At 35.5% G+C, this 226,791-nt stretch overlaps 42 protein-coding genes and 3 long non-coding RNA genes across 69 annotated transcripts; 23 read left to right on the top strand and 22 right to left on the bottom strand.

Moving 5' to 3' along the window:
* The first annotated feature begins 574 nt into the window (after positions 1–574).
* LOC124448249 (FAD-dependent oxidoreductase domain-containing protein 2-like) lies at positions 575–7,358 on the top strand. The gene is made up of 21 exons (XM_046999245.1): positions 575–729; positions 1,142–1,213; positions 2,639–2,701; positions 2,893–3,008; positions 3,373–3,524; positions 3,683–3,737; positions 3,813–3,879; positions 4,241–4,307; positions 4,379–4,426; positions 4,502–4,560; positions 4,632–4,733; positions 4,817–4,875; positions 4,950–5,139; positions 5,399–5,514; positions 5,592–5,637; positions 5,725–5,787; positions 5,892–6,068; positions 6,159–6,231; positions 6,308–6,404; positions 6,530–6,584; positions 7,023–7,358. The coding sequence occupies exons 1-21, from the start codon at positions 618–620 to the stop codon at positions 7,070–7,072; spliced, it is 1,839 nt and encodes a 612-aa protein (XP_046855201.1). The 5' UTR covers positions 575–617; the 3' UTR covers positions 7,073–7,358.
* Positions 7,359–7,838: 480 nt separating this feature from the next.
* Positions 7,839–16,610, top strand: LOC124448007 ((E3-independent) E2 ubiquitin-conjugating enzyme UBE2O-like). The gene is given in 14 exon segments (XM_046999016.1): positions 7,839–8,077; positions 8,304–8,474; positions 9,520–9,617; positions 9,954–10,155; positions 10,247–10,347; positions 11,103–11,314; positions 11,730–12,071; positions 12,385–12,620; positions 12,679–13,042; positions 13,714–13,895; positions 15,108–15,135; positions 15,138–15,368; positions 15,797–15,998; positions 16,262–16,610. Coding segments are annotated over 14 exon segments (2,808 nt in total). The 5' UTR covers positions 7,839–7,849; the 3' UTR covers positions 16,473–16,610.
* On the bottom strand, positions 16,465–17,351 carry LOC124449590 (ADP-ribosylation factor 3-like). The gene has a single exon (XM_047000531.1). It carries the CDS (start codon positions 17,186–17,188, stop codon positions 16,634–16,636), a length of 555 nt encoding a protein of 184 aa, XP_046856487.1. The 5' UTR covers positions 17,189–17,351; the 3' UTR covers positions 16,465–16,633.
* A 16-nt stretch (positions 17,352–17,367) lies between these two features.
* LOC124449593 (inversin-like) lies at positions 17,368–21,843 on the bottom strand. Its single transcript, XM_047000533.1, has one exon. The coding sequence runs from the start codon at positions 21,468–21,470 to the stop codon at positions 17,382–17,384; it is 4,089 nt and encodes a 1,362-aa protein (XP_046856489.1). The 5' UTR covers positions 21,471–21,843; the 3' UTR covers positions 17,368–17,381.
* A 108-nt stretch (positions 21,844–21,951) lies between these two features.
* On the top strand, positions 21,952–24,138 carry LOC124449587 (SUMO-activating enzyme subunit 2-like). Its single transcript, XM_047000527.1, is given in 2 exon segments — positions 21,952–23,045; positions 23,048–24,138. Coding segments are annotated over 2 exon segments (2,037 nt in total). The 5' UTR covers positions 21,952–21,967; the 3' UTR covers positions 24,007–24,138.
* Positions 24,139–24,411: 273 nt separating this feature from the next.
* On the top strand, positions 24,412–29,307 carry LOC124449588 (sorting nexin-8-like). Of its 2 annotated transcripts, XM_047000529.1 has the most exons (14): positions 24,412–24,468; positions 24,573–24,700; positions 25,076–25,211; positions 25,439–25,632; positions 25,741–25,858; positions 25,942–26,063; positions 26,215–26,295; positions 26,362–26,482; positions 26,551–26,590; positions 26,874–26,894; positions 27,245–27,356; positions 27,877–27,945; positions 28,275–28,574; positions 28,654–29,307. In XM_047000529.1, the coding sequence occupies exons 1-14, from the start codon at positions 24,453–24,455 to the stop codon at positions 28,747–28,749; spliced, it is 1,554 nt and encodes a 517-aa protein (XP_046856485.1). In that variant the 5' UTR covers positions 24,412–24,452; the 3' UTR covers positions 28,750–29,307. The 2 variants fall into 2 exon arrangements, with proteins under 2 accessions (XP_046856485.1, XP_046856484.1); XM_047000528.1 differs by lacking the exon at positions 26,874–26,894 and having other exon boundaries at positions 27,224–27,356.
* Positions 29,308–29,943: 636 nt separating this feature from the next.
* Positions 29,944–31,137, bottom strand: LOC124449591 (UBA-like domain-containing protein 1). The gene is made up of 3 exons (XM_047000532.1): positions 30,903–31,137; positions 30,742–30,798; positions 29,944–30,625 (listed from the first exon to the last, which is right to left on the bottom strand). The coding sequence occupies exons 1-3, from the start codon at positions 31,008–31,010 to the stop codon at positions 30,506–30,508; spliced, it is 285 nt and encodes a 94-aa protein (XP_046856488.1). The 5' UTR covers positions 31,011–31,137; the 3' UTR covers positions 29,944–30,505.
* Positions 31,138–31,139: 2 nt separating this feature from the next.
* Positions 31,140–33,887, top strand: LOC124449589. The gene is made up of 5 exons (XM_047000530.1): positions 31,140–31,806; positions 31,975–32,187; positions 32,566–32,705; positions 33,585–33,643; positions 33,736–33,887. The coding sequence occupies exons 1-5, from the start codon at positions 31,620–31,622 to the stop codon at positions 33,815–33,817; spliced, it is 681 nt and encodes a 226-aa protein (XP_046856486.1). The 5' UTR covers positions 31,140–31,619; the 3' UTR covers positions 33,818–33,887.
* Positions 33,888–34,467: 580 nt separating this feature from the next.
* Positions 34,468–43,826, top strand: LOC124449586 (ubiquitin carboxyl-terminal hydrolase 36-like). Of its 5 annotated transcripts, none has more exons than XM_047000522.1 (19): positions 34,468–35,263; positions 35,471–35,584; positions 35,889–35,994; positions 36,122–36,189; positions 36,257–36,327; positions 36,598–36,680; positions 37,040–37,117; positions 37,652–37,871; positions 37,952–38,032; positions 38,618–38,744; positions 38,923–39,315; positions 39,745–40,039; positions 40,513–40,797; positions 40,845–41,585; positions 41,628–41,695; positions 42,366–42,452; positions 42,870–42,967; positions 43,121–43,216; positions 43,486–43,826. In XM_047000522.1, exons 1-19 carry the CDS (start codon positions 34,771–34,773, stop codon positions 43,564–43,566), a joined length of 3,585 nt encoding a protein of 1,194 aa, XP_046856478.1. In that variant the 5' UTR covers positions 34,468–34,770; the 3' UTR covers positions 43,567–43,826. The 5 variants fall into 5 exon arrangements, with proteins under 5 accessions (XP_046856478.1, XP_046856479.1, XP_046856482.1 ...); XM_047000526.1 differs by having other exon boundaries at positions 34,469–35,263; positions 40,845–41,501; XM_047000525.1 differs by having other exon boundaries at positions 34,469–35,263; positions 40,845–41,543.
* A 604-nt stretch (positions 43,827–44,430) lies between these two features.
* Positions 44,431–46,644, top strand: LOC124449843 (alpha-2-macroglobulin receptor-associated protein-like). Its single transcript, XM_047000758.1, has 4 exons — positions 44,431–44,926; positions 45,401–45,735; positions 46,025–46,177; positions 46,262–46,644. The coding sequence occupies exons 1-4, from the start codon at positions 44,494–44,496 to the stop codon at positions 46,316–46,318; spliced, it is 978 nt and encodes a 325-aa protein (XP_046856714.1). The 5' UTR covers positions 44,431–44,493; the 3' UTR covers positions 46,319–46,644.
* LOC124449842 (phosphoribosyl pyrophosphate synthase-associated protein 2-like) lies at positions 46,578–56,893 on the top strand. 2 transcript variants are annotated; one of them, XM_047000756.1, is made up of 10 exons: positions 46,578–46,832; positions 47,028–47,083; positions 47,536–47,602; positions 47,687–47,868; positions 47,945–48,057; positions 48,372–48,427; positions 48,946–49,171; positions 50,098–50,244; positions 51,845–52,018; positions 56,613–56,893. In XM_047000756.1, exons 1-9 carry the CDS (start codon positions 46,759–46,761, stop codon positions 52,001–52,003), a joined length of 1,080 nt encoding a protein of 359 aa, XP_046856712.1. In that variant the 5' UTR covers positions 46,578–46,758; the 3' UTR covers positions 52,004–52,018; positions 56,613–56,893. The 2 variants fall into 2 exon arrangements, with proteins under 2 accessions (XP_046856712.1, XP_046856713.1); XM_047000757.1 differs by lacking the exon at positions 56,613–56,893 and adding an exon at positions 52,454–52,746.
* LOC124448006 (transmembrane protease serine 9-like) lies at positions 53,113–67,307 on the bottom strand. The gene is made up of 13 exons (XM_046999015.1): positions 66,855–67,307; positions 64,980–65,359; positions 63,798–64,017; positions 63,096–63,349; positions 62,624–62,731; positions 61,017–61,264; positions 59,139–59,271; positions 57,702–57,793; positions 56,598–56,695; positions 55,960–56,204; positions 55,456–55,575; positions 55,198–55,385; positions 53,113–53,370 (listed from the first exon to the last, which is right to left on the bottom strand). Exons 2-13 carry the CDS (start codon positions 65,221–65,223, stop codon positions 53,191–53,193), a joined length of 2,130 nt encoding a protein of 709 aa, XP_046854971.1. The 5' UTR covers positions 65,224–65,359; positions 66,855–67,307; the 3' UTR covers positions 53,113–53,190.
* Positions 67,308–69,506: 2,199 nt separating this feature from the next.
* Positions 69,507–72,904, bottom strand: LOC124449841 (putative RNA-binding protein Luc7-like 2). Of its 4 annotated transcripts, none has more exons than XM_047000754.1 (12): positions 72,716–72,904; positions 72,299–72,535; positions 72,038–72,132; positions 71,842–71,940; positions 71,561–71,665; positions 71,325–71,388; positions 70,804–70,883; positions 70,616–70,719; positions 70,179–70,251; positions 69,993–70,096; positions 69,847–69,915; positions 69,507–69,770 (listed from the first exon to the last, which is right to left on the bottom strand). In XM_047000754.1, the coding sequence occupies exons 2-12, from the start codon at positions 72,300–72,302 to the stop codon at positions 69,635–69,637; spliced, it is 933 nt and encodes a 310-aa protein (XP_046856710.1). In that variant the 5' UTR covers positions 72,303–72,535; positions 72,716–72,904; the 3' UTR covers positions 69,507–69,634. The 4 variants fall into 4 exon arrangements, with proteins under 4 accessions (XP_046856710.1, XP_046856711.1, XP_046856708.1 ...); XM_047000755.1 differs by having other exon boundaries at positions 72,458–72,535; XM_047000752.1 differs by having other exon boundaries at positions 72,038–72,535.
* A 355-nt stretch (positions 72,905–73,259) lies between these two features.
* Positions 73,260–74,740, top strand: LOC124448838 (UPF0472 protein C16orf72 homolog). The gene is made up of 3 exons (XM_046999814.1): positions 73,260–73,517; positions 73,639–73,719; positions 74,061–74,740. The coding sequence occupies exons 1-3, from the start codon at positions 73,340–73,342 to the stop codon at positions 74,459–74,461; spliced, it is 660 nt and encodes a 219-aa protein (XP_046855770.1). The 5' UTR covers positions 73,260–73,339; the 3' UTR covers positions 74,462–74,740.
* Positions 74,728–76,384, bottom strand: LOC124448839 (39S ribosomal protein L12, mitochondrial-like). Its single transcript, XM_046999815.1, has 5 exons — positions 76,308–76,384; positions 76,045–76,231; positions 75,227–75,298; positions 75,019–75,147; positions 74,728–74,947 (listed from the first exon to the last, which is right to left on the bottom strand). Exons 1-5 carry the CDS (start codon positions 76,337–76,339, stop codon positions 74,831–74,833), a joined length of 537 nt encoding a protein of 178 aa, XP_046855771.1. The 5' UTR covers positions 76,340–76,384; the 3' UTR covers positions 74,728–74,830.
* A 64-nt stretch (positions 76,385–76,448) lies between these two features.
* On the top strand, positions 76,449–89,937 carry LOC124448355 (H(+)/Cl(-) exchange transporter 7-like). The gene is made up of 21 exons (XM_046999364.1): positions 76,449–76,651; positions 77,011–77,109; positions 77,220–77,285; positions 77,363–77,495; positions 77,802–77,914; positions 79,914–79,994; positions 80,591–80,831; positions 80,903–81,078; positions 81,378–81,432; positions 81,502–81,562; positions 81,897–82,035; positions 83,070–83,163; positions 83,694–83,912; positions 84,801–84,928; positions 85,433–85,518; positions 85,952–85,997; positions 86,065–86,136; positions 86,958–87,131; positions 88,173–88,256; positions 88,331–88,411; positions 89,570–89,937. The coding sequence occupies exons 1-21, from the start codon at positions 76,577–76,579 to the stop codon at positions 89,684–89,686; spliced, it is 2,340 nt and encodes a 779-aa protein (XP_046855320.1). The 5' UTR covers positions 76,449–76,576; the 3' UTR covers positions 89,687–89,937.
* A 222-nt stretch (positions 89,938–90,159) lies between these two features.
* LOC124448356 (cerebellar degeneration-related protein 2-like) lies at positions 90,160–93,838 on the bottom strand. Of its 2 annotated transcripts, XR_006949032.1 has the most exons (4): positions 93,480–93,838; positions 92,371–92,483; positions 91,055–92,150; positions 90,160–90,459 (listed from the first exon to the last, which is right to left on the bottom strand). XR_006949032.1 is itself a non-coding variant. In XM_046999365.1 (3 exons), exons 1-3 carry the CDS (start codon positions 93,553–93,555, stop codon positions 91,215–91,217), a joined length of 1,125 nt encoding a protein of 374 aa, XP_046855321.1. In that variant the 5' UTR covers positions 93,556–93,838; the 3' UTR covers positions 90,960–91,214. The 2 variants fall into 2 exon arrangements, 1 of the variants encoding a protein (XP_046855321.1); XM_046999365.1 differs by lacking the exon at positions 90,160–90,459 and having other exon boundaries at positions 90,960–92,150.
* Positions 93,839–94,156: 318 nt separating this feature from the next.
* Positions 94,157–104,734, top strand: LOC124448384 (trinucleotide repeat-containing gene 6C protein-like). 3 transcript variants are annotated; one of them, XM_046999392.1, is made up of 19 exons: positions 94,157–94,573; positions 94,746–94,816; positions 94,971–95,028; positions 95,271–95,305; positions 95,421–95,457; positions 95,544–95,613; positions 95,720–95,921; positions 95,997–96,041; positions 96,424–96,552; positions 96,766–96,842; positions 96,910–97,069; positions 97,513–97,531; positions 97,602–97,639; positions 98,205–98,451; positions 99,480–100,417; positions 100,888–100,959; positions 101,058–101,115; positions 101,461–103,439; positions 104,073–104,734. In XM_046999392.1, exons 1-19 carry the CDS (start codon positions 94,510–94,512, stop codon positions 104,571–104,573), a joined length of 4,800 nt encoding a protein of 1,599 aa, XP_046855348.1. In that variant the 5' UTR covers positions 94,157–94,509; the 3' UTR covers positions 104,574–104,734. The 3 variants fall into 3 exon arrangements, with proteins under 3 accessions (XP_046855348.1, XP_046855350.1, XP_046855349.1); XM_046999394.1 differs by having other exon boundaries at positions 94,161–94,573; positions 95,720–95,900; positions 96,000–96,041; XM_046999393.1 differs by having other exon boundaries at positions 94,168–94,573; positions 95,720–95,900.
* Positions 104,735–104,890: 156 nt separating this feature from the next.
* On the top strand, positions 104,891–112,199 carry LOC124448674 (retinoic acid-induced protein 1-like). Of its 3 annotated transcripts, XR_006949208.1 has the most exons (7): positions 104,892–104,985; positions 105,208–105,295; positions 105,708–107,664; positions 108,377–108,470; positions 108,551–108,603; positions 108,953–108,993; positions 111,889–112,199. XR_006949208.1 is itself a non-coding variant. In XM_046999619.1 (6 exons), the coding sequence occupies exons 3-6, from the start codon at positions 107,470–107,472 to the stop codon at positions 108,953–108,955; spliced, it is 345 nt and encodes a 114-aa protein (XP_046855575.1). In that variant the 5' UTR covers positions 104,892–104,985; positions 105,208–105,295; positions 105,708–107,469; the 3' UTR covers positions 108,956–108,993. The 3 variants fall into 3 exon arrangements, 2 of the variants coding, with proteins under 2 accessions (XP_046855574.1, XP_046855575.1); XM_046999619.1 differs by lacking the exon at positions 111,889–112,199; XM_046999618.1 differs by lacking the exons at positions 108,377–108,470; positions 108,551–108,603; positions 108,953–108,993; positions 111,889–112,199 and having other exon boundaries at positions 104,891–104,985; positions 105,708–107,335.
* On the bottom strand, positions 108,927–110,361 carry LOC124448689 (guanine nucleotide-binding protein subunit gamma-e-like). Its single transcript, XM_046999638.1, has 2 exons — positions 110,122–110,361; positions 108,927–109,332 (listed from the first exon to the last, which is right to left on the bottom strand). Exons 1-2 carry the CDS (start codon positions 110,208–110,210, stop codon positions 109,227–109,229), a joined length of 195 nt encoding a protein of 64 aa, XP_046855594.1. The 5' UTR covers positions 110,211–110,361; the 3' UTR covers positions 108,927–109,226.
* On the bottom strand, positions 111,694–113,882 carry LOC124448684 (cornifelin homolog A-like). The gene is made up of 4 exons (XM_046999630.1): positions 113,793–113,882; positions 113,045–113,194; positions 112,040–112,170; positions 111,694–111,960 (listed from the first exon to the last, which is right to left on the bottom strand). The coding sequence occupies exons 1-4, from the start codon at positions 113,836–113,838 to the stop codon at positions 111,874–111,876; spliced, it is 414 nt and encodes a 137-aa protein (XP_046855586.1). The 5' UTR covers positions 113,839–113,882; the 3' UTR covers positions 111,694–111,873.
* Positions 113,883–115,944: 2,062 nt separating this feature from the next.
* LOC124448686 (cornifelin homolog A-like) lies at positions 115,945–126,857 on the bottom strand. Its single transcript, XM_046999636.1, has 4 exons — positions 126,834–126,857; positions 116,936–117,096; positions 116,455–116,585; positions 115,945–116,308 (listed from the first exon to the last, which is right to left on the bottom strand). The coding sequence occupies exons 1-4, from the start codon at positions 126,845–126,847 to the stop codon at positions 116,216–116,218; spliced, it is 399 nt and encodes a 132-aa protein (XP_046855592.1). The 5' UTR covers positions 126,848–126,857; the 3' UTR covers positions 115,945–116,215.
* Positions 117,010–120,481, top strand: LOC124448692. The gene is made up of 2 exons (XR_006949212.1): positions 117,010–117,096; positions 119,504–120,481. It is a non-coding gene; the product is annotated as an uncharacterized LOC124448692 (long non-coding RNA).
* On the bottom strand, positions 119,882–125,533 carry LOC124448685 (cornifelin homolog). 5 transcript variants are annotated; one of them, XM_046999633.1, is made up of 4 exons: positions 125,410–125,533; positions 120,501–120,702; positions 120,281–120,411; positions 119,882–120,127 (listed from the first exon to the last, which is right to left on the bottom strand). In XM_046999633.1, exons 2-4 carry the CDS (start codon positions 120,682–120,684, stop codon positions 120,035–120,037), a joined length of 408 nt encoding a protein of 135 aa, XP_046855589.1. In that variant the 5' UTR covers positions 120,685–120,702; positions 125,410–125,533; the 3' UTR covers positions 119,882–120,034. The 5 variants fall into 5 exon arrangements, with proteins under 5 accessions (XP_046855589.1, XP_046855590.1, XP_046855591.1 ...); XM_046999634.1 differs by having other exon boundaries at positions 120,501–120,699; XM_046999635.1 differs by lacking the exon at positions 125,410–125,533 and adding an exon at positions 121,996–122,111 and having other exon boundaries at positions 120,501–120,699.
* On the bottom strand, positions 123,306–125,513 carry LOC124448681 (cornifelin homolog). The gene is made up of 4 exons (XM_046999626.1): positions 125,402–125,513; positions 123,867–124,126; positions 123,648–123,778; positions 123,306–123,532 (listed from the first exon to the last, which is right to left on the bottom strand). Exons 2-4 carry the CDS (start codon positions 124,105–124,107, stop codon positions 123,440–123,442), a joined length of 465 nt encoding a protein of 154 aa, XP_046855582.1. The 5' UTR covers positions 124,108–124,126; positions 125,402–125,513; the 3' UTR covers positions 123,306–123,439.
* Positions 126,031–126,807, bottom strand: LOC124448691. The gene is made up of 3 exons (XR_006949211.1): positions 126,706–126,807; positions 126,487–126,616; positions 126,031–126,371 (listed from the first exon to the last, which is right to left on the bottom strand). It is a non-coding gene; the product is annotated as an uncharacterized LOC124448691 (long non-coding RNA).
* A 633-nt stretch (positions 126,858–127,490) lies between the features above and the next one.
* LOC124448688 (placenta-specific gene 8 protein-like) lies at positions 127,491–130,532 on the bottom strand. The gene is made up of 4 exons (XM_046999637.1): positions 130,432–130,532; positions 128,083–128,266; positions 127,876–128,006; positions 127,491–127,726 (listed from the first exon to the last, which is right to left on the bottom strand). The coding sequence occupies exons 2-4, from the start codon at positions 128,237–128,239 to the stop codon at positions 127,634–127,636; spliced, it is 381 nt and encodes a 126-aa protein (XP_046855593.1). The 5' UTR covers positions 128,240–128,266; positions 130,432–130,532; the 3' UTR covers positions 127,491–127,633.
* Positions 130,533–136,698: 6,166 nt separating this feature from the next.
* LOC124448683 (cornifelin homolog A-like) lies at positions 136,699–139,877 on the bottom strand. The gene is made up of 4 exons (XM_046999629.1): positions 139,765–139,877; positions 137,442–137,674; positions 137,221–137,351; positions 136,699–136,925 (listed from the first exon to the last, which is right to left on the bottom strand). The coding sequence occupies exons 2-4, from the start codon at positions 137,662–137,664 to the stop codon at positions 136,833–136,835; spliced, it is 447 nt and encodes a 148-aa protein (XP_046855585.1). The 5' UTR covers positions 137,665–137,674; positions 139,765–139,877; the 3' UTR covers positions 136,699–136,832.
* A 4,904-nt stretch (positions 139,878–144,781) lies between these two features.
* On the bottom strand, positions 144,782–147,918 carry LOC124448682 (cornifelin homolog B-like). Its single transcript, XM_046999628.1, has 4 exons — positions 147,817–147,918; positions 145,522–145,754; positions 145,302–145,432; positions 144,782–145,008 (listed from the first exon to the last, which is right to left on the bottom strand). Exons 2-4 carry the CDS (start codon positions 145,742–145,744, stop codon positions 144,916–144,918), a joined length of 447 nt encoding a protein of 148 aa, XP_046855584.1. The 5' UTR covers positions 145,745–145,754; positions 147,817–147,918; the 3' UTR covers positions 144,782–144,915.
* A 1,885-nt stretch (positions 147,919–149,803) lies between these two features.
* On the bottom strand, positions 149,804–151,247 carry LOC124448677 (cornifelin homolog B-like). The gene is made up of 4 exons (XM_046999623.1): positions 151,140–151,247; positions 150,543–150,833; positions 150,322–150,452; positions 149,804–150,030 (listed from the first exon to the last, which is right to left on the bottom strand). Exons 2-4 carry the CDS (start codon positions 150,817–150,819, stop codon positions 149,938–149,940), a joined length of 501 nt encoding a protein of 166 aa, XP_046855579.1. The 5' UTR covers positions 150,820–150,833; positions 151,140–151,247; the 3' UTR covers positions 149,804–149,937.
* A 1,098-nt stretch (positions 151,248–152,345) lies between these two features.
* Positions 152,346–153,398, top strand: LOC124448690. The gene is made up of 2 exons (XR_006949210.1): positions 152,346–152,472; positions 152,898–153,398. It is a non-coding gene; the product is annotated as an uncharacterized LOC124448690 (long non-coding RNA).
* Positions 153,399–153,464: 66 nt separating this feature from the next.
* LOC124448679 (cornifelin homolog B-like) lies at positions 153,465–154,913 on the bottom strand. The gene is made up of 4 exons (XM_046999624.1): positions 154,799–154,913; positions 154,205–154,495; positions 153,985–154,115; positions 153,465–153,691 (listed from the first exon to the last, which is right to left on the bottom strand). Exons 2-4 carry the CDS (start codon positions 154,479–154,481, stop codon positions 153,599–153,601), a joined length of 501 nt encoding a protein of 166 aa, XP_046855580.1. The 5' UTR covers positions 154,482–154,495; positions 154,799–154,913; the 3' UTR covers positions 153,465–153,598.
* Positions 154,914–157,025: 2,112 nt separating this feature from the next.
* Positions 157,026–158,473, bottom strand: LOC124448680 (placenta-specific gene 8 protein-like). Its single transcript, XM_046999625.1, has 4 exons — positions 158,367–158,473; positions 157,773–158,065; positions 157,552–157,682; positions 157,026–157,258 (listed from the first exon to the last, which is right to left on the bottom strand). Exons 2-4 carry the CDS (start codon positions 158,044–158,046, stop codon positions 157,166–157,168), a joined length of 498 nt encoding a protein of 165 aa, XP_046855581.1. The 5' UTR covers positions 158,047–158,065; positions 158,367–158,473; the 3' UTR covers positions 157,026–157,165.
* A 1,075-nt stretch (positions 158,474–159,548) lies between these two features.
* On the top strand, positions 159,549–161,996 carry LOC124448676. The gene is made up of 3 exons (XM_046999622.1): positions 159,549–159,696; positions 160,123–160,356; positions 161,033–161,996. Exon 3 carries the CDS (start codon positions 161,064–161,066, stop codon positions 161,817–161,819), a length of 756 nt encoding a protein of 251 aa, XP_046855578.1. The 5' UTR covers positions 159,549–159,696; positions 160,123–160,356; positions 161,033–161,063; the 3' UTR covers positions 161,820–161,996.
* A 163-nt stretch (positions 161,997–162,159) lies between these two features.
* Positions 162,160–176,666, top strand: LOC124448672 (VPS35 endosomal protein-sorting factor-like). 2 transcript variants are annotated; one of them, XM_046999616.1, is made up of 36 exons: positions 162,160–162,218; positions 162,365–162,464; positions 163,256–163,401; positions 163,491–163,619; positions 163,697–163,721; positions 163,990–164,063; positions 164,318–164,386; positions 164,459–164,518; positions 165,838–165,922; positions 166,246–166,323; positions 166,399–166,495; positions 167,349–167,396; positions 168,018–168,111; positions 168,254–168,331; positions 168,427–168,472; positions 168,538–168,614; positions 169,040–169,086; positions 169,175–169,231; positions 169,483–169,537; positions 170,052–170,168; positions 170,291–170,344; positions 171,214–171,294; positions 171,382–171,444; positions 171,516–171,601; positions 171,907–171,987; positions 172,411–172,573; positions 173,705–173,782; positions 173,857–173,971; positions 174,056–174,112; positions 174,190–174,272; positions 174,737–174,874; positions 174,992–175,019; positions 175,216–175,334; positions 176,019–176,061; positions 176,271–176,373; positions 176,446–176,666. In XM_046999616.1, exons 3-35 carry the CDS (start codon positions 163,354–163,356, stop codon positions 176,273–176,275), a joined length of 2,478 nt encoding a protein of 825 aa, XP_046855572.1. In that variant the 5' UTR covers positions 162,160–162,218; positions 162,365–162,464; positions 163,256–163,353; the 3' UTR covers positions 176,276–176,373; positions 176,446–176,666. The 2 variants fall into 2 exon arrangements, with proteins under 2 accessions (XP_046855572.1, XP_046855573.1); XM_046999617.1 differs by lacking the exons at positions 162,160–162,218; positions 162,365–162,464; positions 163,256–163,401; ... (1 more) ...; positions 163,697–163,721; positions 163,990–164,063 and adding an exon at positions 164,125–164,150.
* On the bottom strand, positions 176,487–178,428 carry LOC124448675 (cytochrome c oxidase assembly protein COX11, mitochondrial-like). 2 transcript variants are annotated; one of them, XM_046999620.1, is made up of 5 exons: positions 177,931–178,428; positions 177,365–177,520; positions 177,178–177,303; positions 177,032–177,073; positions 176,487–176,918 (listed from the first exon to the last, which is right to left on the bottom strand). In XM_046999620.1, exons 1-5 carry the CDS (start codon positions 178,357–178,359, stop codon positions 176,787–176,789), a joined length of 885 nt encoding a protein of 294 aa, XP_046855576.1. In that variant the 5' UTR covers positions 178,360–178,428; the 3' UTR covers positions 176,487–176,786. The 2 variants fall into 2 exon arrangements, with proteins under 2 accessions (XP_046855576.1, XP_046855577.1); XM_046999621.1 differs by having other exon boundaries at positions 176,487–176,890.
* Positions 178,429–178,509: 81 nt separating this feature from the next.
* Positions 178,510–186,431, top strand: LOC124448926 (COP9 signalosome complex subunit 1-like). Of its 2 annotated transcripts, XM_046999878.1 has the most exons (19): positions 178,510–178,613; positions 178,683–178,769; positions 178,839–178,939; positions 179,010–179,087; positions 179,173–179,251; positions 179,688–179,749; positions 180,991–181,041; positions 181,339–181,423; positions 181,912–181,992; positions 182,158–182,212; positions 182,294–182,379; positions 182,960–183,054; positions 183,482–183,587; positions 184,499–184,516; positions 184,603–184,665; positions 184,765–184,902; positions 185,863–185,949; positions 186,025–186,072; positions 186,139–186,431. In XM_046999878.1, exons 1-19 carry the CDS (start codon positions 178,584–178,586, stop codon positions 186,190–186,192), a joined length of 1,404 nt encoding a protein of 467 aa, XP_046855834.1. In that variant the 5' UTR covers positions 178,510–178,583; the 3' UTR covers positions 186,193–186,431. The 2 variants fall into 2 exon arrangements, with proteins under 2 accessions (XP_046855834.1, XP_046855833.1); XM_046999877.1 differs by lacking the exon at positions 184,603–184,665 and having other exon boundaries at positions 184,499–184,579.
* A 528-nt stretch (positions 186,432–186,959) lies between these two features.
* LOC124448245 (decapping and exoribonuclease protein-like) lies at positions 186,960–189,520 on the top strand. Its single transcript, XM_046999241.1, is given in 3 exon segments — positions 186,960–187,937; positions 187,940–188,084; positions 188,395–189,520. Coding segments are annotated over 3 exon segments (1,083 nt in total). The 5' UTR covers positions 186,960–187,771; the 3' UTR covers positions 189,167–189,520.
* Positions 189,420–192,411, bottom strand: LOC124448247 (G patch domain and ankyrin repeat-containing protein 1-like). 2 transcript variants are annotated; one of them, XM_046999243.1, is made up of 2 exons: positions 190,423–191,557; positions 189,420–189,697 (listed from the first exon to the last, which is right to left on the bottom strand). In XM_046999243.1, the coding sequence occupies exons 1-2, from the start codon at positions 191,189–191,191 to the stop codon at positions 189,435–189,437; spliced, it is 1,032 nt and encodes a 343-aa protein (XP_046855199.1). In that variant the 5' UTR covers positions 191,192–191,557; the 3' UTR covers positions 189,420–189,434. The 2 variants fall into 2 exon arrangements, 1 of the variants encoding a protein (XP_046855199.1); XR_006948985.1 differs by lacking the exon at positions 190,423–191,557 and adding an exon at positions 192,097–192,411 and having other exon boundaries at positions 189,613–189,697.
* Positions 192,412–192,504: 93 nt separating this feature from the next.
* Positions 192,505–195,197, top strand: LOC124448246 (dual specificity mitogen-activated protein kinase kinase 6-like). The gene is made up of 12 exons (XM_046999242.1): positions 192,505–192,773; positions 192,961–193,030; positions 193,109–193,157; positions 193,265–193,378; positions 193,445–193,564; positions 193,634–193,753; positions 193,825–193,873; positions 193,947–194,074; positions 194,219–194,296; positions 194,393–194,535; positions 194,705–194,750; positions 194,844–195,197. The coding sequence occupies exons 1-12, from the start codon at positions 192,749–192,751 to the stop codon at positions 194,940–194,942; spliced, it is 1,041 nt and encodes a 346-aa protein (XP_046855198.1). The 5' UTR covers positions 192,505–192,748; the 3' UTR covers positions 194,943–195,197.
* A 754-nt stretch (positions 195,198–195,951) lies between these two features.
* Positions 195,952–197,987, top strand: LOC124447618 (profilin-like). The gene is made up of 3 exons (XM_046998581.1): positions 195,952–196,113; positions 197,141–197,298; positions 197,365–197,987. The coding sequence occupies exons 2-3, from the start codon at positions 197,158–197,160 to the stop codon at positions 197,644–197,646; spliced, it is 423 nt and encodes a 140-aa protein (XP_046854537.1). The 5' UTR covers positions 195,952–196,113; positions 197,141–197,157; the 3' UTR covers positions 197,647–197,987.
* A 76-nt stretch (positions 197,988–198,063) lies between these two features.
* LOC124447619 (tubulin alpha-1A chain-like) lies at positions 198,064–199,546 on the bottom strand. The gene is made up of 2 exons (XM_046998582.1): positions 199,338–199,546; positions 198,064–199,260 (listed from the first exon to the last, which is right to left on the bottom strand). The coding sequence occupies exons 1-2, from the start codon at positions 199,456–199,458 to the stop codon at positions 198,131–198,133; spliced, it is 1,251 nt and encodes a 416-aa protein (XP_046854538.1). The 5' UTR covers positions 199,459–199,546; the 3' UTR covers positions 198,064–198,130.
* A 940-nt stretch (positions 199,547–200,486) lies between these two features.
* On the top strand, positions 200,487–207,785 carry LOC124447617 (40-kDa huntingtin-associated protein-like). Its single transcript, XM_046998580.1, is given in 16 exon segments — positions 200,487–200,658; positions 200,729–200,775; positions 202,440–202,512; positions 202,578–202,606; positions 202,609–202,632; positions 202,783–202,886; positions 202,959–203,027; positions 203,704–203,766; positions 203,877–203,934; positions 204,025–204,084; positions 204,245–204,315; positions 204,698–204,779; positions 205,141–205,187; positions 205,903–205,958; positions 206,935–207,000; positions 207,551–207,785. Coding segments are annotated over 15 exon segments (906 nt in total). The 5' UTR covers positions 200,487–200,599; the 3' UTR covers positions 206,999–207,000; positions 207,551–207,785.
* Positions 207,786–207,850: 65 nt separating this feature from the next.
* Positions 207,851–223,640, top strand: LOC124447616 (solute carrier family 22 member 6-A-like). Of its 2 annotated transcripts, XM_046998579.1 has the most exons (10): positions 207,851–208,174; positions 208,605–208,835; positions 209,169–209,365; positions 209,745–209,978; positions 210,789–210,923; positions 211,041–211,129; positions 211,247–211,364; positions 212,297–212,369; positions 213,528–213,757; positions 223,394–223,640. In XM_046998579.1, the coding sequence occupies exons 1-9, from the start codon at positions 207,854–207,856 to the stop codon at positions 213,741–213,743; spliced, it is 1,614 nt and encodes a 537-aa protein (XP_046854535.1). In that variant the 5' UTR covers positions 207,851–207,853; the 3' UTR covers positions 213,744–213,757; positions 223,394–223,640. The 2 variants fall into 2 exon arrangements, with proteins under 2 accessions (XP_046854535.1, XP_046854534.1); XM_046998578.1 differs by lacking the exon at positions 223,394–223,640 and having other exon boundaries at positions 213,528–214,024.
* On the top strand, positions 214,536–223,640 carry LOC124447615 (solute carrier family 22 member 6-A-like). 2 transcript variants are annotated; one of them, XM_046998576.1, is made up of 11 exons: positions 214,536–214,599; positions 216,048–216,113; positions 216,665–217,288; positions 217,719–217,949; positions 218,282–218,478; positions 218,858–219,091; positions 219,971–220,105; positions 220,224–220,312; positions 220,430–220,547; positions 221,499–221,571; positions 223,164–223,640. In XM_046998576.1, exons 3-11 carry the CDS (start codon positions 216,968–216,970, stop codon positions 223,377–223,379), a joined length of 1,614 nt encoding a protein of 537 aa, XP_046854532.1. In that variant the 5' UTR covers positions 214,536–214,599; positions 216,048–216,113; positions 216,665–216,967; the 3' UTR covers positions 223,380–223,640. The 2 variants fall into 2 exon arrangements, with proteins under 2 accessions (XP_046854532.1, XP_046854533.1); XM_046998577.1 differs by lacking the exon at positions 221,499–221,571.
* Positions 223,641–226,791: the final 3,151 nt, after the last annotated feature.

Raw genomic sequence — 226,791 nt, 5'->3', positions numbered from 1 at the left:
CTCCAAAAATTCTCGACTGTAAAAAAAAATCTCGACTCCAAAAAAATTCTCGACTGTAAAAAAAATCTCGACTCCAAAAAAAATTCTCGAGTGCCAAAAAAATTCTCGACTCTGTATTCTCAAGAGTAAAAAGTAATCTCGATAGAAAAAAACCCATCTCAACCAAACAAAGAAATTCTCGAACAGAAAAAATTCTCGACTACTTTTCTCCATTATGGTTTTCCATATTGCTCAATCCACTTTTTATTAAAATACTTTCAGTGAAATAGAAAATTTGAATGTTAAATCATTACAAAACCCAGAGAATAAGTTTTTCTTCGTGTTATGTTTTCCTGTTGCTCAATAAACTTGTAGATGTAGAATACAGTATTTACAGCAGTGTAACTTTAAAGTAAGAATGTTGGCGCTCCTTCAAGAACTATACGCAAAACAGCTGGCCAACAATTACTCTTTAACCCTTGGATGTTTTGCGATTTCAATTGCATCAAAAAATAACCTTTGTTATGGTAATTATACATTTCCCTTACATAAAAAATCTTCACGCTGCAATTATTCATTGTCACTGTAAACATCTCACAAATCACAACAAGCTCAAGTGCGCAATCTTTGCAGAAATTATGAAAGTATTTTGGTGTAGAGTTTTGATATTTATCGTTTATCTTTTCTTGGTTTTTTCAAAAATCATCAAAGAACATCGACGGTATTGCGTGATAGGTGCTGGACCAGGAGGTTTGTGAGAATTCTTTTTTTTTCGTGTTTATGTGTTTGTCTTTTGAAAGTCATGTTTGAAAAAGATGTGTCTTTGATTGGGCTGAACTGTTTGTAATTAATTTAATCTGTTTGCTAGAAAGAGAAAACTCAAATTGATTGTGTTTACATTTGTCGTTGTTCAACTGGGCTTTTTTTCAATTTCACGTTTATGTCAACAATATAAATTTATGTTTGAATGGAAGAATCGTAAATTCAGTTTCCAAATCGAATGATAATTTGTATGTTTTATGTATTTGCAACACAGAATTAACAAATACAAAATATTTGCGTTGGTCTCGTAAGATTTTTTATCTGTCTAACCGAAATTGATATTGTCAATTGGGAAAAAAAGGTTGTTTACCCATCGTTAGTTTTGCGTGTTATTTTCTAGGTCTTCAAATTTCATATTTTCTACAAAAGTCAAATCGGGATTACGTTGTGTTCGAGAGAAATGCTAAAGCTGGTAGGTTTTAATTCACACGATCCTATTTGTCGGATCCGATTTTTTTGGTTCCGACTTTGGTTTCTTGTTCAGACGGTCCGATAATTTTGTTGATATTTAGTCGTTTACATATTTATAGTTGTGTGAAGAGCCATTTGTGTGATCCAGTACATTTATCGATATATTTTTCGTATTTTTGTTCTTCTTTCCAAGTCTTTTTCAAATCTACGTAATTTGACTAGTCGGCTTCCTCTGATCTTTTTTAATGAAAATAGAGCAAGTTCTATTTCCGTCAGATTTTTTAGATTGACGAATCCGACTGTCTGAAGCTAACTTTGTATATGTTCACGCAATCCATTTTTTTGGATCCAAAAAATCAGATCCGACAAATCGGATCGTGTGAACACGCCTTAAAGAAACCGTTGGCAAAAGAACCTGTGCCATTGTGTTTTTTTCCTGTTTTTCCGAACTAGATACCGTTTTGTCAAACATTACGTATAATTCAGTGATTCAATTTTTCTACATCAATAAACAATGATTCCGCTGTTTCTACAGAAAATATGAATAAGCAAGGTGTTAACTGGATATCTTTATCACAGCTCATTATTAATATTCATTTTCTGCTTTCTCAAACTCGTTCGCCGTTCTCACAGCAATAAACCTGAATTATTTTATGTTTTGAAATTATATTTTATTTTATTTTCAGTATCTTTGTCTGTTCTGCATAGATCTCTTGTAAATAGTTCTCTATCATCATCATCTAACCATTAGAATTGTTTCATTATTCCTAGTGACCATGAAATATAATTTTTATTGACTCATTGCCTCAAGGCCCACAACAAATAAGCAAATATATTTATATAAAGTAATAGCTACAGGTGTATAACTCTAAAATATACCATACCGTGCTAGCTGTATAATTCTAATTTTAAACAGAAATTTTATTTTTAGCATTTTAAAAGTGCAAAAAAAACAGCTACCTGTTGACAAAAATCTTTCGTCACGCTGATTCTAAATTTAGGAAATAATTTCTTTTTAAAACTGATTTAAAAAACCACTGTGTTTTCATACTTATTAAATGTAGTAGTGAGAGGCAGCATGACCTTTTCTTCTTGAACTGTATGTTTTTACCTTAAATAGATGTTCATAGTTTGAGAGCCTGCTGCTTTTTCGTTAAGTCTTTATGAACAAAAATTAACTTTCGTGTTACTTTTAAAATAGCATGCTTGATTTGTTTACAAAATAAGATATGGTGACAATATTTAAAGCGTTGCTTTTCGGTAATGTTGCAACTGTTCGTTGTTGTTGAATTGTTGCTCTTATCGATATTTCTGTAGTTGTAAATGTTGATGAATGTTGTTTGTTGTGGAAAGCTAGCGTACAGTAACAACAACATATGGTTACAACAATGTACAGAAACAACGGCTTTTGTTTTTTATTTTAAAGGTTCCTTTTATGATTACTTCCCCCGCCATCGAGGATTGATATCTATCAACAAACGACATACAGGTTCAATATTCTCTTCGTGTGTGAAAGATGTGTTTCTTGTCGTCTTGAAAATTAGCATCAGTTCATACGAATTTTCTCATTATTTTTGATACATTTTTAATGTTCATCTTTTAGAAGATTCTAACTGAGTTAATGCTTTATATTTATACCAAAGTCAAAGTTACAATGGAAATTCTTTAATATTATTATAGGTCGAACTAATAAAGAGTTCAACATGAGACATGATTGGAATTCGTTATTATCTGAAGATGAATCACTGCGCATGACCAAGTATAGCAAGCGTCTTTACCCTAAGGCAGATGTCTTAGTAAGGAAATCTGTGATATGACCTTGCTTTAATAGTATTTATTAGCGCATGCCCAGTGTTATTTGTTGACTTTCTGTAATTTGATTGGTTGCGGCAGTGGGCGTGTTCGAAAGTGCTATTTTTTTGTAACAAATTTGTTTTAACAAGTGCTGTTTGAATTTCAAAATCGATTTAAAAGCCATATAAATTGTTCAAGGAGAAAGAAAAATGTATTCAAATGGTAGTTGTCATAACGAGAGTGAATTTTATCATCCAGACGAAGTAAACTTTGTAGGAAACATTCTAATTTCAGTCTCAATAAGCCAAATCTACTTGTCCGTACTGAAAATAACCATGCAATATTCTTTCATTTTGCATCTCTTAGGTCCGTTATCTCAATGACTTCGCCAGAAAATCAAGACTCAACATTGTTTACAATACAGAAATTAAGGAAATTTCTAGAAACACTAAGGAAGAATTGTTCATATTGAAAGACCAAAATGAAAACTTTTACAGTTGTAAAGATCTTATTGTTAGGTAATTTTTAATGCTCTACGAAAGGGGGTTTTGCAAAATAGGTTTTTTGGCATCCTGCTCACGAAAAATTAATTCGTGTGTTTTGAGAAGTTAACAAAAAATTCACAAATCTTTGAACTCTGTTCACAAATTTGCAAAAATGGTTTAATTTGCTTCAGTACTGGTTTGCCTGTTGAAAATATCCCTGAATTCAAAGGAGCTGAACATACAGAGGTACAGGATTCATTAGAAATATTTTATTAAATCAAACAAGGCTGCGAATGTAATTCAAAGTATTTAATTATCTAGAGTTATGGCAAAATGTCAATTGATCGCGATGATTACGAAGGAAAATCTGTGCTGATCTTAGGAGGAGGTATACAGTTGACCCTAAGTGACTATAGTTGACCTTAGTTGACACTAGTTGATCCTGGTTCACATTAGTTCACCCTTACTGATACTCGTAGTTTACACTGAGTTGACATCTGAAGAGGAAGTATATAGCTGACTTCTACGTCATCATGAATATATGTCTTTCTTCATTGGCTAATCCAAAATCCTTTTTTTAATCTGCTTATTTGAAATCCGCCGTGGTTATCTGTCAATCCAAAATCCGCCGTTTTATTTCTTAATCCAAAATTTTCTTATAAATATAATTTATGCTTATTCCCCATTAAGTTCATTCCGACCATAATTTGTGAATATTTTTCATTCCTCACAATTTTCCTCGCTCACAGGAAATGCTGCATTTGAGACCGCTGACCGTATTATGGAGTCCACAAATCTTGTTCACGTGATGGGAAGGTGAGCCCATAATATCCATGGCGATACATTAAAATCCATTGTGATAGATTTATTTCTCATTTCGTTTGCAGATCTAGGGTACGTCTAGCGTGGTCAACGCATTATGTTGGTGACGTAAGGTATGAAAAAGAGAATTATTGTTATTTCTAATTACTTCATGTAATAATGATTGTATAAATCGGTCGTTTTAATAGAGCCATTAACAATCGCCTTCTTGATAATTATCAACTAAAATCTTTAGATGGATTCTTAGGTTTGTATTTATTCTTACTATTTAATCTTTCATTAAAACTTTAACTCATTCCTCTACTATCAACACCGTAGAGAAATCTTTCTCCCAGCTAAGTATCGTGAAGCATGCTGGGAAACTATACGTGGATTTTTATGACTCGAATGGAAAGATTTTGAACAAAACTGGAGTTGCTCGTAAGAAATCTTTCGCATTTCTCTTACGTTTTTAAATCAAACTTTATAGTTATATAAATTGTAATAAATTATAATATTTTCAGCGGATAACTACTCTTTACGTGACCCGTATGATAAGGTCCTTAGATGCATTGGTTTTCAAGTAAGTGTTTTCCTTATATATTAAATGAAGCCGTCTCACATCACTCACATCACAACTTCCTTATTCATCTATAGTTTGATTTCTCCATATTTAATTCAACCGTTATGCCCGAAAAAGGCCTGGGTAAGAAACACAAGTACCCACGCATCACTCCAGATTTTCAAAGTCAGAACATTCCAAGGTTATGGTTTGCTGGAGCGTCAGCACATTCTTTGGATTGGAAGAAGTCTGCTGGTGGGTTCATTCATGGATACAGATATACAGGTGAGGATTTACTCTACATTATCATAAATCTACCAGGAGTCATTCATGGCGGGAAAAAATACTCTCAAGGCATTTGGAATATGCTTTTCTCTGTTTATAAAGTATGATATATTGACATCACTTTTGTTCTTTACGTGATAGCAAAATAGGTAAATATCGTTCCGCAGTTTTAAGGGACCATGCCTTCCTGTTGATATAATTTTCATTATACGGTTCATATCTTTTGCTGTCCTTCCAACTCTCTTCTCTCTACCTTTAGCTAGAGCTCTTCATCGTATCTTGGAATGGAAGAATCATGCAATAAAATGGAAGCACCACGTGATTTCCCAAAGCCAAATAATGAACTATATAATAAAACGTGTAAACGAGGCATCGGTAAGTTCAACTCGAACCCAATCTCCTATTTCTACATCGCAACCACTAAACATGTACTGCGATGTTCTATATTCTAGGGTATATATCAAATGTTCGAGTTTCTGGTTGATGTAATCATTTATGGTTGGTTAGCTATCTAGACTTTGATAAGTTTATTCTATATGAGTATTTCAAAAGCTGTTTTTTTAAATATAATCATCGCTTTTCTAGTAAATGAGGAAGAAACTATTTACGTCGAGGAATTTCCATGCATGTTGCTTGATCGATTTACACGTACGTGACGTCGAATTTATATGAAAAAGCGATAATCGTGGCAGCGGTATAAAGTTCTTTGTTCTGAGCTCTTGTTGTTTGACTGGATTGATATCTGTTTTCAGAGTATACCGGTTTACCTAATGGACCAATGCTTGTAATTAACATGGAGTATGGGGAAACATTTTCCGGCCCTGGCCAAGACACTTTTCATGAAGATAGATCAACACTGGATCCATCGCGGGCTCATATCTCCAACTTCTTACATCCCGTTTTGTATTTCTATCCTCAACCATTGAGAGGTATCACGGGATACATAGGATCGTTTGCGGATAATATTCTACATGGCTTCTTTTCTCTTTTTAACATCAATTATATTTTTACGTTTTCAGCCTTGGGAAAAAATTATTCTTTACCTAAACCGCATAGAATACATCATATTGTAGAAGATTTTCTTACAAAATGGTGAATATGTTTTCAATGTGAAAAGAAATATCTGATTTTAATGCATCGTGTAATCCTTATTTATCCTGTGGTTTAGGACGGGATTATCCAGTCATCTGGTTCCTTTGAGAAGATTTTTGGAGCAAGTGCAGGGAGAGGATTTGAGAAATTTCTTTTCACAAAGTTGTTTTAAAGTATGATGAAATTAGTGTTTTTATTTTTTAAATTTTTACTTCAATTTACGCGTTTAGTTTTGTATCAAAATTTGCTTTTATTTACGTCTTCTTCTGACTTATCAAACATCGTTGTTCTTTTACAGCTGGCGATGACAAATGTTCGTTTGCCAAGAAGATGCCGCGATTACTTCATTAAAAGTAAGTCTAACACATCAATCCCTAACGTTACATAATAAAATAAAAGCAATCAAACGCATGCGCTGATCGGTCTATAGCTGAGTTTGAACGCATGCGCTGATTGGTCTATAGCTGAGTTTGCATTAACCAATGCAAACCGATCTGAGCTCAATCAATCAATCAATCAATCAATCAATCAATCAATCAATCAATCGATCAATCAATCAATCAATCAAACAATCAATTAATCAATCAAGGAGAATTTGCAAATCAATCCTGAATAGATGTTTTAAATTTGTCTGTTTCCCGTCATTGCTATGTTATAAAAGAAATAAAAAATGTTTTTCGTGTTTGCACTGATATGCTCTCCAGTTCTCTCATAGGTCTCCTCGGTTTGCATAAGCCTTTGGAAACATAGTAAACATCTTTTATTTCTTAAACCAATTTGAATTTATTTAGGTTCTTCTCTCCCTGCCGTATCTAATTTACACGTCGTTCTGAAAGAGTGAACCAACCTATTAATGATGTGTTTTGAAGGATTTGACCTCGACTCGATACGTTAACTAAAACTGCTTGTCTGACCATCAACGAGAGAAGGAATTTGTAGGGATAGTAGAGTAAAATAGATGTCGGCTACTGTACTGTAGTACAGTAGCCGACATATATAGTGTTATATATATTGTTCAGGAGATATTTTGGAAATTATTGATAAATAAAAGAGCAGATTCTAAATAAAAACGAAACAAGTGATAACGATATTTTGTGAAACATTATAACTCAATCCATACATCTTTAGATCTTCTTGTCTCTTATTTTTTCTCATCTGACAATGAAACGAATATCATCCATTTACAGTTTTCAGTTGGGTAAATTACATCGTATGAAGTTTTAGTCTCTTGCTTTGCAAACTACTAATATAATCATATAATATTTCCAAAGTCTGCCTGTGAAAACAAATTCATGCCAGCCTTTTAATGCAAAACATCTTATTCATTATTAATACTATTTTTGTTTAATAAAAAACATGCACATGTTGCTTTAACACGTATGAGTTTTGTCTGTATATTTTCTGGATTCTCGTTATATGGAGGTTATCTAAGTCTGTGTGCTTATTTCACCTATTGTATGTATTTGTATTTTGTTATTGTAACTGATGCATCTCCTGTGACAGTTTATAATGAAAAATTCATAAAATGAAATTAAAATAAAAAAATATATATTGGTTCTTCTATCAATTTCAATGATGATTCACAGCTAGTCCCAGTTCACGCGCAGTCAGAACTAAAATGGCATCAGAAAATGGAGCAAAATTGAATAATATCATTCATGTCGACGATGTTGTCACTCTATTAAACGATAAAGATGGTTCTAAAGAAATTGGAGTAGTTATAAGAAGTGGCAACGATAGTTCTGAATCGGAAGATGATTCCGATTGCTCGGACACTGTTAAACTGAACGAGATTGAAGTATGTTGGTATCCCAGTGGTCGTGAGGAGATTGTCGGTTTAGAAAAGGTAGGTTTGCTTTGTGTATAAAAATTAAATTTTGTCAAAAAAAAACAACGAAAAATAAAATAATCTCGATTTAAATGCTTCATTATTTTGTGTTATTTACAAGAATTCCTCTCATCTTTCGTTCGCGTTGTTTATTTCTGTTTTCGTGGTTAGTTTAATATTAAAACGTTTTGTATTGTAGGAGTTTTTTGACTAATTTTTTGAATTCCTTTTTCTTAAAAAACAGGTTAAGATAGTTGATCGTAGTTTTCAACCAAGTGACGTTGTGCAACATGCGACTCAGCCAAATCGAAAGGGATATATCAAAGATTTAAGTATTGATTGTGATATAAGGATTCTAGGAACAGACATAATTATTAAAAATGTCAACAGTAAGAAGTATCTTTCACCCATTGAGGTACATTTTAGCTTTATTGATTACATCTCTATAGACAACATCTCTATAGACAACATTTCTATAGACAACATCTCTATAGACAACATCTCTATAGACAACATCTCTATAGACAACATCTCTATAGACAACATCTCTATAGAGAACCTCTCTATTGACAACATCTCTATAGACAACATCTCTATAGACAACATCTCTATAGACAACATCTCTATAGACAACATCTCTATAGACAACATCTCTATAGACAACATCTCTATAGACAACATCTCTATAGACAATAGACAACATCTCTATAGACAACATCTCTATAGACAACATCTCTATAGACAACATCTCTATAGACAACATCTCTATAGACAACATCTCTATAGATAGACAACATCTCTATAGACATCTATAGATCTATAGACAACATCTCTATAGACAACATCTCTATAGACAACATCTCTATAGACAACATCTCTATAGACAACATCTTTATAGACAACATCTCTATAGACAACATCTCTATAGACAACATCTTTATAGACAACATCTCTATAGACAACATCTCTATAGACAACATCTTTATAGACAACATCTCTATAGACAACATCTCTATAGACAACATCTCTATAGACAACATCTCTATAGACAACATCTCTATGGACAACATCTCTATAGACAACATCTCTATAGACTACATCTCTATGGACAACATCTCTATATAGAACATCTCTATAGACAGCATTTCTATCTACAACAACAAATACATAAAAGATAAAAGTTTCTCTGGATTTTGAATGATTTTTATTGAGCTTTCGACTCGTTGCTTCGAGCCTTCATCAGAATGAGGATATTATTTATTTACACAAAGCAACGAGCCGAAAGCTCAATAAAAATCATTTAAAATCCGGAGAAACTTTTATCTTTTATGTATTAAATGCCTGGATTACCAATTTTCAAACTTAACAACAAATGCATATATATATTAACAGCATTTCTTAATGTAAGACTTATGTATCACATTTCTAGTGTTGTTTATGGTATTATATTTTTGTTTCAGCCATATTTTGACTCAGAATATGTTTCTCTTGGGCCCTGGGTTGGACACATACGTGAAACTTATACACGAATTATTTTTGTTTTGAAGAATGGTGCAAGGTTTGTTCATAATCAATAAGTAATTTTATTTCTTATTTCTTTATTTTACAATATTTAAATAGTAGCATCCAATCACATGCCACGAGACCTTGTAAAACCATTACAATATTCCGTTCATGACATTACATGATCAATGAAATCTGATGATAAAAATAAAAATTAATGTTGTGCTCAATTAGCACAAGTTATGGTTCTGCTATGTAAATTTTGCAACATTATCATTAATAATTTTTCTATTGTTTTTGCCGTAAGTAAACACAGAAAAATTCACACAGCAGAACTAAATTTGCAGCCTGGCCACGCCATTGATTGCAATTCAACAGTATTTTCTTGCAGATGTTCAGTTGAAGGAGAGGATCTGGAGATGTTTAAAGATGCGGTAGATAAACGAGACGAGGGCTGTTTGTATCGTGGAAACCGTTTCTATCCAAGTCAGTCTGTGATTGGTCCAGCCAACGCTTTACGAAATGCAAAATGGTTGACAAAAATAAAAGCTATAGTAGGGGAACGTAAGAAAGTCAAGGCGATTGTTGAAGAGGTTCCTATAATTGCATCAAATTATTTTGTGTTGTTGTTTGTTTGTAAAAATGATTTCAACACTCTAATTTAGGTGAAAACAGTTGGAATAGAAGTCAAATGGGATGTGTGGTTTCTACCTTCCTGGCTTCTTCAAGGAAGATGATTATAAGACTCCTCCAGATATGGTTGTCACTGAGGAAGATTTTCACAAGTATGACAATATATGACTAAGAAAATGGTTTGAACCTGGAGTATTGTTACATGTTTGTGGATGTAGATTGTTCAGGTTGGTATAGTACTGAGAAAGACTGTTGTTGTTGTTGTTGACTGACGTTTCGACAACCTTAGCGGTAGTCATCTTCAGAGTCAAAAAATTCTTAATTTTTTTTTTGACTCTGAAGATGAGTACCGCTAAGTTTGTAGAAACGTCAGTCAACATCAACAAAAACAGTCCTTCTCAGGACTTTACTAACCTAGACGATCTACATTTACAAACATGTTATGACAATATGTGACTAAGAAAATACAGTTTATTTCATTCAAAAATCACCTACAGTCCATCTCCATTACGTTATGGATATATTTGGATATATGGAGGTGTATATGAGTGTGAATATGGAGTATATGTGGGTGTATATATATATATTGGAGTAGGAAGTTTATAAGTGATGATTCTCCGTATAAAACAGTGCTCGATGCCCGAGAGCAGAGCGTAAAATTATGTAGTGATGTTGAAAAAATCACGAAAACTACAGATTTATCCCGACAAGCATGTTTCGTGATTTCTCACTCTTCAGGGATTTAAATCCGTGATTTTTTTCAACGTCACTACATATATATTGGAGTATGTATATACAAGTGTGGATAAGGTACATGTATGTATATAATGGATGCTGATGTACTTTTGGGAGTATAAGTATGTTTTATTTTTGAAAGATTCTAATGTGAAAAATATTTTTTTCACAGGTTAATTGTATATAATGAACATTCCCAGCAACTTCAACTTGGTGATAAATGTTTTTACTTTATAACACAAGAGGATATCGTGTCTGATGAAAGTATGAAAACACAGGTCAAAGACAATAATAATGACAGACCACCCTCTTCTCCTGTTGGTGACAAATCGCACGAAACAGTGGCCATAAATGAAGAATTGACATCAACATCAAAGCACTCTCGTAAATATATATAATATTCTATCACAAAGTGTATAACAATGTGCCCTCCCGGCTATCACCATAGTACAATGGTGACTCCTGCACTTGGGACACAGGATGTACGGTTACACATTGTATGGATTGTATTGTAGAGTCACCACAGTGCTCAAACCTATAAAGGCGAGCTTTGCTTAAAGCGAATGCGGTGAACGTCTCATTATGAGACTCTCTACACAATCCGAGAGCGCTCAAACTGCGCAAGCGCAGCGAGCGTAATATACAAAGTGTATAACAATGTGCCCTCCCGGCTATCACCCTATTAAAATGGTGACTCCTGCACTTGGGACACAGGATGTAGGGTTGAATGTACGGGTATAATATTCTATCATCTATAAACGATTGGGCACGCTGTTATTAATATTGTGTTGTTTTGTAGAACTATCCAATTCAACCGCTGATGATGATAACAATAAGGAGCTTGGTAACGACTCTTCTAATAGTGAGGATGAGTTAGAGACCGGTGGCCAGTCATGTAACGCCCGGAGGCGTCGTAAAAAAGCAAAAATACAACAGTTACGTAAGAACCACGTGACTGATATGAAAGCATTTCGACCAGGTGATCGAGTTTGCGTCGAAATAACGAGGACCAAAACTCGTGTTGACGTCATATGGCAAGATGGGAGTCTGGAAACGAATGTAGATACTCTCTCCTTGGCATCGATGCATCATTTTGATGATAATTTATTTCTACCCGGATATATTGTGAATGATAAACGAAGTGAGAATGACAAAATTCTGTACGGGGAGGAGTGCTCTAGTTTGGATAAGATTTTAATGGCTACTTCGTGTTTTGCTGTGTCATGTCCGATATTTTATGTTGAATTTTATCACACTTATGCCATCATTGAGAACGGGGAGATTGTATTTTATCAAACACATATCGCTGTATTCCTTATTATTGCATTTACACTTCCTGCATGTTTTAAGCCAAGATAACCCCCCACAGTTAATACATGCCTCCCCACACACAGTACATACATGTACGATATGAAAGTCTTTGATTATCAAACATTTGTGTTTTTTTATTGCAGATCGTTCCTCGGCTTCGGAAAAGTCCGCCAAATACGGTATTGTACGAACTTTTTCTGACGTCGACCGAACTTGTTGTGTAAGATGGTTTTCGATCAACGGGGAGGATCTGGGCCCTGAAGATGACGTCAGTGTCTACGATCTAGTGGCCCATGAGAACATGGATTTTAGCCCTGGAGAACTCGTCATTGCTATTAATTTAGAGATTCGTCCACCGAATTATAGTGCTGCTGGCAAGGTAGACCTAGGATCTGTCTTGATTTGAGATCTTCGTCTCTATTCTTTTATTATTTTAGGTAGCATTTGTAGATCCAGAGGGGTATGTGGGGGTAACATGGTGGCGCAATGGGACTTCCGACGAACAACGGCACCGTCCTAACGAATTATATAAGCTGCAAATAGAAGATAGCCAATCAGTGGACAGCACTGATAAAGATGCTTCGAGTGGGTCCGGGAGTGACAATTGGGAAACGGCTAGCGAGGATGAATTGTCTGGGACACATGAGGATAACAATGATTTGTCTGGGACACATGAGGATAGTAATGATGTTCGCGATCGTTCATTGATGACCTCTGTCGAAAACATTGATTTTGAAGAATTGAAAAATGCGGACAATCTCATTCATGATCAGCGGTTAAATAACGATGATATAAAGGAAGGTAATTTTCAACATACCTTACTTCATGTAGGCTGTGTGAGACCATACGAAAAACATTAGTCTCGATGAGTCAATGGTGTCACCAAGGTTGTGCGAATGGAAAGGGGCGGGAAGGGTTGGCACAAGCTGTGTAAATTTTTTGAATTGTCAATCATTACATGTATATAATATGCCTCATGTATCATAGTGAACATGTGACATAATGTCTAATGTATCAAAATTACTACCATGATATTTCACAATTATCATTGTGGGATTTATTTGCACTTGGCAAACTCACAATTATCCAACAAATTCACATTTCCTTCAAAAAATGGCATTGTAAAATCTCCCGTATCTCATGCACCGCCTCATAAGGCTCGAAATTCAAATAGATGGGGGTCCGTAATTTTTTTCCAGGGGCACGTACAGCCTAGGGCTGTTCTTGGCGATGCCACTGACTCATTAAAGTTGTTCTTTATGTTAAAATTATTCTTTTATTACTTTTATTCACTGTTTTTCCAGTGATTGGCATGTGAATATATTCATAGTAGGCGTAACAATTGGTCTGGTTTAGCCACTCGCTTCAGTACAGAACAAAAATCGCAATAGTTTTGCCCGAGTCTTGTATGTCTAAGATAGAAAAGGAATTTGGCGAGTTCGGACGAATTCATTTGTATATTTATATTGTAGAAGAATCATTTTTAATGCGTGCGGAAGTACACGAATGTCATCATTTCTATGAAGATCATTTTGTGAAAACTTTCACACCAGATAATCCACGAAAGTTCATGTCCACACTTCGCAAAGAAATGATGTTGTTGAAGACTTCGTTACCGCGTGGGATCTGGATCCGAGGATATGAAAACGCGTTGGTTAGTTGCTTGAAATTTTGAGAAATTGTAGCAATCTGTGCAACTTGATCTTTATGATTTGGTGGATGTGAGGGACATCTGTGAATTTATTGATGATCACGTGACCTTAATGTTCTGTTTTGATGACGTTTGCATCTCTCATCATCAACAGTTTCCGTGATTTTCATTTAAGTTTTTGAATTTCGTATGGTAATCAATCAATCATTAGAGATACCTTTCTTTCTTGGTGGCCACACCCTTGACGTCATATCTATAAACCAACCCCCCTAAACTACCTAACGACACCAGTTCTGACCAACCCCTCCTAGACCCCATGAAATGAAAGTATTAAATGGTAGTTTGATGTCTACCCACCCCTTTCCCCTTGGCAGCCACGTCTCCCCTAACGTCATATATATGGACCAACCCCCCTAGACCACCTGAAATGAGAATATGAAATGGTAGTTTGTTATGTACACACCCTTTTCCCCTTGGCAGCCATGCCCTCCTAACGTCATATTTACGGACCAACCCCCTAGACCACCTGAAATGAGAATATGAAATGGTAGTTTGTTATGTACACACCCTTTTCCCTTGGTGGCTATGCCCTCCTGACGTCATATTTACGGACCAACCCCCCTGGACCCTCTGAAATGAGAATATGAAATGGTAGTTTGTTATGTACACACCCTTTTCCCCTTGGTGGCTATGCCCTCCTGACGTCATATTTACGGACCAACCCCCCTAGACCCCTGAAATGAGAATATGAAATGGTAGTTTGTTATGTACCCACCCTTTTCCCCTTGGCAGCCATGCCCTCCTGATGTCATATTTACGGACCAACCCCCCTAGACCACCTGAAATGAGAATATGAAATGGTAGTTTGTTATGTACACACCCTTTTCCCCTTGGTGGCATATGGACCAACCCCTAGACCACCTGAAATGAGAATATGAAATGGTAGTTTGTTATGTACACAAGCCATGCCCTCCTGATGTCACCAACCCCTAGACTGAAATGAGAATATGAAATGGTAGTTTGTTATGTACCCACCCTTTTCCCCTTGGCAGCCATGCCCACCTGACATCATATTTATGGACCAACCCCCCTGGACCCTCTGAAACGTGATTATGAAATGCTACATTATGCAGATTCAATGAAAAAATTATCCTAATATAACAATTGGTGGTTAATTTTCTGTGTTATACAGTCAACAATATACATATTTTTTAGGGATTGTTCTCTGTGTTGATAACTGGACCAAAGATACTCCATATGAAGGCGGAGCCTTTCTCTTTGACGTGAAACTACCCTCTGATTATCCTGTTTCACCGCCGTTGGTTTTTTACATTTCCTTGATTAAGGATATTATAAATCCTAACCTATATGTTGATGGTACTGTTTGTACAAGTCTTCTTGGAACTTGGTCTGGAAAGGATTGTGAAAAATGGACAGAAAAATCTAACCTGTTACAAGTATTGTTGTCTATTCAAGGTAAATATATTTCAATGTAACCATTGCCTGTCTTGCTTATAGATTATGTTACATGATGACTTATGCATCATTTGTATGACTACATGTTTCTAAATGTAGATCGTCCATGTTGGTATAGTCCTGAGGACTGTTTTTGTTGTCGTTGACTGACGTTTCGACAACCTTACATTGTTGACTCTGAAGATGACTACCGCTAAGGTTGTCGAAACGTCAGTCAACAACAACAAAAACAGTCCTTCTCAGGACTATACCAACCTGGACGATCAACATTTACAAACATGTGACAATACTCCCGGGTTCAAACCATTTACTTTATTTGTATGACTATTAGATATTTTCTCTGGTACAGAATCACCTAGAATACCAAATAAACTAGTGTTGTGTACATACTAAAGCAATACTTCTGTTGCCTGTACTGCCTGTACTAGCTCTTATACTATGCAAGGAACCATACTACAATGAGGCTGGCTATGACAAGTTGAGAGGCACAACCAAGGGAGCTGCAAATGCTCGTGTTTATAACGAAATGGCTATACTTCATGTAATAACATCGATGACAGCTACAGTCAAATTGAGACATCCTGCGTTTAAAGAAAATATCATTAATTTCTTTAAAAATGAAGGTCCAAGGTGAGATATATTGCATTCGAACCAATTTAATACTTCATATTGCTTGAAACAAACTGAGTTTAAATGTTTCTACTTTTTTACAAACCCAAATATGGCAACGCTTTTCACCATTTTTGATGCATTCATGAATTTTTAGAATTAGATGTTTTTCCCTTAGGTGAGTTTAATTTCCCTTTTTATAGTTTGTCATGTCTAAAGATTGTATAAAAAATGAACTTAGTTTAATTTTAAAGTATTTTATATGGAATTTGTCTTATCTTTAGAACAGTACAGAGGTGTAAAAAGTGGATGGAATTATCACAAATAAATAACATAAAGAAAACATCTAAGATGCACAATGATGTCACAAATAAGGAACTGCCACAGTTTCCTTTATTCCCAGTGTCTAAGGGTTTTTGTAAATGTTTACAGCGAAATGTTGATGAATTTCATAAAGCTTTAATGGAAGAAAGCATAACTACCAATGTGGAATGACGTAGATTTATAAGATAATCATTGTAAATACAGCATCTTTGTGATTGGAATCATTCAGGTATTGTTGAGAATACCGTTATTTAATAATTTTAAGTTAAACTGTTGGTTGTAATCATGAATAAATAATGTGTACTGCAATTTGTGTTTATTTATTGTGAAACTTAGGGTAACCTTGGTTTATTTTCAATTTGATTTGCTAACCAATCTAAACCTTCGGTCAAACCTTCTCCCTTGGTAGCACAAGTTCCTTGCACAAACCATGATCGTCTTGCCAAAGCACTTAAATTTAGTTTCTCGCGTATTTCTGTCAAACTCATAGCATTCTCCACATCTTGCTTGTTTGCAAATATCAACAAATGAACATTTTCGAGTTGGTCTTCATTGAGTAAGCGTTGTAATTCAGTTTTAGCCTGGTCAAGTCTTTCTTTGTCGGAGCTATCTATCACAAATATTATTCCTAGTGAGCCCGGGAAATATACTCTCCACAAATTTCGTATTTTATCTTGTCCTCCTATATCCCAAACTGTGAACGAAATGTTCTTGTATTTGACTGTTTCTACGTTAAAACCGATAGTTGGAACACTTGAAATGACTTGGCCAAACTTTAGTTGATATAAAATTGTGGTTTTCCCAGCATTATCCAGGCCTACCATTAATATTCTCACGTCTCCACGTCCCAATAATCGAGTCCATACACTTGAAAGCAAATTTCCCATAATATAGAAATTATTTTTTATAAAAATCAATTTCACATGAAGAAAGCAACAGCTTGACACGAAGACAAAACAAACATGAATACGACATTGCCAATTTGCAAATTTCAATGTCAGTGTCCTTGTAGAGACTGGTACCTAGTGAATATAGAGAGAAAATCTATCTTGATCAGATACTATCCTGTTGCTGTCTATCCTATATATTTTCGAGGTTACGAACCCATCCTTCTTCTGACCGTTTCATACTGTTTGGTCGAACTCTGCTGCTGACGCCATATAAAAAGGGACTTTCCTTGCGCCCGCGTCGTGAGGCCAGTGGATGATACGTATCTAAAGCAAAGTTAAATGATGTTGCTGCGGGCGATCCGTATACGTTCTTTATTAACGAGTCTCTACGAACACGAGCCGACTGAACGGTCGCTCTTCTAGATGATTTTGAAGAATCCGTCTTCTTCGTATCAATCTCGGAATTTGTTCCACCGGGAATGTCTTCGTCGTTTGTGACGTCATCTGCGAGCTGTGAGTTGTCATAGCATTTTCTGTTTGAAAGCCACATCCTGACCATATCATCGTCATCTCTGTTTCTAGGCAACGCCAGGTGGTGACCCTGGCTGACCGTCCTATTTGATGACGTAACGCTTGACAAGTACAACTCATGTTGTACATTGCGACATGGCTGTCCTATACGACGGTTTGTATTCCTATTGCTTTGTGATTGGTTGCTTTGTGATTGGTTGCTAGGTGATTGTGATCTTGACGTGGAAAGTGATTTCGGTGATATGAGAGGAAAAGTGCTCTTGTATTGAGATTTTTCATCACAGTTGATCTTATGTCGTTCGCTGGCTGTCTTTTTCATCTCGTTCTTTGATCCGTTATCATTGTGTCGTTCTTTAGCTGGCGGTAGTTTGATGTTTTCATTTACTTTCATTGCCTTAGCTTGGGTTACCTCTGTATGTCTACTTATTTCTTCATTTGTCTTAAAGCTTTTCCTTTTACTCAAGTGTCCCTTTAAGTGTCTCTGTAAAACAAGTGCAGCCTTTTTCTTACGACGCAGTAATGCAATGCGCTCCCAGTTATGACGTAACTCAACTATCTTATCCTTCTCGTTGCTTGCCTCGAGGACGCTATCGGGAGCACGTGATAAGCTCTCGAGATTTGATTGGGCGATGTTTGAACTACGTTTGGTGCTGCTACTGGATGACAAAAAGCCGTGACTTTTAGAAGGTTTTCGTGAGTGAAATGTCTTGGTTTTTCTGCCATTTTTCCTTTGAAATTCCCTTCGTCTTGTTTTCAGCCATTTGCGAAATGTTCTTTGAATAATTCGCGCCGCCCGATCAAGCATTCCACTTGGTTGTAAACCATCTTCAATCATCCACTTGATGACGTCATGCTGACGTGAGAGAATAGCACAATCCAATGGAGTAGGAGGGGATTGCTGGAGTTTATTGTGGATAGAAGACTGAGCACTTACCAACATTTTAACGACTTCAAGATGTCCCATAGCTGCTGCAAAATGTAGAGGAATTTTCCCTTCCTTGTCTGTCTGCAATAAAACGTCTTTATTGTATTGTAACAATAACGCCACCATCTTTACATCGCCTTCAATTGCAGCGAGGTGTAATGGAGTTTTTCCTCGTTTATCGTGTAGTTCACATTTAGCTCCTTTCTCACAAAGATATTCGCATATTTCATAATGTGACCGGCTTGTAGCAAGGTGCAAACCGGTACAGTCATTTTTTACAGAAACATTGACGTTAACTCCATCATCTAGGAATGTTTTTACCTCGAATAAATTACCACAGTCACAAGCTTTAAGGAATAATGCAGTCTTTTCAATATTATCCATTTCTTCGTCATGTTTTGAAAAGGCGGAATCATTTCCCGCCTTTTTGTCTACTTTATACAAAATCTCTGCTTTGATTTTTCCCTTATCACTTGATTCAAATACGTCATTTTCTTTGACGATGTCGTCATACTTATCGATTTTCTTGCCCGTGATTACGTCATCATGATAAACAGCATGTCTACTGTTGCATTGGTTCTTACTAAAGATTTCGCTCCTATCACTGCAACCGATAACAGTTTCGATAATTTGGTTGAGTTGCTTCGTGTTTTCATCTTTTGTCGTTTTTGTGTTCTTAACACTTGATAGCTTTCGACAACATTCTTCTTGTTTTTGCAGCTCTTCGTGTTTTGCTATTAGTGGTAAAATGACTGCTTCTCGTCGCTTTACGGCAAGCTGTCGTACAAACTTCTTTATTTTATCCGCAGCGATGTCCTGGAGCCAAGCAATTGTGAGTCCTCCATTATCCATGAGGAATTGTGTAACATCTTGATGGTCAGCGGCAATTGCAAAATCGAGTGGTGTCCAATCTAGTTTCTTGACACGGTAGTTAAGTACGGCGTGATATGGTTTTTGGACTAGCAATTTCACTGCTTCCAGCTGACCAGTACTGGCAGCGTGATGTAGAACAGAATAACCATCCAGATCACGGTCATTGGCTAAACTTTCATTACACAATAAGATATGTTTCATGCATTCAGTATGACCGTTATAAGCCGCCCAGTGGAGTGCAGTGCGACCTTTTATATCCTTCTTGGCTGGGTTTACCCCCTGACTTAGTAACCACTCACATACTGACACGTGACCAGCATGAGCTGCAAAATGAAGAGGAGTACAGCCTTCTTCATCCACCAACTTATCAATCCCAGGAAGTATTTTCATTGAATTTTTCATTCTTTCAGAGTCCAACATTTTATTCACGATTTCTGATGTGTCTTGTGAATTTTCCGTGTCAATTATCATTTGGAAATGTCCTTCATCTATTGAAGTCTCCGTGACTTCAGTCGTCCATTCAGAATTGTCTAAAAAATCTTTGGACATTTGAGATTCTTCTTCAATGGAAAACAGAAGGTTTCGTTTCGTCTCTAATTTATTTTTTGTAGCCCTTTGTCTACTAATTACACCTTTTGAGTCATTGTCCACAAGACCATGGTCTGAGCAAGCACTATCACCTTTCGTTGATTGGTATTCTTCATTGTACATGAGGATATCGATGATCTCTCTCTCTCCGTGTTGACAAGCTTTAAACAAAGCAGTTCGTCCTAACTTATCCCGTTGTAAAGTGTCTGCTAAATTATCGACAAGCAGCTTAACACATTCTTTATGACCAGCAAGGCAAGCAAAATGTAACGCTGTCTGTCCATCGTTGTCACTGGCATGAATATTGAAGCATTCGACGTGTTGCAGCATAAATTGAAGAACATTTCTCGATCCCTGACTTGCAGCCCAAATGAGTGCGGTCCTTCCTTGAAAATCAGGCATATCTTCGAGATTTTTGTATTTTGTAAAAAGGCATTTCACTACTTTTAAATTGTCATTTTTTGAGGCATAGTGTAGAACCGTAGCTCCTGTATCGTCTTGGTGATGGGGTAGCACACCCAGAGATATTAACATATGTATTTGCTCAATGTCATCCTTCAACACTGCATAATGTAATACACTTCTTGAATGGCAGTCCAGGTCATTTATAGCGCTTCCTTCTGTTGCTTCTATACAGCATAACTCTCGAGCGAGATTATTACAACCGTTGGCAACAGCGAGATGAAGAGAAGTGCGTTTGTTGCAGTCAATGTGTCTTAAATAATGCCGATTTAGTTTCACCAAAATACGTACAATACGCATGGAGTCATGGTTGGGGTTGAGAACTGCTAAGTGAAGTAGACATCGTCCCTTTCCATCCCGCTTTGTTGTGTCTGCACCTTGTTTTAAAAGGACTTTGATATTTTCTAAACGATTGTAAAATACGCTCCATTGTAAAGCTGTCATTTGTTCTTTATCGGTTGAATTTATTATCTTTCGGTCGACATTACAACGTAAGAAACTGCGAAGACATCTCGAATCGGGCTGCATTGCAGCATAGTGTAAAGGCGTTCTGCCATCTTTGTCCAATGACTGACATTGGCTTCTAGCATTTGCAGGGTTGAGAAATAATTTAATGAATTTTGTTCTTCCCAAATAAGCCGCCCAATGAAGTAGCGTGCGGTTGTCGCTGTCTGTTAACGAAGTATCTGCTTCATGTCGCAGTAATATCTTTGCGCATTCAAAACAGTCACCATAAACAGTGTAGAACAAAGCGGTACGACCATATCGGTCCCCATTGTTTAACTTATCGAGATATCTTTGATCTTTTAAAAGTTTTTGAAGCGATATTTTATCTCCATTTACAGAGGCTGTGTGTAGTTTGGTACCTGTGTGAAATGATGCTAAACATAACTCCTCCATGTCAAAATGTGCTGATTAACTTCAATGTATCGGATTTTGGTCAAAATCCTGCAAAGAGCGCACACTTGAGGATTAATGAGTATAATTTCCGTCAAAACATAACAAAACAAGCCGTTGCTTGTTAGCAACACACTTTATGCAACGATGTTTTGACGCAGATAAATCTCGTTTTATGGATGTCTTAGTTGAAATAATAGAACGACTGTCGACAGTTTGCTGTTTTTGATAAGCTTCCATCTTTTTTATAATTTTACGGGAATATTTAGTTACCTGTTAGGTATCTGTTGACGTAATAGAATTTCGGATTAATCTAATTTTCTCATGTATGTTTTGAGTTATGAGAAAGCTCTTTTGCGAGCCGACGGGCTTTACAATTCTTGCGCTAAACGACTTGCGCAATTTTTGAATTAATTGCGCTGTTTACACGCGTGTTGTCCACGCTTGCTCCGACAGTTGCAAGGCATCGCGCGCGTAGGATAAATCGAACAGAAAAGAACATGGCGAATTTCAGTGACGTACAACGGGGAAATTTTGGCAAAGAATTGTTCACGAAAATAGAGAGCTCTAAGGTTTTAGTTGTAGGTGCCGGTGGTATCGGCTGTGAGCTGCTTAAAACATTGGTATTGACTGGTTTTAACGACATTGAAGTGATTGATTTGGACACCATAGATGTGAGTAATTTGAACAGACAGTTCTTGTTTCAAAAGCAACATGTAGGGAAGTCCAAAGCAAGCGTAGCTCGAGAAAGTGCTATCGAGTTTAATCCAGAAGTAAAGATTAAAGCTTACCATGACAGCATTATTAGTTCCGATTACAACCTTCGTTTTTTTAAGAGATTTACTATCGTATTGAACGCTTTGGATAACAGAACTGCTCGCAATCACGTGAACAGAATGTGTTTGGCTGCTGATATACCATTGGTTGAGAGTGGTACAGCTGGTTACCTCGGACAAGTAACATTGATTAAAAAGGGTGTAACTGAATGTTATGAATGTCAACCGAAACCACATCAAAAATCATTTCCTGGCTGTACCATTAGGAATACACCATCCGCACCAATACATTGCATTGTGTGGGCAAAACATTTGTTCAACCAGCTTTTTGGTGAGGCTGATGTTGATGAAGAGGTGTCACCAGATGCTGCTGACCCAGAAGCAATAGGTAATGCAGGAATGGCTGCCACAAATTCATCCAGTATGGAAATAAACAGGATTTCAACTCAAGATTGGGCAAAATCTATAAACTATGAACCTGCAAAACTTATTGAGAAGTTTTTTATTGAGGATATTAAATATTTGCTCTCCATGGATAAGCTATGGAAAGAACGAAAGCCGCCCGTTCCATTGAACTTAGCAAATCTTGATGAGAAATCATCGGCAATATGTCAAGATGGTTTGCTCGATCAGAAAATTTGGACAGTTAAAGAATGTGTTGAATATTTTTCAAGGAGTATCAGACTTTTGCAGAAAGAATTGACAAGTAAAGATGATTATTTGATTTGGGATAAAGATAGTGATGCATCGTTAGATTTTGTTGTCTCTGCAAGCAATATTCGAGCACACATCTTTGATATTACTAAAAAAGTCGGTTTGATGTTAAATCAATGGCAGGAAACATTATTCCTGCCATAGCTACCACTAACGCAGCTATAGCTGGACTTATTGTACTTGAAGCTTTAAAAGCTATTGAAAATAAAATTGAACAATGTTGTACTGTTTATTTAAACAAGAAACCATCCGTACGCAAGAAACTACTTCAACCGTCTCCTTTGGTGGCACCCAATCCAAAGTGTTATGTTTGTGCTAGCAAACCTGAAGCAAAAGTGATGTTGGATTGTGATAGGATGACAGTGAAAAGTTTTGAGGAGAAGGTTTTAAAGCAAACATTTGGTGTCATTGCGCCTGATGTTGAAATTGATAATGGTAAGGGGACTATTTTGATTTCCAGTGAAGAAGGGGAAACGGTTCAAAATAACAGCAAGGTTTTGTCAGACTTTGGTATCAGTGATTGTTCTCGACTGCGTATTGACGACTTTCTCCAAGATTATGAACTCGTTTTGAACATTGTGAATTCTTCTAGTATGTCCGATGATGATCACTTCAAAATACTTGAAGATGTTGAAAAAGATGAAGAGAAAAGTGTCACAAAAATTAATACTGAAGAAATAGATACTTCAACTGTTTTACCATCAATGGATGTGTCTAATAAAGAATCAAACTTTGACCAAGCCAGTAGAAAACGAAAGGCTGACGATTCTCCCCAAACGGAGAACAATGATGGTAGAAAACATGCTCGTATAGATTTAACGAATGATGATGAAATTGTGTCTTTGATTCATTCTAATGGAAGTTTTATGGACGAAGAAGAAAGAGTTGATACGCTAGAAGTGATTGATGTTGATGCACTTCAACAAAATGATGCACCTGTAGTGATGGTTCTTGATCATGAGGATAGTGTTCAACCTCGTGATTTGGTCACTCCTGTTGAGAAAAATGGTGAAAGATCAAAGCCTGATGTTGTTGTTCTTGATGATTGATGTATTGAAACGTTATATGATGGTTTAACTCCTTTTAACAGTATTTTTTTCACCTTTTTATAGTAGGTCTTGTTGTATTGATGTGAATGATGTTCAACATTAAAAAAAATTAACTTGAGTATGTCTTAAAAAGAGGATTTTTGTGTTTGACGTTGCTGGGTTATCAATACAATGGATGAAGAAATGAAAGTTTGTATAATTTACAAATAATTTTAACATTTCGACCTGTATGTATTCCAATTATCCTATGTGACAATTTTTGCACTATTCTCTATTCCACTGATATTAGACTTTGTATAATCAACTTTCGTTGTCTGGAAAAAAGTTAGAAATAATTTTATGAAAATTGTAACGCGTAGGGAAAAAAGCGAATTTTGTCTTTTTTAAACGATTTTTGAGAGATGGAAACGTGTGAAGTTATCGTCGGATCGGATGATGAATACAAAATGTCGATGATTTATGGTAAGTTTTTTTCATTTCAATAATTTCCAAGAAATATTGCTGAATTACTTCTCGTAGTGTTCAAAAGGCAACGCTTCTTCAGCAGATTTTATTTTATGTAACAGGTACAATTCCTTGTTACTATCGAGAGGTGTATCAGCTCTTGAGTTCAGATGGGTCAACGAAAATTGACAAGGATGTCTTAATGAAAGTTTTAACTAAATCTGGTTTGCCTGCGACCTCTCTTGCACTGGTTTGTAAAGAAACGATTACTGTACTAATGAGTGATGATTTTGAAAGGTTTTGTTGTAATTAGATCAACAAAATGAATTCAGTATGTAAATTTTTGCATACAAAGAGTATCTTACATGTGCGATCATTTAGCTGGGCAATTTAATAGTCGTATTTTAACAAGCGGCAGAAAATGGCTCGTAGTTAGTAAGATCTTAAATATTGCAGAAAGGATTGAAGAGTATCGTCAGGCTTTTTTGTATACTATACTTATCAAGCCTTTAATGATAAGTGATTGAATTTCTTTTTGAAAGTTGGAAATTCAACTTCTCCACTAAACTTTGTTCTAGCTCATCGCGTCGTCTCTGTGTTGGTTAACCCTCTATTTGTATTGTAGATTTACGAAAGTGCAGATGCAAGTCATGAAGGTTCAGTGGGTCGAGATGGTCTTTACAAAGTCCTTGCTTTGACAGCTCTGGTACAACAGGGAAAACCTGTGAATGAAAAACTCTTGGAGGGATATATTGGAATGGGTGAGGATTTGATGGATTTATTCATCAGTTACCTAAGAAATTTAATATGAGTGGTTAGGTTTTGAGATCTTGGGTAGTCACACAATCTACAAGTGACAAAAACTCACTGCAAACCATCATCATAGGACCTTATGCAAACATAACTTTGCAAAAAATGGACTAAATTTCAATGAAAGATTGTTTGATATAAAAAGACAAGCACACACTGATAATTACCAAATTTCCAGAGCTACCAAAACCAGATTTGGGGGAGATTGATGATATGAAAGCTAGCAAGATTGAAGTTACAAGAAAAAAGAATCCTGCCATTCTTGGACTTAAGTATGAGCAATTGTTGGCATTGGATGCGATTTCTGTGGAACTCGTTCCAGAGAAAAAAGGCATTCTTCTTAAGCATAATGAATATAGTATTCATAGTCAGGTTGGTTAATTTGATTGTCAAATATAAATATATTATTATAAATATAAATATAATATATAAATATATTATTTGATTTTATATTGATTGTTGACAATATCTTCTTTCCAGAGACATAATACAACAGTTCATAGACGTTACAAGGATTTTGAAGCGCTGTTTGATCTATTGCTTGCTCGTTTTCCCTACCGTATGGTACCCAAACTTCCGCCAAAAAAGGCTGTTGGAGGTAGTTTTTGTGAAAAGATTGGAAAGTTGAAGTTCTCTGTTTCAGTATATTAAAGGAAAATCTTTCGTTTTACAATATATCAGCCACTAAAGAGTTCATTGAGTCAAGAAGAAGAGCTTTAAAGCGATTTCTAAATATCATGGCTCGACATCCTGTCATTGGTGAAGACAGGATATTTGTTTCATTTTTGACTACCAAAGGATCAGTAAGGACCATCTTAAGCAGCATGGCACTATGAATTTTTATTCAATACTATTGCTCAAAATTATAGAAATTGATTGTTTTATAGTTTATGACAGCTAAATGTTGGCAAGTCAAGATTTAAAGTCATGCTGACTTGTTTTTTTCATGCGTAGGATATCGGAGTTAAGTTGAAAGAACAGTTCAAAGGAGTTCCCGACGAGTTCATGACAAGTTCAACTGTCGGTAACATCAAGGTAAGGATAGCCTTTAAATAATAATTTTATATCATAATTATTCATATTTTTTTCTTTCTTGTCAAGGATCTTGTGTCCAAGGATGCGCAACAGCATTTTAGCCATGCAAGACTACATTTGTTCAAAGTTCATGATTGTTGTTTTGTTATCAAGGAGATGATGGACCGTCAAGGGACACGCACACTAAGTATGATGCATTAAGGACATTTATTTCATTAGACAATGTGAAGTTTATTTTTGTTATGGTTTTCTTAGATTATGCATCTGATATGCTCGACATTGCTAAGCAACTAAAGTAAGTGTGGTTATGAACAAATCATGAGTCATCATCTTTGATTGTTTATTCAATACTATTGTATTTTCTTTAGTACTTTATGTAGTGACAAAACATCAACATCATCTTTGATTGTTTATTCAATACTATTGTATTTTCTTTAGTACTTTATGTAGTGACAAAACATCAACATCATCTTTGACTGTTTATTCAATACTGGTGTATTTTCTTTAGTACTTTATGTAGTGACAAAACATCAACATCATCTTTGATTGTTTATTCAAGACTAGTGTATTTTCTCTAGTACTTTATGTAGTGATAAAACATCAACATCATCTTTGATTGTTTATTCAATACTAGTGTATTTTCTTTAGTACTTTATGTAGTGACAAAACATCAACATCATCTTTAACTGTTTATTCAATACTGGTGTATTTTCTTTAGCACTTTATGTAGTGACAAAACATCAACATCATCTTTGACTGTTTATTCAATGCTAGTGTATTTTCTTTAGTACTTTATGTAGTGACAAAACATCAACATCATCTTTGACTGTTTATTCAATACTAGTGTATTTTCTTTAGTACTTTATGTAGTGACAAAACATCAACATCATCTTTGACTGTTTATTCAATACTAGTGTATTTTCTTTAGTACTTTATGTAGTGATAAAACAAAAACATCATCTTGGGCTTGTGGTATGAGCACGTACTGGTCAAAGATGAAAGATGGATTAAAAGACTTCTCTCTTCAATTTGAAAAAGCATCTGAGGTGGCAGCAAAACAGGTCCAAAAAAATCTTTTCATTTCTTAAATAGAACAGTTGAAACATAGAATATGTTGGTTTGGGGGAGAATTCTCTAACATCAAATAGAAGTGTGAAACTTAGTTAATATGAACAGTTCTACCCAACTGCACCATGCTTGGACAAATAAAGATTATTAATCTTCAGTGTGAAATTTGGAAGTTTTGTGTAATTATTTGTAATTTATAGGATTACATTTTTTAGATGACAGAAAATTTGTTTTTGCGGATAACCACATGTTTCGTTACACTTGGTAATTAAATTTTCATTCACAGCCTAGGTCTCTTAGAACACACGATCCCATGCACACATAATTGGCCATTTTAACCAGCATTTCATTTTACAATTTTGCTTTGTGGGCCCTAGCAGGTTTTTTTGGAGTACATAACTTCATTTGAACACCATCATAGACAACTTTCAATGAGTAACTTTGTGCGAATCTTGGTGAAGTGTTTTCCCCAAATATGTGTGTACTTATTTGTTTTTTCATCATTATTCATAGTATTTGCGTGATGGCGAAGGTGCAGCTGAACATTTGGCTTACTTTCTAGAAGTGACTTCTGCTTATAAGGTATGACTAAATAAAATAGCATTTTACTGTGACATGGAACAGTCCACAAATGAACTAAAGGATCCTCATGAAGCAACATGAGGCAGTCCACAAACATGAACTGCAGTATCCTCATGAAGCAACACAAGGCAGTCCACATATGAACTGCAGTATCCTCATGAAGCAACATGAGTCAATACACATATGAACTGCAGTATCCTCATGAAGCAACATGAGTCAATACACATATGAACTGCAGTATCCTCATGAAGCAACATGAGTCAATACACATATGAACTGCAGTATCCTCATGAAGCAACATGAGGCAGTAAATGTACATTTTGTTTTAGGAGCTGTGTAAAAGACTAGAGAGTGGAGTTTTAAAGGACCATCAACATGCTTTACAGAAAATGCAACAAATCAAAAAACGTCAAATACATGCTCAAGCCAGAGGTCAGGAGTATTCCGCTATTGATGAACTTGAATCAAAAATTATACAACAAGAGAATGAAATATTGAATATGGAGACTCGTAATTTATTTTCCCTACATTGTACTCAATTGGAAACTCAACTAGTTCATGCCAATCTAAATATTCTACACATTGCTTTGAAAAGTTGGGTAATAATGCAAGTAGCCGAACACGAACAGGTAAACTTTTTTATAAGCATTTAAAGAAAACAGGAAATCCGTTTTTTCTTATTTGTTTTTATTGTGTAATAATTTCTAGCTGGCGAGTGTTTGGCAAGCCATGTTGCCTTCCACAGAGAATTTATCCGATACTGATGAACCTGCGTCGCCTCCCGCTTCTCCTGTATACTTTTAAATTTTATTATTCATATTTTATGAATGCTAATATTTTGAGATCCAAATTAAATCATATCATAAAAATAGCCACAAAAGGCAACGCTGAATTTTAAAAAACGGAGTCCGCGTCGTGCTGGCGTGAAATTTTGTTTTTTTCTTCTCTACGTTTGCTGGTTTGCCCTGTTGGTTTTTTTCACAAAAAAAAATCCTTTTTCATTGATGAAAAAGATGTATGCTGGCTTTTCATTTCCAGTGATTTCTGCCAAATACGTCTTTCAAAGTGTAAATACAAAAATGGAAATATGAAAGTGAAATAATATGCTATTTCCGTTTTCAAACAAAACTTTCGCGGTTCATTTCTTGCTGTAACAGAAAGACAAAGCCAAGGAAGAACAATGCTTCGCTCGAGTTGTATAGTCTAAAATTATGTATTTTATAACATGAGTGTTTTGAAATTTGTATGTAGAGTATGGAATTACAAACGTCTTAACTATTTTTTCAAACTAAGTAATGCCAAAAAAAATTAATGTATTTATTATGACAGGAAAAACCCAGTAAAACAAATACGAACACCCTAGGGGTCGTCTGCATTTTATTCAATGAATTTTTTAGAAAAGTTAACTATTTACCGTGAAAACAAGGAATGAGAAAGAACCAAATTTTCGTTCTTGAAGAGAAAACTATGAAGTATGAAGAGTCTCTGAATTGTATGTTTTAGGGTTTCTTTTAATTAGGAAGGTATTCAACCAGATTATTTTAATTATAAATTTCAAATGAATGTCTCGACTCTCATCAAGTGTCCTGTCATTGCTCCTGTAACAAACAGATTAATTTTTAAGTCTAGTGGTTTGATTTTGATACTTAAGTCATGAACATGAACAACTTTGCAGAAAAAAGCCTTACTTGATAGTCAGTAGAGGCATCTGTAAAGAACGGATACTCTTTGCATTCAAAGACGAATATGATTCAATTACGCCTTTATGGCTGCTTGCCTTTAGAGTAGCCAAGAGCAAATATCAGTGCATTTTGCAACTTCCGAATGTCACAATGGGTTTCCTGTTTAAAGTTGACCATGCAGTAAGTTGAAAACACAAATGAGATTCCTAAATTCCTACGAGAAAGCAGGATGGATAAAGATTTTATATATCAATTAGGCGGTAAAGTATAGCCTTCTCCGCACAAGAATTGACGATGCACACAAGAAGATAGATAATTCAAATTGCGAACAGATGATTCAAATTTCGAGGCGGTCCATTCTATATCCCTCGCATAGCTTTAGTTACAAGTTTACACAATGTTTCAGAATAACATGGCTACAATGTTTATCATTAAAAGACTAAGAAACATTACAGTTTTAATCAGCTGAAACTATCTCAGAGTTTAACACGCTGTATATAGCCTAACACTGTTGTTGATATTTTCAAAACCTTTTACTTTCGCTCCGGTCGACCACCATCCCGATCTTGAAATGCAGTTCTTCAAAGCGATATCAAATTTTATAAGCACGTGCAAACGTCGCGATACAATGGTTCTATATGTTGCCTACAAGAGCACTGTTTACATACTGCGTCGATTTCAATTTTCATAACAATTCTTATCTTTACATAAGTTTCATGTTCAAAGACAGTAGTCGATCGATCATCTATATTAGAAATTACTTAAAAACGCTGGTAACGTTTTAATACATCAACGATGATATTCCGCCAAGATTTACCGGCCTGCGACAATCCTTGAGTAGAAGCTATTTTACAAAAGAAAGCGTGGTCATCGAATTATCATCTCACGACTTGTTCGCTGTTCTTGGAATTGTTTTCGGAGGCCGACAATCTTTGAAAAGACAAAAGCGCTTCGGGAAAGTTTGGTGGTGTAGCCGGAGTATTCGCAGGAGTTACAAGCTGTACAAAAAAAAAACAAAGACAATCCTTCGTCAGATAATGAAAGCACGAGAGCTTCCTCGCAACAAATGTTTGTGTAAAATCACAGGGATCTGAATCCGCTCAAGTTCACGTACCGAATGCTGTGAATGACAAGGAATCGATACTTCTTGAAAGAATATACTCAAGGCAGCCTATAAGAAGATATAGAAATAGTAAATAAATGAACGTAAATTATACGAGTAACGACGCAACGCAGGCAATGACTATCTCTTATCAAAACAAACATAAACCCTACTTCAAATTGCCAATTTCCAGCCTGTAAAAGCTTCTTTGCTTGATCGACAGCACAGCCAGCGACATTAACGAACTGGTTTATCATAGCTTGTTGTCGAAGAGCGTCCATTTTCGTTAAAACGTGTAAAAATAAAGCTATTTAGGCCACAAAGTTTACAACCGTCGATTCACCGCGACACAGAGCACGCTGCTTCAACAATTACAATGACGTAAATGTTTTTTATTACTTGGCAAACGCCTGACCAAAACAAACGCTCTGATTGGTCAGCTTGAATTTAAACGAGTCAAAGGTAAAAATTTTGACCAATTGGATGACGAGAAACTGTAAATAATGATAATTTATTCAAAGTGCGCGAAAATGGAGATTTCACAACAAAGAAAATGTACCCGTAACACGTAGTAATTATTGTGTAAGGATATACTACGGCTCATTGACGAAAATAGCGCACAGTTCTTACAAGAAAATGTTGAAATTTAAAGTCTCAGATGCTTGAGCAATAAATTTTTCAAATTGAACCATTAAAAAGCAGTAAAGACTCATTCAAAAACCAACGATTCACAGTTTATAGCCATGACGCAGTCGAAATTCCAAGTATTCGAAACATTAATATTCAAAAACCCGCGTGTTTCACGCGCGTTGAAGTATATTTGGCGGGAAATGTTCATTCTACACCTGTTTCATAAACACTTGCCAACGTTCCGGATTGTCTGATTTATAATGAAGTCTAAGGGACGAAAACATCCGAAATACAAAACTTATTATAATTATAAGCTGCGTTTTATGGAAGAACGCTTTCCCTTCTTGAATGTACAGCAACTTAGAGCAAAGATAATATCATCTTGGGAGAGTCTTTCCTTGTTGAAGAAGAACGAGTGGTCACCTCAAAAATGCAGCCAAAAAAATGGTATGAACATCATACTTCTAAGCTTATCATGTTTTATGTTTAGTGTTGTTAGCTTTGCATTTCAGGCAATGCATATAGTCACCGTCTTTTTCCCCACCGACAGTTAAAAATAAATATTTTTGTTGTGTGTTGTGCAAGTCTACATCATTATTGATTATTTTATGTAAGGCAATTGTAAAAACACGAGGATGCCGAGCTCTAGAAAAAGCAAAGAGCATATGATCAAAAAGAGATCTTTGATGATGAAGAAAACCACGGAAAATGTACCGAAGGGACGACAAAATAACAAATGTCTCATGAAAACTATCGCTGTTTCACCAGGAATTTCAAATCGCGAGACTGAAAACGACGAAGCTAAAAATGAAGATCAATTTTTCAAAGGTTTGATATCTTTGCAGCGTAAACAGTATTTTAAAAGCACAAGGCAATGGTCGTTGCTAAAGTTACGGATACAGCATTTGATACTGCTTTCCCTCCATCTCAAGTGGCCTGAAGGCGATTTGAAAAATATTCACAAAGCGGAAATGAGTATAATTAAGTCAAACAAACCAAGTTTTGGCTACCCGCTACTCATATTTTTTAGTGTGTTTTTGAAATCATACTTCAAAATTCAATTATAGTCAGGAAGGACATCTCTTTTTTTGGCATTCTTTCTATTCGTTCCATTTTAACAAAACAGCGATGTTTTTTTAAAATGGGGTCTTTCAATTAAATCTTATGATTATTTTGTAATCAAGACAACTCTGCGTTGCTATTTAGAGAAAGATTTGCTGATGAAGAAACAAGATGAGGGTCTGAGCGATTCTTGTAAAAACATTAACAGCTTCGGTCAATGGCAATCTCTGTTCGAAGATGGTGCTATGATAAAAAGCTGTGATCATTTCCAAAATAGCTCTAGGGTGAGAACAAGATAATAATATAATAGTATGGTATTAAAACTACATACTTCTCTTTCAAAAGTCAAATATTACATCCCATTCAAGTGTACTCTTATCAGGAATCTACATTTCGTATTAGATTTCTGTGTGTGAACGGTCTGTATAGCTGAGTATTCAACTTAAGCCTGGTTCTCATTAAGTCGCTTGAGTCATCCGAGTCGTTCCGAGTCGTTCCGAGTTGTTCCGCGTTGTTCCGTTGTTTTTCAAAACGTCAGGGACGATTCAAGCTATGTGATTCAGCTTAATTAGTTTTTTCGCGAAACATTTAAAAATGGCAGCTGCTGTTTATCAAAGACAAAATCTTTTGGCTGGTTATTTGCTTCTTAAAATCGTTTTGCGCCATAAAAAGGTCGCTTGCATTTCTCAACGGTCGTTTCGGTCGTCCGGATAGAGCAAAGTTCTATCCAAGCGACACTGGTCGTGTGAGTCATTTGAGGTCATCCCGGTCGCCTCTGAAATGTTCTCCTACAGTCACACGGGTCGTCTGTGAAATTTTGACACGACTGAAACGACTCTGACGACTATATGAGAACCAGGCTTAATGAAAGACTACTTTGCCTTCTTAACAACGTCGGAATTTCGGCAATTTTGGAATTTCGCTTTCTTATCAACGTAGGAATCCGTAGAATGATAGTGATAGGTAACTTAAGCCAAGCAAAACAAAATGCCAGAATGTATTGTTTTTAATAGGTCGACATGTTTAATCCCGCTTAAATCTAGAAAGAATACACACAATTATTAAATCAAAAATGGAAAATTTATTATTTAATAATTTCCTTCAATATCACACGCTATTTTACCAGAGAAAGTCATTGTTATCATTCTTTCATTTCTTTGAAGAGTCAGCCTCTGTGTGGCTTATTTGAGAATGCACAACGACAAAGTTTTTCTCATCAAAGGTATTTGAACGAACTTTTCCAAAAATTTCTTTTAAAAAGCCTTGCGTTTTTTTCATAGAAAACACTCACAAACCGCCATACCTCTTTTCTAGATTCCTAGGGGCGTTGAATACAACAGAAAATTGTGAGATACGAGATATATTTACAGCGAGCGAGGACGATATATTTATGTAGTTTCTGCTTTGTATATTGTAATGGTTTGAGTTTAAATTTATTTTCGCACTATATTGTGCTATTTGTTTGATACTGTTGACTTGCTTTTCGTTGGCTCGCATTCCACGTTTTTTTCACCGCGCATCATCCAATAAAATTGCAAAGTCTGTAGCAAAGTCCATTTTCATTGGTTAATAGTATACATATAAACTTGAACAGCATCTGAATGAAAGATCTCGATGGAATTGTGACCAAACAAAACTCATAGTTTCGTGGGCTCAGATTATTAAGGTCAGCGGCTATAAATACTAAAAAGCCAAAAGCGATATAAGAAAAGGTAATTTGCATTAAAACAGTCGATCTGTCATTTGCTCGATGTTATCGTTAAATACTATACACCATTGAATTATAATACATCTATTCTAATTTAATTTTAATGTTTCATACCACTGCGTCTTAGTAACAGGTGTCTTTGCATATTTTACGTATTATTTTGCATTATTTTGTGAATGAGCATGGCAGTGCATGGTAATATTTTGCTGTAAATCCTTCCATGATTGATGGTACAGAAAATCTTGTTCACGAACTTGTTGTGTTCTTGTGCGTACCTATTTTTCTACATTCATCCCCAGTTCTCTGTTATTTCGTCTTCTCAATGTCCACGTGGTCACTGCGGCTGACGAACGAAATCAATAATTGTCTGTTTGGATTTATTAGAGGGAAGTGAAATTTTGTGCGTTTTTTTATTTATATTCAGCTTTAGAACTGAATATTTTCATTGTGAGCTATAAATAGTTGTATCGTTTTGTACCTGTGGTAAAAGATTGTTAAAAAGCATCAGTAAATATGGGAAAATGTTTTAAAACTTCATCACCTTTCCTGGTTTCGACTTTGTTTTGTATTGCATAATTCAGTGACGAAGTGGTTGTGTTTGTGCGAAGCTTGAATTTTGGCTTTCTTGCTTTGATTTATCGATGATGTCGGCGCTTGGCATATCAGTTGACTCCAAAGAGTTGTGGAAAAGCTCGGATTTAATTGAAAAGAAACTAGGCTCTGTCCTAGATCGCAAAGTTGCTTCGTCAACGAAACAGGTTTTATTGGACAGGATCAAATTCAAAGAAGCGTCAAATCCAGATCCGTTTTATCAAGAGTTGAAGAAGAAGTATACACCTTTGAATAGATCATCAACGAAGCTTCAAAATAACGGTCCTTTATTAAAAAATCACTCCACTAGCAATGTGAAACCTGAATTGAACAACACAAAATTTGAGAAAGATGAGCTTCCACCGCCGAAGTTTATGTTATTTGAAAAGAATAAAGTCCAATTACAATGGAAGACTGTTCGCAATGTTGGTCCAGGATTGTACAATCTTGGAAATACCTGTTTTTTAAACTCCGTCATACAAGTTTTAACATACACACCGCCATTAGTAAATTATCTGGCGACGCAAGAACACACAAGTCAATGTAAGTGTTCTTTTTAAGTGTTGCGATTTGGGCTGTTTTGATACACTTTCATTTGTTTAGAAATTAGAATATTTTGTTTAATTTACTGATAGAAATTCTGGATATTTTTTTCAACTTTCAGTTATGACCAGAAAGTTGTACTAAACGACAAGACAACTGTAGGTGTATGTACAATATGTTCAAGATTTTTACATGACTTTGTTGCAGGTGTTAAAGTTGGATTTTGCATGTTGTGTGAACTGCAGCGACATGTTTTAAGAACGTTTTCACACCAACAAAGTGAAGCCATTAAACCTTTGGCAATCCTACACAAATTAAAATGTAAGTATAGTATTTTTATGATAGAAATTCGTGGGATTTTAAATGAGGTTTGCTTATGTGAAGTGTAAACCTGCCTTAGGCTCAGTGCCCAGGTCAGAACACATTACTGAAAATATATTTCCATTTGAAATTCTTTGGAGAGAATCCTATTTGGAGTATTTTACTCTTAAATATTCTTTGAAACTTTTTAACCAACAGCGTTTTCAAAAAAGTCCTTTGAATTTAAAATGAGCTTCTATAATTTATTTTGACCTCCCCTAGATCTGCTATTGCATAGGCTGATAAATTTAATTGTTTTATTAAGTCATAGCCAAGCATCTAAGATTTGGTCAACAAGAAGACTCTCATGAATTTCTTCGTTATGTTGTTGATGGCATGACGAAGAGTTGTTTGGTTGGAATATCTGACAAGTATGTTTAGAGTTTGGAAAATATCTAATGGCAACCGTCATGTTGTTTGTGTGATATAGCAGAGTGGTTCATCTAGCGAATGCCTGCTGTATAAACAAGAGGAATTAATTTATTGTTTTCTTTTAAGGTTAGATCTTTATACAAAATCCACAACAGTCGTGCATCAAATATTTGGTGGATACTATCGAAGTCAAGGTTCGACTTAAATATTCTGTACTTGTCATTTTCAAATGTAGCCGGAAATTGTAATATTTTTTTCTAGTGACATGTGAAAGATGTCAGCATACATCAAATAAGTTTGATCCTTTGATGGAAGTACTATTGGATATTAAGGCAAGTAGAAATATTGTTGGTTTGTTCACTTGTGAACTTAGTGATCATTTCATTCCTGTTCTTTATCGCGGCATCACAATGGTGTGTCATGCTCAGAATCTTTTTTCCCTGCTATGGTTTAAAAATAAATATTTTTTGCACATGTTTAAAGCCAAATATTTGTTAAAGTTCAAAAATTTTCACACCAATCATTTTGATATCATTTGAAATGTCTTGTCATGGTTCATCTTTGGTATAAAATGCTTAATGTATCAACCATCTACCGCCTAGAATGTTTATTCGGTGTACAACGCTCTTCAGAAATTGATCTCTGTTGAATTACTTAACGGTGATAATATGTATCTATGTCCAAGGTAAGATTATTGTAGCATGAAAACAATATATAGATTATTGTACAGTGTGCGAATTAATGGTGTGCAATGTGCAATTTGCACATCGTTTAGCTAAAATGAAAACAATTGCACATCACTTTTTCAAACGATATGCAAAAATCAGCGGTTTTAATGAAAAACACTGACGTAAATCATATGAATTTGTTCATGTTTAGAAATATTAATTTAGCAATTATCGCTATATAAAATTAACGTAATATCGATTTGCTTATGCCTCTAAAGAAACACTTTCGTCAAAAAAATTGCACATCGTTTTGTCTGAACTAATTTGCACACTGATTGTACATTCTTTAACAATATAGTTTACAATTTTGCTTTAGATGTAAGCTCAAAGTTCCAGCAAAAAAGCGCATTCAAATTCATGAACCACCAAATGTGCTGACAATGTGTTTGAAGAGGTATTATACACTTTATACATATATATGTGTGTTCAATGTTAGATCTTGATTCATTGATTTATAATATATATGTTATATTTAAAATTGAATATTTTTATCTTCAGTATTCTTTCTATACTCAATATAAAATTAGAGCCCAACAAATAATTTTAAACATAGTCATAAACAATTAGGTTTTATGAAATTTATTAAAAGAGTGACGTTTCGTCTTTACTCAAGACATCTTCAGACTAATTAGGAAGTTAACAAGAATATAGATATATATAGAGCTATTTACATAGTTTGAGTTATCAGATTACTGTGAATGTGTAGGTGTGATGTGATATATTGTGTGATGTTAGTGTGATGTAAATGTGATGTATTGTTAGGCTGAGGTGTTGAGATTAGAAAAGCTAAGAGGGATGGAGCTGCCTTGGGTGTTAAGTGAAGGTTTTAGTTTGGAGATGAGGAGGCTTTTGTGGATCACGAGGTCGAATGTGTCGGAGCAGTATGAGATGTTTTTTCTATACTCTGATCTTTCTATACTCTTCTTAGATTTGATTGTCATTCTCTGTTTGCGTCAAAGATCAACAAAGATATCAGTTATCCTGAAACATTAAATCTAAGACCATTTCTAAGTATAAAGCAAGGCTGTGCAATCAACTTCAAGTTGTTTGCTGTACTTGTTCATGCTGGATATTCTTGTAACTCTGGACATTATTATTGTTTTGTGAAAGCCGCCAATGGATCATGGTATCAAATGAACGATGCTTCTGTAAGTAATGAATTCAACAGTTTCTTTCTTCGAATGGAATGGTCATAAAACAACAAGAACTTTGTTCGTTTGCTTTTAAGGTTCGGCAAGTGAGTTTAAAGACTGTCTTGGGTCAGCAAGCATATCTTCTGTTTTATATAAAGGATGAAGTGACAAAACAGGTTTGTTTGTAATTGATTGTATTTTTACATATGTGGACATGCAGTACAGTTTTATGACTTTACATGGCAAGGTTTGCTGTGTAGCAATAATTTCTAATACATGGCAAGGTTTGGCATGGTTTGGCATCTTTACATGGCAAGGTTTACTGTGTAGCAATAATTTCTAATACATCAGCAATGTTTGTTAGTTTTAACAGTAAAAATTTTATGAAATGGAAGTTTTTGTCTTTGTTTTGAACAAAATTGTTGCTTTGAAAAATTATGTATGGAGCTTTTTGCACCTGGCTCTGAAGCTCTGTGCAACTTGCTTCAAGTATTTGTGTCCTGTAGCAGTATGGGAAGGTGGTTGGTGTTAACTGTCATAAAATATAAAACGCATGCACGGATTGTTCTATATCTGAGTGAGCTCAATCAATAAAAGAGAATTTGCAAATCAATCATGAATACATGTTAAAGGAGAGATTAAAACATTGTGTTATTTTATTCAAAAGAAGTAAAAGATGTTTTTTGTGCTCTTTGGTTTGCATAAGCCTGTGCAAACACAGAAAACATCTTTTATTTCTGAATTGAAGATTATGTTTTTAGAAAAATGGTTCTTCGATCCCGTCATCAATCAAAAGTCCACAAGTCAATGGTCACCATGGTAACAAATCCAAAACATTGAACTCGAAACAGTTTTTTCCAAAAATTATCAGTGAACCAACTGTGAAGAGTGAGTTGCATTTATGATTCCATTCAAAAATAAAGATATGTGGGAGGGGGGGTATTTGGGGTTATATGAGGATGTGTGAAGAGATATTCCAGGATGTGTGGGTATATTGATATTGTGAATACAATATTACGTGTTATGTGAACTGTTTCTCTCTGACATCGATTTTTTAATTTTTCAGCACATCCTTTGGCAAAACCATTTGCAAATGCTACGTCGAAAACTACAACGAGTGCATGTGTCTCATTTTTACCACGGCCAACAAGTATTCCGAAAGAACGAGACAAAATCGCGTTTACATTGAATCAGAATTCGTTGGTGAAAATTGATCACGTTTCACCTTCCCGGGAGGAAATTGAATCTGTTTCGAGGAATTTTTGTGATGACGTTTCAGAGCAGATGCAAACGGCATCACAACCACAACAGTTCAAGGAAAGTGACACGAACATTGGTATTGAAAATGTTGGAAATTCTACGGATTGTAAAGATGATCAAGTGAACGACATTAGCAGTTCCACTGATGGCAAAGTTGAGCCAATTTTGAAGAAGACGAACAAAGAAAAAGACACATTAGGTTTGTGTTGTAAATTTCTGAAAAAATGCGCGCAGTTTTTACTAGCTTTTATGCTGTCGGTTTGAGAAAAATCCACGAAGTATCCTGTTACTTTAGCTGTGCTTCAAGCCAAAATATTGTTTCAGAAATTATGGTGTCTTCGCTGTAATCTGCGACAATCTTTGAAATGTGAATTGAATAATTTCTACCATTTACTGATTTGTTGAATAAAAAATGAACGAAGAAGGATTTCGGCAGATTGCAAAAATATTTAAATACATAAACTTCATTCATTATATGAGAAGAATTTTCAAATAACTGTAAAGATGTATTAATTATAAACAGTCATAATGATGTGGGAAATAATTTTGATAGAAAATGTACGCACAACGTATTTGCTTGAAAGCCTTAAGTCATATCACATATTTTATTGCATGTATGATATTTCAGTTGAGACTAAAGAATCTGAGAAAAATCCAAGAGAGATTCACGCCACTACAAAATGGATTATTTCAAACCACGAAGACCTCGTTCTTGGATCGACAGCTGCTGAAGTAAGGGAAAGAACGCCATCTTTGTCTTCCGAAATCAGTAATGGCGGAAGTATTGCAAGTAAAACTGGAGAATGGTCCGTTAGTGATCGTGGAATTACCCAAGAATTCGGTCCCAGGCTTCCTGAGAGACAACATGCTGGATGGAAAGTGTCCTCGAGCGAAACTGTAGGAAAAGGAGATGATAACGAGGGGTATGTAAGGATATTTTATAATTCATGATTTCAAATTAGTAAGAAGTTGATTCAATAGTGGATTGAGGTTACGCCAAGATAAATTACTGCAGCTAAGTGCAGCTAATTTTTTGATATATTTAAATTTCGAATACCACAAAGGCAACTTGATTGGTACAATTTAATTCATTTGACTCTGAAGATGACTACCTTTGAGGTTGTCGAAACGTCAGTCAACAACAACAAAAACAGTCCTTCTCAGGACTATACTAACCTGGACGATCTACATCTACAAACAATTTTATTCATTAAAAATGCATAAACAGTTTTGTTCTGATGTTATTTTGTTTGTAAAATTGAGAAACTACAATTTATTTTGACAAACACTGGATCCACTACTGCATTGACTTGTGTTTTTGTGGATGACCGTAGATCCACCGTATGAAGAAATTATTGAAAGTACATTAAATGACAGTTTGTTTTCTTTCTTGTAGCTACAGGAAATTAGCCACGATACCTCTAGAAAAAACTTTACGTCAAAAACATCGAAAGAAACGAAATTTTTCGAAAAACGATGATGAGGAAACAAGACTGATTTCACCAATGGATCACGAGGGGTCAAGGGAGGATAGAAAGAAGGAAAGACTCACTTCAGATATGGATCGTGAAGGGTCAAGGGAGGATAGGAAAAAGGAAAGACTTACTTCAGATATGGATCGTGAGGGGTCAAGGGAGGATAGGAAAAAGGAAAGACTTACTTCAGATATGGATCGTGAGGGGTCAAGGGAGGATAGGAAAAAGGAAAGACTTATTTGGATCGTGAGGGGTCAAGGGAGGATAGAAAAAGGGAAAAGATAAAGAGATTGAAAAAACTGAAACGAGGCAGAGACAGACCGAGCGACGGGGAAGTCTTGAGCGATGACATTGAATTGCGGGAAAAAAGGAAAAAAGACAAGAAAAACAAAAGAAAAAAACGGAAACACAGAAAGGAGAAATTGTCCGATGAAGATACGAAAGAAACGGATGAAGTCATCAATACAAGCAAAGATAGGTTGTTGTCGCGTAATAAAGACGATTCCGGATATTCGAGCTCAAAGAAAGATTTTGATAAAACGAAAAGGGATTCAAAACGATCTCTTTGCGAGAATAAAGAGAAAAGAATTAAAGGCGTCGGAAATAGAGTTTTTACAAAGACGATGAAAGAAAGAAGGAACATTGAAACAGATAATTGTGGTAGAAATGATCTGAATCCTGAACATTTCACATCAAATACTGACACGAAGAAAGAGGATAAGTTTACGGCAAAAAAGTTCATTAACTTGAGTCAAAATGCTATAGACAATGCACGAAGTTTAGTCGTCAAAGGTAGAGATTTCCTAGGAAAGGTTTCTGAATGTAGAAATCGAAATGGAAGTGACAAGATAAGGTTGGTGCAGTATTCTGACGATTCTTCCAACGAATCTGAAAACGTTGTACTCAATGGATCTGCGAATGATCGTGTTACATCTGTGAATGATCGTGTTACATCTGTGAATGATCGTGTTACATCTGTGAATGATCGTGTTACATCTGTGAATGATCGTGTTACATCTGTGAATGATCGTGTTACATCTGCGAATGATCGTGTTACATCTGTGAATGGTAAATGTGAATCATCAGGGAATAATGGAAGAAAAGGTAGAAAATATTTATTCTCGTTTAATTTTAACGTTCTTGTATTGTGTGCTCGTTAGCATAGCATGGGCTCGGCTCGTTCCCGACTATTCCCGTAGCCTGCGATGAGGTATCAATGAGCATGCGCACTTGAAAATTGCTTCTTAGGGCCTCTTTACATGAAGGTGGGGTTATGCTAGCAAGCGAGTTAGTCTTAGTCACAATGTTTTATAAGTAGCGTTTACATGTGCGCTAGGGTAACCCCGGGGAAAGGGTTTCCTATCAAATTAAAGGGCTTACCCTAGCTAGCAGTGGGGTTATGTTTTTGTGTATTCTACATAAGCCATGTAAATGTGTTAGACAAGGATTATCCTGTCAATAGAGCTGTGTTTACATCTCATTTTCTGAGCATATTTATATATGCTTAGCAATATCGGCGAAAATTTAATTGCCTGCGAAGCCTTTAATTATTACCCTACTTGCAGGTAAACAGGCCCTTAGTATTTGCTTGCTTCTCTGTGATAACTTTCATATTCAAATGTTCGTCTCAACTGTTGACTAAAGTCAACTTTGTTTGGTTAACGGTGGAAGCACTAGTCAAGAAACATTGCTTTTATTTTGGGAAGTTTTTCACACTGATATTTATTGTTATTATTGACTAATTTGTTGTTATTTGTTTTGTTCTATGAACTAGACAACTTGAGAAGTTATGATGAACGAAAGAATATCGTGGACGTTTTGTTGGAGAATTCAAAAGTATCGTCGAACTACGGTGGCAAAGGTTTGATTATTGATCAAAATTCAACAATTTTCCCAGTTAGTTAGACTTAATGAGACTGAAATTGTATATTATTAATATTAGTAAATAACTTCATTTTCCGTATGGACAATTATTCATCCAGTGCTTTAGACAGATCACTTTCTCTATGTTGTGGCATATTCTCAATATTCTCATTTGTCCATATGTAATTTTAATTTTGCCTTGATTGCTCCTTGCGTTGTTGTCGTCTAGTTTGAGTAATGTTTGCGATAAATTTACTCCGCTGAATGAGTAAAAACCAGATCAGGCTTTTTGTAGTTTGTATATAACTGTGGATTTTGTGGATTTTGTTTTTTGCTCTTACCTTACAAAATGTTTGTGTTAAGTGAGGATTTTGTTTTTTGCTCTTACCTTACAAAATGTTTGTGTTTGTGTCAGTTGAAAGATGGGATGGACAGAAGGAGGATAACGCCGTTAAAGAAGATAGGACAAAGAGGAGACGAGATTTCTGGGATGAGGAATACGACAAAGGAAAGGTTCGTGATCTGTTTTTTGTCTTAAAACGTCGACAGTCTAAATTGGGGATCTATATATAAAGTATTTTATGCGTTTTGTAGTTGGTATTCAGCGTTTATAATGTTAAGGCAAACAATTTCTTTCTTAAACGTGGCTATTTTTCACTTATTTAGCAAATGAAGCGAAGAAAAAATTCAAACAAAACCAGCAGTTACTCTTCACGCGGAAGGAATTCGTTTCAAAAGGAATACGATCGCAGAAGAATGAAAGTAAATACAAAAGGCTCTTTTCCACTCATCGCAAAACGTACCCGCAAGCTTGCCGGCGAGTGCCTGCGAGTTACTCGCAGCTAGCTTACCATGACTTGCAGCATAGTTAAATTAATTGAACAAAATTTTTTGATCGCGCGAACAGACTCGCAAGCTTGCAGCGAGAGCATTTAGCGATGAGTGGAAAAGAGCCCAAACACGAATTGGTGTTTATAAGTTTAGCGCGAAAAATCCTCAACTTTTAATGTTTCTTTCTTCATTGTTATTAGAGTAACGGTTGCCATTCGTCTTCTTCAAATGGTTGGTATAAGAGAGGTTTTGAAAGACATTCATGGCGTGATCGTAGATGATTAATTACGCGTAAAAGATATTGATTTATTATCGATGGACTGAGGAAAGATTATGCAAGCAGCGACTTGAATGTTTAGCTGCAGTTTATCAACTATATTCTTGCTTGTAATACAACAGCATTTGGAACTTGATGGGTCGTACAAAGTTTCTTTGCAAAAAAAACCTTTGAGAAACGAATATGTCTGTTGTGAACTTGTCAAAGTCAATTTTGATGTAATGAAAAGTTTAATAAAATATTCGCAAAGTGTGTTTTATTTTATTTAGGGTTTAGTTCTATACGGGATTTTTTACTAAACGCTTATGACGAAATGAGTTAGTCACTCTCAGAGCAGCGCTAGGAGATCCAGTTGATTGGTATGAACTCTTAGTTTGTTGAGTAGACTGTGCAAGAATTCAGTCATATTGGCATGTTGTCTGTTTTCTGCTTGTTTTAACAAATGCGTTTTTAAACTCGTTACCTCAGACCTTTATCGGCTTGGCCTTCCTCCACCATGATTAAAATCAAACTAGCGAATACAGTCAATACACAGCTATAATCATTAGAACGTGTACAAAAAGAACGGTGCTTACTAAACTGTGAACAACAAGACTACAAGTGGTTATTTAGGCCATAGCATTTGATGAGTTTTATTAAAAATGTTTTCATATGCCAAGAAGTCAAAATGAATGTCCGCTTTATGATAGGCGAAATGAAATAGCATCTATCGTTGGTTCAAATTACGAGTCAAAAGGTAGTGTTTGTAACTTTTCTCTATTCTTGGAACCATTATTTTACCAGAGGCAAAAGTAAGGTGTGAGTTCTTTTACACTCTATTGTACACATGGCGTACCTATTCTAAAGTAATTAAAATTAATTTAAATTAAAGTGATTTTAAAGTGAAGAAGTAAATTATTTATACTGAGTTTTTTTTAGGATTTTCACTGAGATGAACGTTAAATTTCTGTTGTCCATTTATTACTTATGTATATCTTCATGGTCTTGTTTTGTTAAATCGTCTGCCGTGAACGAGGAACATCCATTTCGGATGCGAAAGGTGAGCGTACTTTGGGAAAAAGCAAAACGTATTGGACTGAGTCAAGAGAAAATGAACAACTTGTACGTAGAGTTGGAAAGACAGGATCGAGACGAGAGAAAATGGAAACATCAGAAACATAACGGAAAAGACAAGTATGGCGAAATGGAGGCGATCTTAAGAAGTAATCTTGTAAATATTATGACAAAATACGGTTTGGTTGTTGAGAAAAAAGATAAAGGTAGCGAGCCAACTGGAGATCATATTCACACAAACAGGGTGCAAGATGGAGCGTTTGTGAAAGATAATAGACTTGAGAAGTTGTGGGAGTATGCCAAAAGCAACGGTGAGTAAATTTAATCCTTGTCGGAAAAATATGAACGCGATATTGTGGGACAGCATCTATTCAAAATATAAATTACGCATTGTTCTAGTTTCTGGGACCTCTGAACGACTGATTTAGTGTCTTTGTTCGATAGAAAAAGCCCACAAATTTTCTATATCTGTTTATGGGCCAACTTTTAAAAAATATTTCACAAAGAATAGTTAGGCGCTCGTACACACTCGAATGTGCACGTCGGAGTATAGGGAACTTAGGAACAAACAGTTTTGCCCCTCTAGTAGGTAAAACAAATCAATTGCATTTTCTGACTGATGGAAACACCGAGCTGACTAACTGTAGCCAGTAATTTAATTTAAATATACAATATTGTTAAAGGGATATAAGGGACTCACTATCAATGTCCAAGTACAAGTAGTGGTAATGATATATATTACTGGATATATAGTGGCATGCATCTGATTTAAATGATGGCTGTAGGTGGCTTCACTAAGCAAGAGCTTGAAGATTTACGCATCGAGCTGGGTCATCATCACGATAAATGGAAGCAATTCAAGGATTTGGTTAATTTAGTGTCATCATATGAAGATAATGAGAATGTGGTCGACAATAGTCTGCCCGATTATAAAGATATTGCAAAATTAAGAGACGAGATGGATGTAAAACAGAGACAAGTTGAAAATAGTTATCGCCGTTTAAAAGTGAAGGTGTTACAAGGAGCTGTGGACGAGGAATATCATGATTATCGTGTTCGAGATTTGTGGAAAAGAGCTAAAGCTCAAGGACTGTCTGGTGATGAACTTGATATCATTAAGGTCTGTTAAAGTATCTTTAAATGTGGCTTTTTCACAAGGTGTACTTACTCAACTGCACTTATGAAAAGTTAAGCTTGTTCAGAGATTGATAGAGGACAAAAAAACATCAATCCATTCAAAATTATTTGCTTTTCTATGAAATACAAACTCTACAAAAGTCGGAGGCTGGATGTAGAATAACCATCAATGTTTTAGGGGATGTGTGTCCTTTAATTCACAGTTATTTTGTTATGCGTTTGTGTTTTTGAACTGTGTCATGAGTTAGTAGTTAGAGATTGTCATATTTTAGGAGGAACTCCGTCATTTTGACAACAAGATAGTCAAACATGATGATCTTCAAGAACAACTTGACTTTGCACAAGATTTATTGGACAAAGGACATGATCACCTGAAAGGAAAACATGAAAAACTAACGGCAAAGGTTCAAGAACATAGGAGATATGTAAGTTTATAAAAAGATATTGAATTATATTCATGGTTAGGGAGATACAACATGTGCATTTCATTGAATTTTGTCCACATTTAGATAAAGAAACTTTATGCCACATATGACAGCAAAATTGGACCACATAATGAACTGTGATGATGGAAGAACAGTTATGTGTTGGTCAGTTTTTGGACAATTCCAAAATGTTTGGTTACTTTGGTATCAAAATCCCAAACTTCGGATTTCATAGTGTGAAGTTATAGATCAGTTTGAAATAGTTTTTTGCACTCCCTCCTCGGTTAAAGGCTTTATAAAGATAAATACATATTACAATATTAGTTCATGTACGGGGGGCGTGCACTAAGTTTCTTGGCGGCTTCTTTTAAACACGAGCAACGCTTTGTTAATCAAAAGGATTGCTTTAGTTATTGAATTTGATTGTTTGTCAGTACAATTATAAATGTCCATGTTTGAAGCTTTCATTTTCTAAGTATCACTTTCACTTTGATGCATAGAAGTATTTTCTATAAATTAATGCGAAAATATTGAAATGAAAGTATAGAAAATAGATATAACGACACATTTCGTGTTGAAATATGGCGTCCACAAAGCCCGACTTCGTTATTTTTGCTTTAAATTCAAACAAGGATTTGGCAGAGAAAATTGCAAGGTACTAAAAGAGCATTTTTTTCGTGAAATTTCGTAACCTTTGGCATATAGCAACAGAGTAACTGTCGAAATAAGTTTCGTTTTTAGAAAAGTTTGTCTCTGCACATTAAATACAGCTGTATAAGCGTGGTTTATTGAATTTGTTGAACTTAAAAAAGATAACACAAGCAATTCATAAAACATTGAAAAATTTTAGTCGTTTAGAAATGCCATTATCAGACATAGAAATTGGAAAACAATCCGGCAACGAAGGTAATTATTTACTAAAATTTATACAAATTTTATGTACATAAAAGCTTTCTATCTAATGATCTTTATTCATAGACTTGTAGACTATCTTGCTATAACTGGTCATGTTCATTGAATGGACTGTCTCTAACCAGTAATAATCAGTCAATGAACTTTCCTCAGCCATGATTAGTCACATGTATTCAATAGACAACTGTAATGTTTGTGAATGTAGATCGTCCAGGTTGGTATAGTCCTGAGAAGGACTGTTTTTGTTGTTGTTGACTGATCCTGTTGTTGTTGTTGTGGACAAGCCTGGACGATCTACATTTACAAACATGTAACGATACTCCCGGGTTCAAACCATTTACTTTAAGACAACTCTAATCATGACTAGTTATAGTGATCTTATCATTCAAGGATGAGGTCTATCTAGTCATGTACATCAGATGAAAACCAGTCTCTATTTATTCCAGAAACAAAAGTCAACATGAGCATTTCTGTTCGAGGAAAAGATGTGTTTATTCTACAATCTGGATCTGCGTAAGTAATAATTGATAATTTATGTAATATAAGATGAAATGTTCAATTTTGAAGTGACTGGTTTTTGAACAAAATTTCCTCCAGTGAAAATATCAACGTGAACGATGCCTTGATGGAGTTATTGATAACTTGTTATGCATGCAAGACATCCTCAGCCAAGAAAATTATTGCTGTTGTTCCATATTTACCCTACTCTAAACAAAGCAAAATGAGAAATCGTGGCTCCATTCCTTCAAGACTTGTTGCAGATCTACTTTGTGTTGCTGGTGTGTTGTGCTTATTTGTGAAACATCAATTCCGTACTGATTATCCGTAAACATTTATTTGCTTTCTGTATTGAAGGTTTGTCTGGTTTGATTACCATGGATCTTCATTCCAAAGAAATACAGGGATTCTTTAAATGTCCCGTTGATAATCTTAGAGCTTCTCCATTCATTGTACAATACATTCAGGAGGTATGTCTTTATCTTGTGTGTAGACTGCTCATAACATTGTTTTTACTGTAAAAAATTGTTATCTTCCATACAGATGTGAGTCCATTGTAGCCTATGTCAAAATACTTCACTGAAAATAAATATCCATTTTAAAGTACTTAAGAACAAGTCCTTTTGGAAGTGTTTATCCTTGAAGATTCTTTAGAAGTTTCTGACCAATGGCATTTTAATAAAAGTATTCTGAATTGAAAATGAGCCTCTATAATTTACTTTGACCTAGCCTAAATTTGCCATTGACCATTCTTACCAACATAATTTTTTTGTTTTTTCCAAAGATTCCAGATTATCGGAATGCAGTGATTGTATCAAAAAATCCTCAAGCTGCTTCAAGGTAAGTTGTAAAATATTTAATATTTCTCAAGAAATGTTAGTTCGACATTTAGATCAACTTGAGTTGACAGATCATCATGTAACTTTTCCTATTCTCATTATCTCCTAAAAATATCATGTCATAGGTATTTTTGTTTTACTGTATAAGTTATATAAAACGTTTTTTCAAAGTCTTTTTAATAAATAAGCAATATTATCTTTTTTGCATTAAACTTTATCTATTCAAATTATTTCAGGGTGGGGTGGAAAGGTGGTGTCTATTTTATTTCATATTTTATCGTATAGAATTGTTTCCCCGAGGGGGGAGGGGTAATTTCATTTTTCTCTCTTGTCAAGGGTTAAATTCTGTGTATTTTCAATAGAAAGTGGCATCCACTATCTTTCATTGAAGAGGGGGGGGGGATAGTTTGACTTTTTTATCTGCATGTTATTCTCTTCTTGCCCAGTGTTGCTTTTCCTAATATTTTTAGCGAGTGGACGCGTGGTAATATTTATTGTTGTGTAATTTAATTCTTTCAGAGCGACCTCTTTTGCTGAACGTCTTCATCTTGGCTTAGCAGTTATTCATGGTGTTCGTCAAGAAGCTGAAAGCGAAGCCTGTGATGGTAGAACATCTCCGCCTCCTCAAAAGAAAACTTTCACATATCCTTTACCTGGGAATATGAGTCATTTAGGCTTATTGCCAAAGGAAAAACCACCTATGAATGTTGTTGGAGATGTGAGCGGAAAGATTGCCATTATTATAGTGAGTTGTATTTTGAATTGTTTTAATAATAATGTTTGTAGTGTTTTATTTTGGTGAATACAGTAGTGGCTTACCCAGAAGGCTAAGTAAGCTTAAGGCTACTGGTTTGAGAACGCTGTGCTTTCTAGACATAATGAGTTTTTAGTTTTCGCTTTTCCGGACTGTTAAATGTAATGCTAAAACGCAAAGAAATTTATTTTTACGTGCTGCTCAATGGAGGTCGTCCAGTTTAGTGGAGTTCTGAGAAGGACTGTTGGACTTAATAGACATTTGAAATCTTTATTCCTTGTGCGAGAGATCTACATCTACAAAAATGTCACAATATTTGCGCGTTAAAACCATTCACTTTCATGTTTATGTCGATTTTGACACAAGTTATTTAGAATGTATTATTTTCCACTACTGGGGAACGAAAAAGGCGGGAAATATTTTCACACACCCTTGGGAGCCCGATTGTGAATCTGTGTGGCGGGTGATGTAGGGTTACATGTTTGTAGATGTAGATCGTCCAGGTTGGTATAGTCCTGAGAAGGACTGTTTTTGTTGTTGTTGACTGACGTTTCGACAACCTTAGCGGTAGTCATCTTCAGAGACTCCCGGGTTCAAACCATTTACTTTATTACGATCATTTGGACGACGGTGTAGGTTATATTAAGCACATTTTGTTGTTGCATCGGCAGAGCTTGACGAGAGTAACACCCGCCCACCCAGATGGAACACTAAAGACATATGTATATTGGTAACTAAGACTGTTGAGTTTAGGGTCGCTTAGCCGATGTAATGGTAGCTGTATTAACTGTTTTTATGAATGTAACAAATGTCAAGCTTGCGGCGGATTTGCTTCAGCAACTCTCAGTTGTGTGTAAGAAGACATGTTTTATATCAATGTAACACGTCATTAACATCATCTTTCTTGTGTTATTCAGGATGACATGATTGATACAGTTGAACCATTCTCTGATGCCGCTAGTTTACTCAAAGAACGTGGTGCGTACAAAGTTTATGTCATGGTAACACACGGTATTTTATCTGGGGACTGTGTCCGACTTATCGAGGAATCAAATATTGACGAGGTTAGTCTGTAGTTACTGATTGGTCGACTACTATAATGGAGAATCCGCCTTTCCGACAGTATACACACGTGTCAAAAATACGAGATCAAATTACAAAATTCGGACAAACAAATGGTCGGACATTGTATTGTTTATGTAGAATATTGGCAATAAAATGGTTAGGAGATGCTTTTGAATTTTGGGGGTTTTGTAAATCTGAAATTTTGAAAACAAAAAATATCGTTTTCGGTCCATTCCCTCGATCCCCGAGATAGTTGAGCACTAGAGCGTCGCATGTTAATTAAGGGAACCAGATAATCCTTGTTTGCCATGAAGCCCATGGACGGTTTGCTCGTGGTATATGAGCAACAGCAAATAAGAGAGTTAAATCAGACAGATATAAACCAATAAAAATTGTATAAAACATGTTTAAGGTTATCTTAAATTATAAGTGTCACAAAAAGGCACAGTGTGAGAAGAAGTTTATTGTATAGGTTCATTTTATGAGAACTCTTGTAAAAAAAAAGAGATAAAATTCGAAAGCAAAAAACCCCGTTTTCGGTCCATGCTTCCCGATACCTTCTTAAGCGCAAGGCACTAGAACGCCGCATGTTAACGTTTCGGTAGGAGATTCCGGCCCCTCCACGCTATCCTACTTGGGAGATGCAATAGCAAGCTTCCGCCCATCAGACCCGAGATCACCTGCGATAGGCTTTGCTCGGGGTACGCAGGGAGAGTGCGGTCGCCACCGAAGTGTGGGCCCCTAAGCGACTGCATACTACATCGCACCCAGCTTCCACTGCTAGTTGACATCTACTATACCTAGTATTGGCTTTATATATATATACAAAAATTCAGAGGCTTACGAAAGTTGTGGTATTAATAATGTCACTACTGCGCATGCCCAGATGATTTCTTTAATAATTTGCGACTAAGTGAGGTAATTGCCACGAAAGTAGTGCAAGTGTATCTAGTTAGGTGTTGCCATGACTATGAACAATTCTTCGAGTGGACTGCGCATGCGCTTGAGCATGCGCAGATGCTTTCTCTATTAAATTGTTACTAAGCATGCTATTTACTTCAAAATCAGTGCTAGTAGATGCAGTTGGTCGTTGCCATGACCATGAACTTGAGCATCAGATCAAGTTGACTGCGCATGCGCAGGATGATTTATCTGAAAATTTGTGACAGAGCAAGCTAATTACTCCATAATTGGTACTAATACATACAGTTGGTCGTTGCCATGACCATGAACTTGGAGAGTTGGTGGAGTTGACTACGCATGCTCAGATTAATTCTCAATTAATTTGTGAGAGTTAAACTTCATATAAACATATCTTCAGAGTGAAGGATGACTACCGCTAAGGTTGTCAAAACGTCAGTCAACAACAACAAAAACAGTCCTTCTCAGGACTATACCAACCTGGACGATCTACATTTACAAACATGTAACGATACTCCCGGGTTCAAACCATTTACTTTAGCGCTTTCATAACAAATGCTTAGCATCACGACAATTCTCACTGTGCTTTCTTAAGCTTGTCACAAGATCGATGTTTTTATCGTAGAAACAAAAAATGTTTTTAGTTATTATCTTAGAGGGCTTTTTTTACATGTTTAGGTTGTCGTTACGAACACCGTTGAACATCAATCAAAAAAACTTCAATGCACTAAGATCAAAACTATCGATGTTAGTGTACTTCTCGCAGAAGCTGTGAGGCGTATACACAATGGCGAGTCGATGTCTTACTTATTTCGAAATGTTCCTTTACAGGATTGATGCTTTGTTTATAAGGTAGGAATTAAGGCTGTTCAATTGAGAGCAATGGTGCATTACTAATTACGACGTCCGTGTACGCTGAGACAAAGTAACTGATATCTTTTTCCTCCACTAAGTTCAGTCTCTTGACGATGTTTGTGTTCTTCACGCTCATTTGCTTTTGTATTTCCTGTCTTGTGTTTACAACGTATAGCGTAAACAATCGAGAAAAATGTAAAGTTCGAAAGGTCTTTTAAAACTCTGTTCTCAAGGAAACAGGGAAAACGCACTACTTTACGTGCAACGCGCATTCAAACTGCACATAGTACGAAAGCCCTTTTTTTTCTCAATATTTATTCGCACCTCGTACGGTTTTTAAAAGCATAAATGGTGTAAAATAGGCACATTTATTTTAGCTGGTCTGGAATAGTTTAAAGTAATTATGTCTCGATATCACGTGTTTTTTGAAAGCCCCGTCCTATTGGCTGAAAGGATGGCTTAAAGGTTGGCTTAAAGGTTGGCTTAAAGGTTGGCTTAAAGATTGGCTTAAAGGTTGGCTTAAAGGAGGCTTCAGGGTCATGCTTTGCGCGCTTGGTTGGCCATTTTAAGGAGCCCGAAAATGGCGGCTGTAATATGTTTGATTTAAGTACATAAGTACAGCATATAAATACTGCATGAATACCGTAGCCGCAGTCAAACTATCAACCGTAAATGCTTCCTGTAAATAAATATCATCACATAAGTCAATAAACGAAACAAAACCTCCACTGAATACGCTTCGGATTGCTTATCACACTAAAGTGCACGAAAGTTCCCGTGTATGAAAACATAGACATTAAGCGCGCAAAGCACGACACTGATACTAATTCTTTAAGCTTACTCAACCCACAGAATAATCCGCTACTGACTGATAGTGATTTAGGATCAAGATTAAATCAACACTATTGATGCTGGATCAACACCAAACTAAATGTATTTATCCCAGGATGGTGATCAATCGAAAACTATTGATCTCTAAAATTAAGAGCGTATTATCACTATTCAAGATCGAGATCAAAGTAGGACTATTGTTGAAAAATAACTTTTTATGTTTCGTGTTTTTGTGTTCAAACTGTGTGAATGAAAATATCTTTAAACATGTTGATACAGTTTTTATTTAAAACATTCTTACGTTATTTGTAATCATATAATCCTGTCTTAAGTTTCAATTATCTGGAGTCACTAGAAAGTCTACTGTTCAGTAAAAGCCTTAGCCATTTTTTTAGAAGTCTTAACATGGCCAAAGAAGATTTGTCTTCACTTGTTACGGTGATTTTTTTAACTTCTTCGGAAACTTTCTTCTTCGGAGTGTTCATCATGCTTTTGATCCATTCTGTGAAGACTTGTACCTGTGTTTAAATGAGGATATGCGAGTGGGTAGTTAGGGTATTTAGAAACATAATGTTTAAACATGTACCTGTGTTTAAATGAGGATATGTGAGTGGGTAGTTAGAGGTATTTAGGAACATAATGTTTAAACATGTACATTGTGTTCAAATGAGGATATGTGAGTGGGTAGTTAGAGGTATTTAGGAACATAATGTTTAAACATGTACATTGTGTCCATATGAGGATATGTGAGTGGGTAGTTAGGGTATTTAGGAACATAATGTTTAAACATGTACATTGTGTCCAAATGAGGATATGTGAGTGGGTAGTTAGGGTATTTAGGAACATAATGTTTAAACATGTACATTGTGTTCAAATGAGGGTGCGTGAATAGGTACTTTTTTGGGTTTTTTTGTAACTTTGTTTACCCAGGGTAACCTCATCAATTTTATAGCTGTTCTCCCGAGGATCCTGCTTTCTATATTTATCCAGACCTTGTCAACTTTTCCCGTAAGTCCCAACTTTTCCCGTAAGTCCCAATTTTGCCCGTAAGTTCCGAACTTTTCTCGTAAGTCCCGAACTTTTCCCGTAAGTCCCAACTTCCCGTAAGTCCCAATTTTGCCCGTAAGTTCCGAACTTTTCTCGTAAGTCCCGAACTTTTCCCGTAAGTCCCAACTTTTCACGTAAGTCCCAACTTTTCACGTAAGTCCCAACTTTTCCCGTAAGTCCCAACTTTTCACGTAAGTCCCAACTTTTCCCGTAAGTCCCAACTTTTCCCGTAAGTCCCAACTTTTCACGTAAGTCCCAACTTTTCCCGTAAGTCCCAACTTTTCCCGTAAGTCCCAACTTTTCACGTAAGTCCCAACTTTTCCCGTAAGTCCCAACTTTTCACGTAAGTCCCAACTTTTCCCGTAAGTCCCAACTTTTCCCGTAAGTCCCAACTTTTCACGTAAGTCCCAACTTTTCCCGTAAGTCCCAACTTTTCCCGTAAGTCCCAACTTGTCACGTAAGTCCCAACTTTTCACGTAAGTCCCAACTTTTCACGTAAGTCCCAACTTTTCCGTAAGTCCCAACTTTTCGTAAGTCCCAACTTTTCCGTAAGTCCCAACTTTTCCCGTAAGTCCCAACTTTTCACGTAAGTCCCAACTTTTCCGTAAGTCCCAACTTTTCCGTAAGTCCCAACTTTTCACGTAAGTCCCAACTTTTCCCGTAAGTCCCAACTTTTCCCGTAAGTCCCAACTTGTCACGTAAGTCCCAACTTTTCACGTAAGTCCCAACTTTTCACGTAAGTCCCAACTTTTCCCGTAAGTCACAACTTTTCACGTAAGTCACAACTTTTCACGTAAGTCACAACTTTTCCCGCAAGTCCCAACTTTTCCCGTAAGTCACAACTTTTCCCGTAAGTCACAACTTTTCCCGTAAGTCCCAACTTTCACGTAAGTCCCAACTTTTCCCGTAAGTCCCAACTTTTCCCGTAAGTCCCAACTTTTCACGTAAGTCCCAACTTTTCATGTAAGTCACAACTTTTCCGTAAGTCGCAACTTTTCCCGTAGCACCCGTAGAAAACCCGCCAGTTTCAATTATAACTTTTTACTGTATAAGTATTGAGAAATTCATCCCACACAAGCTGCACCTGGTCGCAGGCCAATTTACCTTGACCAGGGAACAAGAACTTACAACTCAGCGATGGAGGGCGTAGAGTTTGAACTCTGCGCCCATGAGACATAATGCTTTAACCTGTACCTTGTGTTCACAGAAGGATACATGAGTAGATCATGAGTGATATTTAGGGATAGATACTGTATCCTATACAGAACCTACTATTTATTTCTAAACATATACAATACCTTTGTAAAAACGCTGTATCTGTCACTGACTCTACATCTTCTGGATCCCCAACTTGTAATCCCTTGTAACACCCAGTATCCCTGGGGATTCCTGCAGACATATGGACCACCGCTATCACCCATACATGTGCTAGCCCCGTTATTGTCATCACCTCCACATAACATTTCATGAGTTATATATTGAGCATCTATAAAATATGGTTATAATGTTAGCGTAGGTTTATAACGTGTGTGAAAATTATCCATATATATCCTTACACCATCCATATCTGTACCAAGGGTTTGCTCTTCTTCTGCATGTATGTTTTGTCACTAATGGAACGTGTGCTTGTTGGAGCAAGCGTGAATATGTGTTACTTCTTTCTGTCTTTCCCCAACCTAGGTGATGTTGTTTACGATTAACGCAAGTTATTTTGTTTTAGTCTTGTTTCACCAACAAGTTGCATAACACACACCATCCAGTAACACAACTCATACCAACCAGTTATATAACACACACCATCCAGTAACACAACTCATACCAACCAGTTATATAACACACACCATCCAGTAACACAACTCATACCAACCAGTTATATAACACACACCATCCAGTAACACAACTCATACCATCCAGTTGTATAACACATATCAACCAGTTACATAACACACGCCATCCAGATATATAACATATACCAACCAGTTATATAACACACGCCATCGAGATACGTAACATATATCAACCAGTTACATAACACACACCATCCAGTTAAATATACCAACCAGTAGCATAACATCGTAAATCTTTATGCAGATAGTCGTCTGCTGTTGGTAAACAAACAGTTCCAACCCACTGGTTTAGGATTGCTGGTTTTGAGAGCTTTATAAGTGCAAGATCATTGTTTCTAATCACTGGTATGTCGTGTTGTGGGTGTGTAATCACTTTCTCAACACCTATCGTCTGCTCTCGACCTTCGTATCGCGATCTGTCAAAATCTCCCAAACGTATTTTATACATGGTTGGCGATCTATAAGATTTAACAATTTAAGTCAGATTTCCTCCTTTTGTGAAACATTATAAAGTTATCTTCATTGCATATTTAGTAAGAACAATTATTCGAGGTTATGTGTAAATGGTTCATTAGCATGCAATAATAGTATAATAATGTAATAATAAACCGATTATACACAATTAGAACACTTTTACTACCATATATAGTAATACTTTTTTGGAAGTGTAGTCTGTCCGCAAGTCTTAGTCCTACTGCGTACAGAACATCGTCATTATTCATTTCTTTTGAAATCTATGGTATTTATAGTGAGTGAACAGACAAAAATGAACACACTAGGATTAAAGAACTTGACGGGCTACGTCATGGGGAGTTTTAAAGATTTTAAATGTTTTTTTTTCTTTTTCGTACGTGCTTCGAACGCAGTGTGCTGCCGTTAGTACCCAGGACGGATGAATGAGTGCTCCGGAACAGATAAACCGTTTTCTATAGCCATATAACAAGATTGCCTAAGAAGACAAACAATCATCTATTACTGATCTTCAATAATGGTGAGTTTTAGACGTTGGGTAGTATAAACTTTAAGTATTGTTTTTATTTCGATAAGTTTTTCTTGTGTTATTATCTATGACTTTAATTCGAGTTAATATCTTATAAATACATCGGACTGTATAATTTATTCTTTACTATACAATCGCAACCTTAAATTTAATGTTCGATTGTAAGTTATAATTCATGACGGTAATGCGTCCAGCGTTCCATCTGCGTACTTGAAGTAAGACAAATCTTTATCCTGACATTAACACTGCAGCTAATAAGATTGATTGCTGTAGTTTACACATTGTAATCATGTTGAAAAGTTCTTTATTAAAGATGCTTACTGTGTTTGCACAGGATTGTACAAACCGGGGAGACCTTTGGGAGAACTCGAGAGTAGATCAGTGCAAACTCGAGATTCGAGGGTTTCACCTGCGTGAGAGCTCTCACAAACGTCTATTAAAGATCGCATAAGCCTGTGCAAACACGAAAATCTTTATTTCTTTTATAACAATAATACGAAGCAGATAAATTTAGAACAAATGTTTTAATTTTTCCTCAAACATGTATTCATGATTGATTTGCAAATTCTCTGATTGATTTCAATGATTGAGCTAAGATCGGAGTTGGCACCATTGAACTATAATACATGGAACGCTACCTGTAATACAAAACCTAATAATTTTTTGAAGACGTGATTTTACCCCAGACACGCGAGATTTTACCCCAGACACGCGTGTGTAGTCAATTATTACTACCCGCGAGAGAATCTCGAAACACTAGACACGCGTGTCTGTGTGTAATATCGCGTAATATCCAGACGGATGTAAGATTTGGCTTCAGATAGCGTTCCAGATGTAGTTTAGTTCAATGGTTTGCACTGGATGATGCAAACTCGGCTATGAACCAATCAGCGCTCGCGTTTTTTAGCTCGCATTTTATAATCTACTGTATTTTTACGATTTCTATACAATGCACCTGCCAAGGCCAAGCACCAGGCAATGCTGTATGTCCAGCTACAACTCTTCGTCTAACGCCGCTTGGATTTGATTTTCCACATTGATATGGTGCTGTAGACAGTAAATAAGATCAATGGGAGGTTATTGTTGGCAATGGGGGGTTATTATTGGCAATGGGGGTTATTATTGGCAATGGGGGTTATTATTGGCAATGGGGGTTATTATTGGCAATGGGGCTATTGTTGGCAATGGGGGGTTATTATTGGCAATGGGAGATCATTTTCGTCTATGGAAGGTTGTTAGTGTCCGTTGGAGGATTAGTAACGTTAACAGGAAATTATAAAATGTCTGTAGATGAGTCTGGAAGTTTATTTGCGTCTTTTGGGGGGGACTATTGATGTCAGTAGGGGTTTAATAACGTCAATGAGGAATGATTAATGACAAAGAGGGATTGTTTGTTCGATTTTTTTTTCTACTCAGTGCGTTGAAAATTGCTCATCGAAGTACAGCGTATGTCGTAATCCAATAAAATCAATAAAATTTAGCTAACTACTGGAGCTGCTGTTATTTAGTCAAGGCTATAATTGGACTTATACAAAGCGTTCTTAGGGCTGTTCACATGAGCCCGCGGTAACTGGGATTCAGCGAGGCGTGAAATGATTTTGAGTCATTGAAAGGAGCAAAAACTTGAAGCGCAAAAGTTACGAACCTTTCTTAAGCGTCATTAGTCATTTTACTTGTAATTTTCAAATCAGGCAAAATAATTTGTTTTCTTTTTTAAAGATTTTGTGAATTTGCAAAGTCAGAGCATAGAAAAATTGCTCAAATAAGTTTTTGTTGTGAAGTATTCAATCTTTTCCATTTGCACAAATGTTTTAACGCCTCGCTGAATCCCGGCTACCCGGGCTCATGTGAACAGTCCCTTAATCCAAATGCCAACAGAAGTTGTCAGCATCAGTAGAGTTCGTAATCCGTTTATTTTTTCCTGCTATGCTAATCTTGTATTCAATCACCGTATGAACAATAAATTTTTAAAGATGTGAATGTGATAATGTCGCGTGATATAATGACGTTTGTTCAAATGAAAAATGAACCCGGAGGATTTTTGAGATCTATTTATAACTTGATTAATTATAAATCTAAATGAATTCATTCAACACAAACGCCTTTCTCAACTGCGCTAGCATTCGCGTCGACTAACATGACGTAACAACGACAACATAATCATGATGCAAGCTTATAACGACTATAATAAATATGAAAACTTTACAAATGGTTTTAATACTGTTACACGTTGCTATGCATTGTATTTTTGCATTAACCTTGCGAACGCACGGTCTCAACATTAAAGTACTTTGTATGAATGAGTTAAACGTGTCTTTGTGTGTAGATATTAAAACGCTGTGGGTATAATTTCATACTGTGATCTTTATTAGCAATGACACGAACATCTAACCTGAACCACTCGATGTTTTATTGGAATCCACATCAACTGCAGTTATAGTTTGTTGTATCAAAAAGAAGACGATACTTAGCACTATGATGCTGTACATTTTTGGAAACCTTTCAACCATTTTCGAGTATCGAAACTACGTCGTCTTTCCTTTTTTTTGTTCCTTTCTTTTGTTGAAAAACAGCGTAGCGGGACACCTTTATAAAGAAAGGAAAAAGCTGTGGATAACTCGGTTAAATTTATTAGAACGTCTTTGTTTTCCTTGTTCCTTTTGAAGCATATGTATGGTACCGATTCTCTTAAGAACACTTTGAGAATTCCTGTCATATCTTGTTCAAATTACACCAACGACATTTTTGAAAGTATTACCTTTTTAAAACCTTTGCCTTCTCTTTTGTGTACGATTAAAAAATAATGCGTAGAACGCTCTCTGCCTTTGTACCAAGTATCCTTGTGAGGCGCGCGCTTGTTGCAAATATACCGGTTGAACCCTTTGCGCACTTTATGCTAATGACCTTCGTATGTAACCTTGAGACAGTGTATTTGCAATGTAAACCACATTATGTCAACATAGGGGAGATTCTAGACAGTACATCAGAATTTTTGAAAAACAAGATGGAATGATTTGCTTCGTCAATTACGATGATTGATGTCGACAATAAAAACCTTATATCTATTTTGTTAATAAATTTTTATTAACTGTTGAAATGTTTTATCATAAAACGAAGGCAGTCAATGCTGGAAATCAATGAATAACTTGGCTTGATTGTTTATTTGACGTATTTGCGACTAAATACCTTTTTTCTTTGATTTACCGTCGCATTAATCTAATTGATATTTGAGATTTCTGACATTTTCGAATGATTTCCGATGGTTTACCGATTGTTTTCGGATGGGCACCGATTGTTGTCCGATGGTGTATCGATTGTTTTCGATGGGTTACCGATCGTTGTCCGATGGTGTACCGATTGTTTTCCGATGGTGTACCGATTGTTTTCCGATAGTTTACCGGTTGTTTTCCGATGGGTTATCTTTCATATCAACGACAATAACACCAGTTTGAAGTTTTTCCTTTTTATTTTTCATTTATTGGATGATTGAATGATTTAAATTATTTTACAAATGACGTTTTAAAGTACGATATTTTTAATTTTGACACTAGAAATAAATAAGTGAAAAGAATTTGGAAAAGCTAACTACGAAATACAATGCTTTCATTAAATACACAACTTTCTTCATTCTTTAACCCAGTTGCTCTATAAACTATCATTCTTCAACTGTTGAACACGTCTTTTTTATACCATATTTTGATAAATAAAACTCCCTAAGCTATAAACAAGTTCCCGAGCACCGTAGCCTTTGATGAAATTCATAAATTCTTTCCAGAAATTGTTATTATTCGAAAGCGAGCCTAAATTATTAAATAACTGGTCATTTGACACTCAATTAAACCTAGGTTAAGTAAAAAGCTAATTATTCAATAACAGAGCACAGTTAAAAACTTATAAAAAAGGATCTTCGCAGATGGTTTCGCTGTTTCTTGTTTGTTTTTCTCGCTTGAAAAACACATCGTGTTCTACAGCATTTACTTGGCAAACATGTAAAACTTGAATAATTTCATTTTAGTATAGTTTGATGGTGGGGTTTTTTGAACATGACTTTTTTATCCCTTTTCATCTGTTTGACTACACATATATATGTGCTGAACTTTGACAATGATGTCCGTGAACTTTCCTTCGTATTAACTGTCGATTTTATGACCAATACAAGGGTTCAATGCCAGCACTAAATATGTCCATATTTGTTTGTCAACTTTAAATTAACTTTATTGCGTATTGCGAAAAAGCCTTCCCACAAGGCTCTCTAACGTTGTGCAGTTCAGGAGTCTGGACTCGAATTTAAGTATTTGTCGATCCATTTACGGAATTTGCTAACTTGGGCAAAGACGGTAAAACGCTGTTTCGACGAGCAGATAGGCGATCCCCAGCTGATCACACCTTGTACCTCCCAGTATCCCTGAGTATTTCTACATACGTAAGGACCACCACTATCCCCCTGACAGGCGCTTGCTCCTGTCTGATCATCACCACCACATATCATATGTTTCGTAATTTTACGATTGGATCCTCCTGCAATTAAAAGAAACTTTTGCTTGAGTTCAGGTGAATGGACTGAAGTTAAGGTTAAGAAGGATAGACTAACGTTAAAGTTAAGGTGGATGGACTGGAGTTAAGCTTAAGAAGGATAGACTAACGTTAAAGTTAAGGTGGATAGACTGAAGTTAAGGTTAAGAAGGATAGACTAACGTTAAAGTTAAGGTGGATGGACTGAAGTTAAGGTTAAGAAGGATAGACTAACGTTAAAGTTAAGGTGGATGGACTGAAGTTAAGCTTAAGAAGGATAGACTAGCGTTAAAGTTAAGGTGGATGGACTGAAGTTAAGGTTAAGAAGGATAGACTAACATTAAGGTTAAGGTGGATGGACTGAAGTTAAGGTTAAGAAGGATAGACTAACGTTAAAGTTAAGGCGGATGGACTGAAGTTAAGCTTAAGAAGGATAGACTAACGTTAAGGTTAAGGTGGATGGACTGAAGTTAAGCTTAAGAAGGATAGACTAACGTTAAAGTTAAGGTGGATGGACTGAAGTTAAGGTTAAGAAGGATAGACTAACGTTAAAGTTAAGGTGGATGGACTGAAGTTAAGCTTAGAAGGATAGACTAACGTTAAAGTTAAGGTGGATGGACTGAAGTTAAGGTTAAGAAGGATAGACTAACGTTAAGGTTAAGGTGGATGGACTGAAGTTAAGGTTAAGAAGGATAGACTAACGTTAAAGTTAAGGCGGATGGACTGAAGTTAAGCTTAAGAAGGATAGACTAACGTTAAGGTTAAGGTGGATGGACTGAAGTTAAGCTTAAGAAGGATAGACTAACGTTAAAGTTAAGGTGGATGGACTGAAGTTAAGGTTAAGAAGGATAGACTAACGTTAAAGTTAAGGTGGATGGACTGAAGTTAAGGTTAAGAAGGATAGACTAACGTTAAGGTTAAGGTGGATGGACTGAAGTTAAGGTTAAGAAGGATAGACTAACGTTAAGGTTAAGAAGGATAGACTAACGTTAAAGTTAAGGTGGATGGACTGAAGTTAAGGTTAAGAAGGATAGACTAACGTTAAGGTTAAGGTGGATGGACTAAAGTTAAGGTTAAGAGGGATAGACTAACGTTAAAGTTAAGGTGGATGGACTGAAGTTAAGCTTAAGAAGGATAGACTAACGTTAAAGTTAAGGCGGATGGACTGAAGTTAAAGTTAACAACGATAAAGTAAGGTTAAGGTGGATGGACTGAAGTTAAGGTTAAGAAGGATAGACTAACGTTAAAGTTAAGGTGGATGGACTGAAGTTAAAGTGAATTTCTTGCCAAGAAAGTTGGATAAAAATTTATTTATTTTGAATTATTGAATGAAAAGGGAGTAAAATTCCTAAATAATGTCTGTACCTGGTGACTTTGCCAATCTCACGGCACATTTTCTTCTATCGGCTGGTGGTATTTCAACTTGTCTCAACATCTGCGACATATATCCTCTGTGTTTTATTTTACCCCAACCTGAAGACAGAGATATAATCTGTGAGGAACAATACAGTTTAAACGAGACATTTCATTTAGAGAAAATATTTTGAGTCATGTATTGTTTTGTATTTTCCACGGATCATTTAATGTTTTTACCCTGTTACAATCACCACAATCAACATAAACAATTGTTTGAATAACAGAAATAAACTAACCACAGCATGAAGAAGATCATTGTTCACTTATTTCTTATATCAAGGGTGTTAATATTTGGTAGAAAAGATGCTGTTTATACAATTTATTTGGTCTATATCAACCTTCATATTCTTTCTACACGTCGTCTTATATTTGTCGGGTGTTGAACATTTCTTACACCAAACTCAACACAAGTATATCTTACCTGTTATATAACATCTGGTATTGGGATCACCAATTGGAACCTCATAATTAACTTCCGGTAGACACGCCACGCCCACTCTTTTGTTCAACTTTGCTGGTTTCTCTAACTCCAATAATGCGATATCGTTGTTCAGCGGATACGGCGAAAAGTACAGCGGATGACGTATGACCCTTTTTACCAGTATATCTTGTTCGTGTGTTTCGTTTATCATGCGGTCAAAGTCTCCCAGACGAATGGTATAATAATGCTTTTTCCTGTTGCAGTAAATAGCTATGGTTAATGACTCTGGAATAGGTGCTCTTAATGCTACGTTTTTGCATTGTGCGAATACAATGGGCAGCGGTTAACACCCATTTCGGAATAACAATGACGTGCTCTTAATGTTACGTATTTACCTGCTGCGAATACAATGGGCAGCGGTTAACACCCATTTCGGAATAAAATTGAGGTGCTCTTAATGTTACGTATTTACCTGCTGCGAATACAATGGGCAGCGGTTAACACCCATTTCGGAATAAAATTGAGGTGCTCTTAATGTTACGTATTTACCTGCTGCGAATACAATGGGCAGCGGTTAACACCATTTCGGAATAAAATTGAGGTACTCTTAATGTTACGTATTTACCTGCTGCGAATACAATGGGCAGCGGTTAACACCCATTTCGGAATAAAATTGACGTGCTCTTAATGTTACGTATTTACCTGCTGCGAATACAATGGGCAGCGGTTAACACCCATTTCGGGTGAATAAGTGTACCACCACATATAAATCGTTTGTTGGTGTAGCCCTTTAACATCAAAGCTTGCCAAGGCCATTTTCCGGGGACGCTTATTCTTCCTTCAACAACTCTTGCTCTTACTTGTATTGATTTTGATATTCCGCATTTCGGCTTGGAGGTGACTTCTTCTTCAGCCATTAACACTGAAAATGGAGAATTGAGGATCTTTAGTTCTAGAAATGAGTGCAGCGAGTTTTTTTGGATTTCAGTATGTAAGAGTTACATATAGAGCTGTAAGTTCCCATACAAGACTCACATCTTACCACCTTAAATCACAGAAACCTGTCAAATGGTTACTATGCTACTGTCGTACTTCGTAATCACTTTATAAAATAAACACAACGAAACGCGTGCGCTGATTGGTCTAGAGCCGTGTTTGCATTAGCCAGTGCAAAACAGTCTGAGCTCGACCAATCAAAACAATTAATTAGTCAACGACAATTTGCAAATCGATCACGAATACATTTTAGCGAGAAAATTTAAACGTTTGTTTTAAAAAGAAAGAAAAGATGTTTTTCGTGTTTGCACTGGCTTTGCAAACCTTGGAGACGTTTGTGAGAACTCTCGAGCATGTGCAACACTCGACCTTCGGTCTGGGGTTTGCACTGATCTGCTCTCGAGTTCTTCCAAAGGTCTCCTCGTTTTGCATAAGCTTGTGCAAACACAGTAAACATCTTTTATTTCTTAAGTAGTTAGTCCCCTGTTACCAAACCGGCCGCCCTGGCTGAAAACTAGAAATTTAATAAAATTTTAGTTGTTATGTCGTCTTTTTTCACAATTAATGTCGATTTTGCCCCCCGTATCCTTTGGCGAGCTACGGCCAGCATTTTGCAATTTTGACTTTGAGATCGTTTCAAAAATGTCAACGTAGCGGTTTCAAAATTTCTGTGTTGAAAATATCGTCCTTAAATCAAAAGCAAAACACAAAATTTAATAAAAAACATCGCACAATGATACAATTAAAATAAAAATAGGTTGTCGACAGCGCTTAAAACATTCGTAAAAATTGGCAATCATGGATGAAAGTTTGCAAAAGGTAGAAACACAGTTTGTCTAGGATTATTAGCGTTAGATTTTAAGCAACTTTATTGACAAATTCACTAACCGTTGTTTGAGCGTTCTACGCCATGAATGCACGTGTAAACCACGTGAAGATATTTGATTACACCGGGACAAGCATCTTCAAATCTTCCTTCCTTCGCATCAATATGGCAAACTCTTTTTCCATCACAGATTTCTTTCACTTTCGCCGTTGTCGAAGACTTTGTTGTACAATTTTTTACATTACCATGACCACACAAAATTGATGTTTTCTTCCGTAGTCTGCTTGAGTTATGTTCAAAATCCATCCATGTGGACAATGTAAGTTCTTATTCTGATTTGGACATAAAACTTGTCCGTGGAGTCTTTGTGAGTCTGTTTCTGTTGTGACTTGCGATGTCTTAACAAGTGATGAAATTTTCTCCACGACCTCATAGGGAGCTCCTGTTTATAACATTTTCACAGAAATTATTTTTAGTTTCTAAGATATTCGTGTTCTCTGTTTCCTAAGATGTTCATAATTCATTTCAAGTTCTCTGTTGTTTATAACGCAAATTTTGTCTACTTCATGGAAGGAAGATAGAAAACATTATTCTGTTGATGGAAATACTTCATGTAAGGAAGATAAAAACATCAATCTGTTGATGGAAATCGTCATGTTTAATGATGTTTGTAGACAGATATGATCTAACACAAGGTCATGTGGAAGCAGCAAAGCTGATAAGTGTTTACTTCCGCTTTCAATATCTTTTGCCGCATCTTAGGCGCAATTTTCTTACCGGAATAAGAAACTAATAAAATACCAAATCATACGAACTGCGAAAGTTCACAGGATTGAAATAAAATTTATTTATTTTATTTCATAATTACTATTTCTGCTTTGGGGTCTTATGAAACAAAACATTGTCATGTTTTCACGAACACTTGACGATACTGAGCATGCGTGCGCGACAACTATTACTTTTCTGTAATTCTAAATTCTACCACATCCGTTAGAGTGAGTCGTTTTTATCATCACTATGTTTTTGCCTAACGTCATTTTTTGTAAAAGCAATTTTTCCCAAATTAGCCATGTCCTTTTCTCTCTGAAGTCACAATTTAAATAACAGTTTTAATATTTCGCAGTCAAAGTTCATGAATCATGATAAGGTAGTTTTTGTGATTGTTTAACATTTCTCAATGATGATATTTTGTCAGAATAATAAACTACGCTTTAGGGTATCTTCCGTTCTTCAATCCGTTTTACAAACATCTTGGATTGTTTAAAATATGTTTTGTAAAAAAAAGTTGAACGTTTACAGCTGTTTTTACTCTTCAATTGGTAATATTTATGCTTCAAACAAAACTGGTGGGATAGGTCGTTAGAAACAGCGTTTTTATAATTGGTTTTCACCTAATTATCTTAAAAAAGATACATATTTTAACGGGTACCAGATGCTAACTTTTCGTAATTGTCAAACGCAGTTTAAGCACACAATATTAAGACGATAAACGCGTCATAAATATTAGTTTTTATAGCTTTAAAGAAGATGTAGCTATTGATATATTTGTAAAATATTGATGTAGAGAATCGAGGTACTTTTCAACACACATTCGTTTGACAGATACGGGAACGTGTTGGCATTTTACGCATCGTATGCTAATTTTGCGCATTTAGAAATTGCTCGTCCATTGTCATGTGATCTTCGCATTTGTTCTCGAAGACGAATTTAATCTGTTAAGTGTCTTTGCGTATTGTGGGAATATTTGGCTCTTGGCTTCAAAAAGGTCGCATAAAGAGAATCGAAGGTCAACAACAGCTTATTTTTTTTCAATGTCCGAGTAAAATAAAAAATAATCTACATCGGACAAAATGCGCATAAAATTACTACTGCTGGTTCAAACACCCTCCGTAATGCAAGTCGAATTTATATAATTACTGGGGTGAATAATTTTTTACCTTTTACTGAGCAAAAATGCATAGCGACGCATGTGATGATTAATTTGATTGGCGAAACAGCAATCTTCAAGCACATCCTTGTGGTATGTTGTACAAGATCAATACTTTATATGTTTGTACAATGGCTTTGGAAACCGTTATCGAACACTTCTTCCAATGAATTTCCAACTTCTTGCTGTTCCTGTAACCGCTCCGTTCGCCTTTGTGATGCTGTGTGCTTTGCATCAACTAATGATCCTTTTATTCTATCGTTCAAGTTTGACGATTTCCTCCGCAAAAAAAAACAAAATCAGTTTGGTTTGTTTATTTTAGCATACCCGCTGTTAAAACTCTGTTGCCGGCTTCCACTATAAATTTAGTGACTCACTCAAAAATATAGCTGCAACTTCTATTTTTGATAACCAAATGTTTTTTACGATCGTACGCTGTGCATTATACGGAATGAATACAGCGATCTCTCAATTGATCTTTTAAAGTCGCTCATACTGTATTGACGGAAAGAAACATTATAGCATGTATAAAGTGTTGACAACTTTAGCGAGGGATGTTGAAGGTCAGACGTGGCGGGAAGTACTTGTGAAACGGTGTTAAACAATCTTGCAGCAAAACAATGCCTGACAATGAAAAATAATACGACGTCAATTCCTTTTTGACGTAAATCAACTGGAAATACACCCAATGTACCTTTAACGTAGGAAATGTAATTTAATCAAATTCAAAGGACGCATGCATGCAGTTTCATTTTTCTGTATTCTTTTCGTGGTGTATTAAAAATTTCAACGCTGTAAAATGAGAAATCAATAAGAAATCGCCAATTAAATATTTGGCAACTTTTCCCTGAAACGTGATCGCATGTGCCATTTATAGTTTTTTTACTCAGGCGATAAAATTTCTAATTAAATTTATAAATCATTTTGATGAATAACCCTTTGATACTGACACATAAAATCACCCTTTGTCCTTTGTTTCGAAACCAATTGTTAAACTTGAAAAAAAAAACCTTGGCGCCATCTGGGAATCATTGTAATGTTTTTTTTCTGTTGAAGTTTTCATTACGATATCATTGCATAAAGCAAACATGCTTTCTTATATTTGACAATATAGAACCCGTAAAAGAAATTAGCATAAAACGCGCTTTCCCGCGCAAAATCAAAATGTTTATGATTGTTAGGATCATTAGAGGATAGCATTTCAATGCATTTCAATGCGAATGAAAACATATCGCATCTTATAACACCTTAAAACTTTCAGTCAACGTGAAAACGATGTTTAATTTTAAGTCTTGTGAGTGATTGATGCGTTGAATGTAAAAAAAATGAATGTTAACCGGAATACATTTACACCGCTGTTAAATTTATATCAGTTCGTTTTGCTTGTCTCAAAGCAGAGCTGTAGTACTATCGACATTGCGGAGCGGAGGCTGTTTCATATTCATATATGCATGTTATAAACCGATATCTTTGAAAGAACTAAACATGGCATTGCTGAACACAAAACAGTTATTTTTAACTCGTAATATTCAAATGATAAGATTTGTTTCCATTCAATAGTAATACTGAATTGTTTTAATTTAACTGACGTCATTGTGCTGACAATGTAGTGAATATTTATAGTTTGTAAGGGCAAGTCTTTTTTAATACGTAAGATGTGCCGAGTACCGTTCCTTTGTACGGAAATGACTCTAAATTACGTTAAAGAAATGATAATTTAACCATCAAGTTATAACGTCATCAATGGGAACGATAGTTATCTTGTTTTTCATGTCCGCGTTTTTCAAATATTTTTAAGTGTTTTCAAGTTAACCAAACTGATTCCCTACTGTCACTGTTCTTGCGTTGACGTTTGTATTTCAGAGTATTTTAAGACTATCCAAACAAACATATTGTTGACCATGTATGTGCTAGAAAAATCTCTTTGTTGAATGCCAGTGTTTTCTATTTAACCAAACTGATTCCCTGCCGTTGTTAATATCAATGTTTAAGTGATCGTGTGTTTGTGTCAGTATTTTCTAGTTAACCTAACCGATTCCCTCTTGTTGTTCATATTAGTGTTTATGCTGATATTTTACAGTCAACTAAACAAACGTGTCACATACAATATTTCGACATACTATACTCTGGGGCAGCAAAAAGATCTTTAGAAATTGGTCAATTTCAATGCGTGATCTCTTTGCTAATTCCGTGAGTACAATATTGTGCAGGTTTTGCCGTTAGCAGTTATTGATGTTTAATTCTCGGGAACAGAAAAGCTTGCGTTCTAGTAACAAAGATATGTAATACACACAAGCACGGAGCTGAAAAGATTTGAAGCAACGACGGTATGATCGTAATGAAGACATTGATAATGCAGCAATAGGTCTATTTCAAAAGGTCTTTTTGTTCACGCAGTCATTATAGTTTTGTACTTATCTCAGTTTGTCAGAAATTTTTTAGACAAATCTCCACTGTTAGTTAGGAAGCACGTTTCACTCGCAAGTTTCCCCCTGATAATGTTAATTAAGTTAATTATTCGTGCATCACTCACGGGAAACGAGTCAAGGAAATAAGATATTAACAGGAAAGACTTGCCTTTGTGAAAGATTCACGCTGTTAGAAAACGCGTCAGTGTAAAAACGTCATACTTTTGTGATGAAAATTGATGAAACGAAACATGTACAATTGTATTTTTTGTAAATATCTCGTGTGCAAAAGCAATTTAAACATACATACAACATTCGTGTTTCTATTAAAGTTTTACTGTAAATCAACAATATGACAGTCTTCATTTACACAAGTAAATTGCTAGCGACGGCGTTCTCTACTACGGCTGCGCCCGCGATCACGACTAGAACTACGCCTGCGATCACGACTATGACTGCGCCTGCGGTCACGACTACGACTACGCCTGCGGTCACGACTACGACTGCGCCTGCGATCCCTACAAAAGCAATAAGAAGCACAACAAATAGAGTTGTCATGTAAAACTTGATGAAATGAGTATGTCAGGTACCAACCTCCTTGAGCGATCACGGTCTTTACGATCGTCACTATCTCGGTATCTTTCGCGATCGCGTCGGTAATCTCTGACAATAAAACAGCAAATCATTAAAACAGAAAGGAATTTGTCCTTTTTCTTTTATTTTCAAAGATATTCACTCACCTTTCGCCATTTCGTTCTTTTTGTCGTTTGTCTTCTTTATTTCGTTCATCTCTTCTTTTTGCTCGTTCCAGCTCTCTCTCTTCACGTTTCCTAGCAACAGCATCCTGTATAAAAGCACACAGAAAAGAGGTTTCAAACAACTTTAAGAGTTCACAGTAAGACATAATCCTTATTTCTATAAAAAACCTCGAGTTCTTTAATTCTTTCGCGAATCTTTATGAAACCCATATGAAGTTTCCCGCCAAAATGATCTGCTAATCTACAATCAAATTATTTTAAACTAATATCTTCAACTTTACAGCATACTGCTTACACTCTCAAAGGTATGTTTGATACTGGTTGCTAAATCTGTAACAATATAAACGGAATGCAAAACTAAATGTAATCCTATGAAGCCTGACACGGAGTTTTCTCTTGAATAGACATACTATAAACTCAGTTGGTGATTGGCCTCAAAAATTAGTGGAAAAAGCTTTGTACAAATCGTTTAAACGCTTTCACAACTCAAACTCCGTCGGTTTGAATTGCTAATAAAATGTTCTACGACTGCATATATCACGTGATTTTACCTACGATCGTTGTCATAGAGACTAAGATGTGCTGCATATATCACGTGATCTTACCTACGATCGTTGTCATAGAGACTAAGATATGCCGCACAAACTTCACAGACTCTGAGTTTTTGTTGTTGAAGAGAGGAGGATGGCAGTGTGTTTCGATACACATCCTTTCATGATGGAAAAAATAATTCTTTGGTTTCCAAAACAATACATAAATCTCATGAGTTATCTAAATATATAACTGATGTCACCTCGGCGATCCTTTTTTGTTCCTTAAGTTCATCAACTTCGTTCATAGCTTTCAAAGATTCGTCAACATTTCCTTCAGCACCTGTATAAGCAGGGTAATATTTACTATAATAATCCACCACTTAAGAAATAAAAGATGTTTGTGGTGTTTGCACGGACAAACTGAGGAGATCTTTGGGAGAACTTGAGAGCAGATCAGTGCAAGTCTGAGATCGAAGGATAAGGGTTGCACCTGCCTGAGAGCTCTCAAACATCTCCGAGGTTTGCATACGCCTTTGCAAACTTGAAGAACAAATTTGATTTCTTCCAAAAGATGATAACAATGCGAAAAGGTAAATATAAAATAAACGTTTAATTTTTCCTTTAACATGTATTCATGATTCAAGTCTCTTTAATTTATTGATTTAATTGATTGAGCTCAGATTGGTTTGCACAGGCTAATGGAAACAAAGCTATTGACCAATTAGCACAGAAATTTTATTGTTTTTATTTTATATTTTGTAATGCAAGACATCACACAGACCTAAAGCTTCTGCTTCAGCCAATTTTTTCCCAATTTTTTCTCCTAAAGCATGTACAGCCTGCGCCTAAAGAATAATATTTGAATTCAGTTCTTTTTTTCACAAGTAATTGTCTATTACAGGTCAATTTCTATGAATGGCAGTCAGTGCTCATACTTCATGTATGCATGAATAATCAACACCAAGCAAACTTTATTCATATTACACCAAGTAACATATAGCACAGCTTGGGTCTAACCTCAGGTGTGTTGCCAAAATCATCTTGTGTCTCAGACAGACGTTTCTTGGCATGAACAATCTTTCTGTCGCATTCTTTTATAAATGCCTGAAGATGCTCCATTTGCTATGTTTGTAGACATAATACTACTAAGTTACAAAGTATATTACAATGTGCCCTCCCCGCTATCACCATAGCGCAATGGTGATTGTGCACTTATAATACAGGACCAACGGTAAGATTACTAAGTTATTTATGAATCACAGACATGGCTAAATTATAGTTTAACTTAAATCACCTACATCAAGTTCATAACCGTAATTTCTTGTTTTTGATGCTGCTTCATAATCAGCTTTCAGGGCAGCTGAATGGACCTTCTTACAATCACCAATATCCATTTTCTAATTACGGTAATTTAAAGATTATTGTCATCATTCCTGCACGGGACTCAAATTTTCTTCAACACATTTTATTAATACGTGGATTGTTCATTCTTACTGTATTGTTAAACAAAGCATGAGGACAAAGACCCATGATGAAACTCTTACAAACTTTTTCATCTGAAAATTTGATGTCATCTGCGGGAGGCTCACCTAATTGGAAAACCAACAAACGTAAGAAGACAATGAACCACTTTAAAGGTAAATACGTGACTGCACATAAGAGCATGTTCAGATCATGAAAGTGATAGCTCAAGAATAAGTAGTTGTTGCAATCTCTGAGCATCATTAACATCATTTCTGCAAATAAGAAACTCACCCATAGAACTTTTATAGAACTACACGTCTTCTTCAACATATGTTAAACACCTTAACCAGTTGTTGTACTACAGTGTATTTTTTCAAAGCCGTATGTAGAAAATGCAATATGATAACAAACAAACGTCGGTGATAACATATAATGATAAATGCTACTTACATACACCTACTTACGCGTCCTGTAGCGTCAATGAGAAATACAACATAGTTTTACAATCAAGTGGACATTTCTGTATTTCTTCATAAAAGCATCAAACATTACACATTAAAAAATGCCTCGTGATAAATGAGAACATGCTTCATCATTCTTAGCTCTTAGAAAGATCTACGATCACCGTATTTGAAGACTTCCAAAGAAGAGGCGATGATTGAGAAAAAAAATTTCCATATTATTCATAAGGCGTTTTCTGTAACTTACCATCGCGGCTAGTTCCCATCAGCTCATCCAAGATTTTCCTCATCTGTTCTTGGGCTGTCATTTTGCTAATGGGAGCGATAAAATTTGACAAAAATTCAGTTAAAAACACAAAATTATTTGTTCTTTGGCAGTTCTTCGATACGAACAATCGAAAAGGTAAAAAACAGCCGCTCAATTAAACTCCGTGTCATGTTCGGAATGGTCCGTGACCACCCGTAGAAATATACATACAATAAAATATGAAATAAATAGACTTTTTCCACCAAAATTGGCCATATCTACTGCTATGTTGATCTTTTTTAGCGTGATTTCTCCATAAATTTTTTGAAATTATTAGTTTTTAATCATTCATAGTTACAGTAACGAGAAAAAAAGAAATTTTTTCACTGTGTCCTAAATTATTCCGATTATTTTCCGGACAATTGCGTATTCATGGTGTTTGTTTTTCATCAATCCTTAATACAAAGAATTTAGAAAATAATTATATATATAACTTGTCAGTGACTACGGAATTTTGATGCGTAAAAAAGGAATTGACAAATTTCGTCAGATTTCCTAAACATGGCGACTTAAGGTAGGTAAACTTCCTAAGGTTGGCGAAGTTTTTTGTTCCTTTCCCTCGAAATGGACGGACAGGAAAGGTTATCCAACACTGAAAGCTGGGAGGAAGAATGTGAAGATGCTGCCGAGCGCGAATTAAACGCTTTGGAAGAAAAACTAGCAGCGGAAAGGGAAGAGAACTCGCAAAGAATTTGGCTGTCGTTTCAAAACGCGGCGAACGCAGTGGCTCAGTTGTTCAGAGGTGAATCTGTCCGTGGAACTGAACTTTTACGCTCTTACTTCTTTTATGCGGATTTTAAAAAAGATTTATTTAGTTTTTTGATTCGTTTATGTGAGTTTTGATTAGATATTGATCATTTTAGAGCGGGGAGAAAATTTGAACGGATCGACACTTTGGACACCATTTCAAGAAACAGCAAATTTGGTCACGATACTTTACAAAGGTAAATGATTTCTTTAAACGATGAACTCTTTCCTGTAGTGGAAGCAAAATGAAAGAAACAGACAAATGTTGATAGTTTTTTTGTCCAACGTTGGCCATACAATATTTGGTGAAATAGACATGTACATTTGACGATTTTGCATTAAATTATAAATCGTGATCAGGACTGGACAGATTTTGTATGATTTCTCAGATTTGTATCAATCTTCCTTCATTTTCATTTATTTTCTGTGTGTTTAATGGATTATTTTCTCATTCAGATGACTTTCATAAACACTGTTATGGATGTTTAAAATCAACAACATGTTGACTGGTAAGCAAATTTCTTTTTGTATTCAACAGAGGGAATCGATACCAGCAAAAGACATTTTGATGCTGGTTACCAACTAGGACATAAAAAGAGAAATCGCGAAGTTATTGCTTGGGCGAAGAAGAAAAAAAGGTCGATTAGACGAGATGAACTTTTGTCATATCTTAGTGGAAAATCGCCTCCCCGTTACCAGAGGGCCGACTCAATTGATGGGAAATCATCTGAGGATATGCAATGTCCTAATTCCTTATTGCAACCTGTTATATCTAATGTAGGATTTACTGGTTGGAGTAAAAGACGAGGGTCTCGAATGGATGGTTTTGACGACGAGTTGGATGATAGAGAAATATTACGTGAATCACGTAAAAGGTCCCTTAGCAACCAGGATGTTGTTATGGAAGCAACAATGCACAAAAAATGTAAATTTTTCTAGCAATTTAATGTGATGTTTTATGGATGTATTATTGTTATCATAAAGGCATAACTGAGAAAGAATTAGTGAAATGTATTATAAAATATAATCTAGTACTTTTCAACAACTTAGGCAGATAGTAGTCATGTAAATTTGCAGTACGAACGGCTCGTTTATTTTGTGTGCAAAGTGAAATTGAAGTCTGTCATGCTCTTTCATAGTTCTGTTGTGTTTTTCGAAAGTAAGGTTTGTATCAATGAGATAATAAATGATTTTATATAATAAAATTTTGATGATTTCAAGCAACATGTTTTGGTTTTCTCGCGAGAAAGGTAGCCACTGTTTTGGGAGTTTCAACATGTGTTATGTTTATGTAACAAATGTGAGTATTTACTCTACAACAACAGTCCCTCCAATTGCTTCCAATTGTTTCTTAAGTTTATCAGCATCTTCTTTGCTAATGTTTTCTTTCACAACTTGAGGTACGCCTTCAACAAATTTCTTTGCCTAAAATTTGATAAACACGATAATCAAAATCTGCAAGAGTTATTTTTTAGCAAATTTTATGTAAAGTGTACCTCAACAAGATTAAGACCCTCAACAATATTTTTTATTTCTTTTATTAGTTTAACTTTTCCATCAGCACTAAATGCAGTAAGTTTAACAGTGAACTCAGTTTGTTCTTCTTGCTCTTCGGCAGCCTCAATCTACATAAAGAGACAATCCATCAAAGCACTATGCAAATTGAAATTTATTTTTATCACTATTTTCTTCAACAAAGAATACCTTATCAGCTGATGGAGCCATCGACGTAGCACCCATTGCCATCATTGGTGCATCTGGGATCTTCAATTTGACCTGAAAAGTTTTTATTTTTCATCACTTTACATGTAGGAGAATGAAGACACAGAATAAAACAAACGACATTTGGAAGTAGAGCAGCTTCATGTTTTTTCCCTCCATTCCCTGGCATTTAAACTGTGTGTGCCACGATAAGAAGAAATTGACAAGCAAACACACACTTAATAACTTTCCAAAAATTTTCATGCATAATCATCCACCAGGGAGAAGTGTTGTATCTTACTCGGTAGACTTACTAAGAACATGCTGACTGATAATTTCCATTATGCAATAGCTGTTCCTTTGTTTTACACTGTGATGAAGAGCTAAGGGGGGGTGTCTGAGGAAAGGCAAGGGGCAAAACATTGCTAAAATATCATTGGCTGGCAACAGGTCACTTAGCTTAAGTGACCATTTATAATTTGTGGTTTAACCATCAAGTGGTAAACCTGGCTTACAAATTTGAGTGCCAACATTCACAAATGCATGTCTACTAAATTCTGTAGAAATCAAAAGTTTTCAACAAATTACAACATGCCTATATTGGTGGTTTCATTATAAGTCAAAACCACCATTTTGGTTGTATTTAACAATGAATTTTTTGTTTACAATTCAAATTTCAATCAACATGGCGAATATCTCTTTGTTCTTTGGCTTCTTGGGAATGGTAGCTATCCACCTTTATACGAGTAACGCCACCCACCCACCCCTCCCTCCCGGGCAATTATGAACGGCTTTAAATCTAGCTACGTCACAGCAGCTACCTTTAAAAGTTCGTTAAGTTCAGCTGTTTCAACAAGGGTCAATTGTGAAATCTGTTCAACAATGTTGACGATGTGTGGTGGGTAGTGCTTTTCGTTCTCGCCTTCATTATATTCAACCTCCTTTTGTATTTGAATGGCGCTGAGATTTCGCGAAGGAAGATAAGCGGCAAACAGATTTTTGGAGATTCTTAAGAGTGTATAGAAGTAATTAGCGTTTTACAGTAAAAAAATTCTTTAAAAAAGAGAAAAATTGCAGCTGTTACCTGGAAATATTCACTCTACGTATGGCTGCCATCTTGAAATCGTAATCTCGTCAGCATTACTTTTTCTCTCCCCCCCTTATACGATTCATAATAAATATTATAATCAGGGGGGGAATACTATAAATGTTCGTTTGTAATTAATGGTCATTAACAAGGAAACATGACTATCATCACCTCGTGATTTTTATAGCTCTTGTGTGGTTCTGTTCCTTGTATTGTCTTACTTCCCTGAAGGAGTGTAAGCAACTGTATGATTACTATGGTTTCTCATGTCTGTTAATAATGACAGAATGCTAAACGACATGACTAGCGAAAAGACATCGTTATTACGTTCTGCAAGAGAGGTAAGTGGTGATTTTTGACTTTACAGTACCGTTGAAGATCACATTGTGTTCGGTCAGTTTACAATTATATGAATGAATATCTTACTTGTATTTTGTTTTTATTTAGCGTAAATGTAATAGACGTCTGTAGATGTTGATAGTGCAGGTTTTGAAGTCCGGAAAAGAAACTGTGGTGTTTGTTTTAAATGCAGTTTTGACAACCTTAACTGTCCTCATCTTCAGAGTTAAAATTAAAATAGTGCTTGGCTGATCATTGACACAAATTGTTTTATTCATCCTTCATTTACTGATAAACGTACACATTGACCAAGACCAAGCAATTATTGTTTTTTTAAAAGAAAATTCGACCATTTATTTAGGTTTCCTCATACTCAGGTTCATTGGGGTCATCAAATTTGAGCAATGCACGGCAAAGGATCAAGCCTGGCAGATTACAAACAGTATTTTCAAAATATGAGGTTTGAGACACGATGTGATGAATGACAACATGTATAGATTGAGCTATACCACTGATCTACATATACAATATACCTGTATTAACTTTCTTACTTGAACTTTGATTTTTCAGAGTCTTGATTATGAAGTGCCAGAAAATGAGCTGTACATCGAAGAGTATAGGGCTAGCACATCAAGTGTAATATAGCGATGATTATGTGCAAGATTTATAACACACAATGACATCTGGCTTAATTTTAATGTTATATTATTTAGCAACACATCTATATTGGTATGTCAAGATGGGTCGTTATGTTTCTTGTTGGAATCATGACAGCTCTTGTTGCTGTTTTTATTGATGTCTGTATCGAGGAGCTGTCTACTTTGAAGTATAACTATATATACCAATGTATCCTTGAGAAGATTTTTGTTTAAAAGGTGGAATTTTTTACTTCCATAAACCTTGTCAATTTCTATGCAAATGCCATCTATTAAGCTTGTATGTTGAACACTCAGTAAATGCAATTTATGCTGGTAAAGTGGATATGTACTTGTTAGATCTTGATTATACATGCAATATGCAATAGACTTTTTGTTGTATAGCTTTTAACTTTTATTTGTAGAAGAATTTCCAGTGAATTGGAAACTTTTGCCTGCAAGATATGATGGCATAAGCTCTTTTTTCATGTTGAAATCTTTAACTATGAACATTAAGATTTTACAAAATATATTGACCAAAGACAAAAGACCATAATCCCTTTTTTTCTTTGGATTGCTATTGATGTGCTTATGGTTGGTTTTGCATCAGTTCTAGTATCTTATTTTGAGGTGAGTTATATACAGTACCTCTCTCTTCCTTCATAGTTCTGTTATTCTTGTCCTCTACCGTGAAGTAGTGAGTTATATATAGTATCTCTCTCTTCCTTCACAGTTTTGCTATTCTTGCCCTCTACTGTGAAGTAGTGAGTTATATATAGTATTTCTCTCTTCCTTCATAGTTCTGCTATTCTTGTCCTCTACTGTGAAGTAGTGAGCTATATATAGTATTTCTCTCTTCCTTCATAGTTCTGCTATTCTTGTCCTCTACTGTGAAGTAGTGAGCTATATATAGTATTTCTCTCCTTCATAGTTCTGCTATTCTTGTCCTCTGTGAGTAGTGAGCTATATATAGCATCTCTCTCTTCCTTCATAGTTCTGCTATTCTTGTCCTCTACTGTGAGTAGTGAGCTATATATAGTATTTCTCTCTTCCTTCATAGTTCTGCTATTCTTGTCCTCTACTGTGAAGTAGTGAGCTATATATAGTATTTCTCTCTTCCTTCATAGTTCTGCTATTCTTGTCCTCTACTGTGAGTAGTGAGCTATATATAGTATTTCTCTCTTCCTTCATAGTTCTGCTATTCTTGTCCTCTACTGTGAAGTAGTGAGCTATATATAGTATTTCTCTCTTCCTTCATAGTTCTGCTATTCTTGTCCTCTACTGTGAGTAGTGAGTTATATATAGTATTTCTCTCTTCCTTCATAGTTCTGCTATTCTTGTCCTCTACTGTGAGTAGTGAGCTATATATAGTATTTCTCTCTTCCTTCATAGTTCTGCTATTCTTGTCCTCTACTGTGAAGTAGTGAGCTATATATAGTATCTCTCTCTTCCTTCATAGTTCTGCTATTCTTGTCCTCTACTGTGAAGTAGTGAGCTATATATAGTATTTCTCTCTTCCTTCATAGTTCTGCTATTCTTGTCCTCTACTGTGAAGTAGTGAGCTATATATAGTATTTCTCTCTTCTTTCATAGTTCTGCTATTCTTGTCCTCTACTGTGAAGTAGTGAGCTATATATAGTATTTCTCTCTTCCTTCATAGTTCTGCTATTCTTGTCCTCTACTGTGAAGTAGTGAGCTATATATAGTATTTCTCTCTTCCTTCATAGTTCTGCTATTCTTGTCCTCTACTGTGAGTAGTGAGCTATATATAGTATTTCTCTCTTCCTTCATAGTTTGCTATTCTTGTCCTCTACTGTGAAGTAGTGAGCTATATATAGTATTTCTCTCTTCCTTCATAGTTCTGCTATTCTTGTCCTCTACTGTGAAGTAGTGAGCTATATATAGTATTTCTCTCTTCCTTCATAGTTCTGCTATTCTTGTCCTCTACTGTGAAGTAGTGAGCTATATAGTATTTCTCTCTTCCTTCATAGTTCTGCTATTCTTGTCCTCTACTGTGAGTAGTGAGCTATATATAGTATCTCTCTCTTCCTTCATAGTTCTGCTATTCTTGTCCTCTACTGTGAAGTAGTGAGCTATATATAGTATCTCTCTCTTCCTTCATAGTTCTGCTATTCTTGTCCTCTACTGTGAAGTAGTGAGCTATATATAGTATCTCTCTCTTCCTTCATAGTTCTGCTATTCTTGTCCTCTACTGTGAAGTAGTGAGCTATATATAGTATCTCTCTTCCTTCATAGTTCTGCTATTCTTGTCCTCTACTGTGAAGTAGTGAGCTATATATAGTATCTCTCTCCTTCATAGTTCTGCTATTCTTGTCCTCTACTGTGAAGTAGTGAGCTATATATAGTATCTCTCTCTTCCTTCATAGTTTTGCTATTCTTGTCCTCTACTGTGAAGTAGTGAGCTATAAATAGTATTTCTCTCTTCTCTATAGTAATTTAAGATTATCACATGTTTTATATCAATACAAAACTTCCACAGAGTCTCATTCTCACTGATTATCTTCTTTTCTCTCTTCATAAAGACCTTAATAGTTCAAGACATTCATTAAAATCTTTTAAAATGACTGTGTTAATGACTTTTTCATTATTTTTGTGTAAATTATTTTAGCCTGTTGCAGCTGGTAGTGGTATACCTGTTATCAAATGCTTCCTAAATGGTGTAAAGATTCCTCATGTTGTTCGACTTAAGGTGAGCATCTACTTATGGACTTCTCTTTGGCGGCAAGGTGGGGGTTGCTGCCATGTCAAAAGTCATTCATCATTCTTCAACTTACTCATACTCCAAAGTCACCAGTTAATATCTTTCTTGCAGGGGGGTATTGGAGTTTACTTCTGGCCAGGGGGGTGGCTACAGAAGTCATTATCTTTCAACTTATACTCCAATACTCACAGCTCATTACTATAATGGACAAATTTAGCAAACACAAATTATCATCTAAGATGCTGTGAAAATGACGTGAAAATGGTGTGATATGCCCATGTAAGGATAAGGCCTCTTCATTTTTGCACCTTTTGCACAATGTCTTAAACCCTATGTGTTGTGTTTGCTAAATTTCTCTAATGTCTATGGGAGGGTGTGGGTGTGGCATTACCTTTGTGATAGGGGGTCAGCTGTGTGGAACTCATTATCTTTAGACACACTTGCACTCTTAAGTTTCTAGTCTTCATCTTTCTGTCAGGGGGGTGGAGAAATAAGTTATTGTCACTCCTGCAGGGGGGGGATAGTTGTGCTAATAATTATCTTTCAAAGAACCTGCTTATCAACATATTTATAACGATTTTTAGACTTTGGTGGTAAAAGTTGTTGGTGTAATATTCTCTGTGGCTGGAGGTTTGGCTGTGGGAAAGGAAGGTCCAATGATTCATTCTGGGGCTGTTCTTGCTGCTGGTATTTCTCAAGGACGGTCGGTTTTGTTTCGAAAGGACTTCAAGTTATTTGAGACTTTCAGAACAGACCACGAGAAGCGAGATTTTGTCTCGGGTGGTGCAGCTGCTGGTGTTTCTGCTGCCTTTGGTGCTCCAGTTGGTTAGTAAGCAAAATATATTTAATCAAGACTAGTCTTGACTTTAGACATTTCAATATTTTTATATGTTCAGGTGGCGTTCTTTTCAGTTTGGAAGAAGGCGCTAGTTTCTGGAATCAATCGTTAACATGGCGGATTTTCTTTTCTTCTGTAATATCGACATTTAGCCTTAATTTGCTTCTTTCCATTTATCACGATCACAGTGGCGAGCTATCATATCCTGGCCTCATCAATTTTGGATCATTTTCTGTAAGATTAACTTGTTGCACGATAATTTCATATAATGATTATAAGGCAGTTGATTGAACTGTTTTGTTTTGTGGTCATTTTAAGGTAGTTGATTGAACAGTTTTGTTTTGTGATCATTTTAAGCAATCCCATACAATTTGATTGTAAGATGACAGGTTGAAATTGTGTTGCAAACGAACGATCATTTTATTGAAGGCCACCAGTATTCCACGTTTTGTTTTTGCTTTAAAAATGCAGTTCAATATTTTTTTCCTGACGTTAAAATCGCTTTAGAGTTTCATGTTACGTTCACCTTTTAGGACATTAAGTATTCAGTTCGCGAAATTCCTTTTCTGCTTATTATGGGTATTATTGGTAAGTTTTAGCAATGTCAGTTTCTTCCGCTAACATTCAAGTAATTTTTTATATCGGCGTTTTTCATAGGTGGTTTTTTGGGCGCCTTATTCAACTTCATCAATCAAAAATTAACTGTTTTCAGAATGAGGTAAACTCTCGTCAATGCGTTCTGTTGTTATATACGTGTTATGTACATGTTATGTCCTGTTATGTACCTGCTATGTCCTGTTATGTACCTGTTATGTACCTGCTATGTCCTGTTATGTACCTGTTATGTACATGCTATGTCCTGTTATGTACCTGTTATGTACATGCTATGTACCTGTTATGTACATGCTATGTCCTGTTATGTACCTGTTATGTACCTGCTATGTCCTGTTATGTACCTGCTATGTCCTGTTATGTACCTGTTATGTACATGCTGTTTTCAAAGTTGTGATATTTTATTCACGTTGTTTATCTTCTTTGATTTCTACATCCAGATATATAAGATCAGCGTGGAAGCGAGTCCTTGAAGCAATGTTGATCTCTGCTTTAACTACATGTGCACTATTTCATTTGATGTATAATTTTGATGTTTGTCAGTCAAAAGGAGTTAGCAACATCACCATGCCTTTTCAGGTAACAACGAGTAGTTATGTCTCGAAAAAATGTTGGGAAGGGAAGGATGGCGTTTTCATGGGATGAGAGGAAAGGGAAGGATGGCGTTTTCATGGGATGAGAGGAAAGGGAAGGATGGTGTTTTCATGGGAGGAAGGGAAGGATGGTGTTTTGGGATGAGAGGAAGGGAAGGATGGTGTTTTCAAGAGATGAGAGAAAGGGAAGGATGGTGTTTTCAAGGGATGAGAAGAAAGGAAGGATGGTGTTTCATGGGATGAGAGGAAAGGGAAGGATGGTGTTTTCAAGGATGAGAAGAAAGGAAGGATGGTTTTCAAGGATGAGAAGAAAGGGAAGGATGGTTTTCAAGGATGAGAAGAAAGGAAGGATGGTCAAGGATTAGAAGAAAGGGAAGGATGGTGTCAAGGATGAGAAGAAAGGGAAGGATGGTGAAGGATGAGAAGAAAGGAAGGATGGTGTTTTCAAGGGATGAGAGGAAAGGGAAGGATGGTGTTTTCAAGGGATGAGAGAAAGGAAGGATGGTGTTTTCATGGGATGAGAAGAAAGGAAAGGATGGTGTTTTCATGGGATGAGAGGAAAGGAAGGATGGTGTTTTCATGGGATGAGAAGAAAGGGAAGGATGGTGTTTTCATGGGATGAGAGGAAAGGGAAGGATGGTGCTTTCATGGGATGAGAGGAAAGGGAAGGATGGTGTTTTCAAGGGATGAGAGGAAAGGGAAGATGGTATTTTCATTGTACGACGATTTTCTTTGTTGTGTGGGGAAGGATGGTGTTCTTTTCTGTAGAATTGGAAGGTTATTGTTTTCTGAAATGGAGAGAAAAGGAATTGTGTGATCATGCTGGGCAAAGACTTTGTTTTTGGGCAGGGCATTTACACTGTATTTGCGACAGACGCACATTTCCATCAACATTCATCACAAGCTTCGTATTTAAAACATTCACACATTGTAGAGAATCCTGAAATCACCTCACATTTACGTTTACTGCAACGTCTTCATTATAAGAATATTGACGTTAATTTTTTTCATCTCGTAAAGTTTTTCTGTAAAGATGGTGAATTCAGTGTGATGGGAACTTTGGTGTTTCGACTACCAGAGCAATCGATCAAGAATCTTTTTCATACCTCAGAAGGTGAACAAGTAAATAACTCGAGCATTATGTTATAGAAGTGAAAAAATTATTTGTGATCTTGAGCGATGGAGAAAATTTTGACGGATTTTAATCAACGACTTACGAGTGCTTTCTATAGTCTTCGTTGCTTTTACTGTTTCGTGAGTAAAGTCTTGCGATTTTTCTGTACATTTGTGTACTACGTGATTATTCATGAGAATAGATTAGTTTACCTCTCAGAACTTTTTAATCCATACTTTTCTTTTTGTTTTGCTGGTTGATATTGTATAGATTATTAAAGCTACGTAAATGACAAACTGCCGTAGTTATATTTTTTTCAAGGTGATGAAAGCAGAAATAGATTCGTAGCGTAATAGTTTACAAATTGCCATTTTTGCTTCGACAATTCAGTGTAAAATGGGAATTTTATTTGAAGTGTGTGTCGTCTTAAACTTCGTTGACTATAGCATTGAATTTTTGTCATTAGCTTCAAACGATGTTTATTGAACCCAGTTCTTTTCCATAACCTTATGTTATCTTCATTTCTTTAGTGTATGATCTTCAAGTATTGGCTGCGTTTTTTCCTGTCTACTTCTTACTCGCCACATGGACTTATGGATCATTTGTACCAAGTGGTTTATTCGTACCTTGCATTTTAACTGGTGCGGCTTGGGGGCGATTATTTGCCCTTGGTTTATCAAAATTTCTTCCCGAGCCGTTTGTGGCCAACACGTGCTTGTATGCTGTAGTCGGTTCTGCTGCCTTTCTTGGTAATGTTGTTTACTTTTTTTCAACAATTTGTTCATTGAAAAACACAACGTTTTGAATGTGTGAAACGCTTGATTCTCATAAGATTACTCGTCAATAGTATTGTCTGTTGGTTTGTGTTTTATAGGCCGGTTTGTGTTTAGTGAGGCTGGTTTGTGTTTAGTGAGGTTAATTTGTGTTTAGTGAGACTGGTTTGTGTTTAGTGAGATTAATTTGTGTTTAGTGAGGCTGGTTTGTGTTTAGTGAGGTTAATTTGTGTTTAGTGAGACTGGTTTGTGTTTAGTAAGGTTGGTTTGTATTTAGTGAGGTTAATTTGCGTTTAGTGAGGTTAATTTGCGTTTAGTGAGGTTAGTGTTTAGTGAGGTTAATTTGTTTAGTGAGGTTAATTTGCGTTTAGTGAGGTTGGTTTGTGTTTAGTGAGGTTAATTTGCGTTTAGTGAGGTTAATTTGTGTTTAGTGAGGTTGGTTTGTGTTTAGTGAGTGTGATTTGTGTTTACTGAAGCTATAAATTGCGTCAAATAAACATCTGACTTTTGTTTTATCGCAAAAGCTAGTAGGAACTTCGAATATTTCATCTTCTGTCTTTGCAAAAGTATTGAGAAGGTCTTACACTTTCTTGTTCAAAACAACGTATTGTCGGGTTTGCAATAAACCATTAACATATCTCTAGCTTTTTCTACGAAAATTTTGCATATCAAGTTCTTCTGCTCAAAATATTTCCTAAACCAGAGTAGTCAATACGCCAATGATTGTATCGATTTATCAAACGAAGCTCTTTCTCAGCGTCGTGTTAAAAATATACTCAAATGTTTGTAGGAAAATATTTATTAGCAGCAAAATATTTGCCACTATTCTCGAAGAACTAAGACTCCCATACGAATTATTTTTAGGTGGTGTTGTGCGCATGACCATTAGTCTCACAGTAATTTTAATGGAAGCGACAAGGAATATTACATATGGTCTGCCGATGATGTTGGTTATAATGGTTGCAAAGTGGATTGGAGATTTATTTAACGAGGTACATATCTCTTTAAGGAAATTTGATCTTTTTTGCTTGTTTTTTTGTATGTATCATAGGATTTTTTTCCTTGTCGTAAAAGAGCCATGTTGTAGTTTTAATATGTTGGTGTGATATTTAACATGATTTAGATTTTCTGTATCTAAGCATTTTTATAAACTCTGTTGTTTTGTCGTGTTTTTGAACAAATACTACACGTCATAAATACGGGGGGATGTCAAACAGTACGTAGTTATGAGCAAATGCTACACGTCATAAATACGGGGTGTGTCAAACAGTACGTAGTTATGAGCAAATGCTACACGTCATAAATACGGGGGTGAGATGACTTCACATCGCTCGTGAATATCCAAAGTTGTTCTCAACCCATGTTTCACGTCAGTAAGTCGTGCCCAGTCTTTTTTCATTGTGCTCGGTTTCATTTGAGAACGTCTCTAAACTATAGGAGATGACGACAGTCTAGTGAGAGACTTTACTCTTAAAGTTTGTGTATTTTTTGTCTAGGGATTGTACGATATTCACATTCGTTTGAGTCGTGTTCCTATCTTGGGATGGGACCCTCCACAAATGGTGGAAGGTTTAAATGCAAGGTAATCTTTACTTTATATCGAGCTAAAGATCAAAATAAAAGAAGAAAATTTAGTAATTATTTGGTTTCAATAAGTTCTCATTCGGGAAGATTTTCGTATCTCCAGGAAAACAACTTGGAACTGATATTTATCTGATGTTTTAGTTTAAATTTTTTCTCGCTGTTTTTTTACTAACAATGAGAAATAAGAGATGAAAGATTTACTGGATCTCGTTTTAAGAATTGACGGATCTATCAAGTGGTCAAATTTTGGTTTAAATTCCTTCAGTAACAGTTAGATTATTAAGAGTATACTTTTGGGGTATATTTTGTTCTGAACTCATGCAAAACCTATTTCAAATAAGCTCATTTGAGGCAGCGTTTCTTCCCATCGTGAAAAAAGATGATTTACACGAATTCTCAAAAAATACATTGCTTGTTTTCTCGTTCAATAGAAATATTATGAACAAACCAGTTTGCTGCATGAACTTAATCGAAAATGTAAGTCGTTTTTCCTGGGAATCTGTCTTTGTAAACAACGTATATATAATTTTTGATACTTTTACAGGTTGGTAACGTAATTGAGTTGCTCAAGACGACTACATATAACGGCTTTCCTGTCATTGATCCTATATCTGAGGTTTGAAGTTTGAAGATTTAGATTTTCTAGTTTTCAGTAATCAAACATTCACTTTTTGACGAAATAAAGTTCGGATGATTTTTTACTCTGAGATCTTGTTTCGTACAACGATATGTTGAAGAGAAGTTTATTTTCTTCATATCTATGTATCTTTGTAGATGAAGATCGTCCAGGTTAGTAAAGTCCTGAGAAGAACTGTTTTTGTTGTTGTTGACTGACGTTTCGACAACCTTATTGGTAGTCATCTTCAGAGTCAAAAGAACGTAAGAACCAGATAACAAATACGGCTAACCTAACGTTTACTCCTCATTTGTCTCTGAAGATGACTACCGCTAAGGTTGTCGAAACGTCAGTCAACAACAACAAAAACAGTCCTTCTCAGGACTATACCAACCTGGATGATCATCATGTACAAACATGTAACGATACTCCCGGGTTCAAACCATTTACTTTATCTATATATCTCTTACCTCTTTTTGGGCTGATTCAATATTTTTACACAACTGTGCGCACGGCGAATGCTATTTTGCAAAAATGAACTTGCGTTTTTTGCCAGTGAGCAGAAATTCATTCTACAAGTTCATTTCGAACGAGAAAAGTAAAATTCAATAAAATCACACATGTTTGATATAACTTTCTTTGTATTGTTAAGATATTTGCCCAGTGTAAAATATCGCTCGTAGAATCAGTTATTTAGCATTCTACCTCAACTTCTACACCGTCTCTACCAACGTCCTTGAGTTGGAGGAGGGGGGGGGGGAGTATGAACAATTTATGTGTAGTAGTACTAGGGAGTCATTAAGTCGTTTGTATATGTTTAGGATGAGGAAAGAAGTGATAAAAAATTTGGTACATATCGTGGTTTGATTCTTCGGTCTCAACTCATCGTGCTGCTTAAACATAAAGTTTTCTTTGAACGAGGGAAAAGACCGACCAAACATCAGTTGAAGATGAAAGATTTTCGAGATGCATATCCCAGATTTCAACCTGTCAGGGTAAGGGATGTCTGGGACTTCTTGCTTTGTGTAGGGATACGGGACATGTTACATGTCGTTTTGAACCATCGTAGGGGATACATGGAGCTTTTAGTTGTTCTATGGGATACGTTCTTGGGGTTACATGTTGTTTTAAAGTATTGTGGGGGATACATGGGGCTTTGAGTTGTTCTATGGGATACGTTCTTGGTGTTACATGTTGTTTTAAAGTATTGTGGGGGATACATGGGGCTTTGAGTTGTTCTATGGGATACGTTCTTGGGGTTACATGATGTTTTGAAGTATTGTGGGGGATACATGGGGCTTTGAGTTGTTCTATGGGATACGTTCTTGGGGTTACATGTTGTTTTAAAGTATTGTGGGGGATACATGGGGCTTTGAGTTGTTCTATGGGATACGTTCTTGGTGTTACATGTTGTTTTAAAGTAGTGTGGGGGATACATGGGGTTTTGAGTCGTTCTATGGCAGGGGTCTCCAAACATTACAGCCAGAGGGCCACATGAACTTTCATCCAGCATGTTGAGGGCCGAAGAATATAAAAAATTTCCACGTTATCCTTCAGCTTTTTAAATTTCACAATGTGCTGGAAACGGAAGTAGGAAGTTGGGAGAAAAAATGACGTAAGCCACTCTTGCTAGTTGGCTTGCGACATAACGTGAACTTTCTGCACAAAGTTTATTTTGTTTAATAATAATATTTTTTTTTAAGTGCCTCTGCGGGTGATGAGAGGCCCAACGGGGCATCTGGTGGGTTAGTTTGGAGACCCCTGTTCTATGGGATAAGTTCTTGGGGTTAGATGATGTTTTGAAGTATTGTGGGGGATACATGGGGTTTTGAGTCGTTGTAAGGAATGCATGATATTTTAAGCGTTTGCATAAGAGTACATAAACGATTTTCGTGCTTTCGACTTTTAAGTTTTTGTATAAAAATATTTTTTAATAAGAACTATGCTATGTCTGATTAAAACAAACGACGCATCTAGAGTTAATAATCATATTTCATGTGTTTTCTGTAGTCAACTGTCTTTATATGTCTCTTTAGACTATACGTATATCTCCTCTTGAACGAGAATGCTCACTAGACCTTCAACCTTTCATGAATGTAATGCCTTACACTGTACACGAGGTTTGCAGGCTCTTGCTACTTTACTAACTAGTCTTTTACTTGAATTTAACACGGAAATGAATACTTCATTTTAGGAATCGTCGATATCACGTGTCTTTCATTTATTTCGTGCCATTGGATTACGTCATCTTGTGGTTGTTGATCATCATAATCAAGTACGTCATTACATTATTTTTTGCAGGGGGTGTTGTTTTTCATACGAATGAGTTATTGAATGAATCACTCCCCCTGGCCCATCATTTTTTCAAGGGGGATGGGTGGTAACCCGATCTTTCTAAGTGAAGTGAGGACAACAGCGGTGGAGTTGGTAGGACAATTAAAGAAATAAAAGATGTTTACTCTGTTTGCACAGGTTTATGCAAAACGAGGAGACCTATGGGAGAACTCGAGAGCAGATCAGTGCAAGCGGGACCGAAGGTCGAGAGTTGCACCTGCTGGAGAGTTCTCACAAACGTCTCCGAGGTTTGCATAAGCCAGTTTAAACACGAAAAAACATCTTTTATTTCTTTCCTAATATAACAATAATGCCGAAATAGACAAATTCAAAACTTTTTTAATTTTTACATGTATTCATGATTGATTTAATTGATTGAGCTCAGATCGGCGAGCACTGACTAATGCCAACTCAGATATAGACCAATCAACGCACGTGTTTCGTTGCTCTTATTTTTTAATATCTTTATAGTGACTGACTGCCATTATTTTGTCATTTGTGACTAGTAATTGTAGGTTCAGCATGTCTGCAACATTGAACATCGTCTGTTGCGTTACGTCACGTTGAGATAATTGCATTACGTCACGTTGAGATAATTGCATTACGTCGCGTTGAGATAATTGCATTACGTCGCGTTACTAAATTTTATGCCAAAAGACCTGTTCATATGAGACGGTCCAACCCGCTTAAGCCGGGCTAGGTAGCTTTGCCGAGATCTCGCCTCGTGTATTATTTTAAATTGTTTATGAAGTTACGTCCATATGAAGAACCTGCCAGCCCGGCTTGAAGAAAGGAGGATTTCGCCGTCTGATTGCGAATACAAATTGGCCCGGCAAACTAGCTAGCACAGCATAAGCGGGCTGGCCCCATGAACAGGCCCTTAGTCATTTTCGGGCGTTTTGTGATAAAGGGAAAAGAATTAAGATAATTTTTAAAAACAGTCAAACATTTTATTGAACATCGTAGTTTCAACAATAGCAGTTATAAGCAAAAAGCCAAAAATTGAAAAAATATGACTTAGGCCAAAAAAAATGATAGTAAAGCGACGATGATTTCTTCTTACTGGAGAAAACTCTTTATTTTTTAACAAATTTTCAAGGTTGTGGGTATCGTTACGCGTAAAGATTTAGCTCGTTATCGACAATGGAGTCACATGGGAAAAACTCGTCTGGAGAAAATCCACGTCTTGGATGATAGCGCTTCTGAAGATGAATAAGACGACGTTGAATATCGTGGGATATTTACCAGCAGGGAATAACTGACCGTATTAACCGGTGAATTAAACAATAGCGTCGTTCGAACGTAAGAAAGACGGTGGATCAAGTATGTTTTTATGATTTTATTCTGCACTTTATGATTTCATCAATTATTTGACCAATTTTATGATTAGCTTTTGCAAGAACTTTTAGGAAAATGATATTTTATTAGCACGTCAAATTTAATAAATGGGGAATATTTTTTCAATAACATTTCCTTGTTTTGTTGTCGATTTCTTTAATATCCTCCTCAAATAGCCCCTAGTGAAAATTTTACCCTCAAATACCCCTTATCATAACGATTCATCCTTATAGTTTTTACCGCTGTTTGACCCATAAAATAAATGTTATCCTTTGTTGTCCTTGTAAAATATCGTGTGTGTTAGTAATAGTTTAATGTCGAAAATTGTTTTATATTTTGAAAACACCTTCATTTCTCAATAGTAAAATTTTTTTCTTCATATATATTACAATTTAAATATCTTTATTGTTCTTATGATAGAAATTCTTCTTTCTTTTGATGAAGTTGTTTATTTTTCAGTTATAATATCATTTTCTCTCTTTCATACACATTTTTACGCACTTTTTTCAACTTCTTGCTGCTTTCCGTTCGCGCTCAAAAATCTGTATCCCTGTTTATCAATATCTATCCCACGTTATGGTTGTAATTTGTATCTCCTCCTCCCCCGCAAGTTTTGGTTGTCAACATTCTTCCCACATCACTGTAGCTAACCTTTCCCCACATCACTGTAGCTAACCTTTCCCCACATCACTGTAGCTAACCTTTCCCCACATCACTGTAGCTAACCTTTCCCCACGTCACTGTTGCTAACCTTTTCCCACGTCACCGTAGCTAACCTTCCCCACGTCACTGTAGCTAACCTTTCCCCACTTCACTGTAGCTAACCTTTCCCCACGTCACTGTAGCTAACCTTCCCCCACGTCACTGTAGCTAACCTTTCCCCATCACTGTAGCTAACCTTCCCCACGTCACTGTAGCTAACCTTCCCCACGTCACTGTAGCTAACCTTTCCCACATCACCGTAGCTAACCTTCCCCACGTCACTGTAGCTAACCTTCCCCACATCACTGTAGCTAACCTTCCCCACATCACTGTAGCTAACCTTCCCCACGTCACTGTAGCTACCTTCCCCTAACCTTTCCCACGTCACTGTCTAACCTTCCCCACGTCACTGTAGCTAACCTTTCCCCACGTCACTGTAGCTAACCTTCCCCACGTCACTGTAGCTAACCTTACCCCACGTCACTGTAGCTAACCTTCCCCCACGTCACTGTAGCTAACCTTCCCCCACATCACTGTAGCTAACCTTAAAAAACCCCAAGCGTTACATTTTTCAGCCTCTATCACCAAAAATCAAAGACAATACAACACAAGCCTCTTTCACATTCTCCTCAATTTGAAAATCCCTCCTCCCAGACATCCCCAAATTTTTCATTATTTTTGGTAGTTTCCCATAAATAAAACCTTCATTCACACTCCTTTCCTTCGCGGATCTTCGCATAAATTTCAGCGAAGATTTTTTTATATTTTGGTAGACTCTCTCCATCACTGCAAGCTTCATTTACGTTCACACAGGTTTCTTGTACATTTGTTCCTACCGACTCGTCTTCGCAAGTTTGTACTGCTCTCTGTACAGTACACATTTCTTTTGACTCATAGGGAATACCCTCGTTTTTGCATTTTTCAACCAAAGCATTGTACTTCGTCACAAGATCTCTGTACTGTTGATCTAACTCGTCAAGAAACGAAATTTCCGTGGATTTGCTATCCATTTCAATAATACCTTCTTCCTCAACCATTACAAAACTTTCATCTAAACATTCTGCATCGTCTTCTTCGAAGTCTGGCTTAGTTGTATTAAGGCTTTCTACTGTAGAACTTGCAATATGTTTTGATTGCTCAGCAGAAGAAAGTCGATTTCCATGAGCAAACGATTGCAGTTTATGCTCCAAACTTTGATTTTCAATTATCAATTGTAATAATTCATCTTCTAAATCTTTGCGCAACGTCTTCTCGATATCTTGCTCAAATTTCATCGTTTTTATGACAACAGACAAATCTTGAACGCTGTTTTCAATTGAACTGCATTGTACAGGAACATCCTTCGTCGCTGCTTGTCGAGAGATAGTTTCAGATTGAGTTCTCGACATGGACAACTGTTTTTGCAGTTTCGCATTTTCGTGCCTCAATTGTTCCATTTCAGCTTTGTATTCGTTACATTTTTCCATTAAAGAATTCAAACTTTCAGTCAACAATTGTTTGTCGTCGTGTATGAGTTGTGTCTCGCGCTGAAGTTTCGCATGACTTCGCGACAGATTTTCGTTATTTTTCTCAATTTGTTCCATCACCTTGAGGCGCGTTTCATTCAATTCTCTAGCATCCTCCAACTGAAGTTTTAAATACTAAACAATAAATAAAAGAATTAGCAATGTTCTCCCACATGAAAAGTATAATGTGGATACAACATAAAATATAATGGAGGCCAAGTGAAAATGCACCTAATGTATGTTTTAGAAAGTGGCCAAGTGTTTGTAACATATTCATTAAAATCATTTGAGAAAGTTGGAGCCCAATCCCCCAGATGGCCCACATAATATTTTTTTAGTCTTTTCATATACTAACTTGACTCCTCTGGACCTGCTCTTCGGCATAATCTTGAGTGGATCCAAGCAATAATTCCAGTTCTTTATTCCTCTCCAATAAGTTCTTGCCGATAGCAGCAGCAAGCTCGAGATCTAAGAATATGAGAGTTGTTGTCATTAGCAACAAACTGGTGAGAGTATCTTGAATAAGCCAAATTGTAACTGGGAGAAGGAAAAGGCATGGCCAAGAGTGGACATGGTTGGGTGGGGGCCTAGGTTGATGCTTTTGCTTTCACTCTGGGCCTAACCCATCATGAATTTTAATATCTGCCCACAACTACTGCTGTGATGTGTGTTATACTATTAAAACACTGGCATTGATTTGCCAAAATACTATTGTCTATTCTATTCAGTCTGCTTGAGAATCAACTGCTTTGAATTACCAGTCAAAAATAAGAAATTATGCTATGTTATATTTCTCTATCGCAGTACCCTTTTCCGTTGATATAAATTTTCATAAACAAATTAAGAAAGTGGCGCTTGAAATGCAGTCTCAAATACAATACCCTCTTCACTGTGCCCTCTTTTGGAATTTTAAAAAGAATTTAAAACGTCAACATAATTTGCCCCGAGGCAAAGTTTTTAATGACAGAAATATTATGAAGCTTTTTCAAGTGTTTTAGATCAATATTTAAATAACACGATATTGACTAAATACCAAAGTTCAACATCACATGTTTCATTCCGAGATTCACATCAAGTAATTTAAATACTAACAATTTTTCGACAATATTTACCTCATATTTCTAGAACAATCGTAGACAACGATTAAACGAGAGCACAAATTTAGAATGCAACGAGAAATAGAAAAAAACATTATCTCATTATGATATCATCGTCAACAACCCGCTATGGAGGATGTATCATCGTTCATTTATTTTGCAATGTAACTTCTCCTTATTCTTTATCCAAAGTATAATGACAAAACCTTCCTTGACTATGTTTCAAAAACACTGACATTCATGAACAAATATGAAACAAAAAAATGTTGTTTCTTATACTAATATAATAAAAAACAGGCACGGATTCCTCACTTCTAAAAATACTCTTAAAAATCAAGCATAAACACAACATAAATATTTTCTAAACCTGAGTTGTAATTTTCAATCTCGATTTCATCCATGACATCAAATAAAGTCGACTTAACATTCACCGTTGTCGCCATAAATTTGAAGTATTTCACTAGCACAGGCGGTATAAACACCAATATTTCAATCGATATGAAGCATAGTATATTACGGAAATTTGAGACGACAACTGGTACAGCTCGCTATCGACACAATGTACAATATAACTTCGTCGCTGTTAAGCCACGTAATCTTAATAAATACTCATAATATTTTATTCATTTTATATCTCCGACGAAATCTCGATCTTTTCCCATATTAAGAAAACGTTGATAAGATAATACACTTCATTTATGGCAATGAATATGAGTGGGATGCACGGTTTAATACAAACGACGGTTTTAAACTATCGTTTATGTAGCGATGTTTGACCTTATGACAGACAAACTTGCGTACTTTTACTTAATTGAAGTGTAACTTGTTACTGGCTAGTTTAATAGTATGTAATGGTGCTTTATAGCAATTATTTAAGGATATCGGTATTGACTTAAACTGCAGTCGTCAACTAATGTTTTAGTTGCCAGAAAATGAGCTATTCTTAAGCTTTAAACACAACCCCATCATAAATTCGCTGCCAAGGCTACAGAGACGCCATTGTTATGACACGTCACGTGACCTTGTGTTGTTGAAAATACAAATGTAAAACATTGTGTTTCATGAAGCATTAAAACATTTTTTGCCAAAATAAATGTTGTCAAATGTTTCATACTTCATTTTGCCATAAAGATAAACAAATTGCTGGACACAGTTTTAGTGGTATTCAGATAATAGTGGATAATAGAAGATATCAGTATTAGTAAACGAAACGCATAGTCACGTGACTTTCACATAATCATCAATGTTGCTAGTCCCGCGCGGACTCCACGCAAGGTTCGAGAGCCGCCATATTGAAAGAATTATAATAGAGGAAGAAGGCAAAAATATAGTGAACAAAAACAAAAAAATTTACAGCGATCTTGCCTCGATTTGCTGGAGGACCTGGCCCGAATATTATGCCTAAAGACGAAAGACAGCGTAGCTTGGATGTACTTGGATTAGCTAGAAACTGTACAAAAAGTAAGATTTGATAAGAATTACATATATCTCTGTTGATGGTTACGTCGGATTAAAAAAATCTATGACAATATATTCAAGCCTGTTGTTGGCGAGTGATTTTAAGAGTATTCTGCCTAGCTTTTCGACTGTGCATTTGATTTTGCTTATATTTTTCTCCGAATTTCTTTTACAGATGAAATACGTTTAGCTTATTTCAAAAGATTACTTCATTGTTTTCCGGACGCGGACGACGATTCAGTTAAAGTATTCCTCATGAATTATTTGCTATTTCTGTTTGTTTACGTTGACGTACATGGATTTCAAGCGATTTGTCCGTACACTGACGAAAATCCGGGACAATTTTACTGTTGTCAATGCAAGAGAGTCTCCTAAATGTGGTTTTTTATTCTTCTTATAGAGTTCTTCAGATAATTTACGGCTAGTTGCAGTTTCTCAAGCTTACTGCAACTTGTCCGGTGAGTAAAGAGTAATATTGATGAAGTTTATAATGAAGCTAAATAGATCTTTTATCATCTTGGGATTAAAGCATTGATCCTGCCTTTTGGGTTCATAATTCATTTCAAATAATCCAGGCTTAAGTGGTTGAAAGACTTGAAGCACTTGTGATTTTCAAATACTCAAATCTCCTTGTAAATCGTGCAAATTGTTGTCAAAACACTTTCATTTTTAATTTATTTAAATTTGTGATATTCTGTAGATGTATTTGATCCGGAAGATGTAGACACTGAAGAGGTTAATGAATATTTTTTGCCATCATTATTAATCCCTAACATTTGAGGAAACTTTACAATTGATGTGTTCAACCCACTTTTTTTTTCATAAAACTGACCAGAGTTCCTTATTTTAGGTTTTTTTCAAATTTCTTCAAGAAATTTTCAAGGATGGTTCGTACGCCAGTTCACCCTAAACTTTTCATAAAAATAATACTTCCCTTGGATTTCATTTATAAAATTATCACTTTCGATTTTAGAAAGTGGACAGTTATTCCATGTCTTGTTGCAAGAACATGAAGCCACGATGTGCGCAGATGATGAGTATAGGTAACAAATTTATGCATTAAATATCACATTAAACATTTTTTTTGGTTGATAATTTACTGCCAATATCATCAACACGGGTTTGATGTAAATTTATGTCATTTGTTAGGTGTGATGAAGATGATTATGATGTAGATATTAAAAGGGATTTTGATAAATTGGTTGCTGTGCTAAAGAATTACAAAAGAAATGGATCAGAGATTCCCGATGAGCTGACCGAGGAAAAGGTTTTCAAATATCGAGATAACTTGTTGAGACTTAGGGAAGATTCCAAGAAGGATTCCAAAAAGGTTTGCAGTTATTTTAATCTTGTGAGTCGTTTTATACATTTGATTACACAGCAGTAGTGAAATGAAATTTAAATGCAGAAAAAATTTTCTCCCCAGCAGTCGTCAAAGAAAGGAAAAACCGTACAAAATCCTGTTGCCAAGGTGACATATTTATTATTACAATACGTAGTGCTAGAATGCATTGAATTCAGGGTTTAGAATAATAGCAAGTAATATGTCTGATCAAAATTGGGCATAGACCAAACAAAAGCTTTGATTCATTACCGTGCAATTTGTTAGATCAAATTAAGAACATTTTTAATTTCATTGATAAAATGTTTAAAATATACTGTATAAATATTTTGTCCCACGAAAGATTGTCCATGAGAAACCCCATTTGACAGCACAATGTGTTTGTTGTTCCTTTGTCTTTTGTTATTTCGAGCCCTATTATCAGGAATTGAATTTTTTGATATGTAAAATTGACTAGGCTGTGGAATTTAACTCCAAATGCCTTAATATTGACTGCCTCGTATTTTGAAAGCCCAAACCAAAGAGCAAAAAGCAACTTCTAGCGGAGCAAAGGCGACGTGAAAAAGAAATGGCGAACATTGCTGTGGAACTTGAAAAGAAAAAGAAAGAAGACGAAGAAAAGGAAAAAGTTCGAAAACAGGTCAACTGAACATGCGTATTACAAAATATTTTATCTTTCCTGCCTTGGCTATCGTGTGTTTAGTCGTCCTCAATATTTTGTTCTCAATTTATATGTTTTATTGTCTTTTTATCATTAGATTTTTCTTAAAATAATGAGAAATATTATTGGCAGCTGTGAATTAATTTTTGCTTCTTTATTGTTTAATTGTTTGTAAAATAAAATATTTCATAGTTGGAGGTAGAAAAACAAAAACGCTTAGAGGAAGAACGTAAGAAAAGTGAAGCAGAAGCGAGGAGACAAAGGGAAAGGTTTGTTAAGATATACAGAGTAATTTATCATTCAAATGCTCTTAATTATTTGTGTTTGTATGTTTAGAGAACAGAAAGAACGTGAAAGGTTACAAAAGTTAGAACAAGAACGAGAGAAAAAGCAAAAAGAGGAAGAAGAACGTCGTAAGAAGGAAGAATTGAAGAGGAAAAAACTTGAACAAGAAAGGATCGAGAAAGAAAAATTGGAGAAAGCAGCCAAAATCAAGGTATACCTAAATCTTGCTTACACCTATGGTGCAAAAGTTCTCTCAATATCTTTGCGTGTATGTACCTTGCTTATTCTAACAAACAACCTACTTTGTATCCTTTTATCACCCCTTTTAGTTCTCTATTATCCTCCTCTTTTCTATTTTAAACTATTTCATTGCCATAAACGACTTAAGTTGATAGTGTAGTGACTGCCATACAAAACTTTACTTGATTGCCAACTTTTGCCAAAAAATTTCACAGTTTTTTTGCAAATCAAAAGTTAGGTATATGTGACAAAATATTTCTGCTACGTGCTAAAAATAATTGACACTGGGCCAAAGCAACTTAGGAGTGAAAGAGTTAAAGTACTAGACTGTTTTAACAACAGTTTTACATCCCTCTATATGTATTCTATTATGTATTCCATTATCCCTTATCAACTTCTTTATTATCTTCATAGGCTGCTCAAACTGCTAAAGGTAAGCGATAAATGATATTTGATGAACACCATTAGAACTGTGTAGTTAGGAGATACATTTTATTTTATAGAAAAAGAAGAACAAGCAAAGAATATCAACAAAAACCAGGTAAATTGAATATTTTTAAAGTATTTATAAAGTATGTGAATAAAATATCTAAATATTATCATATGTTCTGTGATAACCCTTTTATCGTATCCCGTGTTTTCCCTTATTTCCACACATTCCTTTGTATGCTGTCCCTTACTATCCCATACTTTCATACATCCTTTTTATCTTGTCCCTCATTGTTCATTATGTGCATATATCACTTTTTATGTTATCCCTTACAGTCCCTTTTTTCCATACATCCTTTTTTTGTTATCCCTAATTATCCCTTATTTCCATATAGCCCTTTTTATGTTATCCCTTATGATCCCTTATTTCCACACATTCCTTTTTATGCTGTCCTTACTATCCCATACTTTCATACATCCTTTTTATCTTGTCCCTCATTGTTCATTATGTGCATATATCACTTTTTATGTTATCCCTAATTATCCCGTATTTCCATATAGCCCTTTTTATGGTATCCTTTATTATCCCTTATTTCCATAATCTTTTTTTATGTTATCCTTAATCATCCCAAATTTCCATTTAGCCCTTCTTATTGCAATCCCTTATTTTCTTGTAGAACATCAAAAGGAATCTGACTCAACGTAGTGATCAAACATACCCTCGTGAAATTCCACCAAGATTTCAACGAATGTCCAGAATGAAACAACAACAACAGACAACTTTTCCACAACAACAAATGTCTTCTGTTTCTCCAGTTTTGCAACAGCAGTCAGTCTCATCAACAGCAACAACAGCCACCACTGTTTATCCATCGCAAGGAATGTCGTTAACAAAACCTGTAGCAAAACCTGCGCCGCCGATTGGTAATGCAAATTATAGAAATATAGTACTTCGTGTCTTACAAATATACTTAAGACTGTATTCTAAAGCTCGCGCTCACACTCACTGAGTTTGTCTTTAAAATCACCTCAAAGTTATTCGAAGATGGTATTTTCGCTCCATTGATTCCTTATGTTGAAATATTTTACTAAATACTTTGCTATCGTTGAAGAAATGACTTCGTCTTTGATTAGTTGAAGCAAGATTTTTTTTGTCGCACTCCGTTTTTGAGAATTCGAGTTATCTTTTAGAATACTCGCATTGATCTTAAAAACGGAGGATTCATAAGAAATAATGCGTTTACCTATTGCTTATTGTATTCCCTCTTTTTTTAAACTGGAGGAAGGGGGTGTTCATGTGTTCAGTATTGCCTGACTGATATATTTTGTAAAGAAATTCAATTCCAAATGAATTGAGTCAAGCACAACAAAATAGCAGGAAGAAATACGGATAAATAACCAGATCTCATTGAGTGGTATAAATACTGCCAGTTCTGGCGCACCTCACACCCTGAGACCTTGTATACGCAAATCTAAGCGCCCTAGCGCTAGTTCGCGTACGTGCTTTTACTATGTATGTCTGAAAGACATATATACGTATAGTAAGTATATAGTAAGTATATGAACGTTCTAGGAACCACGCTGGTGTTGTATTGAGTCCATTTTTTTTATGTCGGTTAAGGTTTGTTATGGCAAGTTAAAAAACAGTTTAGTTAAACTGTTTTGAAAGTCTTTCGTGAGAACATCTCAAAAAAAAGATTTTACGATATGAAAAACCAAAATCTGCCAACTTCTTAATACAAAATAAAACAAATTCCGAAAACTAACGTTTCGTTTCTTTTTATATTTCTGATTAAATTAATTGCTTAAAGACAGAGTCTGTTTCTACATCAATGAATGTAAACAAAACAAAATTGCCCATTTTTGGAATTTTTTATGTTGTAAATGCAAAATTTGTTTGTCCTGTTTATTATTGTTGATAAGATGTTCACGACAATTTGTTTATATTATAGTTGGTAAGAAGAAAGACCAAGAAAGATGGACTAAAGGGGACTATACGGGAATTATTGAGGACGTTCAGGATGATGCAGGGTGGTCCAATGCACCACCAGCTGTTAGCACAGAAGATTGGGATGATACTAGTGAAGATTGGGGATATGAAGTTACATCATTGGAGGATAAACCTGCAGATGACGAAAGGGTAATTGTGGATAAGACAGATCAAGATTCATGGCCTTCAGTGCAAGGCAAAGACGAGAAAGAAGGATTTGTTAGCGATGAGAAGGAGAACAAGAGTACATTTGGGGATACCTTAGATGCTGTTATTGATGGATTGGAAGCGGCTGAGATGAATTTTAATGGTAAATGGAACAAAGATGGCGCAACAGATAATATTAAAAGTTCAAATGACTTCATGAATGAGGTTGTAGACGTTGATAGTATGTCAAAGGTTCATGGAAAAGATTTAAGACAAATTGTTGAAAGAAGTTCGGAGAATCCATTGCAAAATCCCTCATCTGGATGGAAAGACTCTAATCTTAAAAAAACTTCAGATACAACTAGCTCAGATTTACAACAAAACCCATCGGTTTGGAAAACTAAAACTTACGTTGATTGGCCAGATAAACCGGAAGTTGGCGACAATTGGAAGGGATATTCAGGAGGTAAATCCGAGCTCCCAGAGGAGACTGGCTGGGGCGAGAGTAATGTAAACAAATCCGTCAATAATAAGAACTGGAATGCTTCGTTGTCCGCGCAGGGACTAAGTATTACTGGAACCGAGATCTGGGATCAGGCAAGTGCTGATACCAAAGGATCTGGTGATACTGGTAATGACTGGACTGCCCAGGATAAAAGTGGTAATGAGGATTCAAGATGGGATTCTGTTAGACAATATGAAAATAGTAACTGGGGCACTTCCTTGTCAAGTGCTGGCTCGATGCGAAACAAGGTACTTATATATCCATTGGTATCAAAGTAGTACATAACTATCCATTAATGTCCAGCAGTAAGGCACGTAAATATCTTTCTAGATGTAGATCGTCCAAGTTAGCAGAGCGTTGAGAAAAACTGTTTTTGTTGGTGTTTGCTGACGTTTTAACATCTGAAGATGACAGCGTTTTCTTGCATAAGCCAGTGCAAACGCGAAAAACATCTTTTATTTCTTTTATAAAATAACAATAATACCAAAAAGACAGACGTTTTAATTTTTCCTCTAAAATGTATTCATGATCGATTTGGAAATCGTCTTTGTCTGATTGATTGTTTTGATTGATTTCATTGGTTGAGCTCAAATGTGTTTTGCACTGGCTAATGCGAACACGGCTCTAGACCAATCACCGTACGCGTTTTATTGTGTTTACTTTATAGAATAACATACACCATATAACAGATAATCGTTGTCTTCATTTGTCGTTGTAGCAAAATTTAGGTTATGATGAAAATGCGTGGCTAAGGCGTTCGCTAAAACAGTTGGTAGACATGGGATTTAAGGTGCGCTGTCATCTACGAGTAACTTTCTTCATTTTGACTTGTGAAAGAATGTATTTTCGGCTGTGCTTTTGTGATTTTTATTGATTTTCACTTTGTAGGAGGCGGATGGTGAAAAAGCTTTAAAATCCAATAACATGAGCCTCGAAGGAGCCATAGGTAAGACATAAGTAACCAATGATCTAGAACCCGATCTACTTAGATTCCTTATTCCTCCTACATTTTATAGCTGCGAGTAAGGCAAGCCGTCGTCCCGGAGGGGCGGCAAAACTGCCCGACTAAAATGTGTTTCTCTTACGTTGTTGCTTCGTTGCTAGGCTGTAGGTTTGGTTTTCAAAATGTTTGATGTGATTGTTTTTAAACGTTTTTAACCTTTTGTTTTGACTGAGAGGCTCGCTTTTTGCTTCCATTCATTCATTCAGGTGTTCACCGTTACGAGAACATACTTTTTTGTATAACAAGAAAATTTCTGTAATTCTTATTTTTGCGTTTATATGGCCGTAGGTCAATTACTCGCCACTCAAGGCACTCCATCTATGAAACAATCGTCGATAGCTACGTTATTGCCATCCGAGTTCAATGTTAATGCCGAAAGTACTTCATCTCAAACGGATAACAACGAGGATGTAACAAAATTGAAGCTGTCTCAACAACAGAACTTAATGTCACAGAATTTAGCACCCGAGGCATTAAAGAACAACGACGAACCTTCTACGGACCCTTCAAAAACTTCTGCTTATGTTGTTCCGTCTGTTACCTCTACGTCTGTGTCGGAGAGTGCTCGTTCACCGGCATTAACCGATCAACGCTCTTTGGAGTATCTAAAGGAATCGGATGATCTACGGTCTGATAAAATTGCTACTTCCGGAAATATGTGCATCCCTGGAAACCAAGATAACTCCAGGCCACTTTCTTCAACTGGTTCTTCGGGTGTGGGCAACTTGCCTACAGTACAAACATCCTTACCAGTTGTATATCAACAACAGTTATTGCAACAACAACAACAACAACAACAACAACAGGTACAAATGCAACAGTTGCGATTTGCACATGCCTCTAGATTAATGAGGAATTCTCTCGCATCACAACCAGTTATACTGCTTCAACAACTCGCGCAACTTAGGATTGTTCAACAACAACTCGCTACGCAACAGCAGTTGTTGCAGAAACAACCGCAAACTAACTCAATGCAAGTACAACAGGTTGCTGTGCAACAGCAACAGATTGCAGCCATGATGCAACAGATACAACAGCAACTTTTACAACAACAACTCCAGCAACAAACTCAACAACAATTGACTTCCGGTCAATTTTCAACTCCCCAACAGGAAACATTACTTAATGCGCAACCTCAGTTGCAACAGCTATTGTTACAACGTAAACAACAACAGCAGCAACAGTTGTCACAGCAACAGTTGTCACAGCAACATCGTAAACAAACTCCATTAAATCATCAAGCCGAGTTAAGTGATGAGAGTAAAGACGTTTCATCAAGGTCAAATTTTTCAAAGGAAGCTGTGTCTTCATTAGTTCAAGCAGTTAATTCTGCTCCAGCGTCACCCAGTACTGGGAAATCTAGATTAGGACAATGGACTCAGAATTCTATTCAACCTGAAAGAACCTCTCCCAGTCTTCCTGATGGAGGCAGTGCGCGTAATAACCTGCGTTCGTCTCCACAGCCCGACTCTTCACCCCTTATATCCAGGTCGACAAACTCTCCTAGTTCAAGTCAAACATCTTCTAGTTCGGCCCCAGGCCACCGGGTGATCGACCCAGTCTCCAGTAGATGGGGTATCGATGCTGCTCCTAAACTCTCTGCAGAACCACCAGAGTTTAAACCTGGTGTTCCATGGAAGTCGCTTCAAGGCAAAGATGATATGGTTGGTGATATTTCTCTGACGTCATCAAAAATCGTTGATTGGTCCAGTAGTTCAAATCAAACGGTCTCTTCAGCTTTTGTTCCCATTACAACACGAAACAACATACCGTCCTTGAATCCAAGCTCAAATTCACAAAATTTTTCTCAGGCGAATCAAGCAGCCATTTGGCCAAGTTCTGTTTCTAGAAATACAACTTCTCAAAAACAGAATTCGTTGTCATCAAACATTAGACCACCCCCCGGTCTGGGTAATGACAACAGTTTCCATAACATTTCCAACGTTCATAGTCGTTCTAATAATGACTCTAGTTGGGGAAGCCGCAATGAGAGTCAGATAAACAATACTTCACAGTTTGGTATAAGAACACCAGGACTACAAACGTGGTCAAATGAGAGACGAGAAGTAGGATGGCCTGGGACTAGCGGACAGCCGCTTGAATCTCAGCCATCTGTTGCCCGAGTAAGCAGCGACTTGCGGGATTTGAGTATTTTAGGAGAGACAATTATTGATGGAAACGGAGTGAGTATGGGATCTAAACCCGGTTTACCGTCCTCTTACAGCAATATATCAACATGGCTCGTCATGAGAAATGTTAATCCACTGGTAGGTTTTACTTTATGATTATGATTTTGCTTTTTCGTAGACAACAATAGCATTAGTTTTATGCATTATTGTCAAAAACTGCCAGTGAAATGTGTATCGTGATAAAGTGAATGGTTTGAACTGGAGGGGGGGGGGATATCTTTACATGTTGGTAGATGTAGATCGTCCAGGTTAGTGGAGTCCTGATAAGGAGTATTAGTGTTGTTGTTGACTGACGTTTCGACAACCTTAGCGGTAGTCATCTTCATTTGACTCTGAAGATGACTACCGCTAAGGTTGTCAAAACGTCAGTCAACAACAACACCAACAGTCCTTCTCAGGACTATACCAACCTGGACGATCTACATCCATTACAATGTAACTATACTCGCGGGTTCAAACCATTCACTTTAAACGTGTCTCTTTGTTGATCAGAGATGTTGAAAAGACAAATGCGTATCTAGTTGGGGTTTTGTGAAGAAAAGATCGTCTTTTCGTCTGTAGAAAATTCTTTTCAAGAAATCATTTTTTATACTCAGTCTGCTTCAATACAGCGAGTAGTATAAGTACGTCTTCGCTGGACGGAAGTATTTTTCACATATGAGGCTATTTTCAAACATATGATTTATAATATTTATGTCATTTTTTCTACAGTTAGATTCAAATGCTCTTCGTACACTGTGTCAACAACATGGTCGATTGTTGACATTCAGATTAAACTCGCGCAACGGAAATTGTCTTTTACGTTATGATAACAAAGATGAGGCGGCAAAGGCCCATGGGAATTTAAATGGACTTCCGATAGCCGGCTTGAGATTGTCGGTTGATTTTGCATCTGACTCTGATATCGGAAGTTTTTTTGAGCAGAACTCTGACTGGACTTGGCCCAATGCGCATGCGTCATTGCCTAAAACTCAGACTATTACCGAATGGCCTGCATCCAAGCCTTTGCTTCCAGCGGGAAATTTTTCATCAGAGCTTTGGTCCTACAGTCAGGCGGGTGGGTTGGCCAGCGGCAGCGGTGTATGGTCGGCGGCGCCAAGTAGTCGACTAGATGGCGAACAGTCAACGGGAATGCCCGAGAACGGTCTTACTAGTCCTTCCATGGTGACGTTTTTGCCGCCGGGTTTGTTAAACAGCAGCGAGTCGAATTGAACTGAAATTTAAAAATCTTTTATCTCTTCATTGTTGTTTAACTTGTTTGTTGGTCTTTTTCGTGTTTGAAATGTGTAATTTTGTCAATATGTATGAAATAGTGCATTCTGTATAGAAAAAAAACATTCATGAAAATAAGAGATGATCGATTTATTAGCATACTTGAGTTTTCAATGCTTTCTTCTCGCTCTACTCCTAATGTCTCCTCTTTCGAGAGCATGCAGTTTAGAGAAACACGTCCTATGTTTCACAATACCTCTTATAACACGAAGTAAACCAGAAATGGTTTCGTCGCTGTGTATTGCGGGCTCTTGATGACCATCATTAACTGCAGAACAAATTTCTCGATAGTAAATCAGAATGTGACAGTGAAAATGTAAAGTTGACAAGAAGACTGCTCGAGTTTTCTCAGGTTTGTATAAGCAAGGATATTTATAATGGTCCTGGTGATGTGTGTATGAAGCTCTCGATAATATTTGCTGTAACTTATAGTACACGTGTCAAGAAATTTTAGTCTAACCTTCCCCCCATAGTCCTTCAGCTTCTCCTGAGGTGAAGCACTTGAGTTTCTTCGGAAAGTTTGTGAGAAAGTCATGATTGCTTAAACGGTTGAAATTTTTACTTTGACGAGCAGAGCTATCTTCTTGAAAATGACAAATAGAAACAAGAGCTTGGACTCGCTGTTGGAGATGAGTGAGGACTTTCGTGTGCCCGATCAACTGGTAAGAAATGCTTTTATGCTTACTTTTATGAGAAATGACGATGCAGAATCTTGTGAAATGGCATTGTGTTTTAAATGTTTCATTTTATGGTTTCCACAATGCTTGTTTCAGTTGTTTGTTAACTTTCATGGTCAACTTTTCTAACAAACTGCTTTGTCAAAAGGGAATTAATGGTTAATGGAAACTAGCAAGAATATCTTCAGAAATTAGTGATAATATAGTGTATCGCTTTCTGAATTTATGACCTTCAAGCATTGCCTCAGTAAAATCCATCCTTTTGGTGTCAAAATCTCATCAACATGTTTCATATATTTGATAAGAATTATGTTATTGTTGATCCATTGAATTTTTTGTTTAATTATGTTGTGCTCCAAGGTAGACATGTTTTATTGTGATATCTTTGTGTTGCTAGTTTGAGGACAGTGATGTGAACTGTGAAGAAGAGCAGATCAAAGTGCATGATGGGAAAATGGGGAGTGATATTCAAGAAATTGAATTACCCATGATCCCAAATCATTTAGTAGATGCTAATTCAATTTCGACAGATGGCCTTGTAGAAGTCGAGGCGAAGAAGGATGATGGGAAAATGGGAAACGATATTGAAGAAGTTGATGTACAGACTCCTCAAAATAAATTAAAAGTTAAAAGTAAAATTTCACCAAATAGTCAGGATGATTCCACTCAAGTAAAAGATTTTTCACAAAACATGAATGCTTCATCAAAACTTTCCAATAAGTCGTGTGACAGTGTTGTTGTCATTGACTCTGTCGTGAACAAAGAAACCCATACCTCCACTTCATCCTCTGTTAAAATGTCGATCCCATCAAAAAACCCATCTGTCCAAACTCCCCTAAAAATGGTCTCAATACCGGTGGACTCAAATATAATCACGCAAAACAATAGTCAAGTGGTGTTGATTCCCGTGGGTGGAATGGATTCAGAAACTTTACAGACTTCGTTAAAAGTGCCACCTGGACAAAAAATTGTGATAATCAAACCGCAGGAAATATTGAAAACAATCGAACAGAAAAAGTCACAAAAGTCCGAGAAACAAAACTTAATTGTTGACAATCACAAGGTGATACTGCAAACGATCAAACCAAATGTATCAGCAAATCAAAATATTGTACGTGCACAATTGCCTCGTGTTTTATCGAAGACGGCTGTTGTTCCTTCTTCAATGGTTAGTCAATCAAAGCGGGTAGGTCAAATTTCTGGCCAAACTGTACAGCTTCTACCTCTACAGCCCCGCGTACCTTCCTGTAAAAAAGGAAGCTTAGCTCGTCCCTCTTTAAAACCGACTGTTCAACGTTTTCGCTTCCGCAATCTTCAAACACCAGGGCAGCGATTGCTGTTACGCGAACTTCTGATAAACCTGTTCAAACAGGCTTTGTCGTCTCGCAATCCGGATCAGCAGCGTCTCAAACCGGTTTGTTTATACCTAAGGTCAATTTAACTACCGTTAACGCAAATGTTCAGCCTGAAAATAACATAAATCTACCCATTGTTTTAACTAAAGAAAAGGATAGTTGTACTTCGAATGATCGACAAAATGAACTCTCAAAATTTCCCGCTAAAGCAGAACAAACGTCAGATTCCAATGTGGCAATTGATAACCCTACAGGGGCGCACATTCAGAAGCCAGCGGTAAATCCTGCTACAAAAGTTCTCAATGTTTCGAGTACATCGAAGCGTCAAAGTAATAGAGCTCCATTAACTGCGCAAAGCTCTTATAGTGAGCCGAATGCTGTACCGAATTTAGTTTCAAATGTGTCATCGTCTTTTAAGAAAGTTGAGAATTTACTGAAGCCATGTTTATCTAATGAGGTTACGTGGCCTTCGATTAAAAAACCTGAAAAAACTTTAGAAAAAGTTGTTGTTCAACCTCATGGCAAACCGAGATTGTTGCAAAATAACGATGGTAATGAACCAAAAAGTAATCTATTTCAAAATGAAACAAACACATCTCAGACATCATCGACAAACGAACTTATCAATGCTTCCGAACGAGGCAAATCGTCAGCTAAAACTGGACAAGTAGTGAAAAAAGTAAAAAATAAAGAGGTTTCAAGTACCAACCCGTGGACTTGTGCTTTGTGTGGAAAACCGTCCTTTGTCAACAACCTCGGTTGTCTTTATGGACCATATGAGATTAATGATCCATCGGGGATCACATGGGATATCAGGAGGAAAACGTTTGCGAGGACAGTGAGCCCATATCAAAAAAACGACGATCGTCTACGAGTGAGAAAGATTCTCCTTGTGAAGTATGGTTTCATGGTTACTGTGTTGTTTGGTCGCCGGGGTTCTATACCGTAGATAATACTTTAGTGGGATGTGAACAAGTTGTTATTGATGCCAGAACAAGGGTGAGTTGAGTGTCAGTGTCGTGTTTATATTATTATTTTATGTATGCTACTATATAATAGACTCTTATTTGATGCAAGGAGTCGGCTCTCTTTTTCCTAACACGTATGAAGTATCCAGGCTCTACCGCTTTCCAATATATTGCAGGCTTGCAATATCATATCAATATTTAAATAGAGTACGTCTGAGTACATCGAAGTACGTTCCACTACTGAGTTATTCGTCTTGCTGGCAGCAGTTGTCTTTATTTGTGTTATATAAAGTATCGGATTTACGAGTGGAAAATTGTCTAAAGATTTTTCACCATTCACCAATAAAATTAAGTTACTAAGGTGGCAATTTCGTGCTCTATAATACGCGAAATTGATTTCTATGATTTGTAGGATTAATTAATCATTTTAAAAAGCATATGACAAACAAATAATGGCCGACAAAGAAGTTTTATATCGTTTTTACTGTTTACACTGTATCATTTGTGGTTTATCTTGTTGGAAAGGTGTCTGTTGTCAGAAAAAAGTTTTTCTTCTATTATTTCGCGATTTGAAGTAATCTTTCTCGGCGATTATTTGCCTATTAACAGGCTCATCCTTATGTTTAAGTTTGAAGAAAATCTATTTCATACATGAACGTGTTTTTTTCGTTTTTTTATAGCGTAATTAGGTAGTTATACGGCAACGAGCATGTCAATAATGTGAAATACATAATTCTCTTTAGTTTTGTAGCGTCTGCGGTGAAAATGGCGCTACGTTGATATGTTTACAACGTACGTGCCGGAAACTGTTTCATTTTTACTGCGCCAAGGAATATGGTGAGTGGGGGGACGTTGTACACGAGCAGGGAGTTTTGCGTTTTGAGTTTTATTTTATGTATTTTTCCATTGTTCAACAGGATGTGTGTTTGATGAATCAAATTATACAATTCAATGTGGAAAACACGTCAAGGTAAATGACAGTTCTAGGCACTCCCCCTGGATAGCTTGCTGTTTGAATCTTTAGTCACTAATTTTCAATGTATCCCGGGGGGGTGATAGCGTCTGTTTCCTTTTCTGGCTGTGTGACGAATCAACGATGTATAAATAGTTCTTGGAAAGAATCACAGTTATCATGCTTAGCTCCTTGGTGTGTTAGTATTTTACAGGAAGTCAGCATCCCTCTAGCACCCTCTAGTCATGGCTAGGAGGAGTGCGCACCACCCCCATGCATCCCTCATTATCCTACAAGAAATCCATCCCCTATTCAATAGATCAATCGATGAAAAATATAAGTCACATTTTGATCCATTTTTTATTAGTAAAACGATGAAAGAGTAATGTCAATAGATGGCTTATTCAGGTAAGAGAAAATCTACCTTCTTCCACATTTTTTGTTTCGCATATAATACGTCTTTTCTAAATGTTTACTTTTTCTACAACAAACTGAAACGAAATGTTTTAGTTGCAAGCTTTTTCATATACATGTATTATAATAGCCATTACACTGGAATGGATGACACAACTTCGAAAAAAAATTGAAGAAAATACAATTTCCTGATCTATGTTGAATTTATGATCTGATGAATGCGATATCTAAATTATTGCACAAGTCTTTTTTTCCGCCCATGGATTGTCTTTCTTGTCAACTGGGGTAATCAATGGATCAGCGTTGATGTGTCTTTGACAATAATCTTTCAAACTAAAGCAGTAATGAAAATGATCGTCTATTAGTTGTGTTATGTTTTTATTGTTCGATATTTTTTTTCATAATGCGTCGCATATATCACAAAACATAAATCGTTCGTAGCTGTTTGAAGTCCATCTTGTTTGATAGCGTTTGCGTCCCATTTTAAAGCGGCTTTTAAATTTCAAATCATGTAACAATGGGCGCGCTTGCTATGATCTATGAAGGGCTTTGTAAGTATTTTATATTTTGTCTGTTTGCTTGTTATGATTATCATAGGCGTCACGCTAATGTGTTCAGACGCTGTACGTATATATTCATGTTTCTGTGAAAAACCGTTGACTTTCATTGTTTTTAGATTTTCTATTTTTGTATCGAATATCTGATATTTTGACCACAAAATCACCTCACAAAATTCCAAAAATAGGTGCATTCTTAAGGCAGAGTCAACGCTGCATGTAAAATATACCTTTAAACGCGTTTATTGAAAGCTTGCAGATACACAATGCTATTTCAAATCACTGTTGAATGAAAACGATTGAGGAAATCTATTTATCATTTATTTGCGTGCTTACACGTAAACAATCACATTTCATGATAAGATGTATTTTCAAACCGCTTCTAAACCAACCATAGAACCTAACGTGAAAACGTTCCTCCGACGTCGGTAATTGTGCAACAAAATGATTTTGTCAAATTGCTTTGTGCAAAACAAATATTTGACTAACGTAAAAGCATACTTAGCAATAATATATGATCCAATACACGTTACAGAACTCATTGTTTTTCTTCTAAAGCACTTACTCGTAGCACGCTTCAGACAGTGGAATTCTTGCGATATTGAGTTGATGTTTTAAACTTTCGACCGTCTGCTGTAGCTGGGACTTCTCCATTGTTTATTCGAATGATTTGGACGCTTCTTGCAGTCGTGTAATTTTCGCATCAACTCTTGGTTCCAGGCAGCAGGTCTTGTGTTTTTATCGTGGCCAACGACGATTCATTCTGTTACGAGACTTTAATTACATCTTCTTTGTTGCTAAACTTTTTTGAATGTAAATGAGGTCGTGCTCCAGATGGCTTTTGACGCGCCTGACCAATCATGTTGTTCGAATTTGAATATACATATGTTATTTTGAAGCCGACATGAAATGAGTTATCGCTTAATAAACACTGTTTGGTGCATAATTATACTATGCATAATTCATCAGACTTTTTAAGATTATTTGAAAAGTCATAGAATTTACTTTGGTCTGCCAGTGTTTCGTCATTTCTAGTCTGTCTTTTATTTAAATCACGAATATCGTGAGAAAACCACATCTATCTTGAAAAATCGCTTACGATATGACCTCAGGCATGCACGCATGACAGTCACGTGTTCTTCAATATCATCATCTCCATCGCTATTTAACAAAACTGCCGTGAACATTGTCTTTCAATTCTGTTACCGTCGCCAAACGAAAAGGAACCAACTCAAGTCATGCTTTAAATTTGTCCTCTAACTTACAATTTTCCAATGTGTTCGATAATCCTTCCACTTTAATGTTTCATCTTTCAAACACGAACAAAATCTCTCCAGGCACAAATCTCATTTGTACATTTTCGACCATTTGACCTTCACATAGAATGCGACATGTATTTATGATCATTCGCATATTTGATCATCACCCTGAATATCAACAAATTATTATTTTGGATTGTGGTGTGAATAATACAAAACTCGGTTAATTTCCGCAAGCTAAAACTGAACAATATAAATATTTGGTTTGTTTATATCAATAATATCACGTAGTTGTTAGCTTTCACGACATTAAGATTCAGTTTTCACCTGTCGATTGCTCAGAATAATCAACATGCAATACCTTGGATTCTTCAATGTAAATGGACAAGAACTGAAAACGGGTGCTCGTGATAAAAAAGCGATGCGTACAATTCATTGTTATTTCAACAGATCGAAGCGGATTGTTTTGATGGATTTTTTGCGCTTTAAAAACCCTTTTTCTGGGATTTGGAGATTGATGAATTTCACACTAGTTTCTAGTTTTCTTTTATCAACACGCATATCCCTCTTACGTCAGCAATTTAGCTAGACCCAGTCTTTCAATGCACGGCCCGAAGAAAGTTCATTGACGAGGCAGAAAGCGAAAATGCGCTACCTTACCTTCATTTTAGCCTCATGCAAGTACAGACATGTTTACCTTAAAGTAGCCGCCATTTTCATATTTACTTCAATGGACTAGTTGTCTTTGCTATTTACTTCTGTTGTTTCCTTTAAACTAATCTTTCAAAACATTGAAACCTCGATATTCCGTACGGAACTTGTCGCTTATCAAATTGCTCGCTAAAGTGTTAGGCTTAAAAAAAGTGAACCCAGCGTTGTAAACATACACATGTGCACTATGAATAGCTACATATTGTTTGAAAATACGTACAAACGATTTATTAGTCATGCTTTCGTTCATATATCAATAATTGTTAGTGTGGGTTTTTTATATACTAGTTTGCAAACTTCATAGTTCCATCATCTTCTTTTCCACTTTATAATGTAACTTTTCCACTTTATCTTGTATTTAGATCACGTGATAACTGACATAATGCGCATGGCGTACAGAAGCAGCTTATCAAGGCGTCGCTGCAAACTGAACCCTGGAACATAATGGATTGTCGGGAATTTCAATGGATTCAAGTAGGATACTGCATGTATTTATGTAGTCGGACAAATTACCTGTATGTCATGTTGTATGCGATATTTGGTCCTAAGGGATGATCCCCCGAAGCATCCAGCACAGCAACATTCGTTCATTTTACGACTGAGTTTGCATGCCAATATTGGCGAGCAGAACATACCCAAGAGACCTGACCAATAAAGATAAAAATTTGTTGAATCGCGTGCGAGATAATGTCACGTTTTTTTAAGGTATCGTTAAAGCAAATTCGTAAAAAGTGTCCAAATTTGTCTGAAGTCGGCGAAGTAAAAAGTAAAAGATGTTTTCTGGCTTTGCACAGCTTTATACAAGCCTGGGAGACCTTTGTGAGAACTCGAGAGCAGATCAGTGGAAGCCCGAAATCGAACATCGAGAGTTCTCACAAACGTCTTCGAGGTTTGCATAAGCCAGTTCAAACACGAAAAAAATCTTTTATTTCTTTTATAAAATGACAATAATGCGAAACAGATAAATTTGAAACAAATGTTTTAATTTTTCCTCTAAAATATTTTCATGATTGATTTGAAAACTATCTTTGATTTATTTAATTGATTGAAGCTCAAATCGGTTTGCACAGGCTAATTCAAACTCAGCTATAGACCAATCATCGCTCATGTTTTATCATTTTATGTCATGAATAACAATGTCTTTTTTTCGACTTTTTTTTGAGAATATGTAGGTTTTGTTTGTGCAGCTGGCTTCTGAGCATTTATTCGTGACGTATGTTACAATTAAACAAGAACAAAACATGTTTTTACGCTTTTTTGAGGAAAGAAAATACGTTTAACCGGAAGTTAACGTCCCTCGGCTCAATTATGTTCAACAAAATGAAACATGTGGCTGTAAGTCGTTTCACAAAGAAATTTTTCTGTTATAATAAAACAGAGGCTTTGTCGTGGTGACAAGTTTAAAGATTGCCTTAAAAAGAGCAATTGCCATTTTGCGTTTTACATAAGGCGATTTTTCTGTTATTCCTTGCCGGACGGCTTATTAGGATCGTTATGTACCATGATGGATAAACTTACATGATTTAATGTCCCCAAAACATCCTAATAACCCCGAACTCCACTTTCCTGTGGGGATGTCGGCCTTGTCATTTTGCGTAGTTGTTTCTTCTGGTTGGTCTGTCATCACTGGTTCAACTGCGGCCATTTTTGGCTTATCGGATGAGATTGCTTAATAAAATAAAATGAGATATTCCAGACATTAATCCTCTTTTGTGCAGCCGAGCAGAAAATACTATTATTGTCATTCTCTGGATTTTCATATTTGTTAGATTTTATTGGGGAGAAAAATCCACTCTTAAGAGTTGGCCGTTTATAGTTTATAGTTCATCGACCGTTTTCAATTGTTTGTGAATGCTTTTGAGTAGGTGGATGTTATATTTTTTGTATGAAAAAAAGTATCACTAAAATCAAGTGATGTTTCATCTTCAATGTCAACAACTTAATCTGTGCCTATGTATGTTGTTTACGTGTTCTATGGCAACGTAAAACATTATTTATCGTTGCTTGGTTACTAAGTTTCAAAACTTGGTGAAAACGTTTTAGAAAAACGAGACTCTGGCATTCTTTTGTCGTTGGTTCGCGAGCATTTCGTAAAACACTTCGTCAAGTTGAGAACAATTAACGATGTATATAACTTTTTTCTTTAAAGTTTCGGAGAATGATGCATTTCATTTAAAATCAAATCCAATTCTAAATATGAGCTTATTCTGTTATTATTGTTGACTTGAAAAGCCTTTTTAATTTTATCAAAAGCTTCTTTCCTTACCTAAAGTTTTCTTTTGGCTTTTCTCTTTCTTGTTCTGTGATAACATCGATCTAAATCCACAGACGCTTGTCAGATAACTAAAAGTATCGGTATTTGCTTTAGGCTTTTAATATCTTACATCGTTAGACTACGTCATTTCCTGTGTGTGATTGATTGTGCCGGTAAAATCAGCGAGAGCTAACGAGCGTCAAATAAAAAACGTTTCAATTGACTTTCAAAACTACTTTCTTCAATAACCTTTTGCATAAACAAGAAGTTTGTCTTACAACAAGTATTTGTAGGAAGATTTGACTTATGAGAGTTACATAACAGTTAACACAAACTTTCTATGTCAGCTCAACCCGTTGTTGCATATGACAAGAAATGATTAAGAAAATGACAGCAACATGAGTTTAAATATCTTTTTATACATTGGCTTATATGAAGTATTGTACAAGAAACAGTCAAGTAAAAACGAAAATCCTTCAGAGAAACACAAAATTTTGATGACTTGCGCATGTGTAGTTTGGCTTAACCACTGGTCTATGTGCGTCTCGGCTGCTTTTTTTTTGTTCCTTTACAATGCGCACAGTGCTTATTTAAAGTTTACATCATGTCTTGTTCTATGTAACTAACAATATAAACCAAGGCTGCTAGTTCAAACAATTTTTGTTTCTTCTTTAATGAACATAAAAGCTTGTGTATAAATATGAATTTTTTAATGTTACAAACAATGCCTTAGTACATTTCTTTGTATGGTGATGTTTTGTAAATACTTGATGTAGCAACTGATTAACTGCAACCTCGTACCCAGATCCTTTTTCTTTCACGAACTTGAACGTGAAGGCTAACGACCTGGGTGCAAGGCATGGTCAGTGGGCATGCTACATGATTACAACAGTGAACTATAATATTAACTGGAACGCTAACTCCAATACACTGAACTAAAATACATCTGGAACGATAACTTCTATAATTTTCACAATGATTGGCTGAAGCCAAAATACACCTGAAATTTGTAAGCCCCCCTGAAATAATGCGTGTTTTTTTTCGGCGAGCGATGTTTGTTTAGGCTTCTTGGCAGTAGAAAAACGTGAAAAAGTGATTATTTGTCGTTTTCTTACACATTTTGTGCTTTGAAATTGCATCTAACGGAATGAGTTCATGCAAAAGCAAGATATTTTCGAGGAGAAACATATTCAGCAAGAATCGAGGAAGAACGATCGGCAAACCAATACAAGTCTACAAGACGGAACTGAATGTTAAAAAATATGAATGCTATATAAAACATATTTGAATATTCATAGCATTTTATACACCTTTTTCTAGTATGATTCCTTTCCTTTTAAGTTTTATCAATGTTCCAGTGATGTTAGTTACTTTGTAAAAAATTATCATGGCCTTCTAAAAACGCAGAAAAAGTAGCGTCAGTATTGGCTTCAAAGATGGCGGCGCAGTTAGCGTTCCAGTTGATATTATAGTTCACTGGGTTGCAACTGTTGCAACAAGACTAATGTGCAAACAAGCTTTAAACAACAAATGACGTTTTTAGTCGATCTTCCTTGAAAAAGATTTTTACTCTTTGAAGTTATAGGGAACCATTTATGGGTGCTATCAATCATTTGTAATGTAAGGAGTTTGTTTAGTGTGTAAAACTAAACAAAATCATTGCTAGCAAGCCTACACTAAACCATTATTCAAACAATAGCATTTTCATACTAGTGCATGCGAAAGATCTCACAATGTCTGTATTTTTGACTTTTGTGAACTCACATTTTGTTAAAATACATACATTTGTTTTGGTTAATGGCGTTATTGCTGGGGTTACCGAAGTCTGAATGTAAGTTTGGATTTTTTTGTATTGTCGCGAGATTACATGAAATCATGCTCACGAAGTTCTTGAACCAATCAAAATCTTTCTTGGATCATGTACACGAAGTTCTTGAACCAATCAAAATCTTTCTTGGATCATGCACACGAATTTCTTGAATCAATCAAATCTTTCTTGGATCATGCTCACGAAGTTCTTGAACCAATCAAAATCTTTCTGGGATCATGCACACGAAGTTCTTGAACCAATCAAAATCTTTCTGGGATCATGCACACGAAGTTCTTGAACCAATCAAAATCTTTCTTGGATCGTTTCGCGCGAGTGTGTCACTAACAACTATTATGAAACATGATTTACTTGAATTATATTAAAACATTATATATGTTATTTACCCGAGGCCCTGAGCTGGCCACTTTACAAGTTTAGTTTTAATAATTGGATATGTCAATGTAGTGTATGGTTTTAAGTAACAAGAGTTGTTGATATATATTTTATAATATGTTATCATATTCCAACGCTTAAAAACGCAGACAAAGTCTTAGGCTACAAATGCTGTGTATGGATAAGTTTTTAGAATGTATTGAATCACTTTAAAAGTTGAAAGTTCCTCAATCTAAATGCCATGAATATTTAATTCACGGTGCATTTGACACATGGCACAAGAACCACACCATGCGAGAACACAGAAATCTTCACAAATACTTCCCTAAAATACAAATTAAATTGTTTTGTTATTACAATTTTAATTTCAGTTGTCTTAAGACTTTCAAGTTATTCCACAAGATGAAAAACAGCATGTTTTTAAGACCCAGAAGATGCTGTCGCTAAAAGAGGTTTTTTAACTTACTATACCTTAATATTATGCCTCAATCTGATCTTGGTTCTCAAAGCAAACGGACAATACATCCCCACACAACAGCATTCTTTAGCCAAGCTAGCTACGACGCAGCTGTGAATAGCTGGGCAACAGTAAGCGAAGCAACCTTCAACAAGGCAAAAAATCAAGCCTAAGCACTCATACTTCACAGTAGCAACAAAACACATGATACAGTGTGCATAAAACATGAAATTAAACTTTTATTAGGCCATTGTCCATTTGGTATTGGGTTTTTCGTCCTTAGCTTTCCAATGATGTGTTATTTATTTTATAATATTTATAAATGATCGAGTGCTTCGAATTGCAAGGCAAAAATGCATTTTCATCATTGGGAATAGAGTGTTGTTGATGAAGTTTCACAACCATTTTAAGTGCAAAAACAAATGCACGATTACCAGTAACAGTTTGATTCAATTTTTTACACACATTCTCTACAATCGTGTAATCGTCACTTACATATTCCACAATCGTCACAACAACTACATAAGCCAGTGCTCCAATCACGTTCACCTTGGATCATAATTTGCTGAGGTTGTTGCTGTAGCACAACAGTTGTGTTGTTAGTGCTCTGCTGCTGCATGAAGCCAGGATGTGTCATTGGCTGTTGTTGCATGCCGGTTGTCCTGGATATGGTAGGGTGTATTGTGGAGGGGGCTCCATTTTATCATTATACCCTGGTTCTATTGTTGGATTGTACATTTTGGTATTGGACACTGAACTAAAGAAACATAAGTTGAATTACAAACGGTTTCAGATGACATTGAATTGATAATGATAATGATAAGAAATACAGGACGATGATAAGCAATGGTAGTGATGTAGAGAGGGGGATGTTGTGATTCTTGTGAAGGGGTGGTGTATAGAGTGGTATTCGTGTATGGAGTGGGACAGTGAGTGGCAATGGTATATGGAGTGGGACAGTGAGTGGCAATGGTGTATGGAGTGGGATAGTGAGTAGTAGTGGTGCATAGAGTGGGATAGTGAGTGGTTATGATGTATGGAATGGGATAGTGAGTGGTAGGTGTTGTCAAATAACCTTGCTAAAAGTAACTATAGTTACATTTAACTTTTTTGACGAATGGTAACGGTTTGCATTTTCATCAACAAAACTATGTAATAAAGTACTGACTGTCTCTTGTTTTTATCTTCAAATAGAAATACTTACTAAACACATTGTTGTCTGTTCATTTCTGAACTTCTTTGCATGCTAAATTTTTAAATAACTATATACGTTTTAGATTTTATATGAATTATTTTTCAACAAAGTTTGTCTGTTTAGATAATCGGAAATGTTTAATTTAAATAAAATTTCATTTTGCGATGGTTTGTCAAAATTTCTGACAAAATGTTATTGTAAAAAAGATTCTACTGTAATAAATACTGTAATATATAAAGATATTACATCCTTTCTTGTTGGTCAAATTAAGTCCTCATTCTCACATATGTTGAGACAGAAGCAGTCATAAGTTATGCCTTAGTTTGTCATTCATTGCATGCACTAGTTCACTGGTATGTACAATATACCGCCTCCAACAGTGTTTGTGATTATATTTAAAGAGCTTGTATTTGCATTTAATATTTGTACGTTTTCTGTTTAGCGAGAATTTTGTATGTTAATACAACCAAATCATGAATAGAGGAAATTTTATAGCGCCTTTAAGCTTCATTCCTTATTTTTCGATCATTTATTATAAATGACATGCTCATCGATTTCTCAAACAATTTTCATTTAATAATCTAGAAATGTTCATAGCTACACAACTAGGTTTTACATTGGCGTACAATGAAAAAACTTAAGTTGCTTAATACCACTCTCTAACGAAGCAAATTGTGTTTCGTTAAAAAGATATCATCAAATATTCGCAATTTAGAAGAAAACTACGAGGAAATTACAGTAATAGCTATTTTACAAAAAATGTGGCTTTGTTTCGTTTTCACAACATCAATTACCTATTTACCGTTGAATTTCTTCACTTTCTCAATTTCTTAGGCAAGCTTTTAGGATGTACTTTCTTCGCAAGTTAACGATAACTTCACCTTTGCTGTTTACACGTAAGCAACATTATTCATGCTGTGATTCTATACAAATTGTTAAATCCATATTATAAAGAATAGATAAAGAAAATTGCATAGCTTGAAGTAAGCCGGCATGATTCCGGGACCAAATCCCCGAAACGATTTTATATCAGTTTGAAGCAACGACAAAACCATAAATATTTTACTCATTCATCTTTTGTACAAATGAAGACCACGAAACGCGAGAAACGTTTCTCATAACACTTGTTCTCAATACAGGAGACCCCAAGGTGCATAGAATACGTGAAATTGTTTCAATACCTTTTTGCTAAATGATCATGCTGCGAAATATTGATTTAGTATCCATATTGCATGTTGGTTTCGCTTTCCAACGCCGGCTCACATATTTTTGTATTGAAGTAAAATCTTTTCTATGAACTTTACACAACCTAGCAACTTTACAATTTTAATATTTAATTCACGGTCCATTTGACACATAGCAAGGAACCGCAGTATGCCATAACAAACCAATCATTAACGATACTTCCCTAAAGTAGAAACAAAATTCTCATGCAAATACAAATTCAAAACTTTTTAAGATGTTCTACGACATTAATTATAGCACCATTAAATAGTTCACTAAAAGGTATCTTTTACTTACTGCAATATTATGCCTTGTTCTGATCTTGGTTCGAAGAGCAACAGGACAACAGCATGCAACACAACTACATTCACCAGCTTTGCCACTCACAACACAAGAGTGAATGAGCGGGCAGCAAAACGCAAATAAACCTTCAACGATAAAAGTAATTATCTTAGATGCTTATACCTAACAACAGCAGTAAAACATGTTATGTATAACTATGTAATTGTCACCTACATACTCCAATATCTTCAAAACAACCACATAAGCCAGTGCTCCAATCCTGTGGACCTTGGATGACAACTTGCTGAGGTTGCTGCTGTATCACAACAGTTGTGTTGTTAGTGCTCTGTTGTTGCATGAAGCCAGGCTGTGGCATTGGCTGTTGTTGCATAGGTTGTCCTGGATATGGTTGGGTGTAATGTGGAGGGGTATCCATTTTATCATTATACCCTGGTTCTAATGTTGGATTGTACATTTTGGTATTGGACACTGAACTAAATAAACATAAGTTGAACTAAAAGAGTGGGTTAGTGAGTTGTAGTCATGTATGGAGGGGATAATGAAATGTGGTGATGTATTGAGTAGAATGGTTAGTGGTAATAGTGTATGGAATGGGATAGTAAGTGGTCGGTAGTGTCAAGTACTTCATTACAAGTAACTATAGCTATTCTTAAGTTGTTATTCGTGAAATGTTTTTTAACGTAATAAAAAAATAATAAAAGAAAACAAAAAACTCGTCGTTTAAATTAAATGCGCATTAGCGATAGTGCTTTTGCGAAATTATGATTACAAACGATAAAAGACGTAAAACTAAAAAGTGTCAAGCTACAAATGCTGTATAGACAGGTTGTTACATCACATTGAATCATTTTAAAAGTTGGAAGTTCGTCAATCTAAATGCCATGAGCATCTAATTCACGTTCCATTTGGCACATAGCACAAGCTCCCCAGTTAGACAAAACACAGTTATCTTCCCAGATACTTCCCTAAAGAAAAAGACAAAATTTCATATAGTTTCAATGCCAAAAATGTCCAACTTGTTGACATAAAAAAAACAGTATTTTAAAGAAAAGAGAAGAAGTCAAATGATGTTTAACCAACCTTAATTCAAAAAAAAACAACAATTTGTTTTAACTTACTTTAATATTATGTTTTGTTCTGATCTTGGTTCTCAGAGCAACTGGACACATCAAAGCAACACAACAGCATTCACCAGCTTTGCCACTTACAATTATCCTGTGAATAACTGGGCAAAAACATCCAAGTAAACCTTCAACAATACAAAAAATTTATCTTAAATAGTCATACCTAACAACAGCGATAAAACATGTTATATATAACTACGTAATTGTCTCTTACATCCGCTACAATCATCACAGCAATCGCATAAGTCAGTGCTCCAATCACGTGGGCCTTGAAGGACAACTTGCTGAGGTTGTTGCACTACAACAACAGTTGTGTTGTTAGTGCTCTGTTGTTGCATTAAGCCAGGCTGTGGCATTGGCGGTCGTGGCATTGTCTCTACTTGCGCGGGATTATCCATATTGAAGCCTTTATACTTCTATATAATTGTTTAATGAATTTTTATGAACAAATGAAACAAATAAGAGAGCGTTATCCCAGGTTATGATGATAAATATAGGGATTACAGGACCACAAAAAGTAACGGTAGTTGTGTATGGAGTGGAAGTAGTGGGTGGCAATGGTGCATGAAATGAGAGTAATTAGTGGTAGTGGTGTATGGAGTGGGAGTAGTAGGTGGTAATGGTGTATTGAGTGGGAGTAGTTAGTGGTAATAGTGTATGGAGTGGGAGTAGTTAGTGGTTGTAATGTATGGTATGGGATAATGAGTGTTTGTGATGTATGGAATGGGATAGTGGGTGGTAGTGATGTATGGAGTGAGATAGTGAGTGGTAGGTGTTGTCAAATAACCTTGCTAAAAGTAACTATAGTTACATTTAACTTTTTTGACGAATGGTAACGGTTTGCATTTTCATCAACAAAACTATGTAATAAAGTAGTGACTGTCTCTTGTTTTTATCGTCAAATAGAAATACCGACTGAACACATTGTTGTGTGTTCATTACTGAACTTCTTTGCATGCTAAATTTTTAAATAACTATATACGTTTTAGATCTTATATGAATTATTTTTCAACAAAGTTTGTGTGTTTAGATAATCGGAAATGTTTAATTTAAATAAAATTTCATTTTGCGATGGTTTGTCAAAATTTCTGACAAAATGTTATTGTAAAAAAGATTCTACTGTAATAAATACTGTAATATAAAAAGATATTACATCCTTTCTTGTTGGTCAAATTAAGTCCTCATTCTCACATATGTTGAGACAGAAGCAGTGATAAGTTATGCCTTAGTTTGTCATTCATTGCATGCACTAGTTCACTGGAATGTACAATATACCGCTTCCAACAGTGTTTCTGATAATATTTACAGAGCTTGTATTTGCATTTAATATTTGTACGTTTTCTGTTTAGCGAGAATTTTGTATTTAATACAACTAAATCATGAATATAGGAAATTCTATAGCACCTTTAGGCTTCATTCCTTATTTTTTGATCATTTATTATAAAAGACATGCTCATCGATTTCTCAAACAATTTTCATTTAATAATCTAGAAATGTTCATAACTACATAACTAGGTTTTACATTGTCTTTGCGTACAATGAAAAAACTTAAGTTGCTTAATACCACTCATCAACGAAGCAAATTGTGTTTCATTAGAAAATATCAAATATTCGCAATTTACGAGAAAACTACGAGGAAGTTAAAGTATTAGCCACTTTACAAAGAATGTGGCTTTGTTTCGTTTTTACAACATCAATTACCTATTTACCGTTGAATTTCTTCACTTTCTCAATTTCTTAGGCAAGCTTTTCCAGGATGTACTTTCTTCGCAAGTTAACGATAGCTTCACCTTTGCTGTTTACACGTAAGCAACATTATTCATGCTGTGATTCTATACAAATTGTTAAATCCATATTTTAAAGAATAGATAAGGAAAAATGCATAGCTTGAAGTAAGCCGGCATGATTCCGGGACCAAATCCCCGAAACGATTTTATATCAGTTTGAAGCAACGACAAAACCATAAATGTTTTACTCGTAAATTCATTCATCTTTTCAAATCAAAATCAAATCAAAAATTGTTTAATATGAATGCATCTTGCAGTTTTTACAACTGAATTACGTGTATAATACACCATTATTATACATAATTACAAAAATACAGTTATTTACAAGCATTAAGATTAATAATAGTAAAACTCGAATAAAGATTAAATAAAAGATATATTACATAAGCAGATCGAATGTACAACATATGGGCAACCTACAATTTAAGAGATATGTTCGTCTGAGAAATTTGGAATAAAAGAGTTTTTAAAACGATTTGTGCAATATTTAGTTGCATAAAATATTTTATTTGTCCTTAGCTGATTATAAATGCCATCAGTTCTTTGAGGTAGTAAATTGTAAAGTTTGTGATTCTTATTCTAACTATATCATTGAAGGATCTCCTACTGAGAGATTCATGTCTGTCAAATAGGGTCGGAATATCAGCTGTGGTTAATGCATCTTTATAATGTGCTCCAGGAAATATGATGCCCATGGCTCTCTTTTGTATACGCTCTAAATCATCAGATAGATATTTTTATTTTTGTAGAGCAGAGTGAAATACTTGGCAACAGTACTCTTCTTTTTGTACAAATGAAGACCACGAAACGCGAGAAACGTTTCTCATAACACTTGTTCTCCATACAGGAGACCACAAGGTGCACAGAATACGTGAAATTGTTTCAATACCTTTTTGCTAAGTGATCATGCTGCGAAATATTGATTCAGTATCCATATTGCATGTTGGTTTCGCTTTCCACCGCCGGCTCACATATTTTTGTATTGAAGTAAAATCTTTTCTATAAACTTTACACAAGCTGGCAACTTTACAATTTTAATTCTAGTGTTTGATGTTTAAAAATGTGTAGGTGCAGTGTTTGTTAGAGAAACAAGATTACTTTTACAATTCGACAATAAGTTTACGTTGAAAAGTATTGATTTATTTACACGTAAATACATCGTGTATTTTTGTATCGTTTCTTTATCTTAGCTCAGGATGCAATGTTGGTCATTGTAACATGAATAGTTTTTATAAGCTTCAAAACATTTTATTGATTATAAAATATTACAAACGATAAAAGCCATACAAAGTGTCAAGCTACAAATGCTATATAGAGAGGTTGTTACATCACATTGAATCATTTTAAAAGTTGAAAGTTCCTCAATCTAAATGCCACGAATATTTAATTCTCGGTCCATTTGACACATAGCAAGAGAACCGCAGTATGCCATAACAAACCAATCATTAACGATACTTCCCTAAAGTAGAAACAAAATTCTCATGCAAATACAAATTCAAAACTTTTTAAGATGTTCTACGACATTAAATATTGCACCATTAAATAGTTTACTAAAAAAGGTATGTTTTACTTACTGCAATATTATGCCTTATTCTGATCTTGGTTCGAAGAGCAACAGGACAACAGCATGCAACACAACAACATTCACCAGCTTTGCCACTCACAACACAAGAGTGAATGAGCGGGCAGCAAAACGCAAATAAACCTTAAACGATAAAAAAAATTATCTTAGATGCTCATACCTAACAACAGCAATAAAACATGTTATATATAACTATGTAATTGTCACTTACATACTCCAAAATCTTCAAAGCAACCACATAAGCCAGTGCTCCAATCCTGTGGACCTTGGATGACAACTTGCTGAGGTTGCTGCTGTATCACAACAGTTGTGTTGTTAGTGCTTTGTTGTTGCATGAAGCCAGGCTGTGGCATTGGCTGTTGTTGCATAGGTTGTCCTGGATATGGTTGGGTGTACTGTGGAGGGGCCTCCATTTTATCATTATACCCTGGTTCTATTGTTGGGTTGTACATTTTGGTATTGGACACTGAACTAAAGAAACATAAATTGAACTACAAACGGCTTCAGACGCCATTGAATTGATCTTTGAAACATATTCTTCGTCACTGTTATTGGTAATTCGTGATAATGATAATGATAAGAATACAGGATGACCTATAGCAATGGTAGTGATGTAGAGAGGGGGGATGTTGTGATTCTTGTGAAGGGTGGTGTATAGAGTGGTATTCGTGTATGGAATGGGACAGTGAGTGGCAATGGTATATGGAGTGGGAGTAGTTAGTGGTAGTGGTGTATGAAGTGGGATAGTGAGTAGTAGTGGTGCATAGAGTGGGATAGTGAGTGGTTGTGATGTATGGAATGGGATAGTGAGTGGTAGGTGTTGTCAAATAACCTTGCTAAAAGTAACTATAGTTACATTTAACTTTTTTGACGAATGGTAACGGTTTGCATTTTCATCAACAAAACTATGTAATAAAGTAGTGACTGTCTCTTGTTTTTATCTTCAAATAGAAATACTGACTGAACACATTGTTGTTTGTTCATTACTGAACTTCTTTGCATGCTAAATTTTTAAATAAATATATACGTTTTAGATTTTATACGAATTATTTTTCAACAAAGTTTGTGTGTTTAGATAATCGGAAATGTTTAATTTAAATAAAATTTCATTTTGCGATGGTTTGTCAAAATTTCTGACAAAATGTTATTGTAAAAAAGATTCTACTGTAATAAATACTGTAATATATAAAGATATTACATCCTTTCTTGTTGGTCAAATTAAGTCCTCATTCTCACATATGTTGAGACAGAAGCAGTGATAAGTTATGCCTTAGTTTGTCATTCATTGCATGCACTAGTTCACTGGAATGTACAATGTACCGCTTCCAACAGTGTTTCTGATAATATTTACAGAGCTTGTATTTGCATTTGATATTTGTACGTTTTCTGTTTAGCGAGGATTTTGTATTTTAATACAACTAAATCATGAAAATAGGAAATTTTATAGCACCTTTAAGCTTCATTCCTTATTTTTCGATCATTTATTATAAATGACATGCTCATCGATTTCTCAAACAATTTTCATTTAATAATCTAGAAATGTTCATAGCTACATAACTAGGTTTTACATTGGCGTACAATGAAAAAACTTAAGTTGCTTAATACCACTCTCTAACGAAGCAAATTGTGTTTCGTTAAAAAAATATCATCAAATATTCGCAATTTAGGAGAAAACTACGAGGAAATTACAGTAATAGCTATTTTACAAAAAATGTGGCTTTGTTTCGTTTTCACAACATCAATTACCTATTTACCGTTGAATTTCTTCACTTTCTCAATTTCTTAGGCAAGCTTTTAGGATGTACTTTCTTCGCAAGTTAACGATAACTTCACCTTTGCTGTTTACACGTAAGCAACATTATTCATGCTGTGATTCTATACAAATTGTTAAATCCATATTTTAAAGAATAGATGAAGAAAATTGCATAGCTTGAAGTAAGCCGGCATGATTCCGGGACCAAATCCCCGAAACGATTTTATATCAGTTTGAAGCAACGACAAAACCATAAATGTTTTACTCGTAAATTCATTCATCTTTTGTACAAATGAAGACCACGAAACGCGAGAAACGTTTCTCATAACACTTGTTCTCCATACAGGAGACCACAAGGTGCATAAAATACGTGAAATTGTTTCAATACCGTACCTTTTTGCTAAGTGATCCTGCTGCGAAATATTGATTCAGTATCCATATTGCATGTTGGTTTCGCTTTCCAAAGCCGGCTCACATATTTTTGTATTGAAGTAAAATCTTTTCTATAAACTTTACACAAGCTGGCAACTTTACAATTTTATTTCTCGCGTTTGATGATGAAAAATGTGTAGGTGCAGTGCTTGTTAGAGAAACAAGATTACTTCTACAATTCGACAATAAGTTTACGTTGAAAAGTATTGATTTATTTACACGTAAATACATCGTGTATTTTTGTATCGTTTCTTTATCTTAGCTCAGGATGCAACGTTGGTTAGAGTAACAGGAATAGTTTTTATAAGCTTCAAAATATTTTATTGATTATAAAATATTACAAACGATAAAAGCCATACAAAGTCTCAAGATACAAATGATATATAGAGAAGTTGTTACATCACATTGAATCATTTTAAAAGTTGAAAGTTCCTCAATCTAAATGCCATGAATATTTAATTCTTGGTCCATTTAACACATAGCAAGAGAACCGCAGTATGCCATAACAAACCAATCATTAACGATACTTCCCTAAAGTGGAAACAAAATTGTTATGCAAATACAAATTCAAAGCTTTTTAAGATGTTCTACGACATTAATTATAGCACCATTAAATAGTTCACTAAAACAGCTATCCTTTACTTACTGCAATTTATGTCTTGTTCTGATCTTGGCTCGAAGAGCAACAGGATAACAGCATGCAACACAACAACATTCACCAGCTTTGCCACTCACAACACAAGAGTGAATGAGCGGGCAGCAAAGGGCAAATAAGCCTTCAACAATAGAAAAAATGTATCTTAAATATTCATACCTAACAACAGCAATAAAACATTTTATATATAACTACGTAATTGTCACTTACATCCTCCACAATCTTCAGAGCAACCACATAAGCCAGTGCTCCAATTACGTGGACCTTGGATGACAACTTGCTGAGGTTGTTGCTGTACCACAACAGTTGTGTTGTTAGTGGTCTGCAGTTGCATGAATCCAGGATGTAGCATTGGCTGTTGTGGCATTGACTCTAGTTGCACTGTTTTTTTTTTCATATCGAAGCCTTTAAAATTTTATGTAATTGCACAACTTAAAGTAACTGCACATTATTTGAGGACCAAACATCATAAATCCTGAGACAATTTATATCAGTTTAAAGCAACGACAAAACCATAAATCTATTGTTTCTAAATTAATTCATTTTTTGTAAAATGGACGACCTTAGAGCGCCATCATTTTGAGACTTTAGAAAAAATCCGAGAAATCATCAATGGACAAAAGTTCAGATCTTCGTATAACCCTTTAGGTTAGCAAAACGTTTCTCATAACGCAGCTGGTCTTTATGCTTTGATTTAGAATCACTAGGGGAGCAAAGTCTGAGTAAAATGTTTGAAAACGTCTGAATAATTGTTTTGTGGCGTGAAATGATGACAAATTCGCGACATATGACAAGTTTGAATAAATTTACGTTGACAAATTATGATTTAATTATACATAAAGTCATTGTATTTTCGCGTTTTTTCTTTGTCTTAGTCGAGGCTAAAAAACAAGCATCTTTACAGGCTTAGTAAAGTGGAAAAGAGACAAAAACTTATAGATTCTTGAGTGTGATCGTGCAATGTTGGTTAGAGAAGCAAAATTATTTACTACATATTGTGGAACGAATTATTGATTATACGATTATCATTATAAACAAAATAAAGACGTACGAGTACAAAGTCTCAGGCTGCAAATGCTATCTAGAAAAGTTGTTACAACACATTGAATCACTTTAAAAGTTAAAAGTTCTTCAAAATCTAAATGCCGTTGTTGTTTATTTCACGTTCCATTTGACACATTGCAAGAGGCCAACAGCAACATATGACACAGCAGTCTTCAAGAAGACTTCCCTAAAGAAAGAAAAAAACAAAATCGTCATGAACAACGATCTTATAATTTTTTCAAGTTTACTAGAACTTAGCAAACAACACAATTGAAATCGCATGTATTTTTTTAACCTTGGAAGATGTTGTCGTTAAATAAGATATGTTCCACTTACTGCAATATTATGCCTTGTTCTGATCTTGGCTCTCAAACCAACTGGACAGCAACATCCAGCACAACAACATTCACCAGCCTTGCTACTAACGATGCACCAGTGAATATATGGGCAAAGAAACCCAATTAAACCTTCAAGAAAACAAAAAATCCATCTTAAATACTCAGACAACTGTAATCGAAGATGTCACATAATTAAATTACATACATCCTGCAAGATCATCAAAACAACTACATAATCCAGTGCTCCAATCACGTGGACCTTGAATGACAACTTGCTGAGGTTGCTGCTGTATCACAACAGTTGTGTTGTTGGTGCTTTGCTGTTGCATGAAGCCAGGTTGTAGTTGCACGGCATTGTCCATGTTGAAGATTAAAATTCTTTATAAATGCTTAATGGATTTTAGTAAAGAAATGAAAGAAATAAGATCATGTGATCATAGGCTATAATGATAAAGATAAGGAGTACAGGACGACAAAAAGTAACAGTAATGGTGTATGGAGTGGGAGTAGTGGGTGGTAATGGTGTATGGAGTGAGAGTAGTGAGTGGTAATGGTGTATGGAGTGAGTGTAGTGAGTGGTAATGGTGTATGGAATGGGTGTAGTTAGTAGCGTGTGGAGTGGGTGTAGTTAGGTGAATGTAGTGTATGGTGAGAGTGTAGTAATGGGTGTGGCGTGTGGATAGAATGGTGTATGGAGTGAGAGTAGTTAGTAATGTGGAAGTGGTGTGTAGTGTGGATGTGGTGTAAATTAGTGGTAATGGTGTGAGTGTAGTAGCGTATGGAGTTAGTGGAGTGTAATGGTGTATGGAGTGGGTGTAGGATGAGTGTGGAGTGTAGGTATGCGTAGTGTGCGTAGTTAGTGGTGTGGAGTGCATGGGCGTGTAGTGTGGATGTGTGTAGTGGGATGGTGGTGTGGTGGATGGGTGAGTGTAATGGAGTGTGGTGCGTGTGGAGCAGTGTAGTGGTAATGGTGTGTTGGTGTATGGTGTAGGCGTATGTGAGTTAGGTAGTGCGTGTGGAGTTGTGTGTGGTGTGTGAGTAGTAGTTAGTAGCGTGTGGAGTGGGTGTAGTTAGTAGTAATGGTGTATGGAGTGAGTGTAGTTAGTAGCGTGTGGAGTGGGTGTAGTTAGTGGTAATGGTGTATGGAGTGAGTGTAGTTAGTGGTGGTGATTTATATAACTTGGGAGTATCGTCTAACAATTAGAACAAAACAGTATTTAGAACTATGTAATAAAGTACTGACTGTCTCCTTTTATAGCATGATTTGAGGTTCTCAATTAGCAGACGTTGACACCTGAGGAGTAGTCTGCCAAAATGCATAGTGTCTCTTTCTAACTGTAAATAACGGTTCCTTTGAATTGTTGGGTTAGTGTTTTGGTTAAAACAGTTCTTTTAAGAACTATTACATTGTTATTATCACCATTCACCATGGTATTTGCTATTTTGAAATCCATCTTTTTTTTTTATCTCCAAATAGATATACTGACTGAATACATTGTGTGAATATCTGTGTATTACTAAACTACTGTTCATGGTGAATTTTTAAAAAATAAACGTTCTACTGAGACTTTTTATGAAATACTTTTGAACAAAGTTTGCCTGTTTAAATTAATCAAAAGTTTCATTTTGCGTGTATCTCAAAATTTCTGTTAAAATCTTCTCGTAAAAAGGATTCCTCTACAGTAAATAATATTATAAAACTAAAATAGAGACTTTGTCGTGGTGATAAATCTGAAAATTGTTCTGAATATCGCAAATACCATGGTGAATGGTAAAAGTAATAAGGTTCTTAAAAGAACTGTTTTAAAGAAAGAGCATTAACCCAATATTTCTATTAATAGCCCGTTATAACCCAATAGCACAAACCTACTAGTTTCATAACATTTCTTTTAGAACTATTGGGTTTGTGCTCTTTACGTAAAACAGTTCTTTTAAGAACTGTTAACTTATTACTTTTACCATTCACCATGGTATTTGCGATCTTTCGAACGATTTTCGTATATAAAACTATCGCACACCTTCCCTAATGTCGAGATCAAAGTAGAGGCAAGTTATGCACAAATGTGATGCATCACTTCACTGGTATGTACAATGTACCGCCCTCTACTAGTGTTTCTGATTACGTTTGAGATCTTGTATTTGCATTTGATATTCGTATACATTTTCTCTTGAGCGAGGATTTTGTATTTTAATACATTAACTATATCATGATGATAGGAAATGTTATAGCACTTTTTTCATCATTTTTGGTGTTTATTATTGAAATTATGCTCGTCGATTTCGTAACAATCTTCCGTTTGAAATGTTCATTTCACATATCTAGGTTTTCCTTGTCTCCTGCATTTACCAATAAAGCAAACCCGAGTTAATAAAATAAAAACTTTTTGCGGAGGAAGTCGCGAAACAACTGCTTCATTAAAAAACGAAACTAAATTATAAATTCTGAGGTGTGACGACAATAAGCAATTTACCAAGAAAACTACGAAGAAAATAAAATTCATACGTTACAAAGAATGTCTTTGTAACGTATTGACAAAATGAATAACCTACTTACCGTCGAATTTATTTAATTTCCCAGTTTCCTAGGCAAACTTTTGGAATGTACGTTCTTCTGCAAGCTAAACGATTTCACTTATGCGTACACGTCTGCAAAAGCCCACATACTGTGATGTTGAACACATAAGTGCATATTTTAAAGCACAAACAACGGAGAATAATATTACTCATCTTAATAACCAAAGCATATTACCGAAGTATTACCTCCCTAAATTTCATATTTCTAAAGGCGCGACAATACCATAAATGTATTATTTCTAAATTCATTAATCTTATGTGAAAGAGAAGAGCGCAACGCGGTGATGACTTTGATTATAAATTTGTGCTAATTTCGGTGAATACTTGGTCACTGATCTGTTCTCGGTTTTCCACGTTTTACATCTAACTTTATGAATTACAATGGTATTCCTTCAGTTTCATATCGTTTGAAATAAACTTTCAGACGATTTTTCTTGTTAACTTTTGACCATTAAACTGGCAAATAAAATAAAGTCGAAATACAGCTGTAAAGTTTCAGTTGTTGAATAGCTATCTCGCAGAAATTTGTTACAAGGTTGAACAGGGATTGTTAGTTTTTTATAGTTAGAGTATGTCACATTTCATTGTGCTGCTCATGTGACCTTTGAAGTGTTCTTGTTGAGGGGACTGGGGGAGACCAAGCCATGAGGTTAGCAAAATGTTTCTTAATACAGACTTAATTGGTCTTTATAACTTTGATTTAAAATCATTAATAAACCAAAGGCTGCGTAAAATGTACGAATACTTGTTTTATGTGCGTGAAATGACGACAAATTCGTTGTACAAAAATAGATCATTGTATAATGTTAAGCTTTTTCTTTGTCTTAGTTTAGCCAACAAACAAGCAACTTTATAAAGTAAATGGTTTGAGCCCGGGAGTATCGTTGCATGCTTGTAAATGTAGATCGTCCAGGTTGGTATAGTCCTGAGAAGGACTGTTTTTGTTGTTGTTGACTGACGTTTCGACAACCTTAGCGGTAGTCATTTTCAGAGTCAAATGAGGAGTAAACGTCAGGTTAGCCGTATTTGTTATCTGGTTTCTACGTCATTGTATTGTGTGTACAGGAAATGTGTAGCCTCTTGTGTGTTCAACGGGGACTTAATTCTAAGTCCTGCTGGAACGAGACCAAAATCCTTGCAGCGGTGGTTGAACCAGAGTTGTTGGCGTATGCGTCTGACGTTGCTTGCAAAACGTATGTAGTCGTTAGCAAGTTGTTTGCTCTGTCGTCCAAATGATCGTAATAAACAACAACTTGCTAACGAGAAAACATCAGGTACGGCTAACAAATACGGTTAACCTGACGTTTACTCCTCATTTGACTCTGAGGATGACTACTGCTAAGGTTGTCGAAACGTCAGTCAACAACAACACTAACAGTCCTTCTCAGGACTATACCAACATGAACGATCTACATTTACAAACATGCAAGCAACTTTATCTTGGCAATAATGAAAAAAACCACCTTGCATGATATGGAGTCTTGATTGCGTAGGTGAAATGTTCGTTAGAAAAGCAAGATTAGTTAGGTTTTGCAACAATTTATTGACTATAAGACATTACACAAAAGGTAAATTAAAGACTAACAAAGTATCAGGCTACAAATGCCGTCTACATATGTATCCAGTTGTTACATCACGCTGAATCACTTTAAAAGTTAAAAGTTCTTCAGTCTAAATGCCGTTGTTGTTTATTTCACGGTCCATTTGACACATGGCACAAGGATAACAACATGCCAGAACAAAGCAGTCACAAACGATACTTCCCTAAATATAAAAACAAAATCGTCATGCAGTTGAAATTTCAAAACTTTTTATTACTCTGAGGTATTCCAGAGCATAGCAAACAGCATCATTAAAACAGCATGTTTTTCGAGGCCCAGAAGATGTTGTCGTTAAGAAAACATTTGTTTTACTTACGTTGATATTATTCCTTGTTCTGATCTTCGTTCTTAAAGCAACTGGACAACACATTCCAACACAACAACATTCACCAGCTTTGCCACTCACAACACAAGTGTGAATGAGCGGGCAGCAATACGCAAATATACCTTGAACAATACAAAAAAATGCATCTTAAATACTCGTATTTAACAACAGCAGTAAAACATTATATATAACTATGTAATTATCACTTACATCCTCCACAGTCTTCAAAGCATCCGCATAAGCCAGTGCTCCAACCACGCGAACTTTGGATGACAATTTGCTGAGGTTGTTGCTGTATCACAACAGTTGTGTTGTTAGTGCTCTGCTGCTGCATGTAGCCAGGCTGTGGCATTGGCTGTTGCTGCATGTAGCCAGGCTGTGGCATTGGCTGTTGTTGTATGTAGCCAGGTTGTATTTGCACGGGATTATCCATTTTTAATTCTCTATAATTGGTGTGTGGAGTAAGAATAGTGAGTGGTAGTGGTGGATGGTGTGGGGGTAAAGAAAGGTAGTGGTGGATGGTGTGGTGGTAGTGAGAGGTAGTGGATGGTGTGGTGGTAGTAAGAGGTAGTGGTGGATGGTGTGGGGTGAATGAGAGGTGGAAATGGATGGATGTGGTGGAATGGAGGGGTGGATGGTGGATGGATAGGAGGATGGAAGATAATATGAAAGATATATGTGGAGAAAGAAATGGAGGTAGTAAATAAAGGAAGGAGTGTAAAACAAAGAGGAAAGGAATGATGGAATGGATAAAATAGAAAAGGATGGTGGCGGTGAAAGAAAGAAGGGAAAACGATGTATAAATGGCGGCGATAAAAAGGAAGACGCATGGCGTAAATGAAAAGAAATAATAAAGCAAGATGGCGTATAATTATAAGGATAATTTGGAAAATCAAAATGATAAGGAAATGATGTGCGGAAGCGATAAGGAAGGGTGTAAAATGATAAAAAAGTAATGCATAGGTGTTGATGCAGCGGATGTACGCGTAGAAGTAAATAAGTGCGGTAATGGCGAGTGATGCGAAAGTGATGTAATGTATAGGCGGTGAAAGATGATGTGCGGTAGTGATAAGGTGATGCAATGGCGTGCAAAGGAGTAAGTGGTGACTGTATGGTGAGTGATGATGGTAGTGATATGGTGTGCTGGTGTGAATGGATGTATGGTGTGGTGGTAGTGAGAGGAGTGATGTATGGTGTGGTGGTAGTGAGAGGTAGTGATGTATGGTGTGGTGGTAGTGAGAGGTAGTGATGTATGATGTGGTGGTAGTGAGAGGTAGTGATGTATGGTGTGGTGGTAGTGAGAGGTAGTGGTGGATGGTGTGGTGGTAGTGAGAGGTAGTGGTGGATGGGTGTAGTGAGAGGGGTTTGCTCACCCGTCCATAATAAAGGTCCAGCTATTTTAAGCGAAATCTTTTATTTGTTTCAAAAAAAAATTTCCGGAACTATTCTGAGCTATCAATTTACAAATTATAAATAAAGCGATTTATATAACTTAGAAGTATCGTCTAACAATTAGAACAAAACAACATTTAGAACTATGTAATAAAATACTAACTGTCTCGTGTTTTTATCTTGAAATAGAAAGACTGACTGAATACATTGTTGTGTGTTCATTAGCGAAGCCAGTTTGATCTTTTACTTCACGCACAATGCAAATTTTTCATCGAAAATATTTTTCATTTCTTTTGAAAATTAATTCCATTCATTGTGATTAAAAATAAAAATATTTGCCTTTGTGTCGTAAGAAACGGAGTAGCTTTGTTACTGTGTCTGTTGAACACTGGATGGCGAGTTTTAAAAAAGGAACGTTGTAGACATTATATGAACTATTTTTGAACTAATTTTGTCTGTTTAGGTAATCGGAAATGCTTGAATTATTTAAACTTTCATTTTTCAGAAATATCTCAAAATTTCTAATAAAATCGTATTTTGCTATAATAAGCAACAATTTGTAAAGCCATTGCACACTTTTTCATCAGAAAAATCAATCATCGACCTCCTAAATGTTGAAAGCAAGTTTTTATATAATAACATGCTTCATTTCACTGTCATGTAAAATTACTGCTTCTTTATTTATTTTCGATAATTTTCAAGCATTTGCATTCGATATTTTTTCGTTTCCTGCTTAGCGAGGATTCGTTTTTAATGCACAAACTATCCGGATGCCTGATAAGAAATGTCATTGCGTTGTTTATCCATTGTTCATTTATTATTTACGACATATTTATCGAATTTCAAAACAATTTTCAGTTATCTTGAAATGTTCTTAACTACATAACTACATTTTCTGGGTGCAAAGAATGCCTTTGCATCGTTTTCACAATACGAAGATGAAATACCTTTATATCTTACTGTCGATTTTCTTCACTTCTTTTAAATCTTTCAGGCAACTGTCACGAAGTATTTCTTCTCGCAAGTTAACGATAATTTCACCTTCGTCGTACATAAGCAGTACTTACAGTAATTATCTTCGCATATAAGTGCATATTAAAAACCCGAAACAAGGAAGGATAAATCACAAATTAAAATAACCGGAATTTTCCAAGACAAATCACCGTAAACTACGTTTTTAAAGCAACGGCAAAATCATGAATGTATTCTTTCTAAATTCATGCATCTTTTTTCAAAAAAGAAGAACACAAACTTCTTAATGTTGATCATATATTCAAAATGACTTCTTTGAAAACTTGCAAAATTTTCAGTCGACACAAATTTGTGTAAAATGGCCATTGGGTTCTTAGGTCGGATCTCGGTATTTCATTGTTAGAAATAATGTGTTATCTCAGTAGAGTTTTTGTGTTGTTGCAAATTAATATTAAAAAAAAAAAGATTTTACTTTATTGTTTGACTGGAACTTCCTAAATGAAATGAAGGCGAAATATTTCTGTAAAATTTCAGTTGTTGTAAAGTGTGCCATGATGCCAAACGAGCGACACTTTACAGCTCTCTAAGTTATCCAGCCGAAGTCAGTTGGTTTTTCTTGTACAGTCAATTTATATACAATTGCGGATTATCCAGTAGGCTAAGTAATCTCCAGCCTACAGGACCAGACTTTCATGCCGTAGTATCTAGACATTATTAGTGTAAATATAGGCTTTTATTTCTTTTGATTCGTGGTAGTTGACAATGTGACAATGACTATCATTGATCTTGCTTGACCTCCTTCATCATTCGGCTCTATATCTATAGTTTGTATGATGAGATTACATTGTAACCAAGGTCAATATCATAGGAAGCCTGGGACCGAGTAAGATAAAGTATATAAATGACTAAGTTTGAGGAAGCTGGTCATTGTCCAAAAAGCTGGTCATAAATTAGTTTTTTTCGGTATTTTCATCGAAACGATCAGATGCAAGTATGTGGTTGTTGGTCTATCACCACAAAATGACCGGCCATATTATAAAATTGTAGAATGAATTGTATTACAAGGATTGCGGAACCTGTTCAAAAGTGCGTGTGTGGGGAGGGGGGAGGGGGGAGAATAGCGTAAGAAATACTCTAATAATAGAACCGAACCACGAACGCTGAACTTTTCTCATTTCTCAATAAACAACTTATCGATAAAATATTTGTCCACAGCAATGACAAACATTGTTCACAGCAATCAATCAAGAAATATGAAGGAATGTATTTACATAAATTGATTCTATAGGAAAAGCAACTTGATTTCAAGGGCCGCCTGTGGTTTGAATAAATATACGTTGTCATACATGGCGTGATTGAGCAAGCATGAATATTGCTTCAAAATCTTGAGATTTCAAAATTGATTCTGTTTGAAGTATGTTTTATTTTGTGTTGCTTCAAATTTTCAGTTGGTAAAGATTTTGTGGTTAGACTGCAGTTTAACGGACAAACCAACGGCGCATATCTTCTTCTAAAAAGTAATTGTTCAAGGCACAAAAGTCTCGCTCGTCAACAACCGCATAACTAAATCCTTTAGGTTAAAAATCGTTTCTCTCAACGGAGGCTTGGTCTCCCACGGGCCGCATAAAATACGTAAAATTATTTCAATACATTTTTCGCCCACGTTAATAATACACAACGAGAACGACGCCAAATTGACAAGTTGAAACAAGTTCCTGTTAAATCTTAAATATTGATTTAGTATCCATAGAAACACTGCATTTTTTGAGTATTTTCTTTTTTATCCGAGGCCATGTTGCTTTCGCTTTCCAACGCCGGGCTCACAGATTTTTGTATTAAAGTAAAATCTTTTCGATAAACTTTGCACAAGCTGGCAACTTTACAAGTTTAACTCTCGCGTTTGATGATTGAAAATGTGTAGATGCAGTGTTGGTTAGAGTAACAGGAATAGTTTACATATGCTTCAAAACATTTTATTGATTATATGATATTACAAACGATAAAAGCCATACAAAGTCTCAAGATACAAATGCTATATAGAGAAGTTGTTACATCACATTGAATCATTTTAAAAGTTGAAAGTTCCTCAATCTAAATGCCATGAATATTTAATTCTCGATCCATTTGACACGCGGCAAGAGGACCACAACACGCCAGAATACAGCAATCATCAACTATACTTCCCTATTTAAAGGAAAAATGAATTTGTTATGCAATTTCAATATAAGAAATGTATAAGCTCCTGATGTTTTTATGTAAGCTATTTTGGAATACAAAGAATATTTTATCAATGTTATTTGTGGCATTCAACAGGTGTGGGCAAATGTTATAGTTTGGTAAATTTATCCCAAGATAGATATCCATTGCAAGTCAAGAATCCCAGGGTATCAAAAACAGCAACCTTAAAGTGGCACATTTTCAATAAAATAACTTTTGAAACGAACAACAGGTAGACACAAAATGGATAAGTCTAACTTACTGCAATATTATGCCTTATTCTGATCTTGGTTCTCAGAGCAATAGGACAACAGCAAGCAACACAACAACATTCACCAGCTTTGCCACTCACAACACAAGAGTGAATGAGCGGGCAAAAAAGGGCAAATAAACCTTCAACAATACAAAAAAATTTATCTTAAATACTCATACCTAAGAACAGCAATAAAACATGTTATATATAACTATGTAATTGTAACTTACATCCTCCAACATCTTCAAAGCATCCGCATAATCCAGTGCTCCAATTACGTTGACCTTGGATAACAACTTGCTGAGGTTGCTGCTGTACCACAACAGTTGTGTTGTTAGTGCTTTGCTGTTGCATGAATCCAGGCTGTGGCATTGGCTGTTGTTGCATGAAGCCAGGCTGTGGCATTGGCTGTTGTTGTATGTAGCCAGGTTGCATTTGCATGGGATTATTCATTTTTTATTCTCTATAATTGGTGTATGGAGTGAGAGTAGTGAGAGGTAGTGATGTATGGTGTGGGGGTAGTGAAAGGTAGTGGTGGATGGTGTGGGAGTGATGTATGGTTTTGGAGTGATGTGGGAGTGATGTATGGTTTTCGAGTAGTGAGAGGTACTGGTGGATGGTGTTGGAGTAGAGAGAGGTAGTGTTGGATGGGGTGGGAGTAAGGAGGGGAAGTGGTGTGAGAAATTAGTGTAGTGGTGCTATATGAAGTGGGAGGGGTGAGTAAAGTTAATGGTGTCTTGATCTGAAGCGACCTAAATCCAGAAGGAGGAGTAGGGAGAGGGGTTTGCTCACCCGTCCATAATAAAGGTCCAGCTATTTTAAGCAAAATCTTTATTTGTTTAAAAAAAAATTTGCGGAACTATTTTGAGCTATCAATTTACAAATTATAAATAAAGCGATTTATATAACTTAGAAGTGTGTGTAGATAAAAAGCGGACGGCGGACGCAAAACGCGCAAAATAAAATGCTTTTAGTCCGATCGTAAAATATTCTTATTAAAATAAACGAACAATGCATTCTCACAACGCTAGTGGCAGATTTTTGCGTTTAAAACAAAGAACATGAGTGTTCCCCCTGTTGTCTCCAAATACATATTCAGGTTTGCATAATTATATACACATGAAGACTCTCGCAGTGAACTTAGCATCAACTTCATTATAATAACAAATGATATAATAAAGTGTTTAATGGAAGTGCGAAGTTTTCAATGGTGAGAAGAGAGATCCAACTTGTGGATAAGTGTGTTTTTTTTTACATGAAAAATTGGCAAAAACTTATCGTTTAAAACAGCTCGATGATGTGAATGAAATGTCGTCCATTTAAATAAATGAACACACTTACGTAACTTGCACTGGCTAAAATAATATACAATACTTGCTTTACTATTTTTGATCCAACCGGTTGTGATGTTTGTTGTTACTTTTTCCTAGTAACTTCTTCAAAAGAATATACATTCCAAGTATTCCGTGTCTTGCAAGCAATGTTCAATGTTTTAAAGGAAAACACTTAAAGGGGAACTCCACCCTCACATAATGTTGGTCTTAAAAGTTCCATTTTCATGCAAAGGTTACTATATTTTGAAATTTTGACATCAGTTATTTTATTTTTGACAAAATCGCGTCTTTAAGGGGGGTTGTAGATATAAAGCGTCCGCCATCCGCGTCTGCCGTCCGCGTCCGCTTTATATCTACACCCCTTAGAAGTATCGTCTAACAATTAGAACAAAACAACATTTAGAACTATGTAATAAAATACTAACTGTCTCGTGTTTTTATCTTGAAATAGAAAGACTGACTGAATACATTGTTGTGTGTTCATTAGCGAAGCCAGTTTGATCTTTTACTTCCCGCACAATGCAAATTTTTTATCAAAAAATATTTTTCATTTCTTTTGAATAATAATTCCATTCATTGTGATTGAAAATAAAAATATTTGCCTTTGTGTCGTAAGAAACGGAGTAGCTTTGTTACTGTGTCTGTTGAACACTGGATGGCGAGTTTTACAAAAAGTTACGTTGTACACATTATATGAACTATTTTTGAACTAATTTTGTCCGTTTAGGTAATCGGAAATGCTTAAATTAATTATCAAATGTCATAAATATCTCAAAATTTTTAATAAAATCGTATTTTGCTATAATAAGCAACAACTTGTGAAGCTATTGCACACTTTTTCATCAGAAAAATCAATCATCGCCCTCCTAAATGTTGAAAGCAAATTTTGATATAATAACATGCAACATTTCACTGGTATGTAAAATGACTGCTGCTTTATTTATTTTCGATAATTTTCAAGCATTTGCATTCGATAATTTTTCGTTTCCTGCTTAGCGAGGATTTCGTTTTTAATGCACAAACTATCCTGATGCCTGATAAGAAATGTCATTGCGCCTTTATCCATTGTTCATTTATTATTTACGACATATTTATCGAATTTCAAAACAATTTTCGGTTATCTTGAAATGTTCATAACTACATAACTACATTTTCTGGGTGCAAAGAATGCCTTTGCATCGTTTTCACAATACGAAGATGAAATACCTTTATATCTTACCGTCGATTTTCTTCACTTCTTTTAAATCTTTCAGGCAACTGTCACGAAGTATTTCTTCTCGCAAGTTAACGATAATTTCACCTTCGTCGTACATAAGCAGTACTTACAGTAATTATCTTGGCATATAAGTGCATATTAAAAACCCGAAACAAGGAAGAATAAAGCACAAATTAAAATAACCGGAATTTTGCATGACCAATCACCGTAAACAACATTTTTAAAGCGGCGGCAAAACCATGAATGTATTGTTTCTGAATTCATGAATCTTTTTTAAAAAAAGATGAACACAAACTTCTTAATGTTGATCATATGTTCAAAGTGACGTCTTTGAAAACTTGCATAAAATTTTCAGTCGACAAAAGTTTGTGTAAAATGGCCATTGGGTTCTTAGGTCGGATCTCGGTATTTCATTGTTAGAAATAATGTGTTATCTCAGTAGAGTTTTTGTGTTGTTGCAAATTAATATTAAAAAAAAAGATTTTACTTTATTGTTTGACAGGAACTTCCTAAACGAGATGAAGGCGAAATATTTCTGTAAAATTTCAGTTGTTGTAAAGTGTGCCATGTTGCCAAACGAGCGACACTTTACAGCTCTCTAAGTTATCCAGCCGAAGTCAGTTGGTTTTTCTTGTACAGTCAATTTATATACAATTGCGGATTATCCAGTAGGCTAAGTAATCTCCAGCCTACAGGACCAGACTTTCATGCCGTAGTATCTAGACATTAGGGAGTTTTAGCAGAGCCTACGAGTACGACTACAAGTACGATTTACGTCATTTTTTGGCGCGAAAACATTGTTGCGACAACAAAAACACGTAGCCGTCATCAATCTGAGTGCGATGTTTTGTAAAAAATTCGTAGTCGCGACTACGATGTCTTTTTAAGCAAAGAAAGTAGGTATATTTCTTCATTCTGTAAGAAATTAGTTTACAGTACTATTTTCGAGCATCCAGGCTTTAATTTAGAACCATTGAGTTCTATAATAACTGGAGCGGCTAACTTTACTGGGGCGAAGTCGCCAAAAAAATGGCGGCCAACGGACGTATTTCCGCTGAAATGATCGCTTTGAAGAAAAATAATATTCTCGACCTCCCCCTGGTGTCTATATTAAATTATAAAGAATTTTTCAAAAACAAACACGATATCACGGAATATGGATATCGTTAGTTCCATATTCTGTGATCTTTTTTAGCATTTCTTTTATATTGCCAACACTTCAATCGTTCAATTGTTGGATGTCATAGTTTCCACAAAAAGGAACATATCGCTTCTCACAGGTGAGGTAGTTGTTTGTTTTGTTAGTCCGTCAACGATTGAAAAGCAATTATACATGCACTTGAAAAGCCATAAAATACATATTAAAGATCGTATTTTTTAAGACTGACTTGAACGCCAAATATACTGATGTTTTCCTGTTTTTGTCTATAAAATTCTGCATACTTTTCTGTCATTTGTTAATGCATGAAATCGTAAATTTACCTATCTATTTGCAAAATAGTTTCCCTAAAGCAAAAAAAGACCCTGCACACATTTTGCTCTGTGAAAAGTATCAAAAAGAAATGATCAGCCCCAACAGTACCCACGACTTGGAGCAGAGCTTGTTATGTTCTATTTGCTGACAACATGCAGGGAAGATCAAGGAGTAAAGATGACTGGAAGATGTTATTGACCAGGCAGAGTCTTAAAAAAATGGTAATGCTGTAAAAATAATTGATTTATTGTCTGCCTTATCCAGAGTTATTTAATTTGATCATGGTCAAATTCTATGGATGGAGACAATGGATTCACTAATGATGCCTTGAATGCTTTGAAGTTAAAGTTCATGATCCAAAGAAAGATGGCAAGAAGGTTGTGTGTGTTTTGATGCTTAATTAAATTTCAATTCACAACATATAAAATGGAAAGGCCATAAAGTTTGTGTCTATGTAAGCATTTGTACTGAGATTGATGATTGATCTAATGCACTATCCTGAAGCATTAAAGATTCAGTGATGAAACCTTTAAAATTACTGTACTGTATATTTCTTATATATTTCTTATATTTCTTTAAGAAACAGTTTGAGCTTATTTACCTATTAGAGTACAGAATGGAGATTTATCATATGCATCATTGTTGCTTTTTTAAATAAATGTTTTTCACTTTTCAAAGCCTTTTTACAAATATTTTGCTTCTTATTTCTTTTCATGAGATTGATGATATAGAGGTAATATAATCCAATAACTTTATAATTTCTAAAAAGCTTTTAAGCTTCTAGCATAAAAGTACACTATAGGTATTTAATTCATTTGGTTTTATTGCCTTGCTATGACATATCCATATGCATTTCATCATTCATGAATGAAGAAAACACCAAATGTGGATACTCAGAGAACAAAATGCACTACCAACTGCTTATGAAATTTATTATTGAGGTGAAAACTGTGTTAATCATTCAAATTGTGCACTTATATTGCAAATATAAGAAAAACAAAGTGAAAAAGAAGGGTAGAAGTATTAAAACTAAAAATGAATTATAAACACCATTGGAAGCATATGTGTTTTGATAATTATTTGCATTTTGCCCAATTTATATATCAATACAACAAAATCAAAATGTGCTACAACTTTACAAGTATTTGATGCAGTTGCACTTCAGAACATCACAAAAAGGTTACTTAAAGTAATTTCTATACAATATTGTTTGTTTTCATTTACCAAACCTATGCAGACTTGAGTCTTTTTGAAATTTAATATGAAACTCGACTACAGAAAATCCGTAAATATCCAGAGATTTAATATTTACTTTTTTAAAGAAACAAGTAAAAATCCTACAATTGTGGCGAAAAAAGCCATTGCCTTTCCACGAAAAGAAGCAAAATAGCAATGATAACAAATAAGCTAAATTCTCTCCCGTGAACCACTGTGGAGATGAACTATGATATACTTTTTTATATAGACTAAAGAGTTTAATCGATCAAACAAGTTTGACGCTGGTAAGAAAACGACGCATATCTGCATTCATAGATGTGTAGCCGACATATAGCTCTTTCGTCGATAGTTATAAATACATCCTCGTAGGAGCCAATAACTGGAAAGCTAGGTTGACTCGCTGTTACGAATTGTAGGTTTTTATCGTGATTTTCATCAAAAAATTGCTTGCCGAATCCCAAATACACACATACATTTTCTTCACTCTTTCCTCCGGAGGGAGTGGGAAATTGTGAAATTTTTGGAAAAGCGGTCAATTTCGGTAAATCTCAGCGGCAGCGGACGAAATCCGCCATTTTTTTGGCGTCATCAGATATCTAAGGCCGCGCTTGAGATAGCCGCTCCAGTTATTATAGAACTCAATGTTTAGAACCCTTTTTGAGCGAAGATGTACATTACAAAGGAAAATATGACCTGCAAAACTTTCATGTATTTCGTACGCAAAGTGAAAGGTAAACAAACGATAAAATAGTACAAATATATCGTACATAAAACTTAAAATAGTGAAGATTTTTCAGTCTAAAGAGTCCTATATTCTTGCAACACCAGTATTATCGATTCTTTGATATCATTGTTGACAAATAGAGCCGTAGCTGCTTCGAAAACGTCGGTGTTTTACACAATAAAAAGGCTCGTTCTGTTGTTTACAACTAAAGCAAAATTTTGACGAAGCGACAACGACAACAAACTTCCTCGTGCCATTCCCTTACACGGTCAAACTTCGTACTCGTTGTCGTAGTCGTACTCTTGCTAAAACTCCCTAATATTAGTGTAAATATGGGCTTTTATTTCTTTTGATTCGTGGTAGTTGACAATGTGACAATGACTATCATTGATCTTGCTTGACCTCCTTCATCATTCGGCTCTATATCTATAGTTTGTATGATGAGATTACATTGTAACCAAGGTCAACATCAGAGGAAGCATTTGCGGCCTGGGACCGAGTAAGATGAAGTATATAAATGACTAAGTTTGAGGAAGCTGGTCATTGTCCAAAAAGCTGGTCATAAATTAGTTTTTTTCGGTATTTTCATCGAAATGATCTGATACAAGTGTGTGGTTGTTGGTCTATCACCACAAAATGACCGGCCATATTATAAAATTGTAGAATGAATTGTATTACAAGGATTGCGGAACCTGTTCAAAAGTGCGTGTGTGGGGAGGGGGGGAGGGGGAGAATAGCGTAGGAAAATAATCGAATAGTAGAACCGAACCACGAACGCTGAACTTTTCTCATTTCTCAAAAACAACTTGTCGATAAACAATTTGTCCACAGCAATGACAAACATTTTTCGCAGTAACGGCAGAAGTTATTCACAGTATTTCGCAGCAATCAATCAAGAAATATGAAGGAATGTATTTACATAAATTGATTCTATAGGAAAAGCAACTTGATTTCAAGGGCCGCCTGTGGTTTGAATAAATATACGTTGTCATACAAGGCGTGATTGAGCAAGCATGAATATTGCTTCAAAATCTTGAGATTTCAAAATTGATTCTGTTTGAAGTATGTTTTATTTTGTGTTGCTTCAAATTTTCAGTTGGTAAAGATTTTGCGGTTAGACTGCAGTTTAACGGACAAACCAACGGCGCATATCTTCTTCTAAAAAGTAATTGTTCAAGGCACAAAAGTCTCGCTCGTCAACAACCGCATAACTAAATCCTTTAGGTTAAAAATCGTTTCTCTCAACGGAGGCTTGGTCTCCCACGGGCCGCATAAAATACGTAAAATTATTTCAATACATTTTTCGCCCACGTCAATAATACACAACGAGAACGACGCCAAATTGACAAGTTGAAACAAGTTCCTGTTAAATCTTAAATATTGATTTAGTATCCATAGAAACACTGCATTTTTTGAGTATTTTCTTTTTTATCCGAGGCCATGTTGCTTTCGCTTTCCAACGCCGGGCTCACAGATTTTGTATTAAAGTAAAATCTTTTCGATAAACTTTGCACAAGCTGGCAACTTTACAAGTTTAACTCTCGCGTTTGATGATTGAAAATGTGTAGATGCAGTGTTGGTTAGAGTAACAGGAATAGTTTACATATGCTTCAAAACATTTTATTGATTATATGATATTACAAACGATAAAAGCCATACAAAGTCTCAAGATACAAATGCTATATAGAGAAGTTGTTACATCACATTGAATCATTTTAAAAGTTGAAAGTTCCTCAATCTAAATGCCATGAATATTTAATTCACGATCCATTTGACACACGGCAAGAGGATGACAACACGCCAGAATACAGCAATCATCAACTATACTTCCCTATTTAAAGGAAAAATAAATTTGTTATTGCAATTTCAGTTTAAGAAATTTAAAAAGCTACTGATGTTTTTATGTAAGCTATTTTGGAATACAAAGAATATTTTATCAATGTTATTTGTGGCATTCAACAGGTGTGGGCAAATGTTATAGTTTGGTAAATTTATCCCAAGATATCCGTTGCAAGTCAAGAATACCAGGGTATCAAAAACAGCAACCTTAAAGTAGCACATTTTTAATAAAATAACTTTTGAAACGAACAACAGGTAGCCACAAAATGGATAAGTCTAACTTACTGCAATATTATGCCTTATTCTGATCTTGGTTCTCAGAGCAATAGGACAACAGCAAGCAACACAACAACATTCACCAGCTTTGCCACTCACAACACAAGAGTGAATGAGCGGGCAAAAAAGGGCAAATAAACCTTCAACAATACAAAAAATTTATCTTAAATACTCATACCTAAGAACAGCAATAAAACATGTTATATATAACTATGTAATTGTAACTTACATCCTCCAACATCTTCAAAGCATCCGCATAATCCAGTGCTCCAATTACGTTGACCTTGGATAACAACTTGCTGAGGTTGCTGCTGTACCACAACAGTTGTGTTGTTAGTGCTTTGCTGTTGCATGAATCCAGGCTGTGGCATTGGCTGTTGTTGCATGAAGCCAGGCTGTGGCATTGGCTGTTGTTGTATGTAGCCAGGTTGCATTTGCACGGGATTATACATTTTTTATTCTCTATAATTGGTGTATGGAGTGAGAGTAGTGAGAGGTAGTGATGTATGGTGTGGGGGTAGTGAAAGGTAGTGGTGGATGGTGTGGGAGTGATGTATGGTTTTGGAGTGATGTGGGAGTGATGTATGGTTTTCGAGTAGTGAGAGGTACTGGTGGATGGTGTTGGAGTAGAGAGAGGTAGTGTTGGATGGGGTGGGAGGAGGGAAGTGGTGTGAGAAATTAGTGTAGTGGTGCTATATGAAGTGGGAGGGTGAGTAAAGTTAATGGTGTCTTGATCTGAAGCGACCTAAATCCAGAAGGAGGAGTAGGAGAGGGTTTGCTCACCCGTCCATAATAAAGGTCCAGCTATTTTAAGCAAAATCTTTATTTGTTTAAAAAAAAACTTGCGGAACTATTTTGAGCTATCAATTTACAAATTATAAATAAAGCGATTTATATAACTTAGAAGTGTGTGCAGATAAAAAGCGGACGGCGGACGCAAAACGCGCAAAATAAAATGCTTTTAGTCCGATCGTAAAATATTCTTATTAAAATAAACGAACAATGCATTCTCACAACGCTAGTGGCAGATTTTTGCGTTTAAAACAAAGAACATGAGTGTTCCCCCTGTTGTCTCCAAATACATATTCAGGTTTGCATAATTATATACACATGAAGACTCTCGCAGTGAACTTAGCATCAACTTCATTATAATAACAAATGATATAATAAAGTGTTTAATGGAAGTGCGAAGTTTTCAATGGTGAGAGAGAGATCCAACTGGTGGATAAGTGTGTTTTATTGGCAAAAACTTATCGTTTAAACAGTTCGATGATCTGAATGAAATGTCGTCCATTTAAATAAATGAACACACTTACGTAACTTGCACTGGCTAAAATAATATACAATACTTGCTTTACTATTTTTGATCCAACCGGTTGTGATGTTTGTTGTTACTTTTTCCTAGTAACTTCTTCAAAAGAATATACATTCCAAGTATTCCGTGTCTTGCAAGCAATGTTCAATGTTTTAAAGGAAAACACTTAAAGGGGAACTCCACCCTCACATAATGTTGGTCTTAAAAGTTCCATTTTCATGCAAAGGTTACTATATTTTGAAATTTTGACATCAGTTATTTTATTTTGACAAAATCGCGTCTTTAAGGGGTGTAGATATAAAGCGTCCGCCATCCGCGTCTGCCGTCCGCGTCCGCTTTATATCTACACCCCTTAGAAGTATCGTCTAACAATTAGAACAAAACAACATTTAGAACTATGTAATAAAATACTAACTGTCTCGTGTTTTTATCTTGAAATAGAAAGACTGACTGAATACATTGTTGTGTGTTCATTAGCGAAGCCAGTTTGATCTTTTACTTCCCGCACAATGCAAATTTTTTATCGAAAAATATTTTTCATTTCTTTTGAATAATAATTCCATTCATTGTGATTGAAAATAAAAATATTTGCCTTTGTGTCGTAAGAAACGGAGTAGCTTTGTTACTGTGTCTGTTGAACACTGGATGGCGAGTTTTAAAAAAAAGTTACGTTGTAGACATTATATGAACTATTTTTGAACAAATTTTGTCTGTTTAGGCAATCGGAAATGCTTAAATTAATTATCAAATGTCATAAATATCTCAAAATTTTTAATACAATCGTATTTTGCTATAATAAGCAACAACTTGTGAAGCTATTGCACACTTTTTCATCAGAAAAATCAATCATCGCCCTCCTAAATGTTGAAAGCAAATTTTTATATAATAACATGCATCATTTCACTGTCATGTAAAATGACTGCTGCTTTATTTATTTTCGATAATTTTCAAGCATTTGCATTCGATAATTTTCGTTTCCTGCTTAGCGAGGATTTCGTTTTTAATGCACAAACTATCCGGATGCCTGATAAGAAATGTCATTGCGTCTTTATCCATTGTTCATTTATTATTTACGACATATTTATCGAATTTCAGAACAATTTTCAGTTATCTTGAAATGTTCATAACTACATAACTACATTTTCTGGGTGCAAAGAATGCCTTTGCATCGTTTTCACAATACGAAGATGAAATACCTTTATATCTTACCGTCGATTTTCTTCACTTCTTTTAAATCTTTCAGGCAACTGTCACGAAGTATTTCTTCTCGCAAGTTAACGATAATTTCACCTTCGTCGTACATATGCAGTACTTACAGTAATTATCTTCGCATATAAGTGCATATTAAAAAACAGAAACAAGGAAGAATAAAGCACAAATTAAAATAACCGGAATTTTGCATGACCAATCACCGTAAACAACATTTTTAAAGCGGCAGCAAAACCATGAATGTATTGTTTCTGAATTCATGTATCTTTTTTAAAAAAAGATGAACACAAACTTCTTAATGTTGATCATATGTTCAAAGTGACGTCTTTGAAAACTTGCAAAATTTTCAGTCGACAAAAGTTTGTGTAAAATGGCCATTGGGTTTTTAGGTCGGATCTCGGTATTTCATTGTTAGAAATAATGTGTTATCTCAGTAGAGTTTTTGTGTTGTTGCAAATTAATATTAAAAAAAAAAGATTTTACTTTATTGGTTGACTGGAACTTCCTAAATGAAATGAAGGCGAAATATTTCTGTAAAATTTCAGTTGTTGTAAAGTGTGCCATGATGCCAAACGAGCGACACTTTACAGCTCTCTAAGTTATCCAGCCGAAGTCAGTTGGTTTTTCTTGTACAGTCAATTTATATACAATAGCGGATTATCCAGTAGGCTAAGTAATCTCCAGCCTACAGGACCAGACTTTCATGCCGTAGTATCTAGACATTAGTGTAAATATAGACTTTCATTTCTTTTGATTCGTGGTAGTTGACAATGTGACAATGACTATCATTGATCTTGCTTGACCTCCTTCATCATTCGGCTCTATATCTATAGTTTGTATGATGAGATTACATTGTAACCAAGGTCAACATCAGAGGAAGCATTTGCGGCCTGGGACCGTGTAAGATGAAGTATGTGAGTGACTAAGTTTGAGGAAGCTGGTCATTGTCCAAAAAGCTGGTCATAAATTAGTTTTTTTCGGTATTTTCATCGAAACGATCAGATGCAAGTATGTGGTTGTTGGTCTATCACCACAAAATGACCGGCCATATTATAAAATTGTAGAATGAATGGTATTACAAGGATTGCGGAACCTGTTCAAAAGTGCGTGTGTGGGGAGGGGGGGAGGGTGGAGAATAGCGTAGGAAAATACTCTAATAGTAGAACCGAACCACGAACGCTGAACTTTTCTCATTTCTCAATAAACAACTTGTCGATAAACAATTTGCCACAGCAATGACAAACATTGTTTACAGCAATCAATCAAGGAATACGAAGGAATGTATTTACATAAATTGATTCTATAGGAAAAGCAACTTGATTTCAAAGGCCGCCTGTGGTTTGAATAAATATACGTTGTCATACAAGGCGTGATTGAGCAAGCATGAATATTGCTTCAAAATCTTGAGATTTCAAAATTGATTCTGTTTGAAGTATGTTTTATTTTGTGTTGCTTCAAATTTTCAGTTGGTAAAGATTTTGTGGTTAAACTGCAGTTTAACGGACAAACCAACGGCGCATATCTTCTTCTAAAAAGTAATTGTTCAAGGCACAAAAGTCTCGCTCGTCAACAACCGCATAACTAAATCCTTTAGGTTAAAAATCGTTTCTCTCAACAGAGGCTTGGTCTCCCACGGGCCGCATAAAATACGTAAAATTATTTCAATACATTTTTCGCCCACGTTTATAATACACAACGAGAACGACGCCAAATTGACAAGTTGAAACAAGTTCCTGTTAAATCTTAAATATTGATTTAGTATCCATAGAAACACTGCATTTTTTGAGTATTTGTCATTTTTTGAGCTTTCCAACGCCGGGCTCACAGATTTTTGTATTAAAGTAAAATCTTTTCGATAAACTTTGCACAAGCTGGCAACTTTACAAGTTTAACTCTCGAGCTGGCAACTTTACAAGTTTAACTCTCGCGTTTGATGATTGAAAATGTGTAGGTGCAATGTTGGTTAGAGTAACAGGAATAGTTTGCATATGCTTCAAAACATTTTATTGATTATATGATGTTACAAACGATAAAAGCCATCAAAAGTCTCAATCTACAAATGCTATATAGAGAAGTTGTTACATCACATTGAATCATTTTAAAAGTTGAAAGTTCCTCAATCTAAATGCCATGATTATTTAATTCTCGATCCATTTGACACATGGCAAGAGGACGACAACACATCACAATACAGCAATCATCAACTATACTTCCCTATTTAAAGGAAAAATGAATTTGTTATGCAATTTCAATATAAGAAATTTAAAAAGCTACTGATGTTTTTATGTAAGCTATTTTGGAATACAAAGAATATTTTATCAATGTTATTTGTGGAATTCAACAGGTGTGGGCAAATGTTATAGTTTGGTAAATTTATCCCAAGATATCCATTGCACGTCAAGAATACCTGGGTATCAAAAACAGCAACCTTAAAGTGGCACGTTTTTAATAAAATAACTTTGAAACGAACAACAGGTAGCCACAAAATGGATAAGTCTAACTTACTGCAATATTATGTCTTGTTCTGATCTTGGTTCTCAGAGCAATAGGACAAAGGCAACCAACACAACAACATTCACCAGCTTTGCCACTCACAACACAAGAGTGAATGAGCGGGCAAAAAAGCTCAAGTAAACCTTCAACAATACAAAAAATTTTATCTTAAATACTCATACCTAACAACAGCAATAAAACATGTTATATATAACTATGTAATTATCCCTTACATCCTCCACAATCTTCAAAGCATCCGCATAAATCAGTGCTCCAATTACGTGGACCTTGGATGACAACTTGCTGAGGTTGTTGCTGCTGTACCACAACAGTTGTGTTGTTGGTGCTCTGCTGTTGCATGAAGCCAGGATGTGGCATTGGCTGTTGTTGCATAGGTTGCCCTGGCATTCCATAGTTTGGATATTGTGAAGAAGGTGGAGGGGGTTGGTTATATTGTGGAGGGGCCTCCGTTTTATTATTATATCCTGGTTCCGACATTGGATTGTACATTTTGGTATTGTACACTAAAGTAAATACACGTAAGTTGAACTACAAACATGAAACTACAAACGGTTTCTGATATGCAATCGAATTTATCTTTCAAGACAAAGATTTCTCACGAATTACCAAAAATATATGTACACAACACGCTTCAAAATGTTTCCATGACACAAATGTTTAACGTAAAATTGAGCATGGCGCTACAGGCGCGTAACAAATTACTTTCATTTTCGAACAAAGCCACCGTTGAAATTCTTTGTTTTACTCGCTTATTATACAATTTTTGATTGTTTCTTTAACATCATGAAGTAAAAATATAAAACAATTACCTTTCTGGATGAGAGTAAACGATTGTCGAGCAGAAATGAATCCACGCAAATTCTAAGTAAATGACAATATCCGAAGGGGTTTTGTATACGAAGACAGCACGAGGAAATAACAAATTATGCTAAAATATATTGAATAATTATATACGTTGTCCAGATTATGTAAACATAAAATATTTATTTTGTTGGGTGTCTGTCTTCATGGTAGAAGCCGAAAGCTTTTGTTCTGCTTGTTCTCACTGATGAACTACATGAAATAAGTCAATTTAAGGGTTTTTGTAAAATTGCAACTTTGAACGTGGTTTTAACTTAAGCACTAAAGCGTTTGGTACTAACTAGACTTGAAGATCTTTATTTTCTCGAGAAAATGTGAGTGCTAGTGGTGTAGTGGGCAAACCATAGTGTCTAAGTCAACTTCTACGAATAAAATTTTTCATGAAAATTATTCTTCGCTTCTTTAGAAAATTAATTTCATTCATCATTTTTCCCATTATTGAAAAAGAAAATAGTTGCATTGTGGAGTAAGAAGCGGGCTGGCTTCGCCACTGAAACAAAAACTCCTAAAGCTTTGTCAGAAATAGTGCTGGTTTTTTGAAAATAGTTAAACTAATATAAAACTTGGCTTTGAGCTTTTATTTTTTTAGGTATCATTAATTATCCGTCGTTGCCAAACAACAATAATTAGCATTATAAATTATTTAAAACTATTTACTGATGTCTTGTTTCATGAAAGATCATCGAAAGCCATTAAGCCAAGTTCACACGAGTGAAATAAGAATAAGCACAAGCGTAGACAAAATATAAAACAAAGATAATCAACGAAGCATCAATGTGACATAAGCATCGACATAAGCGCAAGCATAAGGAAAAAATTCAAGCATAAGTTTAAGAGAAGAACAAAAGAAGAACAAAAAGAAGATTTAAAGAAAATGCCATGATGTCTTCGTCTTTATAAACCTCTAAAGCAATAAAAGCAAAAGTCCCGACGTTCGTGCTTATTTTACTAGTGATTTTACCAGGCTTTAATCTTATTAATACAAAAATACAAACCACCATACAAAAGAAAAGTACGTGTTTTACAAACCATACAGCCTTAACAATGTTGCAAAACTAGTTTTCTCTTTGTTTTGATTGGCTATTTCTGATTATCGTACCCTCTGATTGGTTAAAATCAATATCCTGTTCAAATGCTGTTGCATCAGCCAAAATTCACGCAGCGTAACGAGCACACGCTTTCGTTGTTGTATAGTTTTGCCGTGTAAAAAGTGCATTTTTGGACGCTATGGCTAAATAAATCTTCGTGCCTTTGCACGACTTAAATCTTCACAAAGATGGCGTAAGTATAACCTTAATTTAAAAAGAATTTCGTATTTGGAACTAGTTTCCAATCTATAGAAGCGTAGTATAATTATATATGATCAAGAACTTCAGTGTAATGGCGTCCTTTAAAACAACAACACAATTTCATACGATTATTTAAAACTTTTAGCTGGTATAATGTCTGTATTACATAGGGAAGACATTATTATGACATTATTAGGATTTATACGTAGACTGTCTTCGGTTTTGATGTGTGAAAGGAAGAAATTTTTCTTTTAAAATCATGTCGTTTCACATTCATAATTTGACTGCCAACTTCTCTTTTTAAAATACCAGCTCATAGTCCTTGAAATAGTATGTTATGAAGTGAAGTCCTTGTCAATGATTCCGGCTCGTTTCTTGTGTGGTCGTTGCGTTTAATTTTTTCCATGTATTTTTCAGAATTTTTTCAACTTATGAAGACCAGTTGCAGTATCAATTATTGATTGTAAAACATGAATATCGAATCAGACAGTTTAAGCATGTTCACCACATTCTTTGGCCAAGATGAATTTCCTTTTTCATTTGATGAAGCAGTGAAAAGTCATATTGGTGATGAAGAAAATGTACTTGTTGAAAAGCTCCTTGAGTGTGATGAGATCAACATTGACTCAGACATCTACCATCGTAAACCATGTAACTGTAAATATGATTGTATTGGGGGAGAAACTGTTTTCTTTTGAGAACCTCTTTCCAAGAAAACATGTTTGCTTGGCAGGTAGTCAGAAACAAATTTGTTAGAGGCCTTTAGCTCTTATTTTGCTCTAAGGTTTAGCAAGTTTTAAAGAAATATCTTGAAAACTATTTATTATTTGTGAGTTTAATTATTTAAATAAAGATTTTTGTATTAAAGTAAAATCTTTTCGATAAACTTTGCACAAGCTGGCAACTTTACAAGTTTAACTCTCACGTTTGATGATTGAAAATGTGTAGGTGCAATGTTGGTTAGAGTAACAGGAATAGTTTACATATGCTTCAAAACATTTTATTGATTATATGATACTACAAACGATAAAAGCCATCAAAAGTCTCAATCTACAAATGCTATATAGAGAAGTTGTTACATCACATTGAATCATTTTAAAAGTTGAAAGTTCCTCATTCTAAATGCCATGAATATTTAATTCACGATCCATTTGACACATGGCAAGAGGATGACAACACGCCAGAATACAGCAATCATCAACTATACTTCCCTATATAAAGGAAAAATGAATTTGTTATTGCAATTTCAGTTTAAGAAATGTATAAGTTACTGATGTTTTTTATGTAAGCTATTTTGGAATACAAAGAATATTTTATCAATGTTATTTGTGGAATTCAACAGGTGTGGGCAAATGTTATAGTTTGGTAAATTTATCCCAAGATATCCGTTGCAAGTCAAGAATACCAGAGTATCAAAAACAGCAACCTTAAAGTGGCACATTTTTAATAAAATAACTTTTGAAACGAACAACAGGTAGCCACAAAATGGATAAGTCTAACTTACTGCAATATTATGTCTTGTTCTGATCTTGGTTCTCAGAGCAATAGGACAACAGCAACCAACACAACAACATTCACCAGCTTTGCCACTCACAACACAAGAGTGAATGAGTGGGCAAAAAAGCCCAAGTAAACCTTGAACAATACAAAAAATTTATCTTAAATACTCATACCTAACAACAGCAATAAAACATGTTATATATAACTATGTAATTATCCCTTACATCCTCCGCAATCTTCAAAGCATCCGCATAAATCAGTGCTCCAATTACGTGGACCTTGGATGACAACTTGCTGAGGTTGTTGCTGCTGTACCACAACAGTTGTGTTGTTGGTGCTCTGCTGTTGCATGAAGCCAGGCTGTGGCATTGGCTGGTGTTGCATAGGTTGCCCTGGCATTCCATAGTTTGGATATTGTGACGGAGGTGGAGGGGGTTGGTTATATTGTGGAGGGGCCTCCGTTTTATCATTATTTCCTGGTTCAGACATTGGATTGTACATTTTGGTATTGGACACTAAAGTAAATACGCGGAAGTTGAACTACAAACATGAAACTACAAACGGTTTCTGATATGCAATCGAATTTATCTTTGAAGCATGTTGTATACATATATTTTTGGTAATTCGTGAGCAATCTTCGTCGTGAAAATGTTTCCATGACACAAATGTTTAACGCTAAATTGAGCATGGCGCTATAGGACGTAACAAATTACTTTCATTTTCCAACAAAGCCATCGTTGAAATTCTTCGTTTTACTCGCTTATAAAATTTTTTGATTGTTTCTTTAACATCATGAAGTAAAAATATAAAACAATTACCTTTCTGGATGAGAGTAAACGATTGTCGAGCAGAAATGAATCCACGCAAATTCTAAGTAAATAACAATATCCGAAGGAATTTTATATACGGAGACAGCACGACGAAAAAATAAAAGAAAATTTATTTGCTAAAATTTATTGAATAATTATATACGTTGTCCAGATTATGTAAACATAAAATATTTATTTTGTTGGGTGTCTGTCTTCATGGTAGAAGCCGAAAGCTTTTGTTTTGCTTGTTCTCATTGATGAACTACATGAAATAAGTCAATTTAAGGGTTTTTGTAAAAATGCAACTTTGAACGTGGTTTTAACTTAAGCACTAAAGCGTTTTGTACTAACTAGACTTGAAGATCTTTATTTTCTCGAAAAAATATGAGTGCTAGTGGTGTAGTGGGCAAACCATAGTGTCTAAGTCAACTCCTACGAATATAATTTTTCAGCAAAATTATTCTTCGCTTCTTTAGAAAATTAATTTCATTCATCATTTTTCCCATTATTGAAAACGAAAATAGTTGCATTGTGGAGTAAGAAGCGGGCTGGCTTCAACACTGAAACAAAAACTCCTAAAGCTTTGTCAGAAATAGTGCTGGTTTTCTTGAAAATAGTTAAACTAATATAAAACTTGGCTTTGAGCTTTTATTTTTTTAGGTACATTATTATCCGTCGTTGCCAAACAACAGTAATAATTAGCATTATAAATTATTTAAAACTATTTACTGATGTCTTGTTTCATGAAAGATCATCGACAGCCATTAAGCCTAGTTCACACGAGTGAAATAAGGATAAGCACAAGCGTAGACAAAAGATAAAACAAAGATAATCAACGAAGCATCAATGTGACATAAGCATCGACATAAGCGTAAGCATAAGAAAAACATTCAAGCATAAGTTAAGAGAAGAACAAAAGAAGAACAAAAAGAAGATGTAAAGAAAATCCCAATGTCTTCGTCTTTATAAACCTCTAGAGCAATAGAAGCAAAAGTCTCGACGTGCTTTACAAACCATACAGTTTTCCCTTTGTTTTGATTGGCTATTTCTGATGTATCGTACCCTCTGATTGGTTAAAATCAATATCCTGTTCAAATGCTGTTGCATCAGTCAAAAATTTACGCAGCGTAACGAAACACGTTTCGATGATTGTAGAGTTTTTGCCGTGTAAAAAGTGCATTTTTGGACGCCTTTGCACGACTTAAATCTTCACAAAGATGGCGTAAGTATAACCTTAGTTTAAAAAGAATTTTGTATTTGAAACTAGTTTCTAATCTATAGAAGCGAAGTATAATTATATATGATCAAGAACTTCAGTGTAATGGCGTCATTTAAAACAACAACACAATTTCATACGATTATTCAAAGCTTTTAGCTGGTATAATGTCTGTATTACATAGGGAAGACATTATTATGACATTGTTAGGATTTATACGTAGACTGTCTTCGATTTTGATGTGTGAAAGGAAGAAATTTTTAGTTTGAAATCATGTCGTTTCACATTCATGATTTGACTGCCAACTTCTCTTTTTAAAATACCAGCTCATAGTCCTTGAAATAGTATGTTATGAAGTGAAGTCCTTGCCAATGATTCCGGCTCTTTTCTTTTGTGGTCATTGCGTTTAATTTTTTCCATGTATTTTTCAGAATTTTTTCAACTTATGAAGACCAGTTGCAGTATCAATTATTGATTGCAAAACATGAATATCGAATCAGACAATTTAAGCATGTTCACCACATTCTTTGGCCAAGATGAATTTCCTTTTTCATTTGATGAAGCAGTGAAAAGTCATATTGGTGATGATGAAAATGTACTTGTTGAAAAGCTCCTCGAGTGTGATGAGATCAACATTGACTCAGACATCTATCCTAATATTGAAGGTTACCATCTTAATACCATGTTACTGTAAATATGATTGTATTGGGAGAGAACCTGTTTTTTTTTGAGAACCTCTTTCACAGAAAACATGTTTGCTTGCGACGGGTAGTCAGAAACAAATTTGTTAGAGGCCTTTTGCTCTTATTTTGCTCTAAGGTTTAAGGTTTAGCAAGTTTTAAAGAAATATCTTGCAAACTATTTATTATTTGTGAGTTTAATTATCTAAATAAAGATTTTTGTATTAAAGTAAAATCTTTTCGATAAACTTTGCACAAGCTGGCAACTTTACAAGTTTAACTCTCGCGTTTGATGATTGAAAATGTGTAGGTGCAATGTTGGTTAGAGTAACAGGAATAGTTTGCATATGCATCAAAACATTTTATTGATTATACGATACTACAAACGATAAAAGCCATAAAAAGTCTCAAGCTACAAATGCTATATAGAGAGGTTGTTAAATCACGTTAAATCATTTTAAAAGTTGAAAGTTCCTCATTCTAAATGCCATGATTATGTACTTCACGTTCCATTTGACACATGGCAAGAGGATGACAACACCACACAATACAGTAATCACCAACTATACTTCCCTATTTAATGGAAAAATGAATTTGTTATGCAATTTCAACATAAGAAATTTAAAAAGCTACTGATGTTTTTTATGTAAGCTATTTTGGAATACAAAGAATATTTTATCAATGTTATTTGTGGAATTCAACAGGTGTGGGCAAATGTTATAGTTTGGTAAATTTATCAAAAGATATCTGTTGCAAGTCAGGAATACAAGAGTATCAAAAACAGCAACCTTAAAGTGGCACATTTTTAATAAAATAACTTTTGAAACCAACAACAGGTAGACACAAAATGGATAAGTCTAACTTACTGCAATATTATGCCTTGTTCTGATCTTGGTTCTCAGAGCAACAGGACAAACGTGTGCAACACAACAGCATTCACCAGCTTTGCTACTCAGTATACAACCAGAAATGAGAGGGCAAAAAATCTCAAATAAACCTTCAACAATACAAAAAATTTTATCTTAAATACTCATACCTAACAACAGCAATAAAACATTTTATATATAACTATGTAATTATCCCTTACATCCTCCAATATTTTCAAAGCATCCGCATAAATTAGTGCTCCAATCACGTGGACCTTGGATGACAACTTGCTGAGGTTGTTGCTGTACCACAACAGTTGTGTTGTTAGTGCTCTGCTGTTGCATGAAGCCAGGATGTGGCATTGGCTGGTGTTGCATAGGTTGCCCTGGCATTCCATAGTTTGGATATTGTGACGGAGGTGGAGGGGGTTGGTTATATTGTGGAGGGGCCTCCATTTTATCATTATATCCTGGTTCCGACATTGGATTGTACATTTTGGTATTGGACAGTAAACTAAATACGTGGAAGTTGAACTACAAACATGAAACTACAAACAGTTTCTGATATGCAATCGAATTTATCTTTGAAGCATGTTGTATACATGTATTTTTGGTAATTCGTGAGCAATCTTCGTCGTGAAAATGTTTCCATGACACAAATGTTTAACGCTAAATTGAGCATGGCGCTATAGGACGTAACAAATTACTTTCATTTTCCAACAAAGCCATCGTTGAAATTTGTGATTTTACTCGCTTATTATACAATTTTTTGATTGTTTCTTTAACATCATGAAGTAAAAATATAAAACAATTACCTTTCTGGATGAGAGTAAACGATTGTCGAGCAGAAATGAATCCACGCAAATTCTAAGAAAGTGACAATATCCGAAGGGGTTTTGTATACGAAGACAGCACGGGAAATAAGAAATTATGCTAAAATATATTGAATAATTATATACGTTGTCCAGATTATGTAAACATAAAATATTTATTTTGTTGGGTGTCTGTTTTCATGGTAGAAGCCGAAAGCTTTTGTTTTGCTTGTTTTCATTGATTAACTACATAAAATAAGTCAATTTAAGGGTTTTTGTAAAATTGCAACTTTGAACGTGGTTTTAACTTTAGCACTAAAGCGTTTGGTACTAACTGACTTGAAGATCTTTAGTTTCTCGAAAAAATGTGAGTGCTAGTAGTGGGCAAACCATAGTGCCTAAGTCAACTCCTACGAATAAAATTTTTCATGAAAATTATTCTTTGCTTCTTTAGAAAATTAATTTCATTCATCATTTTTCCCATTATTGAAAACGAAAATAGTTGCATTGTGGAGTAAGAAGCGGGCTGGCTTCGCCACTGAAACAAAAACTCATAAAGCTTTGTCAGAAATAGTGCTATTTTTTTTGAAAATAGTTAAACTAATATAAAACTTGGCTTTGAGCTTTTATTTTTTTAGGTACATTATTATCCGTCGTTGCCAAACAACAGTAATAATTAGCATTATAAATTATTTAAAACTATTTACTGATGTCTTGTTTCATGAAAGGTCATCGACAGCCATTAAGCCAAGTTCACACGAGTGAAATAAGGATAAGCACAAGCGTAGACAAAATATAAAACAAAGATAATCAACGAAGCATCAATGTGACATAAGCATCGACATAAGCGCAAGCATAAGAAAAACATTCAAGCATAAGTTTAAGAGAAGAACAAAAGAAGAACAAAAAGAAGATGTAAAGAAAATCCCAATGTCTTTGTCTTTATAAACCTCTAGAGCAAAAGAAGCAAAAGTCTCGACGTTCGTGCTTATTTTACTAGTGATTTTACCAGGCTTTAATCTTATTAATACAAAAATAGAAACCAACATACAAAAGAAAAGTACGTGCTTTACAAACCATACAGGTTTAACAATGTTGCAAAACTAGTTTTCTCTTTGTTTTGATTGGCTATTTCTGATGTATCGTACCCTCTGATTGGTTAAAATCAATATCCTGTTCAAATGCTCTTGCATCAGCCAAAAATTCACGCAGCGTAACGAACACACGCTTTCGTTGATTGTATAGTTTATGCCGCGTAAGAAGTGCTTTTTTGGACGCTATGGCTAAATAAATCTTCGTGCCTTTGCACGACTTAAATCTTCACAAAGATGGCGTAAGTATAACCTTAATTTAACAAGAATTTCGTATTTGGAACTAGTTTCCAATCTATAGAAGCGAAGTATGATTATATATGATCAAGAACTTCAGTGCAATGGCATCATTTAAAACAATAACACAATTTCATACGATTATTCAAAGCTTTTAGCTGGTATAATGTCGGTATTACATAGGGAAGACATTATTATGACATTATTAGGATTTATACGTAGACTGTCTTCGATTTTGATGTGTGAAAGGAAGAAATTTTTAGTTTGAAATCATGTCGTTTCACATTCATGATTTGACTGCCAACTTCTCTTTTTAAAATACCAGCTCATAGTTCTTGAAATAGTATGTTATGAAGTGAAGTCCTTGTCAATGATTCCGGCTCTTTTCTTGTGTGGTCATTGCGTTTAATTTTTTCCATGTATTTTTTCAGAATTTTTTCAACTTATGATAACCAGTTGCAGTATCAATTATTGATTGCAAAACATGAATATCGAATCCGACAATTTAAGCATGTTCACCACATTCTTTGGCCAAGATGAATTTCCTTTTTCATTTGATGAAGCAGTGAAAAGTCATATTGGTGATGAAGAAAATGTACTTGTTGAAAAGCTCCTTGAGTGTGATGAGATCAACATTGACTCAGACATCTATCCTGATATTGAAGGTTACCATCTTAATACTATGTTACTGTAAATATGATTGTATTGGGAGAGAACCTGTTTTTGTGAGAACCTCTTTCACAGAAAACATGTTTGCGCTTGCGGCAGGTAGTCAGAAACAAATTAGTTTCAGGCCTTTTGCTTCTACAGATTGCAAGGCTTAGCAAGTTTTAAAGAAATATCTTGCAAACTATTTATTATTTGTGAGTTTAATTATCTAAATAAAGACTTGTGCCATTAATTGTACATTAATTTGTATTCGGAGTAATCTGTTGCAGGAAAAGCACCTCATTGTCAGTAAATATAGTTCTTGCAAATTATATACAAGTTGCACTGTTTGTCAATTTTATAAGCAACATACAAGAGGCTATTCAGATTGAACACACAAGAGGCTATTCAGATTGTCAAATCCATCAGCAGATGACTGATACAAGCACAGATTAACGGCTGTCACAGACAACACAAATACTATGACGTAAGAACCAGATTACAAATACGGCTAACCTGATGTTTACTCCTCATTTGACTCTGAAGATGTCTACCTCTAAGGATGTCGAAACGCCAGTCAACAACAACAAAAACAGTCCTTCTCAGGACTATACAAACTTGGACGATCTACATTTACAAACATGTAATAGTTGTGTTTATTGACATTGTGACTTTTTATTTTCTTTCATTCAGAGATGATGGCGAGGTGTTATGTGAAGAATGGATGAACTCAAAAATAGATTTATCATGTGTGCCAGATTCATTGAATGAGAACTTAAGTCATGTGACTTTAAACAACAATAGCTTGTCAAGTGTCGAGTCTCCTGCCATTGTGTCCGCTCTATTGGGGCATTCTTCTAAAGATTCCAAAGAGTCTAGTTTGGATCTGCCAGAGAAATCCACCAGTTCATTTTATGAAACTGCATCACCTTTTTTCTCGGCTTTACTGAATAAAGAGTCAGTTCACAGGGAGATTTTTTATTCTGATGACATCGCTGAGGACAGTCCTACTCCTTCATCACCAGAACAACATGTCCCTAATGTGGAATGGAAATTGAAATCACAGCTTGATGCATATCTAAACTTGGTCCAAATAATCTCAAAGGAAGATCATGTATACGTTGATCATGCTGACGATGAAGTGTTCAATGATGATTCAGTGAACATTGCAAATGGCATTGAAACAAATAAATCATGTGATCCTGTAAAACACGGACTAAAATCAAAAGTCAAGACTCCCGAACAAAAACAGAGAAAACGGCTGCAAAATAGAACTGCGGCCACGAGGTATCGATCAAAGAAACGAAGTGAGCAAGAAACGCTAAATGCCAAGGTATCTGAACTTGAGGAGGAAAATATCAAACTCCAACAAGTTATTGAAAGCAGGAAGCAAGAAATTAGTTTCTTGAAGAATTTGGTTGTTGATGTTTTGATGAGGAAAGCTGACTATATAAAGTTCACCAATTCAACTATCAAATAATGTAGAAATTTAGTGACTTCGATTTTATTCTAGCATTTTGTTCTGTGGTATTTATTATTAAGTATATTAATCTATGTATTATAACCACCATCACTGACTTTATATAACCAATCTGTATTAAGTATGGCCAAGTGGGTTGCATTTGTAGTCATTAAAGGCAACATTAGCTTGTCAAAAGTGGTTGTTTTATTAAGGTGCTACAATTTAGAGTAAAATGAGATCATAATATTTACTTTTATATTTAACATTCACCATTATATTACTGGTACAAGTTCTACCACCAAAGAGGGAGTATGTAGAGTATTTTGCCGTATTCAAGGGGAGAGTAGAGGAGGTTTCGACTATCACGTGCTTGTCTCGTGAGAACTTAGTTGTAAAGAAAATGGCGTCTCCACAATGGTAAGTTTCTAAATTTATAAGATTGACCATTTATTCTTTACTCTGGCATATATTTTATGCTGTAAAACTGTGACTTACAACATAGCAATTTTGTCGTTATTATTGTAAGCTGTACAATCACATTGAGTGCGATGTTTACTCTGCAGGAAGTCAAGACGGCGCGATTATGTTAAAGAAATTGGTGCTATCTCGATGCCAAGGGATATTGTAACCAATCATCCTTTGAAGTTGTCTCTCGTTGTATCGGTTTGTGATTTAACATTCTGTATGTAGTCGTCAACTCGCTGTTTTCGCGTAGAGCACAGGCTGTATGTGCAAATGTGTGGAAAGTATGTAGACTATCGACCTTTCGACCAAAACCAAGAATTGTTTGCACGACAATAAAATTTTCTCATTCGTAAAGCAACTCTAATATCAGTTGTCATAATGTATGAAGATATGTACATTGTTTTCTTGAGCAAATTTTCTGGGTAAACTGATGCAGAAACATCCTCATAACTCAATAGGTATATGTCTTAATATAGACCCACGGATTTGCTCATGTTATACAAGTAAGGGGCGACGTCCATATTCATATTGCCACAGAAACGTCAATTCGACATTATCTTGGGGGGGGGTGGGGTGTGGGGGGCTTGAAAAGAGAACGTTGAATTGATGCTATCTGTGGCAATATCAATATGGACGTGGCCCCTAAGACCATTTCAGAAGTATTAGAAGTATATGAATTTATTTGCAGAATCATAATGCATGTTGTCTTTGCAAACAATGCAATGAAAACAAAACACTGTTAAGCTGTAACAAGCACTGTTAAGCCTGAATACCAAGTAATCAATCTTTATGATTACATCTGCAACTGCACATTGTCAGCCACTTCATATTTTTGACACACCTAAAGCTTCCTGGTGTGCAGTGATGCAATGAAATGAACATTTCTAAAGTGTACATGACATACTTTCCAGACCGGTGTTGAGCTCAAATATTTGAATGCATGATAAAATTATGATATGAAAAACCTTAATTTATGACTGTTTTTATAGTCCTCCATTGAAACAAAAACTGGTAAGAAAAAGGAATCCAAAGATGTTGATCCATTGTCAACGACTTTACCCCAGTCAGAAGCTTGGATCCGCTATCAATGTTTGCTGAAGAAAGTGCAAATACAGGAAGTTCTGGCAAAACAAACGTATTGAAACCATTTCCAAATGTGTTGTGGAATTTTAATGATATAGTGATATTGTGCACTGAACTATCGTGTTTGTTTTATTTTTTCAGGTGTCTCCATTAAATAAAAATGATTCAGTGGAAGTTGCTTTGGATGATTTTGCTCTTGAACCATGGTCAAGCAAAAGATTGGGAATCTTAAGCAAGTATACGACATCAGAAAAGTTGACGATAACCACTGTAAGATTTGCCTTCTACAAGGACTTTAATTTCTTGTAAAAAAATCCATAAATTTTTGAAAATTTCAACTTTTATAGAGTTTCCTCTCGGATAACGACAAAGGTAAGTATTCGTTGAATTTTCGAAAAGATAAATAGGAAATGTTGTAATACCACAATATTGTCATTAAGAAACTATTGAAATATCCTAGCTCAGGGGAGTGTGTTCCCTTTGCACCTCTTTCTGTATCTGTCCCAGGGATAAATTTGAATGTTTGCTTTTGTGTTAAAGAATTTACAAATAGATAATACAGTCCAAAAGTAGGAATAATGTTATACATTATGTAATTCAAATGAAGCCCATCAGCTAAACTCAAAGGTTTCCTTTGTAGTGATCATGAAACAACAGACAACAATGAGTGATAAAGTAAAACATAGAATTGGAGAATTACAAGATCTGGAAGAGGTACCCATGGGATAATGTGGAGTAATTGTAGGGATGCCTATAGATCTATATGTACATAGAATTGGGGAATTACAAGATCTGGAAGAGGTACCCATGTGGTAATGTGGAGTAATTGTGGGGATGCCTATAGATATATATGTATTTAGATGGATGCACATTATTATATGTAAATTTTGGTCTTTATTGTGTTGAATATAATTTACTATACTCAGCAATACTATTGAACGGCTTATAAATGTTTTGTTGTGTTTTAGGGTTCCATTAAAGAACTGTTAAACTTGAGTCAGCAGGAGTTTGTGAGAAGAATTGAACAATTCAATCAGGTCTACCAGTACTTCATGTTATAGAAGTTTATATTTCATTAAAAATAAGACAATTGTTTTGTTGGTATGTAGGAGTTGATTGCAGCATGGGAAAGCGAACAGAAAGTAAAAGCTTTGAAAATTGCTATTCAGGTAAATGTTAATTAATGAGAAAATTGTCTTCTTGAATTCAAAGATGTTTGAACCATATCAGGGGGGTGGTTCCCTAATGTACTGCATTTGCTAACTACAGATGGTAGCTCACTACATTTGCTACCTACAGATGGTAGCTCACTACATTTGCATACTTGAAGGGTACTGTCACTAATGTTTAATCTGCATGTGACTATACATCTTTATGGGTAATTCATTGGATAGTTGGGGATACTTATGGATAGTTCATTGGATAGTTGGGGATACTTATGGATAGCTCATTTGGATAGTTGGGGATACTTATGGATAGTTCATTGGATAGTTGTGAATACTTATGGGTAGTTCATTTGATAGTTGTGGATACTTATGGATAGTTCATTGGATAGTTGTAGATACTTATGGATAGTTCATTGGATTGTTGTGGATTCTTATGGATAGTTCATTTGATAGTTGTGGATACTTATGGATAGTTCATTAGATAGTTGTGGATACTTATGGATAGTTCATTAGATAGTTGTGAATACTTATGGATAGTTCATTAGATAGTTGTGGATACTTATGGATAGTTCATTAGATAGTTGTGATACTTATGGATAGTTCATTAGATAGTTGTGGATACTTATGGATAGTTCATTAGATAGTTGTGGATACTTATGGATAGTTCATTGGAGATAAAAATAACAGCCAGTCAAAGTACAGTTTCTGCCTAAGATGAGCATTTGTCTGGCCAAACTTTCTTGTCACCAAGCATTTTAAACCTAACAAAACTAGTTCTACAACCAGAAATGTGGGATGGAGAGGTGTATTGCCAAAATTAGAAGGGGGGGTGGCTCTCTGTCATAAACTATCAAGGCAAAAACATATTGAAGTGAAGTTTTCTTGCAAAACTTTAACATTTAAAAAATAATTTTATGATATGTAAATTTAGAAATGACTGACAGTTAAAGGTTTTTTTTGTTATCATACGTACACTTTATTGTCTGAGTAAAGTCACAACATCCTAAGTCTATTGGAGTTGAATTATTTAAATAAATGCTTCAAAATTTGAAATCATGCAATGTTGAAAAATTATAGAGTGGGGGCTGAGCCTTCCATCTTGATAAAGAATTTTAACAAGGTGGGCTTACCCTCAATACACCCAGATGGGATGTGTGACAAAAAATGGTTTGTTCGCCTATTGACTGCTAACTTTCCAGAAGTTATTTTGTTGCGTCTCTATTGTGTTCATATTCGATTCAATGCTTTTACTAACAGTGGTTATAAGGGCCTATACTTCATGTTAGTTATTCAATGTTTAATTGTGTTGTGTTTTATTTCAGTGTGCCAAGATGCTGGCCAGCGTGAATGTTATTGGATTTTATCCCAGTAAATTTGTTCTTATCACGGATGTTTTGGATACGTTTGGTAAAAAATTAAAGTCGTATTTTGTTTTGCCAAAAGATTTGTTTATTGTGGAAATTTTTATCACAATGGTTTAGGTTCTTTAATTATGTTATTCAAGTTTCCAACTTTCGATCTTTATAAAATACGTATGTTTGATTTGAAGGGATGACATCCCGCGTTGCAATGCATTTAATCCAATTCTCTAAATAAGAAGATTTTTGGAACAAAATCTGCACAATTAAGGTCATGTATGTTGCAGTACAACATAGTACTTCAGCAGACTATAGAGGATCAATGAGAACATAGATGGATAGCATGCTTCCACCATGTAATGTCTTCATTAGGTCGCCTTGTTTATGAAAGATTGTTGCGCAAGTCGGCAACGATCGTTCCTGGAACGAAGATAATAAAGTTGCTGCCAGGTAATTTGTTGCTTTATTTAATGTCCTTAGTCATGTGATCTGTGTATGTTCTTACGTTTCTTTTCGTTGTTTTAGAAAACTTCATATCTGAAGACGTAACCGATGTTGCTAAAGAAACCTGTCGTAACTGGTTTTACAAGATTGCTTCAATTAGAGAACTGATTCCACGATTGTATCTTTACTGTAAAGGTTATGTTGAGCACTGGTACAAGTTCTACCAACATTTACCACTATATACTGATACAGTTTCTACCAACATTCACCACTATATACTGATACAGTTTCTACCAACATTCACCACTATATACTTGTACAGTTTCTACCAACATTCACCACTATATACTGGTACAGTTTCTACCAACATTCACCACTATATACTGGTACAGTTTCTACCAACATTTACCACTGTATACTGGTACAAGTTCTACCAACATTCACCACTGTATACTGGTACAGTTTCTACCAACATTCACCACTATATACTGGTACAAGTTCTACCAACATTCACCACTATATACTGGTACAGTTTCTACCGACATTCACCACTATATACTGGTACAAGTTCTACCAACATTCACCACTATAAACTGGTACAGTTTATACCAACATTCACCACTATATACTGGTACAGTTTCTACCTACATTCACCACTATATACTGGTACAAGTTCTACCAACATTCACCACTATATACTGGTACAGTTTCTACCAACATTCACCACTATATACTGGTACAGTTTCTACCAACATTCACCACTATAAACTGGTACAAGTTCTACCAACATTCACCACTATATACTGGTACAGTTTCTACCTACATTCACCACTATATACTGGTACAGTTTCTACCAACATTCACCACTATAAACTGGTACAAGTTTTACCAACATAAATGTTCAACCAGTCATAAATCTCTCTGTATGAAACTCTGAAGGTGTAAAATTTTAATGGCCTAAGTTCATCATGGTTTTGTCATCTTGTTGTTTGTATTTTGTTTCATTTTGCGTTTCCTTGACTTTTCTCAAGTTATGTTGAAACATCAATTTTAAAATGTCTACGTTTCCTCACTACTGGGTAGGTAACCAATAAAACAATTGATACTTTTTAGAAATATTCCACTTGTTAGATCACCACTATTTCAATTTACTCTTCAAAAATGCTTTAGCATGTCCTGGAGGGAAGGAGACGGGAGGGAGAGGAGATGTGGGAGGAGAGAGATGAGGAGGAGGGAGGAGAGATGATGAGGGAGGAGAGGATGATGAGATGAGAAGGATGAGATGAGGGATGGATGGAGGATGGAGGGAGAGGAGAGGAGATGAGGGAGGAGGGAGATGATGGGAGGGAGGGAGGAGGAGGAGGAGAGGAGATGCAGGAGGAGGACAGGGGATGGAAGGATGGCAGGAGGGAGGAGATGGAGGATGGAGGGAGATGCAGGAGGGAGGGAACAAGGACAGATGGAGGGAATGTGGAAACAAAGTTATCAGGAAAGTTAAAGGTGATGTTTGGTCGACAATGTTGGACTTATGCCGGCATTTTACACATAACGATATTTACAACACATATAAATAATTACTGGTACCCAGGTTCCCTCGCTTGCTTCGCGGTCACAACAAGTGGCCACGGAATCAAAATTGGCAAATGAATGATTTAAACCAAGTTGTTTTTCTACCATTCGCTTGTAAATGTATTTTACAGAGAATACGAAGATGCAGTGGTGCGATTGACAAAAATGATTCGTGGTATAGGAGATCCTTTGGTGGCTACATACGCTCGCTGTTACATCTGTAGAGTAAGAGGACATTCTTTCATCGTTCGTTTTAACAAGCAACGTTTGAAATTTGAAAACGACTCAGCATTTGAGTAGAGAATGTTGCGATGTTTAATTTTCTCTCGGAGTTATGAAACTGTTTGCGAACATTCATTATCTTTAGGTCGGAATTCTTGTCGCTCCAGAAGCGAAAAGTCATCTACGTGGAAGTCTTTTGGATTTCTTCTACACTTATAAACAGGTTTGGCTTGAAAATAACATCAATTTACGAGAAGTTGACATTCTGCACAGATTCGTGTTGGTTGAAACATTCTTTTCTTATTAAACGTGTTTTAGCTGCAAACAGACGTGGTTCAAAATACTTTAGCAAAACAGAACATAAGTACGCATGCTCACTTAATTAAAACTTTTTTTTGGTTGTCGTCCTAAAAACATTTTGCGTTTCAGGTCCGTCCGAATATCTTCAACTTTATACACCAGCCTTAGACTGGATTGTTCAGTGTATTGCTTTCAAGTCACCAGAGGTATACAGTTTGATCTGTTGTCATCACTCTATACAACACTACAGTTGCAAGTAAACAGTTTGAACCTGGGAGTATCGTTATATGTTTGTAGATGTAGCTTGTTCAGGTTAGTAGAGTCCTGAGAAGGACTGCTGGTGTTCGACATCTTTTTTGGTCTTATGTTGAGAGTCAAAATAACTTACACAACACTAGACTTTAAATGTTTGTAAATGTAGATTGTCCAGGTTGGTATAGTCCTGAGAAGGACTGTTTTTGTTGTTGTTGACTGACGTTTCGACAACCTTAGCGTTAGTCATCTTCAGAGTCAAATGCCATTTACTAGACTTTAACTTACACAACACTAGAGACACAGCACTAGAGTTTAACACAGCACTAGAGTTTACCACAGCACTAGAGTTTAACTTTATTTTTAATTTTTGTTTCAGGAAGTCCTGACTGAGATTTTAAATCATTGTCGTAAAGATTGTAACAGGTTAGGCGGTGTTTTTTCCTTCCATGTCTGTCATTTGTGGACCATTTATGGATTTTTTGGAAACAAAATCTTTGTTGATCTTTTTTAGTGCGCTTATTTTGAACTCGATTGTATCGGCATTTCGTCCTTCTTATACCAGTGCAAGGTAAAAATAGACCATTTCCTTTTGTTGTTTATGTGTTTGGCTCGCGGTTTAAAGAAATTGTAATATTTAGTTGCCTTGTAACAGTGAATGATAAAGCACTCTCATTGGTAGGCATATATGTTGGGATAAATGACATAGTTCTCTCATGCGACCTCCAAGTCTGTTGTATCATTTGATTTCGAAGTATTTTAAACATTTCAAAACCATTAGATATTATAAAGATTATGTATTCCAATGTGCGTATTTTACAGAGCGTTGGAGTTTGTTAAAATTATATCAGAATGCGAAGATGCCGGTTTCCCAAAGGTTAGATTTTTTTACATTTTTAGTTTAGTTGATTGAATGGTTTACAAGATGATTTGTAAAAGATTTCTATTTATTATGGATTGTATCACCTTTTACATCGAGACTGTTTGATTGCATGAGAACATTTAAGAAATAAAAGATGTTTACTGTGTTTGCACAGGCTTATGCAAACCGAGGAGACCTTTGTGAGAACTCGAGAGCAGATCAGTGCAATCCTGAGAACGAAGGTGAGCGTTCTCACAAACGTCTCCAAGGCTTGCATAAGCCTGTGTAAACAATTATTTCTTTTATGAAATAATAATAATGCAAAACACATAAATTTGAAACAAATGTTTTAATTTTTCGTTTAAACATATATTTATGATTGATTCGCAAATTCTTTTTAATAATTGACTTAATTGATTGAGCTCAGCTAGGTGTGCACAGGCTAGTACAAACACAGCTATAGACGAATAGCACACGCGTTTTATTGTTTTTCTTTTATTAATCCTACGTACATGTTAATATGTTTCAGTATCAACTCTATCGTTCCTTGGGATTAAATGTCATACTTGAGAAACCACCAGAAGCACACAGACTTCAATTGTTGAACGAAGTCTGGAAAGTCGTTACAAAATTAAACTCTCCAGAGGTTTTGATTTCATGTCTTTTCTGGTTTATTTTATACCAGCTATTGCTTTTTGTAATTGCAATGGCTTGTGTACTCTTTTTGTTTATTCTCTGTTAGTTTTATACATGTATTTTCCCTTGCAGGAATACATTTCATGTGCGGAGATTTGGGTTGAGTATCCCATTAAATATTTTGGAGTAAGTTCTCAACTTCTTTTTCTTGTATGTGCACGTAAAACGGGGCATTATAAGCGTCTGAGACTTAGGATAATGAAGGATCTTAACAGTATTGTAAACAAAGGATAATGAAGGATCTTAGCAGTATTGTAAACAAAGGATAATGAAGGATCTTAACAGTATTGTAAACAAAGGATAATGAAGGAGCTTACAGTATTGTAAACAAAGGATAATGAAGGATCTTAACAGTTTTGTAAACAAAGGATAATGAAGGATCTTACAGTATTGTAAACAAAGGATTATGAAGGATCTTAACAGCATTGTAAACAAAGGATAATGAAGGATCTTAACAGTATTGTAAACATAGGATAATGAAAGATCTTACAGTATTGTAAACAAAGGATAATGAAGGATCTTAACAGTATTGTAAACAAAGGATAATGAAGGATCTTAGCAGTATTGTAAACAAAGGATAATGAAGGATCTTAACAGTATTGTAAACAAAGGATAAAATGAAGGATCTTAACAGTATTGTAAACAAAGGATAATGAAGGATCTTAGCAGTATTGTAAACAAAGGATAATGAAGGATCTTAACAGTATTGTAAACATAGGATAATGAAAGATCTTACAGTATTGTAAACAAAGGATTATGAAGGATCTTACAGTATTGTAAGCAAAGGATAATGAAAGATCTTACAGTATTGTAAAAAAGGATTATGAAGGATCTTACAGTATTGTAAACAAAGGATAATGAAGGATCTTACTGTATTGTAAACAAAGGATTATGAAGAATCTTAACATTATATTGTGAACAAAGGATAATATATGATTTAACAGTATCTGAAACTAAGGATAATGAAGAATAATAATATACATTTTTTTCCATAGAAAAGGGAAATTGATACCTTATTGGGTGATATATTGAAACATCTTAATGTCGACAGATTATTTGAGAAGTATTACCAACAGGTGACATTTAGTTAGCTATATATTTTTTTTCATATTGTTCTTAGTTGTCAGATGACAAAACAAGTTATTTAAAATTTAATATTTTAGTTGTTGTCTATACTATCAAAAGTTCTCGCTGGTCTTCACGATTTCTCCGTTTTGTTTTCAATGGTAAGAAAAATGCTTGAAAACTGCCGGAAATTTGGATTGAAATCAGAGAAATGCTTTTCGTTTGTTTCTAGAACAATTTTCACAGTTTTTTGGACATGTTTCAAAAGGAATCTGTAAAGGCAGATGCTTGTCGTTTGATCATGGAGTCATTTTGCAGGTAATCACTTGTTTCGTGTGTGCATTTTTGAATCTTTCAAACGCTTTTTTATAATGCATAATGAAATATAATTCATTCATTTCTGATGAAGAATGGAGTTTATGCACGCTGTTTTGAATGGATATCTTTGGATATTTTTTATGTGTTTTAAGTGGATTTATTTTTCATGTGCTTTGAGTGGATATCTTTGAATTTTGTTTATGTGTTTTGAGTAGATTTCTTTGGATATTTGTTTATGTGTTTTGAGTGGATTTTTGTGGATATTTGTTTATGTGTTTTGAGTGGATATCTTTGGATATTTTTAGATATCAAAAGGAAACAACAGATGATCCCGTTATTGTAAATGGTCTTATGTTTGTTTCCAAGATTCTTCACGATTCCGTGAGGTGAATTGAAAATAAAATAACTTTCAATAACGAGATATAGAGAAACAACTTGAAACCAAACGCCATTTTTTCTGTTATTTACATCTCTTTTTAAAATGCAACTTGTAATGGCCTGTATTTACCGTTATGATTATTTATTTAAACTACAATAAAGTACAAAACGCCATCTACAAATTATCAAAAAAACGAATTCTGCAAGGGCATGAAATCTTATTTTTTGCGGTATTTGTTTAGCACTCTACTTTTTCAAAATTGTCGGCTTAACATGATATATGATTTCCAGAAATTTTAATTATAGATTTAGTGTTTATTGCTTTGATGTTTTTGATCCAATCGGTATAACAATTCATGTTATGTCCATAAATACTTAATGTGATGTATAAAAAAGAATTCTGCCTCTACAATACATTTTCTTTTTGATAGTTCATTGAGTACGACAGATGAGAAGCGAGCCATTGGTCAGTTAGTCACTGGTTTCGTGAGGAAAATTGACTATGGTCGTGATTTTGAAAAACAGCTCAATTTCTACGTCGAAGCGCGAGCCATGTTTTGTAACTTGGATGCGGTCCTTGTTTGCCTTGTACAGGCAAGACTAATTATTTTTTTTCCTATTAAACTTTTCGGTCTTCTGCCTCCATCTATTCTGTCTTTCCAGCATATAACCTACTCCATCTATTTCTGTGTATTGTATCCTCGTCTCAAACTTACTACCTTCATGTCGTCTTTTAATCTATTCACATTCTTCCTCTAGGCCTATTATTTTGCAGTTCTAAACTGTGTATCTTTCTACCTACATATTTGTTCTTCTTCCACCGTAATTGATCAAACCATCGAAGCCTAGCCTCCATGGTCTTGTCTCTAAGATATTTAACATGTGCCTCTATCTTTGATGTAGTGATTTCTGATTCTTTCATAACTATGTCTCCCCTAAAAAGAACCTCGACATCATCATCTCTGCAACCTCCAGCTCTTTCTCTTGGTTTTCGTTATTGAATTGTCTCTAAACCCTGTAACATTGCTATAGCCTCCCCTATGCTGCTCATTGCCTTTTATCACGCAACATATTTCATTGTATTTATGGTTTAGCATACCTAAATCATCTGTTAAAGTGAATTGTTTCAACCCAGGTGTATTGTACAATTTTGTGGCCAAATGTAGATGGTCCAGATTAGTGGTGTCCGTAGAAGGATTGTTAATGTTAGAATTGACTTTGAAGATGGCTATTGCTGTTTTGTTTAAACGTTTATTAACACAACAACATCTACAGTCCTTCTCAGGACTTCACTAAACGGGACGAGTTCTGTCCTTCCGCATTTTTTTCTGGTTTTTTTTTCATTTTTTAACTATTTCATGTATCTTTCCCATGCAGATTGTAGTACTGAAATTTCTTCACAACAACTATTTGAAAACCATACTTTATCCATTCATAAAGCATGACCAGCCGACAATTTAAAGAAATATAGTATAAAACAAATTCCGAAGAAGAAAGACATCTTGAGATTGCAAAATATGCATCAAAACAAGACGAGAAGTGAACTGTAAATTTTCGACTTTATTTCAAAGTCATCCTCAGACAGAATGAAATAAAGTCGAAAATTTACAGTTCACTTCTCGTCTTGTTTTGATGCATATTTTGCAATCTCAAGATGTCTTCCTTTTTCAGAATTTGCTTTATACTATATTATCCATTCATGTTTTCGTTCTTTGACATTTCCAGTGCGTCAACTTGTTGTCAATGAAAACGAGGAAAATTATGAAAGGGAAACATTCGAGAAAAACGGCTGCTTTTATACGAGTAAAGTTTTATCTGAAAAATTTTACTGGTGCTGTTCTTGGTTACTGAAGTCGTTAAATTTTTTTGTAACTCAGGCTTGTGTCGCTTATTCATTTATAACAATACCGTCGATTGAAGAAATTTTCAACCGTTTGACATTATACTTGGAATCTGGGAAAGTCGCTTTTGCCAATCAAGCCCTCAGTCAAGGCGAGTCTTCAACACGCGCCAGAATACCATCTGTTGGAATTATTGTATGATAACGAATGAACTTTTATTTACTTTCCATTGCAGGCGATGCTTTCTTGAAAGCTGCTATTAGTCTTATTGTTGAAGTGCCAAAAACGATTGGTTTGTTGTGTCATTATTAATATTGTTTTGGTCACTTTGATCTTAATTGTTTTAACAATCTATCTTGTTTTGTACAGAAATCGACAACAAGACGAAAATGAGCGAACCTTATCTTGTTTCATACGTTAATAATTTTCTTTCTTTTCTGCTGGTTGTGCCGGTGAGTTCGTGGTGTTGACCTTTTAAAAATCGAGCTAGGATATCAGCTTTACAACGTATATATATGTGGTTATAAGATGTGGTCAGTTAAATTCATAGGTTTTCTCCTGTAGAAACATTGGGTCGTAAGACATATTTACTGCATCTCTAGGAAGAAGCGCTTAGAACTTAAAGAACAATTTAGTTTAGATGAAGTTAGTTTAGTTGAGATTTTTTGTATAGTTGCACGAGATGAACAAGACGTCTTTACCGGATCTCTAAGAAGAAGACGAGTTTAGAACTTATAGAACTATCCAGTTTGGATTGAGATTTCTTTTTTATTTGTAATACTGGAGGAACAGGAAATTACCTTTATTTGTTATCTCAGTAAAAACATCAATTTAGACCAGTCCAGTTTACAGAAAAGTGTCTTTTTTAGGTTTCTTTATAGTCTTTCTTTTAATATGTACATTTTCGTTTATATAGGACCATCCTGATCAAGGCGTGTTGTATTTAGTACGTGGTTTGCTTAATGTCGTTGAAGATTTCGTGTGGGACAGTCAAAATGACTCCAAAATCAAAATCTATCTTAACGTGATTTGTTTATTGAGTGCCATGACTCAGGTATTACAAATCTACAATCTTGAAAAACTTTCTGATTTCATACGTCCTTTTCAATTACATGACAAACTAGAACATTGCTTATGAACATTTATTCCATTCAAGCATCTTGTTTTTTAGGATTTGTATCTTTATCATATGGAAAACGGTATGTTGGATATTCTAACACTTTGTAATGTAATTCACCCTGACAAGAACGCCACGTTCAGTTTGATATACTCAGGAAATAAAAGTGTCAAATTGCCTTTGCGTTTATCAGGGAAAAAACCATATTCGTCGGCCATGTTTTAATATTTCTTCTTTGTATTCCGTGCTTTTTGCAACTTGACACTTTCTCCTTTTAGTTGTATCCAATGATGACTTGTATGGCAGTGACAAAAAGTTCATTGCTGAAGTACATAAAATAATATCTACTGTTATTGATGACATACTTCAACATTTAAAGACATTGGTTAACCCAGAGGTAGGCTAGCAAAGTAACTGCACATTATTTAAAAAGGGACAAATGTTTATTACGTTGAGGCACTCAGAGAGTCTAAGACCGGTTTGTTTTGTTACGTATTTCGTATTTCCATCAATCTATAAAACTAAAACAAGCTTCAACACTTTATTTTCCATAAAAAGATTCAACTTCTAAAACTAAAACAAGCTTCAACACTTTATTTTCCATAAAAAGATTCAACTTCTAAAACTAAAACAAGCTTCAACACTTTATTTTCCATAAAAAGATTCAACTTCTAAAACTAAAACAAGCTTCAACACTTTATTTTCCATAAAAAGATTCAACTTCTAAAACTAAAACAAGCTTCAATACTTTATTTTCCATAAAAAGATTCAACTTCTAAAACTAAAACAAGCTTCAACACTTTATTTTCCATAAAAAAAGATTCAACTTCTAAAACTAAAACAAGCTTCAACACTTTATTTTCCATAAAAAGATTCAACTTCTAAAACTAAAACAAGCTTCAACACTTTATTTTCCATAAAAAGATTCAACTTCTAAAACTAAAACAAGCTTCAACACTTTATTTTCCATAAAAAGATTCAACTTCTAAAACTAAAACAAGCTTCAACACTTTATTTTCCATAAAAAGATTCAACTTCTAAAACTAAAACAAGCTTCAACACTTTATTTTCATAAAAAAAGATGAAGAAGCGTCAAGGACAACTTGCAATGGAATTTTTAATAGGTAAGATGAAAAATACTCGTGATTTTAAAAATGTGAAGTTCTTGTTCAATATGTACATACCAAAGAATGTTATTTATCCTAGTTATTGTAAATTACAACTGAGATGCTGTATCAAATGAAATCAAAGATTCTCCACTTGTCTGTCTACTTATGTAGAAAATTTTTCCTTTACTTAAACAATAAATGTAAGGAAAGTTATGTAATTACAGGGTGATTAATTGTGGAGATTTATCAGATGCAGAAATGAGTAAATTTGCAGTGAATCTATGGAACTTGGTGCAAAATAACGGAGAAAATGACTCTAGATTAATGGTAAATGTATCATGACAATATTCATGACAAAAACCAATGTTTTACTGCATTCTTTTGCTTTAAACTTTGCAGGGTAGAACATATGAATATGTAAAAAGAAAAGGAAAATCAAACACGGATATAGCAACTTTACTTGGTAAATTGTCCCTTGATTCGCGAGGGTGAAAGGTTTGGAGACGAACATAGACATGACATATTTTTGCTACTAAATATTACATCCCCCTAAAAAATATGTATGTAAATTATAAAAAGTTGTTAGACAGAAATTAAAAAAGTATTACTCCTTAAACTAATTACAAAAGTGAAATCCTTTAGGAATTGGATGGAATTTTTGATGCATTATTTCACAGAAGTTTTCATTTGGTAAAAAAGTTTTCTTTTGTACAGAAATTTTATTTTGTTTCTGCTACTCTTCATTGTATTCCCAAATCATGTGCTTCCTTCGCTTGGAAGAAAGTGTACGACAAAGTTATTGTGTCTACTTTGTACAACGCTGGATCATCTAAAAATTCTGGATCTATGTAGAAAAACACAGGCATGTCAACCTAAAAGAATGAGAAGACATTGAGACAGTGAATTAGTTTCCATTTTTTTTAACACACACTGTTGACTTTCTCATTAAGAGAAACACGACAATTTTATCTTGCTTACACATCACCTGCTCATGTGGATTAAGTCTTTGTTCTTCGAAGCAAAAGCACTAAGTAAAACAAAGATGAGGGATCATTTCTATGCTCTTGTTAATTTACTATGTTTGAATTTTATTTTACTTCATGTAAACAAGAGCAAATCTTGATGACTAACCTGAATTTTATTGAAATATTGTCCGGCTTCAAAAGGTATGACATTGTAAGTCGAAATTCCTGTGATTGGTAGATCAGTTGGATTTCTAGCAGTATAAAATGCCAAGGCGGTTTCACCAGCATACACCTAAAATACAGCACATTTACAACCTAATGATTGCAAAACTAAATCAAAACTATTGTCTCACTTTCACTTCTGTTTGTTGTGGTTTGAATGACCATTGCATTGTGGCACTTTTGTCTGCATTAAACCTTATAGTCAACAAGCGTTCTTTCCTCGTCTCCATATTTTTTATTTTCTCTCCTGCATCTGTAAGTTGTACTGTACCTCCGAGACCTGATGCCTGAATAATGACCGTAAATACATAAATATGTTATCACAAAACTACAGTAAACCTAGATACTTGTAATGATGCTAGTTTGGATAGTATGTCACTTTCAGTAAGATCTTTGATGCGCACAGTGAAATTATTGGTTTGCTAGGCATTTTATGCAAGCCCAATCTATAACATCACCCATGTTTACACAAAGTGAATTACAACATAAATTCACCAGCCAGACTGGAAAGTTTGTACAGCGGGCCCGACATCTTTGTAGCACAGGTGCACAGTTTACAAACTTTCCAGTTTGTTCCACAATGGAATAACTAAAGTTTACGACATGCCAATTTTACTGCAAGCATGCAATGAAATACGTCAAATATCCATGTAACATGTTGTTTAATATGTACAAATTAAAAGACAGGTTGTCTTACCTGGCAGAACATTCTATAAAGAGGTACTGCTGCATATGAAATACCAAGAACTACTATAACAAGAGCAACAGTATAGATGGCGGTTGTTTGGTTTTTTCGTTGAGTAAAATTTGAACGATATCTTCTGACATCGTACTTAAGCATCCAATTTCTGTTAATATATTTGAGCTTATTTAAGCTCCAGTGGTTGACAGAGCTGTGGTAGCTATTGAAACCCGGATTTCCTGCGTAAAAAAATCTACAATAGCACGATATTTTCGAAGTTGAAGTTGAACTGTTGATTAAAACTTTTCTCTGTGTGTGAAAGTGAAGTCCTGAAGCGTAAACGACTCTTGAAATCTCTTTGAATTCGAGTCTCTGCTTTATTGTACGAAGCAGATGGATAGGAAAGCGACTCGTGGATGACCATGACAATAAATTGTTTAACATTCGATTTTTGTTGAATTTTTGTTCTTCGAATCAAGAATTTAAAACTTTAAGTTAAAAGTTACATACATCAATTTGAATAACATTATTGAACAACATTATATCAATAACATGACGTTTTAAATTTTATCTGAAATATCGCTGGCGCATAATTACAACATGGAGGTTTTCTAAAATATATTGTGTAACTGTGTTTAAAAATCATCATATAAATTACCGTTTTTAAGATGCCTTTGGTGGTACGAGCTGTTGACCAGGTACTTTTTGTATTGATTTTTATCCCCCAACAAGGCTTGCATTAATAGTCCGTTTTTTTATTTAAAAAGGGATTTCTTGAGCCGATGCATGTGGATTTCGTATCTGGTAGTGATGGCTCAGCTGATAGCGATTTTACAGTGGAATCAACCACTCTTGTAAGATATATTGTAATTGAATTAATTCATTATGATCGGATATCCTGAAGATTGCCGCAAATCTTCTAGGAACTCGAGACTTTCATGACGAATTACACTGGATTGTCAAGGCTTCATCGTCTGCTCTTCATCGCTAAACATTGTCCTGCTCTAGAGCTTGAAGCCCTGAAGTAAGTACTGTTTGTATTTTATAAGTAGGCTCTTTGTCAGCTGTTTATAATCTCAATCTTTCATCCACAGACTTGCCCACAGTATTGTGAAACAGACATACAACACTCAACTTTATTCCCAGATCATAACTCAGCTCAGCGAAGCAAGGTAATATATAATAAAATTTCCACTCCCTTTTCATAGCTTTTGATCACTTTGTGTAGGGCTTATCAACTTTGATCGTATTTCCTAGTGCAAGGTTGGGAAGCCATGAGAATGTTCAAGTGGATACAAAATGGGTTGAAACAAGCAATAAAAAGGCGGCTGTAAAGGTTGAATTACCTTTATTATACATAGTTTTAGTTAAAAAACGTTTTAACTGTGTAGTAATTATATAATCCTGGTTTTTCTCTTCTTCATTACTCAGATTTTAAAATTTTGATTTTCTTGTATTTTTTGCAAGATTCCAAAATCATGTTTGATTGAAATTATTAGAACCAAACAAAATCTTCTTTGGATTGTTTCCTGAAAATAAAACATTTTTTTTTCAAAGTTTTTTGAAACATGATGTACTTGCATAATATATAATATTGTGATATTGCATTTTCATGAATTTTGTTGCTATTTGGCAACTATTATAAGATGTAAGTATAGCAAAACATTGTTTTCTAGTAAATGCACGACAGGCATCTTGTTATTTATATGAGGGGAAAATAGTGAGTTAGTGTTAGTGTTAGAGAGTTATTAAACATATAATTATCTTTTAAGTTGGAACACCTGGACTCAGATTTGAAGACACACAAGGCCAACACAATCAAAGAAAGTATAAGGTTCGATAATGTCACATCTCTTTCTTGAAACATGCAACAACAGCACCTTTCAACATACGTCTGGTGGGGGGGGGGAAGAGGTTAATGAATAGCATGGCTCTTGTATTTTTCTCCCTGGGGAGGGGAGTGGAACTAGCAAATGATGCAATCCTGACATTAAAAAGTGAATTTTGTGATGACTGGAGACTAGAACACTTTACTTACCAGTTTTAATCCACAGGTTTTTGTTAATTTGAGGAAAGTTTTTGCTAGTAATGTTAGATGGACATGCAAGTAATCTCTTAAATTCTTCAGTCACTATAATATTCAATATGGCTGCCAGCCAGTGCTGTAGAAGTGGGGGCACTTGAGGGAGGAGCTCCCTTCCACCTTTGAAATGGGTAATTTTTCTTAATTTCATGGCTTCAGCTTCGTCAAGAGAGCCCCCCATCTGATAAATTTAGCTCTACAGCCCTGCTGCCAGCTAATGTTTTCATTTGGTTATTTTAAAATTTGACTGAGAAACCTCAACATAAACGAACACAGTTTAGATTTGATAAATTTAAAACGAAGTTGTGATTTTCCTTCATGAGTTCCATTCTCAAATAACTGAAAAGGAAACAAGTAATCAACTGTTCGTTGTATTTACGAAAAGCCTTGTAAGATCATTGTCAGAGCAAGATTATTGTAACTTTTTAATTTTGATGATTTCAATTCTATAGTTAGTGTCCGCATGCGGATCGCGTTTGCTTGCAGAGCACAATCATTTTCACAAAAAAACATCAACATGAATAGTTGAACATATGAACATCCCTTTCATTTAGCGTTGTATTTTTTGCGCAGGCTGTGCGTTGTATTATGTGAACTGTTTTTCTAAAGTAACGCTTTTGAAAAAATGCGTGATCCGATATCAGGATTATACGTTACGCGGTCAAACGTTGACTGATATAATATTTTATCAAACAAGATTTCGGCTAGCTGTCTTCAGCTTTTCTTGATTTTCTTTTTTATGACCCGTCGAAGGCTGTAGACAGACAGCTAGCCGAAAACTTGTTTGATAAAATATTATATCAGTGAACGATTGACCGCGTAACGTTTTTGTTGCTCTGTTGTTTATACGTGAGAAAACATGCTTTACTTTTGCGGGGTTGGGGGGTGGTGTGTAGAGATGAGAAAAGTGTTGCTAAACGGTGCTTATTGTTGTAGTTAGACTTTACGATGATTGATTTTCATTAACAGTTATCTACATTACGATATTTTAGACGTGGTCACGATGATCTTGGTGATCATCATTTGGACTGTGGAGATCTGAAGTAATGTGAAAATAGTTAAATTTTTATGCTGTTTTATAGAAAATTATGTTTTAAGTTTTATTCAACATTTGTCTTTGCTCTTCGTCGTGTTCTTCAACTTCTACCATCATCGCACTTTGCTGTTCTTCCCTCAAGTAAACTTTTTCCTCAATATTTATCTTTGTTTGTTTTTATTTTACTTTCACAATCATTAAATGTACAGTATTTTTCTCTCGACAAAACGTCACTGCTCACGAAGACTTTCATTCATTAAGCAATGCCCTCAAATGTTACTCAAGATCACTTTCATTTATTTAGTAATGCGCTCAAATGTTATTCAAAATCAAGAGATTATTGTTCAATGCCAAAACATGTCATCAGTATGTGTCTAAATGTTATAAAGGTTTGTCAACTATATTTTCACGTTTGTCGTTACATAGCTGTGTTGATTAAAGTTTCAACAGATGGGTTTTAAAATGCAATGGATGTTGAGTTTGTTATAGTTCATTATTACATAAGTTTAGGGACAAACGGGAATTGTCGGTGTTGTCAAATTTAACGTAATGACTAAATTAATTGTTGAAATTGTTTTGAAAATTGCAAAATGACGCAAATTTTACCAAATGTTTGCTAAATCACCAACAGACCAGGCGAACTGTAACGAACACGATGAAAATTGTGTACAATTCGCTATGAAAGTCTGACTAATTGGAAAAAAGAGTTACTGATTTTCGAATATCGAGTTAAACAAAAAAAGCAAAAATTACTTTGACCAGAAAGCTTTGACTTTGTCCCAATCGAATGGATTTAAAATGTCAATTTCTGGATATTGAGCAGAAAAACATGAGTTTATCCAAACCATACAATAATACAGTGCAAGATGTTTTATAGGTCAGTGTGTTGTTAAAGAACTGGGCTCACGTACTGAATATTGTCAACAAGGCCGAGAGTTCAGTGGAGCTGTTGAGGGAGGTTAGTTCTTTTTAAATTAATTTCCTTCGATATCAATTATTTCTTTTGGATTATAACATGAATACGTGAAGATTGTCCCTACTCCTCCATTATGAACCTAACTTTGTCTGTGATCAAGGCTTTATTTTTCCCTTCATTTCTGTTTTTTTTTTGTATTGATTTCAGCAACCCGAGAAGCCCGCGAATCTTTTCATATCGACAAAACTAAAGTGTGCTGCTGGTATGTAATTTTTCTTGTATTATTATCGTTTTATGATAGAAAATCATTTCTGGGAAATCTTGTATCGTTTTTAATCAAAAGGTCTGGCGGAGTTAGCATTGAAGAAATATAAATGTGCCGCTAGACAGTTCTTACAAGCTCAATTTGATCATTTTGACTACAAAGAGGTAAATGTCCACCTTTATCGTGAACATATCTTGAGGATGAAACCAGTAGCTGAGCCATTGCTGAAATATATTTTATCCTTTTATGTAATTTCTTCTGTGCTTTTTCACTGTGGAAGCAATAGTTTTCAAAAGAAATTGATATTCTTCTAAAATTTACGCAGCAGGATTAAAATTTTTCCATATCGAATTCAGAAATATCGAGGTTAAGCCTGTTTTCCACTTGCCTCGTAGTAAAACGTAACATTGCGCATGCGTGCTTATGAATTTGATGGTCAATAGGCACAAGTACGCATGCGCCATGTTACGTTTTGCTACGATACGTTACGATACGTGGCTAGTGGAGAACAGGCTTTAGTTTCCGATTGTGCGAAGTGATGATCAGATTTGCCATTCGTATTTCCTGTCCTCTACCTTCTGCGGTTAACATTGCCCCCCCCCTCCCCTCCCTCCACATTAAAAATATGCTCCTTGATCCCTGTTTTCATGAGTTATACTTCGGTGTCTCGAAATATCGTTGTCTTTTTATGAAAGTCGTATTTTATTTTTAATGTAAAGTTATAGTGATTTCTTGTTGATTTAGTTAATTTCTGCTCACGATGTTGCTCTCTATGGCGGTCTTTGTGCATTGGCAACGTTTGATCGACAAGAATTACGCAATAAAGTTCTCTCTAACAGGTAACTCTTGTTGTTCTAACATGAAGTAATGAATTATTTTTCATAATTGTATAAATTTTTGCTTTGTTTAAAAGATGCGCCCGCAATACGTCCCTGACTGATCTCTATTGTTATTGTAACAACACTTACAGCAAAATAAGTGTCATCTTCTTTTTGCTGTAGGGTTTTGTTGAATATTGAACTAGATATTTTGCAAAAAGCAGTGTTTTTTTTTAAATCTTTGCACTATCCTGGGATCACTATTAGAAAGTAATGTGGAATTACGAAAATCTTTCACAAATAGAAAAAATTTATTATTGGATGTGAGCAACTATCGTATGACGTCGGAAAGTTATGACATCATTATGACATCATTATGACGTCAGCAGGTTTTCCACGAAAAACTAAAAAATTTCTTACTTTTAATGTTATTGTTTTTCTTCTTTAGTTCCTTCAAACTGTTTCTGGAGCTGGATCCTCAAATGCGAGACATCCTTCACAAATTTTATGAATCGCAGTACGCAAGTTGTCTCAAAATTTTGGACGACGTGAAGGTTTGTGTCGACTTCCTAAACACGTTTTAAATTTTTACAAGATTACACAATGACTGATTTTTATAAAGTTACAAACGTACGTATAGTCCCAGTCCTTTCTCTTACTGCTACTATAAGATGTTATACTTTACTAGCTAGTCCCAGGCCTTTCTCTTACTGCTACTATGAGATGTTATACTTTACTAGCTAGTCCCAGGCCTTTCTCTAACTGCTACTCTGAGATATTACTTTCTTCTAGCTAGTCCCAAGTCTTTCTCTTACTGCTATCACGAAATGTTACTTTTCACACTAGCTAGTCCCAGGCCTTTCTCTTACTGCACAATGAGATATTACTTTCTTCTAGCTAGTCCCAAGTCTTTCTCTTACTGCTACCACGAGATGTTACTTTCTAGCTAGTCCCAGGCTACTGCTATCGAAATGTTACTTTTCACACTAGCTAGTCCCAGGCCTTTCTCTTACTGCACAATGAGATATTACTTTCTTCTAGCTAGTCCCAAGTCTTTCTCTTACTGCTACCACGATGTTACTTTCTAGCTAGTCCCAGGCCTTTCTCTTACTGCTATCATGAAATGTTACTTTTCACACTAGCTAGTCCCAGGCCTTTCTCTTACTGCACAATGAGATATTACTTTCTTCTAGCTAGTCCCAAGTCTTTCTCTTACTGCTACCACGAGATGTTACTTTCTAGCTAGTCCCAGGCCTTTCTCTTACTGCTATCGCGAAATGTTACTTTTCACACTAGCTAGTCCCAGGCCTTTCTCTTACTGCACAATGAGATATTACTTTCTTCTAGTTAGTCCCAGGCCTTTCTCTTACTGCTATCGCGAAATGTTACTTTTCACACTAGCTAGTCCCAGGCCTTTCTCTTACAAGGTCATATAAAATAATTATTTTTAATTTGTTGTATTTAGGACAATTTTCGTTTGAACATTCATCTATCGTCTCACGTGAACTCATTGTACGGTTTCATAAGAAACCGTGCTTTGATTCAGGTATGAATTTCTACCGTTTGAACATTCATCTATCGTCTCACGTGAACTCATTGTACGGTTTTATAAGAAACCGTGCTTTGATTCAGGTATGAATTTCTATCGTTTGAACATTCATCTATCGTCTCACGTGAACTCATTGTACGGTTTTATAAGAAAACGAAAATGGATTTTTCGAATTTTTACAGTATTTCAGTCCCTATGTTTCTGCGGATATGGGAAAGATGGCGACCAGTTTTAATACGACCGTTTCAGATTTAGAAGATGAACTTACTAAGCTTATTCTTGACGATCAAATCCAAGCGAGAATTGACTCCCATAACAAGGTAAACAACATCAGCCATAACGAACACCGACTTTCTGTCAGTGTTATATCATTTTCTTTTAAACTTACTTCAATAAATTTCTTATTAATAAAACTATTTCTTTCTAGATATTATTTGACAAAGAATTGTTTAAAACCGATGATTTTATCTTGTGCAACTTGTAATTTCAATTTTACCGCAGCCCAGGGCAACACTTAGTTGGCACATTGATTCACCCCCGGGGAAAATCAGCACTCCTCTTGTCAGATAAAAGCACAGAATTTTCCTTGTAAAAGATTCAAACAAAATAATTACTTGTTATTATTGAGTTACTGAGAAAGATAAAAACATAAACTTAACTAAAACTTTATAAATACTTTATAAATACCGTTTAGTAAGCAGAAGTTTAAACAAAATCTCCATATAAAATAAAAGGTTTAAACCTGGGTGTATTATTACATGTTTGGAAATGTAGATCGTTCATGTTAGTGGGCAGTCTTTAAAGGATACTTGGTGTCGTTCAACTAAAATACATGCAACGCTATCTGAAGCAAATAATTGAAGCCAAATCTTACACCCAGACACGCGTGTGTAACATTTCGAGATTTTGAAAATTGATTGACTACACGTGCTTGTCTGGGTGTAATCTCGCGTTCTGGGTGTAAAATTTGGCTTCAAAAATTTATTAGACTTTTGTATTACAGGTAGCGTTCCAGATGTGTTTTAGTTCAATGGCTGGTGTCGACTGACGTTTCGAGATATTTGAATGTGTCTGCTGCCTAAGTCCTTAAGACTGCATTAAACTGTACGAACTAAACCCTAAACTATAGTGGATTGTGTATCTTTTCGAGACTTTTCTTCTTTAGAGTTTATTTAGAATTTTTTAAACATTTCCTCTTTCCTCTTTGCCTTTCTTATAGATCGTTGACTTTGTTTTTGCTAAATTTGTCGTTTTTAATTTTTGTCATTTTGTTTCCGTAGATACTCTATGCTCGTCAGATTGATCAAAGAACAACGACGTATGAGAAAGCGATTAAAATGGGAAACGATTACGAGAAACGTGCAAAGGTTTGCAAGGAATGTCCACAATCTCAGCATGTGAATCAAAAGACATTAATTCGTGCTGTTTTTATTTCACTTTAGTCTCTGATCATTCGAACTGCCGTCATTAGCAACCAGATTTTTGTCAAGGTGAAATTTCATTGCATTAAGTAATGCGCTGTAACGTTATTGGAAATGTTAAATTTTTATTGATAGAGCCCGCCACCACGCGATCGTGAACCGACCGCAGTTGATTCTGGGACACGATAGGTGTCACGTGAGTAGTTGGGCAATGCGCCGTATTGAATTCATGTGTCAGCGGTTGGCATCATTAGCGACAAATTATAAGTCGTCGACCTCAAATGTTATGTGTTAAATGGTTGAAATTAAGACCACTAAAGACCTAAATCTTTTGTATAATATTATTGGCGATATTGAGAAAATTAAAATGATATATTATAGCGATGAAACTTGCAATATAAAGGATTGGGTTGAGGCCACCCGCCATATTTGTTGCGATTTTCATTCTTCTGACTTCCTAGAATATATATCACGTGGTATAAAATGTTGGTACAAACTCCAAGTGTTCAGTGTTCACCACATGAAGAAATTCTTCATCAGAAAGTGATGTCAAAATTGATGTTGTGTCTAGACTAGAGGGAATAGATCAGTGGAAGTTGAACAAAAGTAAAGAGAGTGACGCGGAGGATGTGAGATTTTGTGTGTCAACGAAGCAAAGAGCAGAAGGTACGGGTTGATGTATTCAGTTCAAGAATGTAGTGTGTACAAAAACCATGACCAGCCGACAATTTAAAGAAGTATAATATAAAACAAATTCCCAAGAAGCAAGACATCTTGAGATTGCAAAATATGAATCAAAACAAGACGAGAAGTAAACTGTAAATTTTCGACTTTATTTCAAAGTCATCCTCAAAGTCGAAAATTTGCAGTTTACTTCTCGTCTTGTTTTGATTCATATTTTGCAATCTCAAGATGTCTTGCTTCTTCGGAATTTGTTTTAATAGTAGTGTGTACATTTGAGAATGTATGATGATACTTAAATGGTTTGATTGTTTATAGGATAAGATAAATTCAGATGGTAGTTTTCAGGCGGCTGTGACAGCAAGAGCATGAATAAGCTGGGTGAAGGTCAGGGAGGTGTACGGGATGTTGTTTGAAAAAGTTTTCGCTGAAGCTGAAAGGAATGGTTCGTCTGATTTTTGTGAGCTCGACCATGTTTGGTGAAATGCATAGAGATGACGGTCCGATAGAAAATAAAATGTCAGTTATGAGAAAAACAGGGAAAATAATGATGACAGCAATGTGTGGTGTGTTTTGTATGCTGAAAAACAAAGAACAGAGAGTTTGATGAAAATCCTAAATAAAAGAATGGATAATATTGCAAATGCGAACGGAAAATGATTATGGCTTAAGCATGTGTGTTTAGGAAGGATAGTGGTAAATTTAAAGCAAAGCTTTGTAGTTTAAGGTGAAGGGCGAGAGAAAGAAAGGACGAAGAAGCAAGACGTTGATGAAGATAGAGGTGATGGAGTGTAGAGCGTTCGTCCAAAGAAGGCGGATGCCATGAGTAAAGTCGGATGAGAAGTTGAGTTGAAGACATTATTACCAAAGTAAGATAAATCTGGTCATAAACCATCCATATTACGGAGATAAACACAGATTAAAAATGATGAGAGAAGATAAAAATGACTTTATAATCATAGTTTATACAGTTAATATATATATATATTGCCATTAAACATTCTGAACGTGTGTCTATAATCCGTCTCCCCCCTTCTTCATTAAATTTTGAGAATTTCTCCAGGGGGAGAAGGGCTTGCATTTGTAAATGGCCGCCGAAAATAAACTTTTATCAAAATTTAGCGTTCTCCCCGTTCATAAATTTGACCGAGAATGCCCGTATTTCAGGCAGCCAAGAGAGCTAGGCTTTTTTTCTTTGGATGAAAAACGGCAGTTTCTTGACAATAATTGTAAACTCCGGCTATACGACCCTCCAGAAATATCAATTTTGACTTGAGAGTTGGATATAAAGATTTCATACGACGAGATGAAGAAAAGAAAGACAGACTGGATGATTTGTTAACTTGGATCAATAAACATCGGGAGAAGTTTCTCGTAGAAGGAGAAAGAGATTCTGACAGGTTATAATAGTAGCCATATTCGTGGTCAAAATCTTATTAATTAACAATGTTTTATGGTCAGTCAGTCAATCTCTCCAATTCAAATATGAACTAACGGTTGTGGATGAATGATAATCTTAGATTGAAATATTTACATCTACACTTTTCTAGTCACTTTGGTAGAGTTTAGTGTCTGGCTTTTTTACAATAAATCAAAGCATTGGTACCATTGCAATATCTTGCCAGATTCTCAAACATAATATGCCATTTCATGTGATGTAAATGTCTCCATTTTTGAAATGTTTTTTTTTCAAGTTTATTATTTTTTAAGGCTTTATACAGATTTTGTGACATGGCGAGGTCATGTGACAAAACTTCTCTGCACTCCGTACGAGTATAAAGAATCATGGCAAATGGCGTTGTCTCGTCACAAAGGAACAATTTACCTCAGTGAGGTAGAAACATGGCAGGCTCGTGAGCGTAGATTAAACCAATCAGCTCGACAAGATGAGATGTGTTATTGGGGCTACAAATTTGAGGATTACGTTACATGTCCAATTGACAAAAATCAACTGAAAAACATTGATGAACCCATAAACAACAAAGAAGCCTTTTGCTCTGTGATGCGTTGTCGACTTGATAGGCACTCAATTGTTTTTGGTGCCGAGGTGGATTGTTGTTTGAAAGCACCGTCCAATCCTCCATTGAACTACATTGAGCTAAAGACAAGTCGATTGATTGAAAATAATAAAATGCAAAGGTCATTTGAGCGTTACAAGCTCTTGAAATGGTGGGGGCAGTCCTTCCTAGCTGGTGTTCCTAGGATTATCTGTGGATTTCGTGATGATTATGGTGTGGTGAAGAAACTGCAGAGTTTCAAAACTTTAGAAATTCCTCATTTGGTATCTCAAAGTTATGACATGTGGACAGGTAATGTATGTTTAAACTTTACAAATGAGATGCTTGGTTGGATGAAGTCTTTTGTAGTCGATGAAAATGTCATTTACATGTTGCATTGGCGAGAACCTTTCACTCATGTTGAACTTGAAATATCGAGAAATGAAAGAGATGAATTTTTACCTGACTGGTATATTACAAAATAAAATTTAAACATGTGTTGTCTTAACATAAGCGTACAGGCAGGGGGGGGGGACAGTAGCCTCCCAAATAACAAACAACAAACATAACAAACTTTTAAATAACAAACCTTTGGGAAGCATTAGGAAGGTGGTTTTACACTTAGTAGAAAAAAAGATGTCAGCTTATTCAACCAATGCCACAGTGCAAAACCACATTAAATGGCTCGTTTACCCCCCTCCCAAAGGGCACAGTTCAAACAAGAACTATTACAAAGCATGAAACAGAAAATTTTTATTCGGTGTTCATATACAATCTCAAGTTATGTTCCCATTGTTTCTCGTGATTTTTTTGTTTAATATATTTTTGTTTCCAGCTAATTTTCCCTTTCCTTGAACAAGTCCTCTCGTGTTGTTTAGTCACCACTGCCTTGGTATCTCCAGCACTGAAGTGCGTCACCTTTGCTTTGTGTTTAGATTTACAACCTAGTCCTTCACGATCTAGCTTAAGGATTGTCTTTATTGGGAATTTTCGACCTGAACCTTCGGGACCAAGACCTTGAAAAAAAATTTTAAATACATGAATGTATTCTACATTAACCAACATGCCACAAGATTAAATCCCTCTAGGCTGTTGCGGTATTAAAAAAATGGTATTGCTATATCAAATAAAGTATCGATATTTTTTCAGATATTTTTTTTTGTTATTTATAGTGTTGATGGCGATGACTCATAGCTAGATCAAATTGTTAAAACTTACCCGACAATTGCCACACACTATTTATGACTCATAAATCAAATTGTTAAAACTTAGCCAACAATTGCTGTGCTATTTATGACTCATAAATCAAATTGTTGAAACTTAGCCAACAATTGCAACGCATGTGTGATAGGGACAAGATTGTCTAATAGTTCACAAAACCATTTAAAAACTGCTATAAAGCCATTAAAACCATTAAAACTATCAATAATAATTAAATATATCGTAACACCAAATATTTAAGTATTTTTTTTTATAGTTTTGGTATATGGATATACCACAAAACCAATAGCCATAAACCAATATTTATTGATATTTCAAAATACTGCAACAGCCTAATCCACTCTAAGAATCAACCTCAACATGTTTGTAAATGTAGATCGTCCAGGTTGGTATAGTCCTGAGAAGGACTGTTTTTGTTGTTGTTGACTGACGTTTCGACAACCTTAGCGGTAGTCATCTTCACAGTCAATCAACCTCAAATTACTCTTCTCCAAAACCAAACTATACCAAAATGTAACACCTTTCTCTTGGTTCCATCCTTTTTGTTTCATCAATTTAAATCCAATGTTATTTTCAGGAATGTAATAGACAGTCCTATTTGTCTTGTGTTGACAATTAAATAAATGAGAAGTCGATGTATCATGTTTAATTTTTGATCCCAGAAAAGTCGACTTGCAAATATCACAATAGTTCAAATGATCATTGGAAAATTTTGCAGACTTCCAACTTGAACTTTTACTAAATTCAGAAGTTTCCAAAAAGACCTCTTGCATGTTTACTAAGTTTCCAATATCCATAGCTGTTTGACCTTTGATGTTTTTCACTTCAGTGTCCGCACCCAAATCTAGTAGTAATCTCACACATGACTTGTGACCACTCGCAGTTGCACACATCAAAGCTGTCCAACCAAATTGATCTTTTGTATCAATATTGATCTTTTCATCCTCGATCATCCTTCGAAGTCCATCATAATCCCCTTCTTGTGCCATTTTAAGAAAATGATTTGTGTTCTTAGGGTTGAAAGAATGAGATTTTTTACATTCTTTCAATTTTTTGTCTTTTTTTAACCTCTCAGAGGTTTTCGCAGTGAGAGTTTTTTCAGAGCTATCTTTTATATTGTTGCTGTTTGTACAATTATCTGTTTCGACCATCAAACTTTCATAAAATTCCCGAGCTTCGACGCCAGATAGATTTTCACTATTCGCTCGTTTTTCTCTTTGTGAAATATCTCCTGGTGTTAAACATTCCAAGTTTGAGGAAGCGCGCTGAAATTTAACACAAGGATACATTGATTCTTGTATTTACGATGAACTATGTCGTTTGTTGGTTTCTCTGAAGTCGCGATGACATTAATGAACTGCCATTTATCCATCCATCAAAATGACATTGGGCTCGTTCTTGATATAGAATAGATTAATTTTACTCCAATTCAAGTTTGCGAATGATTTCACTCACTTAAACACCAAAGTAGTGAAAGCGTTATACGTAAAACTTCAGGAATAAATTGCTTTTTGCTTCTTTTCGGTTAATCAGCTGGTAATGTTAAGATTCTGAATTTGGCCCAAAGCTAAAAGAGGTCGTATCGCCTGTTGCATTGAAAAATATCCCTGTTTATCAAATGTCCAACGAATGGAACGCTTCTTCAGAATCTTTGGATGAACCAAAGTTGAATGGTGGACCATTCAAATTTGCCCTCACTGAAGCCGGCAAAGCAAAACCAGAGAAGGCAAAGAAGGCAGTCGTTAAGAAGCCAGCGGCCAAGAAACCATTTAAAACCAAGAAGTCACCTGCGGAAGAAGCCGCCTGCAAAGAAAGCTTCGGAGAAAAAGCGCCGAGAAGAAGAAACCAGCTGGACTGTGGTCAAACATATCAACCCAAAAAAGATCTCAAGGGCAGCTAGAGGGAAATCTACTTGCCATTCTTTCAGTGGTGCCAAGGTAGAGAGAAAAAAATGTCGAGAAACGAAAGTTTCTTTCTGCACAGCTGTGTGTAATGTGCAAAATAAAGACGAGGAGCTGATTTCGAAGAACGTGGACTGTTTGGTTCAAACTCCAGATAATTTAGATAAGAAAATGTGGCAGCGATTTTTCTACCTGTTTTAAATTGGTTCCTAAAACTAGAGGCTTGAAAATGGATCATGACGTTCTCTGATGGCTGGATATTGTGATCAGTTTTAAAAAAACACTATGCTTACCTCAGCCACGAACCAATAGCATGAAAAAAAGCCTGCATTTAATAGGCCACAAGTCTGGAACTCATTGCCAAATGAACTTAATAAGTTCTCTAGCGACCTTTCAAAGGAAAATCGCTTTCCACTTTCCCAAAACAAATATGTACTCAACTAATTGTAAATAGCTTTCTAACCTAGCTATACTTCATTTAATGTACATTTTAGTGTCTTGTGTATCCTAAAATGTAAGTAAGTTCACTATTCTATTGTAATTTTCATTTTTGCACACGCCCCATGTGGAAAACAACTTGTATGTTGACAATGGTAAGCGTGTTAAAATAAAATAAAAAATTATCTATTCTAAATGTCGCTATTTCCCCTGCAATAACGCGACAGTGTTTTTCTTATGAAAGTTTTTCTTGTACAGCGGCTGCGCTAAAGTGTGGTTTTATCTGTGAGATTCTAGTAATTTTTTGACACAAAATCAACTTTCTTTCCATACTTCTACTTGCAGTCTTTTGAACCCGCTGTTTAAACAACTAAAATTTCATCTATGCATCAAATATTTTCCGAAAGATAGTAAAATTCCGAAGTTTTTTTGGGGGAATTTTGCTGTGCTACAGGCCTAGGGTATTTCCCCAAGGGACATTTGTTCATTTTGGAGAAGAACCTAAAGATGTCAGGCGGTAGACGAGACGGCAGTAAGTTTATCCTTCTTTGCTTTGAGTTTTAAACCTCTCAAGCTTCATGTATTGACTTATTTTCCGTTTGGTCTCAAGTAATATCTACGCAGATGTTTAGACAAGATAGCTGTTGCCTTATGGACGTTAAATCACTGAATCATGATTCGTCCTTAGTGAAGGCGACTTTATTTTCTTCCTGTTGTAGAAAAGAATAAAAACCGTCCATCGAAGTTTGTCTTTAAAAATGATGCTCCAACCAATCCAATTTCACCAATGTAAGTGTCATAATATTTTGTGAGTGATGTGTTTAGAAAGTTAAAATTGACCATTTCTTCATCTATCATGTGTTGTAGAACACCTAGAAATTTAACGGACAAAACTACATTGACCATTAATGGAAAGGTTTGTTGTCAAAAATAAGTTTTAAACACTATGTATTACATACTGTATTGCAAAACAGTATTGATTCATAGTGCACTTATGTTAACTTTTCTCTTGAATTTGCTTAGGAATATGATTGCAAGGCAGAAGACTTGGAGGATCTTGGTGAACTAGGTCGAGGTGGTTATGGCGTGGTTCAAAAGATGAAACTAGAATCAACGGACACTTTGATGGCAGTGAAGGTATCTTTGCAAGCTTAAATATGAGAGGATCTCGATGTTTTACTGAAGTTGAAACTATTTATTTAGCGCATACCTTATTCTTGCAATGACAAGGATCAGAAGAGGACTTTGATGGATCTTGATGTATCAATGCGTGTCAGCGAATGTCCGTATACGGTTCAATTTTATGGTGCTTTGTTCAGAGAGGTTTGATCCAATGATTGCCTACAGGTCATACATCTCGTGTGTTCACAAATGGATTGTGGTATTTTCTAGGGTGATGTGTGGATATGTATGGAACTGATGAGAGCATCATTGGATAAAGTGTACAAACATGTATACAGTATTAGTGGTCGACGAATACCCGAGACTGTTTTGGGGAAACTATCATGTGCAGTGAGTTCAAATTTCTTTTGACAAAAACATGTTGAAAAATGCATTGTTATTAATGCTTTTATTTAATAAAGGTTGTCAAAGCTTTGGATCATTTGCATAGTTTACAGTTTATTCATCGAGGTAATACAATCTAAAGTATTTTCCTTGAACATTTGACAGATGAGACACAATTTATTTGGCATTTTTATTACAGATGTAAAGCCTTCAAACATTCTCATTAATGACAAAGGCGAATTCAAGCTTTGCGACTTTGGTATAAGTGGTCACCTCATTAATTCCTTGGCAAAGACCAAAGATGTAGGCTGCAAGCCATATATGGCTGTGAGTATAATAGATTATTTATGTATGACATATGTAATTTATGAACAACATAATTTAAACTTTATTTGGATGGAAGTTTGACAATTGTCGCAAACCACATTGATTTTTTTGTTTTTTATTGTATTTTTGATTTGTATTTCTTAGCCTGAAAGAATTGACCCAGATGCAGCACACACTGGGTATAATGTTAAGTCAGACATATGGAGTCTTGGTATTACAATTGTAAGATGGCCAAATATTGTTTTTTTTTTGTCTTTTTTTCAAATCTTGATAAGGCTGACTGTTTTCACTCTAAAACCTCACCTTTTCTCTTGAAAGATTGAGTTGGCTACAGGCAAGTTTCCCTACGCAGAATGGCCAACACCATTTGAACAGTTAAAACAAGTGGTATATGAACCCCCGCCGAGACTGGAAGTCAACGAATTCCTTTCTGAAGATTTTTGCAATTTTGTCAATAGTTGGTAAGATTATAGTGTGAATGTTGTGAAGATTTGTTTTTGAAAAAAACTTCAAGAAAATTGATTGAAGTATTATATGAATTGTTGAAGTCACTACAAGTCAATTATTTATGGTATTTACATGTCTGAAATTTGCTATTCGGTAAACTAAAATACATCTATACTTTTTTAGCTTGCAAAAAACACCGGGAGATCGACCAGACTACCTACAACTTAAGGTAACATCATCTTCCCATTCCATTTCTCAATCTCAATCATTTCCCATTCAGAGATCCATCAAAGATCATCACACAACGCTTTTGTGGTTTTAGGCACATGCTTTTATCAAGTATTATGAAGAAGCTGATGTGAATGTGGCAGAATGGGCTAAACCAATTCTCCAAGAATTACTAAATCAAAATAATAACTAGTGGCTGGCCATAATTGAAAGGCAACCTTTTGAAAGTGCCATCATGGCAACATTGTTTTTGTAACTATCTTATTTGGTGATGGTTGTATTTTGCTTGAACGTCGACAGTGGTTTAAAACCTTAAACACCCATAATGTTTAACTTGAATAGTCAGCCACTTAGCTTTGGTTGATAGAAGAATATAGATGGTTGATGAATGTGAATGGTAAATTTGATAACTTTGAATTGGATTGTATTAAGAAAATACTGTCGTAAAGTTGACTTTTCTTTGTTTTGTGACGACTGACCTCGGCTATGACGCAGGATGAGATATTTTGACCAGGAAGCAAGAAATGTTTTACAACTATTGCGGCTACAGAGTCTTCCTTTTCATTTTTCCTCCATATATTACAATACAGTTCCCACTATAATTCATATCCCAACACCAAAGCGTTTAAATGATGGGGTTTTTTTCTCATAAACAAACAAGTGCTTTATTCCTTTCGATAATTTCTTCATTACACAGCAAAATTGTTTATAAATTACAATGTCGCAAGGCAAAATCGCCTGGATAAAATGGTCAAAGAAATCGAAATCAATAGACAGCAAAAGCTCTTGCTGTTATAAACAGTCTAATCGAAATCACTAACGAATATGAAACATATCTAAACTTGTTTTTTATCGTAAGGTATTTCTTGCTTATGGCGGTCTATGGAGCGTGGGCGAAAACGACACAAGGATTACGCAATTCCGTTCTGATGACGCATGCGCTGTTAATTTACACGTGATAATAGAACGGATTTATATTCTTACTTTGAAGGGAGGGGTGAAGATGTACTTTTGTAATTTCGTTTATATTTATTGCTACTGGTTTTTTTAAAACTTTTTTTGTCTGTAGAAGCTATTAAGAAGTAATTTCATTTGTCCCTGATGTTAATTCATGCAAACGCTAAAAAGTGCATTTCAAAAAGGTAGGTTCATTTACTCTTTCCAGACTCCTCCCCCGAAATATTTTTGATGATAAAGCGCATGGAAAGGCGTTGGTTAGCCATAAGCAGCGTTTCCTTTTTCCTGACGTGTTCGCACCATACTGACAAACTCTTCAACTTGAATTGCTTCTGCAGTTTAGTCAGTTTCTATCCTGCCAACCTAGCACACAACACCTTCGTGGATTAAGAAGAGTCACTCAAAAGGTTTGTACACGTTTTATGAATTGCATTTCGTGTTTATAACGGATGAATTTTGTGAACATGGATGCGCAGCTCGTTAGACCGGCCAAAGTTCTTATTTCGGTCGATTTTGACAGCATCTGCTGATAACCAATGTACCTGACAATGTTGTATTGTATGAATATTGTAATAACGTTGGTAAAGTTTTTAAAAGTTCTACAACTTGCCCAATAAATGCCTTGAAACTTGAAAATAATTGGGTGGATCGTCGGTATTTTAATCGTTTACACTGCTGGAATTTCGTGTTTGTGTCATTTTCAAAATTGCTTCCTGGCTACTTTTCCTTATTCGCAGCGACAACTTTGTCCTTTGCATTATCTTACGCTGCTTGACTTGATGTGGGTGGATTTTGTTTTTAAATATTGATATTTCCTTATTTCAACTGAGAATTCATGTGTATAGAATATATGGCTAAACAGTCCGCCCTTCTTGTTTCATCGTCTCGCCACAGACAAAAATTTTTAAGATGTCGCCGTTAATTGATTCATCGGAATGTACATGAGCACAAAAATGAAACAACGTTTCCGCAAAATAGCGTTTTCAAATTCGACCAGAGATTTGTGTAACGTTTTTAAGAAGACAAATTTCATTATGGCGTTAGGACAAATGGTTGGATTATATTTCACTGTCCTAAGATACTTGAGTTGAAACTTCAAGTTCTCAATGACCTGTGTCTGTGAACAATTAAACGGAAGCTCTGTTTCGAAAATCTACTTTTACCAAACATATATGTTGGCCTATTTGTAAACAAACTGCAAAAATAGTTATGCCTAGTTCGATTTAAATATATGTAGTGTATATATAGTGCATACAAATTTTACATTTATTTATATTTAGTATTTATGAAACCATCATCACATAACTCTGCTTCCTTATTTTGACTTCCACATTGTATGAGGTCACGTTTCTTGCAATTAGGGAAAATTTCAATTGTGTTGCTGATTGTATGCAACAAGTGTTTAAGTTTTGTCAAATATTATTTCATTTATAGCAAGTCTACAGAAAAAAATGAGTTGGGATAGCTATATTGATAATCTTATCGCCCAGACCAAAGATGCTAGTGGTACAGCGCATGCTGATAAGGCATGTATTATTGGGTTAGATGGTGGTGCAGCCTGGACAACAGCTGGTCATGCAAATGCATTAAAGGTTTTTTCACTGTATTTTAAAATTCAATGGTGGAATTTGCCATTTTAACATTTTGTTTTTCTTTAGCTTCAAGGATCCGAGGGTGCAAATATTGCCAAAGCATTTAAGGCCAAAGATTTCACTTCATTTCAGGCTGGTGGAGTTTGGGCTGAAGGAGTGAAATATCAATTTTTGCGAGAAGAAGATGGTAAACTTGTCGCTGCTAAAAAGAAAGATCAAGGTGCCTTAACTCTTCAAGCTAGCAAAACAGCCATTGTTATTGGTCACACAGCTGAAGGATGTCAACAAGGAAATACAAATAAAGGCGTGGCTGTGATTGCTGAATATCTAGAAAGCTTAGGAATGTGATGATACAAAACCTTTGAACATAGCTTTGTTAAAAATTTGATTATTTGCATTGAAGACATATTTCCCATTTCTTATGGTGAACTTTGCTCATTAGACTTTTCTCCTTATTTTGATTTGTAAATGTATAAAATTGAACTAGATCAATTCAAATTGGTAGCACAACTGAAGTGTCTTATCATTTTGACAGTACCACACAGCTTCATTTATCACGAGCAATGCAGGAAGTTTAGTTCTATTCTCCTGTTTAAATGTTAAATGATTCTGTTTTACTCTTATAAGTTGGTCGCAAATGGTTCAAAACTGAAGAATGTAATTTTGATAAAATAAAAATACTTTTGAAACTTTTGGTTTTGGTGTTTATCTCTATTACTGTGAATCAATGAAAAAATGTGTTGTAGAAAAACACATGAAGTTTAATGCAACTTTAAATTTTTAATTCTCTCCTAAACTCTGCAAATAACAAAACTGATCAATGTTTATGAGTCTAGTACTCGTCTCCTTCTTCTTCACCCTCGGCCTCAACACTGTCGACACCAACTTCTTCGTAATCTTTTTCCAATGCTGCCAAATCTTCTCGAGCTTCAGAGAACTCGCCTTCCTCCATGCCTTCACCTACATACCAGTGAACAAATGCTCTTTTGGCATACATCAGGTCAAACTTATGATCAAGACGAGCCCAGGCTTCAGCAATTGCTGTTGTGTTGCTCAACATACAAACAGCTCGTTGGACTTTAGCAAGATCACCACCTGGTACCACAGTTGGGGGTTGGTAGTTGATACCAACTTTGAAACCTGTTGGACACCAGTCAACAAACTGGATTGTGCGCTTTGTTTTGATAGTAGCGATAGCAGCATTCACATCCTTAGGTACAACATCACCTCTGTATAGAAGACAACATGCCATATATTTACCATGACGTGGATCACACTTTACCATTTGATTGGCAGGTTCAAAGCAAGCGTTGGTGATTTCAGATACACTCAACTGCTCATGGTAGGCTTTTTCAGCAGATATGACTGGCGCATAGGTAGCCAATGGGAAATGAATACGTGGATAGGGTACCAGGTTGGTTTGGAACTCGGTAAGATCAACATTCAAAGCACCATCAAAACGCAAGGATGCTGTGATTGAAGAGACGATTTGACCAATGAGACGATTAAGATTGGTATATGTAGGTCGCTCGATATCCAGATTACGTCGACAGATGTCGTATATTGCTTCGTTGTCAACCATAAAACAACAGTCGGAGTGCTCCAAGGTAGTATGTGTTGTAAGAATGGAGTTGTATGGTTCAACTACAGCAGTTGAAATCTGTGGGGCTGGGTAGATGGCGAACTCCAGTTTTGATTTCTTGCCGTAGTCAACAGAAAGTCGTTCCATCAACAGTGAGCTGAATCCTGAACCTGTTCCACCGCCAAAGGAATGAAAGATCAGGAATCCCTGAAGACCTGTACATTGATCGGCCAGCTTTCGGATGCGATCAAGAACAAGGTCGACAATCTCTTTACCGATGGTGTAATGGCCGCGAGCGTAGTTATTTGCAGCATCTTCTTTACCGGTGATGAGCTGTTCAGGATGAAATAATTGTCTGTACGTTCCTGTACGAACTTCATCTAGACAAATAGGGAAATATAAGTTAAAAAATGGCGCTTTTGTGATGATGGTGAAAGCAATTATTGTTTAGACATACCTACTACAGTTGGCTCCAAATCTACAAAAACAGCTCTTGGAACATGCTTTCCTGCTCCTGTCTCACTGAAGAAGGTGTTGAAGGAGTCATCTCCTCCGCCAATAGTCTTGTCACTTGGCATTTGGCCATCAGGTTGAATACCATGCTCAAGACAGTACAGTTCCCAACATGCGTTGCCTATTTGGACTCCAGCTTGACCAACGTGTACTGAAATACATTCGCGCTGTAAATTGATAAGAAAGAGCAAAAAATTGCTAAAATTATTCGAAAAAAGAGAGTTTCAGTCTATCTCAAATCGTTTTAAAAATTTCAAGTTGTTTTGCTGTCGTTATCTATCACAATTTTAACATTGAAAAACTCGTGAAAAAAAAGAAGAAACGTTCATTTAAATTATATCTTTGTCGATCAAGAGCTTGATACTCACCATTTTTAACTATTTCAAAGCTACAATAAAGCTAGAAAAGTATTAAAAGTATGAAAAAAACCCCACAAATCACTGGTTTGAAAGTAACGTGAACCGTCGCGATTTGCAAAAGTGGCGCTGTCGTGAAGTCACAAAAGGATAACCTTTCGTCACCAAAAACCAGTTTGACAGGTTTGGATGCTTTTGACCGTTAATATCCATAGTAACTCCAATCATATTTACGCAAGGCCCGTACGTCATTACCAATTTTGAAATTGGTCATTTGATTCAGAAAACCTGATTGCAGATCTCGTCAGATCTGATTTTGTTTTCATTCTGTGTTTTTGGTCAGCGGAAAATCAAGAAGAATTTAGAAGAATATCTTTGAAAGTGAAGCAAAGAAATTTAATAGTAACATATTTGATGTTTAATGACAAATGCTTTTAAATGCTTTTTAAGATTGAAGATGAAATTTTGTCTGAAGTATTTGCCAGCTTTTAAATTTTTGTTTCAATTTTACACGCGCCTTACCTTATAAAAAGGACTGGGGATAGCTAACTTTCTTCAGAAATATTTTTCGTAAAAAATTTGCCAGAGACATAGTTTTTCAATTTCTAAAGATTCGAGCCATATTTTCGGGCAGGCTAGCACCAAAAATGGATAGTTTCAAGTTTCAACTTCAATAATTCCGAATAAATAAAAAAGACAATTGATTTGCAGTCTGTATATATGGTCAGCGGAGATTCCCATTTTTACAGACATGCAAAATACGAAAATGACGAAAGTTGACGAAAGGTCGTTCAGCAAGAAATGTGTAAACATGTCTCTCTTGCATTGAAATTGTCAAATTTTGTTTTAAATGGACCGCGATTTTGATGTTATAGGAAGATATAAATCCATCAGTGGTAAATTGAGAAGGTACTCTGTCTGCTGATGTGAAACAGTGAAAATTTATTGTCAGCTTCTTTTTACTTTCTTTAATATTTAGACGATTTCTTCGAAAGCCAAATGTAGCTGAAGCCAGCCAACAATTTGGTGAGATAATGTATGATCTTATCAATTTCTAACTTTATTGTATGTACGTTTTCACTCGTGAATTTCTCTAAAAAACTAAATGATACCTTCCGTACAGTACTTTATAAATAGCACTGTAAAATAAAAAAAAATTGGACGTTAGTACCTAGAAATATCAATAAACACTCTCGATGCTCTTAGATGTGTACATCATGTTTACAAGATTGTGCAGAATTTCATATTCTGAAATTTTTTTAGACCATGCAGCATACCTTTACTATTTGTTAACTTTGCTGGTAGTACCGCAAAAAAATTGCTTCTAGCCCATTGCGGTCTTTACTCATTTTGTGAAATACAAACAAACAAACAAACAACATTTGTATACCGGCCAGTATTAATCCCTGCCAGGGGGGTTGACCGGTCCATGAACTTTTCTACGCCAAACGTCTCTATCTCTCGCCATATCTATCGTTATAGCCATCGCCTTCATATCACTGTTCACAGCATCCAACCATCTCTTTCTCGGTCTACCTCGTTTGCGGACTCCATCAACATAAAAAAAAAGAAATAACTGAACAAATATTGTGAAATAGCTGAACAAATTCTTTATTCCTATTTATTGTAACGTAATTGCCCCAAAATTCTGGTTTTATTATACCTGTGTTGATACAATGTTTCTTAGCAACATATTGTGACATTTTTTCAGTTTTTCTTTGGTTAAGTGGTTAAGACAATATTCTTCGGGTGAACATCACTCACCAAACAAGGTCAAAATTAATAGTTTCAACCGGTATCCAAATGGATACTAAGGTGTCAAAATTTAGTATCCAAAATTAAAATTTTGCATGTGAAATTTTGATATCATAATGGACATTTTATGGGCAGTATCTATGTCATGAAAATTGTCACAGGACACGTATGATTTTCAAATACACTGTACATTTAAGCTATACAGCAACTATGGATTGTTTAAGTAGGGTAAAATAGAAGAAATTCATTTATTCTTGATGAATTAACTTTAAAAAGTGCATTTAAAATGATAATTTATGATGGTAAAACCTATGAGATTCAGACTCTTCAGACTCAGAATCAAACATTGCTAAGATGTCGTGCAGCTCTGACTTCTCATCAATTTCACATGTTTTTATACTAATAAGTTTTTCATGTTTGTAATTGTAGATCGTCCAGGTTGGTAAAGTCCCGAGAAGGACTGTTTTTGTTGTTGTTGACTGACATTTCGACAACCTTAGCGGTAGTCATCTTCAGAGTCAAATAATTTCATCTACAGAGTCATTTTTTTGACTCTGAAGATGACTCCCACTAAGGTTGTCGAAAAGTCAGTCAACAACAACAAAAACAGTCCATCTCAGGACTATACTAACCTGGACAATCTACATCTACAAACATGTAACAATACTCCCGGGTTCAAACCATTTACTTTAATAAGTTTTTCACTTGCTAACACCTTACAACAGCATTCTGCCATTTGCTTCAGTTTTTCAGTATCCCATATGGATCCAAACCCAGTGATATGTAGCATCAACTATCCTGTGGACATCGGGATACTGTAAATTTTGAGCCCTGCTAAACATTTGTTATTGTTTTTGTAATCTTCGTGTAACTTTTTTATGTAATCATTGCTACTCTGATTCCTTGTTGAAATTTTTAACCCTATATTATTTTAGACCATCTTTCCAAAGCATTGCAACAGCAGGATTGTCTTCAATATGCAGGATTTTGTTGCTTGGCAAAAGCTAGGTAAGAATAATTATCGACTCTTCCGTCATCTCTTTGATTTGACTTAATTTTTCATGTATATTTAGATGTGAAAATACCCTAGGTAATTCATGTGGGAAGTTGAAACTCTAACACAAGCTGGTATGAAATTTTGAAAAATTGTCTTTTGAGGATATGTGCAAATTACAATTTCTCAATACATTGCTTGAGTTTTATCCAAGGCTCAAAGTTGCTACATAATGTCTTATGAAAAATTCTTCTCATTGCTTGTGTCTTGTTCAATGTTTTTAGCAAGGTTGTTTTTAAATGCTGAAAAGGAGTCGCTTCGTCTCAAATGTCCAGTTTTTGAAGAACATTTAACGGAAGCCATACATTGTTTTAATCAAGCTATTAAGGTAACATCAACGTCCAATGACGATACTGTTCAGTTTTATTTTCACGTCTATTTTGATATTTTATGATTATAGTTACATTGTAACCAAGGCAACCTGAACCTAGCGGCAAGTTTGTGTTTAGAGTTGGGGCAAAACCTTGCTGTAAGTCTTTGCTCTTTTCGTTTAAACAAAGAAATAAAATATTTATTTTTGCAAACAACTGAAAGCTCTTGCAGCCAATCTGCAACAAACTTGACTTTTATTGCTTGTGTTAACAACTAATAGAGCTTTAAGATTACATTGGAATATTAACCAGTGTGCGAATTAGTTCAGAAAAAACGATGTGCAATTTTTTTGACAAAGTGTTTCTTTAGAGGCATAATCAAATCGATATTACGTTGATTATTATATAGCGCTAATTGTTAAATTAATATATTTAAACGTGAACGAATTCATATGATTTACGACAGTGTATTTCGTTAAAACCGCTGATTTTTGCACATCGTTTTAAAAAGTGATGTGCAATTGTTTTCATTTGAGCTAAAACAATGTGCAAATTGCACATTGCACACCGTTAATTCGCACACTGGTATTAACGCGATGCTACTATGAGTTGCCCTAACTTAACATTCATGAATACTAACACAATATATGACCACAGTGATCTATCCATACAGGTGGCTTCCACTCTAATACAACAATAAAATGTGCTTTTGTAAGCCCACAGCAACTCTTACTATGATTCACAAAACAGGCTTTGAGGAGTGTGCAAAAGAAATTTTCTTTTTTTTGTTCATCACTCGAGGGAAAGTAATTTATATACTTATTACATTTACAGAATATAAAAAGGTTTTCAGAAGCAGTTGGCTATTTTCAAAAAGCCTCAGAACTTCAGCACAAGGTTTGTGGGAAGAAATATGTTATTCCTGTCGGTGGAGTGTAAGAGCAAAAGTTGATTGAAGATCTTTGCATTAATTTTGCTAGCCTTTCAGTTAACTTATAATTTCTTAGACACCGTTGATTTCATTGCAATCCATAAAGCAAGCCGCCAGATGCAAGCTGAAGATCGGTAGGTGATGTTGTCGTTCACTAGCAGACTAGTTGTGATAAAAATCAGTGCAGTATTGTAAACTTCAAGAGCAACGATCTTTTGTTGTAGGTGACTACGATGGTGCTCTTGCATTGCTGACTGAAATGGTTCATTTGATTCGAGAAAGAGGTGATTTTGTGTACATTTTTTGTTGTGGTTGACATTTGTCTGCTGTTTCTTTTGTTTATTGAAGATCGAGTCTGGAGGGCTGGAGGTCACTACTAAAGAAATGTGGTCATCACAGATTATGACATGTGCACATTTTGTTTGATGTTTCTTATTTCTTTAGCTACTGATGGATATAGAAATATTTTGGCTGAATGTGATATCACCATGGTTCTTATATTGCTCCTATTACAGGTAACAAATGTGGTACATATTTATCCCTGTTCTACCCTACCATACCCCTCCCAACCTGTTTACTATGTTTTATACTCTGAACGGATGTATTGTATCTCCTAGTGTCACTCTCTGTATACCTTGCCTACTATTAAAGGTGAAATCTTTATCATACATTATCCCTTTACTATACCCTAGTACCTATCTTTGCCATACCATATACTTATATGTACCTCACTCACACTTATGCATCCTAATCTCACCCTCTGCATCCCTTAGTTATCAATCATACCGCCATCCTTTGCTATCCATCCCTCTACCCTTGCTACATATACACACTCCGTACTTCTCCCTTAATGATATAAGGCATTCTCACCTATAAAAATTCTGTTTTGTTTTCAAGCCAACAGCTCAGAAGATTCGTCCAGAACACGCGCAAATGTTGGAAAAATATGCTTGGGAATTGAGTTCAACAAATCCACCAGGTTCATAATATTATCTACATGTTTGTGGATGTAGATCGTCCAGGTTAGTATAGTCCTGAGAAGGACTGTTTTTGTTGTTGTTGACTGACGTTCCTACAACCTTAACGGTAGTCTTCTTCAGAATCACTCTGAAGATCACTACCGTTAAGGTTGTAGAAACGTCAGTCAACATCAACAACAACATTCCTTCTCATGTCTCTGCTAACCCAGACGGTATACCTCCACAGAAATTTAACGATACTCCCGGGGTCAAACCATCTACAATATTATGTACGTTCATTTTGAAAGCACCTTGTGAAAAATATGTTATCATTTTTGTTTGTTGAACAGTATATTTTAATATTTATTTTCTCGTTTACAGTAGACTATCTCAGTGAAGAGTTGTTTCTTCTTTTACAATCTTTGGTGGTATGTACGCTTTTATCAAATTTGCTTTATTTGGGAAGGATACATGTCAGAGTACGTTAGCTTTTTATCGATATTTTACAGTTTGCTTAAACTTGTAAACTTGATAAATTCGATGTTGAAACACTGTGAATTTTTAACGATGTTAACTTTAAACTCGATATTAACTATTTTGATGAATTAAAAAACTTTAAACTTCTGTACTCAATTATTTATTTGGACATTAAGCGAGACAAGGGAAGCAGATAATCCTTGTTTGCAATGATGCCAAAGATGGTTCGTTCACGATACATAAAAGAGTGAATTCATGAAACATTTAAACCAATCTACGCGTATAAAACATGTTTAGGATTGGCTTTAATATAAGTCAAATAAAGGCAGAAGCTTTTTGAAACATTGCAATATCCTTGGATATTAAAATTTACGTATTTTGTAAGAAAAACTTTAGTGTAAAAATTAAAATAAAAAAATCCCGTGATCGTTCCATGCCTCCCCTGGCCTGTTGAGCACTGGAGCGTTGCATGTAAACGTTCCGGTGGGAGATTTTGGCCTCTCCACGCTGTCCTATTAGGGGGTGTCAATAGCAAGCTTCAGCCAATCAGATCACCGAGGTGTACGTATGCATGGCAGTGACGTCACGACTCACGTCTGGGCGTTTAATAGAGATATGTTTTTTATTGAATCATTTACGATATGGAAAATAACTTTTTTTTGTTAGATGTCTTGTCAAGAAAAAGATTGCAATGCTTTACAAGAATTGGAGAAAGACTTAGGGTAAGATGAAAATGATGAAAGTAAGGCCTAAAATTGAATAATTATGTCACAGCTTAACAATTTCAGTGAGTTTTTTCAGTATAATATTATACAATGTCTATGACTAAGTCTGTGGTGCTGATTGCATGAGCCCGCGTAGCCGGGATTCAGCGAAGCTTTAAATGATTTTGGCAAATGGGAACGATTCGATACTTAACATCAAATAAATTTTCTCGAGAAATTTCACAATATTCTGGTTTGATAACGAAGCAAAACATTTAAAATTAAAACAACCAAGTTGGTCTAATTTGAGAATTACAACAGGAATGACTTGTGGCGCTTAACAAACAGTTGTGACTTTTCACCTCAAAGTTTTGGTCCCTTCCAATCCCTCGAAATCATTTCACGCCTCACTGAATCTCGGCTATCGCGGGCTCATGTAAACAGCCCCTAATGCGCCGTCAACATGACCTCGGCTTACAGGGATTCAGTGAGACGTGAAATGATTTCGAGGATTTTTAATTCTCAAACTGGGCCAAGTTAGTTGTTTTCATTTTAAACGTTTTGTGTACTTATGAAATCAGAATATTGTGAAATTACTCGAGAAGATTTATCGCACGATAAATATTGAATCGTTTCCATTCAACGAAATCATTTAACGCTTTGATGAATCCGGCTATCAGGGTTCGTGTAATAGACCTCTAAATATGTCACAGACGTTTGGAAATTAACGTATTTCGATAATCTCAATTCCTATCACTTTAGCTACTAAATTTATTGGTACATAAAGTTTTTTCAACTATGTGCATGTACTATTACGTATTATTGTTGCTAGCACAAAAGTTTTCCTGTTTCTTGGTACAGCTTTTCTCAGCAAAACATGCGCAGTAATGTACCAGTGACTGTCAGTATAGCTTACGTAATTTCCAAAAGTCGTCTTTTTTACATACACACTGTATATTTTCATGTTTATCCATGTATTTTTATTCATATATAGTCCTTACCTGAATGAAATTCAAAAAGAATTGTTGTATCAGTTGATGATACAAATCACAAGCTAAAGGTACATCATATGAAGAACACTTACCCATACATACTGCGCATGACTGTAGCGAAGCACGTATATTCTGTGATTATATTGGAGAACACATCTTCAACTAGTAGTAGAAATACTTTTAATTATATCTCTAAGTTTGGTGTAAGGGAACTCTGTTGGGTCAAGAGAACTCTAGATCTACTACTGTAGTTAAGTGTGCATTTTATTTTGAAGAGCCGGTGGCGTCGTCAGCTCCATAAGTGAGCAATAGGTGGGAAATACTCATATATTCATGTTTTAATCCCTAAGAAGCATTTGATTCAAAAGCACTTAATGCGGAAAAACATGAATAAAATCCCCTTCGCTTATCGGGATGGTGACACCACTCTGACGAGCTATACCTTAAAGCTAGGCTTTACAAAAGTGTAATACTGAAGATCCCATATCTGTGATGTTCTAAACATACACCAAACTTTTTCCACTATGCCAAATTGCCAATCTCATTTTTTTAACATTTGTTTACGAAGAAGTGTTTCTGAGCGTTGTAAATTACCAACGTTTTTCTTACAAACTGTAGAAAAGAAAAAGAAGCCAGCACATCTTTGTGTTAGAAACATCTAGCCCAGTTAATATTTAACGTATATTTGACAGAAAAACAATGTCAAGGCCACTGTGAAGTTTTAAGGTATACATCGCTACCGACAAGCGTCGAAGAAACACAAATTCCATTTATTAACAAATAGTAGTACCTGTAAATTTTAAAACTTGGAAACTGAAATACTATTTTTAGCAACTCCTGTTGTTGAATTTAATGAATTGTTGAATTATTCAGTTATTTATATTCTGTGTGTGAGTTTGCCTACATTGGCCTTCATTCATTATGTCAGTTGGTGATCAAGATAGAATTAATTCATTCTTGGATAAGCTTGGTAATCCGGGAAAATTTCAAGTGATTTCTTACGCTATTTTAGTCACGAACGTTTTTTGTGTGATCTCCAATCATCTTAGTGCGGTATTTTACACCGCAAAGACCGAGTTTTATTGTCGTGCGAATTATAATGAAAGTAAAGTGACACAGTTCAATCATGAAAAAGATGAATGCTCAATCAAGTATATAAAAAATAATGTCTCAGTGACGGTACCCTGTAGTAACGGATGGATTTATCGTTTAAAACACGGAGAAAATACTATAATTTCTGAGGTAACTAAGTATATATGTAGTGGGGAGATTGAGTAGATAAGTAAATGTGTTGTTCATGTAATTTTTGAAAACAAAAATGTTGTTTAGAGGGACTATAGGCGAATTTCACTGACAATCTCAGTGAGCGCAAATTTGTCTGTGTGATGCTCATGTCCAGAGTTATTATAAGATCAGTGCTTGCTTCCTAAAATTCTAGTTATCTTGAGAATCAGTGTGACAAGATTTTGTGATTTTTATTGCCAAATTTGCCCTGATGCGCTTAGATAACCCTACCTGTTTTAAATAATTGCAACATCTATAGCTAGGGGGGGTGGTCTGGTCAAATTAAAGCATGAATGGTGGTACATTATCTTTCAATGATCATATTGCTGGTGATGGTAAAGTATTTTTAAGTTCACAAGTGAGTCATAGCTGTGTTGTTTTATTACAGTTTAATCTTGTATGTGGTGATGCATATAAAAGTGAACTTTCAACAACCCTCTATTTTGGTGGTGTTCTGGTTGGTGCCTTGCTTTATGGCGGTCTTGCTGACAAGTATGGACGAAAACGTTGTCTTGCAATAGCTCAGGTTTTATCTGGAGTGTTGAGCTTTGCAGTCGTTTTCTTCAGATATTTTTACGCTTATGCTGTGCTAAGGTTTTTCCTAGGGATTCAGTTGCAGGTGAAGAGCTTGTTTATTTTCCTTTTCATGTTATGCTTTTACAACATCCTTTATAAATAGCATATAGCAATGATTACATATACCGTGCTATATACTTATACTACCTCCAATGCTGACTTTTACCACAACTCCAATTTTACCTTCACATGATTATTGTTGGGTGTTTGAGTTGAAGGGTTTTCAGTAATTGTGCCAAAACCTTAACAGTGTACTTTAACCACTTCGATAAAGGAAATGTGAGTGAGCTGGCATTCTAATTACATCTGCAACTGTTAGATAAACTTTATGTATGTTCTCTTTCATTTATTGTGTTTCATTCATCTGATTCTTTAGGCTTTAGACATGGTATCTTTCGTTCTTGGCATGGAGATGTGTACGACAAAGTATCGTGGGCTAGTGGGTGTAGCTTTTGGGATTTTTAGTATGGCTGGTGGGGGTATCCTTGGAGTGATAGCATTTTTCATACGTGATTGGAAATATATACAGCTTACATTATCATTTTTCCATTTCATTCAACTTTGTTTATTATGGTAAGCCTCCACTTGAAACTTTATGTGCATGAGAAATTCATTGTGGGTAATAACAGAATTCATATCAAGGAAAATTGGTGGGGTTAGTAGAAATCTAGTGTTAGCCCAGTGATGTAGCCAGAGGGGGACTGACACCCTCTGGCAAAATTCAAAATTCATGGCTCCCCTTTACTTTTTACTGGGCCCCTTCCCCAATGACAACATGTGTTGGGCATTTAGTGTTAACTCTTCCCCTTACAGTTCTATTTTCTTTTTAAATCTATTCAGCTTTATAGCTGGCAAATGATTTTATTGAAACAATAACTATCTATGTATCTTACTTAAGTATTTTTATCACAAAAACTTGCATATGGTCTCTGTCTGAATGCTTTTATTTAAGGTTTGTACCTGAGTCTATTCGTTGGTTAATACTTCATGAAAAGTTTGATAAAGTGGAGAGGGCTATCCAACGCATCAAAAGTTTTAATAATCTTCCACAATCTGCTGACGTACTACAGGAAATAAAGATGTTGAAAGATCGAAGAATGAACGACTTGGCACGAAAGGGAAACATTGTGGATCTCTTCAAGTCAACAGAATTAAGAAAGCGAAGTTTTTTATTGTTACTTGGATGGTTAGTTGTCATTTTTTTAACTTTTATCTGAAGTGTTTGTCACTAGTGCGTTGTTTGTTCATCGTTTTTGTATATAAGCAACATTTTTTTGCGAGACAAATTTTTTTCGCCGATAATTTAACATTAAAACGTTTCATTTTTCACGTTACTTTATTAAAACGTTTCAATGGCAATTTTGCAAAGCGCGAGATTTTTCATCATCTTAGGGCTCGTTTACATAAATTTTAAATTTTGCCATTGATTGAATGGTAACCTTTTGAGTTTGACTATTTCAAGAATCTTTTTACGGCAAAAAGGTTTCGTACCATAGACGCCATGCTTCGTGCAATAGAGCCAAGGTTTCGTGCAACAGACCCCACGCTTCGTGCAATAGAGCCCAGTTTTCGTTCAAGAGACCCTAAGCTTCGTGCAAGAGGCCCCAAGCTTCGTGCAATGGAACCGGGTTTTATGCAACTAATTTCTCTCTATGTATTGTGCCAACTCCACTGTTACCATTGTAAACTCATAAGTCAGTAGTTTTTAGTTAATCGTTGTCTGATTTCAAACAGAGAACGTTTACAAAGCTAGGAAATACGCTGTCTACTACATAGTTGTTATTTTGATCATTAAAAGTTCATAAATTAGTATAAACTAAATGATATTTTCACATTTCAATGAATCTGTCGAGAAAATCATTGTATCCACAAGATAATGAATCCAACAATATCTTGTGGAGATAATTGTCTTCATGAACTCGATCTGCGAGAAAGAAAAAATTTATTGCTTTCTTTTCCAAAGATATTCATCTGTCGTGGGTTTTATTTTTCATAGGTTCACTGTTTCTGCAGCATATTATGGTTTATCTTTTAACATTTCGTTTCTATTTGGTGATAAATATCTCAATTTCGGCGTTGGTATTGTCATGGATACATTAGTTATATCTGCGTTGTTTTGGGCCTTACCAAGGTAAACATTGCCACGTATTGTTAAAAATTAACACTTAAACTGACTGTGTTTGTTTTGCATCGTTTTGTTTTGCAGTAATGTCTTTATATATCTAATATTTCTTCGTTTCTTTTGAAGGTTTGGCTGTCGCAGACCTATCGTGTTACTTTTTGCTGTATGTGGAATAGCAAATTTTGTTTCAGTAGCGACAACTGCTGTTCAGTCTGGTATGTATAAAGGAGACAATCGATCCAAAAAGTGTGTAGTTTCCACGACTCTTGATCCGTTTAAGACATTGCATATATTAGATTAATAAAACATAGAGACGATTGAACTCGTTGCAGATAAACTAGTTGTTAAATTGCTGGGAACTGTCACGTCTCTTGTTGGAAAATCGTCAGCCATTGCAAGTTTGAATGCTTTGGCGATATTCACAGCCGAACTTTATCCTACAGCTATAAGGTAAATTGTGAACTTTCTTTTTTGTTGATTTTTAATCGTTGGGCAGATTATATCCAAAGGCAGCTCATCTGACAGGGGGGTACATCATTGTACAAACAATGAGATGTTAATGATCCAGGGTTGTTGTTTGTGTTAGTCATAGTTAACTTGAACTGTTTCTCAGTTTTAAACCTGCTTTCCACTATTGGCTTTTATTCGCAATGGTTGCGCTATTAGACGTGTTGTTTACATTATGTTGGATAGCGATTATTTTGTGAAATGGCGTCAGTAAAAAAACACGATCTGGTAGTAATTGCAGTAGCTTATGTTTTATGGAGGCGACGGAGATGCCGTAGAAAGGCATCGAAGAAAAGAAAACAACGTTTTTGGATTCGCCATCTTGAATTCCTAAATTTTCATTCAAGATGACGTCATTTTGGCGATAAACGCGAATATATCAAAAATCGGCGATTGTCAGTCGCCGTTTATTGCGATTATTACCACGTTCTCATATGGGATTATCGCGATTAAAGTTAATCGCTGTCGCGTTTGTCGCGTTAAACCGATTGTGGAAACCAGGCTTTAATGTACAACTTTCTAGCATAAAAATGGTGTTGTAATCATAACCTACCGTAGGCACGATATTTTCAAATATTTCCGGGCGATGCTAGAAAATTTTATGGGCGTGCTAATCCTCTAGTACCCCGCCCCCAGAATAACCCCACCCCCTCAATGCCCTCTCGGAAGAACCCTTACCCCTAGATTAAACCCACCCCCATATTCACTCCCCCCAGAAGAACCTCCACCCTTAGATTACCCCCGCTAATTTTATCATCAATTATGTTGGATGTGTGACGAAAAGTATTGGTGTAATATATGTTGAAAAAGTGACTTTTCAACAGCTCAATTACTCCGTTTTTTGAACAAAATTTTATTGCTTATTTTTATTGCAGAAATGCTGCTGTGGGATTTTGTTGCGCATGTACAAGAATGGGTAGTATGCTGGCATCACAAATATTTTTAATTGTGAGTATTTATCGCTTTTTAAAAAAATTAAGTTCTTGTGCTAGCTTCTGGAACGAATCCTGCCTCGGGTAAAATATATTACATATGCCCATTCTTTTGTGAGATTTTATTGTGTGAAAATCCATTACCAGCTTTCTTGTAAAGGTATTTTAAATTTAAATTCAGCGTTTATAATTTATTTGTTCAACCCTGTATCCGCTACTGAATTGTTGTTTAAGGATGGATCAGTTATCTAATGGATTGAGGTGAATTAGCAATCATCTGCGATTAATATGCGTTTAAAGTCATCGTGAAAATGATGTTGTGTCAATGTTTTCATCGTTTCAAATCAGATACTTGCTCTAAAACTGTTCAAAATGAAAACACATACTTTACTGTTGACAAGCAATTCTGACGCGGTTATTTGTGTTTGTTGTTTTTGTCGATAGATAGTAAAACATATCAATAAAAGAATTATAAAAGACCTTAAAACAGTTGTGATATCTCCCCATGAAAGATCTTAAAACAGTTATGACATCTCCCGAAAGACCTTAAAACAGTTATGACATCTCCCCATGAAAGATCTTAAAACAGTTATGACATCTCCCCATGAAAGATCTTAAAATAGTTATGACATCTCCCCATGAAAGATCTTAAAACAGTTATGACATCTCCCCATGAAAGATCTTAAAACAGTTATGACATCTCACCATGAAAGATCTTAAAACAGTTATGATATCTCCCCATGAAAGACCTTAAGACAGTTATGACATCTCCCCATGAAAGACTTTAAAACAGTTATGACATCTCCCCATGAAAGACCTTAAAACAGTTATGACATCTCCCCATGAAAGACCTTAAAACAGTTATGACATCTCCCCATGAAAGACCTTAAAACAGTTATGACATCTCCCCATGAAAGACCTTAAAACAGTTATGACATCTCCCCATGAAAGACCTTAAAACAGTTATGACATCTCCCCATGAAAGATCTTAAAACAGTTATGACATCTCCCCATGAAAGACCTTAAAACAGTTATGACATCTCCCCATGAAAGACCTTAAAACAGTTATGACATCTCCCCATGAAAGACCTTAAAACAGTTATGATATCGCTACTCTTCATCATTCCTAAAATAACAATACAAATAAAATAAATAAAACTTTATGTTTTCATAGGGATCTTACACAGCAGTTTATGTTCCATTTGGTATACTCGGAGTCCTGTCTATCATAAGTTGTGTGTTAGTCCTTTATCTTCCCGAAACTCACAATGAGGCGTTGACAGATACTTTACACCGACGATCTTCTGTTCTCGTTGAAGAAGATTTCTGTGATGTTGATACTAAGGATTGCACTGAAGAGAAGCATCTTGTTCAAGAAACATCTTTGTAGTTTTAAATTGTAACATAAATTTATGGAAGGATTAGCGAATATGTAGATGGATTTATAGGGATTAGATAGGTGGGACGATAGGATCTTGGGACTTTCGGTCCAGCCAGCGTGGCTTTTAAAGTTGTAATTGGCCGATTTCTTAGGTAAATATTTCTGAAGGAGTGGTAAATATATCTCGAATTTGATAAATTCGATGTTGAAACTCTGCGAATTTTTAACGATGTTAACTTCAAACTCGATATTAACTATTTTGATGAATTAAAAAACTTTAAACTTCTGTACTCAATTATTTATTTGGACATTAAGCGAGACAAGGGAAGCAGATAATCCTTGTTTGCAACGATGCCAAAGATGGTTCGCTCACGATACATAAAAGAGTGAATTCATGAAACATTCAAACCAATCTACGCGTATAAAACATGTTTAAGATTGGCTTTAATATAAGTCAAATAAAGGCAGAAGCTTTTTGAAACATTGCAGTATCCTTGAATATTAAAATTTTACGTATTTTATGAGAAAAACTTCAGCATAAAAATTAAAATAAAAAAATCCCGTTTTCGTTCCATGCCTCCCCTGGCCTGTTGAGCACTGGAGCGTTGCATGTAAACGTTCCGGTGGGAGATTTTGGCCCCTCCACGCTGTCCTATTAGGGGATGTGCATAGCAAGCTTCAGCCAATCAGATCACCGAGGTCGTACGTATGCATGGCAGTGACGTCACGACTCACGTCTGGGCGTTTAATAGAGATATGTTTTTTTATTGGATCACTTACGATATGGAAAATAACTTTGTTTTTGTTAGATGTCTTGTCAAGAAAAAGATTGCAATGCTTTACAAGAATTGGAGAAAGACTTAGGGTAAGATGAAAATGATGAAAGTAAGGCCTTAAATTGAATAATTATGTCACAGCTTAACAATTTCAAAAAACACTTGAGAAAAACGACGATTTTTTTGAGAGCAAGTCAGTAGTCCTGTAGGCAGTGGAAAACACAGGAACTTTGGAAAAACTCCAAGTGAATTGCAATCTTTAAGGAAGGCGACATCAAGTTCAGCCTTGCGTTTCTTAGTTGTAAGCTTTTCATAATTTCGAAAATCCGACAAGGAAACCTTTCCATGATAATTTTGTGCTAAGTCGTAGATAATATTACCATAATTTCTAATTAGCAGCAATTTTAAAAAACACTTGAGAAAAACGACGATTTTTTTGAGAAAAGAAACGCAAGGCTGAACTTGATGTCGCCTTCCTTAAAGATTGCAATTCACTTGGAGTTTTTCCAAAGTTCCTGTGTTTTCCACTGCCTACAGGACTACTGACTTGCTCTCAAAAAAATCGTCGTTTTTCTCAAGTGTTTTTTAAAATTGCTGCTAATTAGAAATTATGGTAATATTAACAATTTCAGTGAGTTGTTTCAGAATAATATTATACAATGTCTATGACTAAGTCTGTGGTGCTGATTGCATGAGCCCGCGTAGCCGGGATTCAGCGAAGCTTTAAATGATTTTGGCAAATGGGAACGATTCGATACTTAACATCAAATAAATTTTCTCGAGCAATTTCTTAATATTCTGGTTTGATAACGAAGCAAAACATTTAAAACTAAAACAACCAAGTTGGTCTAATTTGAGAATTACAACAGGAATGACTTGTGGCGCTCAACAAACAGTTGTAACTTTTAACCTCAAAGTTTTGGTCCCTTCCAATCCTTCGAAATCATTTCACGCCTCACTGAATCTCGGCTATCGCGGGCTCATGTGAACAGCCCCTAAGGCGCCGTCAACATGACCTCGGCTTACAGGGATTCAGTGAGACGTAATATGATTTCGAGGATTTTTAATTCTCAAACTGGGCCAAGTTAATTGTTTTCATTTTAAACGTTTTGTGTACTTATGAAATCAGAATATTGTGAAATTACTCAAGAAGATTTATCCCACGATAAATATTAAATCGTTTCCATTCACCGAAATCATTTAACGCTTCGATGAATCCCGGCTATCAGGGTTCGTGTAATAGACCTCTAAATATGTCACAGACGTTTGGAAATTAACCTATTTCGATAATCTCAATTCCTATCACTTTAGCTACTAAATTTATTGGTAAAGTTTTTTCAACTATGTGCATGTACTATTACATATCTTTGTTGCTAGCACAAAAGTTTTCCTGTTTCTTGGTACAGCTTTTCTTAGCAAAACATGCGCAGTAATGTACCAATGACTGTCGTATAGCTTACGTAACTTCCACAAGTCGCCTTTTTTACATACACACTGTATATTTTCGTGTTATCCATGTATTTTCATTCATATTTAGCCCGTACCTGAATGAAATTCAAAAAGAATTGTTGTATCAGTTGATGATACAAATCACAAGCTAAAGGTACATCATATGAAGAACACTTACCCATACATACTGCGCATGACTGTAGCGAAGCGCGTATATTCTGTGATTATATTGGAGAACACATCTTCAACTAGAAGTAGAAATACTTTTAATTATATCTCTAAGTTTGGTGTAAGGGAACTCTGTTGAGTCAAGAGAACCCTAGATCTACTACTGGTAATTAAGTAAGCATTTTATTTTGAAGAGCCGGTGGCGTCGTCAGCTCTATAAGTGAGCAATAGGTGGGAAATACTCATATATTCATGTTTTAATCCCTAAGAAGCATTTGATTCAAAAGCACTTAATGCGGAAAAACATGAATAAAATCCCCTTCGCTTATCGGGATGGCGACACCACTCTGACGAGCTATACCTTAAAGCTAGGCTTTACAAAAGTGTAATACTGAAGATCCCATATCTGTGATGTTCTAAACATACACCAAACTTTTTCCACTATGCCAAATTGCCAATCTCATTTTTTTAACATTTGTTTACGAAGAAGTGTTTCTGAGCGTTGTAAATTACCAACGTTTTTCTTACAAACTGTAGAAAAGAAAAAGAAGCCAGCACATCTTTGCGTAAGAAACATCTAGCCCAGTTAATATTTAACGTATATTTGACAGAAAAACAATGTCAAAGCCACTGTGCAGTTATAAGTTATACATCGCTACAGACAAGCGTCGAAGAAACACAAATTCCATTTATTAACAAATAGTAGTACCTGTAAATTTTAAAACTTGGAAACTGAAATACTATTTTTAGCAATTGCTATTTTTGAATTTAATGAATTGTTGAATTATTCAATTATTTATATTCTGTGTGAGTGTTTGCCTACTTTGGCCTTCATTCATTATGTCAGTTGGTGATCAAGATGGAATTAATTCATTATTGGAAAAGCTTGGTAATCCGGGAAAATTTCAAGTGATTTCTTACGCTATTTTAGTCACGAACGTTTTTTGTGTGATATCCAATCATCTCAGTGCGGTATTTTACACCGCAAAGACCGAGTTTTATTGTCGTGCGAATTATAATGAAAGTAATGTGACACAGTTCAATCATGAAAAAGATGAATGCTCAATTAAGTATTTAAAAAATAATGTCTCAGTGACGGTACCCTGTAGTAACGGATGGATTTATCGTTTAAAACACGGAGAAAATACTATAATTTCTGAGGTAACTAAGTATATATGTAGTGGGGAGATTGAGTAGATAAGTAAATGTGTTGTTCATGTAATTTTTGAAAACAAAAATGTTGTTTAGAGGGACTATAGGCGAATTTCACTGACAATCTCAGTGAGCGAAAATTTGTCTGTGTGATGCTCATGTCCAGAGTTATTATAAGATCAGTGCTTGCTTCCTAAAATTCTAGTTATCTTGAGAATCAGTGTGACAAGATTTTGTGATTTTTATTGCCAAATTTGCCCTGATGCGCTTAGATAACCCTACCTGTTTTAAATAATTGCAACATCTATAGCAAGGGGGGGTGGTCTGGTCAAATTAAAGCATGAATGGTGGTACATTATCTTTAAATGATCATATTGCTGGTGATGGTAAAGTATTTTTAAGTTCACAAGTGAGTCATAGCTGTGTTGTTTTATTACAGTTTAATCTTGTATGTGGTGATGCATATAAAAGTGAACTTTCAACAACCCTCTATTTTGGTGGTGTTCTTGTTGGTGCCTTGCTTTATGGTGGTCTTGCTGACAAGTATGGACGAAAACGTTGTCTTGCAATAGCTCAGGTTTTATCTGGAGTGTTGAGCTTTGCAGTTGTTTTCATCAGATATTTTTACGCTTATGCTGTGCTAAGGTTTTTCCTAGGGATTCAGTTGCAGGTGAAGAGCTTGTTTATTTTCCTTTTCATGTTATGGTTTCACAACATCCTTTATAAACAGCATTCAGCAATGATTACATATACCGTGCCATGTACTTATACTACCTCCAACGCTGACTTTTACCACAACTCCAATTTTACCTTCACATGATTATTGTTGGGAGTTTGAGTTGAAGGGTTTTAGTAATTGTGCCAAAACCTTAATAGTCTACTTTAACCACTTGGATAAAGGAACTGTGTGTGAGCTGGCATTTTAATTACATCTGCAACTGTTAGATAAACTTTATGTATGTTCTCTTTCATTTATTGTGTTTCATTCATCTGATTCTTTAGGCTTTAGTCATGGTATCTTTCGTTCTTGGCATGGAGATGTGCACGACAAAGTATCGTGGGCTAGTGGGTGTAGCTTTTGGGATTTTTAGTATGGCTGGTGGAGGTATTCTTGGAGTGATAGCATTTTTCATACGTGATTGGAAATATATACAGCTTACATTATCATTTTTCCCTTTCATTCAACTTTGTTTATTATGGTAAGCTTCCACTTGAAACTTTATGTGCATGAGAAATTCATTGTGGGTGATAACACAATTCATATCAAGGAAAATTGGTGGGGTTAGTAGAAATTTAGTGTTAGCCCAGTGATGTAGCCAGAGGGGGACTGACACCCTCTGGCAAAATTCAAAATTCATGGCTCCCCTTCACTTTTTACTGGCCCCCCTTCCCCAGTGACAACATGTGTGGGGCATTTAGTGTTAACTCTTCCCCTTACAGTTCTATCTTCATGTCAAGCTATTCAGCTTTATAGCTGGCAAATGATTTTATTGAAACAATAACTATCTATGTATCTTACTTAAGTATTTTTATGACAAAAACTTGCATATGGTCTCTGTCTGAATGCGTTTATTTAAGGTTTGTGCCTGAGTCTATTCGCTGGTTAATACTTCATGAAAAGTTTGATAAAGTGGAGAGAGCTATCCAACGCATCAAAAGTTTTAATAATCTTCCACAATCTGCTGACGTACTACAGGAAATAAAGATGTTGAAAGATCGAAGAATGAACGACTTGGCACGAAAGGGAAACATTGTGGATCTCTTCAAGTCAACAGAATTAAGAAAGCGAAGTTTTTTATTGTTACTTGGATGGTTAGTTGTCCTTTTTTCAACTTTTATCTGAAGTGTTTGTCACTACTGCTTTGTTTGTTCATCGTTTTTTGTATATAAGCAACATTTTTTTCGCCGAAAATTTAACATTAAAACGTTTCATTTTTCACGTTACTTTTTTTAAAACGTTTCATTGGCAATTTTGCAAAGCGCGAGATTTTTCATCATCTTAGGGCTCGTTTACATAAATTTTAAATTTTGCCATTGATTGAATGGTAACCTTTTGAGTTTGACTATTTAAAGAATCTCTTTACGGCAAAAAGGTTTCGTACCATAGACGCCATGCTTCGTGCAATAGAGCCAAGGTTTCGTGCAACAGACCCCACGCTTCGTGCAATAGACCCCTCGCTTCGTGCAACAGACCCCACGCTTCGTGCAATAGAGCCTAGGTTTCGTGAAAGAGACCCTAAGCTTCGTGCAAGAGACCTAAGCTTCGTGCAAGAGAACCCAAGCTTCGTGCAAGAGGCCCTAAGCTTCGTGCAATGGACCCGGGTTTTGTGCAACTAATTTCTCTCTATGTATTGTGCCAACTGCACTGTTACCATTGTAAACTCATAAGTCAGTAGTTTTTAGTAAATCGTTGTCTGATTTCAAACAGAGAACGTTTACAAAGCTAGGAAATACTGCTGTCTATTACATAGTTGTTATTTTGATCATTAAAAGTTCATAAATTATTGTAAACCTAATGATATTTTCACATTTCAATGAATCTGTCGAGAAGATCATTGTATCCACAAGATAATGAATCCAACAATATCTTGTGGAGATGATTGTCTTCATGAACTCGATCTGCGAGAGAGAAAAAATATATTGCTTTCTTTTCCAAAGATATTCATCTGTCGTGGGTTTTATTTTTCATAGGTTCACTGTTTCTGCAGCATATTATGGTTTATCTTTTAACATTTCGTTTCTTTTTGGTGATAAATATCTCAATTTCGGCGTTGGTATTGTCATGGATACGCTAGTTATATCTGCGTCGTTTTGGGCCTTACCAAGGTAAACATTGCCACGTATTATTAAAAATTAACACTTAAACTGACTGTGTTTGTTTTGCATCGTTTCGTTTTGCAGTAATGTTTTTATATATCTAATATTTTCTTCATTTCTTTTGAAGGTTTGGCTGTCGCAGACCTATCGTGTTACTTTTTGCTGTATGTGGAATTGCAAATTTTGTTTCAGTAGCGACAACTGCTGTTCAGTCTGGTATGTATAAAGGAGACAATCGATCCAAAAAATGTGTAGTTTCCACGACTCTTGATCCGTTTAAGACATTGCATATATTAGATTAATAAAACATAGAGACGATTGAACTCGTTGCAGATAAACTAGTTGTTAAATTGCTGGGAACTGTCACGTCTCTTGTTGGAAAATCGTCAGCCATTGCAAGTTTGAATGCTTTGTCGATATTCACAGCCGAACTTTATCCTACAGCTATAAGGTAAATTGTGAACTTTCTTTTTTGTTGATTTTTAATCGTTGGGCAGATTATATCCAAAGGCAGCTCATCTGACAGGACGGGTACATCATTGTACAAACAATGAGATGTTAATGATCCAGGGTTGTTGTTTGTGTTAGTCATAGTTAACTTGAACTGTTTCTCAGTTTTAAACCTGCTTTCCACTATTGGCTTTTATTTGCAATGGTTGCGCTATTAGACGTGTTGTTTACATTATGTCGGATGGCGATTATTTTGTGAAATGGCGTCAGTAAAAAAACACGATCTGGTAGTAATTGCAGTAGCTTATGTTTTATGGAGGCGACGGAGACGCCGTAGAAAGGCATCGAAGAAAAGAAAACAACGTTTTTTGATTCGCCATCTTGAATTCCTAAATTTTCATTCAAGATGACGTCATTTTGGCGATTAACGTGAATAAATATCAAAATTTTTGATATTTAATCGCGTTTGTCGCGATTGTCAGTCGCCGTTTATTGCGATTACTACCACGTTCTCATATGGGATTATTGCGATTAAAGTTAATCGCTGTCGCGTTTGTCGCGTTAAACCGATTGTGGAAACCAGGCTTTAATGTACAACTTTCTAGCATAAAAATAGTGTTGTAATCATAACCTACAGTAGGTTCGATATTTTCAAATATTTCCGAGCGATGCTAGAAATTTTATGGGCGTGCAAATACTCCAATACTCTGCCCCCAGAATAACCCCACCCCACAATGCCCCTCGGAAGAACCCTTACCCCTAGATTAAACCCACCCCCATATTCACTCCCCGGAAGAACCTCCACCCTTAGATTACCCCCGCTAATTTTATCATCAATTATGTTGGATGTGTGACGAAAAGTATTGGTGTAATATATGTTGAAAAAGTGACTTTTCAACAGCACAATTACTCCGTTTTTTGAACAAAATTTTATTGCTTATTTATATTGTAGAAATGCTGCTGTGGGATTTTGTTCCGCATGTACAAGAATGGGTGGTATGCTGGCATCACAAATATTTTTAATTGTGAGTATTTACCACTTTTTAAAAAAAATTAAGTTCTTGTGCTAGCTTCTGGAACGAATCCTGCCTCGGGTAAAATATATTACATATGCCCATTCTTTTGTGAGATTTTATTGTGTGAAAATCCATTACCAGCTTTCTTGTAAAGGTATTTTAAATTTAAATTCAGCGTTTATAATTTATTTGTTCAACCCTGTATCCGCTACTGACTTGTTGTTTAAGGATTGATCAGTTATCTAATGGATTGAGGTGAATTAGCAATCATCTGCGATTAATATGCGTTTAAAGTCATCGTGAAAATGATGTTGTTTCAATGTTTTTCATCGTTTCAAATCAAACATTTGCTCTAAAACTGTTCAAAATGAAAACACATACTTTACTGTTGACAAGCAATTCTGACGCGGTTATTTGTGTTTGTTGTTTTTGTCGATAGATAGTAAAACATATCAATAAAAGAAATGTGAAAGTTATAGTAGTAGCTAATCTTCATTGAGGATGCCAACATCACTAAAAAGTGGTTTACAGAGGGGTCCTCTAAAAGTAACTAAATATAATATAACTATTTAAAAAGAAAAGGAAAAAGAACACAAATCGAAAAATATGAAGATAAAACTACATCATTTGAAAATTAACATGCTAAAAACGAAATTAATTAAAAGAGTGCTTTCTTGATACCACGCTTAAATTGGCTTAAGGTGGGCACATCTCTTAGGGAAAGGGGTAAGGCATTCCAAACGTCCGCTGCAAAATTTATTGTTATCCAGTGCCCCCATCTTCTGTGTGCGAATGATTTGCGGATATTTTTCTTTGATCGTGTATTATAGTTATGATAGTTACTGTTAAAACAGCAGTGAAAAGTGTGCATAAAAAGGTTATTAACTACCTTAAACATGAAAATAGCACGATGCTCGGCTCTCCGCCTTTCTAGAGGTTTCCAATGGAGCTTTGAAAGTGCATCGCTCGCGGAAGCAGTAGGGGGAAGATCTAAAACTATTCGCGCAGCCTTATTGTGAAGAATCTGTAGCTCTTTCATAAGTATAGTGTTGCCCCGGTCTCCCCATGAAAGACCTTAAAACAGTTATGACATCTCCCCATGAAAGACCTTAAAACAGTTATGAAATCTCCCCATGAAAGACCTTAAAACAGTTATGACATCTCCCCATGAAAGATCTTAAAACAGTTATGATATCTCCCCATGAAAGACCTTAAAACAGTTATGACATCTCCCCATGAAAGATCTTAAAACAGTTATGACATCTTCCCATGAAAGATCTTAAAACAGTTATGACATCTCCCCATGAAAGACCTTAAAACAGTTATGATATCTCCCCATGAAAGATCTTAAAACAGTTATGACATCTCCCCATGAAAGATCTTAAAACAGTTATGATATCTCCCCATGAAAGACCTTGAAACAGTTATTTCATCTCCCCATGAAAGATCTTAAAACAGTTATGACATCTCCCCATGAAAGATCTTAAAACAGTTATGATATCTCCCCATGAAAGACCTTAAAACAGTTATGATATCGCTACTCTTCATCATTCCTAAAATAACAATACGAATAAAATAAATAAAACTTTATGTTTTCATAGGGATCTTACACAGCAGTTTATGTTCCTTTTGGTATACTCGGAGTCCTGTCAGTCATAAGTTGTGTGTTAGTCCTTTATCTTCCCGAAACTCACAATAAAGCGTTGACGGATACTTTACACCGACGATCTTCTGTTCTCGTTGAAGAAGATTTCTGTGATGTTGATGCTAAGGATTGCACTGAAGAGAAGCATCTTGTTCAAGAGACCTCTTTGTAGTTTTAAATTGTAACATAAATTTATATTTTTGTAATTGGCAGATTTCTTAAGTAAATATTTCTGAAGGACCAAACAAACATTAGGGTAGCCATTGCCTTTAAGTCCTGTAATGAAAATTTCGCTCTGTGAACAAATGAGATTCTTAGATTGTCGTTTTTATTTTTAGATAGAATTTTATTGTATTTTGAATGACAAAATAAGAGATAGAAGTGCTCATTTTTTTCACGATTGCTAATTCAAATATAAATACTGCAGAGTTTGTTTTTTTTGTGCAATTTTTCGAGCCCCCATCAAAGAGCTACATTCATCAATATTTTCCCTCCCCGTAATATATGTTTATGTTTGACAAGGGAAAATCATCGACATAGATGGACTCTTAAATACTGACAGCCATTTTGAAAGATTGCTTCTCCTTTAGACTTTTATTTACTTGAAGTACTGCAAGTTAATGACAGGAAGAAAATCGCAGTCTACGATAAATAGCTTTTTCACTAGTCTGGGAACGAAAAGAAAAAAGAAAAAAATTATATTATGTGTGAGTTCTCAACAACTACAACTACAAAGGTCAAAATGCATGCCCCTGCCTTGACATTTTTTGTCATTCAGCCCCGTAATGCAAAACATCTTCCGCCGCCACTGTTATTACTAGTGATTGGTTTGAGCTTGGGAGTATCGTTACATGTTTGTAGATCGCCCAGGTTTGTAGAGTCCAGTGGCAGACATTCGGTGTTGATGTTGACTGGCGCTTCGACTTGGACGATCTACATCTACAAAGATATAATTTATTGATATTTTTTATTATTCTATTAGAAACTTGAGTCTCGGATTAAACACATTAGTTTCTCGAGTTGGTGCAATGGCGTCTCCACAGGTTTTCTTTTTGGTAAGATAATGGCAGATGATATGTAAAATTTCATCAACAAAATCTCGATAATCCTTGTTTGTAATAACTTGTCAATAATGATATCTTTTATCCTTAGGGATCCATCGTAGCACCGTTTGTTCCCTATGCATTCTTGGCTGTACTCGCCGCGCTAAGCTCCATTGTCACATTATGTCTTCCCGAAACAAAAGAGCAAGGTTTTAGCGATCGCCTTGATAAATCACAATCATCAGTTGTAGTTGTTAAAAATGATTCGAACAAAGAAAAAGAGCAATCTCCAATGTGAAGGAAGCTTAGAAAGTACGAGGAAACAAGGTTTGATGAATGGAAATTTAAACAAAACGTAAATTGTGAGAATTTTTTCGTGATATAAATTAATGCTTTCAGTAACATGTAAAATATTTCACCAAGACACACCAACGACTACCAATAACTTTAAAACGAAGTGCGTCTTATGAGCTAAATTTTACACTAAAAATAACATTAAAAATATTTTATGAAAGGCAACCGTATTACATTGTGCGTATAGTATCTCGAAAGACTTTTTCTCAGTCTATACTTTTTCTGTTATCATTTCTTTTTATGGTCACAATGTCTTTCTATGTCAGTCAAGACTTGCACGTGATTATCTCATGCTTTGACCACGATGTCCTTCTGTAGGTCTTCTACATCTGCTTAATGATCTCTTTTGTCCTTCTCTATCCTATAAGTATCCTACTTCTACGTAATGATCCCGTTTGTCATACTCCATCCCATCCCCAAAGTATTCTTCTTCTACATAATGATCCCTTTTGTCCCTCTCCATCCCCAAAGTATTCTACTTCTACATAATGATCTCTATTGTCCCTTTCCATCCCCAAAGTATCTTACTTCTACGTAATGATCCCTTTTATCCCTCTCCATACCCAAAGTATCCTATTTCTACGTAATGATCCATTTTGTACCTCTCCATTCCAAAGTATTCTACTTCTACGTAAGGATACCTTTTGTCCCTCTCCGTCCCCAAAGTATCCTACTTCTACATAATGATACCTTTTGTCCCTCTCCATCCCCAAAGTATCCTATTTCTACATAATAATCTCTTTTGTCTCTCTCCATCCCCAAAGTATCCTACTTCTACGTAATAATCTCTTTTGTACCTCTCCATCCTCAAAGTATCCTACTTCTACGTGATTTTTGTTCCAAGACCATGACATTCCTCTGTTTCTTGGAAGTCTTCTCCTACTTCTACGTAATGATCCCTTTTGTCCCTCTCCATCCCCAAAGTATCCTACTTATACCTTAGTTATTATTAGTAAGATTAAAACGTTAACCGAAGCAATGTTTTAGGTCATTCCCATTTCATTTCCCCTGTATCATCTTCATCACTGTACGTTTCAGTTTCAATGATGGTATGCACGATGTCTTCATGGTCGTCATGTACTTGGACAAGCTGAAATTTACAATGAGCTGCTGTGACCATTGAACTAAAATACATGGAACGCTACCTGTAATACGAAACTCTAATTATTTTTTGAAGACGTGATTTTACACCAGACACGCGAGATTTTACCCCAGACACGCGTGTGAAATCAATCAATTATTACTCCGCGAGAGAATCTCGAAACACCAAACACGCGAGTCTGGGGTAAAATCCCGCGTGTCTGGTGTAAGATTTGGCTTCAAATATTAGCTTCGGTAGCGTTCCATGTATTTTAGTTCAATGGTTGTGACTGAGGAAATACTGGTATGAAAAAATGTAAATTATGAAGAGTTGGAAACAGCAAGGTTGAGCTCCATTTCTTACGTTTGTATTTCACAAAGTAGGGTCGCTGTCTGATGCAAAATTTTTGTCCCTTGTTCTTAACTAAATCTATTATTGAATTACGATTAAACTGTCAAGATTCGTCCTTTTTAAAAAAAATGGCTGTCGTCTGCTACAATTCAGTTCTCAAGGATGCCAATCCACGATAAATGACTGTTGATAAAAAACAACCCAAGCATTTAGTAATATAAATATCAAAGGCGAGCAAAGTGCTTTTAAAAGAAATATTTATTTAGAAGTGTAAATCGCTTCTAAATAAATATTTCTTTTTATGCATTAAATGGCTCTTTTACAAGCACTTTGCTGGGCTTTGATATTTATATTAAGAATTCGCTTTCCGCCCGGTATATCTCTGGTCACAAACATTTAGTAATAAATTCATATTTACCCGTCGACGAACTAGCTGTCGCCTTTTCTCCTGGATTTGCAATGAATTGACCCGGTACTTCATCCTGCGCTCTCTGTTGTCGTTGATTTTTTTCATTTTGTCCTCTTGCTTCACTTTCTGAGCGTCGGCCGTGTGTTTATAACGGTTGTTGACGATGGTTGATCGACCTAAGAATCGTTAAAATTGTAGCTCACAAGTTTATGATTATCTAATAATAAATTGATTAAAGTAATGAAGTTTCGTATGAAGTTTTGCAATAAAGAGTTGAAGGTTGATTGATTCGTTGTCTAAATGAACGAAGCTAATTGCAGAACAATTGTGAGTATATTACGTCACG

Source organism: Xenia sp. Carnegie-2017, unplaced genomic scaffold (genome assembly GCF_021976095.1).
Source record: "Xenia sp. Carnegie-2017 unplaced genomic scaffold, XeniaSp_v1 HiC_scaffold_23, whole genome shotgun sequence".
Taxonomy (NCBI): Eukaryota; Metazoa; Cnidaria; class Anthozoa; order Malacalcyonacea; family Xeniidae; genus Xenia; species Xenia sp. Carnegie-2017.
Note: the sequence above shows the minus strand (reverse complement) of the source record. Positions and strands in the feature narration are given on the sequence as shown.

Coding starts and splice junctions, on each gene's coding strand:
- LOC124448249 (XM_046999245.1), top strand. CDS start 618: ATGAAAGTATTTTGGTGTAGAGTTTTGATATTTATCGTTTATCTTTTC. Junction 2,702..2,892: donor TATCAACAAACGACATACAG/GTTCAATATTCT, acceptor ATATTATTATAG/GTCGAACTAATAAAGAGTTC. Junction 4,876..4,949: donor TTAGATGCATTGGTTTTCAA/GTAAGTGTTTTC, acceptor ATTCATCTATAG/TTTGATTTCTCCATATTTAA.
- LOC124449590 (XM_047000531.1), bottom strand. CDS start 17,188: ATGGGAAATTTGCTTTCAAGTGTATGGACTCGATTATTGGGACGTGGA.
- LOC124449593 (XM_047000533.1), bottom strand. CDS start 21,470: ATGGAGGAGTTATGTTTAGCATCATTTCACACAGGTACCAAACTACAC.
- LOC124449588 (XM_047000528.1), top strand. Junction 26,064..26,214: donor TTTTGACTACCAAAGGATCA/GTAAGGACCATC, acceptor TTTCATGCGTAG/GATATCGGAGTTAAGTTGAA. Junction 26,296..26,361: donor CAACTGTCGGTAACATCAAG/GTAAGGATAGCC, acceptor TTTCTTGTCAAG/GATCTTGTGTCCAAGGATGC.
- LOC124449591 (XM_047000532.1), bottom strand. CDS start 31,010: ATGGACGCTCTTCGACAACAAGCTATGATAAACCAGTTCGTTAATGTC. Junction 30,799..30,902: donor CTGGAAATTGGCAATTTGAA/GTAGGGTTTATG, acceptor ATCTTCTTATAG/GCTGCCTTGAGTATATTCTT. Junction 30,626..30,741: donor CTTGTCATTCACAGCATTCG/GTACGTGAACTT, acceptor TTTTTTGTACAG/CTTGTAACTCCTGCGAATAC.
- LOC124449589 (XM_047000530.1), top strand. CDS start 31,620: ATGAAGTCTAAGGGACGAAAACATCCGAAATACAAAACTTATTATAAT. Junction 31,807..31,974: donor AAAATGCAGCCAAAAAAATG/GTATGAACATCA, acceptor ATTTTATGTAAG/GCAATTGTAAAAACACGAGG. Junction 33,644..33,735: donor CAAAGTTTTTCTCATCAAAG/GTATTTGAACGA, acceptor CCTCTTTTCTAG/ATTCCTAGGGGCGTTGAATA.
- LOC124449586 (XM_047000521.1), top strand. CDS start 34,771: ATGATGTCGGCGCTTGGCATATCAGTTGACTCCAAAGAGTTGTGGAAA. Junction 38,745..38,922: donor CAGTGAACCAACTGTGAAGA/GTGAGTTGCATT, acceptor TTAATTTTTCAG/CACATCCTTTGGCAAAACCA. Junction 41,696..42,365: donor AGGGAATAATGGAAGAAAAG/GTAGAAAATATT, acceptor TCTATGAACTAG/ACAACTTGAGAAGTTATGAT.
- LOC124449843 (XM_047000758.1), top strand. CDS start 44,494: ATGAACGTTAAATTTCTGTTGTCCATTTATTACTTATGTATATCTTCA. Junction 45,736..46,024: donor ATGAACTTGATATCATTAAG/GTCTGTTAAAGT, acceptor GTCATATTTTAG/GAGGAACTCCGTCATTTTGA. Junction 46,178..46,261: donor TTCAAGAACATAGGAGATAT/GTAAGTTTATAA, acceptor GTCCACATTTAG/ATAAAGAAACTTTATGCCAC.
- LOC124449842 (XM_047000756.1), top strand. CDS start 46,759: ATGGCGTCCACAAAGCCCGACTTCGTTATTTTTGCTTTAAATTCAAAC. Junction 46,833..47,027: donor TTGGCAGAGAAAATTGCAAG/GTACTAAAAGAG, acceptor GAAAAATTTTAG/TCGTTTAGAAATGCCATTAT. Junction 48,428..48,945: donor AATCCTCAAGCTGCTTCAAG/GTAAGTTGTAAA, acceptor TAATTCTTTCAG/AGCGACCTCTTTTGCTGAAC.
- LOC124448006 (XM_046999015.1), bottom strand. CDS start 65,223: ATGGATTTTGAACATAACTCAAGCAGACTACGGAAGAAAACATCAATT. Junction 59,272..61,016: donor TAAATTCGAGTCCAGACTCC/TGAACTGCACAA, acceptor AAGACGACGTAG/TTTCGATACTCGAAAATGGT. Junction 55,386..55,455: donor TTGGTACAGATATGGATGGT/GTAAGGATATAT, acceptor CATATTTTATAG/ATGCTCAATATATAACTCAT.
- LOC124449841 (XM_047000752.1), bottom strand. CDS start 72,337: ATGTTGAAGAAGACGTGTAGTTCTATAAAAGTTCTATGGGTGAGTTTC. Junction 71,941..72,037: donor ATGCTTTGTTTAACAATACA/GTAAGAATGAAC, acceptor TACCGTAATTAG/AAAATGGATATTGGTGATTG. Junction 71,389..71,560: donor ATTTTGGCAACACACCTGAG/GTTAGACCCAAG, acceptor ATTATTCTTTAG/GCGCAGGCTGTACATGCTTT.
- LOC124448838 (XM_046999814.1), top strand. CDS start 73,340: ATGGACGGACAGGAAAGGTTATCCAACACTGAAAGCTGGGAGGAAGAA. Junction 73,518..73,638: donor AGTGGCTCAGTTGTTCAGAG/GTGAATCTGTCC, acceptor TGATCATTTTAG/AGCGGGGAGAAAATTTGAAC. Junction 73,720..74,060: donor GGTCACGATACTTTACAAAG/GTAAATGATTTC, acceptor TGTATTCAACAG/AGGGAATCGATACCAGCAAA.
- LOC124448839 (XM_046999815.1), bottom strand. CDS start 76,339: ATGGCAGCCATACGTAGAGTGAATATTTCCAG. Junction 75,299..76,044: donor AACTTAACGAACTTTTAAAG/GTAGCTGCTGTG, acceptor AAAACTTTTCAG/GTCAAATTGAAGATCCCAGA. Junction 74,948..75,018: donor AGGGTCTTAATCTTGTTGAG/GTACACTTTACA, acceptor ATCAAATTTTAG/GCAAAGAAATTTGTTGAAGG.
- LOC124448355 (XM_046999364.1), top strand. CDS start 76,577: ATGTCTGTTAATAATGACAGAATGCTAAACGACATGACTAGCGAAAAG. Junction 80,832..80,902: donor TGCCTTTGGTGCTCCAGTTG/GTTAGTAAGCAA, acceptor TTATATGTTCAG/GTGGCGTTCTTTTCAGTTTG. Junction 86,137..86,957: donor TCATTGATCCTATATCTGAG/GTTTGAAGTTTG, acceptor GTATATGTTTAG/GATGAGGAAAGAAGTGATAA.
- LOC124448356 (XM_046999365.1), bottom strand. CDS start 93,555: ATGGCGACAACGGTGAATGTTAAGTCGACTTTATTTGATGTCATGGAT. Junction 92,484..93,479: donor GATTGAAAATTACAACTCAG/GTTTAGAAAATA, acceptor TCATATTCTTAG/ATCTCGAGCTTGCTGCTGCT. Junction 92,151..92,370: donor AGCAGGTCCAGAGGAGTCAA/GTTAGTATATGA, acceptor TTTATTGTTTAG/TATTTAAAACTTCAGTTGGA.
- LOC124448384 (XM_046999392.1), top strand. CDS start 94,510: ATGCCTAAAGACGAAAGACAGCGTAGCTTGGATGTACTTGGATTAGCT. Junction 96,553..96,765: donor AGGAAAAAGTTCGAAAACAG/GTCAACTGAACA, acceptor AATATTTCATAG/TTGGAGGTAGAAAAACAAAA. Junction 103,440..104,072: donor TGAGAAATGTTAATCCACTG/GTAGGTTTTACT, acceptor TTTTTTCTACAG/TTAGATTCAAATGCTCTTCG.
- LOC124448674 (XM_046999618.1), top strand. CDS start 105,224: ATGACAAATAGAAACAAGAGCTTGGACTCGCTGTTGGAGATGAGTGAG. Junction 105,296..105,707: donor TTCGTGTGCCCGATCAACTG/GTAAGAAATGCT, acceptor TTGTGTTGCTAG/TTTGAGGACAGTGATGTGAA.
- LOC124448689 (XM_046999638.1), bottom strand. CDS start 110,210: ATGGAGAAGTCCCAGCTACAGCAGACGGTCGAAAGTTTAAAACATCAA. Junction 109,333..110,121: donor CTGTCTGAAGCGTGCTACGA/GTAAGTGCTTTA, acceptor TTACTGCTTTAG/TTTGAAAGATTATTGTCAAA.
- LOC124448684 (XM_046999630.1), bottom strand. CDS start 113,838: ATGTTATCACAGAACAAGAAAGAGAAAAGCCAAAAGAAAACTTTAG. Junction 113,195..113,792: donor AAGCCAAAAGAAAACTTTAG/GTAAGGAAAGAA, acceptor TATTTTATTAAG/CAATCTCATCCGATAAGCCA. Junction 111,961..112,039: donor GCATACAACATGACATACAG/GTAATTTGTCCG, acceptor ATTATGTTCCAG/GGTTCAGTTTGCAGCGACGC.
- LOC124448685 (XM_046999633.1), bottom strand. CDS start 120,684: ATGGATAATCCCGCGCAAGTAGAGACAATGCCACGACCGCCAATGCCA. Junction 120,412..120,500: donor CTGTGATGATTGTAGCGGAT/GTAAGAGACAAT, acceptor GTATTGTTGAAG/GTTTACTTGGATGTTTTTGC. Junction 120,128..120,280: donor GAACAAAACATAATATTAAA/GTAAGTTAAAAC, acceptor CTTTTTCTTTAG/GGAAGTATCTGGGAAGATAA.
- LOC124448681 (XM_046999626.1), bottom strand. CDS start 124,107: ATGTACAACCCAACAATAGAACCAGGGTATAATGATAAAATGGAGGCC. Junction 123,779..123,866: donor CTTTGAAGATTTTGGAGTAT/GTAAGTGACAAT, acceptor TTATCGTTTAAG/GTTTATTTGCGTTTTGCTGC. Junction 123,533..123,647: donor GAATAAGGCATAATATTGCA/GTAAGTAAAACA, acceptor TTTCTACTTTAG/GGAAGTATCGTTAATGATTG.
- LOC124448686 (XM_046999636.1), bottom strand. Junction 116,586..116,935: donor TTGTGACGATTGTGGAATAT/GTAAGTGACGAT, acceptor GCCTTGTTGAAG/GTTGCTTCGCTTACTGTTGC. Junction 116,309..116,454: donor GATTGAGGCATAATATTAAG/GTATAGTAAGTT, acceptor TTTGTATTTTAG/GGAAGTATTTGTGAAGATTT.
- LOC124448688 (XM_046999637.1), bottom strand. CDS start 128,239: ATGGACAATGCCGTGCAACTACAACCTGGCTTCATGCAACAGCAAAGC. Junction 128,007..128,082: donor TTTTGATGATCTTGCAGGAT/GTATGTAATTTA, acceptor GTTTTCTTGAAG/GTTTAATTGGGTTTCTTTGC. Junction 127,727..127,875: donor GAACAAGGCATAATATTGCA/GTAAGTGGAACA, acceptor TTCTTTCTTTAG/GGAAGTCTTCTTGAAGACTG.
- LOC124448683 (XM_046999629.1), bottom strand. CDS start 137,664: ATGAATAATCCCATGCAAATGCAACCTGGCTACATACAACAACAGCCA. Junction 137,352..137,441: donor CTTTGAAGATGTTGGAGGAT/GTAAGTTACAAT, acceptor GTATTGTTGAAG/GTTTATTTGCCCTTTTTTGC. Junction 136,926..137,220: donor GAATAAGGCATAATATTGCA/GTAAGTTAGACT, acceptor TCCTTTAAATAG/GGAAGTATAGTTGATGATTG.
- LOC124448682 (XM_046999628.1), bottom strand. CDS start 145,744: ATGTATAATCCCGTGCAAATGCAACCTGGCTACATACAACAACAGCCA. Junction 145,433..145,521: donor CTTTGAAGATGTTGGAGGAT/GTAAGTTACAAT, acceptor GTATTGTTGAAG/GTTTATTTGCCCTTTTTTGC. Junction 145,009..145,301: donor GAATAAGGCATAATATTGCA/GTAAGTTAGACT, acceptor TCCTTTAAATAG/GGAAGTATAGTTGATGATTG.
- LOC124448677 (XM_046999623.1), bottom strand. CDS start 150,819: ATGTACAATCCAATGTCGGAACCAGGATATAATAATAAAACGGAGGCC. Junction 150,453..150,542: donor CTTTGAAGATTGTGGAGGAT/GTAAGGGATAAT, acceptor GTATTGTTGAAG/GTTTACTTGAGCTTTTTTGC. Junction 150,031..150,321: donor GAACAAGACATAATATTGCA/GTAAGTTAGACT, acceptor TCCTTTAAATAG/GGAAGTATAGTTGATGATTG.
- LOC124448679 (XM_046999624.1), bottom strand. CDS start 154,481: ATGTACAATCCAATGTCTGAACCAGGAAATAATGATAAAACGGAGGCC. Junction 154,116..154,204: donor CTTTGAAGATTGCGGAGGAT/GTAAGGGATAAT, acceptor GTATTGTTCAAG/GTTTACTTGGGCTTTTTTGC. Junction 153,692..153,984: donor GAACAAGACATAATATTGCA/GTAAGTTAGACT, acceptor TCCTTTATATAG/GGAAGTATAGTTGATGATTG.
- LOC124448680 (XM_046999625.1), bottom strand. CDS start 158,046: ATGTACAATCCAATGTCGGAACCAGGATATAATGATAAAATGGAGGCC. Junction 157,683..157,772: donor CTTTGAAAATATTGGAGGAT/GTAAGGGATAAT, acceptor GTATTGTTGAAG/GTTTATTTGAGATTTTTTGC. Junction 157,259..157,551: donor GAACAAGGCATAATATTGCA/GTAAGTTAGACT, acceptor TCCATTAAATAG/GGAAGTATAGTTGGTGATTA.
- LOC124448676 (XM_046999622.1), top strand. CDS start 161,064: ATGAACTCAAAAATAGATTTATCATGTGTGCCAGATTCATTGAATGAG.
- LOC124448672 (XM_046999616.1), top strand. CDS start 163,354: ATGTTTGCTGAAGAAAGTGCAAATACAGGAAGTTCTGGCAAAACAAAC. Junction 163,722..163,989: donor CCTCTCGGATAACGACAAAG/GTAAGTATTCGT, acceptor TTTCCTTTGTAG/TGATCATGAAACAACAGACA. Junction 173,972..174,055: donor CAATCAAGCCCTCAGTCAAG/GCGAGTCTTCAA, acceptor TTTCCATTGCAG/GCGATGCTTTCTTGAAAGCT.
- LOC124448675 (XM_046999620.1), bottom strand. CDS start 178,359: ATGTTAAACAATTTATTGTCATGGTCATCCACGAGTCGCTTTCCTATC. Junction 177,304..177,364: donor CACAACAAACAGAAGTGAAA/GTGAGACAATAG, acceptor GCTGTATTTTAG/GTGTATGCTGGTGAAACCGC. Junction 176,919..177,031: donor GACTTAATCCACATGAGCAG/GTGATGTGTAAG, acceptor TCATTCTTTTAG/GTTGACATGCCTGTGTTTTT.
- LOC124448926 (XM_046999878.1), top strand. CDS start 178,584: ATGCCTTTGGTGGTACGAGCTGTTGACCAG. Junction 181,424..181,911: donor TGTGTCTAAATGTTATAAAG/GTTTGTCAACTA, acceptor GATGTTTTATAG/GTCAGTGTGTTGTTAAAGAA. Junction 184,666..184,764: donor GAAACCGTGCTTTGATTCAG/GTATGAATTTCT, acceptor GAATTTTTACAG/TATTTCAGTCCCTATGTTTC.
- LOC124448247 (XM_046999243.1), bottom strand. CDS start 191,191: ATGTATCCTTGTGTTAAATTTCAGCGCGCTTCCTCAAACTTGGAATGT. Junction 189,698..190,422: donor AGGATGGAACCAAGAGAAAG/GTGTTACATTTT, acceptor TTTTTTTTCAAG/GTCTTGGTCCCGAAGGTTCA.
- LOC124448246 (XM_046999242.1), top strand. CDS start 192,749: ATGTCAGGCGGTAGACGAGACGGCA. Junction 193,158..193,264: donor CATTGACCATTAATGGAAAG/GTTTGTTGTCAA, acceptor GAATTTGCTTAG/GAATATGATTGCAAGGCAGA. Junction 194,536..194,704: donor TGCAATTTTGTCAATAGTTG/GTAAGATTATAG, acceptor ATACTTTTTTAG/CTTGCAAAAAACACCGGGAG.
- LOC124447618 (XM_046998581.1), top strand. CDS start 197,158: ATGAGTTGGGATAGCTATATTGATAATCTTATCGCCCAGACCAAAGAT. Junction 197,299..197,364: donor GTCATGCAAATGCATTAAAG/GTTTTTTCACTG, acceptor GTTTTTCTTTAG/CTTCAAGGATCCGAGGGTGC.
- LOC124447619 (XM_046998582.1), bottom strand. CDS start 199,458: ATGCCAAGTGACAAGACTATTGGCGGAGGAGATGACTCCTTCAACACC. Junction 199,261..199,337: donor TTTGGAGCCAACTGTAGTAG/GTATGTCTAAAC, acceptor CTATTTGTCTAG/ATGAAGTTCGTACAGGAACG.
- LOC124447616 (XM_046998579.1), top strand. CDS start 207,854: ATGTCAGTTGGTGATCAAGATAGAATTAATTCATTCTTGGATAAGCTT. Junction 208,175..208,604: donor AAAATACTATAATTTCTGAG/GTAACTAAGTAT, acceptor GTTTTATTACAG/TTTAATCTTGTATGTGGTGA. Junction 209,979..210,788: donor TTTTTATTGTTACTTGGATG/GTTAGTTGTCAT, acceptor TATTTTTCATAG/GTTCACTGTTTCTGCAGCAT.
- LOC124447615 (XM_046998576.1), top strand. CDS start 216,968: ATGTCAGTTGGTGATCAAGATGGAATTAATTCATTATTGGAAAAGCTT. Junction 220,106..220,223: donor TCGTTTTGGGCCTTACCAAG/GTAAACATTGCC, acceptor TTTCTTTTGAAG/GTTTGGCTGTCGCAGACCTA. Junction 221,572..223,163: donor CATCACAAATATTTTTAATT/GTGAGTATTTAC, acceptor ATGTTTTCATAG/GGATCTTACACAGCAGTTTA.